At 44.0% G+C, this 243,452-nt stretch overlaps 12 protein-coding genes across 18 annotated transcripts; 8 read left to right on the top strand and 4 right to left on the bottom strand.

The window, feature by feature from the left end:
- Window positions 1–363: 363 nt before the first annotated feature.
- On the top strand, window positions 364–6,993 carry traf3ip3 (TRAF3 interacting protein 3). The gene is made up of 14 exons (XM_084553997.1): window positions 364–631; window positions 1,112–1,545; window positions 1,641–1,785; window positions 1,879–1,984; window positions 2,077–2,104; window positions 2,278–2,307; window positions 3,602–3,697; window positions 4,407–4,478; window positions 4,678–4,818; window positions 4,991–5,128; window positions 5,210–5,345; window positions 5,476–5,621; window positions 6,203–6,319; window positions 6,504–6,993. Exons 2-14 carry the CDS (start codon window positions 1,144–1,146, stop codon window positions 6,702–6,704), a joined length of 1,758 nt encoding a protein of 585 aa, XP_084410123.1. The 5' UTR covers window positions 364–631; window positions 1,112–1,143; the 3' UTR covers window positions 6,705–6,993.
- A 1,112-nt stretch (window positions 6,994–8,105) lies between these two features.
- On the top strand, window positions 8,106–11,285 carry dnase1l1l (deoxyribonuclease I-like 1-like; the record flags this gene model as incomplete). The annotated part of the gene is made up of 8 exons (XM_084553655.1): window positions 8,106–8,246; window positions 8,329–8,417; window positions 8,492–8,578; window positions 8,668–8,789; window positions 10,054–10,166; window positions 10,351–10,508; window positions 10,893–10,989; window positions 11,075–11,285. The coding sequence occupies 8 exons, from the start codon at window positions 8,106–8,108 to the stop codon at window positions 11,153–11,155; spliced, it is 888 nt and encodes a 295-aa protein (XP_084409781.1). The 3' UTR covers window positions 11,156–11,285.
- Window positions 11,286–11,293: 8 nt separating this feature from the next.
- Window positions 11,294–14,762, top strand: LOC311494556 (uncharacterized protein). 2 transcript variants are annotated; one of them, XM_084553654.1, is made up of 7 exons: window positions 11,294–11,512; window positions 11,742–11,781; window positions 11,869–13,590; window positions 13,685–13,751; window positions 13,859–13,925; window positions 14,002–14,214; window positions 14,302–14,762. In XM_084553654.1, exons 2-7 carry the CDS (start codon window positions 11,742–11,744, stop codon window positions 14,416–14,418), a joined length of 2,226 nt encoding a protein of 741 aa, XP_084409780.1. In that variant the 5' UTR covers window positions 11,294–11,512; the 3' UTR covers window positions 14,419–14,762. The 2 variants fall into 2 exon arrangements, with proteins under 2 accessions (XP_084409780.1, XP_084409779.1); XM_084553653.1 differs by having other exon boundaries at window positions 11,294–11,781.
- A 1,072-nt stretch (window positions 14,763–15,834) lies between these two features.
- LOC311494830 (uncharacterized protein) lies at window positions 15,835–20,323 on the top strand. The gene is made up of 7 exons (XM_084554070.1): window positions 15,835–16,006; window positions 16,194–16,292; window positions 16,963–16,994; window positions 17,519–17,544; window positions 17,640–17,693; window positions 17,788–17,850; window positions 19,071–20,323. The coding sequence occupies exons 1-7, from the start codon at window positions 15,925–15,927 to the stop codon at window positions 19,279–19,281; spliced, it is 567 nt and encodes a 188-aa protein (XP_084410196.1). The 5' UTR covers window positions 15,835–15,924; the 3' UTR covers window positions 19,282–20,323.
- Window positions 20,324–20,404: 81 nt separating this feature from the next.
- On the bottom strand, window positions 20,405–26,021 carry LOC311494829 (uncharacterized protein). 2 transcript variants are annotated; one of them, XM_084554069.1, is made up of 8 exons: window positions 25,260–26,021; window positions 24,576–24,614; window positions 24,178–24,486; window positions 22,615–22,923; window positions 22,019–22,333; window positions 21,742–21,891; window positions 21,584–21,663; window positions 20,405–21,107 (listed from the first exon to the last, which is right to left on the bottom strand). In XM_084554069.1, exons 1-7 carry the CDS (start codon window positions 25,288–25,290, stop codon window positions 21,620–21,622), a joined length of 1,197 nt encoding a protein of 398 aa, XP_084410195.1. In that variant the 5' UTR covers window positions 25,291–26,021; the 3' UTR covers window positions 20,405–21,107; window positions 21,584–21,619. The 2 variants fall into 2 exon arrangements, with proteins under 2 accessions (XP_084410195.1, XP_084410194.1); XM_084554068.1 differs by having other exon boundaries at window positions 20,405–21,104.
- An 8,102-nt stretch (window positions 26,022–34,123) lies between these two features.
- Window positions 34,124–41,594, bottom strand: slc25a33 (solute carrier family 25 member 33). Its single transcript, XM_084552662.1, has 7 exons — window positions 41,369–41,594; window positions 39,453–39,626; window positions 38,113–38,190; window positions 36,557–36,657; window positions 35,970–36,036; window positions 35,081–35,361; window positions 34,124–34,987 (listed from the first exon to the last, which is right to left on the bottom strand). The coding sequence occupies exons 1-7, from the start codon at window positions 41,407–41,409 to the stop codon at window positions 34,788–34,790; spliced, it is 942 nt and encodes a 313-aa protein (XP_084408788.1). The 5' UTR covers window positions 41,410–41,594; the 3' UTR covers window positions 34,124–34,787.
- A 4,908-nt stretch (window positions 41,595–46,502) lies between these two features.
- Window positions 46,503–55,240, bottom strand: spsb1 (splA/ryanodine receptor domain and SOCS box containing 1). The gene is made up of 3 exons (XM_084553354.1): window positions 54,868–55,240; window positions 50,358–51,231; window positions 46,503–47,981 (listed from the first exon to the last, which is right to left on the bottom strand). The coding sequence occupies exons 2-3, from the start codon at window positions 51,049–51,051 to the stop codon at window positions 47,854–47,856; spliced, it is 822 nt and encodes a 273-aa protein (XP_084409480.1). The 5' UTR covers window positions 51,052–51,231; window positions 54,868–55,240; the 3' UTR covers window positions 46,503–47,853.
- A 20,992-nt stretch (window positions 55,241–76,232) lies between these two features.
- On the top strand, window positions 76,233–84,791 carry gpr157 (G protein-coupled receptor 157). Its single transcript, XM_084554066.1, has 4 exons — window positions 76,233–77,050; window positions 79,115–79,328; window positions 81,434–81,628; window positions 82,191–84,791. The coding sequence occupies exons 1-4, from the start codon at window positions 76,680–76,682 to the stop codon at window positions 82,362–82,364; spliced, it is 954 nt and encodes a 317-aa protein (XP_084410192.1). The 5' UTR covers window positions 76,233–76,679; the 3' UTR covers window positions 82,365–84,791.
- A 2,954-nt stretch (window positions 84,792–87,745) lies between these two features.
- slc2a5 (solute carrier family 2 member 5) lies at window positions 87,746–93,831 on the top strand. Its single transcript, XM_084553453.1, has 12 exons — window positions 87,746–88,258; window positions 88,366–88,464; window positions 88,540–88,700; window positions 88,782–88,906; window positions 88,994–89,146; window positions 89,238–89,363; window positions 89,447–89,634; window positions 89,766–89,876; window positions 89,961–90,062; window positions 91,848–91,923; window positions 92,144–92,271; window positions 93,470–93,831. The coding sequence occupies exons 1-12, from the start codon at window positions 88,214–88,216 to the stop codon at window positions 93,692–93,694; spliced, it is 1,539 nt and encodes a 512-aa protein (XP_084409579.1). The 5' UTR covers window positions 87,746–88,213; the 3' UTR covers window positions 93,695–93,831.
- Window positions 93,832–93,936: 105 nt separating this feature from the next.
- ca6 (carbonic anhydrase VI) lies at window positions 93,937–99,168 on the bottom strand. Its single transcript, XM_084553452.1, has 10 exons — window positions 99,037–99,168; window positions 98,258–98,437; window positions 97,082–97,230; window positions 96,560–96,655; window positions 95,696–95,762; window positions 95,433–95,590; window positions 95,200–95,326; window positions 95,002–95,085; window positions 94,875–94,907; window positions 93,937–94,778 (listed from the first exon to the last, which is right to left on the bottom strand). The coding sequence occupies exons 1-10, from the start codon at window positions 99,119–99,121 to the stop codon at window positions 94,144–94,146; spliced, it is 1,614 nt and encodes a 537-aa protein (XP_084409578.1). The 5' UTR covers window positions 99,122–99,168; the 3' UTR covers window positions 93,937–94,143.
- A 9,248-nt stretch (window positions 99,169–108,416) lies between these two features.
- eno1a (enolase 1a, (alpha)) lies at window positions 108,417–117,148 on the top strand. Its single transcript, XM_084553895.1, has 12 exons — window positions 108,417–108,514; window positions 110,727–110,821; window positions 112,687–112,782; window positions 113,293–113,351; window positions 113,695–113,764; window positions 114,397–114,530; window positions 114,646–114,868; window positions 115,265–115,462; window positions 115,932–116,133; window positions 116,242–116,350; window positions 116,444–116,502; window positions 116,610–117,148. The coding sequence occupies exons 2-12, from the start codon at window positions 110,737–110,739 to the stop codon at window positions 116,671–116,673; spliced, it is 1,299 nt and encodes a 432-aa protein (XP_084410021.1). The 5' UTR covers window positions 108,417–108,514; window positions 110,727–110,736; the 3' UTR covers window positions 116,674–117,148.
- Window positions 117,149–118,937: 1,789 nt separating this feature from the next.
- Window positions 118,938–241,478, top strand: rerea (arginine-glutamic acid dipeptide (RE) repeats a). Of its 5 annotated transcripts, none has more exons than XM_084553099.1 (23): window positions 118,938–119,442; window positions 147,600–147,680; window positions 171,765–172,275; window positions 180,281–180,351; window positions 205,470–205,575; window positions 206,932–207,028; window positions 209,243–209,347; window positions 214,397–214,445; window positions 215,223–215,347; window positions 216,171–216,270; window positions 216,984–217,082; window positions 224,223–224,303; window positions 233,360–233,522; window positions 233,638–233,730; window positions 234,248–234,447; window positions 234,660–234,821; window positions 234,919–235,032; window positions 235,130–236,508; window positions 237,142–237,364; window positions 237,456–238,176; window positions 238,735–238,875; window positions 238,991–239,171; window positions 239,272–241,478. In XM_084553099.1, the coding sequence occupies exons 3-23, from the start codon at window positions 171,909–171,911 to the stop codon at window positions 239,303–239,305; spliced, it is 4,611 nt and encodes a 1,536-aa protein (XP_084409225.1). In that variant the 5' UTR covers window positions 118,938–119,442; window positions 147,600–147,680; window positions 171,765–171,908; the 3' UTR covers window positions 239,306–241,478. The 5 variants fall into 5 exon arrangements, with proteins under 5 accessions (XP_084409225.1, XP_084409226.1, XP_084409224.1 ...); XM_084553100.1 differs by having other exon boundaries at window positions 118,939–119,442; window positions 238,705–238,875; window positions 238,991–239,180; XM_084553098.1 differs by having other exon boundaries at window positions 118,940–119,442; window positions 238,705–238,875.
- The last annotated feature ends 1,974 nt before the right edge of the window (window positions 241,479–243,452 follow it).

Below are 243,452 nucleotides of genomic sequence, written 5' to 3'. Positions count from 1 at the left end.
AAACTGAAAAAGTATTTGTGGGATGATCCACAGAGAACCCACCCCTCAGCCCATAGGACCCAAAACCCCACCCAGAGGACCACAGGACACCCTCATAAGGCTCATGTCCATTCTCTGATGAGTCAGAACTGTTTTGGAGGCACAAGGGAGACCTACACAATATTAGGCAGGTGATCATAATGTTATGCCCTCATGCTGTAAATCATTACACCTTCGTCAGTCATTAAGCTGTCCGAATGAGACATGAGGCTGCTGTTGTAAACAATTCAAATTTCCAAATGATAGCTGCACACACACTGCAGAGATCTCTCTCTCTCTCTCTCTCTCTCTCTCTCTCTCTCCCAAGTGGCGTATTTTATCCCAGACTGCACACAGAGGGAACTGTCTGAGTCTGTCTGTAATCTTGGGGGCCCACCCGTGCATGGCATCAGTTTGATGCGAGTGGCTAGTGAGATAGAGGAACATATGACGCTGTGGTTCCCTTCACTTCCTGTAAAATTATTCTCAACAGCAACAGCTACATGTGAAACACTGACAAAACCCCAGACACTATTTCAGAAGAGGGTGAAAATGGATGACTTCTCGACCTCCTCCTGAAGTGTTTTCGTCACTGAATGAAATGTCTCAGAAGGTAAGCTTTTGCATGGATTCCGTTTTGTCTTCGAGTTATCTTGTACGTTTTCCCTCCATAACTTCTGTCTGCAGTTGCTAGGGCCTAGTCTGCCGGTGACAACTGCGGTACTCAGTGTTAAAGTAGCACTTGATACGATACAACCGCTATTGCGGGCGCTTCAACCCAGCCCAGTTTTCAGAGAAAAAGCTGAACAACAAATGATTCTAACTACCAAACACACTCCTGAGGCTTTTCATTTTAACTTTTTTAAATGAAAAGCCTTGCAACTCTGCTAATTTGGAGCTCACCTTGGGGTTACAGTTCACTAACTCTCTGTTTAACTGAGTAGACGTTTCTTGAAATTAAAATGGCAGGAATATTTGAAGAATAAACATGTGAACCACCACCAATTTTATCAATTTAAGTCATTTCTTAATGAATGGCATGAGTTAAAGCCAAGTGTTATAACTGCTATAAACAGTGGTGCTGTCATTGTAGGTTTGAGGCACACAACAGCCAGAGGAGTTGCCATGGATATCCTGGACTTCGGTGGGATACTGCTCAAAACAGAGAATGAGTTTGACCGATTAGTGGAAATCAGAGCGCAGAAACGCGAGTATTTACGAGGACGTAACAACGTGACTTCATGTCGAAGCCCTACGAGAGAACTTGACACAAGACAGATAAAGAATGAACTAAAGAATAAGCGACAGCTGGAGTTTCTAAGGAGGAGATCTGTGAGCCCAGAGCCATGTTGCCCCAAGTCTTCGAGAAAACGCACGCCAAAGACCTTTTCACAACATTACAGATCAAGCATCAAGTTTGACACACGGCATACAAATACGCAAAATACTATCTCTGCAAATGGACGTCCGGCGATGATGTTAAAACCAAACATCAGTGGAACTGAAGATCCAACCACCAGCAAAAGGGTAAAACATGCTTCATCTTTATTTGAGCAGTTACATCAGCAGATTCAGTTGTGAATAAAACCTGTATCTTCTTTTCTCTACTCGCATTTCCTCAGGCTTCATTACTGTCTGAACAGTTAACATGGATGAGGGAAGAGAGAGATCATGCAAAGAAGCAAGCATCCGTCTCCACACCAGTGATAAAGGAATCAAACCAGCACAGACTGGAAACCCCATATAAAAATAACAGCAGTATTAATGGTTAGATTCTTTCCAATCGCAATGCATTTTGACCAGGGACTGTCAGATTAACCTTTCATTCTAATAACACTGCTTATTTCTTCTGTGTCATAGTTCAAAAGACAAGCATCAAAACTGAAAAGGTTCAACAAAAATCATCCATGAAAAAAGAAACCATTATTCCAAAAAAGATAATGATAGAGGCCACTGCACAGACAGAGTGAGTTTAATTAAAATCTCTCTGAAACACAGTTTAAATATCTTGGTTTAAAAGAGAATCAGCTGTGATCAATGTTTTTCTCCTCCACACAGGTCTGGCCTCGTCACTGTCAAGGAATCAGTAAGTTTTCACTGGAGATGTTAACTCACAATGCTCTGGTTTAGATTATTTCAGGGGAAACAAATGTCAAATCCCTAGAATCTACCCCAGAGTTTTTAATCTAATGCCAGTGTTTTATGTAAATTGCACATATTAACTGTTTTTAATGTCTCTTTTCTCTCTTATCTTAATAGGATATTCAGAGATTAGCTGACTACCTGCAGGTAAGGCAATACAATATAACTTAAGCAATATAAACTACTGCACTGTTCGTTTAGTGAATGAAAGTAGAATTTAAAAACAATAACACTCTGGTCATCACATGAACAGTAGCTGATGGAAGCTAATGCAAACTTTTTCTAGGTGTTGAAGCAAAACTGACATTCACGGATGTCTGTCTGTCTTTATGACTTTTCTCTACGCTACAATACATTTTCCAATTTTCCATTATCCCAGAATTGTGCCACTGCTATTGTGTTGTGTTGTTGTTGTGTTTGTATATTCAGAAGCTACTTTGCTGGCTACGAACAGCAGCTAGCATGTGGTAGTTAATGTTAGCTTGTGGTAGTTAATGTTAGCTTTAAGGTGCTTCTATGCTGTTAAATTATTAATTATCATTTCTGAATTTTCACTTGTAGATTATGTTGAGCAAAGTTTACACAGTCTTGTTGTGGCTATATATTTTAAGATACTTGGTTTGGTATGAAAAGAAGCTGGCGTGTGGTGGCTAATGTTAGCAAATATTAGCAAATGTTAGCATCTCTTTTTCCACTGTTACACTACGTTTTACTTAGTTTATCATTATCTCAGTATGTTAGTAATAGGTACAGAAGATGTTTTAAAGTAAAAGTTGCACATTTATGTTGTTTTTATATTCTTTTTGTTGTGTAGTAACAGCATCTAGCATGTGGTGGCTAATTTTAGCAAACAGATAGATTTTGCTGTGTACCTGATTGTACTTCAGTTTTCTCTCTTTATGGCTACATATTACAAACTTACAATTATCTCAAAATTGTCACTCTAAGATACAGTAGTCACTGTTTTTGTTATGTTTATATACTGATGCTACTTGGTTCGGTATGCGTAGCAGCTAGCATGTGGCGGCTAATGTTAGCAAACTTTAGCTTGGTTCTTCTGTGCAACTGAAATTAAATCTTTCAGTCTTCACGATAATTTGTTTTATAGTTAACCTACATTTTTACAAACTTACCATTATCTCAGGATCAGAGAATGATCTTGGGCAAAATAGTTGTGTTTGTAAAATATTGTTAGCAAATGTTAGCCTAGTTCTGCTGCAACTGACATGAAGTCTGTGTTTATGATGCTCCATTTTGGGTACAATGGCTGTTACTAAGCAACAGTGGTAAGGTGCTCTGAAGCACTGCAAGAACCTGATAACCTATTTAGTGGCTTAATTTATTTTAAATATCCGGTTCAAACATTAACAGATGACATAAATTGACTTTAGTGAGTTTGTTAGTTGTGGCATTTATCTCTTCTGCCGTTTTTATCTGTCAGGAGGCCCTGTGGAGAGAGGAGGTAGCGAAGAAGAAGCTGGCAGCCCTCCAGGAGTCCATGTCTGACCTGCAGAACTCCTCAAACAAGATATGGACTGTAAGACCTCTCTGTCTGTCTGTATGCACAGTCTTGTTACTACATCAAACAAACCCATTGTGTTGCAATCTTCCAAATACATAGTTCTCATTTTAAAAGGTTGCGTTGCCATACTCGGTTGAGCGATTTTTTGTCACAGCCATGCAACCAACACTGTATGGCAGCTGTTGCCTCAGGAAGGCCTGTGCAGCCTGTGGTTTGGAGCTTCCTGCTTCCGCACCAGTCTATAGTGCATAGGACGGTGCAAGCTGTCGTTCTTAGACAGGAAGGGCGTGCCAGTCAGAAGCTATTATAGATGCTATGCATCCTCAGTAGCTCTCTTTTAGGTAACTTTGACTGTAATGAATGAAGGGGAAATGTTGACGTTTCCCTTATTTTGTTTATTATTTTTATGTGGGTTTAAGAGCTGAGGATTAATAATTCATTTCATTCAAACATTTTAAGCTTCTCTTTTGTAAAATTGGTTCTCACTAAGGTATGGTACAACTAGTCACCTTATATATTTATTATTTTCCACAATCTTAATAATGTTGTGTTGCAGCACGTTATGATCAGTCTGGGGGATCACTGATTCTGCAAGTTCCCTTTTGTGCACCTGTGAGTGCAGACTGTGAAACAGTGTGCTGTCAGATTTTGGTACATGAACTATTAATTTTCCATCTGCCGGTTACAGCGCGACAGTCATTCATTTCCTTTCTAACCCACACAGTCTCGCTGCAGTGAAGATCTGCTTAGAATCAAGATCAAGTCTCTGGAGGCACAGCTGCAACTCTGTCTGCAGGTAAGCTGCAGAATCTTTATATGGAAGAGAGGTTTGAATCATGCATTAAGAGTTTTTTTTTTTTAAATTTGATTTCTTTGCAACAAGACAGACACGATAGTGATGATGCTGTGTCGGCTAATTGTGCTCGTCTGTGGTTTCGGTTTGCTTCTCACCTCAAAATTGGTACGTCAAACTCAGCAGTGTTGTGTCCATACAGAAGTTTCCAAAAGATGGTGTGAAGAAACTGGTCGTACAGATGGAGAAGCAGAGGTTGGTGTATGAGGAGAAGGCCTTGGTTGCCCTGCAGAAGGCCACACAGGACAAAACAGAGGCGCTCAACAAGGCGGAGACACTGCAGGTCAAACATTTGATACATAACAAACAACCATGCTCTTTTTTTTTTATCTAACTACAGAGACATTCATAAATATCACTGATGTTGAGACTTGGGTGTGACCTGACAGCTAAGTTCAATATAGTGTTACTGTTTTAGCTAATGTTTTTAGATACATGTTTATTTTTGCCTACAGGAAGCTTTAATTACATCAAAGGCAGAAGCACTGAGGTGGCAAAGTCTTTATGAGGAGCTGAAGCTGAGCGCTACACAACTCAGGGAGAACCAACACCTCAGTAATGAACAGCTGCAACAGCTGCACAGCCAAGTGGAGGTATGGTATACTGTGACAATGTGCATGGTCAAAAGTTTTCATGTAAAAGGTTGTGGAGAAACATGAGTGTGTCTCGTGCAGCTGTCCAGAGCCAGAGAGGAAGAACTGAGGGAGGAGGTGGTGTCATTAAGACAAGAAAAGCAGGATCTACAGTACAACATTTGCCTGCTGCAAGAGGACAACCAGACTTTAACACAAGAAATCCAGCTCTCTAGAGGCAAGTCATGTTTTGTTAAGGGTCAGTAAGAGCCAATTTTTGGTTTATATGGAAGTAACTCTGACACTAAATAGTCAAAATACTGTAAATTCAACAAGGCACATTTATTTAATATGCTTCCTGTTCCTAGATGGCGGTGATGAGGTCCTGGACTTTATGAAGGAGGACTTTATGATGTCAGAGGAAGCAGATTTACGACTGAATCCACAGAGGGAGTCCCATTTGGAGGAGCTGCTTCGTCAGGCTCAGGAGAAACTCAAGCTCAAAGAGGCAGAGGTAAAGTGGGAGTATCACAGTTAACTGTAGAGCTTTCACAAGCATCATGTACTGTTTGATGCAGAACCACCACACGGGTAAAATTTAAGTTAAATGTATCACAAAATCTGATATTTGTGAATGTTTACATTTACAGCAAGTGCGCAGAGACTGATGCTTAATGTACCTTAAATAAAGACAAATTAAAGATGCAGTCTGGTTAGGATAAGGACATCATATTGTTTAGTACATTTTGGAGAAATCACAGCCACACAGTGGAATCGACAGCTCTCTCAGTTGTTTTATGCAAATACTGAATACCATAACCTTCATGAAGTTAGGATTTAGTGCAGGAATGTTATTATATATATATTATATATATATATATATATATTAAATTATATATACATGATGCATGCATCTGTTTTCACTACCAAATGAGCTGCTCAGTAAGTGTGTTTCAAAAAAATCCAATTTATTTTGCAAGCTTTCATTTCAGGTGAAAGGTCATTTGACGTCTCTGGCTATAAATATATGTGTATATATAGATATTTATACATAATATTACTTGTGTTTTTGTTCCATATGGTGTGTGTGTGCAGTGTGAGGAGCTGCAGACTGAGCTGCATGCTATGGAGCAGGAGTGTCAGTCCAGCCAGGCCCGTCTGTCGCAGTGCAGAGACGAACTCCGGCAACTGAGCCATCGCCGCAGGAGAACAGTGAGTAGTGTGTGTGTGTGTGTGGGTATGTGTGTGTGCAATTAGGGGAATTTGAGACTTAATGCCCTTGAAGCTCTCATTTGCCCTCTCATTGTCACACACTCTGCACCACATCAGGAATTTTAAACCTGCTCATACGTACATGACAAAATGTGACTCAGATATTTTTCCCGTCTCCGTTTAGACGCCGTGCTGTTCGTGGTGGAGGGTGTTCGTTTTCTTCCTTCTACTCCTGGCTATAGCGGGGGTTGCCATGTTGTGGTCGTGGCATCCTCCTTTCAGGGAGCAAGTTGAAGACCTGTACTCGGACATAGAGACGCGCGTCGAAGACTATCTCATGGAAATGGCCTCTCCTCAACACTCAGGCTGCTTTAGACCAATATGATAATGTCACTGCTCAGGAATGTTGTTTGTTGTTGCTTTTATTTTTATTTTTTTTAAAAGACTTCCATGTAATATATTTAGTTTTTATCTCTATGTGTCATATGTTTTTAGACTTGGAACTCAGAGTTGGTGTGATGTGAAAATGAAGCCATTTCAAGAAACTCTGAGTCTAAACAGAAAAATAGAAAAACAGAAAAGTAGGTTTAAAGCTAAATTTTTATATTTGTACTGTAAATGGTTTGTTTAGACAGCAGAACCATCTTGAAATATTAAAAATTCATGTGTTTTGACTGATTGACTTCTTTATTTGAATGTGGTGGGGAAAGGGGGAAGCACACGATGGCTTTTAAATATACATTTAATATTAGTGTTTATTAGATTTAATCATAAGAAGTAATATAGATACTTTTCCACTGACACACCATCTGCTTAATGGTCTTAACGAATTAAAATGAATGAATGAGAAGACATTAAGAAGACAGATAGTCACAGTACCATAAACTATATTGCCCAAAGTTTATCATTTTTCATTAACAGAGCTACAAAATGGGTTCATGTAGTTTAACATATTTATATTTCACATCTTATAATTTATTATATCCTTTTTTTAATATATTATCTTATATCTTAAGACCCTGCGACCCTTCACAGGAACAAGCGGTTACAGAAGATGAATGAATGAATCTTATATCTTAAATACTTAAATATCAGTTTTGCTTGTTTTAGTTACTTCCATTTGTTTATACAGCATTTTCTTTTAATCTGGAGCTACAAAGTACTTTACAGAGAGACTTTAAAAGAGATAGGGTTTGTTAACCAGATCTAGATCAGGACAGAAAAAAAATCTACAAACTCAAATCGGCCATTGAGAGGGATAATTCTCCACCTCCAATCAGCATTGTCTCAGTGAATAATGTGATCACACTGTGTGGTAACTACCAGCTGCTCTTGGTGAATTATATGTAGCGTACCCAAAACGTTCATGAAACTGACGGACATGGCCGCCTCCATTGTCTGATCACACTCAAACTTAGAGCCAAAACAAAGCCGAGTTGTGAGTCATTGTTCATTGTATTCATTGGTTTTTAAACCATTCCAGATAAACCTCCATTCTCAACAGGCACTGACACAGCACATCCACCACACACACACACACACACACATCTGCAGCCGCTGTCATTCACCCACGTTTACCTGCATGTTCCCCAAATCCACCACCGGACACTGAAGAGATGCGTCTCTCTCTGCAGGCCTGAGGTCAGTCTCCCCTGTGTTGGCCCCTCTGAAGGTAAGAGACGGAGCGGCGTTTGTTTCGCCGCTGAAAGTTTCTGTAACATATTTCACAACATGTCAAATCTTTCCAAACTCTTGTTTTACTTACAGAGCAATACTTTTCTGCAAGATGAGGACTGTGGCGCTGCTGTTTGTTGCGGCGCTGTGTGCGCTGAGCGTCACATCTGCTCTTAAAATCTGCGCTTTCAATGTTCAGAGCTTTGGAGAATCAAAGGCAAGCAACAAGAAGGTTATGGGGGTTCTACTGAAGGTACAGTAACGTATGGTCACGACAACAACTAAAGCAACACAAAACGACTCACGAAGCTAATTCTTTTGTTTTGGCTCCCCAGATTCTTTCTAGGTGTGACTTGTGTCTAATCCAAGAGGTCAGAGACTCTAAAGGACACGCAATAAAAGCTTTGGTTAAAGATCTCAACAGGTAAAAACAACATTTACCAACATCTGCTCAACATCAGCTTGAACTTTAACGCCATTCATATCATTGCCTGGCAGGTTTGACAGATCCAACTCCTACTCTTATGTGGAAAGCGAAAGGCTCGGAAGGAAGACCTACAAGGAGCAGTACGTCTACATTTACAGGTAAAACACAAGCTGCGTATCAAACACGACCCATTTCTTCAAACAAACGTGACAGCCTTTGAGTTCATTTCCTGTCTCGCTGTCTCCAGGAACAATGTGCTGAAGGTCAAAGAGCAGTATCAGTACCCTAAACTAGAAGGAGAGGGGACCAATGAAACTGACGTCTTCTCCAGAGGGCCTTTCATCGTCCGCTTTCACTCCCCGACTACATGTAAGATTCAAATGGAAAGACGTATTTGGATTTAAAGAGGGAAACGGATATAAGGTTCACACAACTGGAGTAAATTAAGACTTTATTAAAACTAAAAAAAAACAGCTGACCTGGAAAATTTCAACAGTGCTGGTGACTTTCTACTGTGCCACTTTAAAGATGACCTAACTGTTGTCGTACCGAATCTCGGTGTGGTATGCTGGCTGCTTGGCTGCTGACAAAAACAAGTTACAGATGGTGATAAAAACTGTCTGCCCTCTGCCTCTGACCGCCGCCATCCAGGACGGGAACCGTTCTCTCCTGACCTCTGGCAAATGATACAAGAGCTTGAAGGCACGCACAAACAGACTTAAAAAACGTTTCTATCTGTGGGCCATCAGGCCTCAGTACAATATTTTACTTACTTTGTTCTTACGGTATTTTATTCACATTTTCTATTGTTTATTGAAATCTCATGTTTGTATGTGGTCTGTCTTTTGTTTGTTTTAATTGATTTAATATTTGGTACTTGTTTCAATCTCCTTGTGTGTTCATGTACAAGTACAATAAAGGCATATCTATCTATCTATCTATCTATCTATCAAGATATTTTTAAAGTGGATTAAAGTAAGTGAACAGCACAGCATTAAATCTGGGTCAGCACAGATCTGCAGTAGAGGTGACATCCTGCAGTATCTTACTATGGCTGAGGTTTGTAATCGCTGCCGATCCATCCGTCAGATTCAGGAGAGTTTCTGGTGGTCAGCACATGCCACTACCAGTTACAAAGGAAATGTGGCTCTTGGTTCTAGCCTAGTGGCCTAACATAAGCTTTTATTTTTGTTGAACTCTTATTGGCATCTAAAAACAAAGCTAAAACAAAGGACTAAAAGACATTTCTTCACTGATCCAAGTGGCTTCTTCAGATCAATTCCAAACATCAGGACTGAAGTAGCGACTTGGATGAGTGGTAAAACGTCTTCAAGAAAACTCTGACATGTCCAGCTGCCTTTGTTTTAGCTTAACAAAACAATGTCTGACAAACAAGAAACTATATAACTGTGTGAATAAATTAATCTCACTGATCCGTACAAGTGTTAAGATGTTAAGGTAAACAGATGTCAGATGCAGCAGAGCTCCTGCAGCCACAGTGAACCTGTCCAGACAACCAGAAATCTGGATAATATTAGACTGATGTAAACAGGGAAGTTAATGATGTGGTTTGTCTGTATCACAGTGTAAATAAGATGACTGTCACCGTTTCCGCTGCGTTTGTTTTTTTCAGTGTTGAAAGATTTTGTCCTGATCGGGCAGCACACATGTCCTAAAACCGCCATGAAGGAGATCGATGAGCTGTACACTGTCTTCAAATGGATTTACAAGAAGTGGAAGACTGATGTACGTTAAGCCAGGCCGTCGTCATAATCACCAAGTTTATTTTTTACTCTCTTTGCTCTGTATTTTTAATCTCTATATTGGTCAGAGTTCCTCGGCTCAATCATACATCTCTCATCACACATGATTTATGAGTAAGTTTCATGTTTCTGCACTTCCCTTTTTGCTTCCCTTTCATTCACGCCAGAATGTGATGATCTTGGGGGACCTGAACGCCGGCTGCAGCTACATCACCATCAAGGGCTGGAGAGCCGTGCGCTTGAGGAGCGACCCCAAATTTCGCTGGCTGATCGGAGATGAGCAGGACACCACCGTCCGGGAGAAGACCCACTGTGCTTACGACAGGTCTGAGGACGCTAAAACAAGTTAGATCCATATATGTTAGGGCACATTTTTTTTATTATTTTAGCTGTTTATCAAAACAGAAACAGTTTTATCATGCAAACGACACAACTCCAGAAGGTATTTCCTGCTTAATTGATTAAGAATTAATTTAAGGCCATGAAATAGTGGACCGTGTATAAAGATGGTTGAAGTACCTAAACATTTCCTCCAATAGGGATGTGAATACTCTCAAATTAAAGCTGAGAGTCTGCACTTTAAGCCCATATTCATTATATAACCATAAAATAAAGTGTCCATATATGGGCCTGACTTTGATGACACCTTTGCACATATTCTGATCATAAGTGCTTTTCTCTGAACACATCAATCCCCATTTTCCAACAGGATCATTGTTCACGGACGGGAGATTACTTCCAGTATAGTGCCAGGTTCAGCTCAGCCGTTCAACTTTAAAGAAAATTTCCACCTCACTGAGTCGGAGGTAAGGCTGCCAAATAGAAGCATGTTTTCAGTTCAGTTTGATTCTTAACATAATATTAATTCTGGTCTTTTTAATGGCGTTTTAGGCTCTTGAGGTGAGCGATCATTTTCCTGTAGAAGTGGACCTGAAGCCCAATCACCGCTACCTACTCCGCAACGAGCTGTAGACCACTCAAGACTATTTGTTTTATCTGATTTTAATGAATGAAATGAATCACAGCAGAGTATTAACTGATTACTGATAATTATGGTTATTTTGTAATGATTTTAAACTCGTCATCAAAGTGGCATTCATCTCAGTTATGTAAGGCACCAATAAAAACAAGAGCTGCTTCAGCTTGAAGGAACAGAGCGTACGACTGCTGCAGTTTATATTGTGCATCTGAAACCAAAACCACATCAAAGCTGACATCATTTCTTGAGCTCATGAAGGTGCGTTCCTGCAGCAGACACAAAACAATACTTTTGCAATTTCCCCTTTTTGGAGAAACCAGAGAAATCCACTTACGACTTCATCTGTTACGGTGAGTTTACATCGTTGCAGGCGCTTGCTGTCACACTCCTAACCTGGTGTTTTAGTTTTTTTTTAAAGTGTAGTTTATGCACCGTCTGTTTGACAGGAAGCCATTTGCAGCGACAACAACAGACGAGAGTTACTTCGCCGTCTTCCTTTTTAAGAGAGGAGATTGCAATGCAGTAACCTTTGTCTGAATGTAACTTTTAAATAACTTTTTGATTTGTCTATTTGCAAAGATGGACGGTTTTTCTGATCTCCTTGATGGTGCATTTTCAGGTAAGAAACATATTTTGGTATTTTTGTAGTTTTTTTCTTAAAAACTATTTACAAAAGACTAATTTTAGCATGATGATGTTGTTACAGAAGCATCTATTCCGTCATTCCCTGATGGAGATTTAGACTTTGAAAATCTGAACTTTGATGAAAAGTCTGAGGAAGATCAGACAGAGGACTTAACAGCAGAGCAAGATGAGGCTGTGCTCCAGGAAGCAACTGGTGTTTTGTTTGGCCAGGAAACCGAAGATATGGCTGAAAACGTTCATGAAGAGCAGACAGTCGAGAAAAGCGATGATTTTAAAAGTGTAGAGGACGGCGTCGGGAGCGAATCCCCAGAGGAGGGTTACACAAGTTCAGATGGAGAAGCTGATGAGGAAGGTTCTGCCTCTGAAGAAGAGGATGAAGATGAGGATGAGGATGTGGGAAGAGCTGAGAAACCAGGGGATTTGCTGATGTCAGTCCGCTGCAGTGACGAGTTCGACGACGATAATAAAGAGGACAGGCTCTTTGCTGAAGGACGACCTCTAACCCTGCAGGGTGCTGAAATCTCTCGAGCTAGAAACGAGGAGCAAAGTGAGACTGAGAGTGATGAGGAGGAGTGCTATTTTGAGAGAGTCCCCGAACGTGGCAATGGGATGACGATTAGTGTTGGGACTCAAGAGGACGAGCAGGAAAGTGAAGAAGAAGGGCAAGATGACTCATCTGATCCCGAGTGCAAGGGCATGAAAATCGAAGAAGAAGAAGAAGAAGAAGAAACTGTGGCTCCTTCTCAGGGCTTTGAGAAGGAGGCTGAAAATCCGTACGGGGATGATCCCACAGAAACCAGTTTGGAGTTTCCCAGCTTATCTTCGCAAAATCTGGAGGATCTCATCGCTGAAGTTGACGGGGAGGAATGTGTAGAGAAAATGAAGGAGTTCTCAGGAGTGGAGCACCAAGAAGCAGGTGAGAGCTTTGCAGATTATCCGTCAGACTTTTCGTCTTGTGAATATGTAGAAGACAGAGGAAAAAATCAAGAAAGTGAGTTGAATGCCTTGCCTTGTTGCACATACACACAGCAGAACGTGTGTGTGGAAAAAGTCGTGACAGAAGCCGTGACAGATGTAACATGTACGGACAACGTTGAGGCTACTGATGAGACGGAAGATGGGTTTCTGTACAGCAAAGATTTAGAGAGGGATGCTGAGAAGATAGGCATTGATGTGGCAGCTGGAGAAGAACACAAGAAGACAACACTGACTAGAGAGGAGACGATTGATAGTGACTCGTACAGCTCCAGTGACGACGAGGTCTGTTTCAGAAGGACAGACGAGGAAGTCTCGGATAATCTTGAAAACGACAATCAACTGGACGGAACTGAGCTTTACGACGGGTGCTACGCAGCGTTCACCAGGTGGAGCAGCTCTGACGACGGCTGCAGCACAAACAACAGAGCAGGTCGCACAGATTTTATGAACTGGGATTTCAATGTGTTAAACACGGATGACTTTCTGCCTGAGTACCTGGAAACCGCAGAAGACACAAGTAAGGCAGAAACAGCTCGTTCAGACGTGAACCAGCGTCCGGCAGAAGAAGTCAACAGCTACTCTGTGGTGCAGCGAGAAGACGCCAAAACCACAAGCCCCTCTCACCAAGGATCTGTTGACGACAGCTTCTTCTTCAACACTGAACTCGAGGCCTCGGGCGTCTCTGAGCTCGGACAGCTGGGGGATGACGAGTACGAAGACGAGAGGAACTGGGAACAGGAGAAGGAGAGAATCGAGGCTTTCTATAAGTTCTATGATGACAGTGATGAGGAAAATGGAAGAGAAGGTGAGTGCTGTTGAGACAGATGCAGATAATCAGATAATATAAGGTGTTTTATGTATTGCACAACTGATCTGTTTGCATTTGTGTGTGTATTCAGAGAGGCAGATAAAAGTACAGTTTTGTACAGATCCTCTGTCTCAAGTCATTCACTATGAAACTGAGAGGTGAGCCAAAAATCCTGATGTGTATTTAACATGATTTCTATTGAACAATAACTTCAGCTTTAGGCAATACAGAACCAACCAAAGCCTGTTTCCTCTTTTCGCAACAGTGACACAGATTCACTCAGCAGCTCCACTGACAGGGAGGAGGACCTGAGCTCTACTGAAGCATCTGATGTGAGGAAATGATAATTTGCATGTGGAGGCATATACATGAACAAAAACACTACTTAACTGCTGTGTCTGTGCCCAGGAACCGAGAGTGCTCGACGACATCGTGCAGACGAAACCTGTCTATGATACTCCAAACACTCTGGAGCTGACAGAGAGCGCTCCGAACACTGTGGAGCTGACAGAGAGCGCTCCAGACACTGTGGAGCTGACTGAGAGCGCTCCAAACACTGTGGAGCTGACAGAGAGCGATCTAGACCTCTGCAACACACAAACCTGTACAAGAAAACACAAGGTGTGCGACCAGAGACCTTTAATGAAAACCCACTTTGGTTAAGTTTAGGTTATCTTTACCTAACTGCCCTCAAATTTGTTTCCACAGTGTCTAAACATGCTGAAGCTGATACTGAAGATGGGCCTGGTGACGGTGATGGGACTGCTGATGTTCTGGCTGGCCACAGATCAACCCGAGTGGCTCAGCGAAATTTTCTACTTTTAGGGCCGTAGCTCAGTTATTTGGTCATGGTTGTTGGAGTCATTATACATTTTGCAGTTATCTTTAATTTAAATCACTGTGTTCATGTATTTACATGCCGTTCCAGGGTTTTACCTAAAGGGAGGACCAGTGTGGAAGTGCATTTAGCTAAGCTACAGGAGGGGGAAATGAGGTGTGTGTTTGTGGGGAAGCAAACAGTTTTTTGAGCGTGTCAACCGGGAGCTCGTCAGAACGGCTGGCGTGTGTGAAGTATATGTATTTGGAACAGTGCTGTAATATTTTCAATGTGGCGAGGGTATCTTCTGTGACTGAAAATAAATGGATTTCAAGAATCCGGATATATGGAACGCACTGGACATTGTTTATTGTTTATCCCAGGAAAATGCACGCCACCTCAGTATCTTATTTGAGTTTGTTTAGTCTTCTTTATGTCACTACAATGGTGAAAGATTAACTGAACTGTTAAAATACTGGTTTGTAAAAAAACACGGTGTAAAGATCTCCACGTTCAAACTTGTACACAAACATTTGTTGTTACTTTTAAAATGCAGATTTGTGCTTAATAAAGATCTATCTTTGTTTGAAAATGACAGTGATGTACTGATAACTGCAGATTAAAAATCACAGACACAAAGGCACAAAGTACCGTCTCCTGTACAGTATCATTAGTGAATTAGTAATAATGTTTGAAGGTGTCTACTTAAACATTAGTATTTATCTGAGGGTAATATTGTACTTTTTTCACTACTTCAAGCACCTTATGGAAGAAAGGATTCACATACAAAACATGTGAGGAACTAATTGGATATTTTAAGCGATTACACAATAAATTAGTAAAATATAAGGTCAAGTTGGATAGTTAACTGTAAAATAAAAAAATTAAAAATACTGGTACATGTTAATGAATCAGTAAAACTAATGTTTTCCTCTTGTTCTACCATATTACAGGTGATTAGTTACACCTGTAACTGTTTAAAAAACTAGGAAACCAAGTACAGACACAAACATATTATAAATATATTATATATTAATAATAATGTAATGGATTATACTTACATTACTGTTTTTAGAAAGGGCGTCCTCCAACTCTGTTAGCATTAATGTTAGCATACCTCATTAGCATTCGTATAATATTAATATTCTCCTGCTGGTGGCGCTGCTTCATTCCTGAAACAAAAACGGACTAAACCATAAAAGAAGAACGACACCAACGTCTGAAACGGAAGCGGAAATGATGTAACGATTGAGTGGAAGTGCGCTTGTTTTTAAAACTTGGCTCAATAAATGTGGGCGGGGCTTTATGTGTTATGCACGTTCCCGAGCTAACTTTCGACTCCACGGATCATCGTTCCTGCCCGCGTGACGAAACGAGCTCTCAGGGTTGGGAGGAGTTATGGGTGCTTTCTTTTTTCATGGAATCTAAAACTAAAGCTCAACCGAAACTAGAACAAACTAAAACAAAAAATAACACGGCAGGGGAATCTTGTAAAACAGATAAATCGGGTTAAAATGGCTTCGCTACAACACATGTCCGCGCAGGAAATCAGCGACCTGCTCGATGAATACGGGATAAAGCACGGCCCTGTGGTCGGTGAGTCGCTCAGATTGTTTACTTTGCGCCCGTTTTTGAATCAATGTTCGTGTCAGCTAACTTCACAGGCCTCCACTTGTCTGTGTGAAGTTAAACCTCTAATTATGAGTCAAAGTATACAGTTTTCTGCCTATCCGTGTTTATTCTTCCTTCATATTTACGTGTTTGGGACCCTCTTCGTTCACAGACACCACCAGAAGTCTGTATGAGAAGAAGCTGAAAGAGGCCATGGCCAAACAGAAAAAACCTAAACCATCACCGGACAAAACCTACTACAGAGAAGAGGGTAACTCAGTGTTATGTATAATTTGCATTGGGTACTAAATATAGTGATATATACACTGTAGTCTTAGTAGTTACGACCAATAAGTGATGATATCTATGCTCAAAACGTGTTGTGTCCCTTTAAATAATCCAGGAAAACTGCACATTTAGGCATTATAACAATATTTCTATATTATAAGATACTATAGGATACAAGTATGGAGGATGGATTAAATGTATCTGTGTATTTATTTAGCTATACATTCTAGATGTCTTCAGTTATCAATGTTTTTCTGCGTCTATGTGTTAACAAAATTGGAGATAATGAACATATAGACACAGAAGTAAGGAAGATATACAAAATACCTTAAATTAAAATTAATGTATGTAAGTAAAATGCTAAAATGTTTGCACTTCTGTCCTTTTCTGTCCTCCATATACAGAAAAGACAGAAACATGTGTTACTATTTCTGTTTTAACAGACAAGAGAGGTTGATTGGGGGGCAATTAACTTGATGCTGCTTAATTAGAATATAGTTATTAACATATTTTCCAATTAAAAATGATTGAAATATACTTTGGCTGCAATTACTGCACTCAAGTCAGCCACTTGACTATTGCACATGTGCAGGAATTGGAATGAATTTGCACCTGGCTTTACGTTTTAACGGGACGTTTGTGTTTTCTTTCAGAGGACGAAGTCACCTATGTTTACAGGACACCAGTAAGTATCTCTTTCCACGCTCCCTTCAGGTGCAGACGTGTTGTCTTGTGTTTAAGTTTAAGCTTGATTGGGCTGCGTAAGTCAGTGCACGTGTATCGTATTCTGATAAATGACAAAACTATGGTTATCATTAGTGTAGTTATCACTAACAAAAGACACTTAAATATTTAACAAAAGACATTAAATATATAGACTTATTATCAGCAATTAAATTCTGTATTAGCCCTGCAATAGACCAGCAACCTGTCCAGGGTGTAACCTCGCCTCTCGCCTAATGACAGCTGGGATAGGCTCCAGTCCCTCCACGACCCCCCAGAGGACAAGCGTTTACAGAAAATAATTGTAATAATTATAAAACCCAAAATTGCACTGGACTAAACAGTATTTTTTATTACCCCATGCAAGTCAATCTAACTTTGTAGCAGCAAGCAGCAACTTAAAGTTCATTGCCAGCTCAGTTTGTTGTTTATATTTAGGCTGCTCTGGTATTTTAGTTCTCATTATTTGTTGTTCTATCTTTGCAGCCCAGAAGCGATGGTTCAGGAGACAGGTCAGTTTTTCTACACAGCTCTTATGCTCAAACATCAGTGTTCTTTTTCTCGTTTTCATCCCCCCCTCTAACTGCTGGTTGTCTCGTCTCACCAGTGGGTCTTACATGAGGTCAAGACAAGATTGGGCTGAGAGGGAATTTGAACAGGAGTAAGTTACAGCCGTAACGCGGTAACTGTTGTTACAGTTGTTGAGGAGCGTACAACAACCCTCACATATGTACTTGTTATGTTTCTCTCTACAGTAGATCCTACTCAGCATACTCAAGACCCAGGCCTGAATACAGAGGAAGGGATTTGGCTGACGGGTAAGTGTCTTTTATGGAAAGTCAATTTGTTTACATTTCCTTTTCTGACTCGAGCAAGCAAGCCACAATGCAAATTTTCTGTTTTAACAATGCGGTTTTATACAGTCTATTCAAAAAGACTCATACTGTATAGGCATCCACTTCACACAGTCTCTCAGATAAGACTTTTATTTCAAGGAGTGTTAATGTATAGGATGTTTTTCTTTTCTTAAGTTCAAATTACTGGTTAGGATATCACCACTCAGCCACAACATTAAAACCACCAACCAGCCAAGTGAATCCCATTGACGATCTCATTGCGATGTAATATAACCTGGATGTTACTTTGATACGCACCACCACCTGAACATTGCTGCAGAACAGGCACATCCCCATGGCATAAGCAAGGAGGCGTTTCATGCATCATGGCGCATCATGTGTTTCCCAGATAACGATGCATATGAATTTTCCCATCCATCAGACCAGGCCACCTTCCAACATTGCTCAGTAGTCTAGTTCTGATGTTCACATGAGATAAACAAGGGTCGGCGTGGACACCCTGACTGGTCTGCAGCAACTCAGCCTCAGACAAAACTGTGATGCATTGTGTGTACTGACTCCCTTCAATAAGAACCAGCGTTAACTTTCACACTAGTCTGAACTACAGTAGCTCATCTGTTGGATCAGACCACAAGGCCCAAACTTCACCATGTGCACCAGTGAGCCGTGACTTTATCACAGGTCCACCTCTTTTCGATCCTCTGACCCAGTCGTCTAGTGCTCACAATTTGTCCCTCATCAAAGTCCCTCAAATCCGTCCACTTGTCCATTTTCCCTCCGTCTAACATCAACTCTTAGGACAAAATGTTCACTTGCACCTGACATAATGTTATGGCTTATCAGTGTATATGACATAATGTTGAAGATTAAACTACGAAGGGGTATATAAAATAGACTGTAATAAATATGTTCACATTAAAGCACCAGCAACCAAGATCCAGTCATGTAGTATTTAACAGTAAATCTTACTTTTGACATTTTAAGCCGCTACAATGAAATACTAACATACAGTAAGTTTAGCTTTAAATGCAGTATTAATACTTGTGTTGTATTGTTATATTGAGGTTTCTTTTACTAAAGGATCTAAAGTCCTGTTTTGGTTTATAAAAGTATTTAGGCAAAACGTTACCAAAGACGGTTTGTGATGGGAGAATTTCAAACACCTTTCATTTTCCTTCTAGGCCCGCCATGTACGACACGCCATCCACTTACAGAACTTCCTATATGAAATCCACGCCCATGAAATCCACTCAAGCTGCTCCGAAGGAAGAAAAGTCGTCTCGCCTCATCCCACTGTGGGTTCAGTTCGTCTTCTTCCTGGCCGTGGCAGTCTTCCTTTACTTAATTTTTTCCAACATGGAGTCAAACGAACCCTTCAAAGTACTACAATGAGTCTTTCTTTTATTCACGCCAAGGGTCATTTTAATTTACTCTGCATTTTACTTTGATGAACGTTCCTTAAGTGATTATTTTAACCTTTGCTGACATTGTGGTTTATGCAATATTTGTGTGTGTTATGATTTATTTTCTAGCTTATGTCAGCTTCAGCACAGCGCCACCGCTAGATACAAAAAGAAGATGCCACTTTATCAACACATAAGTCCTATTTCCTCTTGCCTGCCTAACTACATAGTATTGTGTTGAGCTAAAGTTTCTACTGTCATCCTCTGGCGTTCACAGTGAATCTGTCTTTACATCAGCACCGGACAACATACATGCATTTCCCAGACTGCTGTCCAAATTTTAAACACCCATCAAGAGAATTTCACCAGATTTTAACTGGATTTTTGTTTTTTCTTCTCGGCACAAGCCTCTTATAAAACAAAAACTGGCTCGTGGGGCAGCGTGTGCTAATGAATCTCAAAAGATGTTGATAGATCTGTTTAGTGTCCCCCTGTTTCTGTTGCACTACTTGGGGGTGGGGGGGGGGAGGCGTCTAAGAGTCTGTGTTTCACTGTGTATTGTTAATATGAATATCAACCAAATCTTTTACATAATCTTGGGGGTACTATGGTGCTTGAGTTTTTACATTGTAAGCTACAACAAAATATATTTCGTGGAACATTTCAGAGCAGATGTACAGCAAGTGCCTCAGTGTTTTTGTAGGAATAATTGGAAGATTATTGTTAAATCTCTTTAAAGAAACTGTTTTGGGTAACGTGTGCACTAGACATGCTGTAATAACATGTTTTGTAGAGTTATTTCAGAGATATCACACTTTTGTACTCCACAATCCAAACTGTACATCCTACACTCTGTTGTGTTTTTTTTTTTTTTTTTTTTTTAAATCACAGGTTCATATAAAAGAGCTTCTATATGTAAACGTTTGACGTCTCAAGTAATTTATTCAGGAACAAAATCTTTTTAAATGGATTGTAACTAATCGTATCAAATAAACGAAGCACATGATGCATGTTAAAACCTGTCTTGTAGTTTGATGCGATGCTATAGGTCTGATGCAAGTGTGTGCAGTTATGTCTGAAGACGGTTCAACAACACACAAAACTCATTAAACTCAGAGGATCCAACAACAGCAGCATTTTAATTAACTACGGCGTCTATGTACACATTTTAGTGCATTATAATACATACTGTTAATGACATAAGATGCATAGTAGTGTTAGACATGAAATACAAAAAAACATCCTCGAATCCTTTAAGGATCATTGATCTGTGGGCGAGTATAGTATTAGCTGGTGGAGCCTGTCATTAGTGTTGCCTGTTAATAAATACAAAACAATGCTTTTAAATTGGTACCGGTGACACAGTTCCCCCAGTTTGGCTTTTAGTAGCAGTTGTCCACACCGTACAGCTGGGGTCATGGCAGTAGCCAGGTCTGAGTGGAGCTTAAGTCCAGCTTGAACCATTAACGACTTTGAACTAAAAATAGTTTCCACTGTCTAACTGTCTTCTGACGCTTACGTCAACATAATGCAGTGTCTGACAGCCAATCATATCCACCGTTTTCCCAGCAGTAACATTAGCCTAAAGTTTGGTAACGAAGGAATACTGTAGTACACTCTTAGATCAATCAAAGGAGGCGTAGAGTAAAAAACTGTTCCTCATCCAGACCGAACTGAAACGGTTCCAGCTGACACCTTTTCCAAAAGGTGTGTTGGATGACTGACGGAGCTGTTTTAACAGCGTGACTCCTCTCCTGCCGTCTGAATCCACAAAGAACACAGGCTGAGCCCTCGGACTGTCCACACACACTTCTGCTGAAAAGAAGAAAGACTTTAAAATTAAACAATTAAGAATATGTAAACACACAACAAATGTAATGTTTTATAATATCTATGTTAAAATACATCACACCTCCATGGAAGCGTTCTTGTTTTAATGTTTTAGGATACATCAGCTTGAATCTAATGAGGATTTTTTCGATGCTCATCAACACAGGCTATGTAAGGTCTTGGTAAGATCATCTAATTTAATTACAAGAATAAAACAGGTCAGCATAAATACTAAATTAGGACAAGGAAGCATCACTAGAACAGTCTAATAGGTTTAGAAGTCACATAATTGGTTTAACCTGGAGATCACTTGTGTCAGCTGATTATAGAGTACATACTCGTGTGCTGGGAAGGCCCAACTATTAGTGACTCAGTAACGAGACAAAATAAATGATGACGAGACACGTGTTAATTTATGTTGTAAAACAGTAAAGGTGGTATATACTTTTGTTAGCACTGACCTTCGTACCGTAGGTATCTGTTGGCTGCGTCCTCTGTCATAGCTTGTTAATTGATAAGGCAACATAAGTGTTGTCCACACCTGTACACAGAAGCACGTGTTTTAGTCCGAGTGCAACACATCTTTGTCTGAAGATTTAAAGGCTTCTGAGGCACTTACAGGTTCTGGTCTCTCGTTCCAGCTCAGAGGGCTTCTTCTCTTTGTTACACAGTACCTTGGCCACAATGATTATAATGATGACGGCAACAATAAATGTCAGGCCAGACACGAGCCAGCTGATCACCATCGGACTTAGTACCGGATCTGGGTCTGGAGTGAGAGGAGTTAGCTTTAAGTTTATTTCAGGAGTGGATTTCATTGATTTTTTTACATACTGTTGCGACAAATTAATTTGTGAATGTATACAAAGGAAACAAAAAACCTATATATATCTCACCTCTGATGGCTATAGGCAGGGGTTGGCTTTCTCTGGAGACGAAGGTGCGTCCGCCCATTTGGACCCGATACAGGCAGTAGTAGTAGCCCTCGTTAGAGCGTTGGGCATTCGGGAAGGTAAACGTGACCAACGGGGTGAGGGCGGGCAGAGACTGGCGCACCGTGCCGTTGGAGCGGATCAGACGCAGCTGGAAGGAACCTCCGGGGTACTGCTGCGGCGTGGAGCAGGTGATATTAAAACTGTGGCCTCTAATGACGGAACCGGCCGGGGCCTCAGTGGACGTGTTGTACCAGTGTTGGGGAGTGAAGAGCTCCACTGTCAACCAAAAAAAAATAATATATATAAAAATAAAAGAAGGAATGCAATATGTTATTCATCACAAAACCTTCTACGATAATATGGTAATTTATATTAGTCATCTGGGCGTTCATATTATCAATCTGATCTTCTCTGGGTGGTTGATGGAAGGTCGTATTTCGTCACACGCATGTCAACACAGGGGAATGAAGATTGTACAACAGAATGATGTACTGCGGGAATGGGTGGTGGTGGTGAATTAGAGGGATTATTGACAAGACAAAGCAGCTATGACTCACCCACAGTGATGTTGATGGAGTTGCTGGGCGGAGAACTGAGCAGCTCTGAGGGGAAGTCGCCCTTGATCCTGTACCGACAACTGTAGCTGCCCTGGTGGAAAGTCTCTATGTCGGACAGAGTGAGATCCACTTTCGTCTGGATCTGGTCCGCCCTCTGTGTGACCAGCGGGGTGGGCAGTCCGTGCTTGTACAGGTGAAAGTCGCTGAGGTGGTGACCCAGCAGCACGCTGCAGCTAAAACGAACAGCCTCCCCGGGAGAGAACACCGTGTGAGGTGACAGCAGGGTGAGTTTGGGCACCAAAAGGGCACCTGTGAGTCGAGAGAGGTCAGTGACAAAGTGTGAGGAGGAAATGAACAACCGCATACTTCAGTTATAATGCTGACAGTGCAGTTTCTACCGTCTGGGATGGGATGCCACCAGAGGTGGAAAGTAACGAAATACATTTACTCACGTTACTGTATTGAGTAGTTTTTTTTGTGTATTTTGTATTTTTCAAGTAGTTTTTAAAATCGGTAATTTAAATTTTACTTGATTACGTTTTGAGTGAAGTATTGTATTTCGCTACATTACAAATCCCATCCGTTACTGAGTAAAAAAAAAAAAACGTAGTGAGTGACGTATGGTCAGTATGTAGGCTACCACTACCAAGCGCCAAGTCTTTCTGTAGGAGATTGAGAACGAGATGGAGGTGGATCAGAAGAGCGACGACGGTTCAGAGACAGTTTGATTGACAGTTGATTGTTTGAAAAAGTTTTATGCGATGGTCAGAACTGAAATTGCACATTATACCTTTCTAAGGGTCTTACATGTCATGTGTGACATGTGTTATGTTGTCATTACATGTGTATACATTTGTATAGATTTTTCTTTAATTAAAAACCCCCGCCCCGTTCTACAGGTTTTTTTTTTTAAATGTAACTAAGTAACTTTTACTTAAAATACATTTTAAATTAGCTACTTATTACTTTTACTTGAGTAATTTTTCATCCAAGTATTGGTACTTTTACTTGAGTACGATATTTTAGTACTTTTTCCACCTCTGGATGCCACAGTTTAACATTCAGTAAGGCATCTATGGTTCGATATGCGCATTTGAATTTTTGGTTTTATATTTACTAGTTTACATGGTTTATTTCACTCTCTGAATTGTCTCTGAAAACAACAACACAGAGCTTCAACATGGTGAGTGGTGGAAGGGAGTTTATGCGTTGAGTGTAACAGTCAACAAAAAGATGGCTATCTGCAAGTGTTGCCAACTCAAAAAGACACAGTTCCAACATGGCTGCGCATCTGCAATGCAATTACCCAGCCACAACACTGTCTGTAAGAAGGCTAGCCAAGCAGGTGACTACAGTATCCACAAAGCAAAGGTCCATTACATTAAAAAAAAAAAAAAGCACCACATCCACCATGTTTTGAATGGGACATTAGTGGAATACCAAAATGCACAGCCAGGGCCATCAGAACCCAACAGAACCGTGACCAAAACACCAAGGTACCCATTCATTGAACTGTGGGTTAAATGTAACACACCAGGCACTGCTTCTCCAGAGATTAATTACCTGAGCATTTAACCCCTGCATCGTTCTCATGGGTGCAGTAGGCGTTGGTGTTGAGGACTACGGCACAGCGCGTCAGACTGGACTCGTGTCCAGAGCACTGGACGTGATGCAGCCAGATCGTCCCACTGCCGGCGCCGAACCCTGCGCCGCGGACGGCAGATTCAGCGAAGCCGCAGCCCAGCTCCAGGCACACCACGTCAGCCTCCCGGAGGTCCCAGCCATGGTCGCACACGGTCCCCCACTGCTCGTGGCCGCGCACCTCAACTCTGCCGGAACAATTGTTACCTCCATCCACTAGTCTGACCCCTCCTGTGGATCAGACAGATTTAACTCAGACACAGGAGGTGCAGGAAAGGCTGCGGATACACTACTAAGCTGATATCAATCTACAGGCTTACCGAAAGCAGTTACTCCATCCCACAGAGCACCTAAAAGGCCTGTGAGAAAAAAAAAAAGTTGTGATCAGACTCAAAGCCATTTAAAATGTTATCTACACCTATTTACATCAAGTTGCGTACACAATGAAAGACCTCTCTGTTAGGATGGTCAGTACGAACCGATCTAAAGAAGTGTTGATTCAATTTCCTTCAATCAATCAGGCAACTAAATACTCATTTGACAAAACATTAGGTACCACTGGGGAAAACTAATGCACCTAATGTTTTGGCAAGTGAGTGTGTGTGAGTAGTGAGTGAGCTAAACTAAATAATCAGTTTAACAACACCAGAGGCTATTACTTTTATTTAACACCTCTTAAAATTCAATTTCATAACCTGCGGAGGGGGGATTAAATTCTGCTGAAATTATTTTTTAGCTAGGTGGAGCCAGTACAACTGTGTGTAAATCAAATTACAGTTTAAGTTAGCAAACACGACACAAACCAACAAGTCATTTAAAATAAACATATATGACAAAATAATAAAAAATAAAAATAATAAATAAAAATGTTCGTTGGTGAATAAAAACTAGTAACGCATTGCTAAAACAAAGCTCCAGGTGATTGCTGTGTATCCGATTGCATAACTTCAGCCACCTAGCTAGCCGTTTGGAGCTAGCTTCGAAGCTAACCGTCATTAGCTTACCTGTTAAAAGGATATGGAGGAATCTCAGCATCGTTGCCCTCAGCCTTCCATCAGACGGCCGGCCGTGAAGGGAGCCCGTCGTGGTGGCGGTGGTGGCGGTGACAGCAGCTCAAAGACATTAGCTAGCTTGTTTGCAACCACTGAGAATTGGCTAACTTAACTACCTGAACCATGCAATAAAAAAAAAAAAAAAAAAACACACACACACACACAAAGCAGAGAAGAGCTAACGGCTAAGCGGCGGTTACTAGCTTAACGTCCAGGGCGCGGCGGTTAAGTTAAAAAAAACATGGTCGATTAACGAGCTAGCTGATTCGTTGTCGATCAATTCATCCAGATGATAGCGATAAAGCTGCAGCCGATGACGAGTCCGGGTGGGTGGGTGAGTGGGTGGGTGGGTGTCACGGTAACATGTTGTCCATTGACACTGTTTACCGCTCGCTTACAAGCCGCCAGGCCGCCGTACTCACGTCAACAGTCAGGGGGGACCGGAGACCGGAGCGGAGCCCTTCTCCCTGCGTCAGCCAGAGGTCAGTACAATCCGCAGAGCTGCGTTTTAAACCTTTAAACTGTAAACCCCATTAGCTTCCTCTTCGTGGAGGTCACTGCTGCCAGTCTGCACCAGGGGCGTAGCTTAGAAACCCTGGGACGATCACCTTTAGCAGGTTTCACACACCTTAGGCAAATACATTTAGACATTAATCATCCACAAGGTGAATTGCTTGGTCACAGAAGCTCAGTTGCACGTAAATAAACACTCTTATGAGCCACAACTAAAAAGAAAGATAAAATAAGATTAAAATAAAATAAAGGCAAAAGCAAAATATAAGTAAAATCGAGGAAAATAAAATTAAACTAGTATAAGCAAGAAATTTACAGAGATGGAAGAATATATATTATTCATTCATTCATTCATTCATTCATTCATCTTCTATCAGGGGCGCCGCTAGGGATTTTGGGCCCCATGAAAAGAATCTTTACAGGGCCCCCCAACACAGCGGCGAAATTTTTTGATGCTATTTTACATACAATTATGCATTTTAATGGTATTTTTGACTATCATTACCATATTTGTGAAAGAAGAACAACATGACAGTTGACATGTGCGTTGATGTTTCCAAAACAAATAAAGTTATTGTTACCAGGACATCGAAAATAAAACATTTGTGATTATATGTTAGTTAATAACTTAGTGTCATTATTTTTTCTGTATTATAATTTCATCATCATTAGGGGCCTCTCTGGGCCCCCCTCAATCATGGGCCCCTAGAATCCGTCTCCTTTACCCCCCCTTTTCGGCGCCCCAGTCTTCTATACCCGCTTATTCCTGTTAAGGGTCGCGGGGGTCTGCTGGAGCCTATCCCAGCTGTCATCGGGCCAGAGGCGGGGTACACCCTGGACAGGTCGCCGGTCTATCGCAGGGCTAACACACAGAGAGAGACAGACAACCACTCACACTGCGTTTAAACTCTCACATGCACTCACACTCACACCTACGACCAATTTAGAATCACCAATTAACCTAACGAGCATGTCTTTGGATGGTGGGAGGAAGCCGGGGTACCCGGAGAGAACCCACGCAGACACAGGGAGAACATGCAAACTCCACACAGAAAGATTCCATGGATTCGAACCCGGGACCTTCTCGCTGTGAGGCATCAGTGCTAACCACCTCGCCACTGTGCCGCCCGAATATATATTATATACATAGGAATGAGGGTGCAATAGTGTGCAATAGATAGATAGATAGATAGATAGATAGATGACTTTGATTAGATTAGATTCAACTTTATTGTCATTACACATGTACAGGTACAGAGCAACGACATGCAGTTTAGCATCTAACCAGAAGTGCAATAGGCAGTAAGTGCACGTGGCTTAAATATTACGGTAAATAAGAAGTATGGTACAGGTTGTTTTTACAGCTTATGGACAATATTTACAAATCAGAACCTATGTACAGGTGAGACCATATATACGGGTTAATGAGCAGGATGTACATGTAACCGGTGTAATCTTGCGTTGTGTTTTTCATTTTTATATTTTATTATTTTTGTGAAGGAGGGAGACGTAGCGTTGTCCTTTGAATCGTTTTTATTCTGACAACAAAGATGAAATAAAAACAGACTCGATCTCCCTCAAGCAAGCCCCTCTCTCACAGAAACCAAAGACAAGAGCGCTGGCATACAAAATATACAACACAGAAACATACCTGACAACAGAGATGAAATAAAAACGGATGATGATTAGCTCGATCTCCCTCAAGCAAGCCCCTAAAATGTGGACATAACACAGACAGATACATTAACATTAACCCATTAAACGAGGCCCAGTAAGGTATAAAACAAATGGAGAAGGAAACTGCTCACCTCTCTCACAGAAACCAAAGACAAGAGGGAGAGTTTTGGCGGTACAAGGGCCTTTATAGACATATGGGGTTCCCCGAAAAAGGTACACAGGGAACACAGCCTAACTGAGGTTCCGCCCGAGGGGAAATAGCTCACAATTAGCAGGTATGTTAAACAAACAAAAACATAAATAAATACATTTTGTGCAATTTAACAAGAAACATAACCCCTGTTACATACATAATGATTGAATGAGGTACTATGAACATATTATACAGATGGATTTGTTCGTTAAATGTGAGTAGACTATAAACAGGAACTATAACATAACATAATTTACAATAGAGGAGATGGGCAGATGATAAATTGGGCGTTACAAAAACAGATAAAGTGAGCAATTTACAGTGCAAAAATAAGCAGTACAATAACAATAAGCAGTAGCTACTTAAGGTTACTAAACTAGTGCAATATTCGGTACATAGTACTGTGCAAACAGATTATGTAAAGTGTGCATGTGCAGAGTAGTCCAATAGTGCAGTGGTGATGGTGTAAAAGTCCTTTGTCAGAGAGGGAATGAGGAGTTAACGGGTGTGAGTGAATTGGTATGTAGGGGTCAGCAGGGGGAAGTGGGGGGCAGGGGTCAGCGGGGGGCCGAGTTCAATAAGGTCACAGCTCTGGGGAAAAAAGCTATTCCTCAGTCAGCTGGTCCTTGTCCGGAGGCTTCTGAAACGTCTGCCTGAGGGCAGGAGGGAAAATAGTCCATGTGTCGGGTGGGAGGAGTCCTCCAGGATGCTGCATGTGGGCACGACGCAGACAGCGCCTCTTCTGGACGTCCTCAATGGCAGGGAGTGGAGTTCCTGTGATGCGCTGGGCAGTGTTCACTACGCGCTGCAGGTGTTTGGACGGTTCCCACAGGAAAATTCACATCTCCATCACACACAGCACTGTTGGACATACATGTACAAATATACAAATATATAAACAAGAAGACATTTCCTAGCTCAGCAGCAGAAGAGCTAGGAAATGCTGATGTTATAGAGTCTGACTGCTGAGGGGACAAAAGACCTCCGGAAGCGTTCCTTCTTGCACTGTGGGTGCAGCAGTCTTTGGCTGAAAGAGCTTCCCAAAGTCCCAACTGTCTCATACAGGGGGTGTGAGGGGTTGTTCCTGATGTTGGACAGTTTAGCCAACATCCTCCTCTCCCCCACCTGCTCCACTGAATCCAGAGGACAGCCCAGGATGGAGCTGGCCCTCTTGATCAGTTTGCCCAGTCTGTTCTTACTGACATTACAGTTAAACCATTTTGCCCTGATTTTGGAAGTGTGCTTGGGACATCACTGTTAATTAGAAAGACAGATTTGCAACCAAGCTTTAATTTCTTGCTTTACGTCTTGAGATGCTGCCTCATTATATCCACATAATCATGTCCCTCAACGTGATGCTTCCAGCCACCGGCTTCACGGTTTGGACGGTGTCATTCTTCTTGCAAGGCACATAAAGATGGTCCTTATGGCCAAACAGTTCAACCTTTGTTTCATCAGACCAGAGGACATTTGTCCACATCCTCGTCCCTACGTGTAGCTCAAACATAATTTGCATAATATGTCTTTTTTTTTTTTTTTAATGGCAGTTTCAGAGCAGCGTCTTCTTCCTTGTTAAGCGGTCTTTCTTTGTTTTTTTCCATGATGTCAAACAAAATGACGTTGAGTTTGAAGTTAGGCCTTAAAATATGTCCACATATACACCTCCAGTTGACTCATATGATGTCAATAATCCTGTCAGACGCATCTACAATGACTACCCTAACCTCAACAGACTTCAGCTGTATATACATAGTTAAAAAATGATGATAGTAAGGTTCAATAGCATGAATTAACATGAATAACATGAAGACTTGGGTTTTCACAATTCCTCGCTGACCCGTGATATCGATGACATGCGTGGCAGCATATTTAGATGTGTTCGTCATATCAGTAAAGGGTGCAGCTGACTCAAATACTGCCAGGTAGTTTGTGAATTCTGTCCTGGGATCAGTACAGTCTCATCACATCATGTTTTTATTATTTAAAAATGTATTATTTGCAAAGTAACTAAGCCTGTTGAAAAGTGTAGAGATATAAAATGTCCTCTGACAATGTAGTGGAGTGGAGCGGAAAGTAGCAGAGATGCCATGATCGGTAAATCTGAGTGAAACACAGTTAGAGTTTTCTTATCCCATATGAATGAGAAACACAGACGTAGGGGGGTAATTTCCAAACTGCATGACATCCCCAGGACTTTAAGTGTTTAACTTGGGTCAAACATTTCAGGTTCCCTTCCGCATGCTTCTTAAGGCCGCAACACCAAACAGATGGCTGGCCATTTGATGGAGTCATGCCGTCGTTTAGCATCTGTGGCCCTTATCCAAAAAAATTTACCTAAAACAAAGGCAGCTGGACTTGTCGGGTTTTCTTGAGGATGCTTCAGTTTTAATCTAAATGACTGGTGGGGGGGATGAAGCTTTTATTAGGAACATCTATGAGTGGTACTCACCTGAAACTGACATGACTAGGGTCTGTTAACGACCAGATTCTTGATCCTGTTTTGTGTTTTTGTGCTTGATCTAGGTTTTTGTTTTTTTTTGGTTATACTATAACCTGAACGACTGAGAACCTTCACAGACATAAATGACCTTAGTTTTTCTGGTGTGTCCTGCACCGTTGACAGGAATCGGACCTCTGTCAGCAGCTTTTCAGCCTATGCAGCATGCTGAACTGGTAGCGGAACTAGTCGGTCAGAGAGCTCTCTGGTAGTGATTAGCTTAGCAAAGCAGTGGACAGACACAGAAGTGAAAAGGGCACACAGAAGGCTCTGCTCGTTATATCTTGATCTAATCTGAACACTGAAGTACACAAACATTTTCACAACAACATGATCATCTAGAATGAATAAAAAGAATCAGGAGAAGACTGCTCTCTACCACCGGCTGTTGCTAGCTGGAGGTAGCTATTTCAGTTTCCTGGTCTTTCCAGCTGGCTTTAGTCTTCGCAGTGTGCTCATGTTTTGGTTCAGACACTGGCGACATGAACTGACATTACAGTTAAACCATTTTGTCCTAATTTTGGAAGTATGCTTAGGACATCACTGTTCATTTGAAAGACAGATTTGCAACCAAGCAAGCACTGTTTGGACGGCGTCGTTCTTCTTGCAAGGCTCCTTTATTTTCCTGTAGACATGCAGACACAAAGATGTCCCTTATGGCTAAACAGTTTAACCTTGTTCATTGTTAAGCAGTCTTTCAGGTTATGTTGATGAAGGACTCGTGTTTGTATCTGTTTTCTCAAGCATCGCCTCAAGGTTCTTTTCTGTCGATATGGTATTAATTGGTAATTTTGATTTGATTTTTTTGTTTTTTTCCATGATGTCAAACAAAAAGGTGTTGAGTTTGCAGGTAGGCCTTAAAATACATCCACATGTACACCTCGACTTGACTCAAATGACGGCAATAAGCCTGTCAGATGCATCTACAATGACTACCCTAACCTCAAAAGACTTCAACTGTATATACATACTTAAAAAAATACACTAAAAACAAGAAATATCTTTTTTTTTTTTTAAGCCACTCAGGGGCTTGGAGACCATCTTACATCTTATTAGTACCAAATTAGTTTCCTTTATGGTGATTAACATTTATAATTTAGAGCTAAAGTTAATACTTAAAGTTAAATTGAGGCTTACAGTAGGATTCAACACTCACATGTCATTTGCTCATTCATCTTTCGTGCTTATGTTGGGTGTAAATGCTAAATGGTATTTTTATAGCACCTTTCTACCTATTGGTACTCAAAGCACTTTACTGTTATAGTTAAACATCTACCCATTGGCGCACATTCACACACCAGTGCCAAGCGCTGGGAGCAACTAATGGTTCTTTCACTTTAGCATTAAATATGATTTTTGTTTTTCTCACTTCAATCTGGGTCTTAAAGGCCGTATTATGTCCACAGTGGATTCTATTAATATCAAATTTAATCCGTTTAGGACAATTAATATCTGTAAGTGCAGAGCCAGTGGGCTTTTTTTAAAAAGTGCATTCCAGCAATTTAGCATCACAGTGACTCGTCATAGCAGGACAAGCTCAAACACAACTGATCCTTTTGAAAACACTCCTTATATGCAAACTAGTTTCAAGGTCGTGCATTGAACCTGCTGGCAACAGACAATAGATGAAACGGAGCCAAGGTTAACAACATTTCAACAAGCAGAATCAGAGAATCAGTCCTTGTATTTTTCCACACGTTCCTCTTCCTTGTGAAAAACCCAGTGTTATAAAGTTCAACTCGGCCACCGACAGTTTTCTTACGCAGGTGTCTAGTGCAGCCCGCAGCACTCAGCCTGAAGCAGCAATGACAAGTGGGTAATGACGTCTGGAATAGGCTCACTTCTTATCCACTCAAACTGTTTTTTTCCACGGACATTTTAACAACTTGAACCTAGAAGTTGTTCTTATCATTTCTTATAACTAACATATAAAGCACTAATAAATTACTCAGATGGATAGAAAGGAATTTTACAACTTATAAAGCCATGGTGTGTCCTAAAACAAAGCTGAAACAAAGGTGGCTGAACTTGTTTGGTTTTGTTGAATATGTTTTGTCTGTCATCCAAATAGCTCGTTAGCTAAAAAAAATAAAAAGTCTTTAAGAAAACCCAGAAGTCCAGCTGCCTTTCTTTCAGCTTTGTTTTTGGGTTACCCCGTGTAGAGGAAGTGGAAATCTTCATATGATGGCTTCTTACTTACTGTAAAACCCCATGGTCATTATTCTGCTCCTTCCGGTTGTGAAGGACAATGCGTCTCAACCAAAGGTCTTTTTTTTTTATTTATTTTTTTGATGATTCATGTCTGAGCTTCTCAAGTGACTAATACCTCGAGGCATAATTTCCATTTCCTCACGGTTTCCCATCTTGGATGACCGAGCTGGTTTGCGGTCTGTTCTAGTTTTGAGAAGAAATTTTAAAGCCAAAGCACGAGGGCTCAGAGAAAAAAACTAAAGAGTACTGAGAACAAACAGATTGGAGAGTAATTTAGCCAATCGACAATATGTGTGGTAGCACTTGGCCCATTCTACAAAGAACTGGAACAAATTCTTTTGTTTATACACCGATCAGCCACAACATTATGACCACTGACAGGAGAGGTAAATAACATTAACCATCTTGTAACAATGCAATGTTTTGCTGGGAAACGTTTGGACTTGGCATTCGTGTAGATGTTACTTAGACATGTGTTGACCCGAACTCCAAATTCCCTAGATCCCAAACTGATCAAGTATCTGTGCGATGATCCATAGAGGCCCCTCCCCTCAACCCATAGGATCCAAAGTCCCCCCACTAACAACATCCTGTTGCGAGACACCACAGGACACCCTCAGAAGGCCCATGTCCATTCTCTGATGAGTCACAACTGTTTTGGAGGCACAAGGGAGACCTACACAATATTAGTAAGGTGGTCATGATGTCATGCTTGATCGTGTATGTGTAAAAGGCAACTAGACTTGCTGAATTTCCTTATAGACTCTTATTCACTCTTTGAGGTTGGAGTTTCTGTCCATTAATCGGTCGTTGGAGTGCCACTAATTGTGGAAAGTCAGTCTAATTTGGTGTGAATATCTGGTACCACCCCCTAATAAAAACTAAAACTCATATAAGTTTTCAAGAAACCTCATTGAGTCCAGCTGCCTTTGTTTTAGCTTTGTATTTTGGGATTTTTTAAATCCTTTTTCCAAAGATGCCTTCAACCTTTAGGTCCGATTTTGAAGAAAGCAATAACTGATCTATTCCTTTATTTAGGTCAACAGATGGACATTTACTTTCACCTCGGAATGAGATCTGTTCTTTTGCGATTCGGTCTAAAATGACTGAGGGAATGATTTTCTTTTCTTTTTTGAGACGGAGGAAGACAAGCTGGTCAGTATGGCTGTAGGTGATGCAGACATTACTTAACAAAAGTATGTGTGAAAGCAAATATCTTGAGGTTTAGTCGTACTATAAACAGACGACCTTGTGTTTAAAAAGGAGGCTTTAGTTTACATGGCACACATTGGACTGAGGAAAATTAGGATAGTCAAACCAGCTCTATACATTTGAATATTCCCCAGAACATGCAAACTTGTCTCTTATATAGTGCTGTTTGTAAATTATTTATCTTGGTGTATACTGACTATTATCTTGAGTGTCCCATGAACAAGGTTGAAGCACAGGACATCGTGCTTTTGCTACTGCAGCCCCCCAACACTGACCCAGACACTGCCCTTTTTCTAATTCTGTTAAAACTAATGTTTATTCTTTAAACTGCGTTTGAGAGCTACTATTTTTAACTTCTTGCCTTTATTTACCTTTAGTAAAACTTTAGTAAAGTTAACTTTGTACTGTACTTTTGTCATTTTTAAATGTGCTTTATAAATAAAACTAGCATTATCCTTAAACGTGAAAGGAACATTTCTATACTAAGAGATTAATTCGGCATCAAACTCGATCTGATGTAGATATCTGATGCATTTTATTGAACCACTGGTCAAATAAGCATCCAAGTTCTCACTGTAATGTAAAAGGTGACCATCTTTTTCCACAAAGAAAACATACAGATAAGTCTGTAAATATATATATATTAATGAAAAATATGATAAATTCCTTTGTAACGCAAACTTTAAATCCAGCAGAATGTATTCATCAAAATATAACACAAATCTCTCGTGTCGTCATTACAACACGAAGAACAGCACTATTATTAGCACTTCTGCTGGATTACATCCCTTCATTAACTAATCGAGTGAACCTGCCCAGTAGTGTGTGATGGTACATTTAACCACTGATAAAAGGAAACAGACATTGTGGTAAAATAACGAAACAAAAATAATTTAGTTAACTTAAAACTAGTCCTCTAAGAAGATGACCTTTTTCACAGGCTTGGAGTTTCAGAAGTACCATGAATTCTTTCGCTTATTTTGATGAACTCCTAACATGCGTTCGATAAAATAATGAATTTAGCTCTTTGGATAACAGTACAACCTGTTCTTCATCAGTTCCGTCATAACAGTCTCTGTCGCACCACAAAAATGTACACGCCGCTTTTTTCAAAAGTCTCTTGCCCAGTGTGGCTGTGGTATCTATCGCTCGTCAGGGAAGCCCCTACTTTCAGACTTCATTTGGACTCTCCCAGCAGATGGACAATGAGTTCATACGTGGAGAGGACGATGGCTGTGTTGGGGATTTGTCTGATTAACTGTGGAATGAGTCCTCTATAAAAAGCTGCGTATCCTTCCTCCACCGCTATCAACCTCCCCGTCTGGAAGAAATACTTGTACTTGCTGCCTTCCTCGCGCAGCCGTGTCCGGATGACCTCTGTGGAGACACGAAAGGAGATGTTTAAAAACACGTTTCCCAGACATTGAGTCATCATGCTGCGAGAGACAAACAACGGATGCACGTGTTTACCATGTGGGTAGGCTATGCAGGACGCACAACCCTTTGAAAAAGCAGCCGCCATCATCAGGCCCAGGAAGTCCGACGCTCCTTTCTCGCTTTCACTTTTCGCCGAGGCGAACTGCCGCTTGGCGAGGTGTTTCTTCAGTGTCTCGTAGATGAGGAAGCAGATCATGGTCTCCGAAATGCCAGCGTAGGATGCAGTCAGGCCGCGGTAGAAGCCTCGGATTCCTTCAGTCTTGTAAACGTAGCGGGCACACTGCAGTGCGTTCATCTTCTTCTCTCCTCTGGCTCTGAAAAGTTTTAAATTAAGGCTCATTAGTGACAAAAATTACACACGGTGGGAGGTTAAAATACTATTTTGTCTTTTTCCTTTTATTCATCATTGAGTATCACAGGACACAAAAGGTCAAAAGTTAAGATTAACAAGTCATTTTAACCTTAAAAAGGAAACATCTGGTGTTCCTAGTGTTACCTTATTGGTTAAACCTTAACAGACTGTTGTTTGTAATCATTCATTTCCTCTATCTGATTCAAACAGCCACCACTTTCTGTTGCTGGGCATGGGTGCGTTCTTCAAAGACAGGGTAGACAGACATGTTCATGTGATATCACATGATACTATTGCCCTGTACTTGGCAATGTAAATATAGACTCCAGGACAGTGCGTCAGCAGCACTGTGTATTTATGGAGCCAGGTCACACGCTCAACGTCAACATCACACATACACACACTGCAGAAGCCAAGGACAGTACTGTGCAGGTCGGCTCTCATGCCAAGAATACCCCTAAAATAAGCTGAAGATTGTTTTTACACCACTCTAAAACTGAATGCTCTACTCTGTCCAGAACTAAAACCCCCAAGTGCACACGAGACAAATGAATTCAAGAGTGTTCGTACTTTTTCTCCAGCTGCATCCTGGTCTTGACCATCCAGATGGGGTTCATCAGAGAGTTGGTAACAAACGCTGAGAATGAGGAACAAAAGAAAGCATATTCAGTTTGATACTTAGACCGCAGCCATACGCTAAATTCATTCATTTATTTCCATCTGCTTATGCTAAATGTTGCTCATAATGAAGTTGTAAGAACAAGATGAAGGACATGAGAACATAGACATTGTCCAGACATACACTCGCCTGCCAGTTAATTAAGTAAAAAACTAATGCACTTAATCTTATCTTCATGAAGGTTATGGTATCCAGCACAGAGCTGCTACACCTTAGTGTTTAATTCAGTCCAGTTTTACAGCACCACAAACTACATCCTCAAAAATGATTACACTGAACTCAACATGATAACGGTTATGAAGGGGGGGTTTAGTGCCCGACTGTTATATATAAATGCATTAGATTTCACTAGTGCACTCAGTGAACTGGCAAGTGGCATGCAATAAATCAATAAATCAATATTTTTAGCCTAGGCAAGTTTATTTATCTTCATATCTTATCACATGTATGTATGAAAATTTAATAACAAAATGCTCACCTGCAACACCAGCAGAAGACATGTGCACCAAACCACTATTGGGGACCAACAGCCCATTGAACATCTCTTTAGATTTCGAGTATGCAGCAAAGTAAATGGCTCTGAAACACACAGAAGAAGAAGAAGAAAAAAAACAAGTTAAGAACGCCACACAGAAGAAGAAGCTTTATTAGGTCAAATATGAATGCAGCATCAAAGTGTGACTGTGGTTTTATAATAGCTCTGTTTAATGATTTCCTGCAGGCTGGTGAGAGCCTTTGACAGATTGTATCCAGAGCTATCCGTTCCCCCGTGCCTGTTTTCTCTCTCTCTCTCTCTCTCAGCGTGGCTTCTGGAACAGACGGCACCAGAATGGGCTGAATAAGCACCGGGCACCACAGAGCTGCTCTGAATGCAAGCCTGTCCAAGTTGGCCCGTGGAATGGAGAGACAGTGGAATTACTGAGAAAAGGATAACGCTGCTGCTACTAATTAACCACGGGGGGGATGCATAAGTAACCCATAACCTTTATTCCAGTTTAACCGAGTCTAAAAGTCCAATCAATGTTTTATGACATGTATTTGGACAATTCATCTCACGGTTATAGTATGGTGTGTGTGCTTAACGATAAGGAAACAGGAAAATTAATTTCTAAAGATAGAACAAAAGGTCAACCTGAAGTCTTTGTTATAGTTTCATTACTACATTCACTTCCCTGTTCATTGAGTACATAAATGAGAATTGATGTATAGCAATAAAAAAAAAAAATATATCCTGCACTAAATGTTTAAACAGTTTCAGGAAGGTGGTAATTTAACCGGATGATCATTTTTGGAGGATGTAGTTTGTGCTGCCTAGCCCAATGGGGCTGTCAAAATAATAGAAACACGTGTCGGCACAACACGATTCAACGGCACTACAAACAACAGCCTCCGCAATGACAACACAGATGAATCAGCATCTCTCTCGGTTATTTATAACAAATGCTGAATACCAGATCCTTCACGAAGATCAGACTTGGTGCAGGACTCTTACATTGGAGTGTATTTGTTTTCGCTGATGTACTTAATGAACTGGCACGTCCAAGTGTACGGCCACCATCACCGACACATTCATTTTCCATAGCTTGTTTGTCTTCAGTTCAAACAGATACACGGGTCTTATCATGTCGACAGCTGTATGTGGGGCTGGGGGAGGAAACTGTTGCCGTGACAACAACTTCCTGTTTATACAGCCAGTTAATGCTTTCGGTCATCTGAAGTTAAAAATATATACACCGTCTCCTCCCGTTTGTTTCCTTTGGTCGGAGGCCGTGATGCAATAAACTATGAAGTGTCCACGATCTGCTGAGAACCGCTGACCGCCTTCATTTCATCGTCCTTCCTTGAATTTGCTTTGTTTTATTGTGTTGGGATACAACAACGTCTCAGTGCGTGTTAACAAGCAGGTATAAAGAGCACTCAGATAGCCATGTGATCTCAAGACTGTCAAAGCTACAACAGTTCCAGACGGTAGGCAGATGCACAACCCTGACGCTGTTGAGTAAACGTGAAGTGTAAACACCGAAATCAATGTACCTTGAAGGGGCAACACCAACGAGGTTCGGCCCCAGTCCTCGGAAAAGAGATCTTGGTCCCTCTTTCTCAAGAATTGATCTGGAATAAAAAAAAGCAAAAGTCCACAAATCATTCACATCATCAATCATAATGAATTATTTTTTTATTTTATTTGTCCATGCAGGTTTTTCCTAAGGCTTTAGTAAGGGAGTCAATATGACAGTTCACTCCTGCAATCGTCTGAAGTATTTCACCAGCCCTGATAACTTGAGCCGTTTCCTACATTGAACCCAGTCCCCGGGGTAGCGCTTGCCTTGTCACGTCGGCCACATCCCCACAGAGTTTCTTTAACCCTTCGTAGGTAGTGACCTTCGTTCTTTGCATGACATTCTGAAGCCAAGTATAGCTGGACGGGGCAACTGCGGTTTCACTCGGTTTTCTGTAATGCACACCTCACGCAAAGGGCTCACACATTCCACTTCTCTCTCATGGATACCCAACACCTCTTTTAAAACAATGATGAGTTTAAAAACACAATAATGACCTCTTTTAGGTCAAAACAGTGTCACGTCTCAAGGTTTCAATGGCCTGAGAAGGAGGTTAAGGCTAATGTACGTAGACACAACCCTGTCTCTCGCATGGCTTTGAAATATCTCATTGAATCAGAAAACTTTATTTATCTTTCAAGGAAACTGTTTTGACGTGAGAATAAAGCTAAACATAGACATATGATCTGAACTAGTGAAGAAAAAAATGTGTTCTCCAACAGCAACAAAAAAATGTCCCCGGGCATATTTAACTTTTACAGACTAGAGTGCCAGCAGACACCAGTCAAGACCGGTTCAGTCTGTGGATCCTCGTCCTCCGAGTGTAATATAACACTGACGCAGCACCCTGGTTAAAATCTTGGCCCACTGGGGCTGCTTCTAGTGTTTCCTGCAGAGTCACGTAAAGGCTACTTTCACGCACACCATACAGACTTCATTTATCCTCACCAGGCCTGGTGGAAAAGCATGAATTGTGTTGACCCAAACAGCTGGTTAAAGACGCTTAATATCAGAATACCGTGCAATTAATCCTCACTTTATGTAAGGCAGGATTACACAAGTTCAAAACCATGCAAAGAGAAATCAAATAGCAAGAGAAACAGGTCTTTGTAGGTAAAATACCATTTAGGACGCCAGCGTGCTATTATACCAGCCCCTACATGTTAGTCCTAATAAACAGTGAAGTGCACCAGCTGTCAGGAGAGAACAATTTGTCTCGAAGAGTGCCAGCAGGAGAATGCAAACATCTCAGGGGGCAGCCCACATGACACGCAACAGTATTGTTTGCCTCACAACAAGACACAAAAACCTTACCGTAGGACCTGCAGCAGCCCAGGTGTAACGGTCCCTGGCCGGATAACGCCGGTGCCACTAAAGGTGCCCAGCTGGACCTGGAAGACAGGCCGGAGGGTGAGGCCGGATGACTGCAACCGCGTCTTCAACACCTCCAGGGGGCAGGTCACGATGGCTCCCACCGTACCGCTACATCTGCAGGTTTAGAAAACAGAAAATGATTTGAACACAAATACAGATAATATTTTTTAATTATATAACTAAGGTAGAGTGTTGCTCGGTGTAGCGTTGCTCTAGTTTTTGCGACAGACACACTGAGGAGAGTTTGTTTCCACCATAACAAAGCTGAAGAGTTACTGGCAGCGTGTGATGAACAATTATGGTCAAAGACTGGCCTCACGCTCCGCAGCAGAAATGCTCAGCGTTAACCCAACACATCTGGTATACAGGGTACTCCCACTCAGACAGTCTAATTACTTTTGGAAAGAAACTATTTGCCTGAAGACGGACTGCTTTTAGACAGTACGTTCACAGTTTCCACACAAACTGTTCGTTTATTTAGTTCTGTGCAGCTCCCACAAGTACATCCTTTATTAACTGCATACCCTTGTCGGTGACGAGATTAGAAGTCTGGAACAGATTATGCTAAGCCCCTGTACTCCGTCTTGTCTGGAGGACAGAGTCAAACATCTTAGAAAAAGTAACACCTGACCTATTTGTCCATTCACTGATCGCTAGTCATCCATACTCCTTAAAAAAAAAAAAAGAAGAAACTGTTGGCAAAATAGGTTTAACAGATTACAAAACCAGTTTGACTGATAAACAAACATTCAACCAGGTGTGTGGGTTTGTTGTGGCCATGACCGCTGACCGCAAACACATGAAACCTCGGGGGAAATGGGGTGAAACTGTGTGGGGGTGACAATAATTATTTAAAAACCACCACACAGTGTAAATTGAACACAGGTGTAGCTCAAGACAAAGAGGCTCACAAACAAGCTCTGTTGGGTTCTCTGTCCCGATGTGAACTTAAAGAGTTAAACATACACATTTATTTAATCACAGGTTTTAAATTACAGTGCGTTTAAAGACCACAGGCAAGTTCAGGTCTCATTTCAAGGGTAAAATGGCGTCATTTAAACAAGCCAGTGATGTTAACATGTGACCTTAGCATTAACTGAATGCCACCCAGCTGCTCGTTAGATCGTCGTTTGGGGGTTTAGAAATAAACCCCCCCCCCTCTCAGACAACTGGTGCTGAGTGCCTGGCATCGTTTGCGTACATGTGTGCTTGGTCCATGTGAAGAAGAGCCTCAGTTACATAACAAGGACACCGGGGCTAAATGGTCCCATGTCTGCGCCACACACAGACACAAGGACCAGTCTTAGCTAACCACTAACTGGCAATCTTACAACACACTACAATGTCGCTTTTAAAACCAGCATTTAAGATAACACTGCCACCCGCAACCCAGACACAGACACAGACTTCCGCAATCGACTAACAACCTTGTCTAGTTGCCTAGCTAGCTAGCTTGCTACCGCTAGCTATCAGGCATTAGCAAACTTCCGTTAAGGCTAAAACGTTCACGTTAATTGTATGAAAAGAAGCAAAATACGCTGCGGGGGAGGTAATTTCTTTAGGGTCCTGCACTAAAGCTGGGTTTCCTTCAGTTATATTACACAATGAGGGAGTCAATTGCTGAGGAACACAAGAAGGAACATTGCGTCCAGCCACAGTCCAAAGATCGTGCTATGCTAACACGAGCTAGCTTACTTCTCTGTGTTAGCATACCGACTGAATTATCTTTAAGGCCCGAAAATTACTCAGTAAAACATTTTAAAACGCAGCTTCCTAAGCATGAGGTAGCTCTAATGATATTGAGATATTATCAGCCAGTTTAAAACAGACAGATAATAATTATTAAAGCGACTCACCCCCCGGCGAAGAGATGCAGCAGCGTGTCTCTCTGTGGCATCTTTTCCTCTTCTTGTTTTTCAAACAGCCACCATATTTTTATTATTATTATTATTAAAGTGGTGTTAGAATTGCGTTTGGGTTAAAATAAGCGGGAGGACCCAGGTGGTTTTAACGGTCCCGGTGTGCTCTCGCTGCCTGTAGCCGGCTCTGAGCTGTCAGCAGCGCTGCTCAGGTCCTGGCGGCGGGGGTGACCTGAAGAGCTCCGCGGGCTACGTCAGAGGGACGGACGGGGGTGTTGTCCCTGACGTAGCACATGTGCTCACCGTCACCCTGTTCCTTTTTCTGTCTCTTGCACAACAGCCAACAAAAAGCTAAAAAACAAGTCCTTGACCTACAGAGTCTCCGCTGACCTTCACCGGTTTCAGTGGAAAAATAAAACCGGACCCTCTGCTTAATGCACAGAATCATAATAACGTAAAATCATCATGGAGGTTTGCCTTAAAAGATGCACACAATCTATATTATGAATAAAAGCAGCACAGTTAAGCAATACAAAATACAAATACATCGTTAGAAATGTGAAAGAAAAATGGCAAATACTTTTCTAACCTGATTTTACAATATTCAGTGGTAGGAAATATATTAACAACTTGAAATTGATAATCATAATCACTGTTCAAGTGAATAACAGACTTCCCTTATTATCACTGCATGATACATACAATAAAACATATGGTATCAGTTACACCTGAAGTTGTTTCTGCTATGTTTTCATTCTGGAGGCTGTGGTCGTGTGTAGGTACTACTGAATTGCACTGCGTTGTGTTTCACTTACTCATGTTTCTATTATTGTGACAGCTGTGTTTTAGTCATTGGGATGGGCTAAATAACAGAAACATTTCAGTGTTTAATTCAATCCAGTTTAACAGCACCATAAACTGCATCCTCCAAATTGACCGTCAAGTTAAATTGCCACCTTTCTGACACGATTTCAACATGAACTAAACATTAGAACAGTCATGAAAGAGGATTTAATGCACTCTTATATCAGAATACATTTGTTTTCATTACTGTACCTAATGAACTGGCAAGTGAGCATATATACTTCCTGCAAATACATAAATACAGCTATATGTGCAGCTATGTGTACAGCATAAGTAGATGTATTCTTATTTATTTGTTATCTATATCCGTTTTATCTTTTCATACCTTGTTCTACCTGTTCATTGTTTAAGTACACTGAGAGCCATGTGTGACCAAAGTGTGCATGGCCGAATAAAGCTGGTTCTGATTCTGATCTACCAGTAAACTAAATAAAAAACAAACCAGCAACCGATCTCTGTTTTCGCTTCACTAAATCAAGATCTTTTGCGAAGTGGTCCAAAACTGCACCCGCAAAAAAAACAATCCCACCTTGTTTATGATGCATGAAAATAATGCTGCATGTGCAGTTACACGGCTCTGCGGTACATTTTGGTCTTTGTGCTTATCTCAGATCAGTTATCTGACATTTGTAAGCTTCTCCAGAGCTTCCTCCAAAGTGTTTGTTTACGTGTAATTAGCCTCGAAGACTGGAGATGACAATCAAGACAAACAACAGGAAGGGCACAAGGCAACAAACCTCTCATCATTAATTGTGAACAAAACACAAAACACGGCTCCGTGACTTGTTTTTGTGGAAAACAGTATGTGCAGCAATAAAACCTGGTGTACAATTATCTGGGACAAGTTACTCAACCACCTTGACTGTGCCTTGCATGCCTGTGCTGTAATATGTGAAAAATCTCACCAAACCTGATGCACTTCTATTGTGTTGTTGTTGAAATCATAACATTTTTCATTACCCTGAAAAGACTCAGGATTTCAGTTTGCATTGACCAAAGCTCCGAGTTTTTTTTTTAGATTTTACTATCTTTTTTCTAGTTTATTAGAGCGAGCAACGCAGTGTCACCTGTTATGCAACGTGTGCATTCATTTCATCAGCCGCGCACACAGGAATGGTCTAATTTAAGCTGGTGTAAATGAATAGACATCTGACATGAAGCACTTTACCGCCTCCCTAAATGTATCACGCTACTTCATGCCTCTAATGCTCTGCATTTCGCATGGCGCTTTTTTACACAGCTAAATATATTTTGACAGCTTCAGGGGTTGGCTTTTTTTGTCACAGGACAGATGATGGCAGCTAAATCAGCTGTTGTGACTATATATGTATCAGGTGTTTATTTAAAGAACCAATAATAATAATAATAGTACCCATACACTTTTTTTAATGCATTAAAAATGATTCAGTCCAAAATTTTAATATAAATACAAATAGCTGCTACTACTACTGATACATTTATGCATGTAATGACACATATATATACTCATTTGCCAGTTTATTAGGTACAGTATTGATGAATGCATTCTACTATAACAGCCCTTCACTTAACCTTATCTTCATAAAGGTCAAGGTATTCAGCATTTGTTTCAAATAACTGAGAGAGCTGTTGATTCAACTGGTTTCTATTATTCTGACAATCCCATTATAGTCAGGGGGGGCTGGACTAAATAACCGAAACACCTGAACATTATAAGATGAAGCGAAGATTTAGTGCAAGGGCTGTGTTAGTAGAAGGCATTTGTTTTTACTAGTGTGCCTAATGTTTTGGCAAATGCGTGTAACTTGTGAGAAAATTACATCATCTGAGCCCTGGGATAGACCGGCGACCTGTCCAGGGTGTACCCTGCCTCTGGCCCGATGACAGCTGGGATAGGCTCCAGCTCCACCTCCCCCCCGCGACCCTTCACAGGACAAGTGGTTACAGAAGATGATTAAATGAATGAATGGATTGCATCAACTGTTTAAATATATGTTTTTTTTTATCATACATTAACACCGCTATAAGTGTTGTATTGGTGCATCTCTAACATCTGATTCGAAAACAAAATATGTTTTAAAAGTCACTGATGAAGCTGTAATATTGTAATTAAACATAAACTGAATATTAAACAACCACAGATGAGGATTTAGTGCAGGAGTAGTGTACCTAATGAACTGGCAAGTGAAAGTAGATATAAGAAAGGAGTTGTTTTCTGCAGGAGAACATTTAGCCTCATACTTCAGGTGCATTGTGCTGACACGGTTATGCAGGATTTGAAAATGCTGACATCAAGTGTCCAAATATGAAACATGCAGCTGCAGGGGTGTTACCCAGCACTCTGCATGCGTGGAGCTGAAAGTCTTATTTCCTGATTTGTTTTAGTCCTTCTCTCGCTCTCAGTTCATGTTGTTTTTGATCATCACACTACTGATGTGTTAAAAGTTGCATTTAGTTCCCTCTGGGACTTTTTGATTCTTCCAGGAATCTCTTTTACCCTTAAAAGCGACATATGTTCGAGTGTCCAAATAAACTTCTCTCAACCTAATCCTGTGCCTTATGTAAAAGGCTAAACCACTGCAGGGATTAAGGCGATTTACTTTCTGGATGAGTGAAACTGTGCCAAAAGTTGGAGACTGATACGACACAAAAAGTCATTAAACAGTATAAATCCAACTGCTCCCTGCCCCCGACAACAGCCTGCTGGTTTCTCTCAGAGACTGACCCTTGTGTATCTCAAGTGCTCACAGCTCGTCGTGGGATTCAGTCAGTGAAAGTAACGATGGAGGCTGGAACACAAGGGGTTAAATCTCCGTCCTCCCCACTGTTCTTTGTCTTCACCGGTTTCACCAAAAACCTCCTCGCTAAGAAGAGCAAAGTATCTTCACATTGGTCCAGCTCTCAGGTCTTCCTGTCCTCCTTCCTGCATTTTGTTAAATTACATTTGGGGATATTTAATCACTTAAAATGCCACTCTCTGCTTTAATCTGTCTTGTTCTATTTTAGCTGAAGCCCCGTCTTGTATACAGTTCATTAGGCACACTAAAGAAGACAAAATAGCATCTTAATAAAGGTTATGGTATTCAGATTTTGTTTTAAATAAGAGAGCCGTGTTTGCATTTGTGTTTCCATTTAGGAGGCTGTGGTTTGTAGCACTATTGAACTGTATTATGTTGTACTGACACATTTCTATTCAACCCTATATCTATTACAGTCAGTGGGCTTGACTAAATAACAGAAACACTTAAGTGTTTAATTCAATCCAGTTTAACAGCACCACAAACTACGTCCTCCAAAATGATCATCCAGTTGAATCAGCTCCTTTCTGATGCCGTTTCAACATAAACTGAACATTATAACTTATATATTTTAACTTAATCAAAATGTGTAATAACTTGTGATTTAGTGAAATTAAGCACAACAAGGACTATGTCCATGTAAATCATAGTAAGAGCTGGAGTCAGCCAGTCGTGTTATCATCACACACATGGCCTGATCCAGTTCAGAGACTACAGGGTGAAAGGGTCCGTTATGTAAAGCATCTGAAACTGCCTTGTTGTTAAAAGGGTCCACACAAAAAAAATTGTTGGTGTTCTCATGATCTGCTGCACACAGGTTTTTTTTTTTTTTTTTTCTTCTTTTCCTGGCTGATAAGACAAGAAGTTACCAAACCCCGCGTACTGATTGCTGAAGTAGGACTGCCATAAAAATTCCAGTTACTGTTGACATTTAGACTTGTCATAGTGTTAAAAGCACGGGGGCTACAAATAACAAACAGTGGTGTATTCAAGTGTCCCCGTAAACCGTGACGCTGTGACGACGAGCACCCTGAGCAATCCACTGTGACATTTCAAAATATCCTTCGTTGGAAAATGCTTGAATACCTTGAATGTGTTGTTTGACTCATCTGGCCTTTTCCCCTGACAGTAGACATTTAGAGTTGTCACGGAAGGGAAAGCACAGGTGGTATGAAAGAAAAAAAGATCGAACTTATAAGAAATGAAGTCATTACTGAAGTAGCTGCCTATTTGACCAACTTAGAAATCCCTTTGCATCAAAACTGTAATTTGTCCAACCTACTGTAAATAACGTTTGAGGTAGTTTACAGCAATAAATAAATAAAACTAACACTGTTAGAAATAGGAATGTACTTTTAATCTTGTGAATTACAGGTTGGTTTTTACTCTAATATTGTTTGAGGCTACAGTCTAAAGCCTTAGCAGCAGCTGGTTAAGGAATAAGTCCCGGTGACATTATAACAATAAATATTTGCACGATGCACAGTAGATCAGTTGACATAATCTTTAATAGATACTTAGAAACAAATCTACAAGAGATACAAATAAAGTGGAAGCTGCAAGCAAGGAAAAGTCATGTGTAGCAGAGTGTGCCGACATACAGCTGAGAGCTGAACGTATCCCACGTCTGCACATTTAAAAATACTACTCGACAGGTCTATGATATGGCATTTGACAATATGTTGGCAATCTCAATCTCTTTTTTTTTTTTTTGTGCAGCTCTTTGTGGATTGTCGTTTTCTGTCAGCATGGTGCTTTAAAACTGAAGTCTGCCGATTCAGGCCGATTCCCCCGCCCCCCCAACTCCCTCTTGACAGCTCATAAACACAAACACTACATCTATGGTTCTCAGCTATGTGCCAGTGAGACCCAAGAGTAGCAGGGTTTTTCCCCATTCTCTGGCTTAATTTGTGCAAACCAGGGAAACTAGTCTTAAAAACTCTTGGGCCTCAACGGCAATGTGGCTGAAAACTGACTGCACTACAAAAAGCAGGAGTGATATATGATAAAAAGATGTAACTGTGTCGAGAAAAAGATTCCTGCAGATGCATGCTACAAATAATCACAGTGACATTATCTTTCCGTTAAAATTTCTGCTGATGGTGTTCCTGTCAGATGCCTTAGGGCTAGTGATGGGGTACTTCTTTGTTACAGAGAAGCCTGGTAGCACAGCGGGTGGTCGAGCTGCTCTTCGGCTGCCTCACAGTGCATTCAGCCACACTGCACAGCAGGCTCTCTATAGAGTGGCCAGTATCTCTGCTGCAATTGTTTATCATCTATTTAAAAAGTTTTAAAAACCGTTAGGAATTCATGTTATAATGCTCAATATGAGAGGGTGTGCAGGCTGAGATGTGTTTGCTGCCACCTTCTGGTCATATACTGGCAGTGCACTGCTGGGCCAATACTTAAAGTTTCAAATTTCATCAGTGTTTTAGCTCAGTAACATTTAAATCTCAGAAAGCTGCCAAACGGAAATGCATTAATCAAAAACCTTGAGGTCGGAGAAGAGGTACTGACCACTTGTGCCCCATCACCAGAGAGAGAGAGAGTACACCAACATGGTGACTGTTAGGGCATCGACCGGATCAGCGTGTGCATAGTGTTCATTCCTGATTTCATAAAGTTAGAGAGTATAAATGCAAAGAGTCATAAAAACAAGATAAGAAACTCAAAAAAAAAAAAAAAAGGAGTCCAGACACTGACACAGAAGCGTACTTGTTGAATCATCCACAAGGCGGAGTCAGTTCTGGAGGTTTTGAGCTATGCTGTCAAACGGGTTTGACCCAAGAGTGATCCCAGAGAAAGAAAGGAACGAGGGCGTGCTGCGACGGTGAGCCCAATTCATTGGTAGAGCAGGTAGTTCTTGAGAGAGGCTGGCAGGGGCAGTCTATGGATTTCACTCAGGCGGTCTCGTCCTAATGCCACCCTCACCGAACGCCTACACAGGTCCATCAGAGAAAGGGGTTCAGCTGTGGGGGGGGAGGGAGACAAGAGAAGGAAAGGGGTTAGGGATGTTTGCAATGACAGACATTTACAAAAGAGAATCCAACTTGAATACAATGAGTGTACAATCTGTCATGTTGGCGAACAGGAAGGTCAAAGAAAGTGGGGCACTATGGTCATCATTTGCCCCATTCATGTTTCCAACAACCCTAAATCAGGACAGTGGCCTCTGATTTTTCTGGCTCTATCAGAGAGAGAGAGGATATCAAATAAATTCTACCAGGGAGGACTGTAGTTGACGCGAAATTAACAGGAAGATATTGAAGTTATTCATTAATCCTATCTTGGGCTTCTTGGCTGATTACAATGCAATATTTGGATTATCTTAACGTGATGGACAATTAGATCAATAGCCGTGCCAATACAAATACTACTATCTGTTATACTACAAAGCTATTTGAATCTCAGCCACACAGCATTTTAAAAAAGGCTTTCTAAAACTCCTCTTTTCATATTTTGGCCCTTTCTTTGTATCATTATTGTTCGTTATACAGCGCCGTGTATATTTACCATGAATTTGGGCTTTTGGTAGATGTAACAGCTAAGACAGAGAGAGAGAGAAGACAAAATATATTAAACTCACTTGTGGCCTTGAGCTGCAGTGCGAACTTGGCACGCTCGGTGCAGTCACAAGATAAACTACGTATGCTGAGATTACATCTTATGCCGTATAAGATCAGGGATTTCCTCACTCTACATCAAACCGGAAGAGGAATGTTATATCAAATTGGCTTTTATGCCAGCGCTTTTTATTTTTTACACAAGCCCAAACTAGGTCGAAGGAATCTGAGCGAAACATAAAAATCTAATGAGCACAGAGCACTTGGGACATGTGGGAAGTACAACATGTTTTAATAAGCACCTATGTTTCCTCATTGAGAGCTCCTTTCACCAAGGAATAATTGGGTTTTAATCCAATTGGAGTCATTTTACATTTGTCCGGGCGAAAACAAGCGGCTTGTTTTTTCCTGCACACGAACATTAAGGACCACTGGGGGTTTTACTGAAGAGCTACGGTGGAGGCCCCTCAGCCTAGTTTAAAAAAAAAAAAAGGTACGGATGCACCCATAATAATACTAGTGCACATCTGCTACTGTGCTCCTAGACTCATTAGTAAAACAGCTCCAATATAAACACACACCACTTTACAGCAACATATCATAACCTCTCGTTAGCAGGGTTAAGTAGATGAAGGCAGTAGGAGGTAATGCACCTGTACGCTGGTTTGCCAACAGCCAATAAGCTCCAACGAAAAAAGCATTTTTGAAGCATTTCAGCTAAGCCTACTCTTGTCTGCACGTCAATAAGGAGCAGCTCAAATATGAGGAAGTTCTGGGTTCAAAAAGGAGTTCCCCCCGACGATCTAAATGCTAATCAGCTGACACCTCTCAAAAAAAAACAGTCTGCTCTCAGTTCTGGCTTGTGTTGTTGAAGAGTCGATCAAAAGAAATGAGCACCAAAGACGCTTTGATTATCAGATGTAATTCTTGCAGCTGTCAAGACACACACATCAACAGGCCGGCACAGAACCTCATCGTCACGAAGGTTAGGGTTCAAATCACTGAGAGCTGTTGATTCAACTGTGTTTTCACTGTGCAGGCTAGTGGTATGTAGGTACTATTGAATCGTATTGTGTATGTGTTGTACCGACACATTTTTCTATTATTTAGTCAGAGGGCTAGGCTAAATAACAAAAGCACACGTTTATATCCAATCCGGTTTAACGGCACCACAAACTACATCCACCAGAATGATGATCCAGTTGAATTATCACCTTTCTGATGCCGTTTCAACATAAAATGAAAAATTATAACCACCGTGAAGCTAAGATTTAGTGCATGCCTGTTATATTAGACTGTATACGTGCTTAATGCGTATAATGCTTTGGCTACTGAGAGTACGTTGTGGGAAAAGAAGATTGATTAACGTGGCTATGGACGTGGCATTGGGGCAAATGTATGTTATAATCAAGTACCCGTAACTGTGAGTAATTTTACTTGTTCCGAGAAAAACGTTTAAAACTAAGACAAGTTACGGTTAATGATAAACAGGGCGGTTTGCTCGTCACTCGTTTCTTTTGTCAGGTCTGTAGGGCATCAGTTCAAATCATGTGGTGTCATGACACGTCCTGCTTTACATAATAGCAGGAGAGACAGCCACACACATGCACGTCAGATACAATCAAGCTGCACTACAGTAATCCTGTCTGCGTAATGTGTCCCGTGTAGACCCATAACTTTTAGACCTTTGGTTTTTTTGCATCAATAAACCCTCACACTGTTTGTGACACACACACTATTTAAAAGCAGTAGCATTTTGGAAAAACACAAGTTTATACTTACGATCAAGTCCATTTATGTACCGGATTCGTATCTCACAATGTCCCCACACGGCGCTTACCACAGGGTACAGCTTCCTGCCCTTAAGTCCTCTGAATGCCACCCCTAAATAATGTCCATCCACTATATAACCCAGAGTCCCCTCATCCATGTCCAAGACCACTAAGAGGGAGTCTGGTATGATGAAGGTGTCATCTGGTTCAAGAAAGGCCGGGTAGGTTTTTCCTGGGTGATTCTTGCCGTCGTGGTAGAGTTTACTCCTGCACAGGTCCCAGCCCCAGGATTCAGCATTGCTTCCTACCAAGGCCGTGTAGCCCACCGAGTGTAGCGGGGCGTCACTCGTGGCCACTCCGACCACGGCGTGAGTGCCCCTCTGACGCATGGCCCAGCTGATCTCCCACACATGCAGTCCCCGCGTGTAGCCAACACGTCCCCGGATGGCGTCCGTGCTCTGCGCCACGGGGTGCCTGTGGAACACCAGCTTGTTGTCGTCCTTGACGAAGATGTTGAGGGAGCGGTCGTCGTTGTTCCACGAGTTCTGGACCTGGACGTCCACGCTGGCGGGTGGCATGTCCAGCAGCAGATCCAGTCGAGACGGCTTGGTGTGACTCAGGGCCTGTAGCTCCAACTTCAGGGGGCTGAACGCTGGATCCCGCATATCAATGGTTTTAATGCCACCTGGGACTTTTTGCCCCATGCTCCAGGTGGTTATAGCAGCCCCTTCTTCCTCCCCCCTTCTCAAAAACTAATAGGGGGGGGGGAGTAATCAGCCTCAGACCCTCTCCTCCACTGTGCTCCTGCGACTCCAGAAGCAGCTTTGTCCTACTGTGTCCGCTGCGGTCGGCCAAGGCGAGAGCGAGGCTTGTTTGAAGTTTACCTGGAGAGGTTAGAGGAGATGAAAACAGAAAAGACAAGCAAGTTAATCATTAACTAACCTAAATAACAGTTTGACTGGAGCAGGGAATGATCATATCAAATACTTGGAAGCCACACTTGTAAATCCATTATAATGCCATCATGACCTTGGATAGCAACAAAGTGGAACATCAACTGTAATTACGTCACACCATATTTACTGGTCATGTTACGCAACATACTTAATAGGAAATTTCCTCATCGTTGAGACTCGCTACATTTAATAGGTGAACAACAACTCATTTTTAGCTGCGGGGCTTTTAAGCGTCCTCAGAACTGCTTTGTTGTCTTGTGATTCTTAGTATGTAAAAAAAATAAAGACTGCAGTGTTTTATGACCCAGGAAATATGAGACATAAGCCGAAAAACACAGATTTACACTGTCAACATTATCACAGAGCAGCAGGAAGCATGTATCAGCTGACCCTGGCCTCGTTTCCTATAGCATTACCAAGAATCGTAAAGAAGCACTGTCACTGTGATGTATTCACCCACAGCTATCGCAACTTGATCCAAAGTCTGGAGCTGAAATTGTTTGACCTGCTTTTTCTTTCCCCATCAGTGCACTATTGATGTCAGTCCAATCAAGACAGACAAGATCAACAAGTTTCTGTTTCTCAGCAGTTGAACGCATTCGACAGACTGAAAAGATTACGTGTAATGGATTAGACGGTTAACAGAATAAACTGACCTAGTTACAATTCTAGATTAATATTTATTAAGTGACAGATTTTAGCTGCTGTGTGCACAACAAGTAAAGACAATTTAAATTGCAGTATGACACAAAGCTGTTTTACATTTTAGTATGTTTTCTAACTCCGTGCACTTAGAGAAAAAACAACCAAATCATCTGACTGTGCTTAAACTCAATTTGCATGATTACAATTTCATACATGCAGACCTACAAAACATGTCAGTGACGCCTGTTCGAATTAAATTAAATTACCAGTATACAGATGTAGAACGCTATAGATCCATTCATTAACGGAGATCCATACAGTGTTCATAGCTCTAAATGCGTAGCTGATAAACAGCCATGTGTCTGTGTCCTGTTTTTGCAGAGTAATTGCATTTGGGATTATGGTGCACAAACAACATGAAAACCCTTATCCAACCTTTATTTGATTAGTTGTCCTCGGTATTTATTATTATTCCTCCAGCTTTTCTCAATAAAGCAGGATGAATCCGAGAAGATATGACGCTGGCAATTTCAGCCGCTTATCAAGTGGCCATTGACATGCATGCTAACAGACTCAGGACTTCCAAACAATCACAATAAAGCATAATTATTCATAATAGTAAAGGTGGGATAAAACATCCTCAAGGAGGACACAATATTTCAAGCAGTTGGTTTGGCTCTATAACATCATGAATGTCATTAAAAACTTTTGACAGTCCGGAAAAAAAAACTAGGTCCCAGGTCCCGTTTACTCAGCTTCTCTGCACGTGAAATATTCCCACAAACTCCCAAAATAGGACATAAAAAGAAGGGAACACCATTTCCTATAATATGGCCATTTAGTCAGAGGCTAACAGGAAAAGCAGTAATAAAAATGTCTGGCTTAAAAAACAAACAAACAATTTTATCATGTTTAAAAAAAGACATTTCAGGGCCGCTGCTCCTCCGAGGCAGGAACTTCTCCATATCCACGGAAACTTGACAATAAAAGCTTGATTAAAACCTGCTTGTTTCACAAACTCCAATACAATAGATGACAGCTGTGGTGGTGTACTTGCACTGTTTAATTACTGAGGAGACAGAATCTAAATGTGAACCATCTTAATTTCCAATTTCTTTTGAAACTTCATTTACAACTTAATGTCAGTGGGATTACTTTATTACAGCAGTAATGCCATTCTTTTATAGCTCACTATCTGAATTAATATGTGACTTTTTTTTTGGGCGCAGGTGTCCCTGCTACTGCTCCTTCGTCTTCCCGTTCCTGCCGGTGTTGCAGCGAGGCTGTAGAGAGCGTTGTGTAATGTGGAAAACTGTGCTGCTGGGAAGGCCAGTCTAATTGAATTGTAGACAAGAGTTCATTGAGCAGTGCTTTGGCTCTTCTTCTAATGCAAGTAAACAACCATTTAAATGGGTCATGTCTCTTCAGTGATCGGAAAACAAGGGGGGAAGAAAAAGCAAGCAGCGGGTGGCCAGCATCTGAATGTAAACAATCTCCTTTTCGATGCCTGTCCAACATTCAGGGAGAGTGAAACATGTTAATTTGCACACTCTTTGTACGAGGACTTTACCATTCCCTGTCCCTGTGGCAAAGGGCCGCCTTACAGGGTACAAGTAAATCAAAACTAAGAGAACAATAAAAAGTCTTCCCACATCCACCTTGGACATCAAAACAAACACACTCCTTAATAGTAGTATAAAAGGTACCTTGTGTAGTGAGGTTTTCGGGCTGGGATCTGGACCTGGACTAGTTGGGGTTCCTGGGCCCCTGAACTGGTCTGGAGCCGATTAAAATGCAAGAGGAAGGTCCTTGCTGGATTTGCTGAGCCAAGGAAACACTTGTTTCTTTTGTAAGGCTCAATTTAGACAGGGCCCACCTGAACTTAAGCACTGGCCTGTTTGTCGACCTGCTGAGTACACCGGGTTCAAGGTTTACTGAAGACAAAGTCATCCATTGTCCTGACATAAATCGTGAGCGTGTCACGCAGGGACACTTAATTTAGTATAATCTGTGATTCAAGTTTTTAGATGACTTTTATTGTAGTTTGTGCTCTCCAGTTATCTTTTTATCAGTCCAACCTATAGCTATGCTAGCTGTACCTAAAGTAACTTAATACAATGGCCATGCTATAAATCCTCTACCTTTTAACATTCATTTATTGTCGAGATAACTTTATTGGCATTTTAGAAGTTTGAGGAGCTGGGTTGTACTAATGTGTTTGCTTCTTTTATATTCTTACTGACGAAATACATACTAGACACACCTTTCAGCACACCCCATAAACCTGGTAGCGTAAGCAAGATTAGGTCAACAGTGACACCAACCACAGGCCCAGATTGTGGGAGCAACGCCTAATAAAAAGCGTTTTAACAAAACTACACTTGTTTAAGTTCACATTGAGGTAAATACTTTGTTTGTTGTGTCATTACTTTAAGCAGAACCGTCTAAATTAGCCGATGCGGGCCTTGAATTTGCAATGCTAGCCTAATCTTCCAATAAGCTCTCGTAGGCTAGGCAACCGTGTGCTCCAGGCTCGAGGAACTTCCACGCGCGACCACCAAACGGACGCGGCGCGTGAGTCGAACGTTACTCGCCGCCGGTTCGTTGTAACGTTCCGACCGTTTGCCTCAGCATCGAAACGTTCGACACACGGCGAGCGGCACGAGCCGTGGGTGTTAGCATAAACAGCTACAAAACATTAGCTAATGCTAATGAGGAGCGAAAGACAAGACAAGTCACTGCTTCTTCTCAGCGGGACGTTTTGACGGGCGCCGACCGCTCATATCCGCCGTTATTTTTGACACGTTAAAATGTGTAAACGGGGTGTAAAGAGGAAACCGAAACAAGAGCCTCGACAGCCACAATATGAGCAGAAAACGGGAGGGTGGTGGGGAGGGGGGTTCACACAGCAGACCGTACCTTGCTAAGTTGTGAGGAGGCAGAGTGGACGAGACGGGTTACAGCTTCAGAGTCGTCGGCTACTCCATCGTAGTTTTCAGTTCCCCTGTCGTCTTACCTTTTACCATTTCAGCCTGGTTATGAATTAGGTGAAACAGTGATGGCTGCTCTCTAACATCTCTCGGGTCACGTGGTAAAATGCTCCCAGCTGCTTCACCAGATTAGGACCTCCCTGCTGACGGTCTGCTGCTACAACAAAGATGGCTTCCTGTTGGTGGGGCAGTTTATGCGGATATTAGCCTTCACAAATCTTTTTAGGATATATGCTTTTAGTTTTTTTAATTAACCCAAAAAAATAATTATAGCCAACATTTTAGATGAACTCATTATAAAACCTACGTCCAGCCTCTATTAGTCTTTCAAAATGTACACAAAGTTTTCTACTGATATGTATTCACAAATTTAAGAAACAAACACAAATTTTCTAACAAACACCTTTTAACTTTTCTTTTTTTTATTCTTAAAATAAAAGATTTAAAATTACATTTGTGCAAGAAACACGAACAAACTGGTTCACAACTGAATCATAAAAATGCCCAGTGATTCAAAAATGTATTAAAAAATGTATTCATTGGTGGAAATTAAATTAAAAATGACGTATTTACGTAAGCCTAAGATTAAATGTCAGTTTTTTTAGATACAGATACAGATACAGAAAGCTTTATTAATCCCAAAAGGGCAATTCGGTTTCTACAGTCCACCATCTAGACATACAACCATTCACACAACAATAGTATATAGCAGGAGTACGTGATAAGGCCTGGGTCCAAGTACAATTTATAAAGAAAAAGACATCAGAAGCAGAATAAATAATGATAAAAAGAATACAAATAACTGCTTGTCCTGATAGAGAATAAATAAAAATAAGATAAAAAATAATATTAAAATAAAAATAAGATAAAATAAATGTTGTTTAAATAAATGTTAAATAAAATGCCTAACAAATGCATTAATTAGTCATTATTTGTCTGCGTTTTATAGACTTTCCAGTATAAGGCTAACTTCAGTCCAGTGTATCATCACCACCACCATTTAATGCTTTTAAGTACATCCTGAAAACAGCATCTTAAACACATCATATAATCACTGTTCATTCACTCCTTTTGTTACTTTAAGTTTTATTTAAATTTTTAGTGTCTAATTTTTATTATCCAAGCAGCAAAATGTCTCAAAAAAAGTATACTCAAAAAAAGTCCAGTTGTCTTGTTTCTACCAATGAACATCTTGATATTTCTCTTTTGCTTCATATTTCTGTGTTGTTGGAAATAAATACGCTTCTGCAGTTGAACATATGGGAATGCATATGGTGTTTGATGGTGGAACAAGTTATAACTGATCGTTAACCCCAATCTGTCGCGTACAAACATATTGTATTAAAAGCAGCATCAGTGGGCCGTGACTGCCCACACACACTGAAACACTGACACGTTTTATCGTTCAATCTGACCTTCAGGCCTTTCAGTCCTTCACTGACACAGTTTTAAAAAGCAGCAGAGACGAGTGTAATCCTTGACATCGGCCACTGCTGCTCAGCAAGTTACAGTCACACTCTGCCAACTGACACGGTGACTCCTGGGGAATGTCAGGTATGTTTACTGACGTGTGATATGGACTGAACAGGATGATGCACTGTATAAACAACTCTCATTTTCTGGATAACTGGTGCAGTCACTTCCTGTCTTTCAAACTGGTATCTACAGTAACAGCAGTGCCTTCACGACAAAGGTCATGCAAAAATAATCAGAAACAAGCACAATTATTTGTGCCGCAATGAAGACCCCTGTAATTTAACATCTACACTTAATTAGTTTTATTTTGTGTACCAGACATTGACTAATGTATATCCTCCAAAAACTGCAGGCCTGTGTGGGGTCAACATATGCACCAAACTACTGGGACACTGTTGCCATCTAGTGGACTCTCTGGGATACACACGTCCTGCTTGAGGGTCAAAATGTGCACAAAAATCCTCTACAATCATTCATAACTTATGTAAAAATACATTTATGTCTTAGAGAAGAATCTCTTTATCCGAGCTGCAAGCACATTCATCTTGATCCCATGCAAGAAAAAGCTGCATTAATGCTGAATGAACAGCTTTTCTGTCTTTACTTCATTCTGAACTAATGTAGAATTTGGCATCTGATTTCTCAGTTACCAGTACTGCAATTAATAGGATTTTTTTTTTAAATGACCTTATTTGTCCAGTGTGTGAGGCGTCTGAAGGTAATATGGCTCATTTTACATCCTTGGTAGAGAACATAGCTTGGCGACTTGAATTACCTTCCCCTCAGCTCGTCTCCCAGTGAAAATCCCATTTTGCCATGCGGTGATGGAGCAATGTGCTGAGCTTGGTGATATCTCAGGGCCCCTCCACAGTGGAGGAGGGGCGCGCAGACATGCTTACTGCCTCCCTTTTAGAAACCATCATTTCAGCAGGATCGATAGTACGTCCCACTCCACGGCTGGAAGAGTGCGCTGCATCTGCATCTATTGGGGTGGAGGGGTGGGGGTTGCGCGTGGACAGCTGCACCAAGGCAAGTCAGAGCAACGCGTGCAGTCAAGGTGAATGATCGCATGCTGCGTCAGACACTCTGCTCCTCGCTTGCTCCGAGATGCAGTTTCCGTGAGGGGCCAGTGGGTGGATGCTGTCCTCAAGTGGTGGATGCAGCTGCAGAAAACGTACCAGTGAGGCTCGTGAACTACTTCAGCCATCAGGTACTTCATGTTCTCCGTCTCCAGGTCGACCCACAGACGTGCACTGAGATGAAATAAAGACTGATGCATTCTGCCTTTTTTAAATCACCCTACACTTCTCTGACAGCATCGGAGGCCGAGCACTTAAATAGATTCATGCTGTAGGTGAGAAGACATCTCATGTTTCAGTGGATCGCTTGCAATATAAGACCAACACAGTCCAGCATTGTAAAGCAAAAACCCTTACACAGCAATAAAAATAATATTTACCAGGTATTAGACTGGTGTGAATGGAGTGAGGTTTAGAAGATCATTAACTCTGGGTTTAGTCACAGTGAGAAAACATCTTACACCGTTATTCCTTTTATCAGTTTAAGCAGTTGTGTTACACAAACTAATAATCACACGTGTATTTCTGACAGAGTAATATTGTGTTTTCTCACCTAAATGAATCAATGAGTTTATAAATTGCTCTAAAATAATGAATAATGACCTTAATTCTAACCTTAAACCAGATTTCTTATTTTGTCTTGTTTCTAATTGTTCAAAACAAAAGATATTCAATTTACAACGTTGAATGATTATTGAATTATCAGAGTCAATTAGTTGTTTTTTTGTCAAATTACCTTTGTGCAACTTGCTGTAGCGCTACAATAAAGATCCGCATTTCTATGAAAAAGCGTTAGTCGAAATAAAAAGGGTTCACGCACTCTTTTATCAGAGTCTTTCTATGCACATGCATCATATTAATAAGCGTATACTGTACTCGTGTGACATTGAGCAGGTTTACAGTGAGGAAAAGGGCATCAGTATCAGCTAGGAGAGGTGAACCACTGCAGGACAGGGGGGGATGTACTGTAGATGGGACAGGGTGTGTGGTGCAGTACCAGCATCCCCTCCGCTCAGATCGCTGCTCATTTGTCAAGTTGCCTGCAGACTTGAATGGTGCATTGCTGCTTAAACACGGAGAGGCAATCAGCAGTGGAGGAGCACACCTCCAGGGAGCGGTCCCAGGTGGATGAGAGCATCACTGGGCGATCTGCAGATTAAAGGGTCCTTTGCTCAGCAAAACACACTCAGCCAGGGGGGTTAAACAGCAGACGGGTTTGTATGGCGGTGAGAGGAGTCATTCACACTACGCATTTCATTACGTCACTGTGAAAAAAGTGGCTGGTATCAGTAGTGTATTGCGCAATTCTAACCTAAAAGCTCAGAAAAGGTTATTTTAAGCGCGTTCTACTATTAGAAATAGACTAAACTGCCTAAAAGGCGGTGAACTACTTTTACCCAGAGATTACAGCTCTCCCATGAGTACCGTAGCGAGGCAGAGAGAGTCGTTTTCTACTTTTACATAAAGCTGCTTCACACATTACGTGGCTGTTCTGATCATCCGTCAGACTTTGTCAGTGCTGTGCTCAGACAGTCCTCCACACTGGGACATGCGGAGACCGCCGAGCAAGTGAGGTCACAGCATTGACGGTGGCCTGGTTCTTGCTGGTTGCCGTGGCAAGTAGATAGCAGGGAAGACCCACAGAGCCCATCCTGCGGTGCAGAGCCAAAGCCAGGAGGAGCCAGGAGGAGCCAGGAGGAGCCAGGAGGAGCCAGGAGGCGACCGTCCCCATCTGTGGTGTAGGCCTTCCTCAGCTCACGCAGCTCGTCAGAAAGTATCCAGGACACAGGCCGACCCTTCTCATTCATCACACAGCGGTTTGGCGGATGCAGACGCTCACGTGAGGCTGCACTCATAAGGCAAGTGTGTGTCCACGGTCTCAGCGTGGGCGAAATCCATGATGGAAACTGGCAGCGGCAGCATCTTTCTAGGAGGCAGAGACAAATGTGAACAGAAATTATGAACATGAATCAATGAAACGTAAAGCACGTTATATAATCAGACCCTTCAAAGAATAAAGCTCTTTATGAGATGACAGTATAAACCTGACAAAGACACAACCACAAATTTGTTTTAATTTACCTTTATCCTTGTGGCTGAAGGTGCAACAATACACAGATCAGGCATAACATTATGACCACCTTCCTAATATTGTGTAGGGCTCCCTTGTGCCTCCAAAACAGTTGTTCTGAGGGTGTCCTGTGGTGTCTGGCAACTGGATGTTGTTAGTGGGGGCCTTTGGGTTTAGGGGAGGGTTCTCTGTGGGTCATCCCACAGATACTTGATCAGTTTGGGATCTAGGTCAAAACCTTGTGCTGTTTTTCATGTTTTTTTGAGTTGTTCCTAAACCATTTTCGTGCCTGTGTCAGGCTGCATCCTGCTGGGGATGGCTTCTGCCATCAAGGAGTCTCATTGATATGGGGTGGGGGTGCCTGGTCTGATCTAGGTGGGTGCTACATGTCTAAGTAACATCCAGATGAATGACAGGTCCAAAGGTTTCCCAGCAGAACACTGGATTGTCACAAGATGGTCAGTGTTACTTCACCTGTCAGTGGTCATAATGTTGTGGTTGATCGGTGTATGTATTTTTACAGTAACAAAGAAACTCCATGGACAATCAGTCACATCACAGCTGACTCCCAACCCTCTTAATAAGGTCAGTATGGATTGAACCATTCCTAATCAAGATATTGGGAAAATAATTACACGTCACATTGGTTGGATTAACAGTAATTGTCTAAAACGTTTGTGGAGCTGTTAACAATACTGAAGTAATGTCCATTGTGTTGTATTATATGGACAAAACAACAAGTTAAGACAATAATGGACAAATTGTTCTCAGGCAAACAGAACTGTCCATTTATTATTATCAAGCCAACATATTATTCTAAGTCTGCTAATATTGTATTTTTGATTTTTGTCAAGAAACAAAAAACAACAGTGAGTCAATCCAACTGTGAATCAACAGCTTGAAGTATTTCATCCTTTTCTGCCAATTACATCTATTGTTCTCCAAGTCTCCTAAAACACATCGCAAGCCACACGTTCTGTTCCTTCAGTTTACTCAACAAAGCAAATGGTTTATTTCTTTTTTTTTTCTTTCTTTCTTAAGATTCAGTTACTCTGCTGCCAGAAATACCAAATGTTTTTTTTAATCTGATGGTGAAAATAGCTCCCAACAAATGCACTGTTTCAGTAGCATCTGTTAAGGACTACGGTCCCACATGTTTGAGATAATGACGAATCCCCTTTTTAAAATGAAAGTACATTTGCCAAAATATTAGGTACGGTAATAAAAAAACAAATATTGAACTGAAGACGGGGTTGTCAAAATAATGTGTCAGCGTGACACAATGCATTCAATTCAATAGCAATACAAACTACAGCCTCTAAAATGAAAACACAATTGAATCAACATCTCTCTCGGCTATTTGAAACAAATGCTTAATACCACGAAACCACGAAGACAAGATTTAGACTGTTATATTAGAATGCATTCATTTTCACTAGTGTACCTAATGTAAATGTTTATTTATATAGCACCTTACATCGACTGATAGGTGAACCAATGTGCTTTACAAAAGATTAAACAACGATTTAAAAAAACACACCGGAAAACAAGTACAGTAATAAAACAAAGCTAAAAAATGAACTGGCAAGCGAGTGTATGTCGGATCATTTTAAAGATTTATGTCCTCATTGGTGGCTAACGGATGCTAAAAACAGGCTTATAAGTCCGGAAGTACTGAGACACATTTCCGTTTGTATTGTTTCAGTACTCCTAAACTGCACAATACCTTTTAAATAACACTTTCAGGACAATTTCAGTCATTGTCGCTGAATGCCATGCACCACGGTTACAGTATAATCACAGGTACACTTCACAGATGTGATACTGCATAACATTATGCTAATATTAAATAAAAAAAAGACAGTAGAAGAGAAATTATAGGATATATCTCAGTTAAGGTTCAGCTCCTGCACACTACCTTTAAATATGAGTCAGTTCCCCCAGTTTACAAGTCGCTCATTAAACAGCAGACGTCTCAGGGTGTCTGGGTTCCTGGAGAAGACGGTCCATATGTCAGCGATCACTCCTGAGCTGCTGCTGCTGCTGCTGCTGCTGCTGAAATGTTTCACAGGCAGCTATAGACTTCAGGACACTCTGGAGGAGCCTATATATATATTATCTATCCACGTCCTTGTGTGCTAAATCTGTTTGTGACGGTAACAAATGGCAGTAGTGTAATGTAGGCCAGGAGTCAACACACATCTCCAGGTGACAAGTTGTTGTGGAGGATACGCAACACTCCTCCAAGAAACCGGGAACACAATGCAGCGGGGGAAAAGGACCAAAAATAACAAGCAGCCCAGCATCTCGGCAGAACAAAATGACACACAAATAACACAGGAGACCATATACAGTAGAGCGGCGCTGCTTTTAGACTAAACCCACTACATATTAATGTTTCATAAAATGGCGCTGCATTACATCGATGTGTATATAAAGGCTGTCTTTAATCACAGTAAAGTCTTACAAGGTCTTGAATTTTTTCCCCCACAAAGACATGCAATTTAGCCGTAAGAGTAATATTTAAAGGTGCAATTGAGCAAGTTAACAGCTTAAAGTAGTGATTTTGAAAATGTTAGTTGTTGTCCATGGCGATGGGAGGTGATCACATAAAATATCTTCTTCCAATCCGGGCCAGTCTCTTATGATTGAGGTGGTTACGTGAGTTATTTTTGTTGCGTTTGGGCAGTTATTCGGATTACTAGTGCAATACTGGTCTCCATTTAAACACTGCACCTGTCACCTGTGAGTAGACACTCAGACCCATGTTTGAAAGTTTGCTCCTAAGCTCTGCGCACAGCTTTTGATTCTACACAGGCCACAGTCAACCGGCTTGAAATCCCATCAGCGGGGAATAGGTTCAAGAAATTCCGTCACCTCATTTGGAGACAGATGTTCCAGTGAAAATCTTCAAGAGCGGCTCTTTGCTATCCATCTACATACAACTACTCCTAAAATGAAAACTAATTTTTCTCTCTACACAGAAAAACCTTTCCTTAACCCGCCCTTAAACGCTTCACACTATCCGCAGTCATCTCAAACACTGCCCAAGTGTTGCCCATGAAGAGCAATTCACAGCTTCCACTTTTTATTGTTCATCTTAAAATATTACCTTGGGATTCTTGAAATGGGTGTTACAACTCTGTGAGGACTTAATCAAGACTTCCCTGGTGCAGTCTCCCTCACTTAAGGCTGATCTGTGCGTTCTGCTTTGCTACGGCGCTGCTGTACAGAGCAGACTGCTGCTGCTGCTGCTGACAGCTGACAGAGCTGCTGCTCATTCACCACAACAGAGCAGCCAGCTGTCAGAAGTTCAGCCACTCACTATAACGTCAATCCATCATAGACCTTTTTACAACCAGCCCTCTCATACTGAGAGAGAAACTGATGACTCCCCGCTCTCCGTGTGTTTCACATATCGAGCTCTGCCTTCACAACTCGGCCTTTCGCGTCATTTTGAGTAACGTCGTAAGCCGTTCCAGTAGTTCCATGTCAGTGAAATAAAAGATGCCCACGCTCGTTTGAGCTTCCGCCTGCTCGCAGCCCTTCCCGCAAGGCCACGTTTGACCCGTTTTGCCGTCGACAGTGTCTTTTTCACTCCTCTTGGCCTTGGGAGGAATCTGCTCAGCTTAACAAAATGAGGTCAGCAAAGAAGCACTGGTGCAGTGAAACACAACACACATCTTCCTTTACAAAGTCAGGGTCCCACCATTCAGCCTGTCTCCGTGCCAGGACTGAGCAGGGAAAGATTTTTTTTTTATGAAGTTAATTTATTGCTTGCTAGCCTCAATTACCTCCTTTCTGACTCTATTTTTCATCAGCAACGTCAAGTTTCCCTAGAGATTGTGCCCTATAATCGCCTAATCACTTATGTTCACTGAAATCCTTTTTATTTTTTGTAATCCATAACTTGCCAGATATTCTGATGTGAATTCTTCTGTGCACCCATAACGGCCTTTAAATCTCACAGTCTGAAAGAACCAGGAGTCACTCAAGGCAACGCTCCAGCATGACTGAGGACTAGTGAGAATTAGTCTGAACTGATGTGTAAACCAAGCAAGCTGCTGAGCTTGTGAATCAATGTGTCTATTATCTTTTCCGGACAGATCAATGGAGCTGAGGAATGAGCTGTGAATGGCAAAAACAAGGGGAAAGAAAAAGAAAAAAAGAAAAAGACGCACGCAAACTAACCAGCCAATGGTTTAGACCGAACTCCATTATCTGCGAGTGTCAAGACAGTCCATACTTGACAGATAACCTTTATTCCCACTGATGAACGTCACCTCAGTTTTGCTCCAGCCCATGCCTGATGAGACATAACTCAGAGATGATGGGCCTCTGTGACACCAGGCGCCGGGAAACGTCGCCCGCTCAGTTGAACGCTTCCATCCGACGAGTCTGATTTACAGTCGTGTGATCGGTGAGCATTTACATACGCCGTGCCCCTGGCCTGGACAAACTGATAATATTAGGCGAAGTGGAGAAGCACAGGCGATGAAGTGATGGCAGCCAGGTAAAGCATAGCGAGGTAATCTAATAGGACATGTAAAAAGGTCCCTCCTCATGGCTTATTCATTACAGGGGATGCCATTACTGAGAATGGCGTGGGCTATGTGAGGGATATGCTGGCGGGGGCATTTTCCCTGGTGTCACAGAGTACAGAGGAGAGGACAGATGCGGCGAGGCTCGGCACACCGATGCAGCAGCAGCAGCAGCAGCAGCAGCAGCAGGAGCTAATGCAGATCAGACATGCAGGGAACGACGCTTCGCTCTCAGCTGACGGATAACTGTTTTTGCATGACATACACCTGTGATTCATGTAGATACAAACTGATACAGACGGCTTCATGTAGCTGATTCCCACAAATCCATTATGTGAGTTCTGGCGATTCAGCAATCTGTACAAGCATCTGTACAAAAGCAGTGGCATCTTATACGGGCCTGAATTCAAGCTAATTGAGGAGAAAAGCCTTAGCTATATTAGATACAAACGGTAATGTGCTTTAACCAGATAAGATAAACACACGTTGACCTGAAGGAGCAAGGTTAATGTGAGATGCATGTAGCTGTTCATTTTTCTACAGAAGGTGAAGGATCATAAGGTTCAACGGGGGCCCAGGCAGAATAAAGTCATATGGAGAAAAAAAAAAAAAAAAAAAAAGCAACCTCACTCCTGCAGTGAGGAGCAGAGCGCGCTGCACTGCTGCAGAGACTAGCCAAGAGGCAGATGCCTCAAACGCAGAGAATTTCTAATGCAAGCCCCATTATCTGTACAATGCCCACGGTGCGCACTGCAAATGCAAATCACAGAGAGCCGGGAAATGCACCGGCAGAAAGAGAAGTTCAACCTTAATGTCTGACTAAATGATGGATGATCTCACTCTCAAAGAGTTGTGCAACGCACAAAAGACAAATTCGGTTGGTCAAGATATTTCTATATTTTAGCGCACTGCAGAATAGCACCAGTGGAGCAGTGCATCCTGGGTAATGAAAGGCAGGTAGCGGGGATTGCAGATTAAGGACATTTTGCTTTACTGTGGGGGTTTTTGTACCTTGAAGAACTGTGAAACTTTGGGGAAGTTTTGACACGGTGATGTTTTGATTGTGACATTCGTTTAATGCTCGCATGATTATTACTCATTTGTGACAACGACTCGTGACACTGTGAAAAACAACTCTGTGGTGTTTTGCTGATGTGTTGAAATGCGATTCTTGGTTGATGTTTAGACTGCAAAAAAAAAAAAAGAATTCTTTAAACATGTAACTGGGTGACAAACTGTCAATTTAATTTTTAAGTTACGATTTTCCCCGTACATAAACGAAATGTTCTTAAAAGCACCTTTCCGTGACTCATACCTGGAGACATCCTTCCAGGCATTTTCTGAGGAATCAGTGATTTCAGATATTGTGACAAGTTTCAAAGCACGCCAGAGGAGATTGCCTTACTGTGGAACAAACTGTTCTTCAATGAGCTTTGAGCACACTCGTATCTCAAAGCAGCTTTTGCTGTGGAGTGAAAATGAATAAAAGTGGATGGAGAGTTATGCGTGCGTGGAGGGGGTCTCTCTTGTGAGGAATCCTTTCCGCTGATGATTCTAGGAGGGGGGGTCTAGGAGGAGGAGGAGGAGGGGGCGCAGAGGAGGACAGGGAGGAGAGGAGAGTGGACTGAGGATGTGCACACGCACTGACCCTGGAGGTTGCATTCCCCTTTAAAAGTCCCATCCCACTCAGATACGCAGAGCTCATGCAGGATCTGCTGCGGCAGTGGGGGGAACACTGCTGAGCTGTGCAGTTTATGCTGCCAGCAAGCGTGCAAAGAAGAGGAGGGGGAGCAAGCGCGTACTGGAGGAGGAGGAGTGAGGGAGAGAGAGGGGGAGAGAGAGAGTGCAAACAATGTCATTCTGTTCAGGAGGCAATGCTGCAGTCAACTTTGCCGCGCCATGAAAGCACATCACCAGCGAGCAAGAGGCTCAGAGTGAGTGCAGAGAAGTTTTCCTCCTCTCCTCTCTGCGTGCGATGCTGTGGAAGACTCATCTGAAGGTAAACATTTCTCTCCTCTCTCGTCTTATTTACCTCGAATGCTGTCTTCTTATGTGTCTTTTTATTTGTAAGGGATTGTGTACTTCTTAAATCAGCCCTCCGGTAGTTTATGTGCGTATGTCGGTGTGGATGCCTGCAGTGTTGTAGCTCCATGGCTGCTTCTATCTCATCAGTTTCCTCTGCACCAGCCATAACCAGGCAGCGTCCAGCCAGACAGCCAGTCAGTTAGCAGTCAGGCTCCACTGCTCCCTCATCCATGTTTAACACATGGTACAGGCTGGAAATAGCAGCCGGCGTGTCAGATAGCGGCTGGTCCAGAGGACTCGCCGTTTGACACAAGGACAAAGAAACTCGGGATGCAAAGAGTTCCCTCCGCTAGAGGAGACTTTTATCTTTGCTGACCTAGCGTTTACGGGAGCATAAATAGTCGCAGCTCTCCACTTTTTTTTGTTAGTTGTGGCTTATTATTTTGCAGGATGTATTAGTTGTAAATGTGATGCTTGAAACTGCTCGAAAGGATGTAATGTATCGCTGATCCTGGAGAGTCAGTGTGTGAGCGATGACTGAGGAAATGAAATGAGGCTACAGTGGCCTGCATGGGACAGGGGAGCTGTGCTGCAGTCATGAAGTTACGCTGTAGCCGCTAGGACTTTTCTCTCATCCTATAAGTGGATACCAGTGCAGAGTGCAGCTCTTGAAAAAATCTTTTAGCACAAAATGTGTGAGACGTATTCTACTGAACTGTTTGTGCGTGAATTTAGGTATTTAGTTTTTTTATTACTTTCTGGAATTAAAAACAGAAGTGGGAAGGTTTCTCTTTTACACTCAGCAGCATCAATGCAGCAGCGCCAGCAGTTTCTCAGCAACTCTCTGCTCTAAAAGTCAGTGTTGGTACTTTTGTCCTATTGCAGTGTCTCAGCTGAGCAAGGCTTTTTAAAAGGCAATGCAAAAATAGTTTATGGGGAGGAAGTAAGTATTCAAAACCAGTCTGGAAGGTCTGGATGATGAACCCAGACAGGTTTGTTCGCCTGTGCAGGCTCGGTCAGCCCGAGTTCATCTCAGGTAACTGTGCTAAGACCTTGAAAAAGGCGGCCCTGCGTCGTCAGCTGCTTCTCTGCGAGGCAGGAGTCCAGAGCATCTCTCTGGCCTTTAGATTTCTCTCCACTGCAGGCAGACGAATGATGATAGCGAGCTTTGCTAAAGGTCCACGCTACATCCATAGCCTGACATCATCTGGGAACATCTGCAGTTCTCCTGCTCACACTTTCACTGAGGGTGGGTGCTGCACCGCCAGCAAAGGAGACTGCCGCACTCACCTGATGTTCCTTGCACCTCACTTCTGCCCCCCTCCCCCCTCTCCTTTTCTTCCCTCCTCCTCTTTCCTTGTCTCCAATTTCTCTACTGTAGTCTCTCAGAGGTACAGTTGCCCAGCACAGCGCCTCACCGGCATGCTTTGCACCTCTCTGATTCTGCCCCCTCCTCCTTCCTCCTCCACTCACCCCCCCTCTGCTGAAAAAGTATGCAGCACATGCTCTCACCATCCTCCTTGAGCAATTTCCCTGAGTGAATAGAGAGAGGAGGGAGAGAGAAAAGCAAGAGCCAGTGAGCCGGCAGCAGAGCAGCAATCCTGCAGTGTCCTGCAGCAGCTGAGCTCCTGCAGTGCCGGCCTCTAGTAGCACACATGCACAAGTGAAATCGCACACACACGCATAGATGCAAGTACACACACACACAGGAATGTGAGGATACAAGACAATGATTCTCTCTCAGACAGAGACAGAGACAGTCCTTCAGTCACGTGACAGTGTGGTGGTCAGACAGAGCCAGAGCAGGCAGCCTCTCTCTGTTCTGGTCTAAACTGAGTTTATACACTGAAGATAAGGAGAAAGACCCCCCACACACACTCACAGATACTCTGCCCGTGGAGCTCCACGGGGAGGCACTGGTGAGAGATTAGCTGATTGCCCCAACCCCCCCTCCTCCCATCTGATGGTGCATTGTCCCGTTCCAGCACTCCTGTTCCGATGATGTAATCAATGCAGCAAGCTTTGAACTTGCTGGGATAGGGGTTCCTTCCCCCCCCTCGACTCCCCTCCGACTGACACAGATGCAAATGTGAGGCCTCAGCAGCAGCCTGTGTCCCAGGTAGGAAGATGAATAAATTACAGCTTTACGCAAGGATTTAGCTATTAAAGTGCAGAAAATAATTTCCTGAGAGGGGGTCAGCTCTGTGCTTGTCCATATTTCACTCTTGTGCAAACACATACTTCACGCTTGCATAAATTAAGAGCCAACTCAGTTGGTGAAACTACTGCTGGCACTTTGTCAAAACACTCCCGTGTAGTGCCGCATCAGAACTTCCAATAAATTAGAGCAACTATCTGCATGGGACTGTGTCTCCTCTACTCTTTTATTGAGTTGCTCTGGTTTTTCCAGTCAGCGTCGGCGGCGAAGACAAACCTCCAAGCCGAGCTAAAAGTACTTTGAGTTCTATCTGGGCGTAACATCATAGTGACTTTGGTCCTTCATTGATAAGGTCATCAGTCTGTTGACAGGCTGCAGAGGAGAGAAGCACCAGTGATGTACAGTGCGGCGCTTTAGAGATGCTCAGGCAGTCGGACTCAGACCATATTGTAGAAGGTGAGTTCTGCTGAGCTGGCTGCTGCTGCTGCTGCTGTACCCAGAATCTGCCTAGTGATCAACTTCCACTACAGCAATGATGAACTGGCATCAACCCTCCTCTAGTAAAAAAAAAAAAAAAAAAAAAAATTCCAGCTAACATCAGAGCAGCTCTGAATAATTAGCACTCATGGATGGTGATGATTCGGCACATTTGATGTAGTTTGATGTGCCAGGAGCTGAACGGCATACACTGTACATTTGTATATCCAACGGATTGAATATCCTTTTCCCCCGCTGCATTACCAAATTGCTTTTAAATTCATAAATTATGTGTCACTGCTCCGGGGAGGGAAAAAAAAAAAGACCATTTCACACGTATTTCATGCCATTTTTATGATTCACATTGATGTTCTTCATCTGTAACTGATGTGACCTACTGAGAGTTACTGTAATATGATTTGATGAATCAGCAGCTTTCATTTGTATGCTGTGCTGGTGCCCGGTTGCAGCTTCTGTAAACTGTGCCTTGTTAAAAGAAGAAGCAGACCTCTTGCTAATGAGAGCAAGGGGTGGAGAGCAAAGCTGTAGCTGAATCAAAGATATTTTTCAATTTTCTTAAATCCATTCAGCTGAAATTCGACCTGTAAAAAGGTTCCAGCCTCTGGCACTCACTGCCTGAAGGCAAACTATTTATTTATTTATTTTTTTAAATTTCATTTAATCCTAAAGATGATTTGACAAGTAAGTCCGATTCACAAATCCTCTCCTCTTACATTCTTTTTCAGTCTGAAGCCATCGTCCCTGACATCCTCTCTTTATCTCTTCCTCTATTAAAAAAATAAAAAAAATTCTGCTTGTTACACAGACAATCTTCTAACAATAATTCCTTAGTGTGTTTAAGGTTTCAAAGTGAAAGCTGTGCTAAGTGACTGAAGCAGGCTGAGTCATGCTGGGTCTTTTCTGGGTTTCCCCCCTCTCTGATTCTCTGCTCCTCCCCCTGTGGTCTAGGAGCAGGCTCATACACCCCGGCCGGCTGTTGGTGGCGTGTTGGAACATGCCTTGACTTGTTGTGCAGCCTGAGTGAAGCAGAGAGAGGGAGACGGTCACAGGGAGAGAGAGAGAGAGAGGCAGAGGCTGCTTATCAACAGCTTTCCAGTGTGAAGTGACCCACACACTGGGAGAGCCCGGCGTGACACCCGTGGACGGACGCCTGCAGATGCCAACAGCGGAGTGCACTCTTCTTGGAGATGAGGGCGGATGGAGGAGCCGTGCTGCTGCCTCGCTGCCCGGTGAGTGTCAAAACTGTGTGTGGAGAAACTCCTCTTGACACGTTACAACTGTGAATATCTAGGTTAATTGTCATTTCAAAGAGAAGCACTGCGCACCTCTGCTTGGAGTTAAACTTGAGAAACACTAATTAGTGTGGGGAAATGAAAAGATGCTAAGCTGAGGCCTTCGGATTAGCTTAATAAGGCCTGTGAGCTGAGTGAAGTGTAAATGTTAATTTGGAGCATATCAGCTCTCAGTGGAAGCGTCTCAAGCCGAGTCTTGATGCTAGCATGATGCCATGGTAACTATACAAAAGGTCAGTGAATGCAGAGGACTGCGAGACACACAAACACAGTTACCAATTACACAGTGGCACAGTAACCTCTGCGCCGGCACCGCACCACCGGTGACCCTTTCACCAGTCCACGGGGACTCGGCGATCATTGTCCGACCACGGTGTGATCCTCACAGAGAGGGACAGCTGTTTTTGTTATTGTTTTCTCCTCTGTTCAGGCTGAAAGCCGGTTTCCATCAGGAGACGCAGCAGGCCGCCTCTCCTTTTCTGAAAAGCCCACACCGAACGGACGAGAGTTTCCTCACAACGTGTGCTTGTGTCTGGCAGGAGTCGACAGGAGTTTCTGCTCATGACTGACGCTGTGACAGAGGACTCAGTGTGTCACCAGTGTTTCGCTCGGGCATTAAACGAAACAAGATTATGTACAGTGTACACAGCGGAGCTGATAAACGGGGCCAGACTGTCCACGTCGTCACACATAATCACATGTTACTGATAAGGCACAGTAAAAACTGACACGGGCCTGTGAAATACATTAATTGCTCAGTGACTCGGGCGATAATCGTTTAGCGTCTAGTGCACTATGATCCGTGTGTTTGACTTGTGTGTGTGGTCAAGGCAGCAGATAGTTACTGGGGCAACTGTGTTTTCTAGTTACCAAGGGTAGTATAAGACGCAAAACCACTGAATTATTAACACACTGCAGTTTGTGACACAATACTGATCAGTGGATGCAGATGCAATCAAATCACACCCTGATATTCAGAATTATAAAACAATTGACCAGGCTTTTATTATTTCTAATTATCCTCTAATAAAATTAATCCTAAACAAATACGCTGCATAAACCTCAGGCGAAGTTAAGCGCAGGCGGCCCGGGATGCCATCAGCGTGCATGTCATGTGTACCAGTGCTCAGGAACATGGCTCTACAGTAAATACTAATGTCATTGTTAGCTATAAGATGATTAGGCTTGTGGAATGGGACCGGAGCAGGGAAGCATAACCGCCGGAGCGTTGTTAGCCGACACTGGAACAACACACACACACACACACACACGACGGAGAGGAGCGGTGATGTGAAGCAAAGTGCTGATGGGTAGCCGCGTGAGTGTGTTACCGTGGGCGTCACGCGTTCAGAGGGATCCAGCGTATTCAGGAAGTGTAGGTGAGCCCCGGGGTCTTTGAATTGTTGCCTTTAGGTGGAATATGTCACAGATGGCAGATTATCAAGGAGTGCTGCTGAGATGTCATGCTGAGACTGACACGATGCACATTCTGTGTAATACACTAATAAAGCTTTTAGGTTTTTTTTATTTAAATAAGTTTTATGAAACATTTCCAGATTTTCACTGCAGTTTTAACTAAGTGCTCATTGGATTAAAGGTTCTTTGATATTATAAACATACCATACATTAGATACATTATCTAATAAATTAAACCTAGATCATTAAAATAAATAAATAAATAAAAAATGTCATCTTAATGCAAGATTTAATTTTTTCCAATGAGTAACGCAAATATATATATATGTTATATATATATATATGTTGTAAATATTTTATAGTTAATTAAAGTGGAATTTAAAGTAGTAAAATTCATAACACTAGATCTAAAATAAGGCAAAGAGAATATTTGGTATATGACAAAATAAACAAAGGTTTTCTCAACATATATATATATATATATATTTATTTTTTTATTCAATTTTTATTTTTTAATTTATTTTTTAAAAACTAATGACCAGGATTTTATTATTTCTAATTGTGCTGCTAAGTACAAAACAAAAAAATATCACGAACAACTCCAGTCCATTTTTTTTTTTTTTTTTTTTGGAAATTGAATAAATAATAAAGAAAATAAGTGGACAACTGTTCTGATAATTTATTAATTGATTCAACATTTCTCAACAAATACCATTTTGTATGTATCTCAGTGTTTTTGGATCATGTGACCTTAAACTTTTTAAACTGGGTTTTAAATTTAGATCCAAGTCAGTTAATTGATAAAAAAAAAAAAATTAGCGTATTAATTGATAAAGAAATTTATTGTTAGTTGCATCCCAATTCATGTTATCTATTAATGATATCTTAATCATATGTTTGTGGCAGTAGTCTTAAATCTTATTCTAATTTAAGCTGTATTTAACCTGACTTTGAACCTGGCAAACCCAAAAATTTAACTTTCCATAACCTTTTTTTGTTTGTAGATCAGTTCAAAAATACAAAGAAAATCCAAATCTGCCAGAAGAGGTGAATTAGGGGTTGAAATATATTTGTGGAGAGGTTTGTGATTCGAGGCTCGTGTGCTGCTTCTGCGTGAATCAGTGTGGCAGTCAGTCAGTCAGTCATTCATTTAGAGAGCAGGGTTTAGTTTTCACCAGCATTCCTCAATCCTGTATTAAGGATTACAACAAGGCCTGAGCAGGAAGGAATTCCTGTCATCATGTGCTCAGCGAAGGCAGCGTCACTGGCCCGGCACAAAGACACAAAGGAGCGCGGATGCAGCTGTTTGGAAAGCAGGTCGAGAGGTGTCTCCGCGTTTGTCTGTGGACTCAGGTCTCAGACGGAGAAGGACAGAAATGAGTCCTCTGTGCAAGCGTTCGCATCGGCACACGTGTTGGGGTGTAAACTCGCGTCGGAGCGCCACAAACTGCTTTCCTAGAAGTATCCGAATTCTTTGACATCAGATAAGGTCAAAATGCTTAAGCCACAAATTGAGCTCTGGGTTTTCCAGTTACACAACCGAAGAAAATGCGTCATGTGCACACCAAAATCAGACATGGAGAGCCACAAATAGCCTCGCTGCGGATTTCACCAGTGAAGATGCATCAGATAGAGGCTGTTCATCCAACTGTTCGTGCTCCCTACTACATTATTCCCTCCGTTCCTTCATTCGCCAGCAACTGCACATTGCTCTCGAGTATCCATGTTGTCCTGTCAGCAAAGCAAGAGTCCACAGGGAGAGGACAGTATGGAACGGTCAGACGGGCCCAAAATAGCACTGCAGCAGCGAGCAAGCGCAACTGATAGCATGAGGGGGTTTTAACTGTTGTCCCTGAGGTACATAAACACACACACACACACACACAGGGACCACACGGCACTAACAGACAGACACGGGCGGACACACACACACACACACGCACAACGGATGAGAGCTAAATCAAACTGAGCTTTTTGTTGCAAAATCATGAGTCATGGCAAGGCTATTCTTAGTTCGAGGGTGTATGTGTTTGCCCAAGTTATGTGCACTTAAAGTGATGTTGCACAAAAGACTAGAGGAAGATCAAGAATGTGTTTGGGAGCAAGCTCTGGGTCACGTTGGTCACTGGAGCGTAGCCTTGTGGACTCAATATGAATATGAGTTGGGCAGGAGAGGGCGCCTCTATATGTATGAATTTAAGATATTTTTTCTGCAATTATTACGTGAAACAACTGATTTTTGCCCCCCACTTCTCTTCTAGACTTTCCGGCTGTTGGCAAAGCACCACGCTGCCCTCAGGAGGGCTTTTTAGTGTGAGTCCATTGCCTTCCAGCAGCAACCACCACCACCACAAAGCTGGGAATGAAAACTGAGAGCGCACTCAGTGCCAGACTCACAGGTGGAGCGGTCGGGATCCTGCTCCGGCGGGGAGGCCGGGCGGACAGAGACGGCTGCTGTGGGTGTTTCTCTGGCAGTGTCTTAGCTGGTTGTTGTGAGGAGTGAGAACGAAGCAATCAGCAAGTATACTGCCGCAGAAATTCTTCGCAATAAGAGGCCCTGGGGGAGAAAAGAAGAGGAAAAAATGCATATTCGCTCTTTAGCAAACAAGGATCCTGCTGCTGCTGTAAGTTTTTTTTTTTTTTTTTTTTACCTGATGCAGAATTAATTAAAGACAGATTGGGTCCGAGCACGGCCTTTTTGTTAACAGCCTTGACAGTGTTTAAAACTGGATCAGACTTCTACGCTGTGTTCTTGAGCCTCTGCTGCCATCTTGTGACTGCAAACAGCCTCCCAGCATGCTTTTTGTTCATTTACACACTGCACCAATTTGTAAAAACCTACATTGTATTAGTTCATATAGAAAACGTGGTTTCCCGTGACTTTATTATTTTTCAGTAAATGCATGTTTTGTTTTGTTTTTCTCCATCAAAGTCTGGATGCTAACAGATTAAAATATGACTGATTCCCAATTTATCTGCAACGGCCTGTTAATTTCTTCGTGTTAGGAGTTATAACTGTGCAAAAGAAGGGGTGTTAATAAAAGTTACATAAAAGCTGATTAATTAGTTTGCGTTCTTTTCATATCACACATGCATTTTGTAACGAAGGAAAACTTGGCGCTGCCTAAAAGCACTTTGAGACCCTCGACTAAATGTTGTTGCCATGCGAACACGGAAGAACTAATGAGAGCAGATGAGCCAGGTGCACATTACTTCAGACACACACAGCAAACGCAGATTAAAGTTTGTTCTTCTATTTTCTTTAATTGATTTTTTTTTTTTTTTTGTCAAAACCAGAGGGAAAACTGTGTATTTTAACCCGGGATTGTTGGCCCCCCTGATAATGCAGATGTTGTGTTTGCTGCAGTCCGCAGGAAAGAAAAAAAACAAAAACCCATCAAGGGTCCACTGCACTGCTGCAAACATACAAAAAAAAAAAAAAGGGGCTGCAGTTTTTCTGGGCTGCAGCAATGCAGAAGCCGTAAAGTCCTGCTCTCACACACAAGGTCATTGCTTTATGTGCGTTTAAGCCTCTCTACACCTCAGCTCTTTGGTGCACGGCGATTACAAGGCCACCAAAGACATAAAGCGCAGGGAGACAGTACTCATTACTCAAAAATATAGAATAGTTTGATAAGAAGGAGGTTTACTTTGACGCAAAAGGTGACCATAAGCAGAATCATTTTAATTTGGTTTACGTTCTTTCATTTTTAAAGTCCTTATTAGCCCCTGTTTCATCTGCTTTGTTCAATTAATATTTAAATTCCCATATGTTCTACTGAGGACTTTAATATTATCATGTATTATTTATTGCTTATTTAACAGATTCTGTCAACAAGTAACGAATACACTCGCTAAACCAGAATCAATCACTCATTTATTCCATGTGCTAAATTTTATTTATTTATTTTTTCCCCACATTGGTTGTTTTTATTAACAGCGTTGCGTGAATTTCAAACCTTTTCCTTTAACTTTGGAGCACTGTTTGTTAGCGGCATTTGTCGTAACGATATTACACTGGAGACGATGACTACTGTAATCCCCCGTTGACGGAATTAATCATAATAAAAAATAATCACTATGCAGTCAGTGGTACAAATTGCTGTTGCTAGAATTTGACTGCACAATGAGCATATAGTTTCCAGATGCTTCCTGATATTATTTTAATTAATACATTTGTGAATGAGCTTTGAAATTATTCTTCATATTTTTTCTGTGTTTGGTCATCATGTTTAAATTTCTTGTATTTTCATATATACAGTACAGTGCATTTCTTTTGGCAGATTATTTTATAACAAGCAAAATGTGACCACGTTTTGAAGAATGCTACAAAACAAATATGAAGTGCTCTTACTCTTATAATATTTTGCTCATATACGTTGATTAAATTATATTTTTGCTAAGATTTAATAAGGAGTGGGCAGGTACATTACTTATTCCTTATTTATCAAACATTTCCATGTGAATTTGTGTGGGTTTCACATGTTATTGTTTTATTTTTTATTTTTTTTGTAACCACATTAAATTTTACATGTGCAAAAACACTTGAACACGTTTCCATAGGTATTTGTGTGTGTTTCACATCCTATCCCATAGGTTTTACATGTTAATCCGACAGGTTTCCATGTGTTTTAACAAATATCCCGCAATAAATTTCACATGTGCCGAACATTCATGTGGGTCAGTTTTAATAATGTGTAAAGGGGACGTTTTTAATTTAAGTTTATTAGGTAAAATATAGTTAATAAGATAAAATATGGCAATAATCTGGAGTGAACTGTGGATCCTTGTTATGTAAACCGTGACGGGATGGGTTTCAACATGAGGTCATGTGTCATATTTGTCATAAATTACTAACTCTGAGGGCAAAGCCAAATAAGAGTCAACCAGGCAATGACAGAAATAGATAAACATGTCTGCCATATTACCAGCTGACTGACTTCTGCTTTGGGTTCCGGTTAACGAAGGGGGAGAGAGAGAGAAAGAGGGAGGAGGAGGCGGGGAGAGAGGGCTTGCACGCTGGGACAAAACTTTAGTCTGTCTCCCTTAAAAGCAAAGGCTGCAGTTTGTGCAGTCATGTGGCTCAGCTGCAGGCTTTAAACCGGCTTTACGGGAAAACTGCAATAATGAAAACATCCTGACTGGTCCCAAGAGTGTGTTTGGAGTGTGTTTCCTATATCACACAATGGCAAACCACACAGAGGTGTACTTGTTCGAGCAGGTGCTCGTGTTGTTTTCCTGCGCGCTGTCGTTCGTGGGCTCTTCTCTCATCATCCTCACCTTCGTCGTCTGGTCAGATCTGAGGACAACTCCGAGAAAACTCCTGGTGTTCCTGTCCATGTCTGACTGGCTGTCCGCCGTCTCGTACGCCGCCGGAGTCTGGAGTGTTTTCCGGACCAACTCGACTGGATGCGTCGTCCAAGGAGCGATATCGACTTTCGCCAACACCAGCTCCTTCTTCTGGACCGTGGCCATCGCTGTTTACCTGTACATTTACCTGGTGAGGTCGAACCGGAGAGCCGCCGACAGACTGGTGCTGCCCTTCCACCTCGTCAGGTATGCCCTCTTCTCTGCTAAGGCTAACTACGAGCTAACTCGTAAACCAGGTGATAACTTTTCCCCCTGAAGCATCTTGGGATATTCACCTGGTGGCCACTTCACGGTCAAGCAAACAAAAAACGGAATTTACGTTTTATTTATTTTGGATAACAAGGTAAAATAAAATAAAAAATAAAATAAAGTTGGCAACTACGATATTCTCACCTGCTTCCGTAAACAGAGCTGCTTCGAGTTGGGTAAACTCTCACTTGTACTTCATTAGGTACACTAGTGAAAACAATTATATTCTAATATAAAGGTCCTGCACGAAAGCTCAGCCATTGTATTGTATTGTGTTGTACCGACACATGTTTTTATTATTTTGACAACCCCATTTTAGCCAGAAAACAAAAAGCAGAAACACTTCAGTGTTTAATTGAACACAGTTTAACTATACATCCTCCAATCATATAGTTGAATTACCACATCTCTGACGCAGTTTCAATACAAACTGAACATTACAACCTCCAAGAAGCTAAGATTTAGTGCAGGACTATATATTAAAATGCATTAAGTTTCCCTGTTTACACGTAAGCCACCACTAAACCGCTAAACCTAGTGTTTCCATGGTAACAAGGTCAGAGGCTTATTTCGGAGGACGAGGTTTGTTTCCGGGTTAGGGTATAATATCGATATATTTTTAATAAAATATAATGTATATATATTTTTTAATGTGACCATTAAATCAATTTACAAACTTACTTTTAGACTAATTAATTATTTTTTTATTTATCCAATTATCTGTTTTGTTTTGTTTTGTTTTTTTGTTTTTTGCTCCGTTTCACAGTGGGTGAGCTGACGTTACCATAACAACCCAGCTCACCTCCGCGTTCAACTTCTAACTTTTTCTAGTTTTTAGTAATGTTATGTACACATGTAAGGTCCTTTCGTTTTATTTACTTTTGTTAAATCACACCTGTTCAGTTAATGAAGGCTCAGATACGCCTGTTAGCCTTGAGCTGTCTTTACTAAATGGACATACTTTCACAATAAGGAAAGTGAGAGAGATTTATGCAAACCACAAAAAGGCATCTTGTTTAATGCATATTTAAAAAGACAAATAGAAATGTTTTTAAAATGGCAAAAGTAAAAAAAAAAAAAAAAAAAGCAAAAGCTAAAATGAATTTAAAAAGGAAAAACAGTAAAAGAGCCCTAGATTTTTCCATGTCTGGATTTCATTGGAGATATGTGGTGCTTAGAAGTTCTGTGCATCGATTTGATCATTATGAGTATGCCTGATCCGCCTGAAAGAATTTTACTGATCCCAAAGTGATCACTTATTTCATTACTTTGCTATTTTTTTTTTGCTTATTGGCCATCCAAACTATAATCACACCTCTTTGTGAGCTTTGTCAGGACAAAAACTCATCAAATATAGTTTAAAATATGTCTATTTAAAGCCGTTAACTGGCCTAACGAGCCCCCTTGTTTATTACGAGCTGGACTCGTTTGGTTTGAATGCTCTGAATCGGCACATACGCTTCATCCTTTGTGTCAGTTTTCCCTCAACACGTTAATGAGCTGCCCGTGTTGATATTGCAGACGTAAGCAGGGAGCTCATCCGCTGTGTAATTGATCTATTTTAGGACGCAAGAACATTTTCACCCCGGGGTATGCCTCACAGCAGTGTCAGTGGTTCTGCATCTAGATTCTGTGAATTCTCAAATGCTCCATTGAGTTGAGGATCTAACAACTGAGCCGTTCATCGAGGCTTGTATAAATAACACAGGCATACAGTGAGGCCTCAAGCGTTGCTTTATAACGATCTGCCCTGTTTTTGCATGAAAATAAAGTATTCTTTTAAGCTGCCTTCTTCAACTGTGGGAAACATTTTGTGGTTTTATAAAGCAACAGAACTGATATGACTGTAGAGTCCATGCAACACACGCGCCTTAAGAACAAGATAATCTATCACATGGTGTCACATGTCTGTGCAGTATTTGTAGGTGTATGCACCCAACAAAACGCTTCCTAAAAATCTCAGCGGAGACGTTGTTCTTACTCCTTTCTTTTCTGCTCTAGCTGGGGTATTCCTCTGGCCATCACTATTGCAGCCGTGTGCCTCAACAAGATTGGCTACGATGCGTCAGAGGTGTCTGTGGGCTGGTGCTGGGTCCGGATCAACGCCACGGACCATGTCCTGTGGATGCTGCTGACCGGAAAGATCTGGGAGTTCTTGGCTTACCTCATCCTCCCGATCCTCTACATCCTGATCAAGTGTCACATCCGTTCAGCGGTGAGCATCAAGTCAACCAATCAGGGGCCTCATTTCCCAGCCATGTACACACAGTTTTGTGCTCAAACAATTCTCAAATTTTATTTATGGAAATCTTCTTGTGCTTCAAACCCACGTCTGAGGTGGAGCACTGACAAGATCTTAGAGGTAGAAGGGCAAACAAACCCATTCTTAAATAAGAATAATGGATTAAATGAAAACTATTATTCTTGTAGAAGAAAAAGTAGACACAGTTATTCCCTCCAGAGGAAAAGATAACGTCAATCAGTCTCTGTTGTTTCTCTTTCATTGAAGATCAGCTGATCCGTCTGATCTGAAACTCCATCGCAACATCAGTCGCATTTTATACTTAAGCTCACATGAACAGCAAAACCAGCTCACGAGTTTTGATGGCAAGATTCAGACTCGTTTTGTTTTCAGTTACGAATCTTAACCTTGATCATTAGATGGAGAATTTACCAACAGAATAAAATTAAATTCAGGTGCCATTAATATTATTTCAAAATGCGAGTAGATGACTCATGCACCTTCATTATCTGAGCTGTTGGTTTTATTAAGGGAATTGAGATGTTTCCATGGATGTGTCCCATAAGTTCATTGCCCTGGTGCATGATGGGAAACATTGCAAACAACAAAGGTAGAAACAGAAGGGCTCATAAACACTAATTTGTCCCTTCATTAGGTACACTAGTGAAAACAAATGGATTCTAATATTACAGGCCTGTAGTAAATCTTATCTTCATGAAGGTTATAGTATTCAGTATTTGTTTAAAATAATAGAGACAGCTGTTGATTCAGCTGTGTTTTCATTTTGGAGGCTGGGGTCACTGGTTGACCCTCCTTTGGCAGCTATAACCTCAACCAAACATTTCCTATAGTTGCAGATCAGACCTGCAAAACAGTCAGGGGGAATTTTGTACCATTCCTCTTTACAAAACTGTTTCCGTTCAGCAATATTCTTGGGATGTCTGGTGTGAATCGCTCTCTTGAGGTCACGCCACAGCATCTCAATCGGGCTGAGGCCTAAACTCTGACTGGGCCACTCCAGAAGGTGTATTTTCTTCTGTTGAAGCCATTCTGTTGTTGATTTACTTCAATGCTTTGGGTCGTTGTCCTGTTGCATCACGCATCCTCTGTTGAGCTTCAGTTGGTCTTAAGTTTTCCTGCAAAATGTCTTGATAAATTTGGGAATTCATTTTTCCGTCGATGACAGCAATCTGTCCAGGCCCTGAGGCAGCAAAGCAGCCCCAAACCATGATGCTTATTGTAGATTTGTCAAGAAAAATGTTGGCATGTGCCAGAGAGTCTTTAGCTGACACTCTAGGACTCTTCTTCACCTCATTGAGCATTCTGCACCATGCTCTTTCAGTCATCTTTACAGGACGACCACGCCTAGGGAGAGCAGCAACAGTGCTGAACTTTCTCCATTTGCAGACAATCTGTCTTACCGTGGACACATGCACATCAAGGCTTTTAGAGACCCTTTTGTAACCCTTTCCAGCTTAATGCAAGCCAATAATTCTTGATTGTAGGTCTTTTGTGCAACGCATCAGGCAATTAGCTCTCGGAGAAGTCACTAGCCTAGGGGTTCGCATACTTTTTCCACCTTGCACCGTGTTGTTTACATGTTGTGTTCAGTAAAAACACGAAAACATATCATTTGTTTGTGCGGTATTAGTTTAAGCAGACCGTGCTTGTCTATTGTTGTGACTTAGATGAAGATCAGAACATATTTTATGACCAATTTATGCAGAAATCCAAGTAATCCCAAAGGGTTCACATACTTTTACTTGCAACTGTAGATTTACAGTGCACATACTAAAAGCACCCAGAGATATATTAAAGTACAACTTTCTTTTTTAAGTGATGCAAGGAGATCCCATAAGACATTCATCTTTTGGAAAGAAATCATAATCTTGCTCAAACAGTTGCTGAAGTTTTATGTAGAGGTCTTCAAGTCATTTAGGCGTTGCTATGTGTCATGTTTCCATCCTACAGCACCATATCTGTGTCAAATCAGCTGTCATTGTGTGAGAATGTTTTAACGTTTTCATTCTTTTTTTTTTTTTTAACAATAAAACTTTGCCTCACTCTGTGTGGCGCAGCATGAAGCCCTGTCTGAGTACCGTCCCATCCTGCCAAACACGCCTCCGTCACAATCCCACTCCTCCGCGGCTGATATGAAGCTAATACTCATTCCCGTCGTCTTCATCGTCCTGCGCATTTGGAGCACAGTGCGCTTCATACTGCTTCTGACTGACTCACCGGCCAGACAGAACCCGGTGCTGGTCACCCTCCATGTGAGTTGAAAGTTTGAACCAGTCATGCTTGAACCATGCAGAGGAAGTCTACTAGCACTCAGCAACCATTAATCTACGGTTTCACTTCTCCTTTGAACGTTGCTTCAAGCATCGATAGTGTGTGTGTGTGTGTGTGGATGGGTGTGTGTGTGTGTGTGTGTGTGTGTGTGTGTGTGTTCTCATCAGTTCGATGTGCTGTTAAACTTGTGAGAGTGTGACTGCATGCTGTCAAAGCTGTGACTTATTAGTCATCATGCAGTATTCCTTTATTAACTGCACATTTAACATAACTACTTGCCAGCATAAAAATAAATTGTCATTTAATAGGTTAAAAACTTACAATAATGTTTTTACTTCCTGGCTTTCATCAAACAATAATAGCTGATGAGAAAACTTGACATTTTATTGGTCAGTCAAATTAGAATAAATATAAAAGTGGTTTTCATTATCTGAACTCATTATGTGATGTTGTGTCTTTATGAGACAATAATATTCAGATGTTGTCAATTAAAGGACAATTTATTCAAGTGTGATAATCCATCTTTTTGTTTTGACCCTGCAGGGAATTGGCAACACCTCGCAGGGAGCAGCCAACTGCATCCTGTTCGTTTTGTTCACTCAGGCGATCCGCACTCGCCTCTTCACCGCGCTCTGCGGCTGCTCTAAATGTCGAGCAGGGGCACAGCCGCTGCACGAGGCCCCTCGGAGTCTGCCGCCTGAGCAGGGCACCTCCTAACCCCAGAGAGAGGAGAGGGAGACGGCACCGGCCGGCAAGCCCTGCCGACAGATGACACTTTATTCTCTGAATGAGAAGATAGACAAAGGTTGACAAGAAGGGAGGAGTGGAGGTCTCCACTTCGCATTAAGCCTCATTACTGCAAGTGCCTGCTGCTGGGGGTGGATGGAAATTCTGCAGGTGCATGCACATCTGTGTCGCATGCTAACACTCTGGGTGATGGGATGCTGCTGCCTGACTGTACTCAAGTGTTTGGTGAAGAGTCAGCATAATTTATATCACACTTTAATCTGCTGTTTCACTTCAGGTTGTTCCTTGTTCATGTTTTCTGCTTTTTTTTTTAAAAAAAAAAAGGTACACTCCATGAAAGACAGCTCAGGTACTGTTCTCACTGTGAATTTATTTGGGTTTTTTTATATTTGCCGACTGTGTGAAGGAAAGTAAAAGGCTTTCTCACTTTAGGTCATAAACACACTGCACATTCACTGTGAGTTTTCACTGAATTGTTAAAGAGACCAGCCCATCCGAAACTTTATCCTTCAATATCTGATGACACGAGAGGTGGCTGCAAAAAAACCCAACAAAAAAAACAACAAACTAATGTGCTCAGCTTGAGTTCAGTCAAAGAGTCCGGCGCCATAATCTGCAGCACTCCTGGCAGGACGGCACAATGCAATGCATTTCCTCATATTTGATGAAACAGCGAGCCATGTTGTAATGTGTCAAGTCACATATACATAATGTATGCAAAAAGAAAGCTGCCGGTTTTCTTGTTGTTTTTTTTTAATCCTCATTTCCTCATTGAATTCAAGCTGACCCACCGCTACCTTTCTGTTAATGAAGAGATTTTGGGTTATCACTGTTACGTTTTCTGCTATTTTCAGTTTAAATATTAAAATTATCGTCCAGTTTTCCGTCAGTGTCCACTTTATTTAAACACATACGCTAGAGTTAAATTAAAATGTAAACCACTTCCCCTTCTCCGTTTTAACCAACTGAAACCTATTCATTCTTGCCTAAGCAGATAGTTGCGACATTTTTCACGCAGCACAAAAAGGTCCTCAGAGTCTGACGTGCCACCAAAACAAACTGTCTGCTGTCACTATGGTCAGATGATGTGTGAGCCATCATCACATGCCATCGTTCCTCCTTGAAACCAGAGCCACATTCGTGAGGCTCACTTCTCCTTTGACCCTCGCTGTTGGTGGCTCCGGTGTGCCTGGCTAAGCGACAAGGTCGGACGTGCACCACAGAGGAGCGCATGAACCCAACAAACCCACCGGCTGCATGGCATCTACCGGCCTTACAACCATAAACCACTTCCTGTAGCGTAGCCACTGAGTACCAGTTCTTTCCTGTGATGGTTGTTGGGGCTTCATTTGTGTCTGACTGGCTTGTTTCTAAATTCATGCATGAACAGCGCAATTCTTTATGAGAGCAGTTAGTTCCCATACAGTTCTGCTGTTTATGTAGAATTTATTAAAAGCATAAAAAACATTAAGATAAAGAGTTTTCCTTCCATCAAATTTTATTTTTTTTCTCTAAAGTAATGGGGCATGGTGCAGAGTTCATTCTCTCACATCGTTTGTAACGGTGACAGAACACCATGTCTGGGAAAATGGAGGAAGTGAATGTTGTTCATGCAGACGTCACCTAAAAAAAACAGCGAAGTGGTTTTTTGTTTTCGTCCTTGTGGACGGAAGAGGACTCTCACAGGGCTGACTTTTACTATATTTCCTAGAGGGATCCATCCACTGTGTCTTTTCGGAGGTTTGGCTGACATTGAAACTACTCGAGCTGGTGAAAACACTTGAGCAGGACGTTTCTGCTCTTTCCCCCCTGCTGGCTCTTCGCCCATTTAATTCATTAAGTTAAAGAGCTCCTCGGGACTGTGCCACTCTACCGAGGCCGACCATTCACCAGTGAAGTTAATTTGGCTGCGTCAATGCGTCCAGGAGACAATACTGCAACACATTGTCCATCTATGGCAGCATGTAAGAGGATATTTAAATCAGCAGAGAGAGAATGAACCGGAAGCATGAAGAGAGAGGTGAATAACTGGGGAATCAAGCCTCTAAAGTCTGTGCAAAAACAGCAGTTTGCACTTGCACTTGCAGTGACCATGTGACATGCTAACCACCACAACATTAGCTCCCCCATCTGTTCACTGCTAGCACTACTACAACTGCAAACCATATATTTTATGTGTCTTTGGCCGGTGCGCAGGCTTAACTTCCCTTCTCTGTGTATAAAAGGCATGGCAGGAAGCTCCTGAAGGATCACTCACTCTCTTTGCTGCTCACCAACGTTTATTTTCTGCCTAATTTTTGCCTTTTTTTTATATGTAATTCACCAGAATAAACATTTATTTTTGATACTTCTAATGTCTAGTCTCCTCTTTATGCTGTCGCCCTCAAGCCATGTCATACCATATATACATTTCCCATTTCAAATATGTCATAATGTTCAGTGATGATGCAAACTCAAGGCTACATTAACAGCATAGCATGGCCTAATCGCTTGATCCTTGATCCCAGGTTCGTGTCTTTCGGGTGATAAATAAATAAAAGTGCATTGTCTGTTATTACAGTTGGACTAATCACATCCATCCAGGATAATTGTGAGACTTTGGAGAAAAGCCAGAGATAGCATCTTATGAGTTTATGCTAGATAGATTAAAAGGGAACGTGGAGGATGTGATCTCCTCCTGGGACTCGTATAAAGACTGACAGGGATCTTGTGCCCACTCAACCGTTGCCTTGGTTTCCTGTATAATTGTGAAACAAGACTGAATGTATGCAATGCACACACACTCAAACATAGTATAACATATTAAATAATAATCTATTCAGTTCTATTCAATTAAACTTTATTTATATAGCGTCAATAACAGTACAAAGTTTTTCAAGGTACTTTCCAAAACCCCGGCCTGAATCTGCATCCTTTTCGCACTTTACGATGCTAATCAGTCAAACGTTTACAACCACCCTAACTCACACTCTGTTAGTGTTCTTATCTTTGAGTGGTGTCTTTTTTATAAGTGCATTGTCTTCCTAGTGTTTTGTACTGTATTATACTGTTGGTCTTTGCACTGTCTCTCGTCTCTGCACTGTCTGCACCATCTGCACTGTTTCGTATTGTCTGCCTAAGCTTATTCAGTCCTATGTCTTCATGTCACTCCATGGTCCTGAAGGAACGTCCTTTTATGTCACTATGTCCTGCACCTGACATATATGGTTGAACAGACAATGAAAACCTCTTTGACCTTTGACCTTTTTGAAGATACTCTGATCCAGTTGTCTGACCATCACAATTTGAACCTTGTCAGAATCAGTCCAATGCTTCCACTTGCACCTTTCCTCAACTTTGTGGACAAAATGTTCACATGATATATCACACCTACTGACATGTGCCACGGCAACAAAGTGATCAGTGTCACCTGTCAGTGGTCATAATGTTATGTTACTAGTGGATTATTATTTAAGCAACATTTAGATGTTGAGGCTTAATGAGATAGAGCTGAGCGTACCTGTTATATGTGCCGTCAGGTAAATGATTACATTTTATATCATCCATTCATTATGTCATAATAGGTTTTTATAATCTTTATATCTTTATAATCATCTACGAATAGCTGCACCGATTATATAAAAGTTTCCCTATGGGATAAAACGGAATAGAAGCATCATTATATTAAAATACTACCTAGGTAGTACAACTACCTAACTGTATTCAGGTGCAGAGATTATAAGAAGACAGTAAACTAAATTAAAAATTAAACTAAATTAAACTGAATTAAAGTCACAATGAAATGCACTTTGTTCCTTTACTTAACACATGACAGTCACGGATGAATGAGATGCTACCAACAACAACATTAGCTCCACCTCCACACACACAAGAAGACATACATCAATCGGCCACAACATTAAAACCACTGACAGGTGAAGTAAATAACATTGACCTTGATCTTTAAACATTAAACATTGACAATTCAATGTTCTGCTGGGAAACCTTTGGACCTGGAATTTGTGTGGATGTTGCTTAGACATGTACCACCCACCTAGACCAGACCAGGCACCCCCACCCCATAGCAATGACCCTCCTTGATGGCACCAGCCATCCCCAGCAGGATGCAGCCTGACACAGACACACACACAAAAACGGTTTAGGAACAACTAAAAAAACAAACATGAAGAACAGCACAAGGTGTTGATCTGGCCTCCAAATTCACTAGATCCCAAACTGATCAAGTATCTGTAACAAGCCTGGTCCACAGAGGCCCCTCCTTTAGTCCCAAAAGGTCCCCACTAACAACATTTTGTTTCCAGACACCACAGGACACCCTCAGAAGGCCAATGTCCATTCTCTGATGAGTCACAACTGCTTTGGAGGCACAAGGGAGACCTACACAATATTGGGAAGGTGGTCATAATGTTATGCCTGATTGGTGTATAATCTAGTGTGCTAATCAGCAAGCTCATCGGGTTAAAACAGCATTAAATTTAAACCCATGTGTCCCAGTTCACAACATCGATGTCTGTCTCTGAATGAACATCATCCTTCAGTGGCTAAAAAAACAAAAAACAAATCTCTGTTCACTTGACGGATGCTTTTCCCAGGAGATGTTCACCAAATTCAGTTCAGCATGACCCAGTCTCAGCCCTACATTTTCAATCTTAAGGCCACAATTTTTTTTTTTTCAAAGCACTACAGGGTTATGGTGACAGACTCCACAGATAGGAAAAAAAAAAATCTCCACTCAAGCCTCACTTAACACTCATTTGATTAATTTTATTGTATCTATAATTTCAGATCTATTAAAGTCAGTCAGAAATTCAACTAGACTCTGCCAGGTGGGGTTTGCTTTTTATCCCACAGTTGTATATTCAACTCATTTAAGCACATTTTTTTGGCATATTTTTAAATTCACAACTAAGCTTTAGCTGGATATAAATCATTTGTCTGTTTTCTCTGTTAAGCTGAAAACATTTGCCGGGTCACATTATTATAAAGAAACCTCCATCGGCCTTTTGGTTAAACATGCTGACTTTTGTTTCAGTTAATAAATTACAGCCCAGTCTGCTTTACTGACACGACATCTTTTGGAACATAAGCTGTGCTGAATTGTAACGAATCCTTTCCCCACCAGCATCATCTGCTCACGCACATGTACAACGTGTGAACCTTGTATTTGCAGTGAGGCGAACGCGATCCAGCTTAAAGAGAAAAAAGCCTCAAGGACACTGTATCAACAAAACAGGCTCGGAAGATTTACAGATAAGAAGCGACGCGGCACATGACAAACTGAAAGCAATGCAAACATAAACATAAAAAAGAAACTATGCAAAAAAATATGATCCATTCAGTATCATGAGTGTGAAATACAATCTAAAAAAATGTTATTTCTGTAAAAGTACCCCTACTCAAGTTTGTTATTTTGGCACTGCATTGTTAGTTTCTAATAAAACATCTTATGCAACACAACCTGAACGTTGATATGCAATAAAAGATCTTTTATCCTTATCACTTTTACTTTTGTGACAGCTGTAGCTGTCTCCAATTAAAACCAATTTAGTCGAGGGCGTGGTGCAATAAAAGCACCAAAATATCACCATTCACTCAGGGGTAGCATTTAATATCTGCAGAGCATTGCTCACAAAACTTCTTCAATCTGAGAGCGCAGTCAGCAACTCGAGAGCCGCAAACAACGGGCAAGCCGTAAAAGCCTGCAACGCTCTCTGATCTCGTGTCCAAAGGGCAGACAGGATCCAGTGGTGCAGTAACAACAAAAGAGCACTGTTATTATTACTGCCAGCGACAAGGACCGACACACACAACCCAAAGCCATGGAGAAGTATGAGGAATTCGAAAAGCCTGTGGAGAGGAGAGGGGTGAGTTATAGCCCAGGTGTGATCATTACATTTCAGTCTGCTCTGTGACAGTGTCCAAACAGCTTAATCATGATGGATGGTGTTTGTGTGCCGGTGTCCCCAAACAGAGACTGACTACAGTCCTGGCACTGGCTACACTCGTATCTGCGTTCGGTTCGTCCTTCCAGTACGGTTATAACGTGGCTGTGATCAACTCTCCAGCACCGGTAATCTGAGTTTAACTGCATACAGTCACTGTAAGGCCGGCGTCAATATGAAACGCAGATGTGTTCTCTCTTTAGTTCATGCAGCGGTTTTATAACGCCACCTATATGGACCGCTACAGCACACCCATGGAGGAGAACACCCTGACTCTGCTGTGGTCTCTGTCCGTGTCCATGTACCCTCTGGGGGGCTTCTTTGGCTCCCTCATGGTGGCTCCTCTGGTCAACAAACTGGGGAGGTAAAGCTCCTTCACTCCGTTCATCACGTTGAGCTCTGTGACAAGTCCGTTTTCTGGATCTGAACTGAGTTCCTCTGACAGGAAGGGCACCCTCCTCTTCAACAACATCTTCTCCATCGTCCCCGCCGTGATGCAAGGGGTCAGTGAGACCGCCAAGACCTACGAGATCATCATCGTAGCCAGATTCATAGTGGGCATCTGTGCAGGTCAGATCGTGCGTCTTCAAGTGTTTATTATATCGGTCAGAAAATGAGTTGTTTGATTCCATCCATGCATCTTTCCCTCGTCTGCAGGGCTCTCGTCCAACGTGGTGCCCATGTATCTGGGAGAACTCGCTCCCAAGAACCTGAGGGGAGCCATTGGCATCATACCGCAGCTCTTCATCACCATCGGCATCCTCTGCGCGCAAGTCCTCGGCATCAGGAGCATACTGGGCAACAGCACACGTACTGACTCACGCTGCGCTGAAGGAAATAATCGACCCTTTACTGGTTTACTACTGAAACATATTAAACAAACAAATGTCTCTGTATCCAGACTGGACCCTGATGCTTGGCTTGACTGGCGTTCCTGCCCTGATCGAGCTCCTGGTGCTGCCTTTCTTCCCAGAGAGCCCCAGGTACATGCTCATCCAGAAGGGAAACGAGAAGACGGCAAAGAAGGGTGAGAAAACTGCCTCAGGGTGCAGCTAGACAACAACGGGAACTGTTTATTTTGGTCGTCTGAATGTTCTTATAACCCTTCAGCGCTGCAGCGTCTCCGCGGCTGGGATGACGTGGATTCAGAGCTGGCAGAGATGCGCCTGGAGGAGCAGTCAGAGAAGGCCGAGGGCCGCCTGACTGTGCTCAACCTGCTGTCCCAGCGCTCTCTCCGCTGGCAGCTGATCTCCATCGTCATCATGAACATGGGTCAGCAGCTATCAGGGGTCAACGCGGTGAGACGTGCCTGTCCAGCAGGCCAGATTTAAACTAATTGTGCTGTTCTTTGAATTTTGTTGATGAGGCGTTAGGACACAAAGCAGGATCTTTGCATCACTCTCCTTCTATTTTTAATCTGTTCTCTCAGATCTACTACTACGCAGACAGCATTTATGGCTCTGCAGGAGTCAAGCCAAATGACATCCAGTACGTCACGGTGGGAACAGGTGCAGTGAATGTCGGCATGACTATAGCTGCCGTAAGTACCCCTGCACCTGCAGTGTGTAGTTTAGAGGGAGCAGTAGGGAGGCAGTAGTTCTGAACAGGGTGTTTGTTGTTGCAGGTCTTCATCGTGGAGGCCTCGGGGCGACGGCTGCTGCTCCTCATTGGTTTCGGGGTCTGCTGCGGAGCCTGCGTGCTGCTCACCATCGCTCTCACCCTCCAGGTACCTTGAGAGAGCCACAGTGTGACTCACGACATGTTACTCTGCTGCTCTCTAGTGGCTCAGAAAAAATAATCAGCAGTGTCAACACCTTGAGATCAGGAGACATGCAGAAGAGAGAAAGTTGTGAGAAATTAGTATGAACCGATATACAATCATGTGGGCGGCACAGTGGTGTGGAGGTTAGCACTGATGGCTCACAGCAAGAAGGTTCTGGGTTCGAATCCAGGCCGTTCTGTGTGGAGTTTGCATGTTCTCCCTGCGTCTACGTGGGTTCCTCCCACTCTCCAAAGACAATTGGTGATTCTAAATTGAGAGTGTGAATGGTTGTCTGTCTGCTATAGACTGGAGACATGTCCTGGGTGTACCCTGCCTCTTGCCCGATGACAGCTGGAATAGGCTCCAGCCCCCCCCCCCCCCCCCCCCCCCCCCCCGACCCTTCACAGGACAATCAGTTACAGAAAATGAATGAATGAATGAAGGATATACTGAAACAAGCATCCAGAGCTGTAAAGCATCAGACACATTCTCAGTCATATTCAAAGTTATGTGAGTATTTCTGAGTGAGTGTGACTTTAATACACCTTAAAGTGTATATGTAGATGTCTAGAAACCTGCTTTTCACTTTAAGAATAGACACGTTTTCAGCTGCAGTTATCAAAATCATTTTGCCATTAAGCTACAATCACGGGCAATTAAATAAACCCACGTCTTATCTGACTGATTCAATCTTGTCCTGCCACTTGCACTTTGTCCCCAACAGCCGAGTAAACAGATTAACTATAAATTTAGTGCAACGTACACTGTCGTTGTTATCACCCTTCAGGTCAAATGATCAACGACCGGGCACCTCTGAATAAAATGTAAATGTTAAGTTGTTGACTCTTAGTCCTCGGGCTCTTTTGCTGCTGCCGCTGCTGCTTTTAAGGGTAGATGTGCTGTCACACTGTTTATTTGCCCGTTGCCAAGATGAATCATAGTATCAGATCTTCACTGATGATGTGTTCTTTTCATTTATTGCGTCCTCGGAGTGAACTTATTCAGAGTTCACTGACTAATTCTGCTGCTCTTGAACCAAAAAGTCAGGGTCTTGTCAGGTGAGCAGGTAGGAGTGCAGATCAGGTGGTGAGGGGGAAAGGTGACACTCTGAGGACTACTACAGGACAGGGATGGAAAAGCAGGCTCTAGTGTGACGGATCTGATCATTCATTCATTCATTTTCTGTAACCGCTAGTCCTCTGGAGGGGGCTGGAGCCTATCCCAGCTGTCACTGGGCGGGAGGCGGGGATCAGGGAAGGACTTATTTTCTGAAAGAACTTTTTACATGAAGCAACCAGAGTTCAAGAAAATATAATCCGTGTCTCTGTGCTGCAATTTACCATGCTGTCTGTGATAATATTATACTGTACATCTAGAGTTCACACCATGTTCTGGAAAATAAAACTTGGCATAGCTCTGTTTGCTGAGTCAGTGAGAAATTTGAGACAGAAAAACAGAGACCCACCGCTGAAAGAGAAACACCGGCTATCAGACAGAACCACAAAGCCCAGCGCTGCCCTCCTGCAAACCTGCAGTCTCACCTGGTTTCCAGCCTTTTTCCAGACCAGACATTCGTCACTTCGCCTGCAGCAAAGGCACAATTTAGAGAAACAGGCACATCGATCACCCACCCACTGTTGCCTTTAACACACACACACACTCCCACACTGTGTTTGTGTATTTATTCCTGCTGTAAACCATCAATACTAACAGGTAATGATAACAGTGGCTGCTTGTTTGGGTTTTCAGGACAGCGTGACGTGGATGCCCACAGTCAGCATCGCCTGTGTCATCATCTACGTCATAGGACACGCCATAGGACCCAGTGAGTCTGACCCCACCTGCGGTTGTTTACACACATGCTGATTACAACAGGGCGCTCCATTAGCTGAAGTGTTGTTTGGATGTAACCAGACATGTAATCAGGAATTCAGTAAAGCAGCGCTCGGTTGTTTGAGACATGAGCGTCCTCGCCGTGAGCCAGATGAACGATGATGTGCTCCGGGGTGTTTTGGTTGTGGTTAACCACATCTTGTGCTCTGCAGGTCCCATTCCTAACGTGGTGACCACAGAGATGTTCAGGCAGTCGGCCAGGCCAGCGGCCTTCATGGTCGGAGGCGCCGTCCACTGGCTCTCCAACTTCACTGTTGGCCTCGTCTTCCCCTTCCTAGAGGTTGGTTACACAATTTCAAGAAACTCTTACACCGTGGGAGGAAAAGTTTATTATTTCATAATGTAATTAGTCACAGATGGTTTAAGTCAGGCACTTCCGACTAAATTTGCTGAACGTGGGAATCATTAAACTTTGACTTCTTTAATTCAGTATGTACTGTGTTAAAGGGGAACTACTGTTTTTTACAGCCTGGACCTTATTTCCTCACCCATATAACTTTTGCGTCATCTGGAGTCGTTCGGATGATATTTAGATCCGCGTTTATCCATACAGTGGGAGCGACTGGGGCAAAGAGAAAAGAAAAAAGTATAGCGATTGTCTTTTGCCGATTGAAAGTCACTGCTCCTGGCTCTGGCTACACACACTCACTTGCCAGTTTATTAGGTACACCAGTGAAAACCCATGCACTCTAATCCTGCACTAAACCTTTCTTTGTGACCGTTGTGATGTTCAGTTTACGTTGAAACAGAAACGTGGTAATTCAACCATATGATAATTTCGGAGGATGTAGACTAAAACTGGGTTGTCAAAATAATGGAAACATGCGCTGGTACCAAACCATGGCCTCCGAAATGAAAACACAAATGAATCAACATCTCTCTCAGTTATTTGAAACAAATGCAGAACACCATAACCTTCAAGAAAATAAGATTTAGTGCAGGACTGTTACATTAGAATGCATTGTTTTTCACTAGCGTACCTAATGAACTGGGAAGTGAGCGTATTTATTATTATATGGATGGCTATCAATCTGAATCTACCCGTCTAACTCTCCAAGTGGAAGTAAATAAGTGTATTTCCATTCCTCTCAGTCATTTATGTTGTTGTTTTTCTGCAGAATGACTCCTAGGTGGTATATGTGACGTGAAAAGGAAGTAAGAGACATCCATCAGCGCTCTCTTGGTTGTCTTTTCTAATGCACTGAGAGGAGAAATCTTAGAGATAAACATAAACATTAAGCCTATCTCATGTTTACTTCCTCTCAAGTCTTCTTTTTTTTAAACCAAAAAATGCAAACAATGGAGGACTGTGTTTGAGTAACAGAAACCCCAGGAAAGAGCATTACCATAAAAGCAGCACGGGTATCCCGTTTCCCCTCACCTCAGCTGCTGTCTGTGTCCTCTCGACTGCCTTCTGGCTAGATATGTTTACAACTTTTCATCTTTCACATTTCCTCTCCTCGTCTTTTCCCCTTCAGCAAGGCCTGGGCTCTTACAGCTTCATCATCTTTTCCGTCATCTGCCTGCTGACGCTGGTCTACATCTGGTTCGTGGTGCCGGAGACTAAGAACAAGACCTTCCTGGAGGTCTGCCAGATGTTCGCTAAGAGGAACAAAGTCGAGCTCAAACTGGGTGACGGCGATCTGCCAATGAAAGAGCGCAAACACAGCCTGAAGGATGCAGAGAAGGCCACGGCCCTCTGAAGAAAAATGAGACCATTGAGAGGAGAGGAAGTCTTCTCTCTGGGGTGATTTGATGGGGGAGGAGAGACGCGGCTATGAACTGGACAATGATTTAATTTAGAATCTATTTTTTACTTTACGAGGAATCTTTACACAATATCTGTGTGTTGTGTGTTAGCGCCTGCAGAGCGCTGATAATAACGATATTTGCACTAAATGCAGAGGTGTGAATGGGCGGTTAAGTCATTAAACAAGCCAACATGTCTCTTGTAAGCCTTTATTTATGATGCAAAGATATAAGTTCGATACACGGCTGAAGCTACATTTTCCTTAAGCACTGACACACAGGTCCCTGAAATGCATTTTATCCTTCATAAACATTTTAAAACCCCCATCAACCATCAGCAGTGACAATTTGGTTTAATGCAGTATTTTTAATGCGCATACAAACAGAAGCGACACAGGTTCTTTCAGGAGCATCTGTACTGGTTGTCCAGCTGCACACCTCCATACAGACTAAGCTTAGTGGTTCCCCAGCTGAACACATTCCCACTGGTGGTGCTGTTACTCTGACACGACATCTGGTTCCGGATATCTGCCGTGGTCAGCACATAGTCCCAAATGTTGACATCAGTCATCTTGCCCATAAAGGCGTCTTCGTTGGAGATTCCCAATAATCCATCCTGGTCTTTTCCCAGGATGAAAACACCGCCGGGGCTGATCGTGTAACCGCTCTTCAGATACCGCTGCTCGCCCACCATGCCGTTGATCCACAGCTCAGCCCCGCCGGTGTGGGACGACCAGGTGATGCAGTAGTTCGCCCAGTCTCGGGACCTGAAGGTGTGCGGCAGGTTCACAAACTCGTTGCCGATCCAGAGGCCCACTTCTCTGGCGTCTCTGTCCTCGATGATGGAGATCATCAGCTCGTTGTCGTTGCCGTTGCTGGAGTAGGACATGACAGTGCAGACCCCTTCAACTTTAGGCAGGACGTGCATGCAGACGGTGAAGGAGTCCAGGTCCATGGGGCGGCTGAGGCGGGCCAGAGCGTAGCCACCATAATCTTTCTCCTCAAAGTTGAGCACCAAAGGAAACAGAGTGTGGGATTCTGAGGCAGATAGAAAATGGATTCAGACTGGAGAACGAGAAACAGCCATTAACAGCCATCTATCTTTGATCACAGGTGAATGTCAGAACCACTCACCGTATCTGGTAGGCCTTGAATTGCGAAATCCACCTAAAGGGAATGAATAAAAAGAAGAGAAAAGTTAATATTTTATATCTCACATTTAGCCATCTTTAGTGGTTTTTAGGAATAACTGTTCAACCACCTGAAAGCATGCTCTTCCCAAGGGATGTTATCAGCCCCTCGATCTTCAGCAGCTTGGATTCTATCTCATCTTGCCTACAAAATGCTGACAAGACAAAAAGTAAAAGAGCACAGTGAAGGTCAGGCTCGGGCATTATTCCTTATTTCAGTTCTGAGGAATAAACGCCATGACAACGTTGTATAATCACACACTACACACTTCCTTTCCCGATGCGTGGCAGGAAAGATGACTCCACCACACGGTCGTTGAGAGGTTGAGCGACGCGGTAGTCGTTCAGCAGGGTATGGTTGTCTAAGTCCATTAGCGTACTCTCGAGCTTCCTGATCTGAACACGGTAGAGATTCAGTTAAATTACAGTGGCGCCACATAACAGCCAAAACACGACTTCTTTCCTTTAAAATATTCTACAAAGCGCGCTCTGCCTGACCTACCTGGTTATGTGAAAGAGTGATTGGTGTATCAAACACGGTCCAGATGATGCTCTCGGAGCAGGGCGGAGTGGTCAGGGAGCCCTGGTACCTGAAGAAATGGTTGAGGTTCTCGGGGAGCATGGAGCGCACGTCGAGACTCGATATGTTCATGGACTGATCTGTCGGGGTTACACGAGCGCCACGTTACACTCAAACACTTTCCTCAGGTTCAGATAAAGTTTGGTTTGATGCCCGCCGATGCTACAGTGCACAGATGTACTCACCTGCATACTTGATTTTCTCCAAGTTTGAGATAAAATCACTATAGTAGGTGTTCTCAAAGTGCCCGTCCTGGAGATAAACAAAAGCAGTGTCAAAATTAAAGCTTAAATACATTTAACTAGCCTCAAATCAGGCTTTAGCTTTAAAAGATAATTCTGGTATCATTATTACTCAAGTTTACGTGTTGATTTGGCCATTATACCTGGCCCTTCCTTAAAACATTAATTCATCAAGGTAAGAAACTAAGATATGTTAAATGGTAAATGATTGTGGAAGTTTAAAATGACTTTAATTGGAGGTGGAAACCAAAGTTTATCACTCTTATTCTATATAATCACAAGAAAACAGCACGTCCGGCGTTCACATATTCACACATGGAAGTTTGGGTTATGTTTTTAGCATCAAAAAGTCAGACTGTTGGTGCTGCTTGCCCTATCTCACTTTAATTTAGTCAAGTCACTGACTCGGGATGACTGACTCTACGCCGCTATCACAGAGGATGCTGGCGGTGGCGTTGCTGCATCAATGACATCTCAAAGGGAAAAAGGCAGGAAGCGTCTCATATCTGAGGCGGCCTGAGATCCAGAGCAACCTTTCTGGAAACAAGCGCTCATTCAACGTGTCAGCGTGCAGATGAAGATTCAATAGAGTATTTAAGCCAGCAGGATGGGGAGAAAAAAAAAAAAAAAACTAAACAAAGTGCACACTTCAAACCCCACGCCGGAACATTTTGCTAATTTTTCACAACAAAGAGATTTCGCCATTTTCTAAACGCCCTGCAGCAGAATTAATCGCCACTTTTGTCGATGTTGAATAACCCAGTGGGCAGACAAAGAAAAAGGAAGAGGTATTTGTGGCTCACGTACATCATAGATAAAGGCGAGCACTGCCAGTCCGTCCGGCTTATCTTTGGCCTCAGCGAAACTCTTGTACCTGTCAGAGTTGTAATGGACAACATGGAGCTGAAAGACAAGGTGGAAATGCAGAACAGGTTAGGTGCCAGAACAATGGAAAATGCACAACATGTATAAATTAACTTTAAATTTAGTTCAGACCAGAAAACAAAAGCCTCTGATAAATAAATTTGTATGTAGGCGGATCACAAATGGAGCTTATTAAAGTCCAGGAACTACATACTACTACACTGTCAGCATACAATAATGTCTGTGTAAATAAAGTTTGTTAAATATCATTTCACACTCTGATCTCTGTAAACTTTAAAGAGTGTGTTTGTGTAAAGCGTCTTGAGACGATTTGTATTGTTATTGACGCTATATAAATAAAATTGAATTGAATTGAATTGTTTGCACTGTGCATTAAAGGCCTGTCATCACTTCACTGGATAGGTGGACGTTTATTTAATGTATTATTATTTTTTTAAAGCCGACCTCTGCCATGTAGCGGATGCCGTCTATGGTGTGCTCCGATCCGCTGGCCTCCAGGTCCCAGCCGCCCCAGTGCAGGTGCATCTGGACAGCTGTGTACTTTCCTGGGAGGCCCTTTGTGATCTCCATGGTGGGGGGCAGGTTGATTTGAACTGATGGGAACAAAACGGCATCATGACAAACACTTTATGTTGGATGGAGCACGAAGTGTGCACATCCCTGTTAAATCAGCAGGAAACATCAAACGAAGATAAATCATATCAGAGCTATCGGCACGTTTATTTAAAAAGCTGCAGCCTATGTAACGTTTTCATAGGAAAAAGTTAAAAGTAAAATACCACAGAATGACCTCACTGCATAAGTGTGCTCATCCTTTTAAAATATGACATATTTCACTGAGTTCAGAATCAAATTCTTCTCAAGTTCATGCGAAATTCACACCTGTCTTCACCTGAAGTGACACAAATGAATCTTGACTGATTTTTCCTGTCATGTTCTTGTTTGCGTGCTACTTCGAGAGCCATGGGCCACAGACAGACTCGTGTTTTGGAAGGATCTGAATCGGAGCTCAGTACTGACTCCTAATCCTGAGTTGGCGCACAGGAGATAGCATTGCAGTTCGACATAATCTGGAATGTTTTGGGGGACGAACATTAGGAAATATTCCCAAGAAACTGATGGCACCTTATCCAAACACAGTGTAATCAAATAAAGGGTGCTTCAAGTAGTGTGCACACTAATGAAATGGGGCTTTTTATTTTTATCATAGGTTATAACATAATTCATGATTCTTAAAAAGTTCTGATATCATTTATATTTGTTTTACATCAACAAAAACTGCTGATTTAACAGAGTGAACACCATTTTTTTTCACCATGTAACTGCTGTTGTGTCACCTTTCAAGCAGCATTGACTTACATTTATTTTAAGATGTTATGGAAATATTAAATGTATGTCCAGTAATGCATGAGTACCATCAACAGCATGCAAGAACAGTTGCAGTCTTGGAAATGGTGTGCTCTGAAGAAGCACACGACTTGAGATTGTTATGGGAACAAAAATGAGTTGAGAAGAAGCCAACGGTCACAAGAAGTGGAGCAGAAAAAAAGGTGTGTCAGAGCCAATTCACACTGAAGTTGAGTAATTTTCACATTTTAAAATCCACACGGCGTCTCTTACCTGTGTGCCCGTTGTTTGTCATGAGGAAACTCCCTTTCTGGGCATCGTATCCGCTGAGCTCCAGCTGCAACATGTCGGGGTTATATTTCACTTTGCGCCTCTGGATGTCAATTGGGGACTGCTTCTTCCCGCCACACGAAGGGTACTTGGTTGCCCAGTGCAATTGGTCCAGAGCTCCCTCTGTAAAGCAGAGCACGCACTAATAATCATTAGATCAAATAGTAATAATAAAAAAAAAGATTTGTGTATTGAGTGAGACTATTGGAGATGGCATTGCTTTGTTTGCGGAGGATTTAAACAGCTCACGGGTTGCTGGTTATACAGACACGCACAGGACTTGTTCAACTGGATGCATGTCCCTATAGTCGTCTGTTCACTCTCATAATATTTACAACAGTTGTCCTGTACGAACCGAACATCACTTACATGTCTTCACAAGCTCTCGGTGTAACCAGAGTCTGACAGCGGTTATAGAAAAAGGATTTGGCCAAAGCCCAGAGCGTCATCCAGAAAAATGAGCCATTAAATAACTCTGATGAATGTAAAATAGTAATAATATTCTCAAATTTAGTTCAGGAACGTGTAAAAAGTCCGTTTTATTTGCTATTGTACAACCTACAAAACTAAATCCGTGCTGGACATGTCGGTACGCACGTTTTACGCATCAAGCCCCATGACTTCAGCTGGAAAAACTTTTGGTGCTTTTGATTTTAACAACGTGTAGTTTATATATATATAAAATTAAATAAAGACAACGATATGAAAGGAAAATTGCCCACCGTGGTATGTCCAGTGTATTCCATCATGACCACATCTGACCATAGAGACCAGAAGTGCGGAGGCAAACACAGAGAAGAGCTCCATCGCCACGTCCTTTCCCCTGTAACGCAGGACTCTCACACCTCACGATGGTTTTCACTCAGCATTTAAACTGTGGTAAACTGAACAGTGGAGGGAGGTGCCAACACCTCCCTCCACTGTTTACCACAAGCAGTGTACCACTGACTTTACACTTCAAGAAGTCGACTAACTTGTTATTTGGGAGGTTTATCAAGATTTTTTATCGGTCATCACAGGAAACAACGAGCATTATTCCGAGAACATCAACAAAGAGCTGCCAATAGATAAAAAAAACTGTCACCCTCGTGTGACACATTGAGCGCCTGAGAAAGTGAATAATAGCATAATGAATTATTTCATCATGTACACCTGCTGATGCGCACCAGTCGCAACATGCCCAACACCTCAACTTTAAATGCCAGAGCTGTCAGACTCGGGGGTGTGTGGGTGTGCGGTTTGGCAGGGAAGACAGATGTCCTAACAAGGAGATAAAAAAATGTGAAGCACGTTGTTTGTCTTCGGAGGGGTGCTTCACGTCCGGCACAAAAATAAACGGTCTGGAATTTAAAGGACTAGTTCAACATTTTGGGAAACGTGCTTATTTCTTGCCCAGAGTTGGAGAATAAGATGGGAACTATACTCTCATATCTGTCAGGTTAATATCAGATAGCAACAACAAAAATAAGTTCCAGTTGTATGCAGGCACCTCTAGGATAAAAAGCATGACCAACATGACCCCTCCAATTAAAATGTCCACTGAGTTGTCATGCCTCAGTAAAGAGCTGTTTTTATAAACTGAGAACCCATGACAAAGCTTTATGAAACCTCTGACTCTTCAAATCTTGGTTTGCATCCATTGGTCCCTCCAAGCAACAGGCCAAGAAACTGGACATAACTGATGCCTTCAAAGCAGAAGAAACACTGTAGGTCTGGCTGCAGCCTGAAAGAGTCCAAACATTTGGAAAATCTGCACAAAAACTGAAATGTGAAAATGACAAATTGCCCACTTGTGTTAATCTGGGATTATGTGCAGGACTTTTTCTTGGTCAGACAGAGTACCAGTGGAAAAGACAAATGCAACTTCTTCTCTTATACTTCGGCTCTTGTGTAAAACAGTCAAATAGATAATGTGCTAATCAGCAAGCTTCAAATGTCCTCGTAGGAAGTCTTTGCTACCTTTGGACAGAGCTGTTTTCCTTTGTTTCCAGTCTTTATGCTAAGCTAAGATAGTGACCATACAGACACCTTATCTGTAGCGCATCTATGTAACATATGGTTTAGGAATTCATTTCTCACTAGCTTTAAAGGGGAATTACCGTTCTTTACAACCTGGACCTTATTTCTGGCAGATATTTAGATCTGCATATATCCATATAGTGGGAATGACTGGGGCACGGAAAGGCAGCCTCTAGATAACGCATTATCTGCCACAAAACTCTTCATTTCACCAATATTTTGTTATGATACGCTAGTGCTGCCCGTTGAGTCCGGAGTTATCTGTTATCATCATCGGGGGTCTGTAGATTGACCTACTAACCTCTGACCGTTTTGAGTCAGAGAATACGGATGAGGAGCTCGTTGAAAGGAGGATGTGGAGGCAGAGAGAGGAACAGCTGGCCAAAGAACAACAAACCGCTGCATGATAGGTGCAGGTAACAGGTAATTCCGGACTCAACGGGGAATAGCACTAGCGTATCATAACAAAATATTGGTGAAGTGAACGAGTTTTGCGGCAGACAATGCGTTATTTAGAAGCTGCGTTTCGGTGCCCCAGTCACTCCCACTATATGGATATACGCAGATCTAAATATCGTCTGAACGACTCCAAATGACACCAAAGTTATATGGGTGAGTAAACGATTGTATTTTATGCCAGAAATAAGGTCCAGGTTGTAAAAAACGGTAATTCCCCTTTAAAATCAAAGTTTAACGTGGGGTACGTTTGGAGTTAAGGAAGAAAATTGGTCAAAGTCTATGCAAGGGGATGTTTGTGTCTGCGTGTGCAAAGACTCGATTAAATTATAAAGTGATCAAAGGGCTCACATTGATTTAAGACTTTCATTGTTCCACACACATCCTTCCTCTGTGGACAGCAGTCAGCGGCCTCTCCGCGGTCTGCTCTTGATTAATGCCAGTTGTTTTTATGTTTGGCTATCAGCACCTGGAGGCTGATTAAAAACGGTTTTAAACAGGCCCAGGTGGGGAAAGCGGACTTGATGTTTATGGGTGAAGTTACAGGACAGAGTACGCAACACAAAGGCTGAGATCATTAAGATGCCCCTCAGCCTGCCTCCAGCAGCACTTAAAAATGAACCATCTTCCTCCTCAGTAAATCACTAGGTTTAACTTAGCCTTGAGGACAATGATAGTCTTTAAGGTCTTTGCGACTTTAATGATGTAATTGTGCCAGACAAGAGCAAGCTTGTTATTTAAAGCTTACATATGTGTGTGATTCAGGTGCAGACTGCGTGCACGGTACACGGCTTCAGCAAAGAAGAGAAACGAACCAAAGAAAAGCCTCATTCTTTGTCCAGAAAGATTTGTTTGGACACGATAAATTTTACAAGGTGCGACAAAGGCAGGAAACCGAATCCGATCTTTACTGGTTGCTGCATTTTTATGAGTCAGATGACAATTTATGACACTGTGACTTTCACTCCAGTAGTCGGAGTAGCTGGATAGAAACCAGACAACCTACCGGTAAACTTTGATCATGTGTGGTGTCAGCGAAGTTTACGGGCCAGTTCAAAGCGTAAACATTTCCCCGGACACTGGCTTTTCATACACGACACACACTCATTTATTTCTTTGTGGCATAGATTTAACAAGATTCCAGGAAAATTCCTCTGGGTTTCTGGTCCATATTGACAGGACAGCGTTGCGTAGTTGTTGCAGATTTATGGGCACGATCTTCATCATGCAAAATCTCCCATTCCACCACATCCCAAAGGGGCTCTGTGGTATTACGAGCTGGCGACAGCTGAGGCCTTGTGCGTACAGAGAAGTAATTCTATGTTCAAGAAACCCGTCTTAGATGGTGTGAGACATCGTCATGCTGCAAGTAGCCATGAGTATTACTCTGTAGTTATAAAAGGATTGTAATGGTCTGCAACAACACGATATGCTATGGTGATAAAGTAATTTGCTGCTGTAAAGGGTATCGTAACACCAATATCACACCCACACCAACAGCCTTAATTGGTGGCAGACAGGATAAATACATACTCTCATTGTTTACACCAGATTCTGACCCTACGGTTTGAATGTTTCAGCAGACTCATTAGCCCGGACAACTTTTTTTTCCAATCATCCATTGTCCAGATTTGTTGGGCATACTCTGTTCTAACGGCAGCCCGGCATGAGTGGAAACCCGCAGTGTTGTCTTCTGCTGCTGTAGCCCAGCGTGTTATGTGATCAGTGGATGCTCTTCTGCATACTATAATGCGTGGTTATTTGAGTTACTGTTACGTTTCCATCTACACGAACAAGTCTGGCCATTTTTCCTCACTTACTGGATGATTTTTTTCTTTTCTTTTCTTTTTCAGACCTTTCTCTGTAAACCCCAGAGATGAGGCGAGATGTGAAAATCCCATTAGCCTAACCGTAACAGCATGGGACCAGCAATAACACCACATTCAAAGTCTAAAACACTTTTGTTCTCCATACTCCATGTACTTTGCATTTTACTGTCTTTTCTGTTGCAGTCCTACTCACTGTTGTGGTTCAATGGGACATGCGTTTGGGTCCTATGGGTTGAGTTGAGGGGAGGGGCCTCTGTGGATCATCCCACAGATACTTGATCAGTTTGGGATCTAGTGAATTTGGAGGCCAGGTCAACACCTTGTGCTGTTTTTCATGTTTTTGAGTTGCTCCTAAACAGTTTTTGTGTGTGTGTCTGCGTCAGGCTGCATCCTGCTGGGGATGGCTGCTGCCATCAAGGAGTGTCATTGCTATGGGGTGAGGGTACCTGGTCTGGTCTAGGTGGGTGCTACATGTCTAAGTAACATCCATACGAATGAATACCAGGTCCAGAAGTTTACCAGCACAACACTGAATTGTCACAAGATGTTATTTACTTCACCATACATTCATTTTAAAATAATGCAGTTGGATGTGTTGTTTCACTTGCATTAAGATGATAACACCATGAAGTGTAAAGAGGCTGAGGAATATGTGTGAATCTGACGTTTAATGTCTTTAGTTTGTGCACTCACGTTAGCGTGGCACTGAAAAGCCACAAGACAGACACATGTCAAAGCTCAGTTGCACAAGTTCTTGGAACCACAAGGTTGTGCAAAGAAAAACATTTCCTGGTTTGCAGTGAACATCATTATTTTACATGTATGAAAACACCCTGTTTTTTTTTTTTGGTGCATCTCTCTAGACAGACAATCAAATATAACAACGTAGAAAGAACTGATGGGTCCAAGTCTTAGTTTACCCGTTTAACTAAGCTTCACTGAGCATGACGACTCTTTCCAAGGAACTCCCTGTTCACACAGCTGCACCAGCCTGGAAGCTGCCCAGTACAGTCACATCCTGAGTCACTCACCAACTCCAGTGGAGCAAATTAGGGCAGCTCAACAGTGGCAAAGAAACACATTCAGCGGGGAGGAAATAACTTTCTCTAAAGCATTCAGGTTGTGGGCTGATGTGAACTGCCAACCAGAAGACTGCCCTCAGCTAACTCCTGGTGCATTTCACACACCACAATCTCACCATTTCCCTAATCTAATTAAACACTCAAACTGACCAAGAGACTAAAGCTGAATGAAAACTGCGAGTGTTACAAATCTCTAATATATACAAGCTAATAATAAATAAAGTCAATTTACAAAAAGAGGGTTGCAAGGTTGTGAAACAATCCACTTCGCTGTTGGCGTCCCTCATCAAAAATTAAATCCGATCTTGTCTTACAAGTCCAGGCCAGTCAAGCTGGTTATAAATGTCATTAATAAAGTCATCTTTGTATTAACCGTGCTGTATTTCTTTTCAGTAAATGATTAGGTACTTTCCGGGTTCGAATTCATGGGCCGATTTTTGCATGTTCGCCCTGTGTCTGCGTGGGTTCTTTCCGGGTACTCTGGCTTCCTCCCACTGTCTAAAGACATGTTTGTTAGGTCAATTTGTGATTCTAAATTGGCCGTAGGTGTGAATGTGAGTGTGAATGGTTGTCTCTCTCTCTGCGTTAGCCCTGTGATAGACTGGAGACCTGCTCCATCTCTTGCCCGATGTTAATAATGTTACTAAGCTTTCAGTTAAGTGCTGATGCTCTGCAAATATTTTGTCAGTAGGTCAAGATCAGAGAAAGGTAAAAAAAAAAAAAAAAAAAGGTGTCATGCTGATGGAGCACAACCACCAACCATTTTTCACACACAATGCATCAAGTGGTTTGTTCTCTGAACTGAACTCAAAACAACACCCAGTCATTGTCTGCACCACCATTTGCTTGCATACTTAAAATCCTGGCTATGTCTGTTACTTGATATCCACTATTAATCTCCCATGCATCACTGGGTATCATGCATTCTCTTAAATGTAGGTATTCAAGGTAAAAAACAAACAAAAACACCATATGCTTCAACTGCTGGCCTAGTGCAGTGGAAAGCTGCAGCATTAAGCTTTCTGCTTGTATGTCTGTGGGCTGTATCAGGAAGTTACTATGAAACAATTATTGTCTAAATGAACAGTTCATATTGGTACTATATTCAAGACATTGTTGCATGCCATTTAGGAAAACTGCAGGTGTAGTATCAGGAACTGGAGCAAATTAGGGCAGCTCAACAGTGGCAAAGAAACACATTCAAAGGGGAGGAAATAACTTTCTCTAAAGCATTCAGGTTGTGGGCTGATGTGAACTGCCAACCAGGAGACTGTCCTCAACTAACTCCTGGTGCATTTCACACACACCAAAATCTCACCCTTTCCCTTATAACATAAGGGAACACTCAAACTGACCAAAAGACTAGAGCTGAATGAAATCTGTGAGTGTTACAAATCTCTAATATATAAAAGCTAATAATAAATAAAGTCAGTTTACATAAAGAAGGTTGCAAGGTTGTGAAACAATCCACTTCGCTGTTGGCGTCCCTCATCAATAATTAAATCCGATCTTGTCTTACAAGTCCAGGCCAGTCAAGCTGGTCATAAATGTCATTAATGAAGTCATTGTATAGTCTTTGTATTAACCGTGCTATATTTCTTTTCAGTAAATGATTAGGTACTTTCCAGGTTTGAAGTCATGTTTGCAGACATGCTTGTTAGGTCAGTTTCTGATTCTAAATTGGCTGTAGGTGTGAATATGAGTGTGAATGGTTGTCTGTCTCTCTGTGTTAGCCCTGTGATAGACTGGAGACCTGCTCCACCTCTTGCCTGATGTCCATATGCTAATATGCTAATTTGTACATTTTTGCTTATACTATTTTAATTTTATTTTACTAGATTTTATTTTACTTATTTTTATTTCTATTTTATTCAATTTAATCTTTTTTTTTATCTAAGGTTCTTAAGAGTGTTTTTTATGTACAACTAAGCTACCGTGACCAAGCAATTTCCCTTGTGGATGAATAAAGTTTATCTAAGTCGAAGTCGAAGTCTAATAATGTTAATAAGCTTTCAGTTAAGTGCAGATGCTCCGCAAATATTTTGTCAGTATAGGTCAAGGTCAGAGAAAGGAAAAATAAAAAAAAGGTGTCATGCTGATGGAGCACAACCACCAACCATTTTTCACAAACAGTGCATCAAGTGGTTTGTCCTCTGAACTGAACTCAAAACAACACCCAGTCATTGTCTGCAGCACCATTTGCTTGCATACTTAAAATCCTGGCTATGTCTGTTACTTGATATCCACTATTAAACTCCCATGCCTCACTGGGTATCATGCATTCTCTTAAATGTAGGTATTCAAGGTGAATAACCCTGTCCAATACTGTTATCAGTAATGTGGGGGCAGCACAGGGGACTGTCCTGTCTCCATTTCTGTTCACTCTGTTCTCTGATGACTGCAGTGGTTGGGTGTACTAGAGGTGGCCAGGAGGTGGAGTATAGGACACTGATCGGAGACTTTGTAGAGTGGTGCAAGGGAAACCACCTACTCCTGAATGTTGACAAGACCAAGGAGCTGGTCGTTGACTTCAGGAGGAAGAAGACACCAGCGGAGCCCATCACCATCCTGGGCCTGGAGGTGGAAGAAGTGGACCACTATAAGTACCTGGGAGCCCATATGAACAGCAGCCCCAGCGAAAAGGACATAAGTAGGATCGACAGATTGATCCATAAGACTGGTCACGTTATTGGCAGTGAGTTGGAGACGTCTGTCTCAGTGAGGGACAGGAGGACACTGGACAAACTGCTCTCCATCATGGACAATCCACTACACCAGACTATAGAGGGGCAGCAGAGCTCATTCTCCAACAGACTGATTCAGCTCCGCTTCCACAGTGAACGCTACAGGACTACTTTCATACCATTCTCAGTCCAGCTGTACAACAACTCACCTTTCTATAACAGATAACTCCATGTTATTCATGTTAATGGACACTATTGCACCTTACTATCATTCCTATGTATATAATATATATTCTTCCATCTCTTTCTCTTGTACATTTTATTTTACTAGATTTTACTTATATGCAGTTTCTCTTGTGGATCAGTAAAGTTTGTCTTAGTCTACTTACTGCACCCAAACAATTCAGTATTTAATTATACTTTGTACTTTGTACATGAAAGACTGCACTATTTACTGCATTACTTTTATCTCAGTTCATTTGGAGATGAACATTTTAAATAGAAAACATGTGGTTAGTTGATTAGTTATAAAACACTGTTATAGGTTAAATGTAATTTTAGGTATTTCCATTCTGAATAAATGAATCTGTTCTTTATTTCACTACATAAATCAGATTGGGAATAATTGCAATACTTTAGATACCGAGACGTTTTTTGTTTTGTTTTTTTTAGGTTGTGGCTGAAAATCTGTGGTACAGAAAATGACCCCAACCATGTGTTGATAACAGAATCTATCCATACTTGGAAATGTTTGCTGGCGCTACTTGTTGCTGTGACACGTTGCCGTGCAGCAGATGGCGCAGTTGGATCTGAATGAGTCCAGACCAGCAGCGACTGTCTCAAGGTCACTGCAGCAAGGCTTTCATCACACCGTCGCTCAAGCCTGATCCGCCGTGGATGCTGCACTCGCTGCACTGCGCAGCTGCAGACGAACCCCACATCCTATGAGCACAGTCACGATGACACGGGGAAACCCTGCTCACTCATGTTGTGATTCACTTCTTCATCTTCAAATTAATCACCAGCTCGGCCATATGCGTTAGGATGGGGCAGCAGGGGTGTTTTATGCTATAAGAGCTGTTAAATACTAAAAACAAATATCTATAAGCACTTCTAGATGAAATAGCTGCAGGTTAAAATGCAGAAGCTTCAATAATTTCGGCTGATCTTAGGATTTAAAAGGCTAAACCGGGACAGATGTCAAGCTTTCAGTTGTATCTAAATGACTAAAGTCCCCCCTCAACTACAGGTAAGTACCCAGTCGTTAAGGGAAATTAGCTGCACCAGTTTCTGGTTATTAGCATAACAAGCAAGTTTTTTCAGGAGGAGTTCCTATTTAAACCTCAGACTTCCCACCAGTCCCCCAGAACTGAAGAAGCTACTCGGATGAGTGGTGAAACGTCTTCTGAAAAAACTAGTCCAGTTGCCTTTTTTGAACCTTTTTTGGACTAAAGATGCTTTAGGTTGAATTTACTTACTAAAATGCGGTTTTCATGTTCATTTTCAGACAGTTTTGTTATGAATCACCGCATCTGTGCACACTGTGGGTTTTTTTTTTTTCTTCTTATGGGGGAAATAAAAAAAAAAAAAGCATCCCCCTCTCTGCTACCATTCATTTTATGAATAAATTCGTGACGGGAAACGGGACAGAAACGTGACCGCAAGAGACATGTGACCAACGTGGAAACACCGCATCAAGAGATCCCTGCCTGCTTCTCTGCACGTACTCATCTCTGCGTCATATTTCCGCCATTTCCATACGAGAAATACATTTCCCACAATTCCCCTGAATTAAAAAAAAAAAACACTTCCTCTCTCTCTTTATATATATACATGCATGTTGTGATTATTAGGATGAAATGCTGCTGAAAAACAAAATCCGCATCCTGCTCTCTCTTCATACGCGGTGTCTGGCTCTTGGTGACGAACCGTTGCGAACGTGCATCCCTCCTCGCACTCCTCTGCCTCGTGAGCCGCTCCCAGCCAATCGCGTCGCGCCGCCGCTCCGTTCCTTCCTGGTTCCGTCCACTTATCATCCAACCCGGAGCGTCACGAGCGCCTTCTCTGCCTGCCCGCACGAGAGAGAGAGAGAGACACAGCACCGTCCTTGCACACAGTTAGGCCGGAAAGGTAACTTTAACGTCGCTATTTCTGCTTTTTACGTTCACATTTAAGACCCGGAATGTAATTAATAACATTTAAAGAGTCTATTCTGACGTTGTGTGTAAAATACAAACTACTTTTTAGCTTTAATAGCTGTCTGTCATGATGTTCGCCCTCCTCGGAAGTCTTGTCCTTGTGTTAGCTAACACCTGCAAATCTTCATTTCCGATTTAAACAAACACAGATTCATTCGGTGATTATTTTTTTTTTAGTGGGGGGCTTGCAGGATAGTTTCTAGCCCACCGTCTATTTTTAAACCAGGTCGTCAGCTGGCGAGATGTCTCTCCATTTAGAGCTGCAGTGTGTGTGTGTGTGAAGAGGGCGTCAAGTTGCAGGTTTAACTTCCAGCAGACACCACTTTCTTCTCCATTTATTTAACAGCCACCCATTGCTGTCCTTTTTATTCGTAGCCTTAATGCAATGGCGTGTCTGACAGTGTTATAACCCACGCACGCAGCCTCAGACGGTGGGTGATCGAGCTACTACTACCAGTTGCTTGCGGTAGTCACGGAGGTGTGTCTGTGTAAAAAGGAAAATCACTGAATGAGCAGCGTGACTAAAGATGTTCCTGTTGCAGACATAGACGTCTCTCTTGCTAACATACATCTTAAAGATCAATTTATTCTTATCAGTTGGTAGACTGTGAGTGTATTAGTGCAGTTTTAAGGGTTTTGTTTTAATTAATATGTATTAATCTCATTATTAGTACATGGTAATGATTTGTTTCTGTGCCCTTGTGCCATTTTACCAGGTTGGGGTTACTCCAAATGTGCACGTACCTGGCTAACAAAACATATCAAGTTTCAATCCTCAATTATTTATTTATCTCCGGGTGCCATTTTGTGCTGCCAGCTTACCTGCATGCTCTCCTGTTTTTTTTGCAAAGATCAAAACAAAATAAGATGAAATTCACAAGCTACTATCTGTTAATCAGCTGGTTACGTTCTCCTTTATCAATAGTTTTCTAAAATCATCTCCAGATATATTTTCTTTATTATCAACTGTGCAAAAAGTTCATGATCAGAAAAAGTTTTTTTTTAAAAATGAGGATGTGTTGCTCGAGGTCTGGGATAGTTGATTTACATTTATAAAAATGACAAAAGTCTTGTTGTCTAAATCCAAACAGTCAATCAAAGAATAGTTCCCAGAACAGTGCCTTTTTCTTTTTTAATCAATCTAACAGATATTTGACTGTAGATCAACTAATCAAGATTACAAACCTCATTTTCAGTCTCTTTTCCGGCTTGACAGCTTTCATAACTGTGCTGCAGGCGCACCTTAACTCATATTAAAAATGTTTTCTGGTTCAATGCCCGTCCCCCCCTAGAAACCTCTAAATATTTCCACTTAGCTAAAGAACTGTGCCCATGGCAAGTTTCCTACCCAACTTTTAGGGACAGAGGATTTTTCCATTGGTTCTGTTGTAGCTGCACCCTGACTTGCAGTTGTAGGCTGCACTCAGAGTCTGCAGACGAGCAAGGCAGTCCATGGATTCAGGGCATGCTAGATAAAACAAATGAGAATCAATAGTGCTGCGGGCTGACAGACAGTCTGGTTTAAAACTTCCTATGACCTTGTGCTCAGAAATTTAGAGAGATAACGGGGCCTCTGCTGTGAGATTACACCACTCCTCAGGCCTGTCCCATATCAGCACAGGGAAGATTAAACAAAAAGAACCCAAACATGTATTGTGCCAAGTCTCACACTCATTGTTATGCACTCTTACTTTTCAATATTGCAATCAAGAATTGTTTGACAGTGTTTCAGTTCTGCTAGCATTTTGCAACGCTGTTTTGTAATCTGATATGTTGAGTAAACTGAATTGACCCGCAGAGGTTTTTCTTATTGTGTGAGTGTGCTGTGGAAGCCACGCCTTTCTGTGACTAATACCTCTGCCTTCCTGGCCAGCTCACACACTCCGTCTTCAGGTGGTGTCCACAGCTAATTCATACATTTACATGGAGAGACTGTAAAATAATTTATTACGCTTTCTCCAAACTCTTTAGACTTCAGATCACTTCTTATTGTGAGTGCGTCACTGAGCATTTACATTTTCTGCCACCTCACTGTGTCGACTCCAAGCTTTAGCTCAGTGTAAGTGACGCTGCAGGGCGACCAGTCTGCTTGGCCCGTGGAGCAGCACTATACTGACGCCTCTTACCTGTCGTTTCGTCTGCAGATCCAGAACCATGTCCATCCTGAAGATCCACGCTCGCGAGATTTTTGACTCCCGTGGCAACCCCACTGTGGAGGTCGATCTGTACACCAAGAAAGGTAATGTACGACGTATATTGTTTTTAATTTAGTCCATTTATGCACACGCAACATCTATTGCATATCCTAACAGGGGGATCTGTTCTTAAGGGTTCTTTCGGGGAAGTTTTCCTCAACTGAATCAGTAATATAAGGGGGAGATTGTGCAATTTGAACAGACCCATAACTTAAACATAAGATTATGTTTTACTGCTGCAATAAGAACATCCTGTTTGACACAAAAGTTTTATAAATTACTGTTTTGTTTTGGTAAAGACTAGTTAATGCAGGGGGTCAAGCCAGTGTGGCTGCTCAGTTTCCCCACACTGCTGCAGAGTGGATCAGATCAGATGATGAATGAGTGAAAATAGCTCCTGTAATATCACTCCTCCTCTACAGCACTGTTACTGTAATGGTTCCTGTTTGGGAACAGTTCGTACAGTAGGTGTTTCTAGCAAACCCATGTTGAGTTAAATCCTTGATATTTTACGCAGTTTAGAGGCGTTTAGTAAATTAAATGTTTGCTTCCTTTCGCCCGGCTAGTTGATATAATGAAGTAGCTGAGCATAAAACATCCAAACCCTGCTCTCTTTGACGCATACGCCTGAGGATGGGATCAATTTATTCAATTAACTAATGGCCCGGCAGAGTTTGAAGATTTCCGCTGTTGAGCTTTTTCAGTCTGAGAGCTAAAACAAAGGAATAGCTCAACCCATTGAAATGTCCTGAGAATGTTAATGAACCAACCTGAATGACCACTGACATGGAAATTAGTGAACACTGCCTTGACTTCACTGGCTGTCCCTTTTTTCCGCCGCCGTGTCGTCTTTTCATCAGTTTTGGACGCTTGCTAAGTGCTCCAGTTTACTGTAAATATCACCTTTTATTCTTTTAAGTCCGTCAGGCAGCGTTGTGCCATCATTAACGGCGCAGACCAAAGAGAAGAGTGCTGCACCCAGAGCCCGTCTGTCATAGTTAATGTGATGTGTTATTGCTCCGTTACATAACCAGCATCAGAGGCACTTTAGAAAAAAAAACCTACTATGGTTGTTAGAATTATGTAATCGTAGCAGCTCTGGTAACCTAGAAAAGACATTTACAATCACTGTTCCTGTTAAATAATATCTATGGCAGTAATATGTATGATTTTAGCACAAAATAGTCATTTTTTTAAACTGTATGTTTGTGTAAATTTGCTGCTACATCACATGTCTGTACAAGCCGTCTTATATAAGTCATTAAAATGTATTCTTCTGATGAATATTCTGATTATATTTGTGCAGAAAGGCTGTTTAATAAAGCGTGACAGCTCTTGATTTATAGCCTGATGGGTACATGCCAGCATCCTCCAGATGCAGCCAGGTGATGTCTTGATGCAGATGATTTGTTAAGCCTGCGCTCAGAGCCTAGACAGCGGCTGTGTCCTCTCGTCCTAAGCTCTAAATCCCCTCAGACTCACACCATCCACCGCTCCACTGAGCTATCTGAATACAATTTTGCCCAGCACCAATCTCATTTCACTTGGTTGAATCCAAAATGGCTATGCTCTTATGGATGGGCGTGGCTTGTCCTCCTGCCACAGATGCACTGCACATGCTCAGTTGGCAAGCCTGTCTCTCCCTGTTACATCACAGCCTTCTGCAGCACATCCAGTTCAACTTCCTCCCTACGTGCTTCATTTCTCAATCTGTGCAGGAAACAGTTGGACAGCATTATTGCAGGATTAGATGCTTTTAGTTAATTTCACTGTTGCTCCCTGCATACCAAGTATCCCCCTTCTAATAAACATGTTATGTGCTGTTTAAATACCACATAGTTATCACAGACTTCTTGGACATGACACAGCAATTTGATAACAAATGCAAAATGTCCTCTTTGTCCTCTAGGTCTTTTCAGAGCTGCCGTTCCCAGCGGTGCTTCCACAGGCATCTACGAGGCTCTGGAGCTCCGTGACAATGACAAAACACGCTACATGGGCAAAGGTAAGGGAGTTGGCGCCCTCGATGCGTCCTCAGAACTTGCTGGTTACTGTAACTCTGTCCCTTTTTGCAATCTTTCACCTCATTTCGACACTATGATACTCTCTCTCCTCATCTCTTACTTCTCCATTTCCCGTTCCCCCTATCTCTCTTCCTCCTGTCAGGAGTCAAAAGAGCAGTTAAATATATAAATGAATTCTTGGCCCCTGCATTATGTAACCAGGTAAATGAAGTGTGGAATAACAATGACTTTTTATTACATATTGCTGTGCGCCGGCGGCATGAAGAATGAGTTTGCCTTTGAAAACTAACCTTGTCGGGCACTAACAGATGTTCACAGATCTAAAAAGAAGGAAGAAATAATAAAGCGCAACAAGAATCGATGACTAAGTTCTATTTTTAGTAAATTACTTACACATTTACATGAACTCTGATGCTCTGTGGTCATCTGTTTCGCCTGCTCTGCATGGTCTTCTTCTCCCGGGTCAGTCATGGTCTGCTTGTCCCTTGCAGGTGTCTCAAAAGCAGTTGATCATATCAATAAAACAATTGCACCTGCACTGGTTAGCAAGGTAGGACCATTTATTGTTTGACTAATATTACATGTGCTGCCTCAGATTACTTTTAGTAAATTCCTAAATTTGTGTATTTAATAGGAAAGGGGTACACAAACATTGAACATACAGTATGTCTGAGTATTTTACATCTAATTTTTTGGTATTTAATTAAAAGTATACACCTGAATTATCTTTAAACCGCAAACAGTAGCAGAGCTTTGGTGGTATGATTCTGAGATGCTGTGAACACGTTAACCTCATGAGAGTGTGCTCCTCTGCACTAACAAGTTAGAATTAAACTAGATCACGTTTTATTCACAAATGTAAAGTATAACTTGTCTTGTCATGTCTAATCCAGGATGTGAGCGTTGTGGAGCAGGAGAAGATTGACAAGCTGATGCTGGACATGGATGGCACAGAAAACAAGTGTAAGAAGCTACTTTCAGATGCCAGTGTTCTCTACTGGAAACTATATCACCTTTTAAGCTATCATAGCTGTTCATAGTAAATAACGGCCTGTGTTGCAAGCACAGTGAGTTGAACTGATATTTACTGATATTTGTAGGATTCACCCTAGACAATTCTTGTCTTTTCCTGTTAAATTTGCAGTAAATGTACCACATCTTGATATTTTTTTATTATGAAATTACACATAAATGCTAGATTTTAACCCACCTAGGTATGATTTTCTATACATATACTCTTGACATGTCCGAAATGTGGGCTGTAGTTTCTCATTTTGATTCGAGCGTGTTAAATGTATCTGTGGAGAAATTCAGCATTTCTGCTAACAGCCACAGTGCAGCGCTCCACATTTAATTGGTGCAAAACGGAGACTTGTCGTTGTGCAACTCAAGAGCACATTTTAAAATCAAATGTCATACGTTTTGTTCATGCTGTATAAGAGTCAGTTACAGAATATATTATTTCAGTCTTATGCATTATTAATTTAAATCTCAGATGCTAAAAAAAATACTTGTCTGGAGACAATAATGTTTCACAAATGTATCCTCATAAAAAAATACAACACATTAAATTGTTTGTGTTTCCCCTTTTTCAGCTAAGTTTGGTGCTAATGCCATTCTGGGCGTCTCCCTGGCTGTGTGCAAGGCTGGTGCAGCAGAGAAGGGCGTTCCCCTCTACCGCCACATCGCTGATCTGGCTGGCAACCCGGAAGTCATTCTCCCAGTCCCTGTGAGCATAACAGTGCAGATCAATAAAGCCTAACAGACATTAACATGTGATCCACAGCGTCTTTAGATTATGTTATGGTTCCATTAGGCTGAAACGCTGATCTCCTCTCCTTCAGGCTTTCAATGTCATCAATGGCGGCTCCCATGCAGGCAACAAGCTGGCCATGCAGGAGTTCATGATCCTGCCTGTTGGAGCCAGCAGCTTCAAGGAGGCCATGCGTATCGGTGCTGAGGTCTACCACAACCTGAAGAATGTCATCAAGGAGAAGTACGGCAAGGATGCCACCAACGTAGGAGACGAGGGTGGATTCGCCCCCAACATCCTGGAGAACAAAGAAGGTGTGAGAAATAATCCGAAAAATATAACCACCATTCAAAATAAGAGCTTGATTACAAGCCAATTAAGTAAAGAGGCAGCTGAGCAAGTTTCAGACACTTGCAATCTTAAGAAACACTTGAGCAATTCTAAAGGAGTGTTTGGAAAGCAGTGTAGTTTTAGTCCTTCCAGGGAAGTGCTTAACTTATCACAGCACACTGTAGGCTGACATATGGTTTCTAAATTAAGGCCTCAAGTCAGTTCTGTTGACCGAAGCCTCTGACTCCAGTGTCAGGTCAACGTGCTGATATGGCAAATGCCCCAGTGGTTCAGAGTCTTTAGTGGTGACTCATTTATGAATGGTTGTTTTTATTTTATCACCCAGCATATGTAGTCACATATTTTTAATTTTTTACCAGCTCTGGAGCTCCTTAAGAATGCCATCGCCAAGGCCGGCTACACCGACAAGATTGTCATTGGCATGGATGTGGCTGCGTCTGAGTTCTTCAAGGCTGGCAAGTACGACCTGGACTTCAAGTCCCCTGACGACCCTAGCCGCTACATCTCCTCTGACAAGCTGGCTGATCTGTACAGGAGCTTTGTCAAAGATTACCCCGGTGAGTTTTTTGCTTTTCAGCCCGAAGACTCTGCTGCGAGATGTAAAGATGTTATAAGAGTCAGTTTAAAATAGCAAGAAAACAGAAAATCTTGAAGGAGAGACTCAATTTATTTCGTCTTACGTAACATACTTTATGAATTATTTATATTGGATGAGAACGTACAAACAACGTGTGTTCCTGTTCAGATATCCAGATTAGTATAAATGGAACCATTGATACATACTCTGGGTATGTTTGCTCACATAAGCACATTTTCAGCTGTCATAAAAGCCCACTGTTGAAGTTAGCAGTGAGCTTACAGTATAGTAGCAGAAAATGTATTGGCTTGTCTCTGCTGCCCCCAAGTGTCCAAAAAAAGTCAGTGATTGCAGCCTTAAGGTTTCTTTACATAACGTTTATTGACTGGCTTCTGAAACAGTACTGATGCGTTTGCTTTATTGCTTTCTCCATCTTCGTATTCCACCAGTGGTGTCCATTGAGGACCCCTTCGACCAGGATGACTGGGAGGGGTGGTCCAAATTCACAGCCAGCACCAGCATCCAGGTGGTGGGCGATGATCTCACCGTCACCAACCCCAAACGCATCGCTAAGGGTGTGGCGGAAAAAGCCTGCAACTGCCTGCTGCTTAAAGTCAACCAGATCGGCTCGGTCACAGAGTCCCTGCAGGCGTGAGTGCATACACAGCACAGCGAGCGAATAACTCTTGTTGCCAAAATCCAAAGCCGTAAATAAAGTGTCAGCTGGCCAGCGGGGCTTACGTGTGTCTGTTGTTTCAGCTGCAAGTTGGCCCAGAGCAACGGGTGGGGTGTGATGGTCAGCCATCGCTCTGGAGAGACAGAGGACACCTTCATCGCTGACCTTGTGGTTGGTCTCTGCACTGGACAGGTAACTCACCTATTAGAGGACTGTACAAACACTACTCCTGTTGTTGCTTTTAGATTACACATTTGGATTTATTGTCTTAATTCCTTTTCACAGATCAAGACAGGTGCACCTTGCCGATCTGAGCGTTTGGCCAAGTACAACCAGCTCCTCAGGTGAGTCCACTCCAAACAAAACATGCGCGTTACTTGTGATGAATTAAGTTTCTCAGAGTTGCACCAAATTTCCATCCGCATTAACAAACTGTCGTCACTTCTTCCAGGATTGAAGAGGAGCTCGGGGACAAGGCCCGTTTTGCCGGCCAGAACTTCAGGCACCCCATCTGAGCAGGTCTTCCTCTCTGGGCCTCCATGTGATCATTGCTCATAAACAACCCCCCCACACATATACGCCACGCTAGGTCGCCTGCCCCGTCTGAAGATGGAGAAGATGGAGAAAACACTGCTGAAATCCAAGGTCCAAGTCTGTGGTCTGTTGGCGTAGAGAGGCAACGATACGTCCTAGTGCAGCCACAGTTCAGCTCATCCTGAAACTATGCTTTAGCTCCTCAATAGTGTTGGTCCATGTGTTTGTGTCAGTGTAACCGTGTGAGAGATTTTTGTTGAGCTTCTTGTGAGTTGTAGTGATTCTGGTCCTCTCCTGAGTATTTGAGCTACTGTAACTTTAGTAAGGCTCTGCCTCAAGCGGTGGTAAGAGTACTGTATGTGCAATGTGTCCCATCTTGCAAGGTCTTGTGTCGTTGTAAGCGTTGGCAGAATAATATAATAAATAATATAGTTTGAAATGTTTTGTGATGTGTTTTATCCCCATGCTTATAATAAATCAATTGCCAGACTCTCAAGGGTTAAAGATGATAAAACCCCCATGAAAGGTTTTTATTTTTAAATTTAACACAGTCTGGTGTTTTTTTACTTAAGCTCAGAATAGTAGCCATCAAGTTGAACAAGGATATTATCACAGTCCATTAAGGATTCTTGGCTTTCTTGCAGATAATGTGAGAGTATCTACAGTAAAAAGCCTCCCCTGTAAGTGTGTGAAGTGTGTGATGTAATCTGAGAACCACCGAGAAGCAGAAACATGAGCTCAGTGCTGTGGGACGCCATTTCTGTCCCCCCTGGGTAAAAGAATCCAGGGCCTCCATGCGAGCTCTTTTTGTACTCGGCCTTGCCAAGATAAATGAGGGTCTATTCACCAGTGGTATGGTGCGACCGAGGATTGCCAGCTGGGTTCGTGCCACACCAATTTACTTTGTGTGAGCCCTGTCTCAACTTGCCTCCATTGTTTTGCCATCACCGAGGAGATGTATTACAAATCACTGCTACAAAGACCCCACATCCTGTAAATGCCAACAGTATCAGATGCTGCAGATTCTCATTTAGCAGCAAATAAGTGACTTGAAGTTTTCTCACACTTGGGTAATTAGAACGTTAATGGTTTTCAAACTAAGTCAATAATCTGGGTGACTTGTAAATTAATATTACAGTGTGGATTACACAACGTACATACAGGAGTGTGAGTGGGACTGCAATGCTCAATTTCTTTTCTTTGAGGCCTGCGCCATCTAGCGATCAGAGTCGTGCAGTGCACTTTTCTGACACTCTCCTAATAGACTCGAAAATAGCACCTGGGTGGTCCAACAAAGTATTTTCCACAGCCATGAGAAAAGTTTACTTTATGGAGCTTCGCCTAAACTTTTATATATATATGTGTGTGACTACTTCCTGGTGCTGAATGGGGTCCAAACACAGCTACTCAAAAAAAGGAGAAACATGCAACCATCTAAAGCTTATTCAACAAAACTGCTTGTCTTTGTTTATCCACTACAAAATAAATGCATAAAATTTACTTTATTCAGTCTTAACTCGCATTTCGCAAAGCTCTTTCCCTCTGGTAAAAACAAAAAATATAATATACTGTAAATCTCTCTCTCTCTCTCTAGATACATATATACATATATATAATAAAAATAGAAGAGATTAAAAAAAAATAAAAATAAAAATACTATAATTAAAACAATCAATTAAGTCCTGCTGGTAAAAAAATATATATAAACTGTATATAATAATAAAATAAAAATAAATAAATAAATAAAACGACAACGTTTGTCTGTCATTAATAAAAGGAATACAAAAATACAAAATAAATACATAAATAAAATAAGAGAGAGATTTGCACCTCACTAGTTTGGAGGAGAGTCTAATTTGCTGGCAGAAGAAAAATATGTTGCAGGAACAATGGAACAAATTTACAAATAAATAAATAATCTATTTAATTAACTCGGTATTTTTCCAACCAAAAATCCTCATTTGCGCCTCACAAATAAATAAATAAATAAAAAAATAAATAAAAAAATGTAAAAACCCGCATTCGCTGACCTTTGATACTTTAAATACCCAGTGCGCATGCGCATGGCAAAACGCATCAAATTGAAAGCGATTACTGTTTCTATTATTTTATCCAATGTGGTAGAGTTTGCCATATTGTTGTTTTTTCCAATTGTGTTTTTATAGTATGCTTTAAACTAATAAATATGCACATGTTTACTGCAGATCTAAATGTCCCTGGAGTATAGTAGTTCTGTTAAATTGTTTAATCCTGTGCTGTCTGACACAGAGAAGGCAGTGTCAGTGGTTTATAACGATGAAGACAGAGCCGGTGTTGCCACAGAGCAGACACCCCGGAGGACTCCCAGTGTCTCTGGATGTTCCCAGCTTTGGCCAGTGGGTGACGATATTTTACCGGTTGAACTTTGAGAACCCCCCAACTGTTCTCACCCCAAGATGAAGAAGGATGCTGTCATGCTGAGTGCCTCTCACACACACTAGTCTGAGCATCCCGGCAACGATTACTCCCTCTTTACTCTCAAGTCCATCATTTATGACAGCATTATATCAAACGTGGTCCGCTCCGTTATAGCTACATAAGAACAGTATATACAGGTGGCACTGCAGCTGCTGCACTACCCTGTAGTGGCGACACTTGGCTAACTAACGTTGGCTAATTGCCCCTGCTGCTGCTGCTGCTGTGCTGCTATTGTTTGTTGTTGCAGTCTCTCATCAAACAAATCACAGATGTTGTAGATCAAGCTCTTTAAGGTAAGTGCTGTGAGCTGCAATCAGCCGTCTTCTTTGCTCTTGACGTTCATCAGCAAACGAGGAAGAATTGACAAATGTGAAGGAAGTAGTTTGTAAACGTTGGGCTGTTAACGCACATCACTGCTCGCTAGCTATTTGGCTAATTTGCCTATTAGCATCAGCTAGCTAGTTAGCCGATAGACTTGTTTGCCCCGTACTGTTGCTGGTTGCCATGAACTAACGTTAGCGGCTAACGCCAGTGACTAGCACTGATTGGGAATGCCAGCTGGGATCAGTGTAATGTCTGGATACAAACAGCTCTTTGACACCAGTTAGCACAGAAGACATGCAACACACACAGCACGTCTTTGTTTCACTAAGCGCTTTGTGAAGTGGCAGTGCACACAACACTGTAACATCTCCAAGCAAACGTTTTTTTTTTCATTTTAAACACCTAGTGTAGTAGCTCTTTTCCGGGGAGTAGACTGAGCCCGTGCAGCTATTGTCATTAGCTCTAGGAGACGTTAGCTAGCGGAGCTAACTTGCTGTCTTTGTGTGTTTGACTTGTGTTCAATTATTGTTGTGTAGCTCACAGTCTGTTGTTATTTATGAGGACGGTTTGGGCTGGTTTCAAGCAAATGTGTAAACGCTGGGTGACGGCTCACTCGTGGCGAGTTGAGGAAACAAAAATGCAAAGCTTGTAACAGAATTTGTCTGCAAATACAACCAGTAGAATTGGCATTTACACTTCTCATCTCTCTGGCAGGCTGAGGAGTTCAAAACATTGGAGCAGAAGTTACTGCATAAGATAGGAGGATATGGATATTTGCTGCATTTTATACGTTTGTTAGTGTGTTTTTTCTTTTCTGCATAAGGTTAGTCAAAGTTGTCATGAATTGTAAGTTTGTAAATAGTAAACAAAAGAGTATTCAGTGACAGTATCTGGCAGCAGCCTGTCTGTAAAAAATAAAAAAAAGACATCTGTAACTTGAAAAGGCCAGAGCCATGAAAAGGCAGTGATTTATTTTTATTGAGTGCTTATGACTCACTCCTGACTTATTCACTTTCCTGAAACCTTCAGCCGTGGACCTCAACATAAAATACACTATGCTAGATGATGAGAGGAGGCAGAAACATTTATTCTTTCTCCATAAAGCTATTTTCACTCCACTGAAAGAATTTAATTTAATGTCGCCAACAAAGCCTGCATTTCTTTACTTGTCAAAGCGCTGCGCTGTTAGGTACAGTAGTCTTTAATAAATTATCTGACGTCCCAACAGAGTTGGATTGTAAAACACGCTTGACGCCATTATGTTTAATGACTAAGTGGCTAAACGTGGACAGGTTTTAGTACTTTGCAGCTTGTGCCATCCGGCAAGACGTTGCCAGCTGTTCAAACCGCCTTATAATGACATGACACTGTAGGGAGAGGTCACTGAACTGACAAACAAACTTAACGTACACACGATGTTTGTACGTCTGCTAAGCAGTCGTGTTTAATAACGGAGGCAGTGGTAAGAAAAAAGTTTAATGCTGCAGCATTATTTTCAGACACTGAGTTGATGAAATGTCTTTTTTTATCTTTGAAACATTCTCGTACTTCCACACATTTAACATGAAACATGTGATGTTTTAGTGGCATTTCCTGCTGCCTGTAGCTCAGTGGTTGTGATTTAGATTTTCTTTAACCACCACTTAGACTGTAAACTTGCCAGGTTAGGGTACAGAGGTCTGCCATTAGAGGCCATACGTTGATTACTACTTTAGCGCAGCTCAGACTGAAAAGCACCTTTAATGTTTGGTTCATGTTGTTTTTTTTTTCTTTGTGTTTTTGCAGAAGAAGAATTCTTTAGGTTTGGCCTAGAGGATAATTTAGAATCGCTCAAAACAGAACGTTTGTGGAGTTTCTTTCTTTCATGTTATTCACAGAGCTGTTATGTGGTCAGTGTGTTTTATAGTGTTTCAATCTGAATGGGATTTCAAGAGCAGCAGTGGGTAAAATTACTTTTGAGTCACATATCCAATGACACACCCTGTCCATCGAATTTCAAGTCAGTACCGGCAGAGTAATGATAAAAGAAGTGTATTAACCCTGCTATTTTCTTTTAATGACAAATATATGTTTGAGTAATGGCTGCTCCCTGTGAGTAATGTGTGCCAAAGGCCAGACAAGGTTGAGGAAATTCCCTTTTCTCTGGTCTCGCGTCTCTTTGTCGGATGATTTGTCAATACTCAGTGTTTACATGCTGCGCTCAAATGGCATCTTGCTGTTTTTCACCTAGATGCCGTCGCTCCATCTTTACTTCACCCTGAATTGTCATGAAAGCTGATCTATCCTGTTATAAGCGCCCGATCTCGGAGCTACTTCATACTATATACTTGAATCATTGTGTTGTCACACACAGGGATGGGGCTACAAGCTGTCATCGGTGTGGCTAGCCTGTGTTTTAAAAAAGAGGCATTTTACTTTCAGTGGAGACTATTGTGTTTCAGAGAAGGGTGGTTCGGCTGATTTATTGTTTCGCTCAGGGATTTCATGTACAGTATGAAATTAGGTTGGCAGGAGAGGTCGGCGAGCAGCGAAACGTTTCCAGAGCCAACACAGGAAATGGTGTGTAATCAAGCATCCAGACATCACATTTGTAATCAAGAAAGAGTGTTGCCTTGTATTTATATTCTAATGACTGTGCACACTTGCAGCAAAAAGGATGCAGCGGACAATAAGGAAGCGAGGGGATGAAGTGATTTAGCTTTTTTTCCTTTCACTGTCCTTGATATCAGTTTTACTGCAAGATATCTGGCTGTTACATAGAAAATTAATGCTCTGAACAAAGGAGCAATGTTCGCTCAAAGACCTCTTGATGGGCCATTCAAGTGCTGTATATTCATTAAAAATAACAATCTGTCAGCACTTACTGACAGCACGCACAACAAGCCAAGCTCTCTTTATTGTTCTCCGAAGATGTTTTTCAGTTCCCGTGCCAAGAGCTGGGTAATTGGCTGTAGCAAAGCCTTGCATGTGTTGTTTTAAGATATTGGACTGACACGCACAGGGCACACTGGCAGAAATGAGCCAAGCGCGCTCCCCTCCTTCCTCATCCTCGTCCTCCTCCTGGCTCCTGCCTGCGAGTCAGAGGAGGAAAGATGCTGGATGTGTTTTGTGTTCTCTGACAGCTTCCCTTCACCTCTCATAAGAGGAGATCCAAGCCTGCTGCATCATATCTCATCTTTGTTTGATTCGGGCCTAGCTCTGCCGCTCCACAATTGTGCCAAGGAGATAGTATCGGCAAACGCTGCTCGTGTTAACAATGTGAGCTGTCTCGCTACATACTGCTGGTGGTATTTGATGTACTAGATGTGATCAAATCTGCTTTCCGTGTGAGCCCTGCCATGGTGAAGTCGGTCTCACTTCATCTCCCAAATGCCGCCTGTCTCTTATTGGGCTTGCTTGGCGTGGACGCACATCTTAACTAATAAGACAGACGCGCTGTGTTTGGTGGTGTTGCCAGGCTCTCAGCAGGTCTGAGGTGCAACGGAAAAAAAAACAGCACACTGCATATTTTCTTTCTGTGTTTCAGCTCACCGCATTTTAGTGCCCTCTGTGCTTTATGTGCATAAGTGATTGTACAATAGAGTGTGTGTGGAAACTGGAAATGGAGGCTTGGCTAACATTTGCAGGAGCTGTGAAGCAACAGCTAATGAATGCATGGAGTAATTTTATTGTGTTATATCTGGGAGTCCTTTCTTCCCCCCCCCCCTCCTCTTGATTCATAAAGGATTTTCTTATCTCACTTATATTCTCCAAGATCATGTGTGAACTGTGCACCCATATAGACCTATATGCTTGACAGCTGAACGGCTCTGCAGTGCATTAAATAAGGTATAAATACCTGCCTCCAAGCTATCCTTCTATAGAGATTAGCATTTTATTTAATGTGCAGAATAAATAACTGTTAAGAAACTGGAACTTATCACAAAAAAGAAATGAATAAAAACCCTGGATGGTTTTAACATAAAGAAATAACCAACTGATAGACTTAATTATCTGTTATAAATAGGGTTTTACAGCTTGAGACATGTTTAGTCACATTCTTTAACGTGTTTTATTTTGTACAACCGCACTAGCTCGACCCGACCATTTTGAAAATGCATTGATCAGAGACTATTTCTAATTAAAAAACGCAACATATGATGCAGGCATGATAGGCTGTTAAATAGCACTTAGTCAGTCACGTGTGCCAAAAAGCACGATTTGTAAGTGAAAGTCAAATGTAACAGTCAGCCATTTGCCATCTCAGTAAAAGAGGAAAATGAAATGGTGTAGGATCAGCTGGCTGGCCCCCGAGGAGAAGGAGAGAAAGGGGGGGAGTGGGAGATGAGGAGGAGGAGGAGGAGGAGGAGGAGGAGGAATGCTTTGCTGCCGCTGTGTGTGTCAGTGCTGATTAGGTAAGAGATTGCCTCATGTAATGACACGGCATGGCGCTAGTGGTGCAGAAACACAAACAATGCATACCAGTGTTTTACTGCACACACACACACCCCCTGCAGCTGCCTGACCGGAGATGTTTATATAGACATATATGCTGTCCCTAGAATATTTCAACATCTTTGGATGGTTCCTCTTTTTTTTTTTTCTTCACTGACACGTACATTTGTTCCATCCGGAAGCCAATAGCCCCTTTTTCTCAGAGCGCTCTTTTTTTTTTTTCTCCTTCTGTAGCACAGATGAAAGATGGAGGTGATTAAAGGAAAGGAGCACAATGGAGTCTGTGCAGCTTTCTATCAGCACACTTTGTTACTATTGACTGCAGTATTTGTCAGCACAAAGAGTTAAATCTGTGCTACATAACCTGGAAAATCATCTTTTCTATTAGTTCAGCGTTAACGTCAACACGCTCTGTTACTGTTCTCTTGTTAGCTGTGGTTTCTGTCGACATATTAGTGCTGTTATATAATAAGTTAGTCTGACTAATTAGCTTGATTAATAATAGATGTCCTTCAGGCTAAGCTCCACTGTGATGTATGTAGGTAAAAATCATATGATTGTGTAAAAAACGTAACGCGTTTTCCATTGCTGGTGATTAAGGTAAATAGCCTCGCTGTTATAGTTCTCAGAGAGCTGCTTTGATTAGCAAGTCTAAACGATGAAGTTGGTTTAATTGATTATTTTATAGAGAGATGTGTCAATAACAGCTGTCTGTTGTCCAGACGCACATGCCCCTGTCATTAATTAAAGCGGCTATAATGGCTTGTTATGTTGTGTTTTTCCTGTGCAGTATCGAGCATGCGGGACATTGATTTTCAGCAGTGTGCATGAGACAAATGGTACATAGATCTTTTTTTTTATAATGTGTTGGTTGTGCTCCGTGGCCTCTGTGACTAATATGGATATTGCACTGATGTTGTGACTGTGCGCACGAGGCACAGTTTGCAGAGAGCCGCAAAGCCCAGACCTGTGACTGATGTTTTAATGGAGGCGGCACGCAAGTCAGCGGTGATCTCTGTGGTTCATGCAGCCTCGAGGAAATGACCTGATGACATTGTGGCTCTTCTGTCCCCGAGTCCACGAGGTGCCTCTGGTAAACTTTGTCCTTGCTCGCCCTTGCAGGTTGTGGCACACCTATTGAGCCCTGCTGAGCCTTCAGTTTAGATGCTGGGACTTTGAGCTGGATCGACTGGGTTTAAGGATGGACATCTTGTCTCTGTACCCCCAGTTCCAGGAGCCCGGCACAGAGAAAATGAGTTCTGAGGATTGGGTTTAGATTTGCCACTGTAGCACTTCCACTCTGATACACTCTAGCTACCATCAGGGGAAGGTTGTCAGGGAGAGAGAGAGAGAGGCAGAGAGAGGGAGAAGGAAAACAGCGGAGCACAGCAGTGCTATCTAATAGATCAATTTGTAATAAATCTGTTGCCTCAAGCTGTTGTTGTTCAGCTTCTACTCAGTAAAAGGTGTCTGCGTTTCTCGGGCAAGAAAATGCTTGTCAGGCTGGGCATACAGAGCTATCAGTGAATGAGACGCGCCTAAAGCACAGTAAATCATTTTCTCTGTGTTCAGTTTACATAGGTCGAACACACCGCTCTCTTATCAGCACATTCCATTGGTGAAAAAAAGTGTGGGGGGGGGGGTTATAACCAATCGATGCGGCTGAGCGCTGAAATCAGGAAGTAACGCTCCCCTCACATTAAATTTCCCCCATTACCCAATATGAACCATTAATCACGATGAAGGAGCTATTGATTAGGCTATCAGCCAAGGTTGGTCAATTTATTTGCCAAGAGTCACTCCACAATGTGAGGATCTGTTGAAGAAGGGGGCTGCTTCACGAAAAAACCAAGTGGCAGAATTAAAACGGGCCCCATTATTATGACAACGGTTTGATCTTTAAGGTAACAAAAGAGCGGGCCCCGATGAAAAAAAAAAAAAAAACCCACATGGGACCTCTCTTGCTCCTCCTCCGCTAGCAGCCATATGGACCGTACTAATTGTGTTTTACGCCAACCATTTTCACCGATCCATCGGGGACTTGTGGAAGTGCTGTAGCTATAATGTCACCAGCAGTGGGCTGGCTCATGAAAGAAACATTAGCGAGCAAGATGAGAAGGCAGGAAGGCAATACACTGCAAGTCAACACAATTATTGATTTTATTCAAATGAAATCTGCGCTTCTCCCTCTTCTGAATCTGCTGCCTTTTAAAGTATGATTTCTGTTCTCTCTCCCCCCCCGGTTGTCTTGACACCAGGTTCAGTCTTGCACCACGTCAAACGGTGAAATTAATTCAGCCAGTGTGTAAAGCTATATCTAAAAAGAGGGCTTGTTCTCGAGATCCAAACATACGCCGCCATACGCCGCCATAGGAGATGTTAATTCCGATTCTGGCCAGTGCCGTGTCATCTTTGATCGGCTTTGTTTTGTGACAACGCGAACGGCGAGGTTTGAATGTAAATGTGACATTCACACTATTTGCTTTGCCCTTCAGGCCAGGGATTGGTTGTAAAACGTTTGAAGTGCTAAATGTGGCTGAGGCAAATCAGTGTGTGTTTTAACGTGTTTATAATATGCAATCATGAAAAGGGCACATCTATGGAAATTAGATCCCGTGAAGGAGGGGAGGGGCTCTGGAGTGGTGATGGCGGAGAGCAAGAGGGGGGGGTTAAAAAAGGCGTGTGTGTTTCATTGTGTCCCCTCTAACAGTTTTCTTGTAATTATTGAAATTGATGTTTGCCGCGGAGCTGTAAATCTGGAAGATCTCCTGTTAATAAAGCGACAGAGGCAGCCGAGCCGTTAGGCTGGGAAATAAAAGGCAATCACGCCTCCAACATCCTGTCCCTCGCCCCAAAATGAAGCGGCAGAAATCCTAATTAACTGAGAGGACGAGCAGCTCTTACTACAGTGCTTCGTCTGTGCCACAACTAGCTGCTATACTCTAATGAAGACGCTCTGCTGGTCTTCCCCCCCCCCCCTCAACCTCTCTCTCTTTCTCTCCCTGCCTTCCAGCCCTGTCTATCTGACTCTGGCTTGCCTGGGGTATTTTTTCCCCCTCAGCTCCTCTGCCTCCTCCTCCCTCCTGCCCCCTGTGTGTGTGTGTGTGTGTGTGTGAGACGTTGTGGATGTGAATATTGCACTGATGGAGTGAGAGAAGCTTTGTAGCCTGGAGGTGTCTGGAAGTCCTGCACAGGAAATCGGTGAGCTAGATGATGGCCTCTGTGATGATTATTGCAGCTTATGTAAAGTGCTGTGAGAGAGAGAGCGAGAGAGAGGGAGAGACGGCATTGATCTCGTCCCATTGATTTCATAGATCCTCTTTCAGATGACAGTATAGTTGTCTTTCTCTGTCATCTTCAAGTGCTCCTTTTCAAATCAGCGGTGTGGCAAATTGCTCCTGTCGTCAGCCGCCCATATTCAAACGGCATTGTGTCATCCCTTGTGGAGTTGAAAGTCGGGTTAAATGTTCATATTTGTTTGTGCGCCAAACACCGTCTTTGAACTTGACATTCAGTACCACTTATAAGTCGTGTATTACTGCTCTGGTGTTAACCTGAGCAGAATATAAAAGCCTTCAGAGTGACTTTAGTGCAGAATAAGATATTCTCCACTGTGTTATCCACATCTTTGTTGCTGTGGAGGAGTGAGTGATCATTGATTGTCTGAAACCTGAGCTTGCCTCGGCTCCAAGCCAGCTGCTCCTCACTATTTACCTGTAAACTTGTCCTTTCTTCTTCTGCTTTGTCTGTGGATGGTCGAGGAGCTCTTTCTCTGCCCCCCCCCCCGCCCTCCCTCGTCCCATCCCAACCTCCCCCCTATACAAACCCCTTTGTTGTACCAAGCAGCCCAAAAGCCTCCAGGGATGAACTGACAAATAGAAGAGAGCGACAGGTGAGGCTCGGTCCCTCCGTTTCTCCCATCTATCTGTCTCCCCGGCGAGCACTCTGCCAGACAAGTTTCCAGGCACTCAAAAGCGGCAAATATACTCACTGTAGGATTCACTGTCACTTAGCTGGGAAAGGGGCATAGCAGCTCACCAGGAGGCCGGATCCTCTTCATCCTCCTTCTCATTTCATCACCAAATTAAGAAAATACCATGTGGCATGCAATTGCTGAGGTCTGGGTCTCCACATAGAAGAACCTAATCCAGCCTCTTTCTTTGCTTCCTCATTTACACATCAGTGGGGCTCTGCTGATGACAACTTCATTAACCGCTTGTCTCATCTCAGATAATTCCAACTGGATGGGTCCAGTCAGCAGAGCTCCATCTCGAATTTGCTCTGGCTAATTTTAAACAGCGCGATTTTTCCGTCGCCATCGCACAAAATCTCCCCATCAAGGCGGCGGATGTTTTGTTCGAGCACACGTTTCGTGATGATTGTGATTGAGCGCGAGGCAGAGCGCTGTCGGAGAGTTTTCGGAGTCTCCCCTTTATTCTTGGCACAAAACAAACGATCTGCTTCGGCACAAAGCCAGCGCTCGCCGCCCGCGCCGGTGAGGGGAAGGTGGCATCTGGCTTCGCATCACGCTCGCGCACGCGAGGACAGACACGTGCGCTCGAAGCTGAAATAAATAAATAAATACATTTCATAACAGCAGGAATTTAAATTTCACTGCTGCGTTAGCCGGCTTTGTCACTGGGAGGAGATTCGTCACCACCTATGGCAGCCCTCAGAGACCCTTCCTTGGAGAACCAGCAATCGTCCCTTTCTTCTCCCTATTTCCCTTTGTATTTAGCACTCAGCCTTTTCCTCTAATCAACAACAGGCTTGGGAAAATCTCTGCTTAACTGCTGCTTTATTTCTTTTTCCTCTCTTCCTCTGCCTCGCTCTTCCCCAGAGTTTTATTTTTTTTTTTTCTTTTTGCCCGTGTAGCTGCTTCTAAGAAGAGGATGACAACAGACAGAGGAAACTAAAAGGACACGTTGTCTTTACCCCCCTCCCCTCGTCTTCTCTCTCTTCTGCTTACATTACACGGGGCTGGTCCACCTTGTATTTGCTGTCGCAGAGAGATAAAGGCGATGAAAGTGAGAAATACGTGTGACATTGTCTGGAAACGGTGTGGGTCTATGTGCTCATGTCTACATATATATATATATATATATATATATATATGTGCACGGATGGAGGTCATATGAGCGTGTTTTTTCTTTAAAGATGTGTGTGTTTTTGTGTATAAGCAAATGGAGCTCGCGGGGGCCACAGGAATCGACAGGCGTGTTTTAATTGTTTGCGACACGCGAAATGAGAAACAATAATGTGTGACTACTAGAGGGCCCGGGAGATTACAATCTGGTCGGCTGCTTAAAGGAGTGTCAGAGAGATGCATTACCGCATCTCCGTGTTTCCCTCTCTGCCCTCCGAGCCATAAACCACTCACAAGCATTTAGCCAGCAGTGATTTCTCCTCTGTTCACCTCCTCGCCCCATGGAGCTGCTGCTGCTGGAAAAACTCCCGGGCTTCTTGAATGAATCCTCCTAATGTATGTGTGTCTGTGTGTCTCTGCTTGCAGCCCTGGTTCTCTGCAAATATCTGCAGCACCACCTGCTTTGACTTGGTAATAGGGCATTGATGAGTCTTGAGGGAAATCGGGGAAAAAGGAGCACAAAACTGTAACGCGGAAACCCACTGCTGTGAGGTGGCAGTAAAGGCAGCGGCAGGTTTCTCAATAGCAATTGATAAAAGTGAGGGGGGGAAAAAAAAGAGAGGTTGAGGTAAAAATGGAGGACTATAGAGATATAGCTGTCGTCTGTTGATGCCCACGGCTCCCTCTTATTCCTGTAGTGACAGGAAAAAGAAAAAAAAAGCCAAGAGGTGGAGAAAGGCTTCAGCACCCAGGCTTCAGCTCGATTTGTATTTCTCCTCTGCTGCTAGCTTCTTTCATCAGTTCTGTAGATTATTTACATCTTTAGCAGATCTCATTTCTCACAGAATAGCGAGTTCAGCGTGGAGGACATAGAAGGCAGCCAAGGAGCCAGGAGTAGTAAAGAGATAAAAGCAGGATGGCTTAAGCGCTCTGTTATTTGAAGCACATTTCTATCGCTGTTGATGTAGCCACTAGTCTAATAATTCATCTTGCCTAGTTTTTATCACGGGCATGCTCGTGCGCGCGCACTCGTGCACCCACGCCCACACGCGGAGACTACTCGCTACAACAAATTCCCCTCGCTCGGCAAGGGTAGACCCTTTCTAATATAAAACAAGCAATTCAAAGATGAAATGCTCATCATTCTGCCGTCTCACCATGGCCATCCAACAGATGAGTAGTGCTGCGAACAAAAAGCAGGGGCCGACTGCGCCCAGCTCCCTCACAGGGGCATGTTGTCTATGTTATCACTCCAGCTAGTGCTGCAATTAATATTAATGTGCTTTAAAGCACGCTCCAGCAGCCCTGCTTCCCTCCCTCTCTCTCTCTCTCCCTGCTTTGTGTGTGTCTGTGTGTTTGTGACTCAGGAGGAAGAGAGCAATAAAGCCAGCGGGGGATAAGAATCTAGGCAGGATATGACAGTCCTCATGTCAGCTGTCGTAGAGCTGGAGGGATATGTGGATAAAGACAAGGAATGAAGGTGAATCCCAGCCAGGCAAACAGACAAGTAGCACGGCTTGTAGGGAGAGACTTCCAGCATCTACAGCGGCTGGACCGGGGGCTGTGCACAGCCTGTTTATTTAGTCATGTTGTAATAATGCTTGACCTTTTCTTTCAAGTCCACGGCCTGACCTTTAGCACCTTACTGCTCTGCAAATCACTGTGTGTGTGCGCGCATTTCACATAAACGCGCACACACATGCAGAGAGAGGGAGACAAGCACCTCCTTTGCAGGGAGCTTCATGGTCTGCCAACTCTAGGAGTGGATTGTTCCAAATTAGTATGCATTAGGTGGTTAGTGCAAAGCATTTAATTATGCGAGATGGCACTAAACTGTCTATGTTATGATTAGCCCAACACGTTACAACCTTAATCTCTTCATTTTTTTTTTTTTTTCCCCTTCTGTCTTTCCGTGGGTGAGGAGGAGGTGCAGAGCCGGGGGGTGGGAGGTTGCAAGGTTGTGGCTTAAAGGATGGGTTCAGATTTTTTTCAAATCTGTATTAAAACAGTATTGATGTCTGTGAGAATGTGAGAATAGGTTTCGGTCTCTGTGACTATCCCTTCTCTCCAGCCTGAAGCTTTTCGGCGCAATGTGACTGTAAGAAATGGTGGATCAAAACCAAAATGCTCACCAAATTCAGCCGAGGCTCATATGAAGCTGCAGCAGTCCTACTTTGGATTATGCTTAGAGTTTACTTGGAACAGAATTTAGCAGGTTTGCATTTTGTCTTTTTGGGACATTTATAATTAGATGAAGACCCACTCAGACTCCGTGTTTAGAGTATAGAGTATCATTCCACCTTTTTCTTTTACGCTCTCCTCTCCAGCCTCCTCACATTTTCCTGCCTCATTTGCACCTTGTAAGACTAAGAATACATTTTTATCTGCTTTTATACAAGGCGGTCTGAAGGAAACAAGCGATATAGGGGAAAAAGGTGTTTCGCAGATTTCCCCTGAGAGATCCTGAAAGGACCGAGTTGCGGTTAATGGTGGTCAAAATTGACATGAATACACTGCTCGCAAAGCCGAGAGAGTGTGTGTGTGTGTGTGTGTGTGTGCGCGCGGAGCCCATTTGTCAGAGGACGATTACCACGGTAGGAGAGGTGCTGTGAGGATAAAGTCTGAAGAGCACGGCTGTGTCATCACCAGTTGAGCTAACAACAGCTGACAAGGGGTTAAGTGCAAAAAAGAAAAATACTTAGTGCTTGTTATTACATGGAGATGTGAGGGCAAGATGCTGCTAAAAAGGCCACGGCGGTTACATTGCAGTTGGCACTTTCTTATTTCTGTGCCTTTATTTGCGTCGGCTTAGCAGAAACACATTTGTAGTTTATGCAAATGTGTCTCCCAAGAGCATATATTGATGTGGTAACCGAGAATGTCTCCTCTAATTCAAAATCTGTGTTTCTGATTCATTCTGGTATCAACCCTCAAAGCTTGGCAAGAAACAAAAAGAGGGAAATCTGTACCAGAGACTGCAACCTAAGTGCATTTCTGCATAAATGAGTGCAGTGCGTTTTGTGACCCATTTTGTACAGCGTAGTCGTGTTCCGGGAAGAAGGTTTTGGTTGAAAGAGCTACGCACATATGTACTGTATGTGCATGTCTTTTTATTATTATTATTAAAGTATTCTGTATGATTTTTTTTTAAATCCCATTCTTCAAGAAAAGCAACCATACTCCCATTAGGTGTTCATGTTTTCTCCCTAGAAGGAGTTCTCTTGTCTTCCTTCCTTCTCTACCCACCCACCTTGTGCCCCCAGACAATATTGAATCAAGTCGGTTCCTTTTATGTGTGTTCGTGCACATCCCTCCTCTGTGTTTTTTTTTTACTGAGCCGCTTTTCGGTGTCTGTGGCTTGGCTTTCTAATCTTGGGCAGCAGCGGCAGAAGCAGCCTGGGCAGAGTCGGAGCGAGCCAGGCAGCCATCTAGCCTTCCAGCCAGCCAGGCAGTCAGTCGCTGCAGTGGAGCCCCGGCAGCTCCCCGGAGGAGCCCATTATACAGGAGAGATATCAAACCATGAATCATTTACGCCGGTCCTCCCGTCCCCTCCCTTCTCCTGCCCTTGCATGCAGCGCTGACGCCCGTCCAGGCCGCCTGCTTGCCGCTGTCTGCATCTTTAATGAATGATTATTGCATTTTATAAACATGGGCTGCAGTAATTAAAGTATTATTGATCCTTTCTGACTCCGAAGGGGACAAAAATGTCTTTGTGCCCTCCACAAGAAAAACTCCCTCCAGGCAGCGATTTATTTCACTTGACAGTGTGTTATTTTGTTCTCCTGTTTAGACTAGGAGTAGTCTTCATTCAGAAAAGAGGGCGAGAAGACGATTGGGTGGGGTTTGTGGGCCGTTGTCATTGTTCAGCTCATCTGGAGTATTGTGCTGGAGTGTTTCCTTATGTTGGTGTTTCGTTTTTTTTTTTTGCGTAAAAGGTGTAGGGACAGGGAGGTTAATGTGCTGGAAAAGAGTGATTTAGGTCAGTGGTCGTGTTTGCATCTGTCACTGTGACAAGCCCGGCGCTTTAGGAGGCTGTGTGGCGTTGAATAAAGAAGAGAGTGAGAGACAAGTGAGGAGAGAGAGCTGGCTCTTTCAAATGGAAAAGAGGAAAACCTGATGTGACTGTGATTTGCGCTCTCAGCGACAGGCAGAGTGTTACAAGCAGCCGTTTGATATAAACCTAATCAGTTTCACCTCTTTATTGAGGATCAAGACAGTTAAAGTCTCCGCAAAATAAGTGCACGTCTCCCTGCCTCGCTCCATCTGTTTTTTTTTTTTGTTTTTTTTTGTTTTTTTCCTTCTCTACCAGCCCCTGCCCTGCTGTCATTTCTCCCGGTCATTTTTTTCCTTTTTCTGCTCTCATTTCCACTCCGCTTGTCTCTTTCTCTCTCTCTCATCATCTTTCATGCCCTCTTCCCTCTTTCAATCAGGAGTGCACTTCAGCTTCTGTGTAAATATCACAATCACTGATGGGGGGGAAAAAAAAAAAAGTGCTGGCATCTCCACAAGGGGGTTTGAGGAGCCATTTTGTGTATCATTTATTAATGTGTTTCTTTTTTTAGGGCTGTGCCTCCATGAGCCATATGGAGTCAAACATACATAATGAAGCGGCTAGTTAGTGTATATCTATTTATTATCATTAGTAAAATACCTCAGTAGTAATAAATGTCTCCTCCCCAGTTAATTTAATTCTGTAATATTATTTTCAGAAGGCTACGTTTGGTTAAAGCTAATCGTTAAACTGCCTAATAGCATCATCGCAAACACAGCGTTGCCTAAGCACAACATAAAAATGTGAAAATCAGATTGATCCGGCCATTAAGCGTGAGAAAGGAGCCTGTGCTGATTACTGGCCCTTTCTCCCTGCCCTATGCCTCGTCTCTTTTGTTAGTGAGCCACATGGCCCTCTACAGAGCTTATTCTAATCAGCGCTAAATATTCAGCGGTAGCCCATAGCCTAATCAGCCAGAGCATAATCATTGTCAACCAATTGCATTCCTCTTGACCTCCCAGATGGAGGTAAACTGCGCAGCCTCTCCATAGCGCCGCCTCAATTACTGCAGTAGTAATGGTGATACAGAAGACCACCGCTCAAATGAAAATGGCTGATTGATGTGGACACACATGGCTCATAATTGGATTATAAGGAAGAACGTTAATGGCGTTAGGGGCGCCGTGGTTTAGCATGATTCCAAACGTTGACCAGGTATTTAGTCTTTTTTCCCCCTCCTCCTCCGCCTTCCTCCTCATGTGACGCAGTCGTGCACCACAACAGTGTCCCCCGTGGGTCTCGGCACCTTAAAGCGCAACCCTCTTGTCCCTCCTCCGCTGCGGTGTCAAGGGTGTGTGTGTGTGTTTGTGTACGTGTAAGTAAAACGCTCATGTGTGCCGTCATTCACTGGCCCCTCTCATTCTCGTGACAGCTGTGGGGTCAGAACAAAAAGCTGTCTCTTTTCCTGAGCAGCAGCCCTCCTCATCTTCCTCGCCACACAAAGAGAGAAAGGCTCGGTTGGCGAATTTGGGCTGAACACTGGTTTTCATTATAGATTACTCTATCAATAATTTCTTTTTAAATAGTTGGTTAATAATTCAGTCTCTAGTTTCCCGGTGCTCTGCGTCTTGTGTGTGATGTCTTCATATTTTATTTTGCAGTAAAAACTATAATTCAAATCCTCACATTTGAGAAGCTGTCATTTTATTAGATGCTTTTTTTCTTTGTATATTTTTTATAAAGTAGTAATTCCTACGAATAAATGATTTATGGACAGATGAAGGAGCTAGTCAGTTGTTTTGTTCAGAGCCTTCGTTCTTGTCGTTTATTTCTGTTTATCCTAATGGAGAGCGTTAAGAGATGGATGTAATTAATTGACCCTGGCAGCTTAAGGGGGCCGTGGTGGACTTGTGGAGCAGGTGCTGAGTGGGCTGCCCACTTTCTCTTACACTAGTCCCCCCCCTCTACCCTACCCCACCTCAGTGTGCATATCTCCGCTGAGTACCCAACACTCCCTGCTGACCGATTGGCTCAGACGGCTCTTGGTAAGTGCAATGATGCTGGATGCCTGAGCCTGCGTGAGCGGCATAATACCGACTAATGCCTGAAGGAGCGCTCTCCCCATTTCTATTTTGCCGCTCCCCTCAGCTGCTGCTTAGCCAAGCCTGGCCAGTGCCGAGCAGAGCTGAGTGCCTCCTTTTCTACTCTCACTCCGCTCTGCCTGGCAGTTTATTAAAGGGAATACTAGCTTTTTCCTCGCGCCCTGGTGTTTGATTTCGACAGCAGCAGAAGCTGTCATGGCAGATAAAAGGCAGCGGGCCCCAGAATTACGCTGCACACAGCATCTGTATTTACTGCGTCATTCTCCCTGCCTCTGACAAGGGAGGAGGAGGAGGAGGAGGAGGAGAAAATGGAGGACAGGCTGCTGCATTCATGTGTCTTTACATTGACATGTCTCATCAGGGAGAGAGGTGGACAGACAGTCTGCAGTGAAGCCATCAATCAGCCCCCCTTTCAATACGCCTGTCCAGCACACTGTAATACTGACAAAAGAAGGCATTATTGCCTCTGTTGACATATTTTTATAAACCCTCCTTTTCAGTTGGCTTTTCAAATGGAGTAAATTGCAGGGTGATTGTTGCGTGCTGGCTAAAAATGGCAAGAAAGCTGTTTTATTTTTCTACTGGGACAAAGGAGATTGATATGATTGTTGGTTTAAATGTTGCTTTGGTTTTATTTTGTTTACAATTAATGAATGCTGTCTGAAGTAAATGCATAAGTGATGCCTTTATGAAAATATAATGAGAGGTTCTCGTCATCGGTGTCGTTGATTCCCAGGATGTTTGCCACTTGAAGTTAATCAGATAATTGGTTAAAAAGCTTTATTTCACTCCCAGTTTTGCATGTGTTTTCTCTGTAAGCTTTGCCTTGTGTGCAGCTCAGCACAGAGGTCCATTTTCCTGGCTGTTTCCCTCTCCTCTGGGGCTGTGGGTCATGCTAATTTTTTCACCGGCGTCATTTCATTGAGCTTTAATTACCACAACAAGGATTCTGTGTCCTCCAGTGTCATCTGCTCAGACAGCTAATGCAAACTCATTAGCCTAACTCCCGGTAACTCTAAAACAAAATCATATTACTCTGTGTACCGTTTGGGTGTACACTAGAAAAGATTATGCTCATGATGTATTCGTCCAGCATAAAATAAGGCTTTCAGATCATATCTTTGAGGTGCTTTGTATCAGTCTTATTTTAACACAATCCTCGCGCTAGTTTGCTTAACCTGCTTCAGCAGCTGTCTATCTTCTTCATGCAGATCGACGCTGTAGCCTGTGGTGACAGCAAGACTAATGTATTCATGGCGCCGCCACGGTGAGAGGCATTACTTTACCTCTGCTTAATTGAGGGGAAACTCCCCTGACACCTGCTTAGCACGGCGCTAGGCTAGGAGAGCGGCCACACTCAAACCCTAGGAGCCGAGGCCATTGAACCCTGACGGAGAAATAACACAGCCCGAGACCACCCAGGGACTGCCGGGGGAAGAAATGATTTAATAATGTTGATGAGACATTACACCGACCCTCTCCTCGGCTGTCTCCCTCCCGTTACGTCTCACCTGGCGAAGGAGGCAGCTACCGACTCGGTGCCTGAAGGTGTATTTAGATGGGGCTGCTAAATATTTCACACCCTAAAGACAGAGACTCTGACTAAAAGAAGCAGCAGCAAAGGAAGGAGCAAGAGGGGCAGGGAAATCAGTGCAGAGTGGTTTGACATGGATTGTGGAGGGAGGTTAGGGAGTGTAGTCAAGGGCAGTCAGGGCAGCCCTGTAATTGGCTGACACTGGAATATAGCAGTGGATATGTGTGTGTGTGTGTGTGTGTGTGCAGTCAGGCAAAGTCTGAATACTGTAAGGCCAAATATATCGCTCCAGCCAGACTGCATTGCTTTCAGGGTGTTGATGTGCTGCCATCACCTTGCACTGGAGTGAATGTTGATCTCAAGTATAACAGACAGTGTATATTATTTTCTTTGGGCTCACATACCAGACTCCCCGTACGTCTGCAGCCTCACAGGCGAGGTCCCATCCGAGACTTGGCATGACAGCTCCACTGAGCCCCTGCCTCGTTTTTAATTGTCCCAGCCCCCAGGGGCTGCTGGGAGCTAGCTAGCTGGGTGGGGCTGAACATTTTCTCCGACGGGGGGTGTGGGGGGGGGGGGAGGTTAGTGAGGAAAGGTGGGTGACAGAACACTCGCAGTGTCAGATGCAGGTGCAGAGAAAAAGAGATGGAGATGGGGGCTGACAGCTAACCGCAGGGAGCCAAGTAGTGGGAAGCTTTCACTAAGATAGAGAAGGAGAGAGCATTATAGTATAAGAGGAAAGCACACAGGAGGCATCCATCTTCCTCTCTCCAGCAGCACCACCGCGCTCACTAATACGTATTATCCACCTGTTATCAGCCGTTCTATTAACAGACGCCACCGCTATAAATTTATGTAAAGAGCACATTGTGCCTTAGTGGTACAACAGCAATATCTTTTTACACTGTGACTATTAGTAGCCTGCGTCTTTCCTGTTCCAGACCAGGTTTTGTTGTTGCAGGGTGGAGAACAGTTGATTGTCAGAGTGTAAGCTATTTGCTATGTATAGACTTTTTTCATTTTGATTTGTTTTAAACAAATTCTTTTGAGTTTTTTTTCCTCTGTGTATAATCTGCGTTCACATGATCAAATACATTGATTGTGCATGGATTTGCCTTGCAGGAGGCATCCTGTGTTACCATCCAAAGTGTGGTAACAGAGAGCTAATAAAATTGAGGCTTTGCAGCGATGAAACGGCTGCTACGGCACCTCAAACACTGCTCGACCTTCTCAGATAAGGACTCAACAAACACTCTGTAGAGCACATGCTAATGGCTAGCATAGCCGCGTCGCTTCCCAATGCCCTTTCAAATAGTAAGCAATTTGTTTCTGCGCATATAGATCTGTATAACTATTTCTATTAGCATAACACTCCCAAGTGGGTGTAAGGGACTTTTTGCAGATAAATAATACAGCCGCATTTCCAATTACAATCAGCACAAGCCGCCGAAGTGAAATCATACCCCACACTATGTATGCTAATTAGTGGCAGGATACAGGCATGCAAACTCCTCACCTTTCGGCGAAATTCGCCGTTTTCAATCCAAATTGGGTGACTTATGTGATTCGTGCAAATCCGAGGAGAAAATATTTTTTTTGGGGGGGGGGGGGGGGGGGGGGGGGGGCGGGGTAGCCTACTCGTTGACTTTTATTTTAATATATTTTAATAATATAATAATATAATGTTCTATATACCGTAAATCCTCTAATATTGGCCTGTATTCCATTAGCGGCCGGGTCTCCAACATTGGCCGGTCGCTGTCAGCGGAGGTAAATAAAGGCCGGTCTCTAATAGCGGCCGGGGCTATTATTAGAACCATCTCGGCGGGTCAGGGTTTCGGCGGCACGGTGTGGGAGGATCCCTTCAGCGGGACCTCTCCCCGGCGTCGGCCGGCCCCCGCCGGGCGCATTTACTCCGTGGCGGTGCGCGGCCTGTAAGTGCTCGGGGCGAAGGTGGCTCGTCGGCTCCGGCCGCGAGCTTTACAGCGACCCCCCGCATCTCACCTCACTGCTTCCCTGGGGTCTTGGAATCAGTGCTCACTGCGCCCTCTCTCCGTGCGGGGAGGGACGGGGCCCACTCGCTCCCGGCGCGACTGCCGACCGGCAGCGGACTCACTGTCCTCAGTGCGCTCCGACCGCGTCGCGCCGCTCATTTGTTGTTAATGTTCTGTATGCATACCAGGTTATGGTAACTGTACGTTTTCAATAAATGAACCTAGTATTTTATAGGTTCAAATATACACAAAATCTTGTTTTTATTAATTCTACTCGTAGTTCGTTTTGCTCAAATAGAAATTAAGGCCTGCCTCTAATTCTGGCCTCCTTCCAATAAAGGCCTGGACCGCTATGCGCTTGAGTAAAATAAAGGCCCGGGCCTGTATTAGAGGAAATACGGTATATATAACCGCTGACTTTATTTACAGACGCGAACACATATTGAAATGTGTTGTCAGAGCCCCATGCGTAGCCCCTATGTGTTTATTAAACATGCACAGACTTTACCCGCCACTTGCAAGCGCTATGCACGTCACCGATCAATACCGCAGTACGTTACAGCAATTCATTAATTCAGTCTTCGACAAGGGAGAAGCAAAAGAAGACGTTCAGACGCCGGAAATCTCTCTGTTTTTCACGGCTCCAGAGTTGAATCCTCGTTCAGTCTCATGAATGAGATTATTGACGGAAGAAGTGGAAACATGAAAATTGGCACATTCAACTCCATTCAGACAGTGAAATATGCCCTTCAGGCCCGAGGAAATACAGCCATTGAGCTGGCTCAAAAGTTTTTTTTTTGGTAAAAATTTGTGAATTTGTAGTCTGTTGTCTTTGTAAATCTCTGTTTACCAAGCGGGGGGGGGGGGGGGGGGGGGGGGGGGTTCGTGGCCATTTCCCTCTTCGCGCACTCTTCTCACCTTTTTGACCCCTGACCAGTTTGCATGCCTGAGGATAAAGTAAAGCATGCGTTTCCTAATTAAGTCTACGCCGAATAAATCTTCACTTTTGTGATGAATAGTATAATTAGGTCCAAATATGAGTCTGATAACACACAATTTGGATTTCATTACGGTCCGTTTCAACCGATGCAGAGAAGAAAAAAAAAAAAAAAAACAGGGTAAAAGTTAAAGTTTGAAATGGTTTCTTCTGTCATAGAATTAATGAATAAATATGTAACTATGAGACATTTTTGAGTAAGAGTTTAATGGGATATTTAGTGGTAAATTAACCAGAAAATAATCTGCACAATCTATTAATCAATACTGAAATTAATCAACATGAATTTGAAGAAGAAGCATTTTTATATATATATATTCTTTTAATATGGAGTTACCAATTCCCATTTAGTATACGCTTCACGGCTCAGTCCAATCAATATTTTTAGACTCCTCCTCCGCATTGTGTTGCAGCATCGCTTTCTTCCCAGCGCTCATCCTCGTACAATACCTTTTTGTCACACTGCTACCGCGTTGCTGCCTTTAGGCCTCTCAGATTCTGCAATAACACTGCGATTTGTTCTTTTCATCTTGCAGCCACACGAAGGCTGAGTCAGATGGTGGAGCCTCTTTTATCAAAGCAGCTTGATTGCCGCAATACCCTGTCAGCCTCGATTGTGATTCATCGTTCCATTAAGGTGTACACATATCTAAAATGCTGTTGAATAAGCCAGTTGGAATACGCGTATTAATGTGATTATGCTTTCTCTGACTATGACTGTATTGAGGTTAGGGTAATTGGAAAAGTATGATAACGTGGCGGTTTATTATTGTCTCTATTGGGTAAATTATTGAAAAACCGTCGCCCTTGTGAATACAGTCATTGAGCCGTTGAGTCTTTTTCAGTATCTGAAGAATAGCAGAGCTGTTCAGGGCTGCCTGAATGAAATGTTGTGCAGCTGAGAGGAAGCAGCGGCGTGGTTTTGGGTCTTGCTCTTCCTGTGTTTCTGGCACAGAGATGTCAACCAGACAGCCACGCTGGGGTCAGAGGCTCTGAAAATAGCCCTTAGGGGATTTAGGCTGCACTGATAGCATACCTGCTGTTAGCCTGAGATATTATCCAAGTGCAAGTCAGCCCGGGCTCCCTCCCAGCTGCTGTGCTCTGCTTTGGATTGTTCTGCAATACCTCACACAAAGATGGAGTGGGGCCATTATACCTCTGGCTCTGTAACACTCCCTGCAGACGCACACAAACACACACACTTTCTTGCATGCTTTCTTGCACCTGCACCAACAAGCATGCACGTACCTGCAGCCGCTCACACTTTCACTGAATCTCTGCCACGCGCAGATCATCGCACACATTTGCGACCACACACACGCGTCAAACCAGATTGCGCTGTCACCACAAAAAGCTCCACAGCGGCGGCACGGGGGCTGGCTGGCTGGCTGGCTTCTCGCAAAGGGTCAGAGTTGACTGCAAATTACAGCTGGTGGCCGACCAAGCCCAGAGATGGATCTCAATGCGGTCTGTGTTTACCAACACACCTGCACCCCCGCGGATGGGAGAGGCGGCGAGCGCAGCCGAGAGCGTACAGCCATTTTGTAACACCTCAAGGAACTCTCCCTCTTCTCCTCGTCTCCTCTCTCTCTGTATGAGGAATAGATGAGGTGGTGCCATTAAGTGAATTTGCTGTTATTTCCCCAGGCTCTTTGCTGAAGATGTCAAACCTCAGCCAGTGAGGCAGCCATGGATGACTGCCGACTCAGGCAGAGGCATAACACGCACACACGGGCACCGCACTCTGCTACGCACATGATCAGCTTTCATGCTTCTGTGTAATTTATCAAATTGCTTGGGCATGTGATGAATGGGCCCAGATCTCAAAAGGGAAAAAAAAAAGGCATTAGGCTGCTGTTATTCCCATGTTACAGCTTAGAATTTAATTACAGTCAATGGTAAACATCGTATTCACATTTTCTGAAACAATAATTCAGTCGGCGTAATTGCTTCGTAGTTTCGCCGACTGCACAAGCGGACTCAGCTGGTCAGATACAGAAACTGTTCAATCCTATTACTTAAACCGCAGTCTACTGTATTCTTAGTGTGCGGAAGGAGCAAGTAAGGCTTAATATTCTCGTCGTTTTCTCACAAACGTCCCCACTCACACATCCTTACTGTAGAAGAGGCTGGTTCTCTCCTGGTGATTTGTCACAGTTCCCTATTGTATTACACACCGTCTCTCCTTCACACTCCAAACCCCCCCACCCCCCCTTCTTATTTTTTTTTTCTTCCTTTCTCTTCCTCCCCTCCCTCGCTACCTAAATCATTTCTTTACATGCGTGTGGGTGCCCCCTCTCGCTGTGATTCTGATACTTCATAACGGCAGGAGGAAATTGAGCTGACCTTGAGGCTGCCGAGCTCCTTTATAATGCTGATGTATGGGGCTGCGAGCGCAGGCAGCCAGTAAGTGAGAGGCATGTTTTTATTTGCCGGGGAGCAGGCCCCAGTGTCAGGACACATAACAAGGTTCATTTCTCGCCCACTCGAGCTAGCCAGTATGCAGGGACGCTTAGTGTCAGGCATTCAAGTCCACTAGGTGTGATTTACCTGCATTAGCCTTTGTACGGGGGAATAAGTTGCATCACGCCGCCTGAAGGATGACGATAGGAGAACCCAAGGATTGAGTCAACCCCGCGGATACGTCGGGCTCACCAAAATGTGATTTCAATATGACTCAAGGTTGCGCTAGAGATGGATTCATACTTGATTGTTTCTTTCTTTCGTCAATCAGGTGACAGGGCATTCATTTTAAGAGAAAAAAATTCAATTTCTTTCAGCGTAGATGACCCACTTTCTTCCTCCTCACTAGCTCGCTGCTCATCAGCGCAATCAGCTTCCTCCTAACACAATCAGGCTGCTCTCAAATTACGGTCGTGATTGAGACCAAGTCAGCGGCAGGAAAAAGGTGGGAGTGCTTATGATTTAAGCGTGAACGCTGCTCAGGATTGTGGTGGGCCTAATAAAATAATATCTGTAAAATATAATGCAGGCCAGTGCCCCTGCAATAAATGGCACTCTCGAGATGATTGGGAGATTTATAAGAGGGGTGTGTTAATTCAACTCTTCAACTATTTTGGGCACTCTCGTTAAATTGGGTTGTGTTGTATTGTCAGCTGTTGTGTTATTTTGTTGGGGTTTAATTAACGTCTGTGCCGCAGATGATTTTTTTTTTTTTTTTTTTTTTTTTTTTCATCGATTAGTCCTCACAATTATTTCTCAAACACAAAGAAAGCTGTTTATTTTCATACTGGAGGAAGAAAATTAAAAAAAGAAAAATATCTATCTTGATTTTTTTCCCCTAAAGTATCAGAAATGATTACAAATGACAAATTGTCGCGGGTCTAAGTTTAAACATTTAAGCGTCACGAAAATGCGTATTTGTGGGTTTGCAATCAGTCACTGATGTTCAGGATGTTGCCGGGCTCGTTTGTTTCGACCTCTCTTTTTAATTCGTTCATTGTGATCAAGCTGTAGACGTTCGCGCCTGCGCTTTAAAACATCGTCGTTGATTTTCACTCATCAGATAATTCAGAACATGTTACCCAAAGTCACCCCACCCCTCCGCCCTCCGCGCTCTTGAAGAAACGGAGGAGATGGTATTAAGTGTTCCTGCTGCAGTGCCACTGGAAGAGTCTAATTTCCCATGATTATAGTTCCTTCCACAGCAGAGGGTTTCGCCTTCAGATGTTTAACTGTGCATGCTGAACAAAACCAAATCTGCCTTTTTTTTTCGCTGTGTTTAAGTTGGAACACATTTTCTGGAACGGATACTCGCAGGCTCGCCGCTCGTGATGTGGTTTACCAAATAAAACCACTCTGACATGGTGGCGGATGACAACAATGACAATACGACAAAGGGACAATAGAAAAATTATACCGGCATTAATTTGTTTAGTCGTGGTTAGGAATGTTAAATAGTCACTTTGTCCCTAATTTGGGTGCTTTGTGCGTAATGGTAGAGGCTGTGGTTGTGGCATTATGATGAGCGCGGGAAGCTCATCAGCCCTGCCAATTCAGTTCACTTCTTATATGGCACAGATCCACTTGCCTAACCCCACGTCTGGATGCTGCGCTCTGAAAAACAGGCAGGGACCCAATTCGTTCACAGCCCATTCAACAACACATTGACTGTGAGCAAAATATGTTTTAGCAGCTTAGCAGCAGCAGTCTAATCAATTGATCCAGATTTTGCTGTCCATTGATCTTGGCACGCCGTGGGTGTGGATAATTGCAGAGCATGTATGATAATGATATCATTAGCAGTCCATGGTCAGTCTATGGGGGCAGGGGAAGTGCTAGTAAAAACCACCCAAACTGTGCATAGAAAGATTTGCTCTGCCAAATGCTGGGGAGAGTGGTCCAAATCTGCTTTGCAAATGTCTCCCTGTCACTCTCCCCACACCCCCCCTTCCCTCTCCGCCACACCGCGGTAACAGTAGCGTGGTAGAGAGGCGGGTGAGCCTTCTGGTGCTGCTGACTGGCATTCTGTGTGTGTTGACGAATGCGCCGGCCTGATGGCTCAATGTGCTCACCTAATTGGAGCAGCTCTACTGTCACACTGAGTTTCTCCATCTCTTTCTCTCTCTCTCTGTCTCTCCCCACTCATGTAGCGTTCCACTTGGCTACACCTGTGTTTCTCTAAAGGTTAATGGAGCTACCGCACAACACACACTAATCACTGGGTAATCGCTTTCCTTTGGCTCCATAGGTGGCTGCGGTCAACCGTCGTGACCAGGGCAGCCATTTTGGATGTGGGTGTCAGGTTGCTGCAGGTTGCCAAATATGGATGCCAGGCTGATTTGAGATAAACATTGGTGCTTTGTGTCCCCATGCATGGTATCATAGGCTTTGTCCAGTTATTATGCCTCCGTGGTAGTGAGAGCGGTGACTGGAGGCATCGTCTTTTCCTGTACGGCTGGAAATTCATGCAATTGCAATACCTGAGAAACGTCGGGAATTCCTTCAGATTTGGCACAGACGCTCTCCTAGGGTTTATAAATATGCGTTCTTTTCTGTACTTGTGTTTGTCTTCGTCATCAATCGCTGCCCAAGTACTTTTCCAATTAAAAATACGTCCGAGTCTTCAAGTATGCAGCTCTTCCAATTGCAAAATAACCGTACCGTATTCTCCCGTTCAATCCATTCTTTATATATTTATATTTTATATGTTTAAAATGATTACATTTGCACAAACATCAGCTTGCATTAACCCTTTAAAACCACGCTGGTGGTACATTTGCCCACACATACTTTGGATTACCGTAATTACGTCACGGTTTGCTCAATCAGAAAACCTAACAACCGTTTCTGAAAGCTTAGACGTTGCGCTTTACAGCCAATATGGTGTCATAATTTCACTCGGGTCTCTCCTTCTTAATGTTAAACTGTTATTAGACTCTTATAACACGCAGTGAATTGTAAATAACTGCAAGATATTGAAAGAAAAATGTGCAAAAGCATTTACTCACAGGACATTTTCAGACCTTTTTATTGGCAAAATATATTGTGTCCAGGTAGACATTTAGAAATTTGGCATTAGTTATATTAATTTCTTGCTCTAGATTACTTTTCTATTTAGAGGTCTATGTGTAATTATTACTGTTTTAGATTCATTTCTTGTAGCCATACATAATCCTATCTTTTGAAGCCCCTTTTGGAATCACAGCTCATATCTTAACACACTTGACACTCGCCTCCTTTAGTGTGGAAATAGTGAAGGTGCAGCCTTGGCTTTCTTTGGTTTCTTTGTGTTGGCCTGTGGAGGTGTTGAAAGTGCTTAACATGAGCCCAGTGTTAAAATAGTGGCTTTTGTGACAGGCATGTGCAGGACGGCCAGATACACTGGCAGACTGAGGTCGACTGAAGTCACGAAAATTCGAGGCACTTCGCTTAGATGTCGGCCAGCTTCCGGAGAGCCTTGGTGGTCAGAGGGGATTGGGGTTTCAGCGCAGGATTTTGGGATTGTAATGTCAAAAAGGTTGCATCGAGGCTGAGTGAATTTTGGTGTGTGTGTGTGAGGCAGCCAAAGAAGGAAAGGCCAGTTTGCTTTTGTCGTCATGCACATCACCCCATGGTGCTCACAAATAATATCCCTCAGCTCGCGGAGCACAGAAGTGATCATGCTTTCACATGAGCACACATGCTGGAATATAGGACGAGACGTTTCTAGGCCTCTTGAGCTCGTTTTAGTTGCTCTGTTGTGACTGGTGGGAGCGACTGGACGGACCGGCAGTTTGTGAAAGGAACGATGTTGCATGCCTTGTGCTATTTGAATACAGCTTGTCCGCCGAGTAGATTAAAATGGAGATGGGTTAGTCACGGACTGATTTTTTTATTTATTTTTTTTTAACATGGAGATAGATGAGTGCATGTGTGCATTGTCTTATTCATACTAATCCTCAGATTTACTGTCATTTAATCCGCGTTTATGGCGAAACTCTGATGACTCCAGCGCTGTAAAAACAGATGTCACCGCTCAGCCACACAGGTTAGGCTGCACCTGCTGACACCGCTGAGACCTGGCAGTAGACGGCAACATGCACGATATTGTCATGTTATATATCTACACATTGTTGACCCCAGAAATCTGCCTTTAGATTGATCTCGAAGTGAATATAAATAATGCACGCTTATCAGGGTGGTTGTTGCGTGTGTTTCTGCTTCTTTCTCAGACAACGCTATGCCCCGCTCGCTGCGTGCTGTTGAACAGAGATTGCCTGGATAGAAATGCGTTTGATTTTATTCACTGCGCACCTGGTGTTATTTTCAAATTCAAAACCGAACAGACCATTTCACATCACGAGAGCTGAATTCGGGAGGTGTGTTGCATCAGAGACGTGGAGGGAGGGGGGAAAAAAAGGAAAATAACAAACGGAATAATTTTTGCACATCTGGTAAATGTCTGGGGACGCCGTCTTGTTTTGTACGAGCTTTGTTGTGAATGAATAATTGGTTAACAAACCAGCCACACCCTGCTTAAAACCACGCATACAGTCCAGGCACGTACCCTTCAGTTGTTCACCTTGTTACACTGCCTTTATTTTTGTAAAACAAGCTCACAAATGTTCCCAAATTATCGTCACCATTGTGGTTTTGCAGCTGGTTTGGTCACCGGGAAAAGTGGGACACCGTTGAGTCACGTGGGCCGACTTCACTAATTGGCTGCAGTGAACGGTTTTTTACAAAAGACTGACGCAATGCAAGAATTACCATGTTTTAATTAGTGAGTTGTACACGATATTTGTTAAAAATCAAAATTTGTACTTTACCTAATCCAATTAATTTTGTCGTTACTGCACACACATGACTTCATGCGCACATTCTGGACAGAAACGCACGCACCCCGAGTCTTTGCAGTACGAAAACGCTTACATTGACACATAGCAGATTGTGTGTGTGTGTGTGTTTCATGTGTCTGCGTGTTAAAGAGAGTAAATGCAGGGAATCTCTCAGTGTGCGGATGCTGAATGTGAAATGTCAATGTTATTGAACAGGTGCTGCGAGGCAGAGCTGTGATGTTTTTATTTCCAAGCTCTTGTAGAGCGAGGCAGAGAAGAGAGGGCTCATGGGATAATGGGGGAGGTTCAGGGGTGGGGGAGCGTGTGTGTGTGTTTTTTTTTTTTTTTTTTTTTTTTACAGTGTGTGTTGCAGGTATAAGTGCCTAGATCTGTGTGTATCCAGAGAGGTTTATTGAGAAGAGGGAAATGAATACTGGCTCAGAATAAATGCTCACAATCTCCTCATAGAAAATGTTAACTGCACTGTGAATGGTATTATTCCTTTTTTTTATTTTTTTTCATGCACTTTGTGGCTTTCGGTGGCCACATTCGCCATGTGTTCAACACGATGCCGAATGTGGCAGCCGTCTTCACCCAGGCATACACCTCTGCTGTCAATCTGTTATCACCTCGTTTGTTCCATTTACACGTCATTCATGTTTTTTTCCCCTGTCCTCTCTGTGTGTCTGTTTTTTTTTTTCCCTTCAGCTTTTCTCTTGCAGACTGTCGTTGTGTCAATACTTGTTGAGAGGCAGTGTGGCAGTGAGCTAGGAGGTGAATGCAGTCAAGGTTAGTCAACAATGCTTCGTGACACTGGAGCGCTGACTAACGCAGTGTTTCTCCTCTGCACTAACCCCCCCTCCTCCTCTCCTCCTTCCCCCATTTTTTTTTATTTTTTCTATTCCTTCCGCACCCAGTGGACCATGATCATGTTCTCTCCCCGGCCGCCTTTGTGCTCTCAGCGTGACGCTTCTCCATCATCTTCCTCAGCCCTCGTTCTGCCTCTTCTTCGCTATCCTCCTCCCTATCACAGCCATCTTTGCTGCTAATTTCAATGCTGCTGGGGAGAACAGCTCAAGCCTGTCAGCGCTGATTCATCCCTCAGTTGCTAGCTCAAGCTAATGTATTCTCGTGTTTGTGTCTTGATTCATGATTACTTTATGTACACGCAGGTCTTTCTCCTTTGTTTCCCGCTTCCCTTTGCCGCTGCGACACCTTCAAACTACCAGTTTTAACGTTCTGTTTCACTGCTATTTCTTTTCTGATTTCACATTGCACTTTTAATTCCACTGAACCGCTGTAAAAATGTGATTACTGTCTTGCCAATTCGGGTCCACTTTCCTGCTGTTTATAAAAAAAAAAAAAAAAAAAAAAAGGTGGAGAATGACAGCAGCAGCAATCTGAATGTCCACAACAGCGGCAGAGAATCCAGTCACGATATGGAGGGGGCTGTAGTTCAAAGCCGGCTAGCAGGTTACTTAATGAGTTTGGTAATTGGCTTGCTGTGGCCTCCGCGCATCCCTGCCCTCCTGCTGCTGATGTGTGCAGGAACAGAGAGTGAGCTACAGCTCTCACTCCCTCCCTTCCTCCGGCTTTCCCTCCCTCGCTCGACCCATCTATCTTTCCCTCCACCCTCATCCCTCTTCCACTAGCTGACTTAAGGAGCCGACGCTGCACCTAGCCTCCTCTGTTTATTCCCCACTGTTGGTATTGTAAAGACGGTTGGCATGCTGCGTGGCAGGTTTACGCCGCTCAGTGCTGAATATCAACACTTTCCCTCAACCAGGTTTTCCCAGCGGGTTACCGTCTCTTACCTGCGCTTTACACCACACACACACACACATTTTTGTATGTCAGATGCTTCGTGCATTATGAATATGTGCATCCAAACATGCGGTTTGCACAATTTCCAGTTCGCCTCTTTTGATTGTGCACAACAGCATAATTGGAGGCACACTCTCGTGCCCAGTTTATTCTCAAGTCCACATGATATAGACAAGGAGCCTTGTAATCATACATGACACGCAACATATTATTCGCAGGCTGCTTTCTCAACAGAGACATCTAAGCAACAGTCCTTCTTGTCTATTGCTGTAGAAGCACCAGCCGTAAATCTCATTAACTCTCATATTACGTGATAGTCACAGCAGTTGGACAAATCAAAAATGACCTTCACGGTTCACTTGTGACTGAGAGAGGTGTAGTTTTTAGCCTGGATTGCTCGCTGTTTTGTTTGCTCAGAAGAAGATTTAATACCTTTGGGGGGGATCTGCACTCGTGAGTCTAACCTAATATATATTCTGGCTAATGAGCGAGCTTTCCACCTTCCTACTTATTCCCATTAATTTCCATTTTGTACCTGTAAAAAAAAAAAAAGCCATAAATAAATCCCCGCGTGCATCGGTAAATGTAGCCGTCTCCCGTTTGCAAGACCGCTGCCAAGCTTTTTATCTACTCCCACAGTGGAACGGTTGATTCCGAGCGCTGTAGGGGTTGGAAGGCCAAAGCACAGCTAAGTGGCTCCTCTTGACCCCAGCACTGATCTCCAAACTGTCTGCTCCGACTGCACACGGGCTGATTTTAACCATTCGCTCCCACAAAAAAAAAAGAAGACAAAAAAAAAAAAAAAAACAGTCTAATCTCATAACACAGACTCAACACCCTGTCTGCGTGCCGTGTCTTTGAATAACACATCCTTTTCTCACCGCACCCAGTGCTGAAATGCCGATCGTGCATTTGCCTTTGAGATTACTTCTCCCTGTTATTATTCATGCCAAATTTTTAAAAATGTGAGGAAAGGGAGGTGGTGAAATCCAAGATGTGAAACATGAGCTTGACTGACTTGAGAATCTTGTTCCCCTGACCTATAATGGATGTGCTTATTCTAGTTATCGCTATGTATCTGTAAACTAGATGGCTGAATCATTAGCTTACACACTGAGAGTAGCCGAGTGTGACCAGAGGAGAATAATTGATTTCTGAATAAGCGTTGGTGCTGGAGGGGGGGGGAGAAAAAAGACACGGCATTGTGGGCCACTGCGCCATATTGAGCGCGCACATGTCATAAATTATAGTGTGCAGAGTTAATTTTTTGTTTCACGCATTATGAGCCTCAGCTCCCCCGCCCACCCCCCCCCCACCGTCCAACACAGCAGCAGCAGTGGCGTGAAGCTGCACCTCTGCTCATTGTCCACACGGTGGCACTGTATGGAGGTGAGACGGGCCATGTGCTCTGTGTGAAATGGAGCAGTTTTTGGCTATCTGAGCACATTAGCCTGGAGACAGTAACCGCACAACAATCACACACACCAACTGCCACTCTTGTCTCTTTCTTTCCTCCGTGACCGTGAACCTCATTTGCTTTGATAACTGCTGATCGCTTTTAATCACACTCCCACTCTGCGGGAATGGGATTTTTTTTTCTCTCTCTCTCTTAGCCGGACCGAGAGCTAAGCGTCAGGCACATGTACTGTTTGTTTATCTTGCCGTGTCTTTGTTCACAAAAGGATTTGCCTGAAATGTAAACTTCCTCTTTTGCACCGCGGGCCTGCACCCTGTCTCTCTGTGGCCCTCTTGGAAATCCACCCTCATTCCTCAGAGCCTGTTCTCAGAGCAGCCACGGCAGGCTGAACTGCTCTTTTATTCAGATGAATGAGGCCCTGTTTTGCCCGGAGAATCAGACAGACACAGACAGTCCATGTGAGAGCTTGAAGAATGTCTGTGGAAAATCAGGGGCTTAGTCAAACAGCGTCTGAGGTATTACACGTGTGCATTTGTTTATGGCTGTGTTCACTCTCTCTTCACATGTGGCTTTAACACTTCACAGGTTTGGTTTATTATCTTCCGTTTTTCTTAGTATTCATCTCGGCAAGCTTAAAGTTTCTGATGGGAACTACAGTGCTCTCTGTATGCGTGAATTCAGACAGAACTTGGGCTTCTATTAAAAGCAAGTTTATTCATCAAAGTCTGCAAAATGAGCGAATCTGAGCTTTTTGAAGAGAGAGAGAAAATGCTGCGCGTTCTCAACGCCCAGCATTTGATCAATTTATCTGCCAGGTGGCCACTACCTCCATCTGGAGTAGGGTTTACTTACATTCATCTTTTAAAACGCGCAAAACAGTTCTACCAAATGGCTGCTGCGAGCAAGTTGCACTCTCTTGAGTAGCTTGTGTGTAGCTTGGCAAAGAGATTAGACATATGTAGCCTACAAGTGTCTTGGTTTTCAGAGTGTTGCGAGGCTGCCAAATGTGACTGTGAATAGCTATGTAAACAAGATAGCTATGCGAGGCTAGACCTTGCACTGATTGCCTAAAGTGAAATACCATTCCCTGGCTTCCCTCACATTTTTACAACTGTGTTAATGATAGCAAATAAAGGCTTGCAAGGTAGCAGCTTAATTACTAGCTGTCTGTTTTGATTGTCTCCAAAGGACATCTTGATTTCCAGTCGGTCTCTTGTCACCTTGATGTTCGCTTGTACCGAGAAACATGAAACCACAATTATTAAAAATAGTTGTTGTTTTTTTTAGCCAAAGCAACAGCATGAAAAAAAGATTGAATCTTGAGATCAACAAGCGTGTCGTTAACCATATTTAGTTGAGTAATTTCCTTGAGTTACTTTGTTGGGAGATTGAAGAGGATTGTTTTATTGCTTCCCCTTCTCTCAAACCCCTTCAGGCAAAGTCTGTGTTTTAATTAGTCGTGTAAGACCCTATTTTCCCTTTGGATTCCCCCAACTTGTAAAGTGCTCTCTTAAGAATCCACGAAGGCTAAAAGGGGCAATGAATGATTTGAAGTCAGCTTTTTTCTTTTTCTTTTTCTTTTTTTTTTTTGCTCGCCTGCCAGCAGAGAGAGGGGAGGGGCTATCAGCACTCGCCTTCAGTATGAGGAACAGTAACTTCAAGCAGCAGTCACACAGAGCCTTTGTTCTTTATGGATATAGTACGTGTGGCGAAGACAGTCACTGCTTTAAAGGCCCCCATCTGGAAAAGCACTGTTCGAATTTCTAATACAAGAAGAAAGAGCTCCTTTAGATAATACCTGCCTAAGAATGGTAAAACAGTCTCAAAGTTCAATCTAGCACATCCGTTTTTCCCTCCTTTTTATTATGTTTTTGGCAGCGGGGACGTTAGCTTGTTACGACTGTAGAGATTTAGTCATGTGTTAAAGTCGATCCTCTGAAGCACACCCCCGCCACCGCCGCCGCCACCACCACCACAACCTAACCCTCCTCTTGGTTTACAAGTCTGTTTTCTTCTCCCAATCCCTTTTTCCCTTCAACTTGTCTGCTCATCCCTGGTGAATGTATTAAATGAAGTTACTAGATATGAGTGCTTAAGAGGCCAAGGCCTCTGAGGCTTGCCAAGTCTCTCGCAGGCCTGGCTCAGTCATCCGTGTCACTTTTTTCTGTTGTTTCAGCTACTGGCTGACTTATTTGTATTGCCGAGCACTTTTTTCCCCTCTTTCGCTCGCTCGCTCTCTGTTTGCTGCCTCTGAGTGGCTTGTTTTTCTCCGGCGTGGAGGAATCGGGCTAAAGCAAACAGTTTGTGTCAGCCACAGCTTTTGTTAAGTATTCATTTTTAATGAGCATAAGTGGCTACAGAATCCTATAAACCATAAATGGAGTAGTCAGGCTGGAGAAGGAGGGTGTGCTGGTCTTTGATTCAGTGGTGCTCTGGCAGTTTATTTTTTTTATTGTTTAGTAACACTTGTACTAATTGTGTTTGATGTGGATGAAGGAGACATATTTCTGAATGATCGTTTGTTGGTGCTTTTTTTCCCTTCTCATTCACTCCTTTGTTTTTTTTTTTAAACTATTACAAGGAATTGTTCTTTAGGTACTTTTCCTACCTCCCTTTGAGCAGCCTCTCTTAAATTTAATTTCCTCCGACTTGAGAAACACAGACCAAGTAACCGGTTTTTGGTCTGTCGGGATCGAAGGAGCTATAGCTGTAGAAAGGGGTGCTCAGGGAAAACGTATTGTGATGGGCCATTTGAATGCTGAACAGAATTGAATAGACACAGTCAGCTTCCCAGATACATGCTTAGGCCTGTAGAATGTGGAGTGCTTTGCTTGTAACTGCACCGGTTGTCTCCTTTCATTATCGGTTAATGGTGCCCAACTTGACAGAGCCATGTGATAAACAGAGGAGCTGTGAAATCCTGGAGGTGGAGTTCTCGTCTGCCTGATAATGGGATCTCATCTGCCAGGGAGGGGAGCCTGCCCCGCCAGCCAATCCAGCTTTGCTTTGCACTGCCTTCAGAGTGGATTCACTGCACTCAGTCTTTCGCTGCTGTCTCGGGCCAACTTAAGCCTCACACTGTACTGAAAATAGTGACATATGACTCGGTAGGAAAGGGAAAAAAAAAAAGTGTACCTTCCAGTATCTTTGTTTATAATGCACGGTCAAAGCGTAAAAGAAACAAGAGAGACGTGCATTTCCGCCTCCTTATCAATCTTAGATCCTCTGAGTGTTTGCGTAGCTCAGGAAAGGAGGCAGACTATGTGCGTGTGTGTGTAAATATCATAAACATTGACCTTGTGAAATGTATACATACTGTGATAAGGGAGGAGCAGTGGCTGCCGTGGTGTTGGGTTACTCTGTGGAGGGAGGGAGGGAGGGGAGTACGACTTCTCAGGACAGTTGCCTCAGGAGCTGGAAAAGGTTTTACCAGCACTTTGTTGCACAGCAGAGCCTCTCCATCGCCCGCCGCTATTGAAACGAAGACGGCCAACGTGGTTTGTAGCACAATGAAGGGCCCCCCTGCACACCGCCCTCAACTCAATTTCTATTGATCCCCACTGCCCGTCTCTCCTGCTGCCTCTGGTTTGTCTTTAGTGCAAAAAGAGCCCAATGCTCAGACTATTTGCTTTACTTAATTGGATTTTGACAGTGATCCAATATCATGTTTAAGACAATGAAAATGTGTCAAGCTACTTGCTCAGTGAAATGAAAATCGCCCTATTAATTTATAACTTAATGCGCTCCATCTTTGTTGGTTTCCCCGCGCTTCCTGCATGTGTGGAAGGGGGGAAGTGTATCAGATTTATTTTGTCTAATTTGGGATGAAATGTGTATTTTCTACCGTAAAACACAGCAGCAATGGGGAAAAAAATAGCCAGGAAGGGATCACCTTTTAAAAAAAAAAAAAAATCACGAATATGACTAATGGACTAGTCACATTATCATCCCTGCTTGTTTCTGCCTTTTTAATGGGTGAGGGGTGGGTGGGTGGGGGTGACTAATTAATTCATTATCCAAAAAATGCAAATGAGCTCCACAAGCCTGAGCAGTCGTTCAGTCGCCTCCCTCTTGTGCATTTTCCCTGGAGGTGCATGTACACCAGTGTTTTCAGATATAGAAATCGGGCGACCTGTGCGTAAAAGCGCATTTATTCCTGTTGCCATTAAAGCGTGCCATCGCGGGAAAAACAAACAAACAAACAAAAAAAAAAAAACGCGTGGACTGTTAAGCCATTATTTATACAAAGGCACAACAACTACTGCTACTACTAGTGTTCATTGTGTGTTTCAGTCACATTCCCATAAGCGTTATCATTGATCGGTTGATGATGGTCGGCCGGGCCACTTTGGCTGCCGTGCGTATCGCTTCCTGATGCAGTTGCAAGCAAACACACACACACACACGCATGCAGCAGCGTTTCCCTGCGGTGCTGCCATCAATCAACAGCCCCATTGGCGTCCCCCCCTTCCCCAGCCACCACCACCCCCACCCCTTTGTCCATGACGATTATTTGAATCCAGTCCATGTTTTTGTTTCGCTCGTTTTTTTTTTTTCTCGCTTTTTTTTTTTTTTTTTTGAGTGTGGTCGGCGTAATTCTCCTTCACTAGTGTCTGGATAAAGAAAGACTAGGTCAGCCATGTGGATGCGTCTGTTGAACAGCTGAAGAGGAGGAGGAGGAGGGGAGTGTGTATGCATAGGGAAGAGAGAGAGAGAGAGAGAGAGAGAGAAGAGGGGGGAGAGAGAGAAAGAGAGACCGTGTGTGCGCGGTGTGTGTTGAGCGTGTGTGTGTGTGTGTGTGTGTGTGTGTGTGTGTGGAAAAAGGAAGCGGAGCCTGTTAACGGCGAACTCACTGGTTTCCTACCCCTCGAAACAAGCGCTGTGTTACTTTTCATGTGGACACTATCATCGACAGCAGCAACAACACGGCCAAAGGGAATTAGGAGCAGTTTCGAGGGGGGGCTCGCCAGCGATATAGTGCCTTTGATCGGCTATTTCGGACGTCTATCAGTAAAGTGAAACCGTCTTTTGTTGAAGCAAGTGCTCGCCCGAGCCCCTCCGTGCGGGTAGCGTTTCTTTTTCTTTCTTTTTTTTTTTTTTTTTAAACGGGGGATACAAAGTGTCCGTGTTCGTTTCATTTTTTTTTTTTTTCTGGTCCCGGTTCTTGGATTTGCTCCAGCTGGCTGCCGTTTCTAAGTTCGGCGGGTCATCCGGGGCAAGGATCGCGTTTTGAACTTGTTTGCAGCAGTCTACAGGACTCCCAAGAATCACCAGACTGGCGGGTGAGTAGTTGAATAGAAAAAAAGAAAAAAAAAAAGATTGCAGGATAGTTGTGGTTGGTGGAGGTAAGGGGAGGGGGGCGCACACGGGGAGCAGCAGCAGCAAGCAGCAAGCAGCAGCAGTGTGTGGGGTGATAAAGAAACGGAATTTGGGCAATAGTAGTGACTGAAGCCGGGTGGCACTTAGAGTTGGAGCTATAAGTGTCCTAATTCTGTTTATACTCGGAGGAGGAAGCGTGTGTGACCTGGAGTCAAATGTTTTTCAGAGCTCTGGGGAGCTGAAAGTTGGCCGCATTGTTGTAAAACTTGGCTCTCCCTGGACTGTAGCAGACCCCTCGAGCAACCTCCATGACCCGGCCAGCATGTAACAGAGTTTCAGCTGCTAATGGATTTAAAGAGAGAATAATGGGGTAAACAAAAGGAGAGGCTTTACACTGGCTACCACGCAGCACAGGAAACACGCATCAAAGATGATTTATAAATAAATAATAATAATAATAATGATAAAAAAAAAAAAAGGGACTGGTCTGGTGTCTGTTAATTTGAGTTACTTCGAGGAAAAGTTGCATTATGACAAGAAAATTCTTTGAAATGGATGAGAATGAGTCAGTGGGACATACATAAATTTGACGAGGGGGATTTCCCCTAGTGTCACATAAAGGGCTGGCTGTTGGATTTGCAGCCTTTCTCATGTCATAAATTGATTATTGGATTGTAGAAGTGGAATGTGTGTGTGAGTTTTTTTTTATTTTTGGAAAGCTGGTTAGGAAAGTGTGTGTGCGACCTGCTGTAGGAGAGTTGCAAACTGTTGAAGGACCACCAAATTAACTTGACTTCCCCCCTCCTTCAGCACCCCAGAGGCTATGAACTCTGGCCTAAGCACATGCAGCTCTCACTGTGGGGGGGCGGTGGTGGTGGTGGTGGGGGGAGATCTGTGCCTGTTGTTGAAAAGAGCAAGGAGGGGGGAGAGGCTGGCTGGTGGGATATATATGTGTGTGTGTTTAGGAGGCGGCAGCTTAGGATTTGAAAGCAGACTACAGTTATGTGTCTGAAACGCAGCTTATCTAGTGTTTTTTTTTTTTCGAGGTTACGGCACAAGGGGGGAGGAGGAGGAGGAGGAGGACGGTGTGTGTTTACTGAAACCACTGTAAATTGGTCGTAGCGAGTTTTGAAGTCAGGAGCTGAAACTACAGGGCAATGTGACCACATGAGCACAAAGAAAAGATTCAAACCCGGGGAGGAGCGGGGAGGGCATGAAGTGATTGCCTCCAATCTCTGCCATATAGTAAAAAACAATTCCCGAAATCCTGCCCCCACTTCTCTCTTTAGCCATTACGGGGAACTCTGTGAAGTTGCATTGCTAATTGTGAGGAGCTAATCTCCGCCGGGCCCAGCTTCCTGTTGCAGTTCTTTTTGTCCCCTTGCTAGCCGCGAAGTGACCTCTAGCTTAATGATTCAGATGTGATTAATCCACTTGAGTGGGACGACGCTGGCGCTGGCTAACGTATGGCGCAGGCTCTGCACACAGCGGGCGATTGTGTGAATACAATTTATGACATGTAAACACTGTTTGAACTTTTGAAGGCTGCTTTAGAAGTCATGTGAATGTGTGACATTGTATGAGTCACGAGGCACGGTTGTAGTTAAAAATTCAACAGCGTTTGTGTGAATGGACTGCCGTTTCTTGCTCACTAACGTTAGATTTGATCTTAATGGTTTTAGCGCTCTTTGCGTTACATCACTTATCGATGAGTCCTCAGCTGATGCCTCTTGGGAGTTTATTTGCAGCACCAAAAATACAGCAGGTTTAAGTGATCAATCGTGGAGTGATGGATCTGTTTCTGAACCAGCAATGCGCTCAGAAATCATTAAAACTAGGCTAGCTCCACGAGGCAATCACAATCTTGAGCCCACGCTGTCATGTGGGAGAACTTGCATAGCTCGTATTTCTGAACACATTTTGAAACAGCATCCTCCTCACTTCCCCAGAGGTCAGGATATCCATTTAGTTTCACTACTTGTGGACTGAATGAAAGAGGAAGTGGTCAGCCCTCTTAATGGAGTTGTACACAGGAGTTGTTCCGCAGTGTTGGGATTTCTATGGGAAGACGGCGCTGAGCGTTTCGCAGCGGGGGCTGTTATCGGAGGAGAACACGGCAGCCTAAATCTTAATTATGTACACACTGCCATGGTGGTGCCGGTATCGTTTCAATCATCTCTATTTGCAGTGCTTTATACTAGTGTTTGTGGGAAATTAAATCTGATGTGCAATTTGATCTGGGCCTGAGTCCGCAGTCTCTGTGTTGTTGATTCATGTAAACCAGGGGAAGCATAGTAGTGGCGTGAGTCACCCCCCCCCCACCACAAACACAAGTCTCACCACTGACAAGGTACAGAGAGCTAGTAAACATTCAGCTCGCATACAGGCGCGTGTATGAGTGTCACCTCTGAGGAATCTGAGGAGCGATACCCGGATCAAAGGGGCCGTTTCTGACCGTACAGCCAGAGAGAGAGGGAGAGGTGCTTCATAGAGTGAGGCTGTAACGGCTGTCTAGCTTCTCAGAGGCGACAGAATGTTTGACAGGGCATTGGAAAAACGTTATTTAATCTGCTCGCATGATGGCCCTCGGTGGGATTGCACCACGCTGCGTCTCTGCAACCCCTTTTTTCCCTCCCTGTGTCAGGATGACGGCTGCTAGAAAAACACAGTTAGGTTGTTTCTGTATTATTAACGCTATGATGTAATGCATAAAGGGAGGGAAAAAAATCAGAAAAGGCGCGTTGTAATTGGTGCAGTGTTGGCGAGCCGCTCGTTTTCTTCCTAATGAGAGAGTCTGCTGGGGTCTTGATATCTTTTCCATTTGGGTAATAGACTTAATGACTCGACTGTATTCCATTGTAATTACAAAGAAGCGATCCAGTTGTTATTATGATACGTTACATGAATAAAAACAGATGGGATGTTTGACTCGTTTAAAAAAAAAAAAAAAAAAAAAAAAGAAGATAGATTTTCATTTGAAAGATCCGACGTCGCTTCCCAGATCCAAAACACGACAGAAGCTCCAACTGTGAGAACACGGCCAGACCTGAGAGCTGATGTGATGACGGCAAAGGAGAGCTGGACGAGAGCAGAGCCATGTGCAAGATGTAAAACTGGAGGGAAAATAATGTGGAAACGGCGCAAATCTCCTAAACCAATGGCAGCATTAGTTTAGTACAAATCGTTTCATACCTGACACATCTCTAAATGAATCATTATCGAATTGAATCAGTTCAGGAAATCAGCAGAGCCACACAAGCCCTGTAAAAAAACACACGCACACAACAAAACAAGCTGCTGATGAGATGATAAATTACATCTCTTCCTTTGTGACTTAACTGCATATTTCTCAGTCACATAAAAAGTTATTACCCTCTTACTTTTGCCCCTAACAAAAACAGTAACCCTCCTTGTCTAAAAGCCAGGAGGAAAAATCAATGGGAAATCATGGCTTCCACACCATTGTTGGTAGCATTTCCACCCCCCCTCTCCACAGAAAACAGGCTCGTAGCTTTGAGGAGCGATGATAAATCTCTTTGGGTCCTGTTGAGTCTTTCGACGGGTTTCATTTCTAAATGGAACAGGCTCACTCGGCACTTCACGACCTATTGTCCTTGCAGATAGTGGTGTATTACCGGTGACTCATTTAGAATACATTACTCACAGATTGACAGAGTACACATGAGTGGTAGGGCTGCTAAGCAGGCAGTACCCTCTGGTGGGTGACTACTGAAAATGGAGAACGGATCAGACAGAGGTGGTTGATTGTTCATAGAAAATTCTGTCTGAGTTGTTGCGCGCACAGAGGAAGGGCCGATACTTCTGCTTTCCATAAACCTCAGGAGCTGGCGATGAGTGGGAAATTGGGATAATTGAAAATGGGCACTATCTCCTTTTCTTCTCCCCCCTCTATGTCTGTACATCCTTAAAGCAGCTGAGCCCATCGGAGGGCACTTTTCACACATGTTAAGTAGGAGGGGGACAGACATCTGGCCTTGTTAATTCAGTGCATGGTCATAAAGTGGAAATGGCGGCCCCCACAGGGACCGGCCTGCTCCGAACGCCGTCAGATGGAGCCCGCGTGTCCTCTCCACCTCCTCCTCGTCCTCGTCCTGTTGACTGCCCCTCTGACACCAGCTACGACACTTCAACGTGAACATCCTCGCGGTCGCGATATGAGGCATAAACACTGACGCCGTCGGACGGAGATAGAGCGACGATTCGTAAATCTTCTCATGCCAGAAAATTAAATGACTATATGGCTGTCATGTGTGCTTGTATTGCCCAGTTCACTTTGTCCAGATCAGCTGCTCAACGTCAGCCGCCTTTATACAATAAAAGAGCCATAACGCGCATGGTGTCGGGAGTCTGTATTCAGGTATCCGCCTTCCGTCCTGTGCTAACAAAATAACGAAACGACAGCAGCGGGGGACGCATCCGTGCGGTGCTGCGCTCATATCCTATTTTAGCGAGTAAACATTTAATGTCTTTAAATCTACCACGGCTTTATTTATGCATAGAATCTGCTGTTAAGTCTGAATTATACATTAGCCGATGAATAATGCATCAGTGCCATTCCTTAATGATTACTTGCCAGGCAGCGAATGGTAATATTTGCTGATAAATTTACCCATTGATCTTGCTTGTGTTTAACCACGCTTGGAGAGAGCATGTTTATACCCCGTTTTGTGTTAAGGTTGTTTAAGGATGTAATCAAAAGCTAGCTAATTGTCTTTTTTTCTTTTTTTTAAGACGTCTTTTAAGAATGACAAGTGATCCCTGAGGAACTGGCACAAAATGCATACAGTGTTAAATCTGTGAGCACACACTAGTCAGCGCTTGTAGGTTTTTCCTCGTTTTCTCTGAACATCTAAGGTGTGTGTGTATGTACATGCTCTTCTCATTATGGCTGCTCTTAGGATGAGTTGTTTATCCATAACCCTGCACAGATCAATGTCCAATTACATTTTTGTCTTTCTTGGCTCGTAGCCATTACACAACCCAGTGTGCTTGTTTGAAGTATGAGTCTAGACAATGTCTGCTGAGTTAGTAATTTAGCCCATACTTGGTAAAGGTTGCCGTTTTGATACGGTATCCTCATCGGCGCTGGTCTTAACGGCCGCAGCGAGCCTGATTATTGGCACATTACCCTTATAATGCTGTCAGTCTAGCGTTGCCTAAGCCTTGAAGCGCAGGCTGTTACTGTGCAGATATATTGCTTGTCCACACAATGAGAAAATATTGACTTGTTGTCACTCACTCATTTGATTAGTTGTGCGGGTGATTCTGCTTTTCATTTGTCACCCTGGCAACGTAAATGGGAAAACACAGCAACAGCCCATGTCTCTCCTGTAATGAAGCACTGGAGCATTGCAGACGATCACATCTGGAAAAACTCTCTCTAAGCAGGAATGAATGTCTTTATCACTCATAGTGTATCATCGGCACTTGTCAGCTCAGCTAGTATCCGCACAAAAAAAAGCAAAAAAAGCCGGCATTTGACAGCTTTTCTCGCTGCAGAATGTGCAGCTGTGTGGGAGTGATGTACTCCAACCATTCCACTTTGATTTTTTCAGCTCAGTTGGGGGAGATTTATCCGTATATTTACAGTGTTGGAGAGCTACTTCATTTTCTTTTGTCTGTAAGAGGAGCAGCTTAACGCAGTCGGCTGTTGTGCATAAGCCAGGTCATAATAAGAGCACCTTACATTTAATCCGACAGGATTCATCGGCGGCCTTGTTCTTCCAAAAAATAATGAGGTAGACAGTAAGGGCTGCCCCGGGCCGCATGTAGGGAGATGATCTCTCTGAACCGGCAAATCATGCCTGTTTTTTATGCTAAAAAGACAGGCTAATGACTATTCTTGATGTGTGTCAGTGCTTTAAGTTAACTAGCATTAATTCATAGACAGATCTAATGGGCTTGATTGTCAAGCTGAGACGAGGCACTCGTTGTGAGGCTTGTGCTTGGTCGCGGGGGGGGGGAGGGTAATTGTTTTTGCTGGCGGTGATTCTCACTGGAAGGGATGACTGCACAATCCAGATATGTAAACAAGAAGAAACTGAAAGGCAATATGCTGATACCTTGTCTGTTTTCTCTTGATCAACGCAGCTTTTTTGAAATTAAATTTCAAAGCTCAGCCCAAACACTTTGCTTTGGATTCGGCTTGGCAGTAATTGTTGTTTCACAGACCAGTGTCTGCTCAGCTGAGCATTTCAAACATGTAAATCATATGTGGAAAATGGAGATCTTGAGGAAATCATTAACTGTGACAGCACACAATAAAACAAAGAGAGGGCGTGTTAAAGACAACAGATGCTCGAAGGGTTTGATTCTGCTTACTGGGGCATGACACTTTTAGTGCTGCAGAAAATCTCACTGCGTTCATGGTAGACAATGACGCCAGTGTCCTGCCAGTCATCTGTTCTCCAGAGGCGTTTGCAGTGTTCATTTAATGCTTGTGCCTCTATCCAAACTTGCATTTCTTTGTGCACTTGAGCCTTGTGTCCTCTTTACACCAAAAGTCAGCTCGCTTGTTTGCCTGCACAAGGCAGCTTCTAATGTTTACCAGCCTGTGGCACAGTAGACTTCCACCTCTCATGTTTCATAAATAACAAAGCTCCACAGTGTTATGCCAGGAAAAGAGCAAGGTTGCCACGGTAGAGTCTGATTAAGATCAACTTAAGACCCACCAGAAAGCAATCCAGTTTGCAAACATTCAAGTTTTTGGGGTTAGTGTTTGAGTCAGCTTTGGGGCAAGACTGGACATCTGTCTCCTGGTGATCTATAACACTCACAATCCCTCCCACAGACTGTCGGCTTTGGCACTCGAACAGCACACTGGTTGCTGTAGTACACCCAGCCACCCACAACACTGGCTTATCTCGCAAGCATAACAAACAGCAGGCTAACAAAGAGGATAGAAAGCAATAGGACACACAGCAACAGAAGACCTTAAGAGCCCCATGCCATCATAACTCCACTTCAAAATGGAGGCCTTTGTTCTGAGATTGTCGGAGAGGACATCATAGCAAGGTAGCAGCACATCTTTTCATCCTCAAAAACACTCACTCCCACTCAGTCAGTCTGCTGTCGGTGAAGGAGATCCTCCGCCTGATAGGGCTTCAGAGAAAGGTATTCCTCTGGGTCTGTTGTTGAGGGATTTCTACAGTTCTGCCATGCGATGATTAAAGGAACACTTGTAGATAATCCTTTTAAAAATAGGCCTTTGTTGTGGCAGTGGTGGAGGGAGCTGTGGGGGGCATAAAAAGGCACGGATTTGGATTTTTAAATGGTTATCACCTTGGTATCCGCCACTCTGCTAAGATAAATATTTAATGACAGGGTGGCTGAAATAGAGCTGTTACAGACTGCTGGTGAGAAATTGAGCTTCTATTTAGAGCCCATACTGTTCCATAAAGTCACGGCATTGGTAGACAGCCCAAGGTTATTAGTGTGGTATGAGAGTAGTGTGTGTGTTCGCGGCGTGTCTGTGGGTAGCTGAGGAGTTCTCACTCTTTTCTTGGTGCAGTGATATAAAGGAGAGAAATGCACTCAAGTCTCTTATTGAGCATTCACTCATGAATCCTTGATGGATTACGTGTGTGTGTGTGTGTGTGTGTGAGAGAGAAGCGGCGCTGTTGTGGCAGTAGCTCCAGTTAATGCACAACAGAAATGCCATTCGGGCGCACTTCACTCGAACTGTTTCCAAAGAGGAAACGTCTGTGTGTGTGTTTTGCCGTTTACTACCTTCATTTTGCTCTGTTTCATTTGACATGATCTCTGCCCTCTGGGTTCTTGTTCCATGTCATTCCCATCATGAAAAATTGATTGCCAAGGTTTGCATCAGCGCTTGAAGTTACCACGACTCCCCAACATCCATTTTCCTTACATTACACTTGAAATAGTCATGAGTGAATAGCACCTCAATATTGATATGAGTGTCGCGGTTAGATTTTTTTTTTCGGGCCGGGATTATGAAGTGAGGCCTTTATTAGGACTTGAATGTTACTTCACAGCTCATTTAAAGGCTGATCTGGGCCCTGCTTGATTCATCCTGTTTACTCATTACATGATAGCTGTGGTGAAAGCAATTACTTTCAGCTTTCAAGTACCTTGCTTTTGGTCACACTGCGGCTCTTATTCATTTCACCGGCGCTCCCAAGGCCCCGGGGCTTCCAATCAGTCCAGTGGCGTGCACTAACGTCTTGCCTCTCTGTGTAGGAAGTAGGTGGGTAAACACGGCAGAGAGTCCTTGAAGCACTTCCCATCACTCCTATTGGATTACCAGCTGCCTTTCCAGGCCTCATCTGCACAGATGAGCGCCAAGATCAATGGAGCTCTTAGTGCAAAGCTAATTCGATCAGGACTGGCTTTGCTACTGCTGATCAGAGATTATTTTTTTTTCTCGACGTTAAACAAAAAACGTAATCAAGTCGAGCCCATGTCCGATAGTCTCGTATTTTCAGCTGCTCCAGCTCCCATAGACATCAATTAGGAGGCATTTCATATTCATTATTGGATTGTTGGGTTGGCCTGCTGAGAAGAGGTCTAGAGATGGAAGCGGTGAAATGCTGCGTAAAGTGATCCGGCAGGGTTTTGCTGAGGGTTGCAGGAATGCCGACTTTTCTCCAGCAGAGCGGCCGGCATCATAAATAAGCTAAGAACGTGTTTTTAGAGGGATGAGGTGTCTCCCGCTTTGACGGTGAGCAGAGAGAAAAGGGGTTGAAGGGCATATTGACCCTCTTGTTCCGGAAAGTGAAAAGCAGACTATTCATTGCCCCCTGTTCCCCCGTTAATTATTGTTTGATGCTAATAAAGGAGGGGGGGTTGGGCGTGTTATGAAACATAATTATTCATTGCAGCATTTCCCCTCGACGAGCCTTGTTCACCCCCCCGCCTCCCTCCCTCCCTCTCCCTTGCGCTCAGCGAGGAAGCTGCCAGGGCTGTCAATTGAGTACCAGCAGGCAAAGATGTCCCCTCAGCCTTTTAAGGAGGGGACAGGAGGGAGCAGGGTGAAGGACGCCATTTGCCCGAGTGATATATGAGGAGAGACGGCAATATATGTAAGGAGCTGCTGAAAGAAAGATAGAAGGTCAAGGCACATTACTCCAGCCATTTATTGGCTGAGCTCATCGTCTGACCTGGACTGCAAATACAGTTGCTCAGCAGCCGCAGCAGCAGCAATTTTTGTTTATATACCTACGCGGTGTGTGTCAACGGCCTACACATTTAAGATTGACGCGTGTGTATACACCTAGATGAATGCAGCACTGTAGTGAATATGCTCTCAGTGGCTTTTTATAAGCTTGCAGATGCAGTGGGAAGCTATTTTAACAAGAGTGGAGCTCCACAAACCTGCCCTCCTAGATTTTCACTAAGCAACTGCAACGGGAGATGTACTCAGGGCTGATTTCCTATGCATGAGCGCAGCATATGGTGTGCTTAAACACAATACAAGCATGGGATTAGTCAACAATTGCGTCTCATAACACTGTGGTGATTTAGTGCGGCGGAAACAGTTACTCCTACCCGATGTATTTTTTCCTCCTTGTGTTATTTCATTAAATATTTAAGGAGGCAATAGTGATCATCCCAATTTTGAAGGTTTGTATTGGCTTAGGGAAGGCTAAGTAGTATTTACATTGTCATTAATGGCTGTGCGACGAGAGGAGAAGTCGGTGAGGCGGCCACGGTCAAAGCCTAACATTAACATTCCAAGAATATCTGAGGCTTATTCACAGCGACTCAGACACCCAGCCGGCCCTGTTCACCTCTGGTTTAAAAAAAGACATCGCGGCCACAGTCAGCCCCGCGTTGCCTTGCGCCGGGCCGTATTTCCAACGTGCCGTCGTCGTTGCCCGCTGCGACGGATGCAACGTGTAATCCAATGTATTGCAGTTGTTACGTGTTGGGAAAGATGAAAACTACGCAGCCCGTGTTTGCTGGAGGCGTCGCACGCTATCAGTTGGGGATCAAGTCTCCATTTCACACATGAGCAGGCAGAGTTAATCTGTGGATCACTACTGTACACTGCGTAATACCCGGCCTCTATTGTCAAATTTTTCCAAAAAGCCTATTGTTCTCATCCCCCTGCTGTTAATATTTTGGGAGAAATAGTCGCCCCTTATGGCCGATGTCTATATTTAGGAGAAGGATTTGCTTGTGTTCCAAGTAGTGGTAAACCACGCGGGTCTGACTCTTTCAGAGAATTAAATGTGCGTGCTTGTAAGCTACCTGTGTGCGGGCGGTGTGTTGTAAGAGGCCCGGTCGCAGCCACTGCATGTTTTATGAGCTGTCCACAGAGGATATGGGAGCTCTGAGCTCAGATCCTGCTTGTTCCAGGAGCGTTTTCATCACTCCAAGCCACTTCCCTGCTTGCCCCCCCCCCCCCTTTTTTTTTTTTTTTTTGATGAGGGAGAGGAAACACGTCCAGAACCGGGCAATATTTACAACACAGCTCTGTCTGTAGCTATAGCTTAGGAAGCGTGTCTAGCTGCACGGATGCTCGGATTCATCATTCGCATTATGCTTCTCGTGCGCACTGCAGAGGGTGCTTTCCTCTCTGCTTGCCTAGGATCGCTAGCCTGTGCGACTGAGATGGTGGATGACAAGGTTGAACGCTACACTGAATATTGCGCTCCCCGAAGTCACCCCCCCACCCCCACCACCCCCACCCGCACTATGACTGCCTCCTAAACCAGTCCCCTTTTCCTTAAACAAACACATCTCCAACCGAAGAACGTTTACTGACAGCGTCTATTTGCAGTGCTTACACATTGACTTGTGAGTTATAGCTTTGGTTGCAAGAATGCTGAAAATTAGCATGTAGGGTAACAAACAAAAGGGGAATGTTTAAAAGAGGAATCCTTTTATTTATTTTGCAATGGCAATCAGATGTGATGGTTGGCGCAGTGGCAGTTGGTGGTTAGAGGAGAGGCGTTTGCATATAAAATAATAGCCCTCGCTAATTAGAGGTAATACCATCCTGTGGTATCGGAGGTGTTTTTTTGGCTCGGATCATTATAAGACATTGAAAGGAGGGATTGTCCCCCGACCATCTGCTCGAGGATAGAAGCAGAGTTTGCAGCCGCGCAGCTAAATAATTTATTTAGGTGGCAAAATTGTTTTGTGTACTGACCTAATGGCTTTGTTTTTCGGAGGAGCCGTTCTCGAAGACACCCTTCAGTGCCCCCGCTGACCTGTGCTGTCCGTCTGAAACCTCAGAGCTGTCTTATCTGTCACTCTGTAATCTATTTATGTTGTGTGTTTTTTTTTTTTTTCATCCTCCCGTGTTGGCACGTCGCTCTGTGTGGCATAGTGATTAGAGTAGCTGGAGGATGTAGGGCAGCCGTATGAATACATTTCCTCCTCTCTCGCACTCATTTAGACTACCAGTTGGAGTTGAACTGACGGATGGGATCGTTAAGCTGATAGGCAGATCGTGGCGGACGAGTGGGGATGTTTGATTGCAGAATATCAGGGGAAGTGGTACATGATTGAGTGCTCAAATATCAAAATCTCAAGAGCCCTTTCAACAGTAGACAAAATCACTGTTGGGGGTTTTCTTTTTTTTTTTTTTTTTTTGCTTTCCCAGTAAATCTCTTCACTGTATACATGCGTTTGTCACAATAAGTCATCTCCTCCCACCCTGCTACAACTCTGTTCTGTGTTATAGAGATAAATGTTTGAAGGAACATACCTGATACAGATGTTTTCTAGTATTAGTCACTCATGAATGTATCCCCAGTGTGTATTTATACCTCTCCTGACCTCAGCTTTACCTTTGGGTAAATTTCCATTACAGCAGCATAATTCACCAAAAAATTGAATTGTCGGTGCCTCGGCGGAGGTGAAAGACACTAGAAATCCTTTCGAACCAGACACTTTATTCGCACTTGCTCGCAGATCTACAGGGAAACTCAATTAAGAGCCACATTCATGAGAGCCCCGTCCGCCGCCGCCGCCGCTGCCGCATACCTCACATTCTCCTGCTCCTCTTATCAATGACACATTGGGAGAGGTTCTTTACCGGCCTGCTCGCGATTACATTTCTCAAGAGTGGCTCGCGTGGAAGAAAGGGGAAGGGTGACAATGGACAACCCCGGCATTTCCCTCGGGAGCCGTGTCAAAACATGATGCCTCGCCAAGCAGTCAGAGCTGCTGAAATGGCCTTCAGCTTTGCTTCAGCCGGACGAACGTGGCAGACTGAGAGGTACTGTGTCTCGGAATAGCCGGTATTAAGCTGCGAAATGAAGCCCAGCTCACAAACCCTGTAGATAATGGACATCTTGGGTTGTGGAGCGGCCCCCTTAGGGCCACTAGGAGCTCTCACAGAGAGCTCACAAACATGGACTAGAGGGGGATTTATCCTTCTTTTAGAGATGGAGTAGAGGCTTAGACCCTGTGGAGCACACAGCATGATCCTTATGTTTGTGTCAGAAATTACCTTTGCCCTGTTGAAAAGAGAACATTTTTGATTGTTTTTTATCACCAGTAGAAAGAATTGCCTGCTATTGTTAGCCCGGGAAGACATGTTAATTGTCTTGGTTAATCTTTTTGGACTGCTAGTTTATTGCAGGCAGTGCCACTGTGCATGAGAACCGGCTCTTGTGCAGCAGTGCTCTGCTTTCTACCACTGGCGTCTCCTAGGCAGGTTTAAATGTTGATGTTGGAAAGCCCCAAGCTATCTCTTTTTTTTTTTTTTTTTCGAGCACGGCTTTTACCTACTAAACTAACCCCGGATGCCTGCTAAAAATAGAGCCTTTGTGAGCACAGCTTTAGCAGAGGGAAAAAAGATGTGGTTACTCATCAGTGAATTGAAAAACAAGTGGAGCAGACAAGTGTCTTTGCCCCGCTGATGTGAACTAAAACAGGCAGGGCCTACGAGAATAAAGCGAGCCGTGATTGCGCCAGGTAAGACAAAGCAGGCGGGGTGCAGAGACCACAGAGAATCCCATATGAAGTGGCCTGCCCCTTGCCTCTAGCTGAGCCTTTCATTGTGCTGTTGTTTCTAGGGGGCTTGGATGGCAGCATAGATTAGATCGCACTGAGTAATGGATTGGAGCTGACGAAAAACCTCCAGCAGCTCAACATCACCGCAGCTAGAATCCTTGCACTGCGGAGAATCTCCCCGGTTTATTCAGATCAATTGGAGTTGCCCTCATTGTTAATAACCCTGTGTATATTCATGCTAACATTGTTCTCCTCTAATCTGTATTCATGCGAGTATTTCATTCAATCCCTTTGCAAAGCCGGCCCTAAATCCTTGCCAATCACATTTTGCTACTTCATAATTCTCCAATTGAATATGCCATGAATAACTTTACTGTCTATCTCTCCCAAACCTGAGTGGATCACTGTGTTGGTCATATTGTTGTTAGATTCAATTCGCATTTGAATGTAGAAATTTCTTATTTGTTCTGTAGGAGAAAAAAAAAAACACGTAGATCTTTTGCAAATTTGTAATCCAAGGTAATCAATTACTAAAATTCGGCGGGATAAAAAAAGAAGCCCTCCAGCTTTATCAAGCAAAGCGTGATAATTTGGATGTTTATCCTTAGACAGGTTTTGATTAAAACTACAGAGATAAGCGTGGATTTGTGTGCGAGTGTGGGAGTGATTGGAATGAATAAAACATGTCTTTTGAAAGGGCTGATCAGGAGAGACGGCGAGCGAGAGGGGGAGAAGGGAGAAAAAAAAAAAAGCTGTGTTTAGTAACAGAAACCTGCTGTGTGGCCATTGTGGGGGATGATGTGTTAATCGAGCCACAAACTGTGTGGTTTTTCAGGCCAGAGGTCTCATTTAAACAGGCGCGGAAAAAAGAGAAATGTATTTGAACGGGGCCCCGCTGGCTGCTAGCCCTTGACTTCATCGCACTAATGTAAATTGTGGATTAGGTGCCGTTAGCTGGGACCCCCTCAACCCCTCTCCAGCCACTGCCCCCTCCTTCTGTTTTCCATTAAGACAGCTGGTATCTTTCAAAGGGTCCTGGCCCAGTGATTGATGTGTAATAGCTCCAAGCCTCACCTGCCCCCTCACGGCGTTATTCATCGGCCAGGCAGCCAGCTCTGCTTTCTACTGAGCACTTTGTTTCCCGGGTAGTGGGTGGAGAGCCATGTTCCTCGCTTTCTCCCGCTCTCTCTCTGTCTCTTTCTCTTCCCTCTATGCCACCAGTACATCATGACTTCATTGCCACGCTTGTTACTACTTCAAAACCGACACACCATTTGATCAGCTTGAACTATCGGCATCAAACCGCGCTACCGGTGAGCTACTAATTAACCGCAGACGACTGAACCCATTGTTGTTGGATGAGTAAGAGTCTCAACGAAGGCAAACACGAGCGAATCTGTAATTTTTTTTTTGTAAAACACAGTTACGTTAGCGTCGGGAAGGTAACAGGAGACGCAGGATTTGGAGCGAGGCGGTCGTGCAAAGTGTCTCCAGATGCAAACTTAACAGCACATAGATTGTAAAGATACTCACGGGGGCTTATAACTGCCCCCCCCCAACATCAAAGGGGAGTGGGTCAGCCCTCCATTTGAAACAGTTTAGAGTTCTTGTTGGTGTTTCAGTGGAAGAGGCTTATGTTACTGATTAGAGCAAAGAAGAGGTGCTTAGCTCATACACAGATTCTGGCAGCCCTCAGGATTAGTGCTGTGCTATCAAATGGTACCTTCATGAATGTTTTCATGTACCTCGCGCCTTCGAGACATGCTGCTGGATATGGACACAGCAGGAGAAGGGGGCGAGGGTGGGGTGCACTGTGTATTTTGGCACACCAACTTAGGTATGTATCGGCGTGTGTCCTTGCGCGCACACGCCCGCCCGTCAGAGCTCCCCTGATCCCTCGCGTCCTCCGTGCGCACCAAACGTGCTCCCGCACGCGCGTCGGTGCGCCGGCAGCCCAGTGGTCGCCGTGGTAACTCATCATTAGGTGATTAATGGGGCTGTGACGAGGCTGCAGTTTAATCAGGCCCGGTGTTTGTGTTGAAGCCGACGACAAGAGCAGCTGCCCTGTCAGTTGGTGTCTGCTCACGAGATGACAGCACCCGCTGCTGAGGAGTGCCGTTCATTGTGTGTGTGTGTGTGTGGGTGTCAAAAGCCTTTATTCCACCTTCCCTTCTATTTTTCACCGCACATTCCTCCTCGCTGTCTCAACGAACGCACGTCCAGATATGCTGTATAATTTCCACTCTCTGGTTTTTTGCCGTACCTGGCTCGGTCTCTATCCCTCCCTCGTTTTTCGCTCTCCCTCTTCCACCCAGCTATCACGACCATGGTAACGCTGGTGCTGATTGCCTGGTCTGATCCCTCTGGGAGCTGTAATAACTATTTCTGGCTAATTTGTTGCGGCGGGGGCGGAGGGGCCAAACACTGGCAGTAAATGAGTAGCCTCCTTTGTAGGCGCTGCTCGTAGGGGCAGTGTAGTGCAGGCCGCGTGCTGCTTCAGCTTTGCCCACTTTGCTGTTTATGGAGGATTTCATAATGGCACGAGGAAAGTGGATAGCAGGGCAAAGATAGCTGAAAGTGGCAGCGGACTAGGCATGGCAAGTGACTGACTCTGCCTCCTCCCTCTCCCCCTTCCGCACCCAGTGGATTGCTATATTCCTCCCTCCAGAGCTGTCACTTCACATTAACACAGTGGTGACTGTCAGCCAGTGCAGAGGGCTGGGGAGGGGTGCAGACCAGTAAGCCACAGCACACACACACACAGTCTCACAGATGAGCAGAATTGAGGCTGGTGTCATCACAAATGGTCTGCAGAGAAGCCAGCCTGTTAACTCTGTCATCGAGCTTTATGCTACATCTTTCCCATGGCCTTACAAACAGTGAATTGTGCTGAAAAAAAAAAAACCCATGACACATTATCTCCGAGGAATTCTATTGGCTGCGAGCCTCTTCCTCTGCACGGCACTACCAAATTCACTTATGACTTCCCTTTGGCTCATTGTGTTACAAAAACTGTACACGCAGCCCTTGTCTTCCTACTTTTCTCTTTTACCCTTTAATAACTGTGTTTGCGAACCTCTCTGAAGCAGGAAGCTAGAAGGTTCTGTTCTTTGATAAAGCTGCACAGAGCTCTCCAGAGTATACATGGTTGTGAGGGGAGTGCCAACAATTACTGTGATGGTGAGGAGAGTCTGCACAGCTGCCTCATCTCCAGGAAATAATCTTGTACTTCTCACCCACAAAAGATCTCCAGTTCAAAACAAACCCCTTTTTTTGTAGAGAATGTAGCTTCTATATTGTAAAGATAATGGTTATTGACTCAGGCTTATGCTAATCTTCCCCTCTTCTTTTCTCCACAGCTCTTCTGAAACACTGGGGTTGTTGGTGTGGCCAAATTTTCCCTGGATTTGACTGGTAAATTCAGAAGACTGAAGCCCAGGCTCACAGTCTACCTTTCACGGAGGCCCAGCCGTGAGAGGACTGAGGAAGGCACGTGGCGGATCATGACGGCCGATAAAGAGAAGGAAAGGGAGAAAGAGCGGGACAGGGACAGAGACAGGGACAGGGACAAAAGGGAGGCTGGTAAGTCCCGCCGGCAGGACGGCGACAGGGGCGACCGCGAAAGCGAGAGCTCCAGGCCCCGGCGCAGCTGCACGCTCGAGGGCGGCGCCAAGAACTATGCAGAGAGCGAGCACAGCGAGGACGAGGACAACGACAATGGCAGCACGGGCGGAGGCAGCGGCACGGCCGAGGAGGCCGGCAAGAAGGGCAAAAAGAAGATGCCTAAGAAGAAGTCACGCTACGAGCGCACGGAGAACGGAGAAATCACGTCCTTCATTACAGAAGACGATGTTGTTTACAGACCCGGAGGTAAGTCCGAGTCACTGCTAATCTGTCTGAGTGAGCAGATGTGTAACAAACAGTCAGTCTCCATTTATAGACTTCCCAGGTTACTGATCATGAGCCCACCTTCTTAACATTACATGGACTCATTAATGTATCCCACTTTGTCCTCAATAAGCTTGTATTAGGAATTAAGAAAAACCCTTTAGCTGGTCAATGATTGATTCCTGTGTTCTTCACGAAACCATCATGTCTGTTGCAATAAGCGTCTGAGAGATTGCAGATTCTACAAAGTAGCTACTCCCTTACAGCAGAGCAACTCCCTCAGGCTAGAGGCCGATGCATCATACAATCAATTCCAAGTTGACCCTCTCCGAGCTTTGTCTTGAGCAAAGTCAATAAAGCAAAGTGGTGCTTCACTAGATGATGTGATAGTGACGACAGGCACGATAATGATTTCATCCCTAACATCATCCGTCTGACTCGCTGAAAATATGCCGTCTCCTCTGAGGCCAAAAGGTACTCTAACTTCCTGCAGAGCTTCTTTTTTTTTTTTTTCTCTAGCTGTGTTTTGATTATGTCAGATGAATGAGGATAAGAAGAGAACCAACCTTTCCCTCAGCTGTAAACATGGCCTCTCTTTCACCTACTGTTTATAAATTGGTTGTGTAAGAGGCGGGAATGTCAACACTCACTATCGCGAGGAAGCCAGGCTAGCTAGTCATGTGTGTGTGTGTAGTCTGCTCTCTCTCCTGCTGCTCACTGCTATCCGCTTTGCAACTAAATCATCGCTGCCGTGTCGTCATTTATCTAGGCGCTAGCAAAAGGTCAAGTAGCGCGCGGCGTGGGGGGGGGGGGGGGCTGCCCGACATTGCTCGCATATTTAATGGAAAGACATAGGATATTACAGCCAGTGTGTTGGGTTATCTTCTACTAAACCAATATCCACACTGATCCTCTGTCATGCTCTTTTTGTATTTTCACCCCCCCCAACACTCTAAGTCTAGCTGTGTAATCTAGTCAGCTGAATTATCTCTGCACTAGTATCAGTGGAGGTCCTCAAGCAAGCAGTCGCTGAACCCAAGCCTCGTGGCTGCTCACTCTATTTCTGCCTCTAATGCTCTGCAACGGACTCTATCGAAGCCTTTTTTTACTTGGCATTTCATGTTTAATAGAGAGAGCACCGGTGCTGTGTCTCATAGTCAGCCATGCGGGGTAGAGGGCTGGGGGTAGAGCAGTGCAGAGGGGGGGTTTTTTAAAAAGCGGAAGCAGTCAGTTACATCAATGAAACATTCAAAAGGCATATAAACAAAGTCGGCCGTCTCAGTGGATTAGCCCCACCGAATATTTATATTTCCACATCCGAGCGAGCAGCACATCCAGTGTCTGGTTGACGGGGGGATATTTATGTTTCCCGTCTTCTCCTTCAATTAGTCTTGACAGGTCTAGAGTGGCCTGAATGTCACAACCTGCTCTCATCATGCAGTCTGGAGCTGTTAGAGTGGTTTAGATTAGGGATGAGCTACGATTGGGTAGCAACAGCCCCAGCATCGGTACACTCGTTTGTAATTTACCTCCTATTGTCAACATGGAAGATCCTCCACCTCAGCAACTGACTTCCTGCTGTCTCCTCTGCTTATTGTTCAGATGATAAGCTCCATGTGTGTGTGTGTGCTTGTTTTCCTCCCGCCTGGTCACTGGTAGCAGCCTTCTTGCAATCAGATTTGATGTGTGCAGCTTAGGCAGGCACAAAGCCTGCAAGGGATTATGCTTTACTAAATGTTAAATCCCTTTATAGCCATCTAGTGACACACAATATGTAAAAGTGACCACCCTCACTGAGGGATTTGCGACGCCCCAGACACGGGCAGAGGAAGGCTGTGATGGAGACCTGTGCAGAAACTGAGAAACAAAATACTGTTTTGATTGCTTTTGTCTCAGGGAGCTTTAGAAACATACAAGCCCATGTCATCTCGTAAGAAATAACAGGTAAGCTAGTACTGACACCGTCTCCACACTCCCACCCTCCAATCTCTCTGCTTAGCCTTTCTATCCCTTGAAGATGGGTTCAGGCGGCTTAGTGCACATCGATTGGATGGGGAAGGGCAGAAGGGAAAGTGCAGTCGGCCAGTAGGTGGGCCTGCAGCTAACTCTTGCTTTGCTGCTTTTTAAAAAGGAATGGAGGAGTGTATGTGTATGTGTGTGTGTGTGTGTGTGGTGATGGCTGGAAGACTGCATCCCAGGCCATTTGTATGGTCTGCTGCTGCGGTGAACGGCCCAATGCAGTCCAAGCAGACATGCTAGATCGATCAGTGCCCTGTGGCTGAGCTCTCACCACTTCCCCGGGCCTGGCCAGACACCTCCAGAGCCTGTCCTCTACACTCCCCCACCCCCACCCGATATTATAGATCCTCTCTCTAGAGATTATACACACTGCCACGAGGGATCAATAGGAGACACCCCAGAAGCGTCGAGACACGCGTAGCAAAAACTTGTCAGCGCACACGCATATACACGGTATGCTGATAGCCAACATTTGTGCACACTCACAAGTGCATTACAGCCTACAGTAACACATATAGAAGGCATACTTTGAACACAGTCCCTATCTCTGACAAGCACACTCCAGCACACCAACACAGCGACGCACATAAGCTCAGTCTAATACACACAGAGCTCATCCCTTCTCTCCACTGCAGCAGGACTCTCCTTGTCGCTGCAGGTGGCTGACTGCCATAGCATGTCTCCTTCCTTCCTAACTGACTGACTGGCTGGCTGACTGGTCGGTTTAAAATGGAGAGCGCTAATGGAAACCACCTGCCATACAACCCCTCCCTCCTCCTCCACCTCCTCCTCCTCCTCCTCTTCCTCCTTCTCCTGCCCTTCCACTTCAGTGTACGCCAGTGCACGGCTGCCACATCAACTCACAGATGATAACACTTCAATAATTTTCGTAATTTCTTTACAGAAAGTGATAGATGTGTTTAGTCAGTGCAGTTTATAATACGGAAAGATTGCAGACCAGACAGAGAAAAAACACCTTGTGTGTATGAGCGTTGAGGGAGTTGTTGATGTGGACAGCTGGCGCTTCTTGCTGCAGCCGCCGCAGAACCCTGGAGGGAGCGTTTGTGTGTGTGTTTGTGTGAGTGTGTCACTGTATGTGTCATGTGCATACATAGCAAGCTGTGCAGCAGGAGTATGTCTGACACACACACACAGAGCTGGATAACCAGCCCTCCTCCTTTCTTCAAACTTTGGACCAACTGTTGGCAGCCGTACAGACCTGTCATGTTCTTTATGTTTAAAAGGGCTCCTGTTTTTCTTCCTCAAACTAACGTCAGCTGTAGTTTCTGTCACCTAGTATATAATCATATCATCATTATTGCTAACGATGCACAATATCTGTATCGGCACAGCGGCTGGCATTTATTAACCACATTGTGTATCGACCAGATGCGGCACATCCGCATTAAAATGCAATTTCTTAGTAGCTTCAGTTATAAATTTTTAACAGTGCTGTTAAAGTGTAAATATAATTTCACTCAGGCTGTCTTACAAGGACAACAACTGTGGGGGCTTAGCTGGCCGCTCCTTTGCAGCTATTCCCATAAATCACACTCTAAGACATTGTGCTGATAGAAATTCAGTGAGTTGGGGTTTAAAAAAAATACCTTAACTTCATTCAGCATCTTCTCAAGGGGAAATGTTAGTTGTATAAATCTAAAGGACTTCTCATATTATGCTATTTCTTGTCTAAAGTGTCACTGTTTTCAGTTTGAGTCTTATTGAGAAGCCATTATAATGTAGCTCAGTAAACGTTGGATGGATTATTCTAGGTCCAGGACAACCTTAGCTTAGCACATTAGCCTAGCACCTCCCCTGTGCTGCAGATGCTAGCTGCAGCTCGCTTTGCTCCTTCTAGCCAAGCTAACGTAAGGGACCAGCCCCTTGGAGTCATTTCATATTGTAACATAGCAGTGTGAATCTGTAGCCTGTCGCTAACGGATCAGATCTATTTTTAAAAGGCCCTCACTCCTCTCCCATCTCTCCCTACGCTAGAGACTCTGGGAAAAGGGCTTTTTAGTGAAATCCAACCACCTGCCGACTGCTAAATGAGAAAGCGTGGGTTAGCCGAGAGGGAAAGTAGAGGGGTGGAGGCGGGGGGGTGTTGTCAAAGAGCCTCTGTTCTCCCCTAGGAGCTCAGTCAGCTGTAGGCCTGCCCTATTGTAGAGAGCTGATGGTATCGCTTGCCAGGTATTTCCCACTGCTTTTCCAGTGAGGAGAAGGGAAACTTGTTGGGCTGATGGAAGAGACGAGGGGAGGGAAGACAACAGAGGAAGGAAAGTTGGATGAGAGTCAAGTGTCCTTCAGGCCTTGAATGCCTGTTATACCGCCCCACTGGGACAAACCCAGCAGGAAGTGGCACAAGGCAACTTTGGTCATCAGCTGGTCTCAGTCACAGAGCTGCTGCAGTCTGTGGTGAATCAGTAGTAACACCAGTCTGCCTCTTTTCTTGGCCCTCCAGTCCCCTCTCACCCCTCAGCCTCCATTATTGCATTCCTTGTGCTATTTAATTTTAGGATCAGTAAACTCAGGAGGGCGGAGGGGAAGGGGGGGTTGTAGCTTAGCTGTAGCCACACACTCCTTTTACTGTGTGTGTGTGTGTGTGTGTGTGTGTGTGTGTGTGTGTGTGTGTCCTGCCCGTTTCGAGCCGAGCACCACTTTTAACAACGCAGGTGCGTCCTGCCTCACGGCTAACGCTCGCCACCTGCAAGCATGGCTTAAACAAACACTCCTTTTGATTTAATAAGCCCGTCTTGCATCCTAAAATATGCTCCCCCCCCCCCTCCTTCCCCCCTTCATCGCTGTTTACAAAACACTGGCATACATGACTGTGTTCACAATGATGTGACCGGCTCGTAAAAAAAAAAAAAAGAAAGCCGAGCAGATATTCTCCGAGAACTCCACCTCCCCTCCGCTGGAATGCTGCAGCAAATTAAACGCCGTCTTATTTGCCTGATACAAAGAGAGCGGGACTTTCGCTGAGCTTAGGTGTGTTTTAGATTAGACATGCTTGCCAGCCGTAAGAGAATGGCAGGCTGAATAACGAACTACAGCTAAAATAAAAATAAAAATACATGCGTGCATTTGTGCGTGCGTGTCGTCAGGTTAATAATGAATATTCAGCCGCTTGAACGCAGCAGTGACAGTGTAATTGGAGAAACGATCTCCGCCGGGATCAGCTTTCAGTGAAGTGCTCGTGTGTGAGGAACTACACCCGGTAGCTTCATGATTATCTGCCTTTGTCGAAGTATTGAGCTCTGGGTGGCGGTCAGCAGTAGGGTTACAGCTGCTGAAAACTTGCGAGCACTCCTCTACAACATCCATGCTACAGCGAAGCCTACATCCATCCATCCATCCGTCCGTCCAGACGGCGCACACTTCCATCCTAAAAAAGAAAAAAAAAAAAACACGGCCCATCCCCCACGCATATAGACCCCCGCCACAGTTAAACCTCTCGTCCCTCCTCTTTCCACTTCTCCACTTGAGCGAGGAGACCCACTTCCAAATTCACAAAATGGCAGGAATGTTTAACAAGCCAGGCCAGACCCTGGAGGAACCGTGTGGCCCGTTTCAATCCCACCCCCCACCCCCACACACCCCCCTCCTTTCCTTCTCCTTTACCCCACCCAGCCTCCCTCAGCTCAATTGCCTCCTCAGCGCGCGAAGCGTTAACTTGGCTTTAACTTTCACATTCGCCGAGATTCACGTCGTAGTCGCTTTCAGAGAAAATGCCCTTGAGGTAGTAGACTTTTAGTGCCCAGGATGAATTCGAAATGTGCTTTAGACGTTCGAAGAATAGACTCGCTTGCTGTCTGTGAATGATTAAACTAGATCCCTGTCTCTAGTTTTTTTTTTTTTTTTTTTTCCCTGTCCCACCTCACCTCCTATCTTTCTCACCCTCCCCGTCTGTTCTTTAATGCCTGTTGATGTGCTCAGGGGTGCAGACACGGAGATCTGGCCTCTCTAAATGAATGTGCCGCCGAGGTGAGGGGACACTAAACCCTAATTCCCCCCGATTTGACTCCTCCGAAACATGTCATCTCATTCAGATTAGTCTCTTTTGTTCTCTGCCCTCCCCCCACTCCCTCCTCCCTCCGTCCTGCTCCCTCCTCCTCTCCCCTGCTCCTCGCTGTCTCTCTCAGCGCACACACGGCGTTGCTCACAGATCACACAATAGCACTGATGGATATTTTCATTCATGTTATCTTGTAAATGACTTCCAGGGATGGTGTAGAGGAGGGGGACAGAGAGAGAGAGAGAGAAGGGTAAAAGCATGGAGAGGGCAGTAGTGAGAGGGCGATACAATGCGTCACTCAGAGCCACCGAGGGCGATAACCCACCCCTCTCCCCCTGCCTCCGCCTTCCCCTTAAAACAGCTCATTCAGCCCACAGCCGATAACAAGCCCACCCTGGGGTTACGCACACATACACACAGCCTCTCAAAAAACAAAGCCCATGATGTCAGAGGCGCACTTGTACACACCAGCCCCTCTACAAATGGTATCTTGGGTGTCAGAGCCATTTAATATCTCCGCCACCCCTCTTTTCCTCTGCGCGCGGCAAGATAAACCACAGGCAGATCGATAACTCTGTTGACACACACAAATAAATAACAGATGACGGCCGTGTCAGTCTGCGAGGAAAGGTAGCCGCGCATCTTTTGTTAGGGAAAGTGCGGCTCAGACCTTCTGCAGGGAACAGCTCAGCAGGGTAGCGCCGGCACTTTGTGTTGTCAGTGTAAATCTTACCTATGGTGGTGGCTCTGTTTTCTTTTTTTTTTTGGGACTCAAAGCACACAGAGCTGCGAGATATTGTCCTTAACGTGGCTGTGTTAATGGTAGCTGAATTGCTGCACTCGGTTACAACAGATGGTAGGAAAAACCAGCCATGGGAGCAGTCAAATAGCTCGTTAGATTGCTTCCATCTGAATAGAAGGTCGGCGCTAGTGTGTGTAAGCGTGTGTGTGTGTGATCTGTTTTTCCGTCAATTAAGTTAGTAGCTTTTCATTGCTCTGCCCGTTGAGCAGGTAAAAACTCTGCTTTACAAGATATTATTTAAACCAAAAATAAAATCTTTTTACGCTCAGCTTGATCGCAGTCCTTTTTTTGTGTGTGTGTGGTTTTGCGTTTGAGCTCCAAGGCAAAGGTGACTATTATGTTAATGTGGGTTTTTGTGAAATCAATGCCGGGAGTTCTTTTTCCGTAATAACTCCCCAACACCTGGCTGTGTCTGGTAGGCACTGTGCCTGGCTTAGCTGTAACCATTAGCCGTGTCCTCCCGCCTCCTCCCTCCTTCTTCTTTTCTTCTCCACAGAAGTGGCTGCGCATTCTTTTTTCTTTCTTTTTTTTTTTGTCCTCTGCAGCGTGAATGTTTTTGTTAAGGAGATGAGAGTTCACGACCTGGCCATACCAGTAGTCGCATTCAATTTGACAGCACAGCCGGCCGGGGGCCACCTCATTGCACACGATGTTAGAGAGCGGCTTGTGAGGGTTTTGTAGTTAAGCTGCATTAAAAAGAAAGTAAATAAATAAATCACATAACACAGGGTGGATTCCTTTTTTTTTTTTTTTGTTCGTTTCACTCAAGCTAACCCGAAGCTAACTAGACACATACAGTTATAGTTGTGATTTTTGTAGGAACAAGTTATAGCGATGACTGTGGGGTGGGATGAGGTTAAAGCCAGTATTGCTCACTGGTGTATAAATGGAGTGGAACAATAACATAATTCCCCTAGGGCGTAATGTTTGCTTTGGAAAGGCAACCTTGTAGCGCTCCAAAAGTCCTTAATCCTATTACTTGCATTCCAATTGAATTTGACTCAAGGAGAAAAATGTCTTTTCAGCAGAGGTAACAGCACACAAAATAATATATTACTGCCTGCTTAAAAACATGAAAGCTCTGAGAAGTGTGAACATCATCTTTAAAAACCCCCCTTTTCTGTTTATTTTTTTTTTCTCCTCACTTGCAGATTGTGTGTACATTGAGAGTCGGCGGCCCAACACTCCCTACTTCATTTGTAGCATTCAGGATTTCAAGCTGGTGAGTAGATTTGCATTTCTTACTGTCTGTTCCTTGTCATGCACCTGTGTCCTCGCTCTATCCCGAGATCCGACACACGATCCCACGCTGAAAGAGATAGGTTTAATAGAGATCATAATGAGATGCAGTTTGGATTTTAAGATCATTTTGTATGCTGGGGTTTGTTCTGTTGACAAATAAAAACTCCCTCTGAGGATCTGGCTCGATTATTACCCACCTTCGCAATCCAGTGGCAAGGTAATAATGCCCGTAATGGAAATATAGATGTTTGTCGAAGCACTTAATTGATTTAATTAAGGAGACCGTCACCACTTTTCAATTGACTTTTCTTTCCTTTTTTTTTTTAAACAACCTCATGTGGCCAGATTGCCTGTTTTTGCTGAATAAAGAAAGAAATTAGTTTTTAATTTGCTTTGCGGAGAACGGCTGATTCATCAGGCTCGGCCAGTTTGGCGAGGCGGCGCTTGTTTTCTCAGTAACAGGACACTTAAAATGTATCACAGCCACACACACACACACACATACACACACAATTGATTTTCTCACACTGCATTCTCTGTGTTTGCTAAAGGGGAAGTTGTGTTTGAGTTCACCCACAACAGATTTGTCTTTGCTCGTGTAGCTGAAAAAGGATGCGACATTACTGTCTGGGAGATTCAGTTAGGTTTGGTACATTGTAATTGACCGCACGGTTTTACAAGTCATTAACGCCTACATGCAGATTATGCTGAATATCTTAAATCAGAATCGATTGTATAACCTCTGCTAGCTGCTATTGTCTAACTCTGGTGTTTTTACACTACCGATAACAATGATTCGCTCCATCTCAGAGGTCAGTGCACCCAGACAAATGTTGCTATTGAGGAATGTGATTGTTTTTAATTGGTCCTTTGCATGGTTTCCAACTGCCACGGACAAAAAAGTGGAACACGTCATGGTTTGGGTTTGCAGCAGTGTGACCGCCGCTTAATGGGCACTGGAATATGTGATCGATGGGTCTGTGTTGCCAAATGAAGCCACAGCTATGCCCCCCGGAGCGAGTATCGCCTGTTTTTTTAACAGATCGGTCGTCGAGGCAGAGCACTGCCGAACGCTTGGTGAGGGTTGGCTAGGCCCCGGGGCCAAACTAATGTCAGCCAAAAGCTACCATCAGCAAAGGGGCTGCACGCACACACCCAGTTTTTGATATGTGCATATACGTCGGTGCAGGTTTGAGTCATGTTACCCCCTTTAGAAAGATCCCACACGCGCCCTTGTGCGTGTGCTTACGTTTGTGCAATAAAGGGCAGTTGCTGTGTGTAGCAGGGGTTTTAAGGTGAGCTCCAGGTCTTGCAGCCAGGCCCCACAGCAGCAGGGCTTTAATCGGATTGCTGTTAGAGAGTGCTGAGGACGGCAGGAACCCCTTCTCCTGCACATGCGCACAAACGCTCGCACGAAAACCCACGCACCTGCACCTTGATTAAGAGTGCCAGGAGAGGGCCGGGGCAGACAGAGGTAATTGTCCAGGGAGAGAAAAAGAGAGAGAGAGAGAGAATACCGGCTACATTAGCTGACCTCTCTCTCTCTCATTCGCTCTCTCTCTTTCTCTGTGACTGTCTCTCTGTTACTCCCTCCCCCAATCCATCTGTAATTAATGAACAGCCATCTGCATGCCTGTATGTGTTTGAGCAGACTGTACCCTTGTCGTCCTATGTTAAAACAACAAGCCCCGCTGGCTCTCTAAACTAGTACAGCGTTTTTCAATGAGCTCACTTTGTCACGGGGCTACACATCACAAAAGCCCGCCGCTCCCCTCGCCACAGCGCAAACTCATAATCTCTATTTAGTAGTCAAAATCCTCTTTTAGGATGATAGCTGATTTGGGTTGTAATTGCACACGTTTGGTATAAACTACCATCTACCCGCTCGCCAACCTCGAATCTACTCCCGTCACCCTTGCGCTCAAAACTGGGCCACTGACTCAAGCGTTTGGGAGGGAAAAAAAAAAAAAAAAACGTTCATTCTCTCGTTCAGCTCTTTTGTGGAACATAATGGTCAGCATAATCTAATTTCCTCCCCTTGCCACGATATATTGAAAAGGAGAAACACAGCGGGCAACTTGAGATTCATGTAACCGAGCGTCACTGCACGTCATCTCACTTTCTTTATTTCCTAGGACTCCTGTCTCCGACCCCCACTTTTTCTAGCCGCGCAAATTATCGATCGCGGGGGGGGGAGGAAATTTTTATTGCTCCTGAACCAAACAGCCTCATCAATATTGTTCCTCTTTCGCGCCATTCTCCCCTTTTCCCGTCTATCTCCTTCCTCAGTCTTTAGGTTGTTACAGTCTCACTTGTGTACTCTATCTAATGACCTGTGAATCCAATTAGTGGCGCGTAGAAATCCCGAACGCGGCCATCAATCTCTCCTGCGAGGAGAAGAACAAGGATTGAAGCCTGCTCATCTGTTCCTTAATATCCCTCTCCATGTTGGGACGATTCTGAGCCTTCTTACATGCATTTTGGTTCTTACTTGTTTGATTCTGCAGGGCGCAGTTATTCAGCAATGACACAATCCATTCTGTAGCATTACCGGGGGTCATTCCAGTCTTAGAGGACAATCTTTTTCCCTAGCTTGTTTACTCAACAGTGGCAGCAGCTGCGGTGCCCCGTGCAACCTCTGTGACATATTGATCCAGCCATATAGATTTCAGCCTCCTGCCTTTCTCCTAAAATGTCTGCCCAGATACAAAGATGACCAGCAGGAGGCCATTTTAACCGTGAGAGGTGTTTTTTTTTTTTTTAAAGTGAGTGGAAGTGTGACGTAAACCGTTAAAAAGCACCACTCTGTTATTAGTTCTCTGCTGTGCTTCACATTTAATTTACTAGATAAGGAGCATTTTTGTAATAACATTGGTGAACCTTATCAGTTTTTTAAAAATGAAAAATAAAATCTGCCTGAGATTAAAAAACAGAGAAATCCATAGTAGAACAAAACAAGGGAAATGTGAATTTAATTTTTAAAAATTGATTAAATGTATAATTTATTTTTTTAAACCTGTAATTGATGTGATTAGTTTAGTCAATTAAGCGATCCGGCAATCCTCCAGAGTGTTCTCTCACAAGGGCTAGTTTCAGTTTACACCCAGTGCCACGACCTTGTAATGTGTTTACAATCTATATTTGATGAGAGCGATACAGCACATGTTCCGTGCGTGGGAGCAAGCGTGTGCCATTTTCTGATCATGCAACTCGTAACACAATCACACGCCCGGGCCTACGTGAGTCGCCTGTTAGTGTGAGGGGTGAATCTAGAACAATAAGCCGTTTGACAGCGACTGAGTGCCGAACAGTCCGCAGCAATATCTGCCCATTGACCCTGACTTCGCCAATCCATCCTGCTTTTCTTACCTCGATTGTCTCCTCTGTCTCCATTTCTCTCACTCTCTCATCTGTCCGTTTTCTACACTTCACCCCCCCATCCCCGCTCCTCTTTATCTGCTGTCACTCACCTCCCTCCCTCCTCCCAACCCATGTTCAAGTCATTGTGTCCATGTCCTCGACGCTCATTGACCCTCCTACCTCCCTCTCTGCTTGTATCTAACCTCATTTGCTGTTATTGGCCAAGTCAGCCGTGCTCCATCCTCCCTCCCTTCATTCCACACATCCTTCCCTCTATCTCTCTCTCCCTGTTTCCTCCCAGCATCCCTGTCTCCCTCCCTCTTTTGCTAATGGAGTGATTGCAGCATTTCTCCCTCCGGGAACAAGGGATTGAGGAGCCCAGTACGCCGACACACACACCCACACACACACACACACACATCTCCACCCCTGGATCTTCCAGCTTATGGACATTTAATTAGATGCCACGTACAATGCAATTATCTTGCCAGGAGTCCAGCTCATATGTTGCAGGCCTGATCAGCTTAAAAGGATAGAGGATTTTCTTTGTCATAAAACCCGTATACGTCATGTGTTGTCATTTTGTTCCCCTCATTTGGCAGCGGCGTGAGGTTAAAACCAGAACAAGATTAAGCGTGCGAGCAGATCTGCTTTACACTTAACGTTCTACATGTTTGTCCAGTGAAACCGCGCTCAGATGGAGTGTTTGTTCAGGCTTCCAGCGCTGTCAGGTCGCATATGCACACAAGAAATATGCGCATGCCTGTGTGCATTACAGGAGGTAACTGATGGGTGTTGGAGTAATTGATGAGATGCGCCGAAACAAAGGGTGTGTCTGGAAAAGAATTAGATTCGCCACTGAGCCACAGTCACGTCATTTGTGCATGTTTGTTTGCATGAGCTCAGGATGGCTAATCAGTGAGGGTTATTTTTATTTTACTCATATTTACTCTGTTTTATCTTAAACTTCCCAAATGAAGTAAAACTATTTTTCAATTATCTTTCAAAATCTGTGTTTTCATTCACAGATCATTACATGTACACTTAGGCTCATTTAGAAACTGCTTGACGCGATATGTCCCTGCGACCAGAATTATTCCTCGTGTTTGTTCCTTCATTTATTTTCTGAAATAATCGATTACAGAGCCAAAGCATTTAATTAGCAGAAAGCTTGAACATTAATGAGGAAAACTGCTATTTATAGTTTTAAGCACTTTCGCAGCGTGACACGTTTGTTTCTAGGAATATAGCGGAAAAACCAGGACCCTCAATGTGCTGTTATTTTTTAATGATGCACAAAATGGAGCCTTAATTTTTAGTGCTAGATAAATTTTCCCTGCAGGAAGCATCTAGCTGCGTGTTTATGAGAAGTTAAATGCTTTAAATAGACACTCAGAGTTAAAGTCCTATGCAAAAAAAATATTATTTATAACATCCATAGTTGTTGATGTGTTATCGGGACATATGCGCTGTCCGTGTGTGGTTTCTGTGTGTACGGTTGTGTTGGATTGATAAAACATCACACTTGTCATGTAAACAGCGTGCGTATACCTCTGATTCACACACACACACACCAAATGTTAATTGTATCTCTCACAACTGTTTCCTGATGGTTTTAGCTGGTGCTTATCATGCTGCTTTGGAAAATGCCACCTATTCAAAGCCCATAATTAAAAACATTTGATAAAGATGCAAATATATGTGCATAAATACGCATGCTTAACGTGAGCAGTTATTAGGTTTTCCGCGGACCCTGACTGCAGCCCTAATGGAATCCAAAGCGCTGAGCATTAGCTTAACAATGAGATCCGCTAGCTAATTAGCTCGCGGCTATCTCGCCTGTGCATATTCAGATATTCCGTGCAAGAATACCACTTAATGTACATGGTGGCATTAGTAATGAAGTTCCCTGCCCTCCCCCTGATCCGTCCCCAGATTTCTCCCTTTATGTGGAGCTGCAGTGTCAAACGCGCCGTGATGCAGCGGTGAGTCAATGAAAGCGAGGACGTCAAACTGTAGTGCTCCACCTGTGTTGGTGCTGAGGCGTTAGGATGATGGTGGGAGGTTGACTGGACAGCTTGTCTCTTGCCACTGCCTCGAAAGTCTGAGTTTCCTCTTTTTATCTTCCCATTTCTCCCTTTGCGACCACCCTCCACCCCTCCCCCATCGAACATTTTGAAATGCAATTATGGATCAGTGAGCACCGCCATCAGTCGCACTTCTTGTTAATATTTATCGAGTAGAGCAGCAGCCGCTGCCATCTCTTGAGAGAGGGGCGCTACAGTCATTAGGGGCAATTTTGTGTGTGTGTGTGTGTGTGTGTGTGTGCGCGCAGCTTTTCCTTTCATTCCACAGTCCACTCGGCGGCTGTAAGCGAGCTGGTACATTTCACAGGCATGAACATGTGGAGGTGCAGCCTTTCACAATTCTCTTAAGTCTTAAGTGTCTGCTTGTCTCTGTGCTCTCTGTGAGGAAGCAGCTTTGACAAGGGCATCTAGGCGTCTATAGACATGGCCGGCCAGGCGAGCCTGCTGCAAGCTGTTTGATTGAAGCATTCTGCCTGTAATGTTCCCTATTGAGTAGACGCCTTAAAGCAATAGAACCGCAGCACAACAGCTACTAAAGACTGAATGGCCTTTCATTGTCAGTTACCTACTAAAGGAAAACAGAACAGAAATTGCTGCTGACACTTTACTTCTTAGCTGTAGTGGGCTGGAGCAGGATAACTCATAAAGTGGAATAATTCTTTTGATTTGAACAAATGAATTCTGCTCAGATTACCTAGCTTTCCGTGATAAATAGCCCCCTCCTTTACCTCTCCTTGCAGTTGGCTGTGACTAGATCCCATGAGCAAAGGATTTTTTTTTACTGCTGTTTTGGCAGTATCAGGTGACTTTCTCCATTATGAGCGTTTTGATTAATGCTCCTCTATGAGGAATGAGGCACCCCACCAATCCTGCCTTCTCCTCCCGTTCCTCCCTCCCTCCACTCCTCCCTCCCTCCACTGGCGCTGCACACTTGAAATTTCATTGAGGTGAAGCCATTAATGCCATTCTTTGTAATAACATTAGGTCATTTAGCTGAGGTGTTGGGGTCACTAGCCGCAGCAGCTGCTGTTTTTAAGCAAGCATGTTCTTAAGCAGACACAATCTGCAAGGCTGACAAGTGCTAGTCCTTCTCTGGTGTCAGTTTGCAAGCTCGGTGCATTTCTTAAATCAGATGGAGGCAGGCAAGCCTCTCTCAGTCAGCTACAGAGCTCTGTCTCTATGGGGAGGCAGGTTAGATTGATTGTCCACACGAGCACAGTGATGAATAAATAAAGCAATACAAATGGCAAGGTTGAGATAACAACACATTTCAGACCCAGCGAGCGGAGTGAGCTTTATTCAGCTCTCCTTGTGGGTATAAAACGAAACCCACCCAACCCTCTCCATGGTTCCTCGTCTCTTCTCTCCCTCTTTTCATCTTTTTGGACAGATAACACTTTTTTCTCTCACCCTCACTGCCCTCCCTGTGCATTAGCTAAATGCTGCTATGGAAACTAGTTGTTCGACCAATAGGATTGTCTCTTTCTCTAGGATAGAAGACGGGAGGGGGGGAGAAGTAGAGAAGTAGACAGACTGAAATCAAAATGGGGTTGTGTGTGTTTTTATGAGTGGTGATTACTTTCCCAGATGGGGAGAGGGTGCAGCCTCTGGACAATGGGGGTTGGTGAGGCTGAAGGGGCCAGGCCAGCGGCCATAGCATTTTCATAAGGCTCTTTAAAAGCTCAATCAATAGCCACTCTTTTGACCCTCCACTGCTAAATTATTCAGCGGAGAAGCCTTTTGACCACTTCCCCCTCCCTTGGAGTTTCATTAGTTTACTTTCAGCAGCTCTACTGCGTCTCTCACACTTAGATGGCATGCAAATTTCAAGATGTCATTTTCAGTGACAGATGACATTTGAGGCTAGAGCTAATTTCACCCCTTGTTGCGGAGTTGTTGGAATATTCAGCCGTGCCTCAGACACTCTCCTTTATTTTTCCGACACAAGTGAAAATATCTGCTCTGATGTCTTCACTAACATCTGAAGCGAATTCACCGCACTCTGACGTGGAGCGCTGCATTTTTATCTTAGAAGCAGCAGAGCAAACAGACGCCGCTGCATTCTTTGGCGCTGGCTTTGATGAGAAAGTGGGAGAACAAATGCAGCAAAGACGGCGGAGAGATTTGATGCTCTCGAAATCTACAGGGCTCTCAACCTGGTCGTTTGTACGTGACGATAACGACGAGGCCGGTTTCATTACCTGACCGGGTCTTACTGTTGAAATGAGAACTATCTACTCCTCCATAGGGGGTTGCAAGCTAAATTATAAGGCGAAGGGTCCTTTGAAGTGGGCTAATGTTCACAGCATCACTGTGACTAGATGGTTTCCACAGTGAATACCGTACGGCTGTGGTGTCTGTTTAGAGTTTCATTATCTCTGTATCTTAGTAGTTGCATTGAGTACTGTATTCAGAGGAGAATCGCTCGCCTCTTTCTGGCCACCCAGTGTGGAGAGTAGTAACCAGACACTAAACACATTTGCGTGGACCGGTCAAGCTTTAATTGGATTGGCCTCTGCTCTGAAAATGGACAGCTAATTTTACCCCACCTCCTGGCCTTCTCCCACATTACATTACCACTTCCCTCCCGCTTTTTTTTTTTCTTTTTCATTTCCACTCTCTACTTTTCCTCTTCTCTCGGCTTAAGTAGGTATCTGGCGTGTCTCACCACTGGTTCGCAGCTCAGCTCAGTGTAATTTCCAGCTTGTCCAATGTGTGACATGCCAATAAAAAAAAAAGAATGAGAGAGAGAGAACAGGAGGAGGAGGAGGAGGAGGAAGAGGGGAGGCAGGAGGGTGTAACGCTGTGGAAGTGGAGATTTACAGTGGTATCGAGTTCACACGCTTCCACCAGGGCCCTATTTTTTCCCCCTTTTCTCCATTAAAGAAAACACATGGTGCAAATTAACTCTTGCTAGTAGAGAGAGCAAAGGAAGGAAGGAAAGAAATGGGGAAGAAGGGCAAGGGCATCGGTCAGGGAGAGGGGCGCAGACATGAGAAGAGGAAATTTCAGGGATTGCTGTGAGTTCTGAGGAATGTCTACACTTTCTACCTTGGGACCCGCTGCCTCTCACAGCCCTTGAAACAACAGCAACATCACCGCAGGCTGCCATCTCCAGCAGCTCCCCTGCAGCACCACTGCAATCCTATACAGACCCCTCTGACATTTTGTACATGTGCTCCAGCCCCGACTCACTGCTAGCTCTATCCGTCCTCCATCTCTGAATGCTTGTTGATCTAATGCAACACAACTGGCTCGCATATGCTCACGCTTTGATCATGAAGGGGGGGGGTATTGCTCTGTTTAAGAGCTCTCATGTGCAATTTCTCAAGACCAAGAAAAAAACCTCTTCGACAAACCAAGAGTCTTAGTAGTCATGTCATCAGGATTTAGACAGTGGAGCTGCTCCATAACCGACGAATAATAAAAGACTTTTCAGAGCTCACAGTTCAATCTTTTACTCTCAAATCAGGATTTTTGGTAGATTTTGCAGAATCCGCTAAACCATGAAATGCACCGAAATCTCCAGAGACCCACAGAGTACAGTATCAAATTCTCAGACACAAGAAGACGATTGTCTTCCGTCACGTCTACAGGGAAAACTACAAGTGACAGAAAAAGGAGTAGAAAAGTAGGACAAAGGCTGTTTGTCTCAGATCTTAATTAATAACAATTTGTTTTTTTAGACTCGCGAGGAAGGCTGTGTATGTTGTTTTCCGCCCTCAGCGGCTGTGGCTGGCGTTGCATGCTCTTTGATGGGCGAGTCTAAATTGTGTTTGCCTGTCTGTCACCGCCAATGGATCACATGCACTCAGGGAACCACAGCTGCAAAGGCTTGGAGGCGCTTCACCACACTTCCACATGCGCTACATTTATTCTGCGGATAGGTGTTTGTGCTTTTTCAAGACTTCAAGGCATCCACACACAAAACATTGCCCCGCGTCATTATTGCTCCGTTGCGGAACCCGAACCCCCAAAGTCTTGTTTTTCTGCTGGCACATACCTCAGACTCTACCTCTCTTTCTCTTTCTCTCCCTCAATCGCAGTCCTCACCTCTCCTGAACATCATCTCTACCAGTTTATTTTATTGTTGCCTCGATCTCAAACAGCCTGCTACGAGGCAGCATAAACACCGATGTTAAAGACATTTCCTGGCATCAAAGGGTCGGGGCTGTGCTATCCCCTCAGTAGCTGTATTCATTTCTCCTCCCGCCCCGCTCAAATGCTCTTTGTTCCTCTCTTTATAGGAATGTACTTAACAGTTTGGCAGTGTTGTGTTTGTGAACAGAGCTTCCTTTGTTCCAGCAGGCAGCTAGCGCTTGTGTACAGAGCAGAGGGAGGAAAGTCTGCGTTATTAAGCCTACTGTTAAATTAGCCTAAGCGCTATCTTAATGAAATGATTAAAAAAAAAGCAGACCTCCCCTAAGTCTCCTTTTTGTACAGTTGTCAAATCCCCAATGCCATTTACTCAATGGCTTCTCCTCTACCCTTTACAGATGTAAAGGCACGCTTCTGCCCTGCATGGCGGCCTGCATTGAGAGCTTTATCTGACACGCTCTTTAATTCCTTCTCTTACTGTTTTTGTGGCGCTAATTGAATCAGAACATTTTAAATACATATTTTTAATCCCGACGGTATTGGCAGTGTGCTCCGGTCAGACTAAGGCAGTCAACTGAATAGACTTCAAACGCAGCATCACTAAGTGCTAACCTTGGGCTGTTGAGCTTAACAGCCCATTTATAGTTGGCCATAATGCTCTCCCCATTTGTGGTTGAATAACTCTTTATAAGCTCCCATCAGTTACACTTTTCACATCTTATATTCCTCATCTGATTCCACATTATTTCTCTCGTCTTCTCCTTGCTCGCTCCCCTCTACTGTCTGGTCCTTGTGATGGATCTCGTGCCTCTAGGCATCTTGAAATGGGGGGCTGATCTGATGCAGCTCAGCACGCGGGTGTGTTCGAACGGGTTCACACGCAGAAGCAAGAGTATAAAAAAAAAAAAATCAGCTTTCCTCCCACTTCTTCTCTTTCTCCCACCTTCACCCTTCTCTCCAGGTGAAATAGAATGATTTAATGTGCGGCCCCGTCGGACTGGGTAATGGAGTTGGTGGATGAGCGCGGAGGCTCTCTCCATCAGCAAGTGGAGGTTGCGAAGGGGGCGATGGAGGTGATTGAGACCCCCGCCTGCCTGGGTGCGCTCCTTGTATAGGCGGCGACCTCTCGTCCTCTCCTCCCCGCAGAGCCAAGATATACGCACTCCTTTACACAAAACACACACCTCATTTCTCCGGCGTGCACACCGCGGCGGAACTTGTGCTTACACTCTTTTAGCTGTTGACTCGTGACGGCACCTGTAGGGGACCGATGAAGCTTGCTGTTAACAGATGGCTGCCTGTCTCCTGGAGTACTTTCTGGCACAGGACGTCATCTCTAAAGGTGCCTCACCCGATCATTGCAGGTGTCTTTATATGGGCCCTCTTTAAAGGATAATAAAACATAATGTTGCTTATTTTTATTTCATTTTTTGAAGCCGCTAATTTGGGGTTTAATTTGCGTTAGGAAAGATCACACGACTGAAATAAAGTCACTTTGAACCAGTCTCAGAGGTTATATTGTAGTGCAATACAAATGCTAATTCAACCAGAGGAAAGTACATAGGGAGAATATTGATTGCTGCTATTGATCACAATCACCCTGTCCTTTCTGTGCCCCTTTGTCTTTTTCTTTTTTTGCGACTCTTCTTACCTGCAAACGTTCTCAATGCTCACATCTAGCCCACTTCAGTATTAAGCCTAAACACAGACATAGTGGTTATCCTTAAGAGAGGAGACTTAACAGCCCTGCAGCCCTTGTGCGGATGGCTGTTCGAGATGCTCGCTCAATTCATTACACAGCAGCAACTGGCCATAATTAGGTGCAAACTGTTTGCTGCCATGCTAAAATGCCATTTAAATGCCAAATAGCGTGGGGGTGTGCGTAATGTGTGGGATCTCTGGCCTGTTGCTGGAGACTCTCGGCTGGATTGTTGCCGCTGCCAGAGAGAGGTTACGCTGAGATAAGTGGTTGCTCTTGCTGCAGCAGCCTCCGCTGCCCTTGTTAGCCCATCAGCTAGGACTCCTCATCCAGAGCCTTTCACGCCCCGTGAGCTATTGTTAGCAGAGATGCTATCTGGTAAATGGAGGAGGGTTGGTTAACTAATTAATGTGCAAGTGTGTACGGACGAGCCAACTGCTCCTGCTGCTGGCACAGTTTAGGCAAGCTTAGCTAGTGTGGAAAAGCTCAGGGTCGTTGTAGCTTTCCATTCAGACGCGAGAGCTCTTTTTTATCCTCGGCATTAAGTCTCTTACAACCACTCACAGCTGTTTTGGTCTCTTTGATAAAGTATTTTGCCTGTGTAGTTCCAACACCCACTCCGAGCTGTTTGGTTTAACTAGTTTGACTTTAAGGGGCTAGCTGATTGTCTTTGGCTGGTGAGTACAGCACCACAGGCCCATATAAGGAGCGTGTGTCAGCTCTGTGTGGTTCTGCACAGAATCACAAGGTGTCTGGAGCCCACCTGTCAAGCCCTACCACAGCCATCTTTAGCACCAGCCAGACAAAAAAACACCAGAGCGCGGCCGGCTTTGCGCCAGATGGCCGACGTGCTATGCTAACATGCTATAACAGCGATATTTATTATGGTTGTATGTCATGCTAAGCTTGCAGTCAGTGCTTTCCTTGAATGAAAAGAAGCAGTGTTTTCACAGGGCTGGTGCAGCAGCCGCTGAGCTTTATAGCCTTTAAAGTGAAGCAGGGCTGCACGTCCCCACATCCCTACCAAAGACTCTAATGTGTGTGTGTTTTCTGTGTGTGTGTGTGTGTGTGTGTGTTCGCATCACTGTATGTGAGCAGCGTGTGTAATCACTCCTAGCTGGCGGGCTCGGAGGGAGAGGTGGAATCAATGCAGTGGGCTATGAAGAGAGGAGAGGGAGGGAGGGAGGAGGCTGATCGATATCATAGCAGCAGGGTGGGGTAATATCCACTTCATGCAGAGCCACCACAAACAGGGAGGATTGTGGAAGTGAAGCAGGGGACACGGAGGAGAAGAACAGAAACGAGGGAGACGAGGAGAAGGAGGGGCGACAGTAAAAAGATGCAAATCTCCATGGCGCCGGTAAACAAGAGGCTCTGTGTCAATCACCAGATGAAGTGGCACATTTAGCATTCTCCTCTCTTCTTCCCCAACCATTCCAACACTGCTGGGGATTGTTTGCTTGGCAGCTGCCTGCCCATTGGTCTGGGACGGCGACGGGGCGTGGCCACGTCTTCATAACGTATGGGCTGCCATGGCAATGATGCCCGCTGTTAAAGAGAGTCATCAATAACCCCGCCCCGTTGTATTCCACAGACTGTTCGTCAATGTCTGCTGGATCATTCCATCATCAGCCTATCATATCACTCTCCGCACGCAATCTATTACTCGCATCCACTCTGTTACGGAGAGCCAGCTATAAGAACACCCAATCACCCTCCACCCAAGGACAGCTGGATGTCAATCACACCGCCACACTAGAGGAAAAAGGGCGAGGTGCTACCAGTAAAACCGTTTCACACATAAACTGCAAAAACACGCGGCTCTGTCTTTATGTTGCTTTGTTGTCTGAGGTTGCGTGCCTCCTCTTACCAGATCTCATGCTGATGCTGATTGCATGGTATGGTGAACTGTGTCTCCTTTCTGCTTGATTTAACTTCAAAGCCGTGACTGGGCTGAGCCGAGCAGCGTTTAGAGCTGGGAGACAGGATGTGATGGCGGACAACTGAACTGTGCACTGTAAACGGACACTTCCTCTGCGGTGGGTAGGAAGTCCCCGCCAGACCATATGGTCACACTGGGATGCACAGATCATCTGTGTTGGCGTGTGTGCGTGCATTCTTTGGTTTTCCTCCCCGTGTGAATGTGTTTATGCATTTATTCGTCCTCTGTTCCTGTATGTTCCCCTGAACATGCTGTTTCAAGTAATTACACTGGCCCGGCCTCTTATCTACCTTTGAGTCATTTTTAAAGACGGGTAGACGTGTATGTGTGTCACCTTTCAGTGGCGGTGGCAGGGGCAAATGAGGGGTGAAAGTGAAACGAGGAGGCGACTTGCAGAGAAGAAATCCCTGTTTCAGACGCAGCAATAGCCTCTCTGTCTTTTCTTTCCTTTTTCTTCCTCTCCTTCTGGTAAACAGTCATCCTCCTCTTCCCCCTTGACAGAGTGAGCTGAGGCGAGTAATTCCCTCGTCTACAGCAAAATCCTTTACCTTCCCTTCCCAGTCCTGGACAGTGCTGCTGCTGCTGCTGTTGCTGCTGCACAAAGCAAATGCATTCTGAGCTTCTTCTCTATGTGTGTGTGTGTGTGTGTGTGTGTGTGTTCAAAGTGTGCCTTTTGATTTACAGGCACACACGGATAAATGGGCGGAGAAGGCTTTGATGTGCCTGGGTTGCAGAGAGTGGAGATGTTGGTGTGTTGTTCAACCTCTTTGTCTCGCGCTCGCTCTCGGTGGGCGCTCTTGTTTGTGTATGTGTGAACGGTAACCAGTGTGTTTGACACACTGTGCTCATCACGGCTTCAGTGTTTTTCCCCCATGTTCTGCATTAGTGAGCAGTTGTTTACTTAACTCGTGTCTTTTTTTTTTTTACCGTGTTGCAGTAAAGAGTCCGCAGCAAGACGGGCTTGAGATTGCTTTTTTTTTTCTGCGAGCCTTGCAAAAATAGTCTTTTTGGTCCATTGCCATTTTTGAAAAATGTTCGGAATATTAAACAAAACGGAAAAAACACATAGCGCCCCTATTAATTTGTTTAATCGCATGCAAAAATGTAAATGAACACACCGCATTACAGATATCCCTCCCTGTCTCGTCATAATGCATAATGTGTTCTCAGCATGTCAGAGCAGGAAGTGCATTGTATCAGCCTTGACAAATTCAATAATTCATACATTCCTACACCTTTTATCTTCCTCTCACACCGGACGGTTTTTATTTTTTTTCCCCCCTCCGCTCAGAACATTAATCAGTTGCATTTAAATCACAGCGGATTTGTTTGTGTTCTTTACGCTAGTTTTTAAAATTCAAATAAATTTCCTAATTTACATTTAATGCCTCATTAGCCCTACCTGCCTTCGGTACCATACATGCATTGGACGGTTTAAGATAAACTAATGGCAAAACATCTCTTCATTTTTCACGCGCTTCAAAACGAAAACTCTCTAGCGGTGAGTTAATTGCGTAGGAGGAATACATAAAGTACTCAGTCGATAATACTATCACAGAGTACAATGCAGGCTCTAACATTAATTTAGAGATGTCTTTGGACTCACTAAATGATAAACTGACTTGATTTATGCTTTGCAATGTTTGAAGGGTTTTTATTGTGATATACATTAACTCAAAGAATTGTACAGACAAATCCTGACACTGCTGTGTGCCTGTAATGTATTTCCGTGGGCATTTCAGTGTACCCCATTAAAAAGGGGTTTGGGGAAGCTGCAAAAGCTTCTTTTTAATGCGACTGATGTGACTGATCAGTTGCTCCAGAGAAGATAAAGAGTCTTTCTTGTGTGAATGGTACTCATTGCACTGTGGCGTGTTCACGCTACAAAACAGTCAACTGTTCCAACACTTCAAATGCCTGTTGACTTTTAAAGTTAACTGGTGAAATAAGCACAAATGATTGGTTCATGCGTCTAAAAACAAAACTTGACCAACTTTGAGCAGCAAGTCAGTTTGATCCTTCATTTCGCCAGCTTCCACTGAAAATGAATTGCAGCCTGTTGCTCTATCGCTGGTAGTGTCAGTGTAGTATTATTGAATTACTGAATCTCTTTGTCTCCAGAAAGGGCTAAAAACATGGCTAATACCAGCTGGAAAAACAAGATCCCGAAGCACTTGCTCAAATTTCCTCTCGTCATTATCTAATGTGATTCATTTTGTTTCTTCCTCTTCTTCAAGGTTTTCTTTAGTTTTTTTCCCCCCCTTTGCACCCTCTGCTTCTTCTGCTCTATTTATTGACACAAGGCAGCAGGTTTATTCTCTCTGAAACCGTTGATGGAAATGTTCTTAGTCGTTCACAATCCCTTTTCCAAAAAGTTGGCTTCAAATTCAGCGTGCTCAAACTGGGTATTACATGTAGTCACGTCTTCCGTGACTTTGTCTTTCTGACTCATGCAGAAACTTCTTTCCTTTATCATGTTCACAATATGGCGGCTGTCCTCGCCGGTCTAGACTGAGAGTCATGCAGTACAGCTCCTTCTAGCACTGGGCCGGCCTTGTTATTGCAGCTGTGTTGTCTACAATACATCTCTTGTTGCAGCACAGCAGGGGGCTGCTCAGAGCTTCTGGCCTCTGCGTGCACATGTGTTATAACCGCATTCTTCCCCGGCACACAGCGCACAGTCCCAGCGAGTAGCCATTTGATTTTCCCAGCTGTAACTGTATTTGGTGAAGGACCTGTGCCGTCTTCTAAATCTCTGAGGGCACATCTTGATAGCGTACGGCATTTGCATCCACGCTTGCATATTGTCACACACATAGGCAGGTAATTTGCATGTGATTATTTGCATATTGTACAAAGCAAGCTTGCCTGACAGACCACCCACTGCTCGCCTGGTGCGGCATCTGGCTGATACACAGCTTACATGATGTATTACTGATAGGGCCAGTGTCATCACTAGAGACTGACAGACAGGCAAGGTCACCTTCAGATGGAGATAGACTGGGAGAGAGGGAGGGAGGGAGGGAGATGGGAGAGAGATGGATATCTTCAGAAGCGAAACAATACAATCACAAACGGCCGAGCTGTCTGCGATGCCGTCCGTCCGGTTTCACACTCGCCGTTAAGATCTGTGTTTGCATGCTACTGTTCTCCGCTCCTTTGCTGTTTATCGCCGCTCCTCTCTCTACTGGGTGTTTAAATTCTTACACAGCAGAGGTTTTTTATGTTTGTGTATGTATGGGGAAATGGGATTTGGCATGTGTATTAGAAGGATCATAAATATTCCCATTAGCTGCGTGTGTTGTTGTGTGTCGGCCGTACATAACAGTACACACACACACACAAACACAAGAAGCCTCTCGGTTTCTCTGTATCTGTGTCACACGCACTCTCTGCAGACACTCCTCTGATGGCCTGACAGCTTCCCTCTAACATGCACTCACGTAAGCATGCACACCCTGTACCAATCACAGTCCACATCAGTCTTTGAAGATACTCCCCATACACACACACACACACACACACACACACACACATCCTCTCCACTCTTCACACACATTAACCTACACCTGAAAGTTAAATGTGTGTGAATTATACCAGAGGGGGTGGACATCGATTAGCATTGGCTTAAGCAAGCCTTCTCATTTCCTGTTTTCCATTACAGCACTCAGTCAGCCCACAGCTCCATCTCTGCCATGCCTTACTCGGGGGGCTGCCACTCATAGTCGCTCACACACACACACGCACACACATATATATATATATATATACACAGTGTTTGGATTAGCTGGCCGGGCAAACGTCCAATATGACAAATCCACACACACTGATATTCATATCCTTTCTGCGCGCCCCTCTCTGTGAGCATTCCTCCTCTCTTCCTCCACAGCGGTAGTCCGGTCAGTATTAGTAAGATGTCTCATTACCTCACCAGGCTATGCTAACAAGACAAAGCTAACACAATGGATTACAGAATGAAAACGCCAGCCGGTGCAAAGGAAGCCCGCGTCTTCCCAAAAAAAAAAACGACAGCATTCCCCGGTTTTCTTCTGTTTGTGTCTCACTCTGAATCCTGACTCATGGGTATTACCTTGAGACCAGACAAGTCTCCGCTCTCATGAGAACATCCCGGCCTATACACTTGCACGTCCACACACACGCGCACACACACACACACTCCGTCAAATACACTCACACGCACAGGAAGCCAGGTATCAAAGCGAGATGGCTTTGAAGCGGCTAAATGAAAGGCTGAAGGCAGAAATGACAATGTTTTCTGGCAGGCTTTAACTGTGTGTCTGGCTGAGCGGGAGAGCTTGGGAAATAAAGTCAGTATTATGATCTGAACATCCAGATATGAGCTCTCCTAACCGCCTCCATCTGTCCTCCTGCAGCCTGCGTTTGAAGTCTTACTTGGATCTGCGTTCTAGTCTATACCCTGCTAGTGCTGCAAAGATTTCCCACTGCTTTCTCGGGCAAGTGGTGTGTGTGTGTGTGTGTGTATTTGCATTTAGCCCAAACCGCTGAACACAAGCTGTCCCTGGTGCACTACGTCTGTGTTCTGCAGTTAATGATCATCATTAGCCGGTGTAATTTTTTTATTTTTTTTTGTTCACATCCACTTTTCCTTTTCACTTTAACAGTCCTGCTCTCTTTACCATCACTAAACTTGTCTTCAATTTCCTGCCTAAAACTGCCGTGCGGCTGAAGTATGTTGGAGGCAAAGACAAATATTTAAGTTGGACACGGCTCAGCTATTTTATGGAGCGAGCAGCCAATGCTAGTGTTCTCGATTCTGGCTGCCACTCTCCGTCTAGAAGGATTGCAGTGTCGTCACCTTTACACCTTTTTTTCAAATTACTTTCTGGCGTTTTACTCTGTGAAATAGATGAGAATTGAAACAAAGACCGCTGCAATTAGCCCCGTTGGTCATTAGCATGTAATGAAGCGACGTATTGGACAAGTTCATGGCGGTCATGTGAGGCGCTTGTGACTCTACAGTGTGTAAATGGTGCCTGTGGTTGGTAGTGTGATCCTCCAGTAGTGGCCCTCAGCCCTGAAGTCTTAATTAGTATCATCTGTGAGCTCCGCGTGACTCAACCCGACTCTTCTTCTATCTTTTCTCCATCTCTGCTGCCACCGTCCCTGCGTCTCTTGCCGACGAGAGGACCTGTTAACATCCTCAGATGTGTTCCTGTATGTCATCACTTTGTACAACGCCACGACGGGTGATTTATTCTCCCTGATTCCATGAAAAGGGGGTTTAAAATTTAAGGCAGGCGTGGGCGCTCGTGTTCAAAAGCGCACACACACACGCACACAAAGAGAAACAAGAGCAAATCTGCCCACTTTGAATCGCCTAATGCTCATCCAATCCAATATGGAGCCGGGCTGACAGATGGGCCCAGTGTGTTCAAAGCAGAGGGCGCCGATTTAATATCCAAACAGGTCAAGCCAAAGAGAGGCAGAGAGAGAGACACCCCTGTGTAGGCACGGCGCAAAGGTCCTGCCAGCACCGCCACCACAGCTGGGACTCGCTTCACCTCCTCCCTCCCCCAATCCTCCCTCTGCCTCCCACACTCCTCTCCATTTGTCCCTGTTGCCAGGCGGGGAAGCAGCCTGTGCACAGTTCCTCCTCACAAACATTGTAATCAGCATTTGTTTAGTGTTATTATATGTGCCTCGGAGAAGGAGGCTTGAGGGCCGAGCCTTCCTCCGAGTAGCCAAGTGCTCGCAGCGAAGCCCATAAGGAGAGGGGGATTGCAGAGAGGGGAGCCTGCTGGTGCTGCTGGCTCTGACGGTCTGATTTAGAGGTGCTTTCTCTTACCTCTGACACAGAGTCCCAGCCTGCCCCGCTCCACTGCAGGGTTGGGAGAAGAATAGTGGTGCTTATCCTGAAAGCCTGTTATTTGTGTGTGTGTGTGTGTGTGTGCGCGCGTTTGTTCACACAACATGCTGGCATTTCTTTTTAACAACCTCTTTTGTCAGTCACTGAGATGTCGAAGATTGCGTGAGCACAGCAGATCTCTTGTACCTCGCCAGTGTACGTTCACACATGCACATGTACAGTGTGTGAGTGTGTGTGTGTGTGTGTGTGTGTGTGTTCTGTCGTCCAGATGGAAGTGCTTATTGAGTGCTGGTGTGCTGGCAGATCTCTGGGTCTCGGAGAGAATGAGAAAATAAGGCAAAGAAAGGAGGAGAATCGAGAGAGAGAAAGCCGAGTTGAAAACCCTCCCAATCACATCCATCATCATTTTTCTCTCGGCGTGTGTTTACGCGAGTGTATGTGTTAGGGGTGTAACAAATTACCGATATGAATCGGAAATCGGTTTTGATTTAAAAGATGTGAGTGCATCGATACACAAGCCCCTGGACCGATCTAAATGTACCACGAACCGGTCGATGGCCCGATTACAAAGTTATGAATCGGGTTATTACCGTAATTTCCAGACTATAAGGCGCACCTGAATATAAGCCGCACCAGCTAAATTTTGGAGAAAACTACAGATTGTTCCATATAAGCCGCACCCGACTATAAGCCGCACCCTAAGCCGCTGGTGTTGTAATGTTTAATTACCGTAAGGGTTTCTTCTACCACGGAGGGGATCGTCGGGACAGAAATGACTGTTTGGAAACGCAAAGCGTCCCATTTATTTACATTTGAGAAACACAATAAATCTTTCAATCAATCGATCGATCAAACTTTCACATCTTTGACATTACAAACAGCATTCGTGCAGTGCACAAATAATACAACGGTGCGCTCCTAGCGCACTTCCTGCAGTCATAGTACCGTAGTAGTGCAGTATAACAAAAAACAAAGCTTACAACGCTTGACGAGGCAATAACGTTAAATGGCTAAATTTAATTCGTTTTTAAAAGTGCTTGCCTGTAACACGGCAGCAAAAGTGCAGTAACCCGGCTGCTCAACTAAATAACAGCATCTTTTTCTAAAACAGCCAACACAGCAGTAAAGGTGCAGTAACACGGCCGTTTACTGTATCAAAATAACCAGCCTACTATACCAGAAAAGTCAGCCAGATCGATCGCCTTTAACTTAAAAGCAGCTCTCGTACTGCATTTGGACTCACTTGGTTTGTTTTGCTCTCGTTACCTGGCGCAAACTGTCTGTCTTGCTCCTGCGCTTCCATGATAGTGCGCCCCTGGTGACCGTTAGCTGTAACAATCCATAATAAACCGCAGGGTCCAAGTGACAAAAGTAGCGTCTTATAGTCCGGAATTTACGGTATATCAGCAATACAGCTGGAAGCCCCGCTTGCTTATTCTCTTTCTCTCTCTCTTTCCCGCAAAAATCTCGCGAGACTCTATTAAACTTATCACTATGAAGGTAAACAATATCACATTTTTAGGATTGATTTAGGATCATTCATAATGTAAAATGTCTACTTTAAACAAGGAACTATATCGGATTACTCTCTAGGTAATTGAATCAGGTCAACTGGACTTGGTTTTTGTCTGTGTCTGCGGGCTAGTCAGACTTGCCTGCTAGTCTCTCGAACTGATGAAGCCACTTGGATAAGGAGCGAAACGTCTTCACAGACAAAAACCAAGTCCAGTTGACCTGATTCAATTGCCTAGAGATGCCTTTGACCTGGACAAATGAGAATTTGCACAGACTCATCGGATTACATCATATTGCACTGAATCGTACCGAATCGCACCGGATCGGATCGGATCGGATCGGATCAAATCCTACCGAATCGAATCGAATCGGTTGTTTTTAAAATGTATCCTTCCTGAATCGTTTCGTACCCCATGTATCTAGATACGTATCGAATCGTCTTATATCGGAGAGATGCACACCCCTAGTATGTGTGATCTTCCCAGCCGGCTCTTCCTGCCTCCCCTCTTTAATCTTATCATGTCGGAGCAGCAGATTAGTCCTCCCAGATCCCATCTCTGCCTCCAAATGCCACAATCAGCCTTTTGTTCTTCGGTTGTGCTTACTCTCCCCTCGCGACAGGCGAGGTGAACACTCCCACAATCCGCCCTCCCTGCCATTTTGAGCCTCCGTGTCAATGTCACACCGCTACCAGCCCTGATCTACCATACCCGAGCCTCCCGTGCCCCTGGGGTGTTAGCTAACTAAGCTGTTAGCTCAGCAGCCTGCTAGCCTAGCTGAACTGCTTGACATTCCTTGCTAATACTGAGCTGCTGCTGCTCTTGTCTGTTTGACCTCCCCCTTTTCCCTCCCTCCCTCCCTCCCTCCCTTCTTCTCTCTCCGCCATCTCCTTTGTCTGTGTGTGTTTGGGATCTGTCTTTCCTTCCTTACTTCTTCTTGCCACCTCCTGAAGGAAGTCATAGATCCTGGCTGCTGTTGTCATAAGTGAGGGGAGGGAGGTTACTAACAGGGTTGGCAGAGGAAGAAGAGAGTGTTTGAAAAGCGGAGAAAATAAACAGAGGTTTCCTGTTAATGAGGTGCGCTGTCGTGTGGGAGCAGGAGGATCTGGTATTGTTTAAAGCAAAGCTCTAGTGTTACAGTGTAGGGAGAAGGAGGAGGAGGAGGAGGAGGAGGAGGAGGAGGAGGGCTGGGGCATTAGGTTTGAGGGTTACAGGTTGTAACAACGTTCTCCAGCTCCAAGGCAATGACCGTATTGTAAAGGACACTGGGAACAGACTTGCTTCTGTGCACTCTCCCGAACGTAGAAACACTTACAAGGATTGGTTTTAGGTTTTTCACTGAAAAGCATTGTATCGATTTCACACTCTCGTACATCGAAAACACGGAATTAATCCCACGCCGAGACCATCTTTTTAAGAGTCCACCTTTACAGATGCTGTGTCGTAAATAACTGAGCTGATTTCTTTTCAAATTTAAAGCCTTTTACTTGTAAAGGGGAAAGTCTGCCCTCTACATTTCCCTCTCTACCCCCCCTCCTCCTCCTCTTGTCTTTGTGGTATTGTGGCTGTACGCAGAGGCCCTACCTCCAGAGTTGACTGCACACACATGCAGCAACACAAAGAAAACTGCGCAGCCATTATGGACACAAGGGGCCGGCCACCTTTGGCTAGTCATAGGGAGAATTAACTGACTCACACAATGCCTGGCTTGTCTCAGCTGCTTTTAGAACAACACTGATTTGTTAGTTTTTTATTAATAGCGACAGTTTTTTTTTTTATTTGATCTGCTAGATATTTATACTTTTACATAATTTTTCCAGATGCACACCCTTTTGTAAAATCCAGCCCCTGTCTGATGAGTGTGCTGAAGAATGCCACAGGCCAGGCTGAGCCACTGGAGGGGAGGGGAGGTGCTATTGTGTTCAGGCCCAAAGCATGACTCTCAGATTTATATCACCTCAATGAATAAAGGGGTAGCCTTGTACCCCAGGGGTTGCAGTAAAGCAGGAGGGAGGAGGATTGGTGTAATTTTAAGTCTGAGGAAATGAGATGGACTCTCTACTCCCACCTTAATCCAACTCCTTTCTCTCTCCTTCCTTTCCCTTCTCTATCACCTCTGCTCCTCGACTTTGCGTGTCCTCTTTTTTTTTCTCCCTCCCTCTTGTTTCATTTCTTTCTCTCAGTAGTGGGTTAGTAAGTCTTTTGGCCTCTCTGCAGTGAGCCGTATTCCCAGGGTTTAGGGCCCAGGAGGAGGGAGGGCAGGGCCATGTTTTGCCTCTGGCAGGACAGACAAAGATGGCTGACATTGTGCGGGGCTCAGCTCTCTACAGGCAGCGTGGAATGTCTCTAATCAATTCAGCATTGTGGTTCTTATATGTTCCCTCTCTCTGTCATTTTCTATGGCAGGCTTAGCAAAACGCAGACAATGCAAGTGGTAGTTCGTTTCGGTGAGCCGGCGCTGTCTATCATCTCCCTTCATTTTCTCCTCCCGTTATCTACTCATTTTTCCACCCCGCGTGTTTATAGAATTGTGATAATTGAAAGCTATGCTCCACTCCCACTACGTGCTCCATATGTTGCACACTCAGTCTTCCTCTCCATCTCCCTCCCTCTGTCGCCTGAGAGGGCTTAACGCTGCTGTGAGCTTCACAACAGCAATCAGCCCCGGAGAGTGGCAGCCACTCTGTAGCGACGAGGATACTGATGATAGTGGTCTCTGCTTTGGTTTTGTTTAAAATAAAGCTAACGAACAAGCTGTACATAAATGTCTTTTTTTTTTTTTTTTTTGTGCCTGCCTGTGTTCGTTTCAGTTTTGACTTATGTGGCTTTACAAGCGGAAAATGAAATGTTCAGGTAGCACGCTGGCAGCATTTACAGTCTCCTTAAAGTATTAATTATGTATAAGCACCAGATAACTACTTGTTCTGCTGTGGCAGGCAGCCTGTTAGCCGAGAAGGCAACAGTGTCTGTACACCGGATAGACAAGAGGTTGGGATGGGTGGGCTGACTGCTAGGGAGGGAGGGGAGAGGGACATGACGTCATTGCACACATTTCTTCACACTCGGTATGCCTTCGTGCTCGGGGGGGGGGAGCTGTGTCTCAGCTCATCAGTGTGGCTCTCTGTTAAATCACAGCTATATCATGTGTGTGTATGTAGTTGTGTGACGTTGGGTGCATATAATCTCCCAGAGCAGTAAATGCAGCCGACTGACTGCATGCCAGCTGCTGTTTAACACGTCCAGGCTCACTTACTCACCCATTCCCCCCACTGCGCAAGCAACAAGGGAACAAGGGAAAAGAAAATGAAGAAGTGGTGGAGTTGAAGGGTTGGACTGACAAAGATAGAGAGGGAGGAAGGAAGGAAGGAAGGAATGGAGAGAATGGGAAAACCAGAGGTGGGCTTGAGGTTTGAGGGAGGTGATTATCTGCTCGGCTGCGTGTGCTCAGTCTCCTCCCCAGTGACATAACAGAACAATGTACTCTAAAGGCTTTAAATATCTTTACCCTGACCTCATGTTCCTCTGCGCACACACACACCACATACAAGAGCCTGGAAAGGGCGGCTGTTAAACTGTCTGTCTTAGATTACCCGAGGTCTCTTTCCCCTTTTCCCATTTTTTCCATATGTTCATTTTTCCTGTAGTCCACGGGTGGTGTCAGTGGTGTTGCAGGTGTCTCACTCGGTTAGGCCAGTGCAGTGCACTCCTCATAAAGATTGTTGAGGCCAATAGGACTGTGTCGCAGTCCAGCAGCCAGCAGCCAGCCTGGCAGTCTCTCTAATGTTTTTTCAAACCACTGTGACGGTCAGTTGGGCTCATGTGAAGGCACAATAAATATTTTATAACATGAAATGAAAACAGTATTTTGCCCTTTTCATCCCTCACCTCAGATTTGGCCTCAGTTTCTACCATTTTCTCCCCCACCTCCCACCCCCCTTTCTCTTTCCCCCTCTGTGTCTTTTCATTGACTCACCCGTGGAGGGACTCGCTTCCCACCTCAGTGCTGCCACTTGCTGGTCATCTCAAGAATTACAGGCCTTTGCTGACTTGCACTTCATTAAACGGCCAGTGGGTGGCAGCACATAAAGAGCATATAGTCCAAAGCATAGAAAAGAGCTTATTAAACCTGTAGATAGATAGGATTTAAAAGCCTTAAGAGTGTTTAATACATATAAATTCATCTGAGTATGATCGTGAGGTGAAGAGAAACCGAGGCAGATGATTTGCAGAGGGCAGGCACATTCATCTTTCAACCTCTTGCTTCTCCTCTCTCCACACTTCCTGCAGCAACGGCCATCCCACTGTTTACTTTATTAAAGCTCTAAATGCCCTACAATCCCTTTTTAATTGACTTGGTCTCTCTGCGTGCTTTTTGGCATTCAGTCTGTGTGACTCATAAACAGTGCATCTGCACAGCATCACTCTTTGCCAAGAGGCCAGTTTGTGACGTCGTAGTCAAACAAAATGATGTCTGTTTATCTTGGTGTGGGATCTTTTTGTTGCCTCCTGTTCACTCTGTGTGTGTTTGTGTCTCTCTCTCTGTGTCGCAGAGTAAACGGGACCATCTGCTGATGAATGTGAAATGGTACTACCGCCAGTCAGAGGTGCCCGACTCCGTCTACCAACACCTGGTGCAGGATCGAAACAATGAGAACGGTGAGGGTGCCTTTTGAGCTTTGAAACACACCTGCACGTGTATACAGTACACACACGCACACAAAAGTAAATACGCTCGCATTATGTGTAGCACAACCCTCCAGTTTCTCTCCTTCACGCGCACACACACACCTGCCTGTGCTCTTCAAACTGGTGGATGATATGAGAGCTAGCTGTGAATTGCATTTCAAACACAAACCAGAAGACTGAATCTCAGGCGGCCGAACCAATCCCGTGGCTCTGTGCTGTTCCCCGGGTAACACTCCTTCAGGCCAGACAGCAGCACTGTCAAGTGTTAATAACCCGCAGTGTCATGTGGCCCTTGAGCATACACACACTCTTAACACCCTCGGCGCCAGTGGACTCGTCACACTCTAACACATACATATCCACAGGAACATAAGTGTTGTCGATGAGTTTCCGCCGCAGAATATCAAATCCTGGTGACAGAAAGGAGACGTCATGGTTTATCATTGACCTTTAACAGCTTGAATAATGAGGGGATAATTCAGATTTTAGATTTACAAAAGCCACGTGTTCTATTGTAACAACAAACAAAGAAAACACATAATTGTATTAGTGCACTTTGCTTACGTGGCAGCAAGAATTTGGAAGGTGGTTGTTAAAGCTTTCTAATCAGGCTCAGTGTTGGAAAATAAACTACAGGGTCTTTTTAGTCTGATGACACACATACTCACCTGTTGACACATCCTGTTAGCAGTTGGCAGATCACGTTAGCCAGCGTGTCTCTAACGGCTGAGCTTTTCTTAGTTTGACTCACAATCATCTCTAAATATATATATATACACTAAAACACCAGCATCAACTGTGCTGTTCTCTTTTTCTACAATCATATATGCCAGAGGTGAAGGTCTCCGAGATCATTAGCCAAATACTATGAATGCTGTTGTTTCCATAAAAAGCTTCAGTGCAACACAACACTCTGCAGTCTGCAGTCAGTCTGCCCTTGCAGCAGCGACTCAGGATTATTAGAATTGATGTCACAAGGCCGGAGCTCAGTGGCCACAGCACACCACCGCTCAGGTCATTTGTCAAAGACAAGTCTTGGCTCCTTCTCTGTGCCGCTGATGCATCTTAACCCCCGTAAGGGTCATTTCACTTGAGGACTGAACATTATGTCCTCCCCTCAGGGGACGGCACTTTATTGGCTTTATTGAATTATGTGGAATAATATTGACCTCCGCAGAGGTACTTGTTACTTTGGGTGTGCGCGGCGCTCTGCTCATGATTTTATGAGTGAGTTAAAAACCCAGAGCTGCAGTATTAATAAGTCTGTTCTTCTTAGTGTATTTAATGCAGATACGTATGAGCTAACCTGTGTTCTTGCTCCTCCAGACTCCGGCCGGGAGCTGGTCATCACAGACCCAGTGGTCAGGAGTCGAGAACTCTTCATCTCTGACTACGTGGACACTTATCACGCTGCTGCTCTCAGGTAAACAAACAAACATCATATATCCTTAGCTGTGGTTGGAGACAGAAGAACAGTACAAGCTAGCTACAGGTTTCTTGTAGACGTCCAGTAACGGTGCAGCAGCTTTCATTGCGGTGCATGCATTTATAGCACAGTGCCCTTGTCACACAGCTCAGCTTTTATTTGCGGTGTCTGATTGCCTTAGCCTTTTGAGCTCACAGTTGTGGCCTATTTTTAAACTGAAAAAAAAAAATCTTATTTCTTTGGCAGTGGAAATTCAGCATTTAATGGATTTAAAGGAAGCTTTATTTTTATCACAATATAGAAATATTAAGCACTTGAATGGCACCTTCTGTTGTGATTCAAGTTTGGAAATGTAATATTAATGCAATCCACATGAATGATTGGGGTTTATTTTAACAATATAAGATAAAGATATAATTATATTTCAGGAAAATACTACTATATTAAACCAAAAGGAGAATGTCTCGCCAGTAAATTAGGTACAATAGTTAAAGTGAATGCATTCTAATGTAACAGCCTTGTACTAAATCTTAGCTTGAAGGTTACGTTATTCAGCCTTTGTTTCAAGTAACTGAAGGCTATGGTTTGCAGTACTATTGAATTGTATTGTGTAGTACCGACTGGAGATCATGACAAGGCCTCACCAATGCAAAGAACAGCAGATTCATTTTTATTCATTAAAATGATAATAAAATAGATTTAATTAACATTAACTTTCATATAACTAAACACTTAGTAGAAAAATAAAATACTGCTTTGCAAGTCTGAGTAAGGAAATAACTCCAACTCAGAGTGGATGCAAATTAAAAACGCCATCAGACTATCGTGGTATGTACTGTCGGCTGGGCATGACGGTTTTTCAATTCGGTTTGAATATCGTTAAATCCCTAGTATCGACAGGTGTTTCTATTATTTTGACAACCTAGTTTTAGTCAGCGGGCTAGTCTAAATACAGAATATACTCACTTTGTAATCAACACTCCAGTAAATATAAGGGAACTCAGAACTATACTCAAGAGTGTATTTATTCTGATGTATCTGTAATTTTCTGAGCAGCAAAAACTACCAGATTATTCCTTTATTTCTGTCGGGTTTCCATGAACCAAGAACAGCAATGTATGTATATATCTGTCATTCCACCAGTAAATTTATAGTATTATAAGCAGAACCACTGCATTTAAATTACACTCAGAAGTTTAAAAAAAAAATAAATACACATACCACGGTTCACCACTTAGAGCATGGGCTGCCAACGCAGAGCAGATGTGTAAAGATGCAAAGCCATGAATGAGACACATGCCTCATACTGTTTTACATTAAAACACTGATTAAAACGGCTCTGCATCAGCTGCCATATACACATGCTTGTCAGAGCACGAGCTGCTAGAGTGCAGATGATGGCACGCTCTGTTTATGCTAATTGCATGAAAGCATGTAGGTTTAATCATTTTCTTTCTCTGAAAACAGATTTCCTGTATTCATTCGTTCTCCCTGCCTCTTGTCTCCTCATCCATTTCTGCCTGACCACCCCTCCCTCCTCTCCCTCCTTCCTCTTGTCTTTAACCAAAACCATCTGTGAGCCATGTCTTCAAGAAACCACTGATTTCAGGGAAAATTAGCTGCAACTTCTCCTACACACAGGTCCCTTTGATTTGACTTATTCTCCAGGCTTTAGATAAACGGGAGGGAATTCCAGTGGGATGCTGTAATGCCACAGCTCCCCGAAGACGGCTCTCCTTAGCACCCTTTAATCTTTTCAGGGGGAGGAAGATACGGTTTCTCTGCAAAGCAGCCCAGCACCATATGCGTGCAGTGTCTGTTATTTTGATAGGGCCAGACACCAAGGTGCTGGAAACAGGAAATGGCATCAAGATGTGGTCAGAGCCTCTGCTCCCCCCCCCCCTCAGCTCACTGAGGGGTAATCGTGTGAGGAGGGAGACGTGCAGGTTGAATTCCTGTCCTCCTGCAGCAGAGGAGGCAATGCTGACACGTTCAGCTGGTGTTTACGGGTTCAGTAGCCAGCGTCTCATGTCTCACCGCAAAAGTCAGCAGGCTCTGACAGGCACTAGATACCTGCTGCTGGATGTGTCACCTCCAATACATGAAAATCCCAAGAGCTTCTAATTAAGGCTGCCTTTGCCCCATGCTAGGATATCACTTTGTCATGTAGCTGTTTCTTTTGTCTAATAAAGCCTGTCTTCTCTCCTGCAGGGGGAAATGCAACATTTCCCATTTCTCCGACATTTTTGCTGCCCGGGAGTTCAAAGCCCGCATCGACTCCTTTTTCTATATCCTCGGATATAACCCAGAGACCAGGTGAGGAGCTTACCGTCCACGTACTTTCATTGATGCAGTACCCATATTTATTCTGTCAGCAATACAACTGTGCACAACACTGACAATATTTTAAATAAGGTAGGACTATAAATGTAAAATATCCATCACAAATTCTTTATTTATTGTTTTAAAACATATATATATTCTGTCCTGACGTCACAAAAGACAAGCAGCAGGCCCTCACAATTATGTCTGTTAGTTATATAGCTGCTATGATGGTTAAATAAATCAAATTTTGATTAGTTTTAATAGTTTGAATATACTCTCACTTGCCAGATTATAAGGAACACTTGTGGAAACACATGCTTTCTAATATAACGGCCTTGCAGTAAATCTTAATGACTGTTCTAATGTTTATGCATTTGTTATCACTCGTGTACTTAATGAACTGACATGTGTTTGCATTAATAGACTGACTTATAATGAAACATATTGTCAGATTTACTTATTTATACAACTATAATTTATTTACAACTCTTTCTAAGAACAGCAGATGAGTCTATCTTTATTTATTTTACTCTATGTGGGTCTTTTTTCTGGCTTTGTTTTTTTTCCTGTTTGTTGTCTAATGATGCCGTCTGCTTATTGCTGCTGAAATTGTCATCAGTGCACAAAGAATGGCCCTAATGTGGTGCAATTCTAGGGAATCAGCTGGTGAAACCCCCCTGTGACTTTCTAATCGTTAGGGCATTTGTAGATAAATGTCAAATCCCACGTCAGGTTTTAATCACTGCTGTTTTTCATTAAAATTAAGATCAGAATCTGGATGCCGAAAGCAGCCCGTCCGTTGTATTTTAAATCACTTGTAGAATTTCACTGAAGACATTTTGACACGTCACAGTAGGAAACGCACAGGTGTAAATAACAAGCTCATGGCTTAGCTGCTTCGCTTTCAGCTTCCTGGTGTTGTGCTTCCTTGCTTGCTTGTTGTCATGGCATACAGGTAACTGAGCCATGAGCTGCGAAATGCACCTTTTCACTCACAGGAGCGGTGCAATTTAATATACTAGAGTCCGATACCAGATAGTCTGTTACATTTTTTAATAAGATTCTCTATAGCACATTATTTGACCCTCATTCATGGGTAATGTCAGCTTCTTACCACTTTTGGCTCGGAAACCTTGAATAAAAGATTTTTCATATATTTGTTGCACCTGTTCTGTTGCCTGCGTTGCAAAACTATGAAATAGCTGAGTAATAAACGGCATGAACTCTCAAGACCTGAGAAAAGTATTTGGTTTTATAGGCAAGGATTGTAGACATTCATATATTTATTTTTCGCTCTATTGGAGTTTTTCAACTTTTCATTTAAGGCTTATGTCAATATTTACTCACTTACCGGTTCATAAGGTGCACTAGTCGGATCAAAAATATTGTAATGTGACAGTTCTTCATCATATCTTTGTGAAGGGTGTGGTATTCAGCATTTGTTTCAAATAACTGAGAGAGCTGTTGATTCATCTGTGTTTGTGGTTTGTTGCACCATTGAGTTGTATTGCGATGTAATGACACGTGTTTCTATTATTTTGACAACCCCATTTTAGTCAGGGGGGGCTAGGCTGAATAACAAACACGTTTAATTACCAGTTACATCCTCCAAAAATGATCCTCCAGTTGAGTCGCCATCTTTCTGATGCTATGACATATAATAAAGGAGGATTTTGTGCACGAATGTTGTATTAGAAGGCATTTGTTTGCATTGGTGTATCTAATGTTTTGGCAAGTGAGTGTAGTTGCCCCCATGTGAGGGGAAAATGTAAAAAAAAAAAAAAAGCCCTAAAGGATTTCTGATTGATGCTGGATGTGATTAGCTGTTGAGTTAATAGCGCACAATTAAACCCCCAGTGTTATTATCCACTGGTTGTGTTGGGCATGCCTCACGTGTTGCAGTGACAGCTGTCCTTTTTATTGCCACTGAGGGGTTGCCAGTTGGGAACCCCCCTCCGCCGGGCCCCTGCTCGTTCTCCGCTCCCTCCTCTCCTCTTCGTTTGGTATTCTGAGCGGGCTGCCTGTCTGCAGCATTGCAATTTCACCCTTGTTTATTATGGTGCAGACATACGAGGAGATCCTGCATGCGTGTCTGTCTGTCTCTCTGTCTCTCTGTCTTCCCCTGCGCGCGCGCGCGCGTGCGTGTGTGTGAGGTCGCAGCACATGCTCAGTAGCGTCCGCGAGAGGAGCGAGCCGAGCTTGCGACGCCGTACGTGCAGGCTGAGGTCACAGCACAAGCTCAGTGGATACCTCTCCGGAGCGAATGCGTGCTTCTCCATTTTGAGCACCTAGAAATAGGTGTGAGAGGGGGGAGTTAATTCCAACGAGCGTCACACACTCGGTGTCAGCACCCGACCTCAGGGCTCGATGTCAGAAATGGACGATTTGTTCAGTCCCCGGAGGTAGGTCTGCCATCGTATTCTCGCGCTTTCTCGTGCCGACATTAGTTGCTGCGCGAGTGTCGGCTTGTGGCTCGTCTGGTTTTCGGCTGCCCGACTGAACTGGGTGATGTTTGCGAGCCGTCCGCATCGCTGTCATTGTGTTGAGCCGCCGTGTTTGTGTCGTGGAGGAGAAGGAGGAGGAGGAGGAGGAGGACGAGTGGCTGCCGGGGAGCAACTCAGCCTGTCACTGCGGCTCGCATACCGTTACGCGTTTGCTGCGTCGCAACAATGGAAATACGGTTGTGTCACACCTTTGTTCAAACGTCTCCACCAAAGCCCCGGTGCGTGCACCCCGTTTATGATGCACCCTCGAGTGTTATGCTCGTAAATGTGCGCCCAGCGTGCGTATGAGACCCGGAGAGGCTTCCCTGTCTCCCATTTTGCAGCTCCTGTTTACTACCGGGATGACATGGCGATTGAAGCGTCGCCGGGGTGCAATCAAAGCCCTGCTGCCGGCTCCGACATGCGCCACAAGCCGCTTGTCGTGACACCAAAACCGTGAAGTTGGGTCTGTTTTTGCTGCGCTGCAATTATGTCAGTGTGCCACAGTCTGGCGCTGCGATTGGCTGGAATTGATGGAGGGGGGCGGGGCTATCCTTGATTGCGCACACACACACAAAGTTGACCAGACTGTCACGTTGTTGTTGTTGTTTGGGTTTGATAAGTAAGCCTGTAATTACTTGACAGGATTGTGTGCTAATGCAGAGTTTGAGCTGTGCTTGTTGTGAGCAACAAATGGACATGTTTTACATTGTTTATTGTGCTAGGCAACAAGCCTTTTATTAAAGGAGAAGATAAACATTATTACTGGATACAGTCTCATGACTAATACTTGGTGCTCAGCAGCTGCTTTTCTTATCTACATCAACAGTTTGAAAATTAAAATCTAAGTAATTTATTTCTCCGGATTTATTCATTTATTTACTTATTTATTTTTAAAAAGAACAGTGAAGCAGGTATTTTCACTGTCAGCATTTTTAACAAAGGCCTTATTTTATCACATGCGTGTCGGTGCTTGCCTGTGAAGCTGGCGGTTTCTGTCCTTCCCTGGAAACTCCTGGCAGCTCCCCCGCCGCGATCTGTAATCTGCCTCCTTTCCTCGGGACCTGTGCAGCATTAAAAACGTGGCTATCTTCAGACACGCTGCTCTTATTCTGCGGAACAGGTCCTCATTTGTCATCCTTACAGCCTCCTGCCAAACGTACCGCAGACCTGGCCGACTGCACATTGTCAGGAACACGCAGAACTTTGTCTGAACAGGAACACAGACCAGATACACGCATAGTATTCTGGGTATATATCATTGGAGGGTTGCTTCTGCAAAGACAAAGCATACCTTTGTTTCAAGTTTCACTCCAAAAATTAACACCGTTAGCTTGTTCTCCATTACTCATCAGTAATACGTTGTTAAAAAGTTGAATTATATCGCGGGGAACTCATCTTGAAGTGTTATGACATTGCTGTGAAACCTTAAAAAAATCTAATCTGGAGCTCCGATGACGCAGGAAACCACAGTGTTTTATCTTTATCAGCACTATTCATCACTTTAGGTTCTTGTGCTCTGCCAGTTTCTGAGTGCTCTACATTTAGTGTCTCATCCGCGGAGAATGTTAGTAATAAAAATTAAACGAAGGATTTCGACATGTTCTGGACCAGCGGACTCCTTTGGCAGGGGTCACTTACTTCAGCTGAAATTCGGTTTTTGGACCGTGTCGATTTTCTAGGCCTGTGCCAGTGCTTCTGTCAGCCATAGTTCAGATTAGACCTCTAGCCGCTGAGAGGACGTGGATGTGGAAGTCTGTTTAAGAAAAGGGAAAAGAGAGTTGGCTTCAAAAAAAAATGTACCGTCACAGGGTTCGTGCGGTTTGAGGGCTGTAAAGAGACCAGACGGCCGTGGCCTCTCAAGTTTCCTCCAGGTCTCGGTGATGGAGTGCGAGCTTCTCCGGGTGCAAATCACGCTGACAGATTCTGGGCCGCCCTGCGCTCGCTTGTATGAAAATCGGCGCTGTTGCCTAGGCAACAGGGGGAAAGGCTTTTCAAAAGGAACATCTTGTCATTTTCTTTAATCCACTGCAGCTGGAGATTCGGAACACTATTATTAAATTGCAGTTGCTATGGCTACCAACGTTTGCACCAGCAGCCGTTTTCAGAGGCTCTTCACCCTGCATATCCAGAGCCAGCTCCCCCACCTCCACCCCACCTCCTCCTCCTCCTTTTAGGGGATTCTGGTTTATTGCTGCATTCACAATATCAGGCCTGCAAATGTGCTCTGCTCAGCTCGCTGTGCAGGAGCACTCAACCAGGAATACTCCCCTGAAATCTTTATTTGCTTCTCAGAACACGACCTCCTTATCTCACATGTAACCTGCCCATAAAGGCCTTGTCCCCTTTGGTCTGTACTTGACCTTATCTTGGTCATTAATTGCCGCTGGGTCCCTGCTTTTAAGTTTCACTCAGTTGTGCTGCCGCTTGTGACGGCAGTTTGTGCTGTTTAGCTGATTCTACAGGATTTACAGTGCCAGCAGACTTCTTGCAGCTAGCTTTGAAATGTTGACGAGTAAATATTTTGCTTCAATCTGCTCTCTTTGTGTCTTCTCAGGCGGCTAAACAGCACACAAGGGGAAATCCGAGTGGGACCCAGTCATCAAGTAAGTCTCCGTACCAGAGATGCAGGCTGTTCCTTCAAAATCATGCTGGACGTGTGTGTTTTATCACACAGCCAGCTAAGAAAACACAGCTCCCTTAACACATAGTCCAATTTACAGTTCATATCCCGACATCATATATAATTTAGGCCGTTCAGCTTTAATTGTTAAATCCTATGATAATACCAAGCCAGTCTGGTCCTCTTCTGGTGATACTTGTTGCTTTAGTGCTTTAAGTTCCCAGATTTAGCATTTTAAGCATATTACCCTCATTTAATCAGTGGTTTATAATTATCACTCGGTGTTATATTAACATCAAGTAACTTTTTATACCACCACTTACCTGAGCCCACAGGTTTCATAGTTGTTGACAAAGTATTTAGCACTTAAAACTATGCTACAGTGTGTTATAAACCATGTTTGCCCATTTTAAGAAATACATTTTGGAAACTTAAAGTTAAAGTTTGCCTTATAATTTACATGAATCCTGTGATGAAACTTTGCTGCTCTCCAATAAAAACTGTGTTCACTATTAAGTTGCTTGTATTTAAAAAAACATCCTCTTCAAAGAGTCTGACAGAAAGCCGTCACAGTTGTTAATTCTGTGTCAAGCGATTGAATCATTGTGACTGTAACTTGTCCCCATACCCCGCTGCCACCACTCAGCCTCGCAGTGAGAAGTTGGTGACAGGGGGTTGAAAGCTGATATTTTCTTCAAGCTTACATGCTATTTGTAGTGTGTCACCATCTGTCCCTCTCCTTCTCCGTGGACCTAATTAGGCCAAGCTCCCTGAGCTGCAGCCTTTCCCCTCCCCTGGTGGCCAGGCCGTGACCGAGAATGAGGAGCTGGTCTGGATGCCCGGGGTCAACGACTGTGACCTTCTCATGTACCTCAGAGCTGCAAGGTGAGCCCAGAGAAACACGGGAATTCAGTCTTGGCAGGCCTGCAAGGTCTAAGCCATTACACTTGTATTACAGAGAACTCACCAATGAGGTGCAAAGATTTAAAGATCCAGTTTGTCTTCTGCCTTAACAAGAATGTCCTTTGAGTGTAGTTACATTAATTTAAAATTCATCATCACTGCGTAAATTCTGGGAGTCTCCAGATTGGTATTTTAATGAAACTTAATAACGTGACACTTTATCGGGTGCGGTATCATGGGGTGAGATCAGTCATCAGCGCTCCGTGAGATGTTGTTACCGTTCAAGTGCTATGTGTGAACAGGTGTCCCTGCTATGCTGTAGTCAGGGGGGCTGCAGTATAAATTATCACACTTTGCCTCCATGTCAGGCAGAGTTGTAGAAAATCCACTCAAGTCTATTTTTATGCGTAATAATAATTTTTAAGAAATAATTTACCCTCATGTTCACCATTATTACCCACCTAGATGTCTAATTTTGCCCAAAATTTAATGTAAAATGTACAAAGGCTGTAAATTCTCACATTTTTAAATCAGACTTGTGTGTTGTTATTACTTAAAAATAACTTAATAATTGCTGAATCATGGTTACAGCTTTACTCTAGTCATTATAAAGCTTTCCTGGTAAGTCTTGTCACAGGTTGTTTCATTTTATGCAGCTTCATAAAATACTATCTTGCAGTACCCTTGAGATGTGACTGGGAGAGTATACCAGCGCAGACTTTAAAGTCAAGTGATTATCTAACGGCGCACATCTGGATTTTCTGCCTTTTTTTTAATGTTGATACCATCCGTGTTGTGTCCACAGGAGCATGGCTGCCTTTGCAGGGATGTGTGACGGAGGCTCAACAGAAGACGGGTGCCTAGCAGCCTCTCGAGACGACACTACATTAAACGCACTTAACACTGTGAGTAGCCGCGCGGCAAGTCTAAATAACACGCACACGCACAAATAACACAAAAATGGTTGCACAGTTTGTTTGAATTGTGCAGACTTTGCTGCGTGTTTAGCAGTAGCTGTGCAGCGATGGGCACTGATAAGGCCCCTGAGCCAGTAGACTACCCCCCTTTAGTAAACCCCAGCCTCAGAGGCTAACAATACGTCAGGCATAATGAGAGATTTGTCCGTCACATTGACAATGAATGCCGAGGAATCAAGCACAAGAAAGAGATTAGAATCATCATAAACAGGGCATTTATATTCCGACTCTATAAACTGGAAAATTAACATAGCGGGCAGGTCATTGTCTCTTGACCTTCCTCTCTATTTGCAATTCCAATGAGTAATGCTTGTTTATTCTCAGAGGAAGCGCTCCGGCGCTGCCTGTTTTACCCAATTGAATGTGACACAAAGCTTAAAGCTGCACTGCAATTGCCTTTGTCGTTGTGTTGTTTATTTCCAGGCTGGTTCTTGGACCTTTGCTCAGCATTTCCTCTGATCCTCTTTAAGATTTACAGTCACCTGGAAGTAAAAATCACTTTATATGGCTCAAAAAACAATGTGTGGTGTAAATAAAGTTGGCTTTTTAGTAAATGTTCCTTAATATTATTTGATTAACAATGAATGATTATAGTTAGAAACACATGTTGATGTCTCTTTTTTTTTTGTTGTTGTTCTCAGCTTCACGAGAGCAGCTACGATGCAGGAAAGGCTCTGCAGCGCCTGGTGAAGAAGCCGGTACCCAAACTGATAGAGAAGTGCTGGTCTGAGGATGAAGTGGTAAGAGAACCATTCTTTTAATTTGAAAGTGCATTAAATCACACACAACAAATACATTAGAGTTTATTCCATGGGTTCCCGATACTCGTTTTCTTTTTTTTCTTTTTTGTGGTATTGCTTCCTGCTGTCGGTCAGAGCTGCGTTTGCGTCTTTAGAGGGAGCTGTTGAGAGAGCGTTAACACAGGGCTCTTGGCCCCGTCTCACAAGACATCAGTGAAAACACTCGTCAGTTTCCAGCCCCTCTAAGGCTCAGGAGCAGCTGCATCCTGTTTATCACCCACAGAATAAATCTTTAGCATGGAAGTCTGGAGAGGGAAAAAAGGCTGAGGGCTGGTAATGTTGGCCTCCATTTGAATTTAGATGTAAATTTCACCACAGCTGGAATCAGAAAATGGCAGCCCTTCTCCCCGATCAAACACCACATCACGAGTGGGAAAGAGCGCAGTCGTCAAAGCGCCGAATTACACCACGTCAAAACGACCGGAGCGCTGCGTCTGTGGCCTTGATGCGTTATGACACGCTGCGCCGCGCGTTTGCGTCCTCACTTCTTTCAAAGATAACCCTACTGACTGATCTGACTGTAGAGAAACGCACAGCCCCACCACTCAGATTCTGTTGTGTTAGTCTCCCCCCCCCCCCCCCCGAGTGAATCACCCTTTTTTTTTTTTTCCTCTTTGACATTGTTTTGCAATTCTGGAGCTTGGCAGCGTTTTCCGGAGCTTTGATTCCAGCAGCTCGGATCGCTGTGTTTGTCTCGTAATCGAACATGATGGGCACGTTTAGATGAAGCCGCAGCCCACGGCACCAACGCAGTGAATCACTACAACAAATTAAGGCCGCCGTCCCTTTGTGGGCTGGTTATGAGTTTGCTTTTATTTATGCACGCTTTCCTAGCGTCGGGCTAAACAGCTGTGTGAAGGTGATCAGAGCGGAGGACGTGCCGTGCTAATGGGGAGGGGGTAGTTATTGCCACACTGCACCATGGCGGGTCTCCAACAGAGAAGCACTTCAGGGTAAATTCAGACAATAAGATGAGGACTTGAGTAATGAGGAGGAGGATCTTTGGAATAGACAAAAACTTTTTCATTATAGTATTAGTTACTGAAAATGATATAATACATAAAATGCTGACACAAAACATCCTCGCTACTGTAATATTAACTGATATATCGGCTAATTTATTGGATTAGCACAACACAGCAAATGTATTACTTAATAAATTAACTTAATAAACTGGTGTTTGTTTGGATTTTGATCATATTATTACAATTCCACTATTTTGGAGTGATGCCAGATGCCTGTTTGTCCACCCTTCACTCTTATTTCATCGCGTTCTGACAGCTTTATTGTAACTGGAGCTGTCGGGGAGTCTCAGACGTAAGTCATGTTCGGCGTCGTGTGTGCTTTGTGTGTTCGGGTGGAGGCAGTCAGCAGAACGTGTGCGCTACACCTGCCCCACAGTGTCCACAGCCCGGGGAGGCGGCATCCCGACTCCAGCCAAGGACACAGCTTCCACTGAGCTGATCGCCACTTGTGCCTTTTCAGCCCCTGCAGCCTTGAGGGACAGGTGTAAATGTAGCTCCAACCTTGACGCGCTCACTGAAAACCGGCCCCGCTGCTCTTCATTTATTCATCACCCTTTGCTCTGCCTCTCGTCGTCCCCTCCAGGACCGGCTTCATTATCCCTGCCTGCTCTTTTTTCACCCCACCCGCTCTTTTTAGAGATGTGAATAAAAGTGACAGCGGGGGCCGTCGAAATGACAGAATCAGCCTGTCTGCGGGGTCACTTGTCACCCTCCCCTCCTCCCTTTGACTTCTCCTGCACCCCTCCACCTCCTCACCCCACCCTACCTCTCCTCCCCTCCCTCCGCCTGCAGCTGCTGCCACACAGCATATAATCCTAAACCTCATCTCAACCCCCTAAACTCAAGAAAAATATTTACAATTTCTCCCACATACAGATACGACCGTGATCATTTATAAGCCGTTTCATTACGGCTCTGGGGGAAGTGACAACCCTGAGAAGCAGAGCGTTGTTTCATTTTTATTGCCCTCCTTCAGCAACAGAAAATTATTTCTCTCCAGAAAGATTTGCGACCATTGACGCCTCAACAGTCTTTCACTGTGGCATTATTAGTACAACGTTCAGACATCGAAAATCCATCAACTTCAAGCGCGCACCACTCAAACCATTTGACGCTTTACCGAGGTGATAACTATAGATTACAGCACAGAAAAAGCTCATGCATTCTAAAATAAATAAAATATAAAAACTATAAATAATTCATCAGAAACCCCTGCCGCACAGTCTAACCTCCACGTAGCTGTTACTCAGTGGGCTGTCGAGGGCAGAGAAGCGGTTGATTTAACCACCAAGAAAAGGGAAAATGTAACCTGTGATTACGGCTCGGTGAAAGCGTCTCAGACAGTCAGACATGGAACAGTCCTTGGCTTTTTACTAAAGTGTAACCGAGAGAGGCAATCCCACGACGCCACTTCTTTATGTGTGCGTTTCATCAGCCCACACAGACACTCTGCTCCCGTCCTTTTGATTGTGCGATAGTCTCGACGGCAAAAAATAAACAGGAGCAGAAAGCACATCAAGTGAAAAGCGCGCAGGTTGTTCCCTTTTTCGTGCCTCTGTGTTTCTCCACTGCCGCCTTATTGCGACATAGATTAACCGCTCTCTCTTGCAACATTATTGTTATCTAAATGAGCACTTGTTGCACCTCATGAATTCTCTACCGGGCGGGATATGATGAGCTGCAGCAGGAGCAACTTCTGCTTTTCATTCAAGAAAAATCTTGTTAATTAATGAAGCATTTTGGTGACTGTATCACAGCTGACACACATCCTGAACTAACACTTCATGGTTTGTAGAATCCTTAAAGGGCTAAATTTTGTTAATATTCGTGATTCAGTCATTTCTTTGTTGAGCAGATAATTAGCTAACTAACCTTGAGGCTTTGGAGGCAGCGCTTTTGCTGCAGTAATAAAGCATCGTCAAACCAAACGCAGAAGTGCAGTTTATGTCAAGTAGTGGTTAAAGAAAGGCCAGTGTCTGTAAATTGATTCCTTTGCATCCTCAGACTTCGTGAAGGTCACCGAAGGATAATCGTGCGAACCTGAGATTGTAAAGTGTCCCCTCACCTGAGGCTGCTGTCAGGCCTGATTGTAAATAAGTAGTGCTAATAACGCATCGGCCAACAGGAGGTGCCATATAAACAATCAGAAGCCGCAGCAGCAGCAGCAGCAGTGGTCGCGCTGTGTGTCGCCATGTCAGAGACAGAGAGGCTGATCTATGACTGCTGCAGGGCGGGAGGTCTATTCCTCAGCCAGATGCACTGCGCCGCGGCTTATCTCCGGCTGTGTCTTCAGCTGATGGATGGCCGGAGCAGGCCGTCGACAGCTATGAGGCAGGAGGGGAATGAGGAAGACGGGGGAGAGGAGGGGAGAGGAGAGAGTAGCGGCCCCCCAGTGGCAGAACGCAAAGCCTACAGACCTGAGAACAAACAAACACACCACTGTCAGTTAAAATGTATTACTCTGCTCCGTCTCCTCTGCTGCAGGCTGTGGAGGGTTTAATGTCAACAGCCTGTTTAATCACCATCGTGGTACAGTGCCAGCAGTGTTTTTATCGGGTTGTTTGGTAACTAAATGGCGGGCAGGATGGGTGTGTGCTGGAATTTCCTGTCACCTTTTGTGTCAGTACAAGCCACAGAAAGCGGTGGGTGTTAATTCGCCCGACAAAGGTCAGAATACTGTCACGTTTACGACCGGGTTAACATCAAAACTGCACTTTTCACACTTGAGGTTTTGCATTTGAGGCAAATATCCGCCCTTTTAATATCAAGGCAAAGTTGAGCTTATCTGAAGATAATTTCAATTCATGGTGTCAGTTCAAAACGGATGTGGGTAGTGTAGTGTCTGTCAGTGCGGTTCTCCCTATTCAAGCATGTTGTGATTTCCTCTTTCTGTACATCACGGCCATTCTGTTTACGAGCTCATTTCATAACAGTGATTTTTTTTTCCCCCCCTTCGGTTTTGGTTGGCTGACTGATTGCCCTCGGCTCTGTGGGTTTACACACAGCCGGCTCGGAAAGGTCAGCTTTTAACAACAAGTCAAGTATAATGACTCCATATTGAGTGAAAGTAGCTTTGTTTGCAGTTGGACCGTCTTGCGTCAGTGTTTTCGGGGAATGACATTTAGCAGGAATTATGTTCCATGTGTGAGCCTGCGCTCTGTTTGTCATCACGATACCATCTTTGTGCCTGTGTGCGCATTATCTTAACCAGTTTTACAACTCCCAACAATCGGCTCTCGGGCAGGAAGTGCGCACACGCAACAATGCCCTATTGAATCGTTTTTTCTCGTTCTCCTCCTCCTTTTATTTGTCTCCTCCGCGGGCTCACAATAGTGCACTGTTAGGCTCTGAGGGGGAAACTTGGGGCGGGTGAAAAGCGCCAGCTCTCTGGAACACACTCAGAGAGAGAAGCCTGTTGTTTCTGCACAGCGGATGGCCATTTGGTAGCACTTCCACCCAGCTGCCTCCCCCCCTTCTCTGTCTCTCTCTCTCTCTCTCTCTCTCTCGCTCTCTCTCAACCCCTCCTCCTCCTCCTCCTCCGCTGTGTTGCCTAGCAACCAAGGGCTGGAGCAATCGGAGCGGGAGCAGATTGGCGGATGATTTATTAGCTGGGCTGGAGAGCAGTGAGCCCAGGCAGCTGAAATGGAGCCTTAAACTGGAGCCGACATGTAGAGAGGGGAGGAGGGAGCCAGCGAGAGAAAGAAAACGGAAGGGAGGGAGGGAGGGAGGGGGAGGGAGCCTGCGTGCATGCAGCTCCTCTGTGGAGATGAACGGACGGGCTGAGTAAATAGTACAGTTGTGGAACATAATTAGGACAGACGCAGGCTACACCGGCCGGTCTAATTGATTTTTAGTTCCACAAAGCTCCGGTGAAGACGCAGCGCTCTCGTCTGCTGAATGGAAATTTATCCCCATCCAAAAAAAACTACCTCTATATCATGTTTATACAAATACGCCTGCGTCCTCTGGCAGTTCTAGCACATTTTTCCCCCCCTCAAACATTTTTGAAGCTAATATTTCAGATGGATATTTACCTAGTTTTGTCATCGCCTGTCAAACAAGCCCTCCAATGTTGATCCTCTGAATCTCTGCAGCAGCGTTCCTCTGGTTTTGTGTGTTGCTGTGGATGTTTGAGTGGCAGTCCAAATGGTAATCTGCCCTTAACCCCTCGAGTGGCTGGAGATGGGTTTCACATGTGGCAGGGCGAGAGTGTCAGGCGGTGGGGGGTAGGGGTCTTGTCTTAGAGACGGCTCCATCTACTGGCTAATCAACCGCTACACCTTCAGCCTGATGAATGCAAATTAACTGCTGTCTCATGTCACCTGATGGGACGGGAGCTTCAGTTCAGCCGTCAGCAAGAGCACATCAGGGCGTTTGTTTATTTAGTCTGCTTTAATTTACATCTTTTATATTTCATCCTCACAATTGCACTCTAAAACTGGCAAACTGTAGAGTTTGTTTTGCATAAAGTATAGTTTCCTGGTGTTTCTCGCCTGTAATTTTCCCTCCTGAAAGACAGTAGTGTTTTGCAGCTGGCTGTGTTACTTCTGCAAATTTGGCCTTTGTTCCCCACTGAAGCTGGGTATGTAAACAATCTGTGGTTACATAACGTACTGTACACGGCATGGAAAATAAACTCCCCGAAAACAGAGGCTCCATGTCTGGTTTTCCTTCTCACTTGTCTCCTTCCACCATGTCCAAGACCTTTCTCCGCACAAATTGTGTCAGCCTGCCTCCCCTCTCCGGCTGCCAGCTAGTTTTTTCCTCTGTGCACGCTCATCCCAAGCTTTTAAAGGACTGCTGTAGTTTCCTCTAAAGGGAAATAGGCAGCTTTGGTGTAGTTTTAATAACAAGCAGCAGCTGGGTTGTGTTCTTTGTGGGGGTAGAGAGGCGCTCAGGCTGCTCATTCAGAGAGTTAGAGGCTCGAGAACTGAAACGAGCGCCGTGCCCGACACCAACATGAATCACAGGACTCCACTTCAGGTTTTCCAGCCTGCTGCGAACCAGAGGCTCTCTTGCAGAAAGATCACATGTAAAGCCTTCCCCTTTGTAGTGGAAGAGCAGAGAGTGACAAGCTATTTCTTTCTTGTTAAAAAAAAAATCGACGTACTGTCAGAGACACTGTGGATTTGCCCCCTAATTTTTCCTTTACCTGTGGCTGGACGTAGAGATTTGCGGCGTGTTCCCCGAGGACTTTTCCCCGCTTTTCGCTGGAGTTACTTGGTGGAAACGCTTGGCTGAGATCACTGAGGAACGGGGCTCGCCTCTGGAGCAAGAAAGTAAATCTGTTGGTTGTCTGCTTCGCTGGTTATGAATGTTTTCAGCCGTCGCTTTTTATGGCTCGCAGTCTGTGGCTCTTAAAGGAGAAGAAATATATTTAGGACATTCAGACTTTTGTTTCTGGTGGTGTTTTTGCTCTCGTTGAGGTGAGGTGGCATGTTCACATTTCAGTTTTCCTGTCAGATTATATCCAGTATTTATGGACTAGCAGATCGTGCCAGCATGTAGTTGAGCTCCTTTCACTGTTTGCTTGAATGTATTTGTCTTACGTTGGGATTTTAACACATTTTACACGGTTTTAAAATATAAAGACAAAAAAAAATACAAACAGTGACCACCGTGAACTCTCTGGCATTTTCTTGCTTTTCGCGTCTCAAGTTCAGGTTTTGACTTTGAACTTTCACTCGTGAGATGAACAACAGCAACATGTGTACTGTTGTGGTTGTTTTCATTTCAGATCAGATTTGTGTAACTGCATTTTCTCTGCCGTTAATCTCGGCGTCTCTCCCTACCTTACTTGTCATTTCCTCTCTGGTTTTGCCCTGACAAGGCTGTGTTTGCTCCGGAGTTTAAACGGCTACAGAGGTTTCTAAAATACACACCAAACCTCTCCGACCACAGACTAGCGAAATGAAAACAATGTTTGTTTTTTTGTCGCTGTGCTAAGCTGTAACTTTATGCAGTGGCAGTTTAGCTGACTTCACATTTACTAACTGCTCTTTTCTCTCTCTCTCTCTCTTTCTCTCTCCCTTTCTTCCTCTGTGAAAAATTGCAGAAGCGCTTCATTAAAGGGTTGAGACAGTTCGGCAAAAACTTCTTCAGGATCCGGAAAGAGCTGCTGCCCAACAAAGAGACGGTAAGATCATTTATTTCTTTGTCCGCTGCTGAACTTTTTCAGTACTTCTAAAATACTGAAACATGTACAAGAAGCTGCGTGTAGTTTCTCTGTAACTACTGGAGCAGCAAAACATTTTTAGAGTGATATATTTTGAGCACTACTGCTTTTTAACCAGAGGCCTTATCATCGCCCCCTGCTAAATACTGTACAGCAGTTTATTGCATTTTCAGATCTCTTTTCAGCCTCAGTGTTAAAAAAAAAATAAAATCTGATAAAGTAAAAGAAAATAAATAAAACACTGGTTAAATGTAATTCACAGACAACTGCTGAAGTTTCTTGCAGAACATTAATTATCACCCTCTGTTAGCAAGTAGTAAACAAGTTTTGCAGATGTGATTTGAACCACTTTGTTTATAGCGTGTCTGAGGAGGAGCCTGCTGTAGCTCAGGCTTGTGCTACAGTGTGATAGCGGGACTTTTTAGTTTGTTTGGCCACAAAAAAATAAATAAATAAATATATATATATATATATATGTATTACTAAAGGCACAAGTTGGATTTCAGTCCCAGGTATTTTTAGTAGAGATGTGTCACCAAGATCAGTTAGATTTTGTTGTCGTCAAGACACTTTCACTTTTGGAACTCGGATAATAGTGTCTGCGGCTGAGGCAGCTTCCTTGTAGTTGTGAGGTTTGGCGGTCAATGACAAAGCTTTTGATTCAAAGAGACAAAGTTGTTTAAATTCCCTCACACCGTGCGCCATTTACTTACACAAGCATTTCCCCTTGTTTAGCGTTTCCCTCCTCTGTTTGTGTGTGTGTGTGTGTGTGTGTGTGGTAATCACCTCTGAACAACTGTGCGGCCTGTGTCACGGTACACATCCAGGCCTAACAATGATTAACAGAAGTTGACCTTACTGAATGTGATCTTAATGTCAAAAAAAAACAAAAAAACAACCACAGCTCCAGTTCAGGGCTGCATTACAAATTTTTATAGTATCAAATAAAACAAAAGTCATGATCGGTGATTTTTATCTTCACTATAATTGGCAGTAAGGGGGAACATGTTGCTTCAAAGCCCTTTACACCTTTGACTGGCTGTTAAATTATTCCTCGATATGCACCGTGATTCATAAAACAGTGCAGACCTTGCTGTTTCTGGGCGGCTGCTCCCGCTCAAAGTGTGCCGGTACAGTGCTGACACAGACATCAAAGAAAAATCAAAGGTGTTTGTCATACCTCTCGTCCGCTCCGTTTCCTTGTCTGCTCTGAGGTGAGGGTATGTCAGCCCGTTCCCCCTGCACATCGTGTAATATTTTTACTCTTTAGTGTCACTTCCTTTGTGCAGAGCCAATTTGAACCTCTTGAATAAGAGATTAAAGTGTATGAATACGGTTTCCTCACAGAGGTTTCCTCAATTATTTTTACTGGTCTTGAAATATATGACTAGTCCAGTTGATTGGCTATAAAGGAGGTATTAATGCTATTCAACCTGGAGGGGGAGTCTACTTGGCAGGAGACGTAATAGACCTCCTCCAGGATCTGGGCCTGCCACCACCACAGAGCAGAGAAAGATTAATTTTCCCTCTGCAAATGGAAAATAAACTGCCCTTTAAACATATGAAAAGATGACTGGGAGAGCAAGGGGAGGGTAGTAGCAACCTGAGGAGAAGGGGTAAAATGGGCGTTAGCTCAACATAGACACAGAACTCCTGGGTCGTCGCACAGGGGAGGGAGGGGGGAGGGGTGGGGGGTGGGAGGGTTCTTTGCTTATGATTGAACTGACTTTCGTGCTGTAAGACTGATCTGAGCGAGTGCCAGTCAATACCCCGAGGAAGGCTCCATTTATTTTCTACCTGCTCCTTCTCAAATCCTATCTCTGGAACATGAGCACAGCGATAGCTCCAGATATTTTAGGGCCGGGAAATGACAGAGATTTTCCCATTATGTCCAGGCGCACGCGGACGTTTCTGTTATTCCACTCGCATGTCAAGCCGTCAAACAAGAAGGATGTTGTAGAAATATGGGTGCTTCCTTAAGTCCTGGCTACAGTGCGGAGCGTAAAGCCTTTGGTCTCACACTCAGAGGTCCAGTACAGCGTGTCTGCCCCTCAATGTTCCTCCCTCTAGCTCCTATTAGCCGCACTGTCCCTGAAGCGCCAGCACGGCTCAAACAGCCAGTGCCAAGGGTAAGCACCCAGCGCTGTGTAAACACACCAGGCCTGACTAGCACTCAGGAATGCCTTATATAAAGTCACATAAAGGCCCAGAGGGGGAAGTGGGTGTGTCGTCTGACCGTCTGCAACTAGCTTAGCTGCCACCATTTCCTTCACTCCAGAGAGGACGTCATGGAACATGAGCTCGCTGCTTCCAGTGTTTAAACAACTAAATATGCTGAAATGGCAGATCACAGATAACTCTGCATCTGATATTTTTTGCTGGAAGGATTTTCATAAAAAATTTTGTTTTTAGGGGATATCAACAAGGCAGTATTTGCTGATCTGATTAGTATCAGCCCCGGCTCGGTTTACTGTGCAGCTGGACGGAGAAATGGACAGCTGTAAATTAGATCAAAGTAGGAAATTTGGGCCGTTTTTTCCTCAGAGGACTGATCCCAAACAACATCACCGGTGGAGGGAGGCCCTTAAGACAAGCTGCGGATTAAATGCTAAAATCTCAACATGCAAAAAAAGAATTTTACTATTTTTAAAGACCAGACTGTTTCCAGTGTGCAGTCAACAGTTTATTTTCACTGTACCGAAGCCACAAAGTAAAATATGCATCGCTGAGTAAAAACTGCAAAGGCAACTCATGCCTGAAATTGTATTCAGAACAGTTTGTGTCCTGTGAGAGAGATTTCAAACTGCATGAAAACACAGGTAATGCATTTACTTCATACTCGCGTATAAGCGCATTACACTGTATATTTATAGATCATAAAAATGTTTCGCAGCAGAAAGCAGAGCAGCCATAATCTCATAAACTCAGTGGAGCAATGTAAAACAATTTACAAGCGCGGAACAAAAGCTGTGAGTGTGTGCGTCGTTTTCATCAGTCCTGTGTATTCTTAAGGCGCCATTTCTGCGTTTGTGTTGTTTTTGTCCTTCTTTTGTGACAACTTGCATCAAGTCCACCTTTAAATATTAAAAGTGTGTTAATATTAACAGCTAGATGGTTAGCGTACCGTATTTCAGCCTGGCTTTGTTTTATTAGTGCAGTCAACTGATTCTTAGCTGCGAGCCGTGTAAACGTGCAGGGCAGGAAAGAAGGAGTGAAGCATTAAACTGATTTGTAGAGACATTTTAATGCTGCTGGTTCCTGCTTTGTTTTGGCATGGACGTGGAAAAGACAGAAAGGTGCCGTGGCAGCGCGCTGGAAAAGCTAACACGGGTGAAACCGCGGCGTTTATTTGTTTTTTGCTAGCGTCACAAATCATCAAGTGTTCTCAGACGGCAAACAGTTTGTTTTCGTCATCTGCATGAATGCGGTGATAGTAAAAAAATAATATTGAATTGAATGAATATTGAATTATTGCGCTCAGTCTTACTTGGATCTCGGTTCAGCTGCTCCTCATGAGTGGCAAATAAAGATAAGATGATTTTCAGGGCGTGCATGTGACCTAAGCCGTATGTCTGGCTTTTTTAAAACGTGGCCTTGTTGTGTCGGCGCTCTGATCACACGGGAGCTGATGTGCTGAGCGGCTCTTGCAGCATCTTGTTCTCGCAGAGAAAAGGGAGCACTCAGTCCCCTCAGGCCCTGTCATTTACAGGATGGCCAACAGGAGAGCAGCGTTCTCAACACAACCTCACAGCAGATGTTTGCCCCAGTACAATCTGTACAAACGTCAAATTGAATTCATTGCCATGTCCTTAGCTCCGCAGCCAGAACCTTAGGGATGAGTGTGATTATAAATACTTAGGTTCAGACGCTAATTAAACCAGCTACAAACTACAGGGGCCTGGTCCAGTTGGCAGCAGCTGTCAGTGGTGTGACAGAACAGCTTCCGTGTTTGGTAAATGATATAACTTGTTTAGGCAGTAAAATTGCTGTCGGCTGATGGCGGCTCAACCGGCACGTATTGATGTTCTTTTAGCAGACCACAGGCAATTTAACGCAGCTGAGTGTAAGCAAAATCTTTCTTTTCCTTTTTTTTTTTCTTTTTTCTTCAGCCTAATAGATGGAGCCCGTAGAGCCAGAGCTCCCTGTGTAATTGAGTTCCTTAGTAGGCTTCATGTTGTGGTTTTTGGGGGACTAGCTTATCAGCAGAACGCGCAGGATCGACCCTCCAGCAAAAAAAAAAAAAAAGAAAAAGGCACTGTTGCCATCCAATCTGCTTTCATTGGCAAAAGCGCTTACAGCAGGAAAAACACGAGTGCTGATTCTTCAGCATGTGCATCCCTGACCTGTGAAAGCAGAGCTTATTCAGTCATTCTCCAGCAGAAAGGCTCTGCACAGCAGGGAACGGCTGTCTGTTTAACTGCCTTTCACATACACCCTGCTCCACCAGCCAAGATCCTTTCTCTGTTCAGTCTCCAGGGCATCAGTGTCCTGTATTTTGCTGTTGACTGTATTAACATGTCACACAACACCTATTTAAATCTTGCAGCTTTCAAATAGAAATTAAACAGAATAATTAAAAAGTGACTCAGTAGTTGAGTTTATCAATTCAGAATTTATAACCTCAATATTTATATGAAACATGTTTTATTTAATCTTGTACTTTGTCCTGTTCCAGGAATTTTCTTATTTCAGGGTTTGTTATTGTGGTAATGATTCATTTATCATGAATCTATTAGTAAGTCTGGGAAAAAAAAAAAAAAACAGCTTGTAGCATCAAGCTAGCTTGCTGGATATTACATGAGCCATTCACAGTGGGCTGAACTTTTAAAGTGTCACTTGTTCATGTCGTCTGTGTCCTTTTAAAGATCACAGACACCTCAATAAAGATGCCGTTAAAAGGCTTCAATTAAAACACACGGACATTATCACTTCATAGCGTCTGAAATGTCCTCGTAGGCAACGCCAGTGTGTTCTGACCTGCTTAACCGCATGAGCATTTACAAAGTTACCCCCTACAGTTACAGTCAGCGCGAGGGTGACGGAACAGTCAAGCACCACTCCAAACGATACACTGTGCAACTTGCCACGGGCGATGAAGAATCCCGAGTGCAGGGGTCGAAGAGATATATAATTAAACGCTGGTTTGATTTAGCGCAGAAATACTTCCCCCTTCACCTTAGTGAAATGAATCAGGAAGCAATCTTCCCTCCTCTGGCTGCAGACTGTGCGGGAAACAGGAGGAGCACAGGTTCATGCTACAATAAATGATGTTTACACAACTCCATCAGCCACCAGAACTCAGAAACCACATGCTCCCTGGTCGCTCCCGTCTGCAGACAAACTGCCTCAAATTTTTAGCAAGGATTTTTATTTGCTCAGAGACTTTTAGGACCGGTTGTGGTTGGATTCAGTGTTGATTGTCCATTGTTATCCGCTGCTGGCTCTTTATTCCTCCCTCTCGGCTCTCCTCCACACTCAACCCTCCCCCCTCCTCGGCTCTCCCCTGTTCTCTCCTCCTTCCCCTGCTCTTGCCAGTAACGGCCTTAACCGTTTGGCTTCATGTCAAAGCAGGGGCCTTTTGTGGCTCTGTCACAAATCTGCCAGGAAAAACAGAAACCATCTGTTCAGGCCTGAGCCTGAGAGGGGATGAGGGTGTAAATACATGAGTTTAGCCCTCGCCCTCAGCCCTGCCCGCGTACATGGGACCACCGAGCCCAGTGGAGGATCATGCACTCAGCCTCAACCAACACCCTCAATTACACTGTAGGCTAGAGTGGTTTTATGGTTTACCTTAATCAATCAAAGTCTTAAAGACGGGAACATGAGATGGTTTAGAGCACAGCTGAATATAAACACATCATAAATTATTTTTATGAATTTTAACACTGAAAAAATGTAATTGACAAATGTAAATCATGTATTTTTATTAATTTAAATATAGGTCACAGGTTCTGTTCCCTCTGTATGGACAAATATGTATTTCAGACATGCTACAATTCTTGCTTGGTCATAAACTGTCTCATAGATGAATGAGACTACTGAGTCTCATCTACAACTTAACTTCAAGGAAAGATTTCTGGGCGTAATCCTGAACTCCCAAGTTTATTTCACATAACATGTCCTCGTATGTAGACGACCATTTTAAGTGGCAATAACTGGAATGGGAGCCTTGAGTGTTGTGATAGGAGGGTAAGCCCTTTCCTTGTCGGATAATCCAGCAGCCAGAATGCTCCTGCAGATGGAAGCAGCCTAAAAGTCCTTATAATACTGAGCTTATGTTGTCACTATCTCATGTTCGGCGGCGCAGGATGCACTCTCTGTGCCGCTCTGCAGTGATTTAGTGAACTGGGGCGGGGGAGTTATGGTGTGGACACAAGAACATTTCTAGATTTCCCTGCATTTTAAGTTTTTTATTATTTATTTTTTTTTTTACCAGAGACCGGTTTAGATGCAGGTTTGTGGAGTTATTACTTTTACTGTTTCCTGAAGAAATGGCAGTTTTACTTGGATAAACTTGGATAACACGCAGCCTAAACATGCAATCAGTGAAGAAGAAACAGAAGATAATGAAAGTTATTATGATGTGACTTTGATGGAGGAAAGTATGCAGAGAGATGCGACTTATGTGGCTTCAGGAGACCCATGTTTGACATGCTAGTGGGCTGGGAGAGGTAATCCGTCAGTCTCCCTCACTCTACTGCAGTAATGTCATGGTAATCTTCAACAGACATCCTATATAACACATTCAAAGTGTTGCCCCTGATGTCTTTCCTTTGTCAACATGACAGCATCAAAGTAGTTTATTATATTTTCAGCTTTTTTGATAGATGAAGGGAGCATAATTCTTTGGGTTATGTTAAAGAAAAATTTAGCTGCTTCTTCTGTTGTCCGTCATCGTTTTCCATGCGGATACAGCAGCTCGTCAGTGCACCTGTTAATTCGCCGTTCAAAACCCTGAGTTAATGTTTTCATTAGCCCCTGCCTAATGTAATGGTACTTGACACAGTGTAAGTGATGGAGAGGCAGGGTGACCTTTCCTTGTGTCTGCCAAGCTGTTGTCGAGGCCGTGTAGTTGTCAGCCCCGCAGCGAGGAGGCAGAGAGGCACTGCTGAGAACAGTCATTAAGCACAGAGCAAAGCCAGCGCTCGGCACCACTCAACACTTTTGATCTGCACATTTCAATTAGATTTCACATCAGGATGCCTGCCTTCTCTCAGTTAGCACCTGCGCCCTTGCCTTCCCGACTCGCCAGCCAGGTTGGAGAGGGAGGTGAACAGGAAACGGCTGCAAAGTTCAGTTACGAACTGAAATAGATGCACAAAAAAACGTGGCAATAGAGATTTTAGGTGATAAAATTATCCTAAGCTGCAGTTTTTGCGCCGTTGAAGTTGACGTCCAGTGAATGTTCCACAAGTAGAAAAACAAATCTTTCCTTTTTTAACCAAACGGTTTTGTTTTTTAAAGACTTCTGCATGTGGAATCCATCCCAGAACTCCAGATGTGCTCATCTGCAGAAGCAGAAGCTCAGGCTGTGGGGTTTGGGACCATTTTAAGCTGGAGCAATGGCTTTGCCAGTGCAACACCTTAATTTACCCTGAAATGTGAGAAGGTTTCGTTGAGCTCAGACACCCTCAGTAAATGTTTCCAGCCCTGCTTTGCCTGATAAGATGGAGTCCTACAGGCTCTGGTAGATATGAATTTCCCCTAAGAGCCACATGAAGGGAGATCTTATTAAAGTGGCCTAAGCCCACAGAGTCGAGCTTTTTCTGCCAATCAAAGCAGCGACTAAGAAAGAACTTAACTTGTTCCTTAATGTCAGACGACGAGATAAAGGAGTAGCCACTTGCCTGTGTTTACTGACAGCCAACAACAACTAGCCTCAAGTAGACTTGCATTTCATGAGATAAGAAATAAAAGCTGTAGTTACTTCTGTGTTTCCCTTAATAACAACCTATTTTACTTTGAAATCACTGGCTCTGTCTCAGTGCTATTTTTTGAAGCATTTTACAGCAGTTTATAAATATTTCTAAATTCTTTCCTGCCGCTGTTTGTTTTGGTACATTTTGATAGACGACGCCGGGCTGCTGTTGAAAAGCTGTTAATGCATTTTAGAGAGCAATGGACGGGACTAATTTATGTCAAGTTTCTCAGCTGAAGCGCAGAAGGAAAACAATCAATAGCCATTAAACCCTGGGAGCTTTGTTGAACAGCAGTTTAACGGACCTCAGACAGTAGATGGGTGCCCTCTGGGCTTTAAAGATTACAGGTGACTTACTGCTCGCCCAACAATCACGCCACACCTTCATGAATTTGTTATAGAGCCTGTGGAGCACCGCTAACAAGTGGGAGTTCATGGTGAAGGAGAGAATGCAAAGCCTCAGAGGAAACGACATAATTGTCCTCGACTCCTGTCGCCAATTTTCAGCGCTCGTGTGTTATGAGTGCGGCCGGAAAGCAGCAGTTAATATGCACAGGCTGCCTCAGCAAAGTGCTTTCTGATCCACGATTGCATGTGTTAATGTTTCAGTTGGGTATTGATTTCCTGGCGGCCTTTTGTACACTGGATTTATCCGCCTCGCTCGCTGGCAAGCGCGCCCCTCCGAATGTTTGATTAAAGTTCAATTGACTCTTCCAGTGAAGGGGCGAGGAGCCATTTCACTCCCTATTTGTAGCGCCAAAGCTCTGCCTGACATGTTCTTTTGTTCCCATTCAACCTCCTGCCACCCAGGCAGCCACCAATGCACTGATCCTAATATCCCTGCATTCAGTGAGCCTCCTCGCCTAATCCTGGGACAGACAGGGCCGCAGCACAAACATGCCCAGCCAGCTACAAATCCTGGCATGGACTGACCCACTCCAGGGCCTTTGAAACACTCTGCTGATCGCTAACGTGCATTTACCACAATTATAACACACTGTTGACCATTTTTGAACAACCTGTCTTCTCTTTGCAAATGCGGTGCCTCTTCCTCGTCCTAGCTAGTGTGTTTTAACAGTGTTTCTCTATTTGCTTCCAGGGAGAGCTAATTACCTTCTACTACTATTGGAAGAAGACTCCCGAAGCAGCCAGTTGTCGAGCCCACCGCAGACACCGCCGACAGCCCGTCTTCCGCCGCATCAAAACACGAACCGCTTCAACTCCTGTCAACACTCCCTCTCGTCCCCCCTCAAGCGAGTTCTGTACGTATATTTGACCCCAACACTGGCAGCTGAGAGTGAAAGAGGAGACATGGCCGGATATATGCTGTTTGTAAAGCCACGTATGTGAAGAGTTTCTTCTTTCTCTCTCCTTTAGTGGACCTCAGCTCAGCCAGCGAAGATGACTTTGACAGTGAGGACAGCGAACAGGAGCTAAAGGGCTACGCCTGCCGCCACTGTTTCACTACCAGTAAGACGCCGCGGCCTTTTTTATTTCTTTATTTTTTTACACACACACTCGTCATACGGGCTTGTTTGGCTATTCCTGTCCTGTCTTGGGATCAGTGTGAGCCTGCACAACACGGTGCTGTGTGACAGATGGGCATCAGAGGATGTCAAGACTAATTTGATCAAATCAGACATGAGCCCACAGCTCGTTCACTCTCTCCACCTCATTATCCTTCCCCTCTTTCCACACAGCTGGCTCCCAGTGCCAGGCTCCCATCTGATCACACTTACTGCCATCACAACAAGGGTGGCTAATAACTTTGGCTTTATAGTGTTAACCCACAAAGACCTTATTCTTAAGAATTTAAATATGTTTTTTAGGATATAAAAGAAATTAACCTGGAATTAGCTTACATTCAGCAGACATTCTCTGTATTTTGTAGCGTTATTGTGATTGTCAGGTCATTTCTGTGTGTTGTTTGTAGCTCGCATGGTCTGTGAAAGTGTGTTATTTCACAACTGTAAATGGCTTTCCTCAGCCTCCAAGGACTGGCACCACGGGGGCCGGGAGAACATCTTGCTGTGCACCGACTGCCGCATTCACTTTAAGAAGTACGGTGAGCTGCCCCCTATCGAGAAGCCTGTGGACCCGCCGCCATTTATGTTCAAACCTGTCAAAGAGGAAGAAGATGGACTCAGCGGGAAGCATAGCATGAGGACCCGACGGAACCGAGGCTCGGTGCGCACAACACTCCTGCTCCACATCCATCCATCCATCTATTTTCACATTTAGGAACCGCATTCTCAGAGTTATCCCAGGAGCACAGAGCAATAAGCTCGTCATATCAAAACAAATAGTGGCAGGGACAACTTTGACATTGATTATTTCATAATGTTTGGTCTTACCAAGGCATTCTAAAGATTGACGTCGGCCATGTTGTCTCTTAACAGATGTCGACGCTACGTAGTGGTCGTAAGAAGCAGACAGCCAGTCCCGATGGCCGAGCCTCGCCCACCAACGAGGATTTGCGCTCGAGCGGACGAACTTCACCCAGTGCAGCAAGTACTGACAGCACCGACAGCAAGACAGACTCGATGAAGAAGCCAAGCAAGGTAAACATGGCACGCATTCATTGAAATGTTGTTTTTACTTGCACACGTCTCTGTGAAATATCCTCTTAACCGCTGTGCTGCTCCCTTTGCTCCACAGAAGATTAAAGAGGAGGCTCCTTCACCTATGAAGAGTGCCAAACGACAAAGAGAGAAGGGAGCTTCAGACACAGAGGAGCCTGAGAGGGCCAGCGCCAAAAAGTCCAAGACACAAGTGAGTCTGTCCTCTGTGCTCATTCACAGGTGTTACAGTAGAAATCGTAGACTCGGTGTAATGACGCTCATCCTTTTTTTTTCCCTCTGTCCCACAGGAGCTGAGTCGACCAGACTCACCCTCGGAATGCGAGGGGGAAGGGGAGGGAGAGGGCGAGAGCTCTGACGGGCGCAGCATCAACGAAGAGCTCAGTAGCGATCCTAAAGACATTGACCAGGACAACAGGAGCTCCTCCCCGAGCATCCCAAGCCCCCGTGACAATGAGAGCGACTCAGACTCCTCTGCTCAGCAGCAGCAGCTCCTGCAGAGCCAGCACCCTCCAGTCATCCAGTGTCAACCAGGCACCTCGGCCGCCTCTTCGGCACCCCCTCCACCTACAACCTCAGCCCCCTCGCTGCCCCCACAGGTCTCCCCTGTTGCAGCCTCCACCTCTCTACCTCCCCAGCCTCTGCCCCAGGCGAGCCCGATGTCTCTTATCCAGTCAGGATCATCCCTCCACCCTCAGCGACTTCCCTCTCCACATTCACCTATGAGTCAGGCTCCGCCTCCCGGCCCCCTCGTCCCACCTCAGTCATTACCAAGTCCACATCACGGGCCCATGCCTCCCATGCCACATCCACTACAGCCTGGACCCTCACACATGCCTCACCCTCACTCCATGACCCCTCAGGGATTCCCTGTGGGTCCGTCTCAGGTCCCGCCCCCGCCTGTCTCTGGCCAGTCGCAGCAGAGGCCTCACACGCCTCCTTCCCAGTCCCAGTCATCCTCTCAGAGTGGAGGCCAGCCTCCCAGAGAGCAGCCCTTACCCCCTGCACCAATGTCCATGCCTCACATCAAGCCTCCCCCAACTACGCCCATCCCTCAGATACCCAACCCACAGTCTCACAAACACCAACCACACGTGTCGGCGCCTCCATTTCCTCAGATGCCTTCAAACCTGCCTCCACCTCCTGCCCTCAAGCCCCTCAGCTCTTTATCCAACCATCATCCTCCATCGGCACACCCCCCTCCCCTCCAGCTCATGCCTCAGGGGCAGCAGCTTCAGCCTCCCCCAGCCCAGCCACCAGTTCTCACCCAGTCCCAGAGCCTCCCGTCTTCAGCCAGCCACCAGCCCCCTCCGGCTCCTCCTCTGCCGCCCTCGGCAGCTGCCTCACACCCCAACGGGCCACCTCAGCCGCCTTTCTCATCTCATCCTTTCAATACAGTTCTACCTCCGACCGGCCCTCCCCCCTCCTCATCGAGCTCTATGCCCGGCTTACCGCCTCCATCTTCCTCCGCTCCATCCTCTTCCATCTCTATGCCACTCCCTGCCTCAGTCACCTGTGCCGGCCCAGGCCCGGCGCTCCCACCTGTGCACATCAAAGAGGAGCCTCTGGACGAATCAGAAGAGCCGGAGAGCCCCCCTCCCCCACAGAGAAGCCCCTCCCCGGAGCCCACCGTCGTCAATACGCCCAGCCATGCCAGCCAGTCAGCACGGTACGTCTGCCAGCACGCTAACCAAACACTAGAAGATCAAACGTCTGTGAACACACACACACACACCTGCACAAGCCTGTTATTTAGCAGGGGATCCTGATTAGCTCTCCGACACATCCAACAATAAAGAGTCGCAGCCTTCAGGTTTTAAGGCTTTGATGTAGGCAACAAATCGAATGTCCTCAGCCAAACAGGCATCCAAGGCCACAATTAGCCTTCAGCTGTAGGTGGCTGATGGCTTGGATTTATCAGGGATGGAAAGCAAGCAGATTAATTACAGTGAGATGCGAGTGAACCGAGGCATCTGGATATGAGCATCTGTAGTTTGCCTTGTGCTTAAGTGACTCTCTGGCTGCCGATGAATAGCAATCAGGATTTTAATACATACTCAACGCAGCAGACAACGTGAACACCAAGGGAGTTTGTTTCCTTTTGAATAATAGACCAGAGTAAGTTAACGCAAGCTGGCTTTTCGTCTAATGGGACATTATGCTGCCATTTAACGAGCAGAACTGATCATGAATATCACGGCTGTTGCCCGTCCTATCTGTTTGTTACCAGTATTAATTTATCAGCTGGAACTTTGTTTGTTTGTTTTTTTTTGTGAGTAAATCTTGAATGTGTTAACCACAGGTTCTACAAGCATCTGGACCGGGGTTACAACTCGTGTGCTAGGACAGACTTCTACTTCACCCCGCTGGCTTTGTCGAAACTGGCCAAGAAGCGAGAGGAAGCGCTGGAGAAAGCCAAGAGGGAAGCAGAACAGAAAGCAAGGGAGGAGAAGGAGAGGGAGCGGGAGAGGGAAAAAGAGCGGGAACGAGAGCGGGAACGAGAAAAGGAAGCGGAGCGAGCTGCGGTGAGTGGTTTTGCCTTCCTTTCCCTTTTTGTTTGGATATGGTTACAGTTTCTCTCATGTCATACTAAACATGACATTTGTGTCCTCGCAGAAAGCCTCCAGTTCCTCTCATGAGGGCAGAATGGGCGAACCTCAGATGGCTGGCCCCGCCCACATGCGTACTCCCTTCGATGGCCCCCCGACTACGATCGCAGCTGTGCCTCCGTACATCGGCCCCGACACCCCTGCCCTACGCACCCTCAGCGAGTACGCCCGGCCCCACGTCATGTCGCCCACCAATCGAAACCACCCCTTCTTTGTGTCCCTCAACCCGGCAGACCCCCTGCTGGCCTACCACATGCCCGGCCTGTACAACGCCGACCCGGCCATGCGGGAGCGCGAGCTGCGAGAGCGGGAGATGCGCGAGAGGGAGATTCGCGAGAGGGAGCTGAGGGAAAGGATGAAACCCGGTTTCGAGGTCAAGCCTCCAGAAATGGACCAGCTCCACCCTTCCACAAATCCCATGGAGCACTTCGCCCGGCACGGACCCATCTCGTTGCAGCCGATGCCCGGCCACCACCCTTTCGGCCCCTTTCATCCGGGCCTGAACCCGTTAGAGCGCGAGCGGCTAGCCTTAGCTGGGCCCCAGCTGCGGCCAGAAATGAGCTACCCAGAGAGGTTGGCTGTAGAGAGACTCCATGCTGATAGGATGGCCACAGTGGCCAACGACCCCATCGCACGTCTACAGATGTTCAACGTCACGCCGCACCACCACCAGCACTCACACATTCACTCCCATCTCCACCTCCACCAGCAAGATCCACTTCACCAAGGTAAACGAAAGCCCTGCTCATATTCATAAATACAACTGTTAATGATTCAGTTAATGATTTAAGAAGCTAAATGACTAAACATACACATTTGGAAATCGCTAAAAATAAATTTAACTTAAATAATTGAAGCCGTTTATGATTGTTGTTATTTTTGTAAATGTTCGATATTGTTGATGCCAAACATTTTATATTTCCTTATATTTAGTCATGTAATGTAGTCAAAGAAATGTTTTATTTATAAATGAGAATAATGATCCTTAAACATGTCAGTATTTCTTAAAGCGCATGTGTTTGATTGTACATGGATGTTTTGTATTTAGTTGTTCTAGTCACATATGTAAAAGGAAGTATTAATATTTTAACTTTAATATATCACTATATTGTTATGATGTAGTTTAGTAAGTCTATTTTATTATAATATAGACGAGGGCCTTATATTGTATCGCTAAATACCTGAAGTATGCACTGTCTGTGATAAACTGTCTGTGATGAGTGTACCTTGAACCCTAAGACTCTGACACCCAGAAGGTGGTGGTGAATGTCTTGTGTGTCCCCCAGGCTCTGGGGCCCATCCGCTAGCAGTCGATCCCCTGGCTGGACCTCACTTGGCTCGCTTCCCTTACCCACCCGGCGCCATCCCCAACCCTCTCCTGGGCCAGCCGCCGCACGAACACGAGATGCTGCGCCACCCAGTCTTCGGTAAGCTCCCAGCCGGTGTCTTCTCTTATTACAAGGAATATTACATCCAGCCTGTGAGCCTGAGCTCTGCCAGATCCCCCTGATCAAATCTTTTTTCTTCTTTTTCTTCCTCCAGGTACTCCATACCCACGGGACCTACAAGGAGGTCTTCCACCACCCATGTCCGCAGCCCACCAGCTGCAGGCCATGCATGCCCAGTCGGCCGAGCTCCAGAGGCTGGCCATGGAGCAGCAGTGGCTCCACGGGCACCATCACATGCACGGTGGACCACTGCCTGGCCAGGAGGACTATTACAGGTAGGAGAGGTAGCAAAAACCCCACTTAAGTTGTTCTGCATGTGTGCATGTGTGCGCCTGCTTTTCCAAGTTTTTAAACTTCACGTTCTTTGGTTTGCAGCCGGCTGAAGAAGGAGAGCGACAAGCAGCTGTAACCAGCCGAGGGAGGCAGTGACTGGCGAGTGCAGGACACAGGAAGTTGTTACAGAGCGGTCTTGCAGAGGCTCTCCACGGACCTCTGAACACCACACAGTTTTGAAGAACAGAAAAAGGCCAAGCGGATCGTCTGAGAATTCTTCTGTTTTTTTTTTTTGTTTGTTTTTTTTTGTTCCCGTCAAGGACCTTTTATTTTTTTTTTTTATTATTATTATTTTTCAAGACATTGACTTTTTTTGGTATATAGCCAGTAGTGACAACGTCCTCAAGACTCCTGCATGACAAAGCTTCCCTGACGTTTTTTTTTTGTAGGTGCTAGAACAAGACACTGTGCTTATGAAAAAGAAAAAGACAAAAAAAGACCGGTCAGACCATTTATTGAAAAATAACAAGTGCTATCTTAAATTCAACATTTATTTTAATACATTGTTGGAGGTTTTTCATAATTTTAAGAAAAGCTACAGCATGGCATTTTTGAGTCTGTAAATAGTATATATAAACATATAATTATTATTATAATTATTATTATTACTAGGTGTGGACTCCAAACCAAGTCGTTTCAGCCTCCAGTATAATTGTTTTGAAACATTTATCCCTTGTTTCAGAGGGGAGCACCGTGGCATTATATGAGCAGTTTTCCGAGAGTTGCGGTTCAGTTGTGACGTTCCTCTGACACCGCTGTGTTAGACTTAGTCCCACATGCGCCCGTGAACGTAGACCATGAACCTGTCGCGCCCGCCACATCCATTCATCAGCTTTGACACGCAGCAGGTTGTCAGAATGTGCGAACTCGACGCAACGTTGAGTTAATGATTTGAAACACTTGAAGAGGTGACGCTGTAGTCGCCGACGCTTCTGTGGAGTGCACGCTGAGGCCATGGATTGAAAAGAGTTTTAAAAAAAAAAAAGAAAGAAAACAACAACTTTGCACTGAAGGAGGATCCTTTGGATGAGCGCTACTCAACAGGTTTTATCCTTTTGCTTAAAATTAGTATTTAAATTGGAGTTCTACTTCATGATGTTGTTTTTACAGATTTTAATTCTGATTTTTAAAGTTTCGAAAACACATTTGGCTGCACTGAAGAGAATAGCTTCTTTTAAATAATAACCAGGACCTGAACTGATGATGAGAACAGAAAGACTAACAGGACTTTAGGATTGTTCTTTTTTTTTGTTTTGTTTCTCTTAAAAAAAAAACGTGTGAATGGTTGCGTTGTGGCGTCCCTTTCCTCCACCTGGTCCGGTCGTCGGGGCTCAAATCTGACTGAGTCATCCTCCCAACTAGGCTGTAATAATGTTCACTGTGACACTAGAGGGGGCCTGATGAGACGCGACCACGAGGAGGTAAAGGGTGGTGGATGATTTGTTGTGCGTGCGAGTGTGTGAGTTTGCTCCTCTATGTTTTCCGTATGCCTTGGTTCCTTAGGGATGCACACGGCCTCCCCGGGCCTCGGGAGGGATGTGTTTGTGTGTGCCACTGACTGTTACATGTAGTGTTGACCTGTCATACCAGTGCACATGAGCCCACGTTTTCCTTTCCCTTTTTGTTTTTATACACGAGTTCTGCGTTCGCTCCATGCACTAAGACTGTTCGACTGTCATGGACATTTAGAAAACTGTGGCTATCGTTTTATTTTAACCAATTAAAGATTCTGTACTTGCATTTAAAAGTGACCATATCTTCTGATGAAGCACTATTATTTACATTTTAAATGCTTGCAAATGTCACCAAACCCCCTTTATATAAAAAAAAAACAAGCCCTGACAACAGCCTGTCACTCTGTCTCGCCATCTTCCACCGAGTTCCTGTCTCTCTTCTGACGTCGTACCCTTCATCCTTCACCGCCACCGCCGCCCTTTGCCTCATCTCCTGACGATTCCCTTGCCTTTGACTCCCTCTTTTTGTGTCTCCAAAACCTTTGATGTTAAGTGTTGTCAATGGTTTAGCTTCTTGTTTCAAAGCGGCAATAGCAGAATGTAAATTCTGACTGCTAAGATTTATATATATACTGGTATCTTGAAGCTTATTGTATATATGAGTAGTCGCCATGGGATGACACAATGTAAACAAAAAGTAGAAATAATAAGAAAAATTGTGAGTCCTGTGTTCTCTCCATTTGAGTATTTTGTAATTTTTTTGAAAAATTTGTGGAATTAAAATAAACGACTAAGTTACACCACAAGACGAGCCTCCATCTCTTCTTTTCCCCCGTCTGGGCCGAGCGCGTCTGCGGGACACGAGCAGCCGCGGTACGTAATCCTGTTTTCAGGGTAAACTGTTTTGATTAGTCGCTGCTCAGTCGCAAGGAAGCGAAGCGGAGAAAGCTTTTAATTCCCTCTGTTTTGATGCGTTAGTGAAATGTAATTCTCCGGCAGAGCAGAGGGGCTGCAGCCGCGTCTGTTTTCATAATACTCATGTCCTACATTTGCTCTTGAGTAATACAATTTCTTTCCTGACAGTCTAAAAGTGTCACAGAATAGAGGGAGGGAAGAAAAAAAACATCCTGGTTTCTCCCTTTTTTTTATTTTTTTTTCCAGGCTTCCATTTTCTCAGCTTTGCAAATACAGAGGTTTAAGAGATCACCCCAGCAGCAGGTAGAGAATCTCTGAGCTGAATATTGCACTGCTGCCGTATAATAACATCAAAGCCCCGGCTAAGCCAGAAGGAACACCTACTCAGGCTGAGATGCCTTGCTATCAGCGGGGCAGGGCTGTCATTTCGTCCTGTGTGTGGGGAGTGATAGACCAGCAATCTGTGATGGTGTGCCGCGGCGATGGCTGTCATTTTGAGAGGGAGCTATTATTCCACTGCTGCTCTCTGAAATGATGCCCTGTCCTCGGGAAAATCGAGGTTCCTTGGATGCTGTATCCCGGGGCTGTCATGTGATGGCAGCCTTGTGAGGAGGTGCTGCTTGTTGTTGCCGGCTCGCCTCACCTCCCCATAAAACACAACAAGGCGTCAGAGACGAGCAGCACTGGCTGCTGGTTGAATAATTCATCTCCCCCACCTCCTCCTCCTCCTCCTCCTTCTCCTCCTTCTCCTCCTCCTCCTCCACACCGCCGATGGAGCGACTGTGACTTGTGTCAACTCAAATCCTCCTCATAATACTGTGTGTACGCCTCAGGCAGGCACACAGGGATACATGGTCTCAAAAAAATTTTGCTCTTTCTGTCTGAATAGCAATATGTCTGGTGCTGCTCCGGCGCTGTTATTGTGCCTGTTGCAGCAGGTCTCGGACACAGAGCCTCCTCATCTCCTCCATCCTTTCCTCTCGCTCCACTGGGCCTGCCCGCCTGCCTGCCTGCTGCAGAGCGAGGTGCTCGGCGGCGGAGAGGAGCCTGCGCGCTATTAGTGCGTTCAGTCGGAAGGTAGCCGTGTCCTTTCGGCGGGTGGCTCTGCTGCAGCTCTGTAGCCGAGCAGGACCCTGTTTATCTGAACACACACAGAAAAAAGAAAATCTCCTGTTGGTTTTATGAACCGCACAAACAAGAAACCTGACACAGGATCTCTTATCTCCTTTGTTTCTTAGTTTATGTGCTTGTTGCAGAAGTGATATCTCCCCACTCACATCTGGACCCACATTCAATCACGCCCATAAACAACCTGCAAAAAAAAAAAAAACTCAATAAATTGAGCCCAGCTGCAAGGAAGGAAGTTGATGCATGCAAATAAAGGTAATTAAACACATCTAAAATGCAAATGAGACCGTCTCTCAAATGTGCATTACGTGCAGTTTATTCAAAACATGCGTCAACCCTGCATTTAGCAAGCTGAATATTTATATCACTGAAAAAGGCTTCATTTTTTCTTTCCCCCAAGCAGAGGTTATAGAGCAAGGTTTTTCCTGTCTGGAATGATAACCACTGCTGGGAGAGGAAACGGTGAAATACTTTTAACTGCAGAAAACATCACCCAAAGCAAATGTGAAACTGATGCATCAAGAAAGATCAGATTTCACTTCCTCCTCCTCCTCCTCTTCCTCCACCCTAAACATGGCTTCATGCGAGAGAAACGGTTTCCTCCAGAAGTCGCTGAAGCGTGTTACGAGTGTGTGTGGGAGTTCAGAAGGTGACTGATTTTAAAAAAAGCGACATAAACAGGAGAAGATGTTGGGGCTTTGACTTTCCACAGAAATGTTTCATATT

This window comes from Chelon labrosus, assembly GCF_963514085.1.
Source record: "Chelon labrosus genome assembly, chromosome: 10".
Classification (NCBI taxonomy): domain Eukaryota; kingdom Metazoa; phylum Chordata; class Actinopteri; order Mugiliformes; family Mugilidae; genus Chelon; species Chelon labrosus.
The sequence above is the reverse complement of the archived record's forward strand: the minus strand, read 5'-3'. Positions and strand labels throughout refer to the sequence as shown.

What these genes read in the sequence shown, in the direction of transcription:
- traf3ip3 (XM_084553997.1), top strand. Translation starts at nt 1,144, where the DNA reads ATGGATATCCTGGACTTCGGTGGGATACTGCTCAAAACAGAGAATGAG. An exon ending in AAATAACAGCAGTATTAATG is followed by an intron (nt 1,786 to 1,878) that starts GTTAGATTCTTT and finishes TCTGTGTCATAG; the next exon opens with TTCAAAAGACAAGCATCAAA. An exon ending in GATTAGCTGACTACCTGCAG is followed by an intron (nt 2,308 to 3,601) that starts GTAAGGCAATAC and finishes TTTATCTGTCAG; the next exon opens with GAGGCCCTGTGGAGAGAGGA.
- LOC311494556 (XM_084553654.1), top strand. Translation starts at nt 11,742, where the DNA reads ATGGACGGTTTTTCTGATCTCCTTGATGGTGCATTTTCAG. An exon ending in ATTCACTATGAAACTGAGAG is followed by an intron (nt 13,752 to 13,858) that starts GTGAGCCAAAAA and finishes TTTTCGCAACAG; the next exon opens with TGACACAGATTCACTCAGCA. An exon ending in CCTGTACAAGAAAACACAAG is followed by an intron (nt 14,215 to 14,301) that starts GTGTGCGACCAG and finishes TTGTTTCCACAG; the next exon opens with TGTCTAAACATGCTGAAGCT.
- LOC311494830 (XM_084554070.1), top strand. Translation starts at nt 15,925, where the DNA reads ATGGCTTCGCTACAACACATGTCCGCGCAGGAAATCAGCGACCTGCTC. An exon ending in AGCGATGGTTCAGGAGACAG is followed by an intron (nt 17,545 to 17,639) that starts GTCAGTTTTTCT and finishes TCGTCTCACCAG; the next exon opens with TGGGTCTTACATGAGGTCAA. An exon ending in GGAAGGGATTTGGCTGACGG is followed by an intron (nt 17,851 to 19,070) that starts GTAAGTGTCTTT and finishes TTTTCCTTCTAG; the next exon opens with GCCCGCCATGTACGACACGC.
- LOC311494829 (XM_084554069.1), bottom strand. Translation starts at nt 25,290, where the DNA reads ATGCTGAGATTCCTCCATATCCTTTTAACAG. An exon ending in CCTCCATATCCTTTTAACAG is followed by an intron (nt 24,615 to 25,259) that starts GTAAGCTAATGA and finishes TTTTTCTCACAG; the next exon opens with GCCTTTTAGGTGCTCTGTGG. An exon ending in CTCCATCAACATCACTGTGG is followed by an intron (nt 22,334 to 22,614) that starts GTGAGTCATAGC and finishes TTTGGTTGACAG; the next exon opens with TGGAGCTCTTCACTCCCCAA.
- slc25a33 (XM_084552662.1), bottom strand. Translation starts at nt 41,409, where the DNA reads ATGCCACAGAGAGACACGCTGCTGCATCTCTTCGCCGGGGG. An exon ending in GGGCTGCTGCAGGTCCTACG is followed by an intron (nt 38,191 to 39,452) that starts GTAAGGTTTTTG and finishes TTTTTATTCCAG; the next exon opens with ATCAATTCTTGAGAAAGAGG. An exon ending in GTTGGTGTTGCCCCTTCAAG is followed by an intron (nt 36,658 to 38,112) that starts GTACATTGATTT and finishes TGTGTGTTTCAG; the next exon opens with AGCCATTTACTTTGCTGCAT.
- spsb1 (XM_084553354.1), bottom strand. Translation starts at nt 51,051, where the DNA reads ATGGGGCAAAAAGTCCCAGGTGGCATTAAAACCATTGATATGCGGGAT. An exon ending in GTACATAAATGGACTTGATC is followed by an intron (nt 47,982 to 50,357) that starts GTAAGTATAAAC and finishes CCCCCCCCACAG; the next exon opens with CTGAACCCCTTTCTCTGATG.
- gpr157 (XM_084554066.1), top strand. Translation starts at nt 76,680, where the DNA reads ATGGCAAACCACACAGAGGTGTACTTGTTCGAGCAGGTGCTCGTGTTG. An exon ending in AGTGTCACATCCGTTCAGCG is followed by an intron (nt 79,329 to 81,433) that starts GTGAGCATCAAG and finishes TGTGTGGCGCAG; the next exon opens with CATGAAGCCCTGTCTGAGTA. An exon ending in CGGTGCTGGTCACCCTCCAT is followed by an intron (nt 81,629 to 82,190) that starts GTGAGTTGAAAG and finishes TTGACCCTGCAG; the next exon opens with GGAATTGGCAACACCTCGCA.
- slc2a5 (XM_084553453.1), top strand. Translation starts at nt 88,214, where the DNA reads ATGGAGAAGTATGAGGAATTCGAAAAGCCTGTGGAGAGGAGAGGG. An exon ending in CATAGTGGGCATCTGTGCAG is followed by an intron (nt 88,907 to 88,993) that starts GTCAGATCGTGC and finishes CCTCGTCTGCAG; the next exon opens with GGCTCTCGTCCAACGTGGTG. An exon ending in TCGGCATGACTATAGCTGCC is followed by an intron (nt 89,877 to 89,960) that starts GTAAGTACCCCT and finishes TTGTTGTTGCAG; the next exon opens with GTCTTCATCGTGGAGGCCTC.
- ca6 (XM_084553452.1), bottom strand. Translation starts at nt 99,121, where the DNA reads ATGGAGCTCTTCTCTGTGTTTGCCTCCGCACTTCTGGTCTCTATGGTC. An exon ending in TGCTCGCCTTTATCTATGAT is followed by an intron (nt 95,763 to 96,559) that starts GTACGTGAGCCA and finishes GTTTATCTCCAG; the next exon opens with GACGGGCACTTTGAGAACAC. An exon ending in GCCACGCATCGGGAAAGGAA is followed by an intron (nt 95,086 to 95,199) that starts GTGTGTAGTGTG and finishes TTGTCTTGTCAG; the next exon opens with CATTTTGTAGGCAAGATGAG.
- eno1a (XM_084553895.1), top strand. Translation starts at nt 110,737, where the DNA reads ATGTCCATCCTGAAGATCCACGCTCGCGAGATTTTTGACTCCCGTGGC. An exon ending in GGATGGCACAGAAAACAAGT is followed by an intron (nt 113,765 to 114,396) that starts GTAAGAAGCTAC and finishes CCCCTTTTTCAG; the next exon opens with CTAAGTTTGGTGCTAATGCC. An exon ending in AAGTCATTCTCCCAGTCCCT is followed by an intron (nt 114,531 to 114,645) that starts GTGAGCATAACA and finishes CCTCTCCTTCAG; the next exon opens with GCTTTCAATGTCATCAATGG.
- rerea (XM_084553098.1), top strand. Translation starts at nt 171,909, where the DNA reads ATGACGGCCGATAAAGAGAAGGAAAGGGAGAAAGAGCGGGACAGGGAC. An exon ending in CATTAAACGCACTTAACACT is followed by an intron (nt 216,271 to 216,983) that starts GTGAGTAGCCGC and finishes TGTTGTTCTCAG; the next exon opens with CTTCACGAGAGCAGCTACGA. An exon ending in GCAAGATCCACTTCACCAAG is followed by an intron (nt 238,177 to 238,704) that starts GTAAACGAAAGC and finishes GACACCCAGAAG; the next exon opens with GTGGTGGTGAATGTCTTGTG.